Below are 262,707 nucleotides of genomic sequence, written 5' to 3'. Positions count from 1 at the left end.
GCGTTGAGTAGTGTCACCGCTTCTTGCAGGGAAGCTATTTTCTGTTCTGTAGTCATCTTGCCTGACTCTTGTGAGCTCGCAAGGCACCAGTCTTCTACCCGCCCTGCCTCGCTTCCTTAGCGATGCTTGAGGCGAAGAAAACCGATGATACTTGAGACGAGGCTTACTGTCAGAGACTGCCTCCCGGTCTCAGCTCACAGAAGACCAACGCTAGCCATTAGAACTGTACAGAAGTCTTTATTGGCATTTAGTTTCCATTTTCAAACACTAGCGTGCGTCTCTACGTCTAAACCCTAGACCAGCGAAGCCTCGTCTGAGTCTCCGCCCCCTGTACACCAGCTTAAGACTCTAGCCTTACTCCACCTTCTACGTTTCTCCTTCCTCCTCTGGGTCCTACTACCCCCCTGGGTGCCTTCCTTCCTGGATGCCTCGGAAGCGGACCCTTCGGACTCCTCCCCTTCTCTCCGGCGGGCTTTGGGACCCGGCTCTCTCTCCGGACTGCCCATTGCGCCCCCCTCTTGTACATTTGAACTTGGCGCGCGCGCGCTGCCCCTGACCTTCCTTTTGACCGTTACCTCGCTCTCTGATGCAGGCGTGGCTAACCCTGACTCATGTCCTTCCGCTGACGGAAGGCTGCCTGCTGCCGATGTTTGGGACTCCTCCCCCTTACTGCTCTCCGGTGGGGAAGCTGGTCCCGATTTCCAGCTGCTGCTCTCTGAGTCCCCTCTGGCCCCTCCTTCCTGGGGTGTTCCCTCTGGCAACCCCCTGGCTCTGACCACTGGGGCCCCTTTCTGTGAATCCTCTGATTCACTGGAGAGACTTAGAGACCTCGGATGGCTACCCTCGCTGACTTCTCCCTCAGATTCCTCTCCCTCGGTCTCTACTTCCTCCCTTTCCTGTCCCTCTGCTCCTGAACCCCTGACAAGTACATCGGGTTAAGAACTTTGCTTCAGGATGAGAACAGAAATTGTGCAGTGGTGGCGCAGCGGCAGCGGGAGGCCCCATTAACTAAAGTGGTGCTTCAGGTTAAGAACAGTTTCAGGTTAAGAACAGACCTCCGGAACGAATTAAGTACGTAACCAGAGGTACCACTGTATCTGTTTTTTCAGGTGGTCTCAGGCATTCTGTAGAGTCTGCTTCACTTCAGCAAAGTACCTTTGGATCACTTCCTAGCCCCAAACATTTATGAGTGTAGAACGGCAATGACCACATCAATCTAGCCCCTCTGAGATCGCAACAACTTAGGTCTTCAGTGGGATGGGAACAAGCAAAGAGCTCATGATTGTCCTTCTGAAGGGGGTCTTTTCGGAGACTTCTCTTTCCACCACATGCACAAAATCCAATGCAATTAGAGATTTAAAAAACAGAAGCCCTGCCAAGCTGCTCCAGGGGCCACATTTGGCTGTTCCATCTGGCCCTCATGGCAGCAGAGAAACTAGACTGAGGGAAAGAAGGTCGGCGGGTGGGAGAAGGAATAGAAGGATAAATAAGTCACAGCGTGCAGTGATTTTGGCCCCTGCAGAATGGTGCCTTGTCTGTATAATCAGAATTTTATCTCTACACGAGGGCTAGATACCGTGTGCTTTAAAACGGAATTTCTTTCAAAGGGCAGCAAGGAAAGTCTTACAGGGGCTGTACAGAAAATTCTGTATGTGGCCAGAAGTGTTTATAAAGGCACTCAAAAGAGCAAGCAGATGTTAGTACTAATTCAGCCATGTTTTATTTGCATTTTAAAACACTTGTTTCACTGAACAAGCACGCGCGCACACACACAAAATCAAACTGCCTGAGGGACGGATAGGAAAGGGAAGAAAGAGCAACAGAGAAGTGAGGGTGGGATAGGGAAAACATACCTCCCCCTTCCTCCCTTCTCTCTGCCCACAATCCATAGGGGGGAAAGATAAAATCTTAAGAATAATGTGATGCAACAGCTCCTCATTCCCCTACAAGCAAAAAGCACCTGTACCCTTTGGCCTGTTTGCATATACAGTGGTGCCTCGCAAGACGAAAGTAATTCGTTCCGCAAGTCTCTTCGTCTTGCGAGTTTTTCGTCTTGCGATGCACGGTTTCCCATAGGAATGCATTGAAAATCAATTAATGCGTTCCTATGGAAACCGCCTTCAGACCAGGTCCGGGGACAGTCTGTCCCCCGACCTCTTCTGAAGGCTGGGGGGGGGGACAAGGGCTTTTCTTCCCACCCCCAGCATTTTAAAAAAACCCGGGACAGCGGAGGACTTCTCCGTGTCCGGGGCGATCTTAAAATGCTGGCAGGCGGCATTTTAAAATCGCCCGGGACAGCGGAGGACTTCTCCGCTGTCCAGGGCGATTTAAAAGCCCCCGGGAAGGCAGGCAGGGGGGAGCAAAGACTTTCGCCCCCCGCCCGCCTTCAGAAGAGGTCCCTCTTCTGAAGGCGGGCGGGGGGCGAAAGTCTTTGCTCCCCCCCCCCTGCCTTCAAAAGCTGTCCTGGACAGGCTTCGCGGACCTCTCCGCAAGCAGCGGGAGCGCTCCGGCTGCTTGCGGAGAGTTGCCAGCATGCCGAAGCCTGCGCGCGCTGAGATCAGCGCGCCCCGGCTTCGCGGCCCCGCCGCCCGGCTTCGGAGGGAGGCGTTCCCGCCCCGCCGCCCGGCTTCGGAGGAGCCTTCCAAAGCCGGGCGGCGGGTGGAGGTCCGAGGACAGTGGGGAAGACGCGCTGCGCTTCCCCGCTGTCCCGGAGATTTCCCTATGGGCTGTCGTCTTGCGAAGCAAGCCCATAGGGAAATTCGTTTTGCGAAGCGCCTCCAAAACGGAAAACCCTTTCGTCTAGCGGGTTTTCCGTCTTGCGAGGCGTTCGTCTTGCGGGGCACCACTGTATATCAATATATATCTATATCACCCAGAGCCCATAACCAAGGCTAGGACCACTTGGCATGACACCAAAATAAAAAGCAGAAGGTCTACACCAAAGCAACTCAAGTTTTCTTCCAAGGAAACTGGATTCTGTGACCGGTATTAAAGTGGGCATATTTGCATCTATTTCCCCATTCTGAAATGTTTGCTCATTTTACATTAGAGTGGGAGCAATAAACTAAGAGGAAATAAAACTAAGCAGAGCATTGGAGCCCCACACTCTGACCCCCCAAGATATGACTCAGACCCCCCGATATAAAATTCCAGCAGGTGTCACCCACCCAACTCCAAAACATCTTTGCAATCACATTTTTGTTTATGCAGAATTGCAGCACATGAAGCACAGATGTGCAAGGAGCGGTGGGGAAGTGGCTTTATATATTTATATTGTTGTGAGTTTTTTGGGGGACCCCCTAAACCCTGGAAATTAATAAATGGTAGGATTTTGATCATTTGGAATATTGAAGGGAAGACTGCAGTCCAGAGGAAAAATTCTGGCTAATCTTTTTCCAAGCCAGGGCCTCATCTGGGATAGAGGCGCTAACATGACAGAAATGTGTTGATGGCCCATTTAAGAGGGATCTTGGGCCAGGGCAGACAGACAGTTGCCAGGGTAACTGGGTGTGAGGTGAAAGGTAAAGAATGCCTTTAGCAAAATGTGCTGGGAAGAAGGAGAGAAAAGAGAGATCCATATTGGGCAGGTTGGCTGAAGGCTGCCTGGGAGAGATGAAGTTTGAGTGTTAGTTCAACAACAAAAAAGGCAATCACTTCCATTATAATTGGCAGTCGAGGTGGTTTAATAAATTCTCAACAACATTCAAAGGAACTAGGTCCATTGTCTTCTAGAGTCATCAAAACACATGCTCCCTAAGCTTTTTTTATTACAGTATGTTTCTTAAAAATAGTGATCTCTTAGGCTGGAGACCCCAGAGTGAGCATAAGCTAAGTAGATGCAAGCACCAGCCTCTGGTCCGCTCTCCCCATTTTAAATGAGGAGAAACTGAGGCACAGAAAAAGGAAGGCACTTAAAATGAGTGTGTGGAGTTCTCTTCCACTCCATTCTCCACCCCACATTTCCTAGAACTGGAGATAGAATCCTGGGGTCCCATTTCCTCCCCCCTCAGCCCACTGTGTAAACTGCTTGAGCCCCTAAATTGATTTGAAGCTTCCCCTCTCTGTCCTCCCTCAATAATCCCATTTAATGGGGGCCAATAATTCTTTTGTCAAGTTGACAGAAGCTACCTTTGTTTTCCACAATTACGGTAAGTCTGAAATAGGAGAGAGTGTTGGCGGAAATAAGAGTGGAATTATCTTTCTCAAGAATTGGTGAACCTCACTGAGACGTCCAAAAGAGAGGGATGACATTGTCAAATTTATAGACTGGGGTAGTTTTCTACCAGGAGATCCAGCAGGAAGCCAAAGGTGATGGGTCCAGGATTGGGGCCTAGTCATGATGTGGAAGCAAGAGAACGGCGTGTCTTCACATCCCATCTGAAGGACCTGTAAAGGAGCAGAGAAATGCCAAAATCATCATGTTTTCAATGTAAAAAGTAATGATAAAGAACAAGGAACAACAGAATCGGCAGAAAATAATATAAGATAAAATAGCTCTGTCGCTAATACAGAGAGTGGAGAAGAGAGATGGCAGTCCTCTCTGGAGGGCAAAAGAGGCGGGCACCACACCACTGACTTACATGGTTGCTAAGTGAAGAAAGCGATTCTCCGCACTCAGTATCTCCAGTATCTTTAACACAAATGACCATTCAACTTGGTCAATTGCTTTGAGTATATCTAGTTACACTTAAGGAGATGGGGCTCTTCTGGGAATGACTTTAGTATATAAGCCAGTGTTAGAAACTCCGATATATAAGCTAGGGGCCAAATGTCTCCCTAAACCAGGCACCCCCAAACTCAGTCCTCCAGATGTTTTGGGACTACAACTCCCATCATCCCTAGCTAACAGGACCAGTGGTCAGGGATGATGGGAATTGTAGTCCCAAAACATCTGGAGGGCCGAGTTTGGGGGTGCCTGCCCTAAACCAAGGTTACAATCGCCAAAACGGAATGCCTAGTTGCCATTTTGGGGCAAGACAGCTTTAAAGTCTTATTTTTGAAATGATTGGACTGACTGGGATTGGTTCACAGTTAAACATCTGAGTAGTTCAGAGGACAACCTTGAGCTCAGTTAAGAGCTTGGAGAACTTAAAGAAGAAATGTCACTTGATCCAGCGACAGTCCACATTGATATTGGCCTATTCTGACCTCTGAGACTGCTCCTGCTCAGATTGCACAGATTTTTCTTGCATTTTGGTTCCAGAAATTCATTCCGATTGTGCAGATAAAATATAACGGATAGAATTTGACAGGATGGGCTATTAGTGTGTGAAAACAGTCCAGACCCAAGGATCCCCAGGAATGCATCTCCATGTGGTGGAGATGTCAGACACCATCCTGGAATCCAGGCATCTTCACTTGGTCAAAAGCCAGCTGCAAAATGTGCTAATTTCTAAGGCTGTAAATAGCAGTTAAACATCTGGTAGGCTGGGCAAGACAACAACAACAAACGAACAATCATCGCAGAAACACAGACAAGGCACCGTCAAGTGAGTGGTGCATTAATCGACCTACAAATGACTGCACCTTGCAGTGCAGAAGAGGGGCTTAGCCACTATGACTGTAATACCATACAAAACATAGCTCCTGCCCTCCAAGTGGAACCATGGACCTTCAACAAGGGAGATTAGACAAGTGGTGTACGCAGCAAAAACATTAGTCAGTGTGACTTGCAAAATCACAAGATCAACTTGCAAACCTTCCCTTTTTCCTGGACTGTTGAATAGGACCTGGCTGCTTTTTCACAATGTTTTCCCTCTTCTCATCCTTGCCTGACTTGTCCATCCTGCTTCTCCATCATCTGGTTCCACTGCATGTTCTAATCCCAAGTCCATCACAACTACAATTTGAAGGTCTGCAAGCATGACCTTTTATTCACACAGTAAAAGTGGAGAGAAATTTGCTCTGGTGTCAAACTGCTACAGTGGTACCTCCGGTTAAGAACTTACCGTAATTCATTCCAGAGGTCCATTCTTAACCTGAAACTGTTCTTAACCTGAGGTACCACTTTAGCCAATGGGGCCTCCCACTGCTGCCGCCGCGTGATTTCTGTTCTCATCCTGAAGCAAAGTTCTTAACCCGAGGTCCTATTTCTGGGTTAGTGGAGTCTGTAACCTGAAGCGTCTGTAACCCGAGGTACCACTGCATTTTAAAAGGGAAGCTCCAGCTGTGGGGAGGCCTGATGAGGCCCATACCTGCCATGGGTAGGCTGTGGGATATTGAAGGGACCTGGTCACCTGCTTGAAAATTTTGGGGCCCCCTCAGCCCATGGTGCCCCTGCTAGGGAAACATATCAAAGCACAGTGTTTATGGAACTCACAACCTACCACGCCGGCAATGGGAATGGATTGAATCATAGAATCATAGAATTGTAGAGTTAGAAGGGCCCACGAGGGTCATCTAGTCCAACTCCTTGCAATACAATAATATTTTGCCCAACGTGGGGCTCAAACACACCACCCTGGGATTAAGGGTCTCATGCTCTACCAACTGAGCTATCTCTCACCCATTGGACGAGAGATTTGGATGCAGATGAGAGATTGGATGAGAGAATTGGATGCAGAGTAAACAGGAAAGGGCACCCAGCTTCTGAGCAGTTAGAACTTGAATGGTAACTCAGCCAGGGCCTTGAGTGAGGAAGGCTGAGGCTTGCAAATGAAACGAAACAGAGTTGGGCTTGTTCAGCATGCAAACCCTTCAACCGTGTGTGCGTACTAGCTGGCAAGTTCTCTTATGTCTGGCTGGCTGGCTGATTACTGATGCACCAAGCAAAAGCCATCTAAGAGCCGCCAATTGCCACAGGATCACACTCTTCCTTGCACAGAGAAGACCTACCAGTGGGAGCTGCTGCATGTGATTTCCTGAGGGTTGGTAAGATGGTGTAGGCATCGTAGCCAAAAAGGATTCCTGTCAGCATTCCAATCACCTGTCGGAAGGAAGTGCAAGTTTAGTATAGGCCTCCATCTGCTTTTAAGAGTACATTTCTGCAGTTGTACTCCAGGTAAAAAGTGGACTTTTCTATATTATTGACAGTTGCTTTTGGTAGAATAGTCCCATTTATTCCTCTATTTGGGTTTTCAAGCTTCATTTTGCCTCTTCTAAATTAAAGTAACTACTTGCGCCGAGAGGCATGGCAATTTTGATTCGGTTGCACTGATTGTGCATTTATTTGGGGCACGAGCTGGACAAAGTTAAGCTCTCTGAAGTCCCACTGAGTTCAAGTGGGAGCGATTTAAAGCACATGCTCACCCAAAAAATCAGCATGGCTTGAAAGTACCCAACAGTATATCCATTGTTTCAGACTCCTGTTTGGCAAAATGGTGACTGCAAAAGTGAAAAAGCCATAAGCAAACTGCTTTGTGTTTGGGAGATGAAGAAAAGACCCAAGAACTCAACAGGAGGAAACCCACTGCAACACAAAGCTGTAGTGCACACTGGACCTTTGAAGACCCTGCAAAGTGCAGTTTACAACTCTCAGGAACCCTAAAACTTCAGTGCCCAGAATTATTTGAGGGAAAGAATGTGCTTTGAATATGCTTTGAAAGCATAATGTGTATTCAGTACAATGGGCCCCAGTTGTGTTTATACAGGATTCACAGCGCAGAGGCACAGCCAATCAATCACACACTGTTTCAGAAAGGCACCAAATTTATACCACTGAAGGACCATACGTAGTGATCACTTTTGGGTACGGAGGCATGTGATCTTGCACAGCCAATTGGGCACAGTATTTGGGGATTAAAAAGGTAAAGGTACCCCTGCCCGTACGGGCCAGTCTTGACAGACTCTAGGGTTGTGCGCTCATCCCACTCTAGAGGCCGGGAGCCAGCGCTGTCCGCAGACACTTCCGGGTCACGTGGCCAGCGTGACAAAGCTGCTCTGGCGAGCCAGCGCAGCACACGGAAACGCCGTTTACCTTCCCGCCAGTAAGCGGTCCCTATTTATCTACTTGCACCCGGAGGTGCTTTCGAACTGCTAGGTTGGCAGGCGCTGGGACCGAGCAGTGGGAGCGCACCCCGCCGCGGGGATTCGAACTGCCGACCATGCGATCGGCAAGTCCCAGGCGCTGAGGTTTTATGCACAGCGCCACCCGCGTCCCCGCATTTGGGGATTACCCATGCATATTGACAAGACAGTGGTCCAGGCTGGCTAATTTGCCACATACTGAAGGAGGCAACTGGTTCATGGAGACTAAGCCAGACTGCTTGCTGCTAGGGCTGCGACACAGAATATGATATGAACCTGGACTGGTAGCTGGGCCTCCTGAAGGAACATAACAATAGCCTGCTGGATCAGGCCAATGGCCCATGTAGTCAAGCCTCCTGTTCTCACACTGGCCAACGAGATGTCGGTGGGAAACCAGTGAGCAAAACAGAAGCCCTCCCAGTTCCCATGGTTTCCAGAAACTGGTATTCAGAAGCATGAATTTGTCTAATCCTCTTTTAAAGCCATCCAAATTGGTGGCCTTTGCTGCCTCCTGCGGAAGTGACTTCCATAGTTTGAATGTGCCCTTTCTTTGATTTGTCCTAAACCTTCCAAAGCTCAGCTTCACTGGATGTCCACGAAAGGATGAACAACTTTTATCTCCCCACTTACTGCATGCATGCCATATAGCTTAAGGTTACAAGACGTCCCCGTTTCCCGGGGACAGTCCCTAGATTTACAAATCAGTCCCCTGACAAAATCCATTCATTCCTACTGAAGTTGAAAAGTGTCCCCGGGTTTCTTGAAAAAAATCTGGTAACCTTAATATAGCTGTGCCTGCAGAGAGCCCTCTTATTGTGTCTGGAAGTCCTTTCTCAAAGGGGCCTGCTAAATGGGGTGTAGAGGAGATCCTTACAAGAGTTCTCCAATTAGGTAAAGTTAAAGGGACCCCTGACCATTAGGTCCAGTCATGGCCGACTCTGGGGTTGTGGCACTCATCTCGCTTTACTGGCCGAGGGAGCCGGCATACAGCTTCCGGGTCATGTGGCCAGCAGGACTAAGCTGCTTCTGGTGAACCAGAGCAGCGCATGGAAACGCCGTTTACCTTCCCGCCGGAGCGGTACCTATTTATCTACTTGCACTTTGATGTGCTTTTGAACTGCTAGGTTGGCAGGAGCAGAGACCGAGCAATGGGAGCTCACCATGTCACGGGGATTCAAACCGCCAACCTTCTGATCGGCAAGTCCTAGGCTCTGTGGTTTAACCCACAGTGCCACCCATGTCCCTCTAAGGTAAAGGGACCGCTGACCATTAGGTCAAGTTCTCCAACTAGCAAAGCCCAAATGTGCCACGTGTCTCCCCATTCACAGCAACATTCCTACATATTCCCACTGCTGGCCAAATCAGCACTCCAGCTTCCTTTCCCTGCCCTCCGTGAATTTTTGTTAGCTTTTATGTACCGCAGCTGCGATGCCAGCTCCATCTCTGTGTCCTATGAGAACGATAAGGGACGTGATGAGGAAAGCAACAGCCCCAATGAGAGCCCTTATGAAATCCTAAAAGGAGGCAACAGAAAGGGAGAAAAAAGTTAATACTGGAACTAGGGTTGTCAAAGAAGTTAAAGCAGGATTAGCTGAGCCAACCACCTACCTCTGAGCCAATCACTGACACATATTTTTAATACCACCATAACTTCAACGTAGATGGGGTTTTTTTGAGACTTAAGGTGGTCCAACCTTAAGTCCTTGCTTTTTTTAAATAGTGAATTATAAAGGTAAAAGGGTAAAGGACCCTTGGATGGTTAAGTCCAATCAAAGGAGACTATGGGGTTGTGGCGCTCATCTCGTTTTCAGGCCAAGGGAGCTGGCGTTTGTCCGCATACAGCTTTCCTTGGCCAGCATGAATAAACTGCTTCTGGTGCAATGGGACACCTTGACAGACACCAGAGTGCACGGAAATGCTGTTTAACTTCCTGCTGCAGTGGTACCTATTTATTTACTAGCACTGGTATGCTTTCGAACTGCTAGGTTGGCAGAAGCTGAGACAGAGCAATGGGAGCTCATCCTGTTGCGTGGATTCAAACTGCCAACCTTCCGATTGGCAAGCCCAAGGGGCTCAGTGGTTTAGACCACAGCACCACCCGTGTCCCTAATAGCTAAGTAAAGAACATACAAACACATTGTACGGGTTGCCAGGAGGTCGCCCTCCCCTGTTCTACTCAGTGCAATGTAGGCAGGATATATTAAAATGAAGAATTTGGTTTGTTTCAGTGGAGAACCCTTGGCACAGATAGACACAGTGCCCCAGTTTGCTCATTGCTTTAAACCAGGGGTGGGAATCCTCAGGCCTGGGGGCTCAATGCTGTTCTCCAGGACTCTGCCTGTCCCTCGATCAATGTCCCAGTCCATGCCCAGACCACCTCCCTCGCTGGTCCTGCTCCACACTCTTCTCAGCTAGTAGGAAAGTGTCAGTACCAGATTACCAAATAGGTTGAGTAGCTAACAGGACCAGTGGTCAGGCTCTGACAGAGGGGGGGGGGGCATATTAAGTCTTTCTTTCGATCAACAATGGCTCGCCTAAATGGAATGCCTAAATGGTTTAGCAATGATAAACATAAACCACGATAAGGTGAAGTTGCTTGATTTTTTCTGCGTAATTCAAGAATTAGCAGAAAAGAAAGCTAGGAAAGCATTTTTAAATGTAAATACTTAAAATAATCCTTTTCCCTATGTATTTTTAAAAAGCACTATTGTATATCCATATTTTCCATTTTGTCTTTATATGCAGATACGGTTCAAGCCTTGAAATAAAATTATTTGTCAGCATAACTTTTGTGAAAATTATTTATATACTTACTTATTTATAAGACTTCAGTTATCCCCAGGGTAAAAAAAAAAAAGGGGGGGGACACATTATCTACCTGGCCCGGGCCTCTGCCTGGCTCTGCAAGGCCCTGCCAGTGGTCAGGGATGATGGGAGTTGTAGTCCCAAAACATCTGGAGGGCCGTGTTTGCCTATGCCTGGCCTACACTTTTAAGCAACAGACGCATGCAAGCTGCTCTCCCCCACTGAACCACAACCTAATCTGCCCCCCTCTTGCCCGCAATCCAGATGATTTGGGCATGCTGACTGGGGGTGATGGAAGTTGTAGTCCCAGGTGGGGAAGACTCTTGTAAAGTGGCGTGGGCCCCACATTCCCAGGCCCTTTGGGAATCCTGTGCGAATGCTCTGCCCCACCCCAGTGCCAGGGGCAGAAGAGAAGTCTTACCGTCCATCCCCAGTGGATGAAAGTGATCTGGTGGTGCAAGTTACACATGAAGAAGATGAAGATGACAATGCCGTAAATGAGCATGAAGCAGGCTAAACCCGAGTAGCCTGGTGTCACGGAGGCCCCATAGCAGATCAGGATGAGGATGCAGGCAATCTGGCAGAGAAAGGAGAAAAAGAGCCGTCAAAGGGCAGAACTCATGAAAAGGAGGGGGGAAGACAAGCTCCGAGAGAAGAGCTGGCAGTCAGGTGGGTGGGGTACAAATAATAGACTTAATAGGAATCATAAATGAAGCATTTTTCAAAGAGCTAATACGGTAGGTTGGGGTTCAGAAGTGAAACCCTAGGACTGAAAATTACCTGTTCCAGCAGCAATAATAATAATAATAATAATAATAATAATAATAATAATAATAATAATAAATAAATAAATAAAATAAGTATTAATAATTATAATATTATTATATTATATAATTATATTGTATTATTATTATTATTATTACTATTATTAAATTATAATATATACTGCCCGTTGAAGATCCCAGAGTTGTTCACAACATAAAAATGCAAAATGAGAACACAAAATACATAATAAAAGGAAGAACAAAGCCAAACCAGTAATGCTCCCTCCCACAAACGCATTTAAAAGGACATAGAATCAGCCAAAGGCCTGATTAAAGAGAAATAATTTTGCCTGGTGCCTAAAAACTTATCAACAGTCCTTGTTAGCTAGGCAGGCAGATATTTCCCTTTGCCGTAGTCCTATTGCTATAACTGCTCAGCTAGCAGCCACAACGGCTATATTCTCCCTCCACTGATGGAGCCTGTGGGTGGAATTCAACATCGTGCTCAGGAGATTGTTCTGTCAGTGTGAGCATTTCTGCTTGCTCAGTGGCATAGATCAATATATCATAATGTTTAGATGGTGATATATCACAATGTTGAAAACCGGATATCACCCAGCCCTAGTTAGTTGTTGTAAACAGGTCATATAATGACATATCATTTTATGAGGGGAGAGAGACTTTCTTCCTCCTCATCAGGCAATGCCATTTCCACCTGCCTTGCCCCATATTCCAGCCCTGGAAGCCTTTCCCAGACCAGAAGCTGGGAAGAGAGGAGTTCAGGGGTATTTTAATTTTTTTTAAATAGTTTTATAAGTTGTGTGTCCTTATTTCTCAATTTGATCTTTTTACATGGTTTTGTATGTTTCATGGTATTTTATGCACTACAATTTGCTATTGTTTTCATTGATTATAGATTGGTAATTCCTTCTTGTGGTTGATAAGTGTAAACTGTTTACAGTCATACCTCGGGTTGAAGTAGCTTCGGGTTGAGTGTTTTCGGGTTGCATTCTGCGGTGGCTTGGAACTAATGGAATGCATTACTTCCGGGTTTTGCCGCTCGCGCAGATGCTCAAAATGACGTCATGCGCAAGCGCGAAAGCAGGGAATCAAGACCCGCGCATGTGCAGCCGCACAGACATGGGTTGCGTTCACTTCAGTATGCGAACAGGGCTCTGGAATGGATCCCGTTCGCATCCAAAGCTACCACTGTAATTATCATTTGCTGATGTTTAATTTTACTGTTTTCTGTTAGATTCTGATGGATTGTTGAATGTTGCTTTGTTTGATAAAATTTAAAGTTATTGTGACTTTTTATATTGGATCAGATTGTTACTATTAATGTTTGATATTTTTGTATGTGTTGGAAGTTGCCCAGAGTGGCTGGGGCAACCAGCCAGATGGATGGGGTAATAATAAAATAATAATAGTAATAGTAATAGTAATAGTAATAATAATAATAATAATAATAATAATAATAATAATAATAATATTGGTATATAGTTGCAGTAGACAATTTATTTCTCTGATATCTGGTCAGGTATTACCAGGATTGTTGCAGGATTAGCTGAGACTCAGTATAAAACTGTTAATAATTCTGGTGTGAAAACAAAGAAATGAAACACACTCAGCAGTCTTCTTGGGACTGAACCACTTGGAATGCCTAGGCAACAGGGCCGCTCCACCCATGAGGCAAGGTGAGGCAGCTGCCGCAGGCAGCAGAATTGACTGGGACAGCAGATCCAGCCTCCAAGGAATGCCCCGTCCACTGCTGCTCTTGCAGTGGCAGCAACGACTCCAGCATGCTTCTGCAAGGCTGGATCTGCCCCCTCCTTGGCTGCTCCCTCTATACAGTGGTACCTCAGGCTAAGAATTTAATTTGTTCTGGAGGTCCGTTCTTAACCTGAAACTGTTCTTAACCTGAAGCACCACTTTAGCTAATGGGGCCTGCCGCTGCTGCCGCCGCACCACCAGTGCGCGATTTCTGTTGTCATCCTGAAGCAAAGTTCTTTCTTTTTTAAAAAATATTTCTATTAGAAATTTCAACATAACAATTTATTAAAAACATGTCATCATCATTTCTCTCCGCCTATTTTCCCTCCCCCCTCCCCAAAAGAAAAACCCACCCTCCCCCAGACTTCCCTCAGCTCCTCTCTCTGTTTTTTTTCAGCACATGTTATTCTCTGCATATTATAAAATCGTAAAGATCCTCAATTTATCTGTCTATATGTTATCAATAATAATTTTGTGTATGTTTATTCAAGGAGTCCAGTTCATTTTGTTGTTTCTTTAAATACTTTGTAAAAGGTTCCCATTCTTCTTTAAAGTCACAGTTGTCCTTATCACGCAATTTGTGTGTCAATTTCGCCAGTTCCACATAATCCATCAGTTTCTCTTGCCACAGTTCTTTGGTCAGGATTTCGTCATTCTCCCATCCTTGTGCTATTAAGACTCTTGCTGCCGTTGTCGCAACATGAAAATGTTCTTCAGTTTCCTTGGCAGGTCCTGAAGCAAAGTTCTTAACCCAAGGTACTATTTCTGGGTTAGCGGAGTCTGTAACCTGAAGCGTCTGTAACCTGAGGTACCACTGTAGTGGCCTATTGGCAAATTGGAAGTACTGCTGGTCTCCTTCCATCCTTGTTCCCAATGTAGATCTTCACTCACCCCTTCTTCCCTGTGGAGGGCGCCATTTTACGGTTTGCCTCAGGTGCCAAAATGTCTTGGGCTTGCCCTGCTGAGCAGGGTGGTCTGATATGCTCAGATCTTTTCTTTGTAAATACTCCAGCGTATTGGGTACATCTCCGCCTGCCCCAGTATGCTAGCACAGCACAACCTAGATGCTTTTGACAAAGAAGCATTCAGCTATAATCCTCACCTGCATTTAAAACTAGTATAGCCTAACCTCGGGACGCGGGTGGCGCTGTGGGTTAAACCACAGAGCCTAAGGCTTGCTGATCAGAAGGTCGGCTGTTCGAATCCCCATGACGGGGTGAGCTCCCATTGCTCGGTCCCTGCTCCTGCCAACCTAGCAGTTCAAAAGCATGTCAAAGTGCAAGTAGATAAATAGGTACCTCTCCGGCAGGAAGGTAAATGGCGTTTCCGTGTGCTGCTCTGGTTCGCCAGAAGCGGCTTAGTCATGCTGGCCACATGACCCGGAAGCTGTACACTGGCTCCCTCGGCCAGTAAAGCGAGATGAGCGCTGCAACCCCAGAGTAGGCCACAACTGGACCTAATAGTCAGGGGTCCCTTTACCTTTACCTTTTAGCCTAACCTCAGTTTTCCCTACATGGGAGATGTTTGGACCAGTCTGCCAACCTTCTGTCTCCAAAAGTGACCATGCTCCATTGACCAGGCGTTCCAGCCTTTCAGAGAGAATTTCTCCACAATTTCACTTAGATCGGCTTTGGAGGAACTGAACCAATTTTGGAAGGAAGGTGGACGAACCAAGGAAATTGGTGGGAAACTCTGAGTCAGTGAGTTCTGCACGATGGCATCAGGGCCTGTTTTCCTTGCCAATAATTTGATTCATGAAGCTACTTTCACAGCCCATGAAAGGGGTGAGGGCCTTTAGAGATTGCTGAAGGCAGACTTTCAAAAGTGTGGCTTGGACGCACACTAGATTTCTCACTCTCACTCCTTGCTTCTCTGCGCAAAACCAGCATGTTGGGCACCAGGATAAATTAACAGCTTAGTGGATTTCCAGCCCCCAAACTAAAAACCAGAGATTTATATTTGCTTGCATTCCAAGTAGCTGGCAGTATGCTTGTGTACACACACACACACACACACACACACACACACACACACACACACACAAGCTACAAAGTGACATTATGCTGCATGTAAGATGAAAAAGTTTTCTAGCTTGGTAACATAATCTAGCAGCCATTTATTTTCATACGTCAATGTATCAAGAGGGACACCCCATGGCAAGAAAAATTGATGAGCTATGCAGAGTTGGCTAAATTGACATACAAACTGCAGGACAAGGACAACTGTGACTTTAAGGAAGAATGGGAGCTTTTTACAAATTATCTAAAAAGACAACAGAATGAATTGAACTCCTTTGCAGGTTTTGAATAAACATACACAGATTTATTGGTTGATAACATGGCAGATAGATAATGTAAGGATATGTATATATTTTTTTAAATGCAGAGAGTAATATGTGCTGAGAAATCAGAGAGAGGAGCTGAGGGAAGTCTCTGGGGGAGGGGGGGAAAGGGGGAAAATAAAGAATATAATATGTTTTGATACTTTGTTATGTTGAAATTGCTAATAAAAACTTTTTTAAAAAAAGAGGGACACCCCAAAGGATATCTGGGTGTGGTGGGGACTGTTGCTACATAGGTACCTTGGGGCAAGGGATTTTCCATCTGCTTTGTGGCAAATTAACCTGCCAGAGCCTGAAGGACTCGAATTCTATTTACGGGCAGATCTTGGAGAGAAAAATAAGCATGCCTTGGCCTCGAGTCTCACTCACTTGTGCTCTCTATATATAGATGGCAGAGTCTCTACCTCTCCAGTTCTCAAGCATGGGTCTCCCTGCCCGCCACCCACCACTCAGCCTTGCTACCAAATACGTTTTTGAGCTAAACATGCCAGGGATTTAACATGGGTTTCCTAGGCATGCATTCTCCAGAGATGTCTGAGGGCACAGGGCTTCTCCTCCAACGAAGGAAGAGCGCTTGCAGGAGATGTTCCAGCTGTGGCAACCGGTAGACACAATTACAGCTAGACATTCCAGTTGTGGACCATGGAAACAAAGGGCCAATCTGTTCGTCAGCACACTGGGGTTGCCAGCACGCCAGGCGGAAGCAGTGTGTGTGTGTGTGTGTGTGTGAAGGGAATCACTGGGGCAACAGCTAAACAAACTAGGAGCCTCCTGCCAAGTATGCCAAGGTCCAGAATAAAAACGTAAAGGAACAGGCCTCCACTTTCACAGGCCAGAAATAAAGAGCGGGGAGAGAATTGCCACAGGAAGAGCCCAAAAGGAATGCCAAAGAGTTAAAAGCAGCAGCACAGAAAGAACTTCTAATATAGGGGGTGGCAGAATCAAAGGAAAGGCACAAGACAGCGCTGAAGAAGGATAATAATAATAATAATAATAATAATAATAATAATAATAATAGAGTAATTTATTATTTATACCCCGCCCATCTGGCTGGGCTTCCCTAGCCACTCTGGGTGGCTTCCAACAAAATATTAAAATACCGTAATACATCAAACATTAAAAGCTTCCCTAAACAGGGCTGCCTTCAGGTGTCTTCTAAAAGTCTGGTAGTTGTTGTTCTCTTTGACATCTGGTGGGAGGGCGTTCCACAAGGCGGGTGCCACTACCAAGAAGGCCCTCTGCCTTGTTCCCTGTAACTTGGCTTCTCGCAGTGAGGGAACCGCCAGAAGGCCCTCAGCGCTGGACCTCAGTGTCCAGGTAGAATGATGCTCCTTCAAGTATACTGGACCGAGGCCGTTTAGGGCTTTAAAGGTCAGCACCAACACTCTGAATTGTGAACGGAAACATACTGGGGGCCAATGTAGGTCTTTCAAGACCGGTGTTATGTGGTCTCGGCGGCCGCCCCCAGTCACCAGTCTAGGTGCCACATTCTGGATTAGTTGTAGTTTCCGGGTCACCTTCAAAGGTAGCCCCACATAGAGCGCATTGCAGTAGTCCAAGTGGGAGATAAGCAGATAGCAGCCAAGGGCAGAAAACATGCACCCCCCCAGGCACAATGCTGACAGATGAACCAAGAATGCAAGCTGGGACCGTCCCCAGTTTAAAAACATCCCCTGAGCCATGAGCTCACCAGGCTGCCTTAGGGCACCAAACCGCTCTCATCCGCAAGATGAGCATAGTGGGGGTGCCCTACCTTGCAGGAACAGTTGGATTACTATCAAGCTAATGTATGGGAGGTGCTTTGAGCACCAGGGAATCCCTGTATGTGCCAAATCATTGTAATTACAGCAAAAAGGTGGGATATGTTGAGTTTTCCCATAACACGTGGAAAGGAATTAAGCGTGTGTCCTCCACCCCAGGCATGGGATAGAGCTGTTACATGGGCAAAGTTGAGAGAGAAAAGGAAATGGGTTTTTAAAAGGGCTTGGAACAGACAACTGAAGTTATCTTGCCAATTGTGCAGAAACGGATATAAGCTCTTGGGGCCAACCAACGACTGCTTCTTGCATAGATATAGGCAAGTGAAGCTTGTGACTGAGTGGCAGTCGCCATTATCTCCTGCGCATTGAGCTGCTTTCAAATACTGATGCGTGGGCTGGTTTAAAAAACCCCAAAGCAAACCCAAACCCTATGGGAGACGGTGACATTCAAAAACTAGTGTGGTTTTTAGTTAGTCCTAACAGAAGTTTCTGATATTTGAAAGTGTTCTCCCCACCCACCCCTAGTGAATCAATGCTGCTGCCTGCATTTATTTATCTACTTTGGGTAATTCTGAATTTAGCTACCTGACAGGAGGAGGGGAATCACAGGACTGGGCAATGAGCTTAAATAATAGAAATGTAGCAGTGGGTGGGGGGAGACTACAGGCCCTCCAACTACTAAGCTATACTTCCCAATTTGTCTTCTGTGGATTCCATCCCTAGTGTGATTTTTAATCCAGCTTTCGTAGGCCAAGAACCAGCCAAATATCTTCATACTTGCTCTCAGCATTACAAGGAACCCATTAGTTCCAATGAATGCTAACTGAATTAACTACATGCTTGTACATTTTCCAAAAGGGAGAGTGCGTCTTGTTCTAACAAACTAACCTAATTCAACCCACAAGTCTCAAAACGATGAAAAATACTGTGTAATGTATAATGTTAATAACTTCTGCTAATAACAGAATCTACTGTCCTGTAACGTATAATAATAGCTACTGCTGATCCACATTAGTTTGTGGATATTTGCAGAAAGGGCTTCTCACATTTATTCTACCAGCAATGTATTTTCCTTCACTCCCCACCCCCTTTTTAACATAAGGCCTGAGGGATATTTCTATGGATATAGAAAGATAGTTCACTGTTTTGCTGTTTCACTGGTCCTTAGTAAAGCTGGTTGGAATTCCCCCCCCCCCACTCCCAAAACATGACTAAAAGATGTTGGAGAGGTGTGTGTTTTCTGCAGCTTGCCATTTGCTCCAATTCAGCAGTAAAACGTAGGTTTTCCTGGGGAAAGCACTAGGACAAACAAAAACAAAACCCTGCTTGGCTGCAGAGCTTTAAAGTATGGACTTGTGTCTGGAAAGCACAGAGCAAAGGGAAGTCTGGAGGAACTCTAAGACCAGAGTCAGAAATCACCTAACTGCAACCTTGAGCAGGAGCAATTTCCCCTCAATTCCCAAATGACAGCCTTGCACACTGTCTCAGAACCATCCTTGAATGTGTGTCACCTACATAGCATGGCTATGTCAGAAGACACTGTCAACAAAAGACTGGGTAAAAGTAAAGAATGGGTTGAATGGTCTAAAATAATAGTTTTCCTTTGCCAGGCTGTATCAGGGATGGGGAACCTGATATATAAGAAGGGGTAGCTCAGTTGGGAGAACAGGGCCCTGGGTTCAAGCCCCAAGTTGGGCCAAAGATTGGAGGTTAAACTAGATGACCCTCATGGTCCCTTTCCATCTCTACATTCTACAATGCTATGATTGGCCATAAGACAAGTCAATGGTAGAGTATCTGTTTGGCATGCAAAATCTCCCCTGTTGAATGCCTGGCATCTCCAGTGAAACAGGAGCAGGTTTTAGGTGACATTAGGCTGCTACATTCTTCCAACTTCTCAACTAGCCCTCCAAGCAGTGCTGGACTCTGACTCCCATCAGCCCCAGCCAACAGGGGCCACCTTCAGACATGATGGGAGATGCAGTCCTGCAACATCTAGAGCACACCAGGTTGCTCATCTCCAAACACTACACTGGCGTGATTCTAATCCAGGGGTCAGCAAACTTTTTCAGCAGGGGGCCGGTCCACTGTCCCTCAGACCTTGTGGGGGCCCAGACTATATATATTTTTTGGGGGGAAATAAACAAATTCCTTTGCCCCACAAATAACCCAGAGATGCATGTTAAATAAAAGGACACATTCTACTCATGTAAAAACATGTTGATTCCCGGACTGTGCACAGGCAGGATTTAGAAGGTGATTGGGCCGCATCCGGCCCCCAGACCTTAGTTTGCCTACCCATGTTCTAATCTGATACGGCAACTGTACGGAGACTAAGCAGTAGGACTTACTTCACCTCAATCGATATGGAACAAATCCACATTCTCTTCTGTATTTGGGCCTTAACGGGGCAGTCAGACACAGAGAGTGTTGTTTTGTTTATCCCACAAAGATGGGAGCCACTGTGGCTTCCAATGGATAAAGAGAAACTGACTCAATGAACATGTGGTCTTTGCTTGCTATTTTAAAAACAAGGCAAGGCAGCACTCGCACCTGCACCCAGAGCCCTTGGGAGTGACAGGGCGTAGCACGGCACAGGCAAGCATAAATCCTTCCCTTGTTCTCTTCACCTTCCTTGTGGGCCTTGTTGGGACCTGCTATTTATTCCTAGGCCCCGCTTTTTTGAAAAAAGGAAAACCCTCTGTCATTCCCACGCAGATACAACACCTAGCCCTGCAGCCTTAAAGAACATGCTCTGCTCTAAGATTAAAAGGTAGATTATTGGTCCTGCAGCATTTGAGTAATAGCAATCTCCTGTTTGGTTTCCATAACACAGAATTAGTGTGGTGCTGCGGTTACAGAGGGTTGGATTAAGACTGCAAAATCCCAAGTTATAAACCGAACTCAGTCACAAAGCTCCGTGAGAGTTGTTGGCCCAGTCGCTCTCCTCAGCCCTACCTCACAGGGTTGTTGTGAGGATAACATGGCAAACAAGGAATCATGCAAAAGGAGGGAAGTTGCAGCTGTGCTTTAAGCCCTTAGAAAAAAGAGGTCTAAAAAGCTGGCTAAAGCACATCCTTTTTGGACCAACCAAAACTTTGCATGAGGCAGTTTTCCACATTCCTAAGATCCTCCACTTTGTGAAGATAAAATACTCGTATTAGGACTCAAGACGTCCAGGTTCTGCTTCCAATTCTCAGGGCTGAAAAACTGAATGAGAAAAAACGGTTTCTGTTAATTATTAATGGAGGTGGCAAAGATTTGTGAAAGAGGGAGGGGGGAGAGCAACAACTTCTCTGCCACAGATGGCAGAGAAAGGGCTACACCCATAGTGGAGACAGAAGCCATATTGTCCTATGCCTCTTTGAAAAGACGAAGGGAGAATCCTGCTCCTCTCCTAAAAGTCACTCTCCAGGGGTAGGTAAAGAGCAGACAAGTGGGATTTGCACAGAGGATGTAGCAAGGTGCTTTCGACTGAATCAGACCTCTGACCACCTGCACTGGCTGGCAGCAGCTTTCCAGGGTTTCAGGATCTCTCCCTGCTGTGTCTGTAGATGCCAGGGGTTGAACCCGGGCCTTCTGCGTGCAAATCAGATGTTCCGCCACGGAGTGACAGCCTTTCCCCAACGCAAAACGTTACCCTGTACGTTGCTCAGGGTTCCTGCCAGCTAGCTCCTGGTATTCACTGACATTACTGCCACTGAACGTGGAAGCTCTACTTCCTTGTCTTGCTGTTAATAGACATATTCTCCCAATGATTTGTCTGGAGGCTTTTTAATAAGCTTTTTTTTTGGGGGGGGGATTTAAGACCCCCAAGGGATACAGAGCAAAGCTGCCTGGTAGTGCCAACCTCTGGTCTGAAAGATCTTGTGCCCACCCCCCTAATCCCAGGTGGGTGGGTGTGACTCCATTACTCCCCATGCTCAGAAACACTCTCATCCCTTCCACATATTCCAGCGCTGAACCCTGGTATTGAAATAGGCTGCGTAGCTTCCTTGCTCTGGCTTGCATTGCCAAAACAGGTTTACTTGGAAGCAGTTCTTGTGGGCAAGTTATGAGAGAGCAGGAGGGTTGTCGCTTTTATTTTTCTGGAGAAACTTGTACCCCTTGAACAACCGCGTGAGAAGCAAGAATAACCCCTCTGAAAGCAAGAGGCCGTGTGATGGGTGGTGCAAGTTCAGCTCTATTTTCAGATAAATAAAAGCCGTACTAAGTCCCAGGACAACTAGTGAGGATAAATATACTGCTATTCAGAAGGGTGGGGAGAACCTATCCTTCCCCATCTATGTCATAGGGAGGTGGAGCAGGACCACATGGTCCTACAAGCTTGCAACTCTTTAGCAACTACTGCTGTAAATTCAAACCGCAAAGAGACACTCCCAATTACCGTGCCAGACACACACACTCTGTGCCCAGAGACGGGAACGGTGAGTCACCCGCGATGCGCGCACCCGGCGCTCTGGGGAGGCGACCAGCGAGGCACACGCTCAGCCGCACCCAAAACCAAGGCCCTGCGCGGGCAGGGAGAGGCAAGCAGCCAGGCTTCGGGGCACCCCAAGGCCGTCGAACAACCGCTAGCCGCGGGGACAGGAACCTGCCTGGGACTGCAAAGCGCCTTTTCCTCCTCTGCCTCGCCGCTTTTCCAAACCCGCAGGCATCGAGGGGAGGGGAGGACCCGGGAAGCCCGGCTTGTTGAAGTCTGGCTCCCTATGCTCGCCATGCCCAGGGGACGCAGCAAGCGATGGGTCTCTGCCCCGCGGAGCTTAACGGTGCCGAACTCGCGCAAAGCAAAGCGCCAGGGCGAGATCGAGTTGCAATAAGGAACAGGAAGGGAAAGCGCAGCGAGCAGGAAGAGAGAAGCGGAGCTCAGCGAATGCAAACCGACGCGCTTCAGGCGTCCAGGGCTCACTGCCGTTGGAAGAAACTGAAGGGACAACTGCCCTTCGCTCATCCATCCCCTTTGGGCTTGCGGGGCCCCCGCTCGGTCTCCCAACACCGTCCCTCCCTCTCTCTCTCCCCCTGGACAGCAGCCGTCCCGTGACCCTCCTCCTCCTCCACCCGCGGCCCGACGACGCGCGGGAGACACGTCCGCCGCCCCTCCTCCTTAACTCTTCCTCGGCCGAGGCAGCGCTGCGCTGTCTGTCCCGTCAGGGCGTTTCCCCGCCCGGGCACAATCTCCAGCGGGGCGGTGAAGCCACCCCGGACGCCTGGGTTCCATCCCCAGCGCGGGGAAGCGGGCTGGCACGGACATCGAGGAAACTGGGGAAGGTTTGGGTGGCGAAGGAAGCCCCTCCGCCCGGTGCCACACATGCCAACAACTTTCGGCGGGCGCCACTAACGGACGTGACCGCCTGTTCTTGCCCAGCCACTTATAAAGTGGGAGGTGGGGGGCAGACTCCGCCCGACCCACACCGTCAGGTTGGAGCACCCCGGCTGCAACTTATCCCTCCCAACCACTTTGGAAAACCTGAACTTCGTCGATTTGCTGGACGTGGGGTCCGGAGGGAGCTGGGTTATGGAAACGCGAGAAAGAAGTTTTCTGGGCAAAGCGCAGCGTCCGCCGCCCCGCGAAGTTAGGGACCCCCCCGCCCCCGCCTCCTTTGCAGATCGCGCCATCCCTCCGGCCCGTGCGCGCCCTCTTACTATTTCGGCCAGCAGGATCATTCCCTTGTGGGTGCGCATGAAGCCGGTGCATTGGCCCATGCACCCTTCGGCGTTGCTGGACGACTCCATGGCAGCGCGGCGCCCCTGCTCGGAAAGGGGAGACGTCGCTTTCGCTTCCCGCCGCGGCTCTGCTCCTTCTCTTGGCAGCAGCCTCCTGCCAAGCGCGGGCTCCGCCAGGCGAGGGCGGGCGGGGAGGGAGGGCGGCCCGCGGGGTGGGGCGGCGGCGGCGGGCTGGGCAGGGCGTCTTGGGTAATCGCCGCTGCCTCTTTAAGGGCAGCCGGAGGAAGAGGGCCGGGGAAAGAAAGACCGTCGGGGAACCAAGGAATTACACAGAACAACAGAAATGACCGTGAAGTTCCCTGAAACGAGAAGTAATCGGCTATAGAATAACAACTTGTCATTAGTCGTGTCCGCCTCTTGGTGACCCCCATGGACCAGAGCACGCCAGGCACTCCTGTCTTCCACTGCCTCCCGCAGTTTGGTCAAACTCATGTTGGTAGCTTTGAGAACACTGTCCAACCATCTCGTCCTCTGTCATCCCCTTCTCCTTGTGCCCTCCATCTTTCCCAACATCAGGGTCTTTCCAGGGAGTCTTCTCATGAGGTGGCCAAAGTCTTGGAGCCTCAGCTTCAGGACCTGTCCTTCCAGTGAGCACTCAGGGCTGATTTCCTTAAGAATGGAGAGGTTTGATCTTCTTGCAGTCCATGGGACTCTCAAGAGTCTCCTCCAGCACCATAATTCAACAGCATCAATTCCTCGGCGATCAGCCTTCTTTATGGTCCAGCTCTCACTTCCATACATCACTACTGGGAAAACCATAGCCTAGAGCTTAAAAAGGTAAAGGGACCCCTGACCATTAGGTCCAGTCGCGGACGACTCTGGGGTTGCGGTGCTCATCCTGCTTTACTGGCCAAGGGAGCCGGCGTACAGCTTCCAGGTCATGTGGCCAGCATGACTAAGCCGTTTCTGGCGAACCAGAGCAGCACACGGAAACGCCATTTACCTTCCCGCCGGAGTGATATCTATTTATCTACTTGCACTTTCGCTACCTATTTATCTACTTGCTTTCGAACTGCTAGGTTGACAGGAGCAGGGACCGAGCAATGGGAGCTCACCCCATCGCAGGGATTCAAACTGCTGACCTTCTGATCGGCAAGCTCTAGGCTCTGGTTTAACCCACAGCGCCACCCGCGTCCCTTTTAGTACTGCTTGTACTTCTTGCCAATCAGGTTGAACTGATAACTCATAACTGCTGCCTCCTATATTATTTTTGTTGCATTTGCAGCACCAAAGTGCAAGGGTGCAAGCCTGGGACTGCCCAGATGACAAGACCACCCTCTCGGCCTCACTGAAGTGGTCCAAAGGAAAGCAAAGTAATACATTTGGCACCAGCTTGGCTGCAGCAGTTGCTGGAAGGAGGCATACAAGGCCTTAGGGACTTCACTCTTGTGTAGGGCAGTGGTTTTCAACCAGTGTGCTGTGGCAAAGGTACGGTACCTTGAATGATGGTCAGGGGTGCAGCGGACAACACTGGCCTCTGTCCCTCTTTCCTTTCCTCCCTCCTCTGATGCCATTTCATGTTTCTGCCTCCCAAAGGCTTGCATGCCAACAGCTTCTAGGAGCCACAGGTGAGGGCTGAGGGCAGGATGGGGACCAAAGGTGGGCAAATTATCTAGAGGAGCAAACTGTCCCCCACCAGAGGTAGAACAGCCCACTGCAAAGGTACTTTTTCCTGTTGCTTACATCAGGCCAATGGTAAGCCTACCCCAGAAGCTACAGGGCAGCGGGTCTTATGTTTTGCCAGTGGCTTACTATTATCAAGGGATGCAGGTGGCGCTGTTGGTTAAACCACAGAGCCTAGGACTTGCCGATCAGAAGGTCGGCGGTTTGAATCCTCGCGATGGGGTGAGCTCCCATTGCTCGGTCCCTGCTCCTGCCAACCTAGCAGTTCGAAAGCATGTCAAAGTGCAAGTAGATAAATAGGTACCGCTCCGGCGGGAAGGTAAACGGCGTTTCCGTGCACTGCTCTGGTTCTCCAGAAGTGGCTTAGTCTTGCTGGCCACATGACCCGGAAGCTGTACGCCGGCTCCCTTGGCCAGTAAAGCAAGATGAGCGCCGCAACCCCAGAGTCGGTCACGACTGGACCTAATGGTCATGGGTACCTTTACCTTTACTATTATCAAACAAAACAGGCCATTACCAGCCTTTTATTTCTTCAAAGACCCACCCCACACTGGCCTAAAGAGGAAGCGAGCCAGTATTATTTCCAGCCCTTGCTAGAGCCATGAATTTATGAGTTTGCTCAAATTCTAACCATTGAATGTAGAGATTACGAGGGGTCTGTCCCTCCCCCGCAAACTCATAACAATATTTTCTTTCTCTTTTTCCAGATTACAGTATTTCAATCTTTGAAAATGTACTAGGTTTAAATCACCACGCCTCCAAATAAAGTCTTTGCCAGTATAACCAACGTGGGTAGCGACACTTTATCAGGGTTTTCAGCAGGGCAGAGTGACACGGAAATCAATTGGGATCTAGTCAAACAGGGTGGAAATGTTTGCATTTGACAAGAGCCTGACTCCACTTCCTGCCCTCAGACAGGAAGCCAACATCACCACACAAGGCAGAGAAGCGGGTAGCAGCCAGTGGGGAAGTGGGCTAGATGGAAATGAGAACGGGGTGTCTGCATCTTTAACAGTGGGAAAGAAGTGGGAATTTCTACAGGTGCAGCCCTGTGCAATTTTCACCAGTCCCCCGTGCAAAAGCTTCTGAGTTCCCAATTTGCACAGGACAAACAACCACAATTCTGTGCATGCTTGCCTGGAAGCAGAGATGGAAAGATCTGCCAGTTGCCGTTCTCTCAATTCTTCATTTTTTCCAATAGTAAATTCAGCTCCCTAGATTTCTACAGCAATTTGTGATTACTATTATTTAGTGCAAATTTCACATTTTGTTGTACAGTGGTACCTCGGGTTACATACGCTTCAGGTTACAGACGCTTCAGGTTACAGACTCCGCTAACCTTGGGTTAAGAACTTTGTTTCAGGATGAGAACAGAAATCGTGCTCTGGCGGCGCAGTGGCAGCAGGAGGCCCCATTAGCTAAAGTGGTGCTTCAGGTTAAGAACAGTTTCAGGTTAAGAATGGACCTCTGGAACGAATTAAGTTCTTAACCTGAGGCACCACTGTATGCTGTTTTGATTGAAGTCAGCAATTTAACACAATACAATGTATTTTGTTATATTCAGGAATATATTTTCTTTTGGTGCACATTTTGCCTTAATTTGTGCATTTTTGTAAACTTTGGTTGGTTGGAGAACCACATCACAACATTTGGTTGAGTATGAATTTCAATGTTGGTTCTCACATTGTTTTAGAAAGTGCAAATTTTACAGGCTTGGATTTAAATGAGAACAGAATCAAAATTTCTGTTCTCTGCAGCTGCGAGCAGAGGATCCCGGCACCATCTGTACGGCGCTGGAGTGCCACTGCCGGCAAACCACTATGTACAGCGCATGTGCAGTGTCTCTACATACGGTGCATGTGCCGTATGTAGCAACGCCACACATGCGCCCTACGTAGCGACGCCCCACCCCAGGTGTCACGACGCCTTCGCTCGCCCCTGCCCCAAGTTACACCCAGAAGCGGTGGCCATCACCTAGCATAAAGTTACAGGTGCTTAGGAAGACCATTGGTTTTAAAACTGGCTTGTGACCAAGTTGCTTTTACATCAGGATTTGCACATATCTCTCCATGTCCCCCCCCCCCCACACACATATCCCTTTGTGAGAAACAATGTTTTTGTTAAAGGGAGGGGAAGAGGAATTTTTAATTTCGTTTTGCAAAATAAGAAGTGAGAGGTGGCAAGCCCACAGGACCATTATTAGCTGTGTGCGTGTTTATGCGTGTATGTATGGAACCTTATGGCGCTGGGCTATCAACTGCACATATTTCTGTTTTAAACTCTTCTGGGGGCTCTTTTGGAGAAAGAGTGACTCAAATCAGCCAGTAGAGCATGAGGCTGTTAATCTCAGGGTTTTGGGTTTGAGCCCCATGTTGGGCAATGAATTCTCTCGGGGTCCCTTGCAATTCAACAGTTCTGTGTCTAAGTCCCAAATGCTTTTTGAATTCAGGCAGTCGACCATTTTTCTTTTGCACTTTCCCACATTATGGGACTTCACTTATTCCCCAAAGTGCATCCTTTGCGGAAAAATTGCAGGCATAATGGGGACAGCCAGTGAAGATGATACTTCTCCCACCTCCTCATTTCTAGCCTATTGCTCTTGTCCAGGTATCCGCCAGCTTTGCCGGTCCCCCAGAGAGAAGAAACAAGGCAACAATTATTTCTGCAGTGTCTCTTAAGCACCTGACTGCCTCACTGGAGAGCAGGATTGCCAAATGATGGATGGTCTGCAGAAATCAGCAGGTGATGTTTTTCTCCGTATGGCACCGCTAACAAACATTATCACCAACTAATGTCTGCGCAAATAAAAACGACCTGTCTTAAAGACACAAGTGTTGTGGCCAGTTGAAAAGAAGGCAATCCTATTGGAGATATGAGCGTAGGAGTCTTCTCTCATGCTTTTTCATAACCCTGGACAACACCCCTCTCTGCCTCATGGATGTGGTCCAAAGGAAAGCAGAGCAATATGTTTGGCACCAGCTTGGCTGCAGGAGATGGCAGAAGAAGGCGCACAAGATGCCATTCAACTGTCTTAGGGACTCCACTCTGGATCTGAGTAGGGTTCATTCCTTAACCTTTTCTTCTCCCAGAGATATAGCACAAGGCAGTGGAGGTTTCGGATCAGAGTTTTCCTTCTCTTCGATGAGCTCCCTTCCCAGGTGGACGAGCCCCACCTGCCCCTCACTTCTTTCTGCAGCACATGCAGAAACCACCTTCTTGACCGTTAGACTCACTGTTGGTTTCGTCCACTCAATCTGCCCAAGCCTGTCTTCGCATGCAGGGGAAGTCCCTAACTCAATGAGGGTTTGAGATCCATCGGCTACCCTCACCTGGTTTAGCTGGCCAGTCAAAGCTATTTCTGGGCTGTGGCCACTGTCACATGCTGACAGCTTCTAGGTAAAGGTGAAGGATCCCTGGATGGTTAAGTCCAGTCAAAGGGGACTATGAGGTGTGGCACTCATCTCGCTTTCAGGCGGAGGAAGCCTCCATTTGTCCACAGACAGCTTTTCCAGATCATGTGGCCAGCATGACTAAACCACTTCTGGCACAACGGGACACCGTGACAGAAGCCAGAGTGCATGGAAATGTCATTTACCTTCCCACTGCAGTGGTACCTATTTATCTACTTGCACTGGTGTGCTTCTGAACTGCTAGGTTGGCAGAAGCTGGGCCAGAGCAACAGGAGCTCACCCCGTTGCACGAATTCGAACCGCTGACCTTCTGATTGGCAAGCCCAAGAGGGTCCATGGTTTAGACCACAGTGCCACCCAAATCCCATTTACCTTTACAGCTTCTAGGAACCACAGGTGAGAGCTGAGTGCAGGGTGGGGACCAAAGGTGGACAAGCTACTCCAGAAAGAGCAGAATGTGTTCCACAGGTGCTACCTGTACAGATACACCCTAGTCATGGTGTACATACACATAAATAACCCATAACACATGAAGCAATGATCACTGCACACTTCCCGGTGCTCCATCAGAATACATCTAGGTCATACTCATGACATACATTGAAAACACTATGGCACCACTTTAAGGAGTCATGGCTTCTCCCAAGGAATTATTGGAGCTGTAATTCATTAAGAATGCTGAGAGTTGTTAGGAGCTCCCTATTTCCCTCATGGAGCTACAATTCCCATAGTTCCCTGGGCAGAGGGATAGAGTGTCAGACCACTCTGAGAATTGTAGTGCTGTGAGTGGAATAGGGGTCTCCTATTAACTCTCAGGACCCTTAATGAACGACAGCTCCCAGAATTCTTTGGGGCAAGCCATGACTGTTTAAAGTGGTAACCTAGTGCTTTAAATATACTTTGTGCATGTTGCACTAGTCTCTTGTTCACCCTGTAGCTGTATGTTGAAGTCTTCTGGCAGGTGGGAACCAGAAGTGTAAGCTCAGCTGACCAGCAGGCTACGGCACAGTTGACCAGGGCAGTAGTTGTGAGCACCATGTTACACATACCGCAAACATCACCAGCTCTAGGAAACATTGAGGAGGACAACCTTCTCCTCCAGTCATTTAATTAGGTAAAGATAAAGGGACCCCTATCCATTAGGTCCAATCATAGTCAACTCTGGTGTTGCGCCACTCATCTCACTTTATTGGCTGAGGGAGCTGGCGTACAGCTTCCAGGTCATGTGGCCAGCATGACTAAGCCACTTCTGGTGAACCAGAGAAGCACACGGAAACGCTGTTTACCTTCCCACCGGAGTGGTACCTATTTATCTACTTGCACTTTGATGTGCTTTCAAACTGCTAGGTTGGCAGGAGCAGGGACCAAGCAACGGGAGCTGACTCCGTTGCAGGGATTCGAACCACCAATCTTCTGATCGGCAAGCCCTAGGCTCTGTGGTTTAACCCACAGTGCCACCTGCACCCCAGTCAATTAATTAGTTTGGGCTAAATACCACTGGTAGTTTTGTACTCCTAGAGACAACTCCACTTTAGGATGGGGGTGGACAAAATGTGGCTTCAGAGCCTGGGCCTAATTTCATGCAGGTAGTAGAAAGGAGGGAGGAAATACGAGAGGAAGACATGGCAGAAGGAGACAGAAGAGAGAGTCCCACTCTCTTTGTGTGCCTCAGTGGGGCAGGATGGGGAGGTTCCCCTGGTTTAGAATATTTTTTTCAACATGTCTTTGAACAAGGAGGGAAGCTGTAGGGCTGCCCCAACGCACTGGTGTTACAGCTCTGGGGCAGTTTTGGTTCCAGACCTCAGCTACGGACATAATCTTACCACTGTAGCCTTAGGGAAGCCATCCTCTCCCTGCTTTAGCAACTTGTGGAGAATATTGATCTTCCTTTTAGGATTTTTAAAGCCCGTTGATGTCATATATTAAACACTTGGAAGACTTAGGTGAATTATTGAAATGCAAAATATTTTTATTGCATTCTGTAGTATGTTTAAAATGGGACGCGGATGGCGCTGTGGCCTAAACCCCTGAGCCTCCTGGGCTTGCCGATCAGAAGGTCGGTGGTTCGAATCCCTGGGGCGGGGTGAGCTCCCATTGCTCGGTCCCAGCTCCTGCCAACCTAGCAATTCGAAAGCACAAAGTGCAAGTAGATAAATAGGTGCCACTCTGGTGGGAAGGTAAACGGCGATTCTGTGCGCTGCTCTGGTTCGCCAGAAGCAGCTTAGTCATGCTGGCCACATGACCCGGAAAAACTGTCTGTGGACAAACGCCAGCTCCCTTGGCCTGTAAAACGAGGTGAGTGCCGCAACCCCAGAGTCACCTGCGACTGGACTTAACTGCCTTTACCTTTACCTTTCAGTATGTTTAAAAGCAGTACGGTGCTGGAGAAGACTCTTGAGAGTCCCATGGACTGCAAGAAGATCAAACACATCCATTCTTAAGGAAATCAGCCCTGAGTGCTCACTGGAAGGACAGATCGTGAAGCTGAGGCTCCAGTACTTTGGCCACCTCATGAGAAGAGAAGACTCCCTGGAGAAGACACTGATGCTGGGAAAGATGGAGGGCACAAGGAGAAGGGGGCGACAGAGGACGAGATGGTTGGATAGTGTTTTCGAGGTTACCAGCATGAGTTTGACCAAACTGCGGGAGGTAGTGGAGGACAGAGGTGCCTGGCGTGCTCTGGTCCATGGGGTCACGAAGAGTCGGACACGACTAAACGACTAAACAACAACAACAAAAGCAGTTGAGACTGCCCTCTTGATGACAAAACTACTTAGCTCAATTACTGGAAATGACACCCAAATTATGGGGAGTTTATATCTCTGTGGTGGCTGGAGCACCCACGAGTCACAGAGCTTTGGCACGTTTTCTTGTGAAGACTGGGATTAAGGTGAGGCAGGATCCTTAAACACATTCAGATACTTGTAGCGATAAGACCCTTATCGAAAAATCTTTCAGTGGCTGACAATATTGTTGGAGTGAAGCATTGGGAGTCATTAACATGCTCCAGAGTGGCTAAAGAAATCACTTTAGATGGGCAGAATTGGCAAATTAGCTGCTTTAATTAACTGTCACAGAGATGGTTATCGTGGTATCATTTTGCTGAGTAACTATGGAACGTGTGCTCAGTTAGAAGAGCATATGTTTTCCATTTGGTTTGGGTAATGTATGATTTTAGGTTTTTTAAAAAAATAAAATAACAACAGGACTTTGTGGACTTCACCTTCTATAGCTGTGTTTTTGTACTATGAAGACATGAATAAGAGACATGAGTTTCCAGGGACCCCACAAGTATGAATCTCCGGTAGTTGGCTGGGATGTCACAGCCCATGGTACTTTGTAATGTGCCCAGCTACCTTGTGAGCAAAGGGTTTTTAATTTTATTTTTAAGTGTTTAAAATAAGCGAAGGGGCAGGAGATTTGTAGCCTCGCACAAAATACCTTGGGCTCAAGTCCACACCACACCCTTGGGCTGTGTACACACTATGCATTTAAAGCACATTTAAAGCGCACACATACCAAAGAATTATGATAACTGCAGTTTCTTAAGGGTGCTGGGAATTGTAGCTCTGAGAGGGGCAAATTACAATTCTCAGATTTCTTGGAGGGTGCTTTAAATGTGTATGCAGTGTGTATTCAGCCCCCTGGTCAGGCCATCACAGTTCCAGAAATTCATAACCATCACAATTACTTCAAATGTATGCAGGACCTCTCAGAGTGTCAGAGACACCTGGCCCCTTTGCAGAAGGGAAGGTTTATTTATATAATCAGCTGATCAGAGAGGAACGTGTACCGGTACATCATGATCTAAGCTTGTGCCATCAGAATTTTCAAATAAAAAGTACCTATTAGCAATTATTATTAACAAAGTAGCAATTAACAAAAATCTGTATCACATAACAAAAAGTATATCTTCTATCAAATTACATTATCTGCATAAATTTGCATCTCTAAGCAGTGAATATCACATTTTAGTCTGATGTGCATCAAAACACGTTGCAAAACATCAAATGCAGGAAAACCCACAAGTGTCTAAATTTGAGGGCCCCTTTGAGCTCAAGGCCAGTTGGCCCTGAATGTGTGTCTACTTCAGTATATTTATGCAGAGTGGAAAAAGCTACAACCTTGCCCCATCTCTTGTTAAATCCTGTCTCCGTGCGATGACTCAGCCTAGGTGCGCTGGTTCCTCAGACACTCCCTCCAGGACTCTCCATTCCCAGGACCAACAGGATTCCCTGCTCTGCATTCCTCCTTGACTCAGATGGGTCCCAGCACGCTTGCCTGGAACTCCACTGGAACCCTCAACTCTGGCAAGGGAGGGGCATGGAAGAGAGGGCAACCTGCCAGGGCTGGCAGGCTGCAGCTCGCCTGTTGCAAAGGAAATGAAAGTGGAACAGCACAGACAGAAGAAACCCAGAGCTCCGAGTGTCCCATGCCTAACGTTTAGGTGGAAGACCTGTGTGGGTCCCTCTCCTGATCCTGTAAGGGCCAATTCACACAACTAAAGCGAAGGACATGTGAGCGGAATGAAGCAGGGCTGAGCTGCACCATGTATAAACAGCAGGCCAGTTTCTATCCTGATTTACACCCAGAGGCTGCGCTGTAATGTGCCATCTGCCACACAGTCCCAGAGGCATCAGCTCGCTGTTCCTTAGCTGCTGCAGTCAGTACGGATTTGGCAGCTGGCACTGGGAGCATCACACGGAGCTGTCTTTGCAGAGTGCTGCTGTCAACAGAGCCAAGCATTTTTGTTGATTAGTCACCTGCCTTTTAACCAGCTAGTTAGCGGACGAAGATGAAATACACACATATGTTTTCAAATCATCTCTCACGAGGAAATTGGAAAAAGCAGAGGAGACCCTTTCCTAGATACTTTTTTAAAAAATCTTTATTTATACAACAACAAAAACACACACACAAAAACACAAATACAAAATTACACACAAATTACAAAAATAACCATAGACACATAATTTTCTTGGCAAACAATAAAACATCTATTGGTCTTAACACTAAAGACCCAACTTCCCGTCTATTCCATATTTCAAATTCATATTACTCATTGCCAATACACATTTTCATAATTAAACTTATTCTCAATAAATCTAATTTCTTCTATCTACCTAGCAACTATTACTGAAGTTCCTCGAATGCTGCAACAGAATTTAAACTACTATATTTATTTTTCAGATATTCTTTAAAATCCTTCCATTTAGAAACAAATTCCTGTTTTGATTTATTCCTAGATACTTAAATGACTATGCCCAGAGCAGTTGGTCATGGAACTGACCACAGTGACCCTGGACTTAATCTTGAGTGGTGTCCAGGATGTGGAGCAAGATGTCCGTGTTGTCCGGGCAATTTGGAATATGGTCACATCGTGCTGTTAAATGGAATAGGCATGTACGTAGATGGGCAATTGCCAAGAAAAAGTAACATGGTCTCAGACAGGATTGTAAGTTGTTTTTATATGCAATGACGGCAGCAAGAATATTATTGGCACAAAAATGGAAGCAAGAAGAATTACCGACGAAAGAAGAATGGAGGATGAAATTGATGGACTATGCAGAACTTGATAAATTAACTGGAAGGATTCAAAACCTGCGGGATCAGAGATTCTTAGAAGACTGGAGTAAATATACGAACTATTTGGAAAGTAATTGTACTGAATAGATTACACTAGTACGACTGCAAGAAGTTTTGTAAGGAGGATTATTCGAAATATTGCAAGGAAGACTATGAGGAGAATTATTAGTTAATGACAATTAAGAGTAATAGTGAAATTCAGAAATGCAGAATAAGTGATAAAGAACGGAAAATCATCAGAGGTGTTGATGGAAATCTAAAACATTGTATAAGATGAAAAGTTATGTTATATGACTGTTGGAAACGATATGTTAAAAACCCCAATAAAAATGTATAAAAAAAGAAAAAAGAAGATGCAATATGGTCTCATGTGCTTTCAAAAGAGTGTTTTTGATCTTGGCAGCTGGCTGGGTCACTGCGAGAACAGGATACTGGACTAGACGGGCCATTGATCTCATCCAGCAGGCTCTTCAAATATTAAATAATAATAATAATAAAGGGTTTGGGGTGTTATTGTTTATGTTTGTTACTATGTGATGCATCATTTTTGTGTTTTTATATTGTAAACCGCCCTGTGATCCTCAGATGAAGGTGGTATAGAAATTTAATAAATATTAAAATTATAAAATGTTCTCCTGTATATGTCCAGTGCCATTGGGGTGTGGGGGTTCACCCCTCCCATTGGTGGGATTGCCTCCACCTGTTTTCAAACTGACACACTGTACAGACTCAATGCACAACGAGGTTTTAATTTTGGATTGCAACCAGTTTCTCAATAAGCACTGTTTGGGGACCAAAAGATATGCAATAGATCTAATGTGTGTTTGTGGGCTACATAGAAGAAACAATTCTGCACTATCAAAAGCATGTCATGCGCCTGCTGGTGTGTTGGGATTCGTACTGGCTGACCATGTTTTGGCAGGGGTGGGAATCCTCAAGCCCCAGGGCCAAATGCAACCTCAAGAACTGTCTGTCTGGCCCTCCAAATCCTCTTCTGGCTGCATCCCAAACAAGACCATTTACAGTGGTACCTCGGGTTACATACGCTTCAGGTTGCAGACTCTGCTAACCCAGAAATATTACCTCGGGTTAAGAACTTTGCTTCAGGATGAGAACAGAAATCGTGCAGCTGCGGCACAGCGGCAGCAGGAGGCCCCATTAGCTAAAGTGGTGCTTCAGGTTAAGAACAGTTTCAGGTTAAGAACGGACCTCCAGAACGAATTAAGTACTTAACCCGAGGTACCGCTGTACTTGGTCTTGGCCACTTTGATCACAGGGACATAAGAGCAGAATATATGACATAAGCTATTGAAAAAAAGGTTACAAAGAACTAAGAGCATACAAGATTATTACTCTTATTTTATTTGTATCTCACCTTTCCTGCAAGGCGCTCAAGGGAGTGTACATAATTCTGTCCCCTCTCTGGTTATTCACAACACACCTGCGAGGTAGGTTAGGCTGCAAAACTATGACTGGTTCAAGGTAACGCAAGAAGTTTCATGGCTTGGTGGGGATTTGAATGTGTGCTAGTCTGACAATAACTACTGTGCAACACACTGACGTCAAGATGATACACGGTTTAGTTATTTACAAAGTCTGTCTTCACCTTCCTGTCAAGCACTTCAAATGATTATGCAATCAACTTGTCCTTAGCAAAAGCAAAACAAAGCAGTTATTTGCCCCTTAGACAAAATCATTGTCTCAGTGGCAGACACATGTACAACAAAACAGATGTAAATCTTTTGCTACCTGTCTCACTTCTTACTGCTTGCAGGTGTGAGTTGGCCATGTCCTGCAAACCCCCTCCCCAAGCCCAATGACTTAGGCAGTTTTCTAAGATTAATGAAATTTCACAAAAGCGGGTAGGGAAAGGATTGCAAGAGTTCACATGGTATCAGTTAGAGGGGCAAAATAGATGAGATGCCAGAGATAGGCGATAAAGATCTCCCCCCCTTTTAAAAAAAACTTAAAAGCTGCCATAGGGCAGGCAAAATCAATCTGCACTCTCACCAACTGAGCTATCTCTTATTCTCCTGATTTAAAGCTCTCACCACAAGTTGCTTTTGGCCTTGCAAGTGCAAGCATTCTTAGTACTATATATGGGTGCGTTGATATTTTTCCACTGCAGAGCAAATGGGCGAGGCAGGGTAGGGATTGAACTGGGAAGATGACACCAAGATGAGATTTTACACCCATCTCTCTCAAGTCCACGAAACTGATCTGAAGAGGTGGGAGAGCAAGCTGAGGCTGTCTTTGTAACTTTTTTTAGGAAAGTCCTAATCTCAGATGTGGTTCTCCCTAACGGTTAATGTGTTCAGCAACTGAACTTCCTCCTCTGCCCCTCTTATTAGTTCACTGCCCCAGTGACACAAAAGCTCAGCCATTAAAACTTAGAAGCCATTTGTTCCTGGGCATCCCAAACCCTCCTAAAAACAGCAATAACAACAGAACACACTTCTCTGAAGTTACAGTTCAGGATTTAGTTTCCCACGGGTGAGAGTGCACTGGATATTTATGCTGTCTTTTCCATAGTTGTGGATTCACTGACAAAATTAAAAGTGGAGTGCAATGGTAGCTATGTAAGACTCCTAACAGCAGGTAGTAGATCCACTAACCCATCCTCAAATTCCCAGAAAGGGGCCACCCCAAGTGCTTTCACCTTTGGCTAGCTCCTGTCTCTGACCTGCTCTTTCTCTAGGTGGAATCTACACACGTATAAAAAAATGCTGTGAAAATGTGTTTTTTTCAAAAACGTTTTGAAAAATATATTGAAATTTGCATAGCTCACTGTGGCCATCTAGCATCACATTTGTATATTGCACTTCACAACACATTTAAAACATTTTAATTGCAGCTGTGTAGATGAGTCCATCAGATCTGGCTCCAAACAGTTTGCCTCTCCCTCCCTCTGCGGGGTCACCCTCTGAAAGCAGGGGAGGGATTCTCCAACGTTCAAGACGCATTGAGTTGTTGTCAAATCCTGCAGTGCCCAGTGAGCAGAGATCAGCCAATCATTTCATTCTATTTTGTTTCGACAATGTATGCACTGCCTAATTACAGTGCCTCTAGGCGGTGTACAAAAAATTCAGCACAATGAAAATAAAATTGAGTTAAAATGATAATCTGAGTTCCGTTAAAATGCTTGCCGGAATAAAGAATAATTCTTCAGTAAGTGCTGGAAGTTCAACTAACTGTCTGACCTCCAGTTAGTACCGATCCACCTCCCTAACAAAGCATCAGGGACATGGCTAGACACAGTGGAAGGATTGGTCCTCATAGATCAATTGGGGATGGAGGTGGGGGGTGCCTGAGGGATCCTTGCACCCCGGTGCCAGATATGCCTAAGACAGCCCTGGCAGGCATCCCCTTCAGACATATTTCTGGGATAAGGTTACCAGATTTTTTGCAATGAATCCGGGGGCACTTTAAATAAATAAATAAATACACGTTCGGGATGTTGATGCTGCAGCGATGGCAGTGGCAGAGGGGCAGCCGCCCCCTTGACCTCAACCGCCACTTTCTCTGAGGCTTCTATCTCCTTTCTCCATGAGCCTGGGCAGCCCCTGAGTTGTTGGTTCTTCGGTGGTGGTAGTGGGGAAGCGGTGTGCAGTGGGTCAGGCATGGAAGGCGGAGAAGGAGGGCCGAGAGCTGTGGCAGCGAGGCTTTGGCTGTGTGATGCCTCCCTTCCCATCAGAGCAGCCCCAATCCCATTCCTACTTGCGTGCAAGCAGGAGGGGGGGGGGATCTCTCAGCTGGGAAGGGAGGCTTCCCGTTGCCTAACTGAGAGATCCCTGCCTCCTCCTGCTTGCACGCACGCAAGTATAAGTTAGGAGGCTGCTCCGATAGGCAGCATGAAGCCTCCCTTCGCAGCTTAGTTGCTGGGGTCAGGGAAGGTGAAGGCAGCCCGGAAGCTGCATCTTAGAGCCCCTGCACCGCCATCATATGGGGACTTCCCAGCAGCTCCTGAAGCCAGCCAGAGCCAACTGCTCTGGGCTGCTGAGACTGCCGCTGCTGCGTTTCCCAGGGACATTAGATGAAATCTGGGGACATTCTGGGGATGGAATTTGTCTGGGGACTTATTTGCAAATCCGGGGACCGTCCCTGGGAAACGAGGACGTCTGGGAACCCTTTTCTAGGAACACTTTAGGATTGGAAGGAACAACATGGTACTTCCCAAGGCTTTGGAAATTCATGCTGAATAAACCCGTTTATGAGGTGGCAGGCAGGAGCCTTTCCTAGAAAACCAATCTAACCAGCAGAGCAGGAGTTGTCTCTGGCCACTGAAATTGTGTGCTGATTTGTAAGGAGGTATTGCCTTCGATGGGGTGTTCCAGCTTGCTGGTTGAAACTGAAACGCTTATCCATATCCTCACTTTAGGGCAGGGGTCAGCAAACTTTTTCAGCAGGGAAAGGTCCCTCAGACCTTGTGGGGGGGCCGGACTATATTTTGAAAAAAATATTAATTAATGAGTGAATTCCTATGCCCCACAAATAACCCAGAGATGCATTTTAAGTACAGTGGACTCTCGGGTTGCGAATGTGATCTGTGCGGGATGCACGTTCGCAACCCGCAGCGTTCGCAACCTGCAGTGGCACGTCTGCACACGTGCAGGTTACGACCCGGCGCTTCTGTGCATGCGCAAAGCGTGATTTAGCGCGCATGCGCGACTGCCGAAGCCCGGAAGTAACCCGTTCCAGTACTTCCGGGTTTCGGCGGTCCGTAACCCGAAAAAAAGCAACCTGAAGTGTCTGTAACCCGAGGTATGACTGTAAAAGGACACATTCTACTCATGTAAAAACACACTGATTCCGCAGGCTGGATTGAGAAGGCGATTGGGCTGGATCCGGCCCCCGGGCCTTACTTTGCCTACCCATGCTTTAGGGCTTTCTGACTTCCCTGCCAACTCTTTAGCCTGGACCAGGATGGTGCAACATGTGGTCCCAGGGCCACATGTGGCGCTTGAGGCCTTTTTTGACAGCCCTTGGCAACATTTGAGGCCCCCCCAGCCCCAGCCCACATACTGCTGCCTTGCCAAAGCCAGGTGAGGCACTGGGCTTTGGGAAGATGACAGGGTCCTAGAGACCTCCCACCGCTTTCCCAAAGCCTAGTTACAGACCCTCCAACATTTCTCCAAGGAAAATAGGGATGTCCTATTCCATAACAATAATCTTATTATTTATACCCTGCCCATCTGACTGGGTTGCCCCAGTCACTCTGGGCAGCTTCCAACATATATTAAAACATAACATAAAAACTGTTTGCTGTCTCACTGTTGTTGTTTCACAGGACTGAAGCTGGATTGGGGGATTTCTTATCAGCTGCAAACTACAGCTCACCTTATCGCTCTTGATTCATTCAGCGAGTTCACCAGGCCTAAGCAGTGATTTTTCCATCCCTAAAAAGGGTTCAGAACCTCGATCATGAACTATGCAGTTTGAGGAAGGAAAGACAATAAATCAAAAGCAATTTTTAAAACAAAATCAGAATCTTTTAATAGATTTTATAAGATTTTTATTTATTTTTTAAAAAAGAAGAACATTTCCTATGGCATAACTGCACTGCCAGACATATCTAAAGCAATTTCTTGTGTCACTGACATTCCCACCTCCACCCAAATGGCACCTGCACAATTATTCAAAAGCACAGGAGCCCTGTCCCCCTCTTGTATCAGGTGAGCCAAAAGCCAGCTATTTCCACATCTGGAACAGTAGAAGAAACCAACTTCAGTCCTTGTAAGTGGGGGTTCAACCAGGGCGGGTCCTAGAGCCTTAAGACTCTCATGTCATGCATTGCTTAAAACTGTGGGTTGGGATTGCAGAATGCTTCTGAGCATGTGAAGTGAGCCTTTCCTTCTCACCTCTGAGATGACCCACTCCTATAAATGCACCAGGAAATAGGTGCCAGGAGGATACTTTGATGCAGCCTCCAGGAAGAAGTGTGACCCAGCACCTCTTTGCCCATTGTGTGGGTGGTAGTATTGCATGAGAAGATAGCTTCTGGGGCTTTGCATGGTGGGTTTCGAGCTTGAATGCCGGGTCCTCTGAAGGCCTCCTGAATGCAATGGGGCTGGGCTTCTTAGGTGTGCCATGGCCTTTGACATGCATATCCCCATGGGTTTGTCTTACATGTGCCCATTTATGTGAATCCCCCTCCCCAGTGTTGTATAAAGCCAGAAGCCCTGCCAAGAGTTTATCCAAATGCACCCTGTGGACACATGCACATTTCATGTCAGTTCATGTTTTGCATACAGCATGCAATGCGTATGACCTCCCACCCCCCACCCTCCCCAGACAAAGGGTGGTGACACAAGGCACAATTTTGGCCTGTGTGCCCCAGGATTGTGCTAGCACCACCTCCGGATACGCTGCGAAGTGTCTGTGCACAGATATATATCAGAGAAGGAACTGAGAGCTAAACAGGAGATGCAATGTGAAACCACATTTTTTTAAAAAAAGTAGTGAGAAATTTAGATTGTAAATTTCTCTTGTTTTTATTCCATCACGCCACCTGCAAAGAAAACCTAGGAGTGTGCTGTCTCACTTCTTTACCCCACAATCCTTTACCAACACAACAACCCCATGTTTGCTGTGCCTTTGCAGAACAGAAGGCCAAACAATGCTCCCTAGTAGGAGCAAACGGTGCCCATGATTGATTAGGAGAAGCTGAAATAACTTGCCTGGGACAATACATTCTCCTTCGCCAATTAACAGGAATCTATATATTATACTTGTTTTCATAGCATCGGGTGGTGGCATGTCTGGGTGTGCGCATGGCACAGAAATACATGGCTCTTCTGAGCCACAGGCATCCCGTATGGCATGCGAAGTCTGCGTTTTAGTGCATGAGGGCTCTCATGCACACCGTGGTTGGCACTAGCAGAGTGAAGAGGACCATTGCATTCTGAGCGGCTGGGCATGGATCACCAGCCCATGCAATCGTAGGGTGGCTTGAGGCACCAGTGGAGTGGGAAGGTCCATGAGGCTGGTGGACCACTGCACAGCCTGAGGGAAGGAGGAGAATGGACTGTGGTGAAGGGGCAGCGATGGGGAGAAGGTTCAGCAGCAGAGTGGCACAGACCACACTGCACAGTCTTGGAAAGTGATGTGATAAGGGATACTAGGCCGGTGGTTTTCAAATCATGCTCCAGAGGTTTCCTCAGAAGCACGTGAGTCTTCTGGGAGAAGATCAGTCATGGCAGAAGAGGCTGCCCCTGAATTGCCCACTCCAACCAATTGTCAACTTCCCTGCAAAGGAGGAGTGTTGAGCATGTTCCAGCAATGTGCTTTGTTTGTGTGGGGTAACTGACTGCATGCCCTAAAGTAATTCTACAGAATCCTCTGAAACATGTGGGCTTTTCAGAAAAACAACAACAGGTGCTTAGGGGTTCCTTAGTACAGTAGATGAGTCACTATGGAATGGGTTTGTTCGTTGATCTGTTGCAATTATACCCAAGGAGCTCAAAGCACCGTACCTAGTTCCTCCCTGCTATTTTATCCTCACAGCAAGACTGAGTGATAAAGGTAAAGGTGAAGGGACCCCTGACCATTAGGTCCAGTTGTGGCCAACTCTGGGGTTGCGGCGCTCATCTTGCTTTATTGGCCAAGGGAGCCGGCGTACAGCTTCCGGGTCATGTGGCCAGCATGACTAAGCCGCTTCTGGCGAACCAGAGCAGCGCATGGAAATGTCATTTACCTTCCCACCGGAGTGGTACCTATTTATCTACTTGCACTTTGACGTGCTTTTGAACTGCTAGGTTGGCAGGAGCTGGGACCGAGCAACGGGAGCTCACCCCGTTGCAGGGATTCAAACCACTGACCTTCTGATCGGCAAGCCCTAGGCTTTGTGGTTTAACTCACAGCACCACCCGCGTCCAGCCTGAGTGATAGGTTAGGTTGAACGATAATGAGTTGCCCAAGGTCACCCAGAGATTTGAACCCTGGGCTCGCCAACACTCTAACTGCTACTGAGCCTCAATGGATTTTGTGAATGGAACATTGAGTCAGCGGTTTTCAAGCGATCAAGTCTCAGGGAAACCCTTTCCCATTAACTAACTGCTGACAGATGTCCAGTGTGCCTCCCACAGAACATTCTGGGCTTGTTGTTGGCAGCGTTGCAATTTCGGTTTGTGCCAAGTACCATTGAGACCCGTTGGATGCAGTCACTGCCCTGTGCAAATTGAGAGCAGCCTAGAACATCAGCAGGAAAATGGATGCGGATGGAGGGCCAGTCGCAGCAGCCACCTGTCAGTCACCTGGTGTCAGGTGATCCAGAGGTGGCACGGGGCGTCCATCAGCCGCATTGACAGTGGCCAGCTCCACCCTGCTGTCAGTCACCTGACGTCTGGTAATATTAATTTTGAAGGGACGCGGGTGGCGCTGTGGTCTAACCCACTGAGCCTCTTGGGCTTGCTGATCGGAAGGTCGGTGGTTCGAATCCCTGTGACGGGGTGAGCTCCCATTGCTCTGTCCCAGCTCCTGCCAACCTAGCAGTTCGAAAGCATGCCAGTGCAAGTAGACAAATTGTGGGATGTGAAACACAAGAGCAGTCAAGTACAACATCCCTAGAGAGGACATAAAAGGGGATGTCTGGACCAGCCAGTCGGAACTTCCTGTTTCTCCTAGGCTGGGACAGACTTCCTCTGCATGTGACTAGAGGTGGGTGTGACTTCACCTGCCCAGGTAACAAAAGAGCAGGACTGGTCAGCCATCTCTCTCTCTCTGACTGCATTCATCAAAGAAGCAACATCTGCTTAGCCTAAGATGCTTTCTTGGCTTGCAGCCAAGAGAGGACAAAGGAGCTGCCTCCTTATGGGATAGTTTCCAGCTGTATATTACTTTTGTAACTTAAGTCTGCCTTCTAGGATCCATTTGTGAACAGAATGTGTAAGTAAACTCTTTTTATACTTTTATAGAAGACTGTGTCGTGTCTATCTTTTTATGAGGGCCTAAAAGGGAAATTACCAATGAAACTTATTTTAGAGGCTTTAGCGAGCCTGAGCAAATGCATCCGCTGTGCAAGTTTAAAAGGGGAATGTTACTCTGCTAAATTATAGAACTTGTTAATACAAGTTGGAAAGGATATAATCAAACAACAGATCCTCTCCTGCACCCCTGAACATTCCCACACAAATTTTAATCGGGCGCCACAAAGGAAGAATAAGGAGTGTATCCTAAGTGCACTTCTGATTCCTGCCTTTGCAGACAAAAGTTGACCTTTTAAAAACCTGGTGCTTTTTTCTGTCGCTGTAAGCCATAGTTTGAAGTTTCCTTCAAGTATAAAATAGGCCTGGCTGACCATATTAGGCCGCAGCTTCGCCACCACTGCCCTGGGACATGGCCACCATCCCTCCTCTGGCGCTAGGCATTGCAGGGTAGGCAATCGCAGGCAAGCCCATTTTCTGTCTGCCATTATGGATCTTCTCCCTGGAGAAAACTTCTCATAACACCCCCTGGGATCTTCGCAACGCAGCTTCGGCAGCACTGCAATAGGTTCTAGTCCGCCCAGGGCAGGGGGCTGCATAAGGGATGTTACCACCGCAGTCCTTGGGAGCGGCAGAAGCGGCAGCAAAACGGAAGATTGCCTAGCAGAATCCCAAGGAAGGTGGGGAAGGAGGCTTGTGTTTGTGTTGAATCATTGCATAGTATGGATGGGGGCCGGGGAGCGCAAGACGGAAGCTGCCGTTGCATAGTACGAATACGGGGAGCGGGCAAAGGAAAGGAAAAAAGAAAATCATATTGCATAGTCCGGATAGGGGTGGACAGGGCCATTGCCCCAGGCACTGAGTAGTTCTGCGTTGTGGAGCCGCAAAGAGTGCTGGGTTTAGCTGCGCCTCTTCACCTCCATGCTTTTCCCTCTTCCCGAGTCCCCCTTTTGCTCTTCCTCCTCCCCCTGGCCCATGCAGACGCCCCACAGAGCCCGCGACAGGCGCTCCTTGCTGGGCACCAGCCAGGGACCAGGGACCAGGTCTGAGCGCAGCTTCCTGCTCGGCCTGGGGGAGAGGAGCTTGCAGCTGTCCCCTCCTCCCTCCACGCCCTTCCCTTGCTCCCGCAGCCTCCAGCCCCCTTCTCCATCTTCGTCTTCCTCCCCTGGAGCCTTGGTGGAGCTGCGGTGCGGCCAGCTAGGCTGGCGGGCTTTGGGGAGCTGGAGCTGCTGCCGCTGCTTGTTGCTGGGCGATGCCTCCCGGCTGCCCCCGTCACAGGGGGGCTGACCCAGATATTGGGGACCCCCAGGCGGGTTTGCTCTCCGGTGCCGGTGCCTGCCTTTGTCCTCGGTCTCCGGCGCCTGCTGCAACCTGGCAGGGCTCTGACTGTACTCTCGGTCTGGGGGGAGAAAAACACAGAACAGGAGAGATTAGACCCTGAAGACATCCTTCCTCAGCAGGCATAGGCAAACTTCAGCCCTCCAGATGTTTTGGGACTACAACTCCCATGACCCTCAGCTAACAGGACCAATGGTCAGGGATGATGGGAGTTGTAGTCCCAAAACAACTGGAGGGCTGAGTTTTCCTATGCCTGGAATAAGGCCAGGTGGGCTGCATGGAGTGGGCGGGTCTTTGGTTTTGTTTTGAAAAAGAAAGGAAACAAAAGAAAAAGCTCTCATCCCAAGCTACACCCTGCCTTGGGGGTAAAGTTGCCAAGGTTTGATTTCAAAATGCTGGCATCTGGGCAAGGCCAGGCAGGTAGCGCCAGGGCGGGCAGATACTGGTGGGGTGGAGACAGGACAGAATGTGGAATGCGGCTGCCTCTCCATTACCTAAAATAATCACCAGCTATATTTAAAAAATACTCCTTGAAGCAGGCTTCCTCAAACTCGGCCCTCCAGATGTGTTTGGCCTACAACTCCCATGATCCATAGCTAGCAGGACAAGTGGTCAGGGATGATGGGAACTGTAGTCTCAAAACATCTGGAGGGCTGAGGTTGAGGAAGCTTGCCTTGGAGCAACGCTGTGGAGCTCCAGCGTCCAATTCTGCCCAGGAATCCACATCCCTCAGGATACTCTGATATGACCCCTCATCTCTGAAACCTTAGGGCAGCCTTCCTTGACCTTTGGTCCCCTGGTATTGTTGGACTACATCTCCCATCATCCTTGACCATGGGGCCATGCTGGCTGGGGATGATGGGGGTTGTAAAAAGGTAAATGGACCCCTGACCATTAGGTCTAGTCGTGGCCGACTCTGGGGTTGCGGGGCTCATCTCGCTTTATTGGCCGAGGAAGCTGGGATACAGCTTCTGGGCCATGTGGCCAGAGTGGTGAACCAGAGCAGCGCACAGAACTGCCGTTTACCTTCCTGCCAGAGAAGTACCTATTTATCTACTTGCACTTTGATGTGCTTTTGAACTGCTAGGTTGGCAGGAGCAGGGACTGAGCAACGGGAGCTCGCTCTGTTGCGGGGATTCGAACCGCCGACCTTCTGACTGGCAAGTCCTAGGCTCTGTGGTTTAACCCACAGCACCACAAACAATATATGGGGACTCAAGATTGGGGAAGGCTGCTTTATTGGGGGGTGGGGGAGAGATCTGCTGTTTTCTGGGATATCCCTGAGAGCTCCCTTGGGTTTCTTCTTCTGCCCCTTGAGGTCCCCAGATTGGATCTAGGTCCTAGGAGTATGAGAACTTCCTTCTGCAATGTTTTCCACTGAGAAGGCCTCTCTGCCCCACCAGTTTAAAGTGGTTCAGCTGTTGTGGCTTCCCTCCAAGGAACCCTGGGAAGCGTCCTCACACCTCCCAGGTTGCTTTCCTGCCCTTTGGGCTTCTAGAGGCAGGATCCTACCCAAACTTCCCTTTTGCCTTGGGGGTGCCACCACAGGCCAGCTTGGCAACATGGCACTTGGACGGTTTGTGTATGTCCTAGCTGGGCTGGAGGGAGGCTTCTAGGCGTGGGGGAGGAGCTAGGTGGGTACAGCAAGTTGGAAAGAGGTTTGGGAAGGAATCCAGTATTACATAGACAGGTCTATAACGTTTCACAACGTGCTAATATGTGGAGGAGGAATTCCAGACAAATCAGTGGGAAATGGAAAATGGGGGAGGCAACCAGAGGCAATGGTAGCTATGGCCAGGGCACACACAAAAAAAAAATCACAATTCTGCACTGTGAAAGCTGAATTATGCAAGCGTGAATATTTAGATTGCATAATTTATTCTGCTTCTACTAGTCAATGGCCTCCACAGGGCACAGAAGTATCTGCCTTTTAAGGGTTTTTTTTTAGCAAGCACTGTCCGCATGCTTTAAAGACGGCCTTCAAAACCCCAAGGGTAAGGAATTTGCTATTAAAAGAGAAATTATAATGTGTCACTCAGCCAAGACTTGCAATTTAACAAGCGATTGCATGGGGGAAATTGGCTCTGTGACATTACAACCACCAACCAAGCACTACTTCTCGCGGCTGGCTTCTGCTATTTTAGCACTCAGCCCTGCAGAATGGAAGTATGTTTGGACAGAATGCCACATGTGCCCCCTTGCTACGAAAAGGGCACACCTGTCTTCAGCCCGGGAGTCTGACGCGGCTGCATTATGCAGCTCATCCCAAAATTCTGCTCCTTTTCTGTACTTGTGCAGAACTGCAGAATACACACAGCCTTGGCTTCGGGGGGGGGGGGGGAGGTCTGCTGGGGTGATGCTGGGGAAACAGGGGCAGGGAGACCAGGGAAGGGTCCTAATGTGGTGGTGGGAAGTGAGGGGAAGAAGGAGAGGTGGCTCCACCTGTTGCAAAGTTCTCGTTGCTCTTGTTGTTTGAGGATGATTCCCTGGGAGACTATGGGAGAGAGAGGGACTGGGCTGAGTGGTTCTGCTGGTCCGGCTGGGGGCTGGACACCCACCATTTATGTTCGACCCGTCCCACGAGGCAGAAGCAGGGCTCCCCCCGGGGGGAGTTGGTCACGCAGAGAGCCAGGCTGGCCAGCGGCTGCCCTGTGGGGCGGAGACAGATGGAGACTTTGGGGGCGGAGAGAGGAAGTGATAGGGAAGTTACAAGGCCAGCACAGACCGGGAGTAGGGGATGGAGCCATCACAGACCAGGAAGGCAAAGCAGACCAGAAAAGGTTAAGGTGAGGTTGGCACAGATTAGGCAGAGAAGTGTGGGGGGGGAGGGGGGGGTCAGACAACACCATGAGTGGGTCGGGGTGGTGTATGGTGGGTCAGACGGACGAAGGACGGCAGGGCAGGAAAGAAAAAAGAAGAGGAGAGAGGGGTGAATATTGCAGACCCAGAACCTGCCTCTCTGCAGAGAAAAGGCGGGGAGTTTTGAAAATCTGTTTTGTCCTTAGTGCTAGTATGTATACTTTTTATTGTTGAAAGCCCCTTTGGACAGATTTTGCTCAGAAAAACAGCATATAAGCATATTTTTAAAGTAACTGGGAGAAGTCCATTACAAGGCCTATCATCATTCTCTTGAAACAGAGAAACTAATCGTGGTTTTCCTCCTCTCCCTTAAGGGTTAGGGGGAAATTTGCTGGTGGGGCGGGGAGCGTGCCAGACTATTCCCACCTGAAATTTCCACCTGGGCCATCCCATCTCCCCTGCGATCATTTCTCACATGTTGCATTAATCATGGGGTCGGCTTAAGCCTATCTCTACTGTGGAGGAAGAGAGGGATGGGCAGAAAAGACCAGGTGTGTGGACGTACCATAATCAGGAACGAACCCGTTGCCCCTCTTCAGCACCAGGCGTATCCGGCTCCCCCCGTTGCGGATGTGCTCCACAGCTTGAGCATGCGTCATTCCTGCTGTCGGCTCTCCGTTGATCTCTACCAGCTGGTCGCTCACCTGCCACGGTGTAAAACTCACCATCACTGCCAAGAGCTGGCTGGGGTTTTGCTTTGTTCTGGAGATTTCACAATGTGTTTCCACACATTGGATAGGCATGGCAATAATGGGCCTTCTCGGTAGTGGCGCCCGCCCTGTGGAACGCCTTCCCATCAGATGTCAAGGAAATAAACAACTATCTGACTTTTAGAAGACATCTGGAGGCAGCCCTATAGCGGGAAATTTTTAATGTCTAATGTTTTACTATCTTCTATGTGCTGTAAGCCGCCCAGAGTGGCTGGGGAAACCCAGCCAGATGGGCGGGGAATAATAATAATAATAATAATAATAATAATAATAATAATAATAATAATTGTAAGGCTGAATGTAGAATATACTGAATATAGAATATGCACAGCTCCACACAGAACACACACATATTGCTGCCCATTCAGGGGAACCTGATAATCTCATTTTGCAGCATTAAAGTAACACTTTTTGAGTGCTCAGAATGCTCTGCATGCATTATTCTTGCGTATTCTTTTTAAAGCGTGTCTGGTAGGCCAATATAATTATCCATGGGGGTGGAATTGTGTTGAGGATTAGTGTCTTGCTTAAGGGTACTTAGCAAGTTCGTGGGTGATGGTAAAATTTGAACTGGGCACTTCCTGACTCACAGATCACATTTTTAGAGCAGAGCCACATTTCTGTCATGTTCCCGGGTGAGGCTCTCCTAGTGGTTTCCCATTCAAGGAACCAGCCAGGTTCACACTTGCCCTCAGCACTGGGTGTTCCCAGACCGCACCACATACCTGAATCTTGCCACACTGCTGGGCTGGTCCACCCTCCATGAGGGCCAAGACATAGATGTCCATGTTATATTCACTTCCGCCTCTCAAACTGAAGCCAAAGCCGCTGGGTCCTCGTTGCAGCTCCACAGAATATTGGCCAGTCTCCTGAAGAGCAGAGAGCGAGGTATAAGGATTGCCCCGAGTTATTGTATCAGACTATGGGGTACAGCAAGGGCAGGGAAGCTGTGGCTCTCCAGATGTAGTTGGAGTCCATCAGCCCCAGCCAGCACAGCCAATAATCAGGGATGGTGGGAGCTGCAGCCAAGCAACACCTGCAGGGACACAGCTTCCACATCCCTGTAGTGAAGCAATCTGTCTCCAACTGCGGCAGCCATGGGTGCTTTTGAGAGCTCACAAGTGTATGCGCCAAGTTACAGCTGACTTATTGGGCCTTCCACTACCGTGGGGAGATCCGACAGGGCTTTCTGCCATCACAGCCCAGCCCCTTAATATTAGGGGAGCTCAGCCCCATCCCCACATACTTTGGGGGGAGCTGAGGTGTCCTCAGCCCTATAGAGTTGGCGCCTATGCTCACAAGGAAGGTTTTGGGTGGTAGTCATCCCCCTTCTTGTGGCCTCCCCTCATCTGATACTCAGAGAGAAATACTGCCCTAGATCATGGCTGCTTCCACTTGGTTCACATGGGCAACAGGTGTGAATAGTTGCAAATTTCCCCAGTCCTTTTTCAAAACTATCTAAATGGCCTGTTCACACCTGAATGCAGGAGGTGATGGAAGGTGCCTGCCTGTGGCAATAGGTTTGCAATGGTACATTCACACCTGCAAGTCACCAGTGCAGTTATGTGTGAGGGGCCAATGCCAAGGCATCGCCATACCTTGTGGTGGCGTTCCCACTTGGCTCAGAACTGAACCTGAATTATAGTGACACCCAGCAACCTAATCCAAACTAGAATTTAGTGGCTCTTGAGTCATTATATTAAAACGAAGCCATTTGCTCCCTTCTTCTGCAGATTAGGATGCAGAGGAATCACAAGAGAAGCTTTCTCTTTCACAACCCAGATAGAAGGAACTGAGGGGCAGGCTTCTCTTGTAAAATATGACCCAGGATAAGGAACCGTGTCCAATTCATGAAAGAGATGAGCTGACTATGGTCAGATCACTTCATCTCTCGACATACTAGATCTTCTAGCTCATCTCTTCCCTGCCATGATCCTGGAGGTAGAACAAAGCCATCGGGACAACCTGTAGCCATTCTCACCTCCCTTTAAAGCCCTCCAAGGTGGCTATTACTACATTGTGTTGTAGCATAAATAAGTACTTCTGTTTGTCTGACCTGCCCCGTATTTATTATATTAATTTGTTAATTAATTACTGCCAGGAGGCACATGCTCCTTGACTGAGCGACACCCGCTAATTGTTTCTCTTCACAACAACCACCTTATAGGTCTGCCTTTCCCCTATACAAAGTGAAGTCTGTCCAGCTCCACCAATCCTGGATCTCTCACAGGCAGCAGCAGTGGAGCGGGCAAAGACAATGGCGCCCACAGGTCACTGCAGACACGAGAAACGGAGTGGCACAGGCCAGCAGGGAAGTAAGTGCAGAGTGCCAAGGGTGGAATTGGAAAAGGGTTGCAGGGCCAGTCCTTGCCTGGGGCATAGACCTGCCAGCCAGCCCTGACTCACCCTTCGCTCTAGTTCCATTCCCCCCCATCTCTGACCACCTTTCAAACCTAGCACCCAGATGGCCCCTTCCCCATCCAGGGTCCCCAGCTACCCATTCCCAGGGTCTTCAATACCTGGGGCTGGGAGAGGCGGTAGGTGGGGCTCCGGGGACATTCACCTACATCAATATCAGCTGTGTTCAAATCGCTGGAAACTCCTGGAAGTGAATCGAAAGAGTCAGCATGAGGAGGAGATAGTCTCCACTGCCCCTTCCTTCCTTCCTTCCTTCCTTCCTTCCTTCAATCCCACAGTGCCTGCCCTTCCTCCTCCCTCAGGCCTCCAGCTTCTGCAATGCTCCCACCAACCCCCATTTTCTACCTTGCTCTCCTTTCCCGGGCTCCCTTGCTCCTCAGTTTATGCCCCTCACCATCCCCTCCCCCAAACGCCCGCTGCAATTGCTTACCTGTGTCCTTGCGGTTCCGGACCCTCATTCGCACCCGGCTCCCCGCCTGCCGGAAGATGCCCCCGACATCGCCGTGGGATAGCCGTGCTAAGAGCCCACCATCTTCCTGATGAGAGGGACCCTCTTCTGGATGGGGCAACAGGGAGCTGGCTGGGAGGAGAGAGAGCAGATGGATCAAAGCACAGCCTCCCACTGTTTGGCACTGTGGGTTAAACCACAGAGCCTAGGACTTGCTGATCAGAACGTCAGCGGTTCGAATCCCCACGACGGGGTGAGCTCCCTTTGCTCGGTCCCTGCTCCTGCCAACCTAGCAGTTCAAAAGCATGTCAAAGTGCAAGTAGATAAATAGGTACCGCTCCGGTGGGAAGGTAAACGGCGTTTCCGTGTGCTGCTCTGGTTCGCCAGAAGCAGCTTAGTCCTGCTGGCCACATGACCCGGAAGCTGTACGCCAACTCCGTTGGCCAATAAAGGGAGATGAGCGCCGCAACCCCAGAGTCGGCCACAACTGGACCTAACGACCAGGGGTCCCTTTACCTTTACCTTACTTGATTTTTTCAGACCTAGGAGACATGATTAGCCCCAAGGTCCATTTGGGGACTCATTCTTCAGCCACAGCACTGCTGGTGTGGCTGTTACTGGGAAATTGGAAGTGGGGTGAGAAACCTCCTCCCATGAACCTTGCCTCTCCACAGCACGAGGCAAAGACAAAGAGCCTCTGCTGCCTATTACCAAATGTAGCAATTCACTGATAAATGTACTGGCTCAGTGGGAATACTTTAGAAATTCATAAGAAATCACATCGTTGTATCTATCTTCTCAGTTCCAATGGCACTTAGGATCCAGGGAAGTGATGTCTAAGGGGAGGTTAGTGAGCCCACCATAATCCCAACATCAGCAGGGCCTTCCCAAGGAGTCATGGCAGATGATATCCTGCCATGATGAGTGTCAGACCATCTCAATCACAACCATCTTAATCACAATGCCCACCCACCCCGTAGTGGGGTGAAGACCAGACAAGACAAAGGGGTGTATTTGACTTAACTCAGGTATGTGTAAAAGACTATATTTGAGTGACAGGGGCATGCCTGGATCTCAGGTTCTACCTGATGCAATACCTTTTCTGCCACATATCTATGATGTCTTGGTGATGCATCCTGAGGTGTATTATGGGAAACTTTGGGAAACTTTAAAATACAGATGTAACCATTGCGCAGGGCTTCTGGCTGCATCATCTCTATAGTACTGGGAAGCCTTGTTGCAGCAACAAAGATCATGCCTACAGGCCGCTGTTTTGCTTCTGTCTCCTGGCTGAAGTCTCTTGCTTGTGATGTAAGTAAAAAAACCTGCTCCTTTTCCCTTATGGGGTACCCAAGAGCCCAAATAGAGTCCTTTTGTAGGTTCTCTATCAGTAGGAGAAAATAACTGAGGCCAACCAGAGAATATTGAGAAGCAAAGCAGCTAGTAAGCCTGATCTTTATTGGCAGTTGCAACAGGGTGCTCCCCTCACACGCAGGAAAGGAGGACCTTGAACAATGGTGCGCAAGGCCTTATATATCCGTTTTGAAATTCCCTGCCATCGAGCTCCAGACCACCCCTCCATACATCATACATACATCACAGAAAAGACGGTCTACAACAGAAATTTGAATGTTGTCGTTTTTCCTGTCTGCCAGGTTATCTGATAATGCCTTATCTGATTGCCTTTTCTGGGAGTTTGGCCATTCCTCTGAGGTGGTAATTACTTAATTCCTGAGACAATGGAAAGGTTTTTTTCCATTTCCTCCCCTCCTTGCAGAGAAACATTTGGTCAGTTTGGGAGTTAAAATGGTTGCAGGACTGTCTTCCTGTGCTGCTTCAGACATGTGGTTTATATATTTATATACGTGTTTGCTTTGTACATTTATGAACATTTAATATATATCTAAGACCTTAAAATTCTTATAACACTTGTGACCCCCCAACCTGAACCTATGGGAGTCAAGGTTAGGCAATTGCGGGGTGCGCCAATGACTCCCTTATACAGGCCTGCTTTGGGTTAGGCTGCGAAGCAACAGCGAGCGCTAAACCACCAGCTGAAGATGACTGCCTTGCAAAAGAGCCTCCTTCACCAAGAAACGCAGCTATGACCCAGCTGCCCCATGGATTATGGCCCCCATACCAGGATCTTCTGCCCATGAAGTCACATGAGTTGAGTGCCAGACTGGGAGTTCGAGAGGGAATTCACTTAAGAAATTCATTAGATGCGCCAGAGACAGAGAAGTTTAAAGCATTAAAATCGAGATGTGGAAAATATGGAAACAAAGAGGAGAGGCAGGACTGAGATTTGGAGACATGCTTCAAGGTCCAGACTATGGGAAGCCCCGAAAAATTAATAATTATAATTTGGAAGACAATTTGACCCTTTTTAATTTTATTATTATTATTTTTATTGGATTATGATTTGATATGTTAATTGGATGTTTTTTATTGGAAAATGAATAAAAACGATTGAACAGAAAAAAAGAAATTCATTAGAAGCAAGATAACTTATCTGATGGGACGGCCCCCAGGGGATGCAGAACACAGTTCCCATGGCTAGTAGCCTTCAATAGCCCTCTCCTTCAAGAACCTGCCTATTTTAAAGACATTCCAGTTGGTGGCCATTGCTGCCTGTTGTGGCAGTGAGTTCCATAGTCTAGCATTGCACTGTGTCCGCCCAATAACATTGGTCTCAGTCTGCCAGGAAATTTTCTCACCCAAAGTTGCTAATCATACATGCATTTTGAATCACCTCACTTATCACTCGGGAATCTTCCCTTGCATCACCAAAGCTCACAAATCGTGCTTTTCTCACTTTAAATATCTTTGCATCCCCTTGAGCTTATGTGGAAGAAGATTCTCCCCAGTCTGCCTGCTCTGGATGCTGATCTCCACTGCCTTGTGACTTGACCCAGATGCAACCGGACTCTCTGTTCTCCATTGAAACTGGCAGGAACAGGAGAGGGACTTGGCACCTTCACTGATGCCTGAACACTTTTTTTTCCTTTTTAAAAAATCTGTGCAATACTGTGTGCACCAGCAAGGTTACGCATGGATGTCCTTGAAGGGTCAACCCCCCTCCCCGTCCTCCTGAAGATGACAGCCACAACGGTGGCAGGGGAAGGGGTGGAAAGCAGGTGAGTGACAAGGCTGTTCCTCCAGTCTTGTCCAGTTCCTGGGAGAGCAGACTGGGAGAAAGCGAAAGAGATCAGGATAGCTTGAACACTATCTAGTTTATAGGGAGATAAAAGTTAAAATGTGTTTCAGGAACAAAAAATATTATTTGTTTTCTTAAACTGCCCACTCAGAGTAGACTAAAATGTATGTGCCATTCTTAAGTACAAAATGAATGTGGCTTAAAAAGCCATGTTTTCCAAGGAACTACAGCAGGGGTCAGCAAACTTGACCTTGTGGGTGGCCAGACTGTATTTTGAAGGGGGAGAAAAGAATGAATTCCTATGCCCCACAAATAACCCAGAGGTGCATTTTAAATAAAAGGACACATTCTACTCATGTAAAAACATGCTGATTCCCGGAACGTTCGCGGGCCGGATTTAGAAGGCGATTGGGCCAGATCCGGCCCCTGGGCTTTAGTTTGCTTACCCATGAACTACAGGATTGGTGTGGACTGTGGCTCACATCATGAGTGTGGGGCTTCAAAAACAGGCAGTGGGAGCACACAGGATGTGGGGTATGGGGAAAGGTGAACATACCTGTAGTTCTTCTCTCCCCAAAATACTGAGAACAAGAGCTGCCTTTGAAACAAAAACACAAGCATGTTCCAAAAATGCGCTTCCCCTTTCCACATACCCTGCCCTGGGTGTTGTTCTAGTCAATGTTTACTTGCCAGAACCTGAAAATTTAACTCAGCGCTGGGGCTCTCTCACGAGCAGACACACTTATGTTATGGAATCATAGAACTGAAGAGTTGCAGAGTTGGAAGGGACCCTGGCGGTCATCTAGACCAACCCCTGCAATACAGAAATCTCAGCTAAAGCCATTCAACCTCTGCTTAAAAACCAAGGAAAGAGAGTCCATCACTTCCCAAGGGAGACAATTCCACTGTCAAACAGCTCTTACTATCAGAAAGATATACCTGAGATAACTCCTTTCTTGTAACTCAAATCCATTGGTTTCGTGTCCTTAATTCACGTAAGCATATGCATGTACACACACACACAACCTAAGACACAGTCTCTCTCTCTCTCTTGTCTTCAGTACAAACTCCATACAACCTTTAAACACTAAAGGGATTCTCCAGGATGCTTCCGGCTGCTTTCTCATCCACACAACAGGTGATGCTGATGAACTTTGCCAACAGAAAGTGGACGAGACCCAAGTTCACATCAAAGCCATGTTCTGCTGAACAATGTAGCTTTAATGATAGAAGTCAGAAAGGCTATGGGCACCTTGCCCACAACTCCCCCCTCGAAAAAGCTTTCAGCCTCACCTGGCCTCTAGCATATCCTCCATTCTTAGGTGGGTTCACATAACACCCTCACTGGCTCTTCAGCTTCACCCCCCCACCCCAAAAAAGTTGACTTGCTTGAACAAGAAAGACCAAAGGGCTTTCGCAAGGCTGAAGTCGTGACTCAGGTTCGTTACAGATAAACATCACCCGTACACACACACATTTGCAATTTGAACAATATGCAACCACCCAAACTTGCCCAATTCCTTCCTCTCCCGCACAACAAACACCCCGGTCTCACCCTTATAAGTAGAGAGCCCCCTTTCCCCCCCTTTGGCAAGACAGACTAAATCACTTTTAAGTCTTCCTCCCCGCTGCGCACCCCGCGCTACACTTTCTACAAGGCAACACTTCCCTCCCGTCCTTCGACTACAAAGCAGAAAGCGGCGGCAGGAGTTAGGTATTTACGCTTGAAGTCCTGGATATGGCGCAGGAAGGTTTGGACTTGCTCAAACATTTTCAGGGTAGATGCAGGAGGGAAGGTCCAGGGGGAGAGTGGGGAGTGGGTTAAAATCCACTGCAGCCCTCCCACCCCAAGGCTGCGCCTGCTTTTCCAGCAACCCTTCCCCACCCCTCTCCTCTGCCCCCTTCACAGGAATTTCTCCGCACAAGGCTTTGCCTGATAAGCCAAGGGCTTTTGGGGGTGGGGGCGGAGTGGCTGAAGCTTAACCTGTTCAGAGCCACGAGGGACATTTTGTTCCCTGGGCGTACAATGAGAGGTTCCTGGTTACGCCACTTACAACAGTTCCTGCTCCAGTTTCCCCAAGCGCAAGGCAGTGTGAGAGACAGGTGCTTCTTCAAATCTGCCATTTCCCCATCAAGAACTGCGGAGGACAGAACTCTGCCTTTATTCCACGCGGACAGGAGACAAAAACGTATGTCTACACTGTTGCATAAGCTTTTATATCAGTTTCCCTGCTGCAGCTTCTGGGAGTTGTATGAAGGTGCCTGACAATCCTTAGCTATCCGATCCCAGCACCCAAGAGCTGGAGTTCTCCCAGTTCCCGGGGAAAAGGAATGGATGTCAAAACCAGTCCATCAAAGGGTTTTGTGGCATCTTAAAGACAAACAGGCTCATTTGTCAGGTGCACCCAAACACGCTGGAAAATGACACCAGTTTTAAAATCTGTAGCATATATATGCCCAACGGGGATGGCAAACCAGGAGTGATGCCCACATGGTAAAAGGTAAAGGGATCCCTGACCATTAGGTCCAGCCGTGGCCGACTCTGGGGTTGCGGCGCTCATCTTGCTTTACTGGCTGAGGGAGCTGGCGCTTGTCCGCAGACAGTTTTTCTGGGTCATGTGGCCGGCATGACTAAGCCGCTTCTGGTGAACCAGAGCAGCGCACGGAAATGCCATTTACCTTCCCGCCGGAGTGGTACCTATTTATCTACTTGCACTTGGACGTGCTTTTGAACTGCTAGGTTGGCAGGAGCAGAGACTGAGCAACGGGAGCGCACCCTGTCGCGGGGAATCGAACCACCGACCTTCTGATAGGCTCTGTGGTTTAACCCACAGCGCCACCCGTGTCTCACACCCACATGGACACAGACATTAACATGTTGTAGTTATATATTGGTGTCAACGTTGGCAAGTGAGAAATCACTTGCCACACTGTGTTCAGGAGAAGCTTCATATTCTGCTTTGTGGGTGACTCTTTGCATTGTTCTATTTTGAATAAATTAGCTAATAAATTTTAGTTCTCAGACCTTATCCATATGGTCACGTAAGCAGCTCCTTTATAGGAGTGCAGGAAGCCGCTGCCTCATACTGTGTCAGTACTGTCTACACTGATTGGCAGCAGCTGCAGGGTTTCAGACCTGGAGACGGCCAGGATTGAACCTGGCAGCTTCTGCAGGTAAAGCAACTTCTCTACCACTGAACTCTGACCCTTTCCTTTCTATGGGCATCATTAAAAACCTACCGTAAATCCCTACACAGCCCTGCTAGGCTTCCAATGTAATGTATGATGTAGTTTTGATGAGGGGCATGATCCTTAAATGCTTAGGAAGATCTAAAGCAGGCAAAGGCAAACTCGGCCCTCCAGATGTTTTGGGACTACAACTCCCATAATCCCTAACTAACAGGACCAGTGGTCAAGGATGATAGGAATTGTAGTCCCGAAACATCTGGAGGGCCGAGTTTGCCTATGCCTGATCTAAAGAAAGGGTGTATGAACAGTCCACATAATCCATAGCATCTGACACCTTAGCTGTTCAGCTTTCTGAAACTGAATAGCAGGGAAATTTAGAAAGGCACAGGCAGTGTCTGCTGACCCACAAATCAAAGGGGAGCTTGGAAGTTTCCACTGAATAGGGATTCTATTCAGTGCAAAGCAATCCATAGTTTTCAGGTTGCTGGGTGCCACCGTTTTCTGTTCAGCCTTTTACAATATGTGTACAATATCTTCTAGATGGGACCCTATTTTAACCCCCCTTTCTACCCAACTAGACTGATGGCAACGAGGAGAAGGTCCTTTGCAGCACAGACCGCTCTGAATGCCACTCCCTCCCAAAGACTTGCTGTGTTTTAACTTTCAGTCTGATTCAGAGGGGGGCAGCTTTTTATTTCAGCTAGCTTTCGAAGCAAGAGAGAGCGAGGATGGCTGATTTCAATTTGAGGTGATGTGGTTGGGCTGCTTTTAGGTTATTTAACTTTCTTTAGCATGCTGCCTTTAAGCAGCTGAATTTGACGTGGGATTTTGCGATCTTGTGTTCTCCCATGTCTCTTGGCAGCGGCGGACCTCCGCGTCTCAAATTTCAATCGGCCTGACACCAACATCCGGTGCCCCACTGCCTCTTGCCTTCCGCTGGATGTCATAGTTGTGGTGCCCCAGCCCAGAAGCTCTGCACCCGGAGCACCCAAACCGGTCACACTCCCCTAGATTCGCCTTTGCTCTCGGCATGTTGTGAACCACCTTGAGGGATTTGTAGAACAACACAGTGGGGTTAACAAATAAAGATAAAAGAGCAAACGTGCTATTTCACTGATTCTGTATTAAAGCAATTATTTCAATGAATAGCACATTAAAACATGCCACTCAGATATGCAGAAACCATTTGAAGCAGACTGAATGCAAAATTTGGAATGAGGGGTGGCGGCAGTGGTAGGCACAAACTATTCCTCTGTAGAGATAGGTCCATTAGGGTGAATGGGGCCCCACCAACATGTGTCTGCCCTCAGCAAGCCCCCACCTGCCTGCCTTCTTACTTACAGTCACCCCAGAGAGTGGCTCTGCCGGTCTGCATCCTCCTTTTTAGGTGGAATCTACACACGTATAGTGGGACGCGGGTGGCACTGTGGGTTAAACCACAGAGCCTAGGGCAGGGGTCTGCAACCCGCGGCTCCGGAGCCACATGTGGCTCTTTTACACCTTTGCCGCGGCTCCGGGGCGGATACTAGCGAGGGGAGGAGGCGCATTGTGCGCCCCGACACTCCCCACTGTGGCGGCGCTGTACTGGCTGTGACGTCGCATGGGGGCGGTGCGTGCGTTAGTCACGCACCGTCCCGATGTCACCTTCCCGCCTGCTGTCAGATCGGAGGGCAGCGGCGCGCATGCTTTAAATGTTGCAATGGTTTTGCAGCTCCCAGTTTTTTCCCCCTTCGGAAACGGGTCCAAGTGGCTCTTTTTGTCTTAAAGGTTGCAGACCCCTGGCCTAGGGCTTGCCGATCAGAAGGTCAGCAGTTCAAATCCCCGTGAATGGGGTGAGCTCCCGTTGCTCGGTCCCTGCTCCTGCCAACCTAGCAGTTCGAAAGCACATCAAAGTGCAAGTAGATAAATAGGTACCACTTCAGCGGGAAGGTAAACGGCGTTTCCGTGCGCTGCTCTGGTTCGCCAGAAGCAGCTTAGTCATGCTGGCCACATGACCCGGAAGCTGTACGCCAACTCCCTCGGCCAATAAAGCGAGATGAGCGCCGCAACCCCAGAGTTGGTCACAACTGGACCTAATGGCCAGGGGTCCCTTTACCTTTTTTACACACATATAAAAACCGTTCTGAAAATGCTTTTTTTCTAAAAGTGTTTTTAAAAATACATTGAATTTTCTATAAGGCTCCCCATCGCCATCTAGTGTCACATTGTATATTGCACTTCAGACACACTTAAAGCGTTTTATTTGCAGCTGTATATCTGAGTCTTTAGTCTCAGTGTTGACTTTGTGGAACTCAGTGGGGAAGAGGATGGGGCCAAAGCCAGAATGAGTTGGCTCTGTCTGTCATTGGCTCTGGCTCCACCTACTGTTTGGGCTCCTCCCCTTCCACCCAACCAGTCCCAATGGGCACCCGCCACCACTGCTCTTCCCTGCTGCAAGGGGGTGTGCTTTTTCCCACAGCCTCACCTGCTCTCACAGCTCCACTTCCATCTGTTGCTATGGTGACGCCGCTGTTGCACCCATGGTCTTCTTTGGGGCCATCCACACCTCCTGTGGGCTCCCCAGCCCCTCCCGCTGGCCGGGGCCTCCTCAGCCTCTGGGAACAACGGGCAGGACACACAAGTACATCCCGGGGCTCGGGGCCCACAAAACTGGTCACAGCCAAAGTGTCAGCCGGGGGAGCTCCCCAAGTGTTAGGAGTATCTCGGGAAACTCCTTTGTTGTGGCAAGAATCAGGCAAGAGGTGTTCTCGTCTGAAAGAGCAGTTTTCCTGGGGATGTCTCCGGGAATGATGACCTGCAGGGACAAGAAGGTAGGGTTGAGTAGGTCTGAACCGACACCAGACCCCGTCACATACCACAGTGATTTCTCTGGGGTTTGCAGTGCTTAGCAAGCCCTCACCTCAAGCTTGTACAGTGGTACCTCTAGTTATGGACTCGTTCTGTTCCGGGGTGCTGTTTGCACCCCGAAAAGTCTGCAACTAGAGCACCGCTTCTGCGCATGTGTGCGGCACAATAGAGCACTTCTGTGCAAGCGCAAGGTGCGCAGAGCGCTTCTGTGCATGTGTGAAACATGCAGAGCGCTTCTGCGCATGAGCACGCAGCAAAACCCAGAAGTATACACTTCCGGGTTCGCCGCATTCCTATCCTGAAAAAATGCAACCGGAGACTGACGTAACAAGAGGTACGACTGTATATCCACTTCTAGCTATCAGAATCACACCCTATTTCTGGTAATTCACATTTGTTTCAGTTACAGGTATTTTGTGTGTATAACTGGTCAGTCCATTTGGCAAACTGCTAGGAAAAAACAGGCCGTGGCTTTCAACAATGCAGCTAAGCATGACATTCATTTTGTAAGAGGTAGTGTCTTTCTGTTACAGCTGAAATGAATTTGCACCTCTAAAATTATCCTGTGTGAATTTTGACAGGCAAGAGTTCCTTCATTACATTTATAGCCTACTTTTCTTCAATTAAGGTGGGATCTATGTGGATCCCAAGTGGCCTGCCATCCAGGTACTGACTGTGGATCTGCAGGCAAATCACAGATTGCATGGTGGCTAAATAGTCACAGACAAGAGACTCTAGGATGTTTAACGATTGTTGCCTCCCTGACTTTCATCACTGTATGTGTTGAATTCTGGCAATACTTTTGATGTGAGTAAACCTTGTATTTTTCTTGTTTACTAAATGGTCTGAGAGTGATTTCTTTCTTAACAGGGAAACATAAAACAGGAAAAAGATAATCCAAGCCTGGCTATAGCATCCTTGGATATCATAATTGTTCTAGAAGGTTATGCAACCTTGTCCTAATAGCTTCTAGAGATAAGCTGTGGACGGATGGTGATTTTAACTCAGCTAAAATAGATATTTGCATGCTCACAAAAATGAAAAAAGGAAGGTTAGTTATTAAATAGAATATCCTCTCCTACTCATCTAAATCCATCTAACAGTGACCAGACCCAGGCCTGCCTCAGCAAAGTTTATGACTTCATGCCTGTTCAGATCACAGCCCTCAGCATGTGTGCACGTTCACTGAATATTTGATATTCCACATTAGCGTTCATCATCCAGTGATCTTTTCAGTAGCTGTCAGACTTACAGTATCCATCAGTATTTGGCAGCTGACATGCAGGAAGAGACAGCGCTTTGACAGTATCTTACATGTACCAATCAATATTTGACAGTACCTAACAGCTGATGTACAGTGGCATTTAATACATTTTGTACTAAAATAATTCATTTATTTACCCAATCATGGAAAAAACCCCACCCTTCAATAGGTTTAAAAAAACACATACACGCTAAGCAAAAGTTAAATTGCAAATGTTGATGTAAAAAATTGAGTCTGAAATTCAAATGTTGATTGGGGGAGGGAATCAGATGTTGAAGTCAGCATTTTTGGATTTGTTGAACTTCAGTTAAGAAAAAAAGATTTCACACTACTTTCTGTATAATCAGATGATGTTGATGGTTTTTGGGTTTTTTTGCCCAGCAAATTCTCATTGATCTCGCTGCACATCTTTCTTTCGAGGTGCTACTTTGGTTGGGAGACGGGGCTGTCTCATTTCCTGAGAATTTACCCAAGGACACTACGTTGTACTTGGGAAAATGTGAGCCTCCTTCAGAAATCACTATTGGTTGCGATTGCGCTTAGTGCATGGAATGAGATGGTGCAAGTGCCACAGGCAAGCTGTTTATTTATTTCCCACATCTATGCCCCACCTTTCCCTCAAGCCTGTGAGGTCAACACTCACAATCAAATTAAGATGGCTTACAAACAAATATTGGATCTGATCTCTGCTGCATGTATACACAAATAAAGCATTTTTATAGCACTTACAGAGAAAATATCTCTGCGCGCATTACAGCAAGCTGGCGCTGTATTGTTATCCCTATGCTAAGATGGTGTTTGAGGCTAAGGGAACAGTGGCCTCCTACTTTCTAAACCACAGACTCCAAGTACAGGATTTACATGGCGGCTTCTTGCTATAAATACGCTAAACATGAATCACAATAGATGTGCCTACTTAAACACTCCAATAACAAATCCTTAACAGACCAAATCCTGGACATTATATTTCAACATAAACCAAGCGCATTTTGGCACAAAGGTCTTCATCAATGGCCAAATATTATATATAAAAAACCAACTAAACATAGCAAATCTATAAAATAAAAAATTCATGAAATCAGCACTTCAATAATAATAATAATAATAATAATAATAATAATACCACCACATACCTAACCACTTGCCCCGCCCCATCCCGATGGGCTTATGGCTTGTGTTGAAAAATAGGGTACACAGGATTTGGCCTAGGAAGGGTTTATGATTGGAGTGTTTGTATATACAATCCCTCTTTATTGTAAGAAACGATTCTGATTTCCCCCCCTTCACTCCGTGTATAAAAGTTGGGGTTCTTTTTGCTGTTGTTAAAGATCATTTGGTTGTTTGCAGGGCAAGCTCAACCATTTGATGGAGTGAACATCTCAGGAAGTACATTTCGAGAGAATTTAACGTTGCGTTCTTCTGATTGTTCCGTCAGTGCAATCGTTCCGTCAGCTTGCAAATGAAACCATCTCCACTCATTATCTCCTAATGTATTATCATTGCATTTTTATCTTTAACTTAGCTTGCCTTGGGTATTATACACTTTGACTTGGAGGGGTGGGGGGTGCAGTGGGAAGGGCGCCATTTGTTACTATGCTTTGGGCAGCAACATGTTTTGGGTCAGCCCTGGTTTTTCACACTTTAACAACCGTATAAACCGTATACCTGCTTGAGAGTCCTGAGTAACAGGTCTTTCAACCTAGTGCATCTGCCCTCAACATCTGCCATGAATTTGCTACTGAGAGAGGAGATAATACTGTGGCACTCACACCCTCAAACATTTCTCTGATGGAAATAGGGATGTCCCATTCCATAATGATAACTTTACTATTTATACCCCACACATCTTACTGGGTTGCCCCAGCCATTCTGGGTGGCTTCCAACATATATAAAAACACCATAAAACATTAAACATTAAGAAAACTTCCCTATACAGGATTGCCTTCAGATGGCTCAGGAGTTGGATAGCTCCATACCCTGCAAGATTTCTCCAGTGAAATTAGGGACATTCTAAGGAAAAGGGACTCGGGTGGCGCTGTGGTCTAAACCACTGAGCCTAGGGCTTGCCGATCAGAAGGTTGGCGGTTCGAATCCCCACAACGGGGTGAGCTCCTGCTGCTCAGTCCCAGCTCCTGCCAACCTAGCAGTTCAAAAGCACTCCAAAAAGTGCAAGTAGATAAATAGGTACCATTCCGGTGGGAAGGTAAACGGCGCTTCTGTGCGCTGCTCTGGTTTCGCCAGAAGCGGCTGGCCAGATGACCCGGAAGCTGTCTGCGGACAAACGCCGGCTCCCTCGGCCTGAAAGCGAGAGGAACACCGCAATCCCAGAGCCATTCACGACTGGACTTAACTGTCAGGGGTCCTTTACCTTTACCTTTTTAAGGAAAAGTGGGTCATTCTGGGATCAATTTAGAAACCGGGACAACTTCTCTAAATCAAGGACTTCCCTGGAAAATAGGGACACTTGGAGAATCAGTGCCATATAAAGTGTGTATCTGCTCTGCCCCATCCCATGGTTTCGTGACTACAGGTCCAGTTTGAACTGAGGCACCCTGGTCTCACGGCTACCACTGAAGTCACTTGACAACACCAGCTTATTATTATCATTAGCACCATTATCTCAGACATTTCCGTGATTTCTTTTTTTTTTAAATTAATACAACTATTTGTTTATTTTAACCATTTATTTGAGGACTATCTACTGCCTCTTCTGCGACAGGGGCTTTGAATTCTATCCGGCTGTCACTCAGCATCCAATGACCCGAAATGCTGCTCCCTGGCTGCCGCAGCCAAGTTAGCCATAAAGGCAAACTCAGAACCCGCCTCTCTTGCTGAAGGAGCAGCACCTGTCTGAGCGAGGCAAAACTCTTGGAGGAAGAGCCATGGCCTCTCTTCCTGGCGGAGGGGCACAAAGACACCTGGGGGGGGGGACGGACGTCTGCTGAACTTTTAAGGACATGCCTGAGCACCTCAGCCAGCAGCAGAGAGCAGGGCAGACATTCATAGATGAGTGCCTTGCTTCTAATCCCTTTCCGTTGTCTTGCGAGTTGCTTTTTATAATAATAATAATAATAATAATAATAATAATAATAATAATAATGATAATAATTTATTATTTATACCCTGCCCATCTGGCTGGGTTTCCCCAGCCACTCTGGGCGGCTTCCAACAAAACACTAAAATACAGTAACATATTAAACATTAAAAGCTTCCCTAAACAGGGCTGCCTTCAGATGTCTTCTAAAAGTTTGGTAGTTATTTTTCTCTTTGACATCTGGTGGGAGGGCGTTCCACAAGGCGGGTGCCACTACTGAGAAGGCCCTCTGCCTGGTTCCCTGTAACTTGGCTTCTCGTAGCGAGGGAACCGCCAGAAAGCCCTCGGCACTGGACCTCAGTGTCCGGGCAGAACAATGGAGGTGGAGACGCTCCTTCAGGTATACAGGGCCGAGGCTATTTAGGGCTTTAAAGGTCAGCACCAACACTTTGAATTGTGCTCGGAAACGTACTGGGAGCCAATGTAGGTCTAACTGCCGCATTCTGTATTAGTTGTAGTTTCCAGGTCACCTTCAAAGGTAGCCCCACATAGAGCACATTGCAGTAGTCCAAGCGAGAGATAACTAGAGCATGCACCACTCTGGCGAGACAGTCTGATTCTTTTATCGATTTCCAACGGGCTACAAGCACGGCATTGTTATAGGAGCCGTTGGAATTGGCAAACCAAGATAATCCTGGAAACCCTTGGCCATTCATGCGCTACTGTTGCGTAGCGAGATGCCCAGCAGGTGGATAAGATGAGGGAGAAGGCCTGTCGAAACTTGAATCTGCCCTGGGCTGTGACAAAACCTCGTGGTGGCCCTGCTCACCTTTCCTTTCCACCAGAAGGATCACATCTCCTGTCCGCGTATGCTCCTGCAAGACACTCTCCACTTCTCCCGGGCTCAGGTCCCGCACGTCAGCCCCGTTCACCTTTGCAATGACATCCCCTTCCTCCAGCAAGGGGCATCGCTGTCGGTCCCAGATCTTCACGACCCGAGCCCCCGGCCTGCCCCCACTGAGAGACCCCACTCCAAACCAGGGGCCAGAGGGGCTGCAGGGCAAGGGCACTGGGGTGAGGCGGCTGCAGGGTGGCCCCCGGTGGAGGTGCTGCTCGGCATGTTCCTCTTCGTCTCCCAGACAGGCTTTGGTGCAGCAGCGGACGCTGAGTCCACGGGTCCTGCGGGATGGGGGTGGGCCAGCTTCTTGGCCGCAAGCTGGGCCCCTGGGGACAGTGGGGCTGGGGGGCACAGCCCCGTACGTTGGCGGAGGGCGTCGGGACAGGAGAGGCTCCCCATCAGAAAGGCAGGAGCAAGGTGACTGGCGATGGGTGTATTGCAGGATGCAGTTCCCGTCCACCACTACTACGACATTCACTGAAAAGGTGGAAGGAAAATAAAAGACAGGCAGCAAGACAGTACCTTTCAGAGCCAAGATTAGGGCTGAAACAAATTTTCCGCCATACAAAATCTCTTCCAGATTCTGCAGAAATCTAGTCAAATATTCATTTGCCAAACAAGTCACCCAATATTTGATATCTTCATTTGACGTCCTATGATATTTGACGCTGCTTGGTATTATTTGGAACTAGGTGACATGTAATGGTATTTAGTACTTCATTTAATAACTGGCATGCAACATTTTAAATTTTTTTTAGTAGTCAATAATATTTAACAGCTAATAAGCAATGGGATTTAGTATTTGATGGTTGGCAAGCAATAGTATTTAGTATCTGATTGTATTTGGTAGGTGACATGTAATGGTATTTAGTATTTAATAAGATTTGATAGATGGCATGCTGTGGTGTTTAGTATTTGACAGCTGACAGCTTATGTGGTTTCGTATTTCTTTATACTGTATTATGGATGTATGTCATGAGCGGCTTTAATAATCTAGTGGAGCTGGTATTAACGAAGTATATATGTGTAAATAAACAAAGAAATGCCTGCCAAAAGCACCAAGAGATGCCAGCAAATCTAAACAGTTCTAATTCAGAGGCACAATGTCACATTCCAAATGCACATGTAAAAATGGTGAAATTGGAAATTTCAGTGAATTTCAAATACCCATTTCAGCTCTAGGCAAGATGAGGCATTGCTATGGAATGCAAGGCCATAAACTCGTTATAAACTAGCCATTCATACATTTAGAAGGACTAATATTCTGGAATCGTCTGCTTGGAGCAGTTGCAGGAGCCAAGATACCCATTGACTGCAAAACAGAATTGGATACATTGGTAACAGGTATATCATGATTTCCTATTCTGATATCTCATTGGGGCCCTTTGGGTTCAGAGAAGTTCTCCCCTTGCCACAAAGACCTTGGACATTTTTAATCCTTCCTCAGGAGCATCAGACATGACCACAGTTGAAGATGAGGCGTTGTGATTTTCCCCTGGGGGTAGGATTGAGGGCACTGCTTTGGGATTGCAACACATTGCCGTATTTGTGGCTGCGAAGGAACTGTTCCAGGTAATCCTAAATAATGTGGAATGTAGTTGTGCTGTGTTATAATAAACAGGGACGATTCTTCTACACAGGAGTGCCAGCTTGGCCCTGCCACCATGGGTGCCCAGGGCTGTGGGTGCCATGCAGTGTGCATGGCCTTGGGACTGAAATTTGGGGGTGCCCGGTCCCTTCATGGGGAATTTTGTGGGTGCTTGGGCACTTTGGGGCCCCAGGGAGTTGGCACCTATGCATTTACAGAATGGTTCCCAGACAGTTCTCTTTCATTAAAACAGACCGTCTTGACCAGGCATAGGCAAACTCGGCCCTCCAGATGTTTTGGGACTACAACTCCCATCATCCCTAGCTAACAGGACCAGTGATAAGAGATGATGGGAATTGTAGTCTCAAAACATCTGGAGGGCCAAGTTCGCCTATGCCTGGTCTTGACTCTACTGCCAGAAAAATATTTTTTAAGTCAAAAAGCATGGGTTTTATTCTACAAGACGAAACTTTCTCTCTTTTTGCCTGTGTTTCAGGAGAGAGGCTGCCATTCTGACCATTACATTTGGGGTGTTCAAACTTTGCAAAGGCAGGAGAAACCGCCACAGCTCTGACAAAGGAGGTCACGTTATAGCATGCGCAATGGGCACATGTTCTTAGAAAGCCTTACAGTGCTTCGTTTGGTGAAGCTGGGCGGGAACGGCGGCGCTACGTTTTGGACCATACAGCAAAGTTCAGCCCTGGCACGGCCCTGTGCACAAGTCCACAAAATGTCTCCCTAGCCTGCCTGTCATATCTGATGTCCAAAGGCTTGGTGGACATTTGAAGCACATTCTTTCCCTCAAAGAATTCTGGGAATAGCTTGTTAAGGGTCGCTGGGAACTGTAACTCATGTGAGGTTAAACTAGAGGGCCCAGAATTATTGGAGAAAAAGAACCTGCCATGGATGTGCTTTAAAAGCGTGTGCACGGTCTTTTCTAAAGGCTTCAGGGAATTCTTGTTCGCCACAGGCAACCCGTTATTTACACGCATGCTTCAACTGGAGGAGAGCAGGTTCTCCTGCTAGCATGACTTGATGGTGGCATTCACACAAACTCTAACTCAGGGATGAGCAACGGGAAAGACAGGGGACAAATCTCCACCCCCTGCAATCCACTTTACTTCTGGTTCCCAGAGTAGGCACTGATGTTCTCCCAAGCTGAGAGGCAGGTGAGGGATTCTAAGTCCTTCCTTTCGGCTTGGGCAGCAAAAGCAGCTTTGGCAGTGCTCTTCCTTAAATCACCTCAGCTCCTCATCCTCACATGCAAGCCAAGGCACAAGGAAATGGTAAAGAGAAGGCCCTCAAGCAGAGGTCCTCACTCAGCCTTTGGGGGGACAGGGACCCGAAATCCAATAAATGGTTGTGGGCACCACAGACATACCCATTTCACAGAAGAAAAACTGGCAATGCTTAGACTCCTCCCCACAAAAAACCCAACCACACACACCCTCAAAACAAATAAAACACGCAGAGGGGGGAAACAAGCAATAACCCCCCCAAAAAACAAAAGAATCAAAAACAAAACAAAGCTCACTCCTCGATTTAAAATATATTAGGAGGAGCAAGTCCCAAGAGGGCATTTTGTTTCTCACACACAGGTGCTACTTTGCAGACCCGGGTTCGAAAGGAAGAGCTCTACCAAAGCCTACAAGGTGGAGGGAATAGAGTCCTTTGCCTCCATCTTGGTTTGAGTGGGAATTAGGCCCCATCTGCACTATCACATTCAAAGCAGTATCACGTACCCTCCAACATTTCTCCGATGAAAATAGGGACGTCCCATTCCATTGTGAATTTTGTACTATTTATACCCCACATATCTGACTGGGTTGCCCCAGATACTCTGGGCAGCTTCCAACATATATAAAAACATAATAAAACATCAAACATTTTTAAAAAATCCTTCCCTATACAGGATTGCCTTCAGATGGTTCAGGGGCTGGAAAACTCCACACCCTCCAACATTTCTCCAATGAAAATAGGGACATCCTAAGGAAAAGTGGGATATTCTGGGATCAAATCGGAAACTGGGACAGCTTCTCTAAATCAGGGATGTCCCTGAAAAATAGAGACACTTGGAGGGTCTGGCATCATATCACTTCAAACAATCATGGCTTCCCACAAAGAACCCTGCAAGTTGTAGTTTGCTAAGGGTGTTGAGAAATTTTAGGAGATTCCTATTCCTCTAAGAGCAACAAATTTCAGAGTTTCCTGCAAAGCAGGGATTGACTGTTAACCCACTCTGACAATTGTATCTCTGTGAGAGGAATAAGGGGAATAGCAACAATCAGCACCCTTAAGAAAGTGCAGTTTCCAGGTTACTTTGGAGGAAGCCATTGATATTTAAAGTGCTATAATGTTGCTTTAAATGTACAGTGCAGATGGGGTCTTAGAGAGCCAGTATTGCTGACCATTCTGCACTTACTGGGCTGAAAAGGACCCCATTAAAACCAATTGCCAATTGCGACCCCCACCATAGGGTGTCCTATTTATAACAACACCCAAACTCCCTCCACACTCACCTCCTGCAGCTGGGGTGGTCTCTGTTGCAGGAATACGAGCCTCACAAGTCACCTGGGGGCTTTGTCTTGTGCTGCAGCTTTTGGAAGGGGGACAACAATGAGAGGTGAGTATTTCTCAGGAAGGCAGACTCCTCCATTCCCTCGCTCCCCACTTCAGTTGATCAGCCCTCTCAGGCGGAGGACGAGTAGTGCATTGGACTGACCTGATGCCACAGGGCTCGATCCTCTCTGAACCCCAGTCGTGGACATGGGGGCCAGCACCCCCCATGACTGCCCCACAGTCAGCGCAGCCAGGGATCTCACTTCGGGGACCCAAGCTCAGTCCCCCACATCCAACAGGGGAGCTTCGTAGGGTCCCCAGAGGCTGCCTCACTTTGTCCTGTGCAGAGACACAAATGGTGACACAGCTCAGATTCCAGTATGCTTTGTGCATTGACTAAGTTTTTACTCAGACTAGACCCACTGAAATAAATGTGACTGAGGCGCCTTAACCCCAATAGGCCTGCTTAGCTGAAAACCACCCAGTGAGAGCCATAACATCAGGGGGCAGGGAACCTTTTTCAGCTGGAGGGCCACCTTCCCTTTGGTACAATCTCCCAGGGGCCACACGTCAGTTGTGTTCAGGGCCAGAGGCAAAAATGAGCAGAGCAATGAGTATAAATCCCACCTTTGGAAAGCAAGGGTCGTTCGACAAAAAGCACTCAAGGAGGATGTGAAGCAAGGTCACCAAGCAGTGTGGAGGGGGAAAGAAGGTGTGGCGTGGAGTCCCCATGGCCCAGCGAGCGTTGAAAGGCCCCATGAAAGAGAGGTTCTGGCTAGTCCAGCTTCAAATGGGTGCTTGTGGGAACACCTTCTCCTGACCGCCAAGTGCTTGACACTCCCGCCTGTTCAGCCACAGAAAAGCAGGGGAAAGAGGGGGCTTCTCAAGCCCCTGACAGGCTGCCTTATAAAGCAGGTGGTCTGTGCCTAGCCTGGTGACACACACTCTCCTGAACAAATCCCCTCTGTACCCGAAGGGAATATGAGGAGGTTCTTGCCCTGCCCTCTACCTTCAGAGAAGTGGAAGGTATGGCTTATTTGTTTGTTTGCAACATTTACAAGGTTATCACCAAGAAAACTGGGATCTAGATAGCCGAAGAACACAAAAAAGAAATCACATCAGATTGGTATTGTTACATTACCTTATATCGCAAATATAAACAATTACAAACGAAACCTGAAATTACTCCGCTCAGTAAAAAAAAACCAATTGTAAAGCGTTTCAGGAAAAATGAATCAAACCATGAAAAAGAAAATGCACATGGAAGGGCTTATTGAAAAGGGGAGACACTTTCTTGTCCATGGGTGAGGGCTTTTTAACAAAGCAGGGGAAGTGCTTTAGCCTATTTGCTTCCTCTTTGCTTTGCTGCCTGCTGGCCTTGTGGAGCAAGCAGCGGCCCTGTCCGTGGAGCAGTTTTTGGAAAGCGGGTGTGAAGCGTAGGAGCCATTCTTTTGCTGCTCTGCTTGTTTTGTTTTGCTCTCTGCCAGCCACATGAAGTGGTAAGTCAGCAGCTACTTTAAAAAAATGTGTGGGGTGTGTGTCAAGGGCAAGCATGGCAACTGCCTGTTGGCTCATTTTGCTGCCTGTCAGCCATGTGGCAGGCAGCTGCCTGATGGTCGTTTTGAAAAGGTGGGGTTGCAGGAAGAAATGAAACCCATTGCTGCTACGTTTGTTTTGTTTGCTGCCACATGCAGCAGACACAGTGTTAGAAACTCAGATATATAAGGTAGGCGCCAAATGTCTCCTTAAATCAAGGTTGTAGCTGCCAAAACAGAATGTGTAGTTGCCATTTGGGGGCAAGGCGGCTCTGAAGTCTTATTTTTCAAATGATGGCCTGACTGTGATTATCAGTTAAACATCTGGCTAGTTCAGATGACAATCTTGAGCTCGGTTAAGAGCTTTGAGCACTTAAAGAAGAAAAGTTAATTGATCCAATGACAGTTCACATATATATCAGCTTTTCCCAACCCCTTTTTCTTAACAGTGACTGCTCCTACACAGGCTGCACAGTAAAAGTGTTTTCCCCCCCAGAAAATCATTCCAATTGTGCAGATAAAATATAACGGATAGAATTTGACAGGATGGGGTATTAGTGTGTGAAAACAGTCCAGATCCAAGGATCTCCGACAGTGGAGATGTCAGGCGCCATTCTGGCACCCAGGCATCTTCACTTGGTTCCAATGGCCGATAGTCAGGTGTGAAATACACCTGGCACCTGCCTAATTTTGAACACTGAGCAGGCAGCAACCAGAGAAGAGCATCAGTTGAATAGAAGGGTAAGGAGGAGATGTGGAAATCCTTTTTTGTTTATGTTGCATGTCATACAGCATGAATTGTTCCAAAGCTGTTGGTGCGGGAAGGCCAGTGTAGAGGCACTATTATCTCATTTTTCTTATATTTCCCCAAGTTGTTTTGGGGGGTGGGGCAAATTGCAGAGGCATTATCACTGTTACTGCTTCAGAGGTTTTGAGACCACCTCATCGAACCTCCCCACAAAAAACCCAGAACGACTGTTCATGAAATAGCCGGTGTTGTCAAATCGCCCTGTAAACAAATCAGGATGAATGCTCAATAAACAGGGTATTTGGAAGTGCCCTGTGAAAAGTGTGGCACAGCTGAGTACACACAATCTCACTTTCCCCCTCTCTACGCATTAAAATAACATCTGAAAGGGGCCGAACAATCAGCAGAGCCAAGTGGGAAGCTTTTGTCAGGACTGGACTGCTCTCTCACTGGGAAAAAATTTCTCAACCCTGCACACTGAAAGCTAGCATGTCAGGGAGAAGCCAATATTCCAATGGATAAGTTTTTTGTGTGAAGGGAGTTGGAAGGGAGTATTTAAAATGGTAAAAGTACCTATAGTATGAGAGACAAAACATGCTGTCTTTTATACAATATGACAATAATATTTTCTGAATGGCTTACTACCTCTTTTTGAATCATCCTAGAGCATGTTCAGTAGTAGATGGCATCTTTGGTTAGATCACCTTCTGAGAGAGCTCGTGTGTGGCCATGAGACAAAGCCCTGATCCCGGAAATATTTTGCTCAGGTGTCACCTCTGCCATAAAACACAGTTAAGTACCACCCCACTGGCAATATGAGAATAATAACAACACTATTTTACTGGACAAGGCTGTTGTCAGGATTACTGAGAATGCATGGGAATTATTCATAGGCTAAGTAATATTATTATATTTATAAGATTAAACCTATTGTTGAACCACTAAGACTGGACAATTTGAAATTTAAATGCCCATTTTGAATCCCCATAAAGTAGAGCTGTATGAACTACCCTGCAGAATGCTTGCTGAAGAGTTATGTGTTACTAGAAAGCCTGCCTGAGTCCAGAGTATGCTTGATGCAAAATGGGCATTAAACCTCCACATAGCTGATTCATGTAAAGCAACAATAACACGCAAATTCACTTCTTTTCTGTCTCTAGAACCCATGGGATAATATCTGCACTGATACCTGATTTCTAAGATTCTCTCTGAGGTTCTGACAGCAAATACTGCAGTATCTTGAATGTTATCAGTTTTACAGTGATTCTAAAATCACAAATCTCTTTCTTTAGTGACAACTACAACAATCAGTTCCAACATTGCATCTAATAATATTTTGTCTCAACATGCATGTCTTCTCACCAGTGCTGTGCTCCATCTGACATTTTACTGGCTAATCACCTATGTATACCACCTCCCAAGAATCCTGGGAAACGTAGTTTGCCCCTCACAGAGCTACAATTCCCAGTACCCTTGGAATAACAACAGTTCCCATGTTTTTTTGGGTGTGTGCGATCTAAATGCACTTCAAATGTATGGCGAGGGCTCAGAGAGAAAGACCATCTCTTGCAGACCACCCCAGTCCATTTCATCCTCTTGAGTCATATATCATCATGCGAAGGGCAAAGGATCACTGGTCCCATTTCAGAACCGAGGCAATTGTTTGGGGGAAGGGGAGAGGGGAGATAGAGTTTTACTACTGGGTCCTGGGACCTCTGCAAAAGGAAGGAGTTCCTGTCAGAATTTATAAGGGGAACACTCTAGAAAGCTGTCTGATCCCAGGAGACCCAAGGAAAGGAAACACTCTGAGCAGTAGAAAAGAGAGATTGGGTTTAGCACCTAACTAGTCACGATGCAGGTGGCGCTGTGGGTTAAACCACAGAGCCTAGGACTTGCCAATCAGAAGGTCGGCGGTTCGAATCTCCGTGACGAGGTGAGCTCCCGTTGCTCGGTCCCTGCTCCTGCCAACCTAGCAGTTTGAAAGCACGTCAAAAGTGCAAGTAGATAAATAGGTACCACTCCGGCAGGAAGGTAAACGGTGTTTCCGTGCGCTGCTCTGGTTCGCCAGAAGCGGCTCAGTCATGCTGGCCACATGACCCGGAAGCTGTATGCCGGCTCCCTCGGCCAGTAAAGCGAGATGAGCGCCGCAACCCCAGAGTCGGCCACGACTGGACCTAATGGTCAGGGGTCCCTTTACCTTTAGTCAGGTGGAAGGATGGAAACAGGGAGCGAAGGCTCTGCTGAAAAATCACAGCCCTTCTCTTTCCCTTGTTCCAGGATCAGCAGTTAAAGGATATGGAGTGGGAAATTCCGGCATAACTCCGTGTCAGGATCTGCTCCTTACCTAGCCATGCTCCTGGAGTAAAGGTCCAGGCTAATCCCACCCCCACTCTGCACCTAGAGCTGTCTGCCTAGTTAACCCCCTTGTTGGGGTTGCAGCAGGTACTAAGCAGGTGGTTTCGTGGGGGTGGGGGGTTGCTGCCACTGAACCCGCTGCCGGAAAGTGCCCTGTCACTTCCACTCAGCACCCAACGAGTCACCCGTCTCCTCGCTGGCCTGTCACATCCTTCTCCGCTCGTCCCCAGCACCCCTCCCCGCCCGGCTGTCAGGTCCTATCCATCTCTTGACATCATCCACTCACCTGCCCCTGCCTCCCCGCCCCCCCTCTCATCCCTTCCCTCTCCTCCTTCCCTCCCATCAGCAGCCACCCCCACCCAGCCCATCTCCATCCATCACCCTCCCAGCAGGCAGCCACCTGGTTCTCCCCCCTCCCCCCACAGCCCCACAGCCAACTTTAACCCACTGCACTACAGGCCGGCTACTTATCTTCTCCTCGTCCTCCCGCTACCCCTTCCCTCCCCAGCCCTGCAGAGTAGACCCGGGAATCCTATTAGAAGGGCTGATCCTCCATCCATCATCGCCATGCTGGGGGAAGAGAAGCGAGGAGGAAGAGGAGGGGGCGCCCTTTCCTTACCTCTGTGGGTGCCCCCGCCGCCAGCGCTGTTCTGGCTCGCAGCAGCCCCCGGCCTCGGGTCCCCCAACCTCCCAGGAAGGCCCCGCCAAGCAGCGGCAGCAGCAGCAGCCAGAGCCAAGGAGGTTAGGAGCAACCTTGGGTGCTGATGCTGCCCGAAATAGCAGCAGTTAGCGAGAGGAGGGACCATGGGCCGTTGCCAAGGCAACGCGAATTGCTACCCTCCTTCTCCTCCTGCCCGGCAGAAAGTGATGCGGAGGACGGGGGCGGGCGGGGGAGAGGGAAACAGACAGAGACGCTGGCCAATGGCAGAGCGCAGCAGCGGATAATCCGCAAGGCTGTGGGATACGAGCCCCCCCCCCCGCACCCTGCGCGCATCCCTCCCGGTCGCTGCAGCGCGTCTTCTCGCCTCTAGGGCATCGAGAGCAGCGGCCTCGGGTTGCAAACGCTTTCTTAGGTACGAGCACGAATTAATTTCCTGCTTGCCAGAACCGCGGTGCGTGCGTTGGTTTGTGATGTTTGGTGGAAGTAAAGGACAGGAAGGATCAGACCAATATTAAATTATGCAACTACGGCGGCAAAGTTTTTGGGTTTTTTCCCAAAAAAAAATATTATTGATTTTCACAAAATTATAAACAAACAAGCAAACAAACATAAATCATAACCTTATTAAAATTACACTTATTAACATTTGTTAAGTGACTTCCTCGCTTCCCCTTGGTTGAACTTCAATGCGTATCCTTTTAACAGTTTTCCAAATCAGAGTTCTTATAAACTTAACTTAATCATTTAACATCCTTATATCTTTTCAATTCTAAATTAAACATATTAATTCATCACTTAACTTATACAGAATCCTAAGCCAATGTAATACCTGCAAGCTATTTCCAATTAGTTTAACTTAACAACTTTAACTAAATAATCATTAAATGTTGTCCATTCTTCCTGATACTCCTCCTCCTTCTGGTCACGGACTCTTCCGGTCAGGTCGGCTAGCTCCGCAAAATCCATCATCTTCATCTGCCATTCTTCCACAATTGGTAATTCTTGCGTTTTCCACTTTTTAACTAGTAAAATTCGAGCAGCAGTTGTGGCATAGAGTAATGTAGGTATGTTTTTTGTTATGAAAATTAGGTAGTGTGTTGTGTACGTGTATTGTGTAAATGTATATGTATGTGTTTTATATGTTAATAAAATAATATATATATTTTTTTAAAGGAAGTAAAGGACATATCACTATTTTGCAGGAGGGCTTCATGTGACCAGATCTTTAGGTTTGTGCAGTTAATGGGTATTAAAGAACTCTGCCATATTAGCATGAAAAATCCACTTTTTTAAAAATGGACTTTTTGCAATGTGAAAAGTGAAGGGGGAAACGGACTGAAAAGTGTGGAAAGCACAAATAATGGGAAACAAACAAATCAGGATGAATGATCTTTTTTCTTCTTCACTGAAAATTATTTTTATTAACGCATGAAGAACCTACAAAGAAAAAGCAGTAAACAAAAGTTAACATCAAATACCAAACATTTTTTAAACATAAAAACTAAAACAGGCTTCCTCAACCTCGGCCCTCCAGATGTTTTTGGCCTACAACTCCCATGATCCCTAGCTAGCAGGACCAGTGGCCAGGGATGATGGGAATTGTAGTCTCAAAACATCTGGAGGACCGAGGTTGAGGAAGCCTGAACTAAAAGAAAGAAAATAAATAAAAAGGAATAAAAGAAAAGAGAAAGAAAAGACTTGCAATTCCCTGTCTATCAGCTTTATAAATATATGCAAACCCCTTGCTCCATAATAGCATCAAACTCTCCTACTTTCCATAAACCATCCTTTTTTCAAACTTTAAACCCAGATACTACAAGCTCATTTTTCTTTTTACTTAAGAAGTCCATTAGGGGCTTCCAATCATTAATAAATGTCAACAATGATTTTTCTCTAATTAAACATGTCAGCTTTGCCATCACAGCCAAATCCATTAATTTAAATAACCATTCTTCCCTAGTAGGTAATAACAAGCCCTTCCATCTTTGTGCATATAATAGTCTTGCCACTGTGATCATATATTGCAGTAATCTGTTATACTTTTTTTCTAGTTGTATATCTATTTGTCCCAGCAGGACTAATTAATCCCAGCAGGAGTTCTGGTTTCAGTTGAACATTAACCTTCAAAATTTTCTGTATCAATGTGTGCATTTGTATCACAGTTTAAAAGCTTTATTTATTTATTTTAGAAAATCTTTAACAGAAAACACTACAAATGGATAGAAATAATAAAATAAGAAAAGATAAAGAAACAAACATAAACAAATACAATATATTACACTTACATGACAAATTAAAATATATAACTTCCAATAATTCTCATTATACTATTTATATTATCTGTATTCCTTGCACAGATTCATATTGCAGTGGTACCTGGGGTTACAAATGCTTCAGGTTACAGACTCCGCTAACCCAGAAATAGTACCTTGGGTTAAGAACTTTGCTTCAGGATGAGAACAGAAATCGCGGCGCAGCGGGAGGCCCCATTAGCTAAAGTGTTACCTCAGGTTAAGAACAGTTTCAGGTTAAGAACGGACCTTCAGAACAAATAAAGTTCTTAACCCGAGGTACCACTGTGTGTGTGTGTGTGTGTGTGTGTGTGTGTGTGTATAATCCAATATTATATTTTATGTAATTCTTGCTTACCAGTATCGCTCTATTTCTGCGAGGATCTTATTGTTCGTACAGTACGATTTAAAATATTCTTTAAATATTTTCCATTCCCTATAAACCTTCTGGTTTGACACTCCTCTAATTTTTCCAGTCAATTTTGCTAAAAAAAGCTTTTTTAAAAACAGGTCCACCAAGCATGATAAAATGGCCCTTCATTAGGCAAATTTACACATCTGCTTCATGGCAGATTTTGGGGGACAGTGGTGACAAGCCCCCCTTCCTCCTAAGATCCCTCACAGCCAGAGGAGGAGCGAAGAGATAGGGGGAAATGGGATAAGCCCAAAAACATGATATGGCAAATGCACAGTTGACCAATTTAGAAAGCCTTTTTGCATTAGCTGGAAAGCAGTTTTTAGCTCTGGGGGACAGGAAACTTTGTGTGGTTCCTACCCCGAAAATGAATTTTGAGAGGGTTGTGACCCTTTGAGTGTTACTAAGTGAGCTCTGTGTTGAAAAGGCCTTTGCCTCCATCAGAATGCCATGCTCTCCTTTGCCCAGCAAGAGGCAGCAAAGCTCTGCATCCTGATCTGAGATTGCAGCAACTGACAGGGAAGAGAAGTAATTGTTTCGTGTATAACAAGCCCAACTGTGACTGTTTTACGGACGATATTAATAAGAGCATTAAGGTGATCATATCACCCATAGTCCGTATAGTTAAAGCCATGGTTTTCCCAGTAGTGATGTATGGAAGTGAGAGCTGGACCATAAAGAAGGCTGATCGCTGAAGAATTGATGCTTTTGAATTATGGTGCTGGAGGAGACTCTTGAGAGTCCCATGGACTGCAAGAAGATCAAACGCATCCATTCTGAAGGAAATCAGCCCTGAGTGCTGACTGGAAGGACAGATCGTGAAGTTGAGGCTCCAATACTTTGGCCACCTCATGAGAAGAGAAGACTCCCTGGAAAAGACCCTGGTGTTGGGAAAGATGGAGGGCACAAGGAGAAGGGGACGACAGAGGATGAGATAGTTGGATAGTGTTCTCGAAGTTACAAACATGAGCCTGACCAAACTGAGGGAGGCAGTGGAAGACAGGAGTGCCTGGCGTGCTCTGGTCCATGGGGTCACGAAGAGTCGGACACGACTAAACGACTAAACAACAACAATCACCCATAGTCAATGTACTTATTTTTCTCAAGCTTCCCATAGGAATACAGTTGTACCTCGGGTTAAGTACTTAATTCGTTCTGGAGGTCCGTTCTTAACCTGAAACTGTTCTTAACCTGAAGCACCACTTTAGTTAATGGGGCCTCCTGCTGCTACTGCGCGATTTCTGTTCTCATCCTGAAGCAAAGTTCTTAACCTGAAGCACTATTTCTGGGTTGGCGGAGTCTGTAACCTGAAGCGTATGTAACCTGAAGCATATGTAACCCGAGGTACCACTGTAACTCCAATTGCTAGCGTAGTCCAGAGTCCATTGGAAAAGAGAGGTGAAGCCTCTATTCTAGGGATTGGCATCCGAAAGCTCTCTCTTGTTGTGGAAGGAAAAGGCTCTTAAAGCGGCTTACAAAAGGTTCTTGCAACAAAATTAAATTTAAGGGTTGTGAACATGGGCGTAGCCAGGATTTTTTGGAGGGTCAAGCTTTATGTTTGTGGTGGGCAGAAACGAGTTATCTGTAACACACTTCAAAACGACCTTGACAGATTAGAGAACTGGGCCAAAACAAACAAGATGAACTTTAACAGGGAGAAATGTAAAGTATTGCACTTGGGCAAAAAAAATGAAAGGCACAAATACAAGATGGGGGACACCTGGCTTGAGAGCAGTACATGTGAAAAGGATCTAGGAGTCTTGTTGACCACAAACTTGACATGAGCCAACAGTGTGACGCGGCAGCTAAAAAAGCCAATGCAATTCTGGGCTGCATCAATAGGAGTATAGCATCTAGATCAAGGGAAGTAATAGTGCCACTGTATTCTGCTCTGGTCAGACCTCACCTGGAGTACTGTGTTCAGTTCTGGGCACCACAGTTCAAGAAGGACACTGACAAACTGGAACGTGTCCAGAGGAGGGCAACCAAAATGGTCAAAGGCCTGGAAACGATGCCTTATGAGGAACGGCTAAGGGAGCTGGGCATGTTTAGCCTGGAGAAGAGGAGGTTAAGGGGTGATATGATAGCCATGTTCAAATATATAAAAGGATGTCATATAGAGGAGGGAGAAAGGTTGTTTTCTGCTGCTCCAGAGAAGCGGACACGGAGCAATGGATCCAAACTACAAGAAAGAAGATTCTACCTAAACATTAGGAAGAACTTCCTGACAGTAAGAGCTGTTCGACAGTGGAATTTGCTGCCAAGGAGTGTGGTGGAGTCTCCTTCTTTGGAGGTCTTTAAGCAGAGGCTTGACAACCATATGTCAGGAGTGCTCTGATGGTGTTTCCTGCTTGGCAGGGGGTTGGACTCGATGGCCCTTGTGGTCTCTTCCAACTCTATGATTCTATGATTCTATGTAACACAATTGGTCAGTTAGTTAAGTATTTTATTTGATTTGGAGGGGTGCAGCTGCCAGCCCTGGCTACACCCATTTGCTATGGGGCGTCCCTGGCCGTTGAACTTGCAGATTCAAAGGCATCCTGTTGGGTAGAATCTGCAAGTTCAAGGGCCAGGGATGCCCCATAGCAAATTGCAGGGAGGCAACAGGGGAGAGAACATGTTGTACAGGCATAATTTCTTGCACCAGCAGGATGACTTCATTGGACACAACTTTTAAGTCTGGTCTCAGTAACCGAGATGTCCCTACATTGACAGGGGTGTATCCCTGGGACTCCTGGCCCTCATCTTTGGTGTTGCCCTTTGGTGTTGACCGCTGCTTTCTAGGAAGCACAGCCTCATGAGGTCCTCTGAGGCACAGGAATGGGGATGGCAGACCCTCCAAGTGTCCTTGTTTTCGAAAGACGTCCCTGATTTAGAGAAGACATTCCAGATTCTGATTTGATGCTGGAATGTCCTGCTTTTCCTTTTGTTGTTGTTTAGTCGTTTAGTCGTGTCCGCCTCTTCGTGACCCCTGGACCAGAGCACGCCAGGCACTCCTGTCTTCCACTGCCTCCCGCAGTTTGGTCAAACTCATGCTGGTAGCTTTGAGAACACTGTCCAACCATCTCGTCCTCTGTCGTCCCCTTCTCCTTGTGCTTTCCCAACATCAGGGTCTTTTCCAGGGAGTCTTCTCTTCTCATGAGGTGGCCAAAGTCTTGGAGCCTCAGCTTCAGGATCTGTCCTTCCAGTGAGCACTCAGAGCTGATTTCCTTCAGAATGGATCGGTTTGATCTTCTTGCAGTCCATGGGACTCTCAAGAGTCTCCTCCAGCACCATAATTCAAAAGCATCAATTCTTTGGTGATCACCCTTCTTTATGGTCCAGCTCTCACTTCCATACATCACTACTGGGAAAACCATGGCTTAACTCTGATTAATGCATGAGGGGTTAAGACCATAGAGTAAGCTGTCCTACCAGACTTAGCTAGGTTACACCCCCTCATCTCGGAAGGAAGCATTGCCAACCTATTTGTTCTCTTTCTTTTCCACTATGTGAACCCTACCAGTAAGGATATCTAAACCGGATATTCCAAGCTTCAACTGTGTAGCTTAAGCAAGCCTTGTGTTTCTATACAATTGTTTTAGAAATATTTACCATTTTGAAGCTAAGTCATGATGCCTGCCTTTTCTTGCTGCTGTATGGAAAAGCACTTGAATCTGACCTTTGATTTGTTTGCAAGTAAACCATTTTTAACTTACCAAACTCGTGGTCTCTTTCTATGATAAGGGAAGTGGGGAATTTTGGAAGCAACTTAGAAGAGGCTATTTTAAAGGTCCAGCAGTCTATATTTCCATGCTTTATTTTGCTGCATGTTTTGTGATTTTAAATTTCTGCTGGGGCTCTCTCACCAAAGGGTACTTGCCCCAAACCTGGATTTAGGCTTCCAGGCAATTCACCTTTTTATTTTACCATATCTATTCTTTTCCTTATAACCCAATTATAAAACACAAAATACCAACACATATAAATTTCAGCTCCTTGTTCAAGCTGCCCATAGGGCAGAATCATAGAGTTGAAGAGAGCCTGAGGATCATCTACCAGCCTTTCTCAACCTGTGGGGCCCCAGATGTTGTTGAACTACAACTCCCATCACGCCTAGCTAGCAAGGCCAGAGCTCAGGGATGATGGGAGTTGTAGTCCAACAACATCTGGGGACCCACAGGTTGAGAACTACATTAGCCCAACCCTCTGCGATGTAGGAATATGCAGCTATCCCTTATAGGGATCAAACTTCCAACCTTGGCAGAATCAGCACCATGCTCCAACCAAGGAATGCGGATGGTGCTGTGGTCTAAACCACTGAGCCTCTTACGCTTGCCAATCAGAAGGTTGGAGGTTCAAATCTGCACAATGGGGTAAGCTCCTGTTGCTCTGTCCCAGCTCCTGCCTACCTAGCAGTTCGAAAGCATGCCAGTGCAAATAGATAAATAGGTACCGCTCTGGCGGGAAGGTAAACGGCATTTCCGTGTGCTCTGGTTTCCGTCATGGTGTTCTGTTGTGCCAGAAGTGGTTTAGTCATGCTGGCCACATGACCCGGAAAGCTGTCTGTGGACAAACGCTGGCTCCCTCAACCTGAAAGCATGATGAGTGCCACAACCCCATAGTTGCCTTTGACTGGACTTAACTGTCCAGGGGTCCTTTACCTTTACCTACCAACCGAGCTATCTAGATGATATAATAATGTAGCTGTGTGTTGAATAAGGAACTGGGAACTTGTCATCAGAGGGAAGCAGTCTGCAGTTCACAAAGGCTTAGTATTTACAGTGCCACAAGAGTCTTTGGGTCCCTCCAAACCAGGACTAGGCGTAGGAGTCCCAACACCCTCTGTAGGAAACCACATTGGCTTCCAGACTGTAACATTACAGTCACACAACTCAGGCCCAACAACACAATAACTTGGGGGGGGGGGGGAGGAGAGATGTGAGAGTTTTTTGCCAAACAATGGTGGTACAGAAATAAAGCTGAAGTAACAGATGCTGGCTTCATTAGTTTAATTTAAATTTATTTATCAGGCATCCTGATCAGCACAACAATATATTTCCAGGCACAAAGAAATAGTCATGTGAGAAACCCCAACCTGGAGCCTATAGTCCATTTAAAGTTCACATCAGAAACACACCAGGCACTTCCAGACTGTATAGCTATTTTCAGGTGGGATTCAATCACACACTGGCAAATTCAGGGAGGTCTTGCACAACAAATCCACTTCCTAAAACAACTCGACTTTTTGGAATTAGGAAAGAGACAGGAAAATGCATTGGAAAGTATGGGAGAAGACTTTTTTTAAAAAAAAAAATGCAAGGCCTTCTAGCTTCCTTGCAATTAAATAAAAAGCAATGCTCATTAAATATCCAACCTTGTCTAATCTCCCTGCAAACTAATAAGGATGAATGCTCAATAAACGGGTCACCTGGAAGCATTCAGCACAGGAAGAGAAATTTCTTTGGCTCTGGGGCATATCCAGCTTCAGTCCATTCAGATATATCACAGCATCAATGCAATTTTTTTGGTCACAGTTAAAAAAAAAAGAGGAGAGAGATTCCATCCACAGTTGCATGGTGACATCTGTCGAAAATGCATGGCACAGATTTTTCTGTAACATTATAGTGCGTAACGGAATAGGCTTGACCTGACAGGATTTTGTAGTGCGAGTGGAATTTATCCTGTCTTCAGTGCGAACGCAACTTAGCCTTTTTGGTGACATCATCACAATGTCTGGGTGTGACATCACACAATTGAAACAATACTTAACGGGCCTCATCCCATCCAATACGAACAGCAGGCCCCAGCTGTGTGCATACAAGCAATGCGTTTTGGGCTGTTACCATGATATAAAAAGGAGGAAGGAGTTTGCCTGAGGATGTTCAAAGGAGGTGGGGCTTTGGTAAGAAAAGAGGCCCAGATTAATCTCTTGCCATGCTTTGTAGTTTGGTGGGGTCGGATTCCCAAAGAGATATGCACACATCCCAACGCAGTCCGGAACCATGGAGGACAGAGGGACACGATTTCCCGGTCCCTGAATTCAGGCTGGGAAGCAGATAGAACAGCACTCCAGGCAGATCTCAAGACAGTCAGAGGAGCCGCAGCAATCCTGCAACATCCCGCAGCCTAACCCACAGGGGCAATTTCCTCCACCGGCTTCCCCACAGCAGCTCTCGGCAAGGGACTCCCCTCCTTCTCCACCACAGCAAGCCTCTAGGCAGCCCCAGCAGCCCCCACAGTCCAGGGCAAGTGAGCAGAGGGACATAAACTCACAGAAGAGGCAGGCAAGGGCACAGTGTGCACAGCGATCTGGAGGAGGAGAGAGAAACAGAGAAGATGAGAATCTGGGAATCTCACCAAAAATTCCCAACCTTCTACATAGCAGAAATTGCCTTCTGGGCATATCTTGACCTCAGAGTGCCACTGAACTTTTGCATGGAGTCCACTGCGATCCAGAAACTCATCTCTTGGAAGGCTAGGTGTATTTTTTGTTTTGAGGTGAAATGAATGAATGAAAATCAGAAACAGCTTGCTCCCCGAGCCTAGATTTGCGAATCCTGACGTGGAGACCATTTGGCTCTCCAGATGCTGCTGAACTGCAGCTCCCACCATCCCTGGCCATTGGCCATGATTCCTGGGGCTGATGGGAGTTGTGGTTCAGCAACATCGGGAGGGCCAAAGGCTCCCCACCAATGGTCCTAACCAACAAATCAGCCAGAGAGTGAGAGCTGCAGCAAGGCTGGCTCTTGGATTCTGAGAAGTTGCCCTCGGGACATGTATAGATCTCAGGACATGCATAGGGATAATGGTCTCCCACAATCTCTGGTCATCTGGGGTGCTCCATGTAATGGGAGGGTGGCAGGGATGTGAGGGCCACTGGCCCTTGGGCAGCCTTGAGGCCCTGGCAAACGTTCAGCCATGCCAGCCTCTGGAGCCAGGGATGTGTCAACCAGGCTGGGTTAGAGTCAATGTAGATATAACTAGTTATTATTCAATTATCTATATGCCACCAAGACAACTCATGCAATGAACCATCTAATAAGAATCAAAACTGACAAGGCAGCAGCAAGAACAGTTGTTAAAAAGACGAATTAAAACAGCTAACATAGATTAATATCTCAACTATATTCAGTAACATAGTTCTCTGGGGGGGGGGGAACTTATTTAAGAAAAGGTCATTTTTTAAAAAGTGTCTCTTAAAATAAGTTAAAATCCACAGCACAGAAGCCATAGGCACTTCTGAGGTGAGAGACTCCCATAGTCTGGAGAAATTTCCCTGGAAATGTAAACAAGCCAAGCCTGCAAAGACAAGTGTGCCCCAAAAAGCCGATCCGAATTAAATATATTCAGACTAAAGTTTGCTCACCTGCCATAAGGATCCCAGGAAGAAGTAAAGATTAGTAGAAGGCATCTTTGGCAGCCAAGGTTAGTCAGTGATAGCACAGCTCAGACACTTCTAATGCAAGTTCGAGACAGTCACCAGTCTGGTAGCATAACTCCAGGGCCGGCTCCTCAAACCGACAGCAGCAGCAGCAGCAGCAGCAGCCCTGGGGGTCCGAGCAAAAGCCCAGAATCCTGGAGCTGCAGGATGGCACAGGGAAGCAAGAGCAGAAGGGCCCGGAGAAAAGAGGCAGGATGTCCGAGAAACGGCAGAAGAGGCAAGCTAAGAGGAGAGTGGCACACAGCTCTGTGGAAAGGAAGGAGAGCGTGAAGGCAAATAGGAGGGCTGATTTGGAAACACCCCTGCAAAGCGTAATTCTAAAGCAGCGGTCAGCAAACTTTTTCAGCAGGGGGCCGGTCCACTGTCCCTCAGACCTTGTAGGGGGCCGAACTATATTTTTTTGGAGGGGAAATAAACGAATTCCTATGCCCCACAAGTCACCCAGAGATGCATTTTAAATAAAAGCACACATTCTACTCATGTAAAAACACGCTGATTCCCGGATCGCCCGTGGACTGGATTTAGAAGGCGATTGGGCCGGATCCAGCCCCCGGGCCTTAGTTTGCCTACCCAAAGCATCATTCCTCTCTGAAAATACCAGCTATGCCTTCCTCCAGCAGAAGCCAGCTGTGGATTATTGTATGCAGTCATGAAGTTGTCTGTCTCTGAACCCCAATCCCTTGGGTAGTTTTGCTTATTTTTTTAAAAAGCAAAAAGTGAATTAAAAAAGTGGAAAACCTACTTCAAAGCATACAAGAGGAAAAACCAGTGGCTGAACTGCCATTAAAATTTGCTGGAATGCACATTTGTGATTTCATCTGAGAAGCTGGGGGCCAGGCTCATATGACAGCCGAGGCCCCCGCTGCAGTCCTCTTTATCTTAAGGCGTGCAAAGGCAATTGGGAAACATCTGGCTTGATTCTCTTTAAACTCATTAGGCACTCCACAACAGCGAGCCTGAAGAGCTGGCCTCTGAAGCCAGAACAGTCACATGGTGCAGCCCTGCTGGAAGGGCACCACTTAAGGCCTCCAGTGAGGAAGCAGATTGCTTGCTTAGCTGCTCCCCTGGGTAAAGAGCGCCTTGCTCTTTAGCCTCTGGGCTTCCCAGGGTGAGCTGGCTAATGATCAGAGCCTCTTTTGCCTGTTTCAGAGTACACAAGTGGTGGGAGGTCTCTTAGGGAACGTAAGACGCCTCACTGTTGCCAGTGTAGTCAGTTTTATAAGGTGTGGCGTCGCTTGTATTTGTATCTTTTTATTATTATTTTATTTATTATTTTCAATTTTATATATTTCAATAATTTTATAATCATTTTAACATTTCAAAACTTGACTTCCTTCTCCCTCTTTGTGTGGTTCTTTAAATTTATTTTAAATATTTTCTGCATATCCAAATTAACTTAATTTCCTAATTTATTCATCTACTTTAAATCTCGTATTTTTCTGTGTATAAGACGCCCCCATGTATAAGACACCCTCTATTTTTGGGGACTCCAAATTAAGAAAACCCCCCTCAGCACTACTCGTGTATAAGATGAGCCCCAATTTTAAACCTAATTTTTTGGTTAAAAAAAACAACCTAGTCTTATACATGGAAAAATACGGTAGATACTCTCATAAAACTTCAGGCTATTACAACAATCCTGCCAATGTTCTTATCTGTTTACAATTTATTTGTAAATATTCAATAAACCATTTCCATTCCTTTTTTAAAAAGTTTGTTTTCTCGATTTGTTATTTTTCCGGTAACTTTTGCCATTTCTGCATATTCCACAAGTTTTTGTATCCATTCTTCTTTTGTTGGGACTTCCTCTTCTTCTTGTATTTGTAGTGTGCATTGTTATTCTCATCAAAAATCAAATCAAGAAAGTTAAAGGTAAAATACCGGTAAGCCAGTCTTACAATAATACAACCAAAATAAATATCGCAAAGCGTCATAATATGAGATGGGGCTTGCGCGGGTGATAAAGTCACTGGCAGTGATTGGCTGAACTTTCCTATGGTCACAGAAGGGAAGGGGTATGGGCAGGTAGACTTGAAGGACATAGGAAGAGCCTCGTTGGGTTAAACCCAAAGGCATCCTTTTCCTCCTCAATGTCCAGCCAGAGCACATAAGGCTGTGATAGGAATTTTGAGGTCTTAGATATATGTTAAATGTTCATAGGTGTACCAACCAAGCACGTACATAGATCAGCACAGGAAGACCGACCTGAAACCATTTTTGACTTGCCTCCCCACTGTCTTTTCCTTCACAAATCCTGTCTTAAGGGCACATTTAAGATATGAATAGGGTGTGAGCCTGTGACCTGGCTCAGGAACTAAGTATTTATCATTACAAAAGACTGGCCAGGCTCCCCAGGCAATCCAATAAAGTGACCATTAAACAGGTAACAAGAAAGATGAGATAAACAAGGCACTCAGATTCTGCTGTAGATTCTTTTCTGTGATGTAGGTATAATGTATCTGGGGGGTAGTCTTAGGTTACACCCCTTCTGTGATGTATGTATGATGTATGGAGGGGTGGTCTTGAGCTCCAGGGCAGGGAATTTAAAATGTCTATATTTAGGTACACCTTTTCTTTGGGGTTCCTCCTCCCTCCTGCGTGTGGTGAGTGAGGACCCTGTTGCAACAGATCAATAAAGATCAAGCTTCCTAGCTGCTTTGCTTCCCAATAGTCCCTGGTTGGCCTCTGTTATTTTCTCCTACCAATAGGGAACCTACGTAAGGACTCTATATGGGCTCTTGGATACCCCATAAGGGAAAAAAGGGCAGGTTTTTGTTTACAGCAAGGCCAACAGCCCTCTCCCATAATCATTGTACCCCATTGTTCACACTGGAAAGGAAGAGGCTAAAGAAAGCCCTTTGCTAGTGTCTCAGTGCTTATGGCCCACCACTGAGCTCCAGCTAAGCCCCCATGTCACTATTTTGAGCCTGTTACTCTCCATCGGAGTCTTCTGCAGTGTCCCACCCATTGACCCATCCTTCCCAAACTATCTCCCACCCTCAGTGCCCATGCACTCACCATCCCCAGCCACCTCCTGGATCTGAGATGCTGTGGATTTGCAGCTCTTCTTACTGCTGTTGGTGCAGACGGAGGCGGTGGAGCTGATGCGCTGCTTCTTGGAGACTCGCGGCTGCTGCCTCACAGAAGCCGGGGGAAGCCCACAGCCGTTGGCGCAGTAGGCGGGATGGAGGGCAACCTTCCCTGGCTGGAAAGAGGAGTTGGCGATGCCAGCGATGACGGACTGGGAGCGTTCTGCAAAGAAAGGGAAAGGTAACCTGAAGCCAGCAGGTGCAACTTTTGCCGGCACCGTTGACGGAGGGCAATGGTTAAACCTCCTCCTTGCACACTGTGGTTCCGATCCTTCTCATCTCCCCATGCTGTGGTGGCTATTTACTTTTTTAAAAAGCTAGTAAAGGTAAAGGGACCCCTGACCATTAGGTCCAATCATGGCCAACTCTGGGGTTGCGGCGCTCATCTCACTTTATTGGCCGAGGGAGCTGGCGTACAGCTTCCGGGTCATGTGGCCAGCATGACTAAGCCACTTCTGGCGAACCAGAGCAGTGCACGGAAACGCCGTTTACCTTCCCGCTGGAGTGATACCTATTTATCTACTTGCACTTTTGCGTGCTTTCGAACTGCTAGGTTGGAAGGAGCTGGGACCGAGCAACGGGAGCTCACCCCGTTGCGGGGATTCAAACCGCCGACCTTCTGATTGGCAAGTCCTAGGCTCTGTGGTTTAACCCACAGCGCCACCCGCGTCCCTTCCATACAGTGGTACCTCAGGTTAAAGAAGCTTCAGGTTACAGACACTTCAGGTTGCTGAAACCGCTAACTCAGAAATAGTACCTCTGGTTAAGAACTTTGCTTCAGGTTGAGAACAGAAATCGCACAATAGCGGTGGCAGCAGGAGGCCCCATTAGCTAAAGTGGTGCTTCAGGTTAAGAACAGTTTCAGGTTAAGAACGGACCTCTGGAACGAATTAAGTTCTTAACCCGAGGTACCACTGTACATAAATTCCTGCAACAGAAGCCAGATTGGGTCACGCACCAGCAGCAGAATCTGGTCCCCAACCTTGATGGCTTGCGCCGGGTGGCCTGGCTGGTCATGCCAGAGGTGCCAAAGATGGCGATCCTTTTGCAGGCTGCGGCCATGCCAGGCTCCTTCCCTTCTCTGCCTGCCTCATCATTGCCACACCGATACCATATACCTCAACACACTTTAGCCCCAGGCAGACTTCTCAAAGCACGAAGAATCAATGGGGTGATGGAATTGGGATCCTTGTCCCCTGGGCACAGACCCCCGAGGGCAGAGCTGCAAGCAACTGTACAGCTTCTGTGTGCAGAGACTCAATGCGTGTGGCTTGATCAATACATAAAGGGCTACAGTAAATAAATAATGGGGCAGCAGGGGGATTACAGACCATTACCGTAATCCAATAAAACCAAGATCTCTATTTAGGCTCTTGTTTCTTAGCTTCCTCTGCTTATGAACTCTCTCTCCCCTCCCACCCCCCCCCCCCACTTTCATCTTACCATTTTCCGCTTTCTTTGGTATCTGGGCAGAAGGAATGAGGGAGAAATCTTCACTGGAATTAAACTCCCCAGGCGAGTATCTCTGGTTTTCAGGGAAAGAGACGTTTCCAAATGATTCTTCATGCTCTGGCAATTGAAAGAAGGAATGGTTATTGTTTATTTATTAATTTCTATACAGCTTATATGCCAAAATGGCTCCTAAATTAGGGTTGCCATACATCCAGAATTTCCCAGACATAGCCGATACAGTATTCTGCCCTCTTAAACGGGGGGGGGGGGGTGTGTGACACGTTGAAATGTTCAGGAAAATCTGGACATATGGCAACCCATGTCAGAAGCACAAATTTTGGCAAATGTTGTACTTGACTGCTCTTGTGTTTCACATCCCACACTATACACATATACCTGTAAGTCCCACTGAACGTAGCAGGACTTACCTCTGAGTGGACATGCCTAGGATAGCACTGCATGCCGCCTAATCTTGTTTTCACAGCCCTGGAACGCACATCGTTTAGGAAAGGATGGGAGGGAAAGGAAGTGTCTCTGAGGGAAGAGTGGGCAGAGGAAGGGCTCACCCACTCCCCTGCGCTTTCGACTATGTGATTATTCTTCAGGACCACTTAGACTGCTAATTATTATGAGGTAAAGCAACCACAAAAATCCTCTGGGAATACATGGCCATGGGGGGGGGTAATTTCCCCTTTATTTACTTATTTTTAGTTTGTATTGTTTGCCTTTATTTGTATTTGTTTCTTTTTGGAAAATTCAGTCACAACGACGCCAACAACATAAGATGAGGTTGCTTAAGGCCCTATCCGCATGGTGCTGACACAAAAACCCTGCACAAACACTATGCAATAGGTAGCTTCCCTTCTTGACTAAATACAAATGAAGGCTTTTGAGCCTCACTACTAAGAGTCGGACATGAGTAAACAAAGACCAGCGTTACGTGGTCCCAGCGGCCGCCCCCAGTCCCCAGTCTAGCTGCCGTATTCTGGATTAGTTGTAGTTTCCGGGTCACCTTCAAAGGTAGCCCCACGTAGAGTGCATTGCAGTAGTCCAAGCGGGAGATAACTAGAGCATGCACCACTCTGGCAAGACAGTCTGCAGGCAGGTAGGGTTTCAGCCTGTGTACCAGATGGAGCTGGTAAACAGCTGCCCTGGACACAGATTTGACCTGTGCCTCCATGGACAGCAGTGAGTCCAAAATGACTCCCAGGTTGCACACCTGGTCCTTCAGGGGCACAGTTACCCCACTCAGGACCAGGGAGTCTGCCACACCAGCCCACCCCCTGTCCCCCCCAAAACAGTACTTCTGTCTTGTCAGGATTCAACCTCAATCCATTAGCCGCCATCCATCCTCCAACCACCTCCAGGCACTCGCACAGGACCTTCACCGCCTTCACTGGTTCTGATTTGAAAGAGAGGTAGAGCTGGGTATCATCTGCATATTGATGGACACCCAGTCCAAACCCCCTGATGATCTCTCCTAGCGGCTTCATGTAAACCTTGCCAACCCCTGGGCTAAGGTCACATCCACAGAACTTGTTTATTGAGCACTCCTCCCAATTTGTTTGTCAGGAGATTAGGCAACATTAGCTATTTATTGAGCATTCGTTCTGATTTATATGCAGGGAATCGCATTCAAGCAGATGTTATCTTACACTTTCTGGTGCATTTTAGCAGCACTTCCCTTATTGCAAAAAGTGAGATTTGGGAGGTGGGCAGAGTATAGATTTGCTGTGCAAGAGCATCAAATCAACTTTAATTGTGCAATCTGAATTTTATGGTATGTGACTGAATCCCACCTGAAACTAGTGAGTCTGGAAGTGCCCAAAATCTCAGAGGGACTCTAAATCTCAGAGTGGGAAGCAGACACATTTTGTCTGCAGCATTAACCCCAGGCATTGCGCATGGCAATTGGCAAGGTGCCTTTTGCGCTGTTGATGCTCCCCCATGGGAGCGCAATTAGGTCCACCCTTGCTTGACTCAGCTCAACTCTCTATCCAGCAACTCTCCTTGAGAGCTGAATGCAGCTTTCCTAGTTATGAAAATTGTGCCCTTACTGAGAGCATGTGAAACTTTAAAATAATAGCTTTCATACTTTTAAATGAATAATGCAAAGATCCCATTAATCGCTCCATGCATAGTAAAAGCCAAAATTTAAAAATTGAATTAAAAGGCACTTAATGGAAGCCTAATTGTCCCTTTTGAATTAACTTTAATTACAATTTCAGGGGTTTTTATTTAAAAAGAAAAGGTTTGCTTCTGTGCCGAGTCTCATCGAATAACAAATCGTAGCTTTAGATCCTCAAATTGCCTTTCGAGATATTAGTGCCACCAGCTTCAATAGCAACTACATTGCTAAGTAGTAGCTGGAGGAAGGTGCAAGCACAACACAGCTCGACAACAGAGACCCTGCGTGGCTTTGCCTGAGGGGCGAATGAGAACAGTGCAGCCCTAGTTGCAGATGAAGATGATGGACTTTGCAGAACTGGCGAAGCTGGCGGGAAAAATCCGAAACCAGCATGATCAAGTATTCCAAAAGGACTGGAGTAAATTTATACGATATGTGAAAGATTATTGTAAGCAATTAACATCACTAGCAGGGTTGTCTGAAGACTTGTAATGAGACATTTTCTATCTTTCTATTTTCATTTAAATTTTGAGCTATTTTGTAATGAGTGTAATTAGAACTGGAAAACGTGCAAAATGCAATGATATAAAGGTTAATTTTGAGGCGGGAGGGAAGGAAGTCGATAGGCTCTAAAGAGCCAGGGCGGTATAGTGGATAATGGTGATGTGACTGTATAATATTAAATGGAAAATAAATAAAAATTATATATACACAGCTGTCCATGGAGGCGCAGGTCAATTCTGTGTCCAGGGCAGCTGTCTACCAGCTCCATCTGGTACGCAGGCTGAGACCCTACCTGCCCACAAACTGTCTCGCTAGAGTGGTGCATGCTCTAGTTATCTCTCGCTTGGACTACTGCAATGCGCTCTATGTGGGGCTACCTTTGAAGGTGACCCGGAAATGACAACTAATCTAGAATGCAGCAGCTAGACAGTTGCCGAGACCACATAACACATAACACACTGGCTCCCAGTACGTTTCCAAGCACAATTCAAAGTGTTGGTGCTGACCTTTAAAGCCCTGAACGGCCTCGGTCCAGTATACCTGAAGGAGCATCTCCATCTCCATCATTCTGCCTGGACACTGAGGTCCAGTGCTGAGGGCCTTCTGGCAGTTCCCTCGCTGCGAGAAGCAAGCCAAGTTACAGGGAACCAGGCGGAGGGCCTTCTCGGTAGTGTCACCCGCCCTGTGGAACGCCCTCCCACCAGATGTCAAAGAGAAAAATAACTACCAAACTTTTAGAAGACATCTGAAGGCAGCCCTGTTTAGGGAAGCTTGTAATGTTTGATGCATTACTATTACTGTATTTTGTTGGAAGCCGCCCAGAGTGGCTGGGGAAGCCCAGCCAGATGGGTGGGGTGCAATAAATAAATAAATAAATAAATAAATAAATAAATAAATAAATAAATAGATAGATAGATAGATAGATAGATAAATAAATATCCTCTACCAATTTTTACTTTTCACCTCTAACCAAATCAATTGCATAATCTATTCTTAAAACAAACAAACAAACAAACAAACAAACAAACAAACACGACTTGGCTTGTTTAGGGGTGGGGGAGCTGGCCTAGCACCTTCCTTTTCTGGAAACTGCCCCTAAAGCAAATGACAACAACAACGACATACACATCCCTTAACCTAAACAAAAAAGAAATTCCGATTTGCAGTGGTGGCTGGACCCCATTGGGACTGGTAGGGCAGAAGACAGGGAGACCAACACCAGGTGGTAAAGGTAAAGGGACCCCTGACCATTAGGTCCAGTCGCGGACAACTCTGGGGTTATGGCGCTCATCTCGCTTTACTAGCCAAGGGAGCCGGCGTACAGCTTCCAGGTCATGTGGCCAGCCTGACTAAGCCGCTTCTGCTGACCCAGAGCAGCGCACGGAAATGCCGTTTACCTTCCCGCCAGAGTGGTACCTATTTATCTACTTGCACTTTGACATGCTTTTAAACTGCTAGGTTGGAAGGAGAAGGAACTGAGCAACGGGAGCTCACCCCGTCATGGGGATTCGAACCGGAGACCTTCTGATCGGCAAGCCCAAGAGGCTCAGTGGTTTAACAGCCAGAGCCAATTATAGGTTGGAAGTCAGAAGGCAGGTGGCGGGCAGCGACGGAGGAAGCCACTCGGGCACCTGGGGCAGTGCGCCCAGGGGCGGGGGGCGCAGCCCATAGGGGCGGGGCGCACCGCAGGGCCTCTGAAGTCTGCCTGCCTCCTCCCACTCAGTCGCCCTACAGCTGGGGGTGGGAGGCAGCGGGCGGACCGTTTGGGCAGTGGGGAGCCTGCACACACCCAAGCCACTATGTCTCTCCCAGGAGAGATGCATGACTTGGGCACGCTGCAGGCCCCACGGTGAGTGCTGCCTGGCATTTTGTCACCCCCCTCACACCACCCCCGGGACACCCGGGGTGGACCGCACCCACCGCACCCCCCTTCCCACGCCCCTGCAGACGGGGGCTGGCTGAGAGCAGGCCGTGCTTGGTGAGACAGTGCCCCTTGGCAACTGTTATGTACTGAGTTGAATAGGATCCAAAATGCAGCAGCCTGATTGGTCCTAGAACAATAGGATTCAGAATGCAGCAGTCTGATTGGTCCGCAGGAGCCACCCAATCCAGCTCCAGGTGGAAGTGAATCCGCAACCTGATTGGCCTACAGGAGAATCCCGGAATTAGCCAATCACGTGGGGCCCATTGTGTAAATAATGTATATAAATCAGATATTTTGGGGGAACTTCCATTCCTCCTCACCACTATGAGCTGAATAAAGAGCATGAAATCCACACTCAACTCTGAGTATATTTCAGCAACACTGACTGTACAAGGCATGCATCTGCTTGGCGTGGCAGAACATCGTGAGCTGGGCCAGTTCCTTCTAAGGCAAGTTGCCCTGCACCCCCATTTCTGTTGTTCACCAATATCTCTTGCTGTGGCTAGGAGCAACAATTGACCCAGGGAGAGTGCTCTACATGCATGGAGCCGGGGGCAAGGCTGAATAGCCCACTTGGCTTACCTGTAACCCAGAAGAATTTATATTGAATTAAATGGTCAGGTTACTCACCTGAATTGGGGGTGATTTTTGTGGCATCCCCAGTGTCCCTTCTGGAGTCTGTCTTTGTTCCATCAGGCCTGATAGGGACGCCTGAGTTGACAGCTGACATCTGGGAACTAAAAATCGGAAGAGGAGAAGTTGGAAATCGCATAGGAGTTAAGTCCCACATGGTATTATGCTTAGTTCCAAATGGTCTCCACCCCTCTGTTGATGGGTCTACAACACTTATAGTCACAAGGGTGGCCATGCCGTACAGAGGTCAGTCCTCTATTTCAGACGTGGGGCATTCTGCACAGCAGACTGAGAAGAAACACAGCTCACCTGCCTGCCGTCTTCGCAACTATGGTGAGATGCATTTCCAGAGAAATTACAGTAAGTATTTCTAAATTGGCATCTATGTAATATGCTAGCACAAGCGAATTCTCTGCAACTCTGCATCTTCTTCTCTGGTGATGCATTTCTTCCTCTTTTTAAGCGATGTCTAAATAACATATAGGGACGCGGGTGGCGCTGTGGGTAAAAGCCTCAGCGCCTAGGGCTTGCCGATCAAAAGGTCGGCGGTTCGAATCCCCGCGGCGGGGTGCGCTCCCGTTGCTTGGTCCCAGCGCCTGCCAACCTAGCAGTTCGAAAGCACCCCCGGGTGCAAGTAGATAAATAGGGACCGCTTACTGGCGGGAAGGTAAACGGCGTTTCCGTGTGCTGCGCTGGCTCACCAGATGCAGCTTTGTCACGCTGGCCACGTGACCCGGAAGTGTCTCCGGACAGTGCTGGCCCCTGGCCTCTTAAGTCAGATGGGCGCACAACCCCAGAGTCTGTCAAGACTGGCCCATACGGGCAGGGGTACCTTTACCTTTACCTTAAATAACATATAGACCATGGGTAGGCAATCTAAGGGCCAGGGGCCGGATCCGGCCCAATCACCTTCTCAATCTGGCCCGCGGACAGTCCGGGAATCAGCATGTTTTTACACGAGTAGAATGTGTGCTTTTATTTATAATGCATCTCTGGGTTATTTGTGGGGCATAGGAATTTTTATTTCCCCCCCAAAATATAGTCTCCCCCCCCACAAGGTCTGAGGGACAGTGGACCAGCCCCCTGCTGAAAAAGTTTGCTGACCCCTGATATAGACCATGGGTAGGCAAACTAAGGCCTGGGGGCCAGATCCGGCCCAATTGCCTTCTCAATCCAGCCCGTGGACGGTCCGGGAATCAGCATGTTTTTACATGAGTAGAATGTGTCCTTTAATTTAAAATGCATCTCTGTGTTATTTATGAGGCATAGGAATTCATTCATTTCCCCCCAAAAAATATATTCCAGCCCCCCACAAGGTCTGAGGGACAGTGGACTGGCCCCCTGCTGACCCCTGATACCCTATAACACATAGACTCCCTCTTCATTGGGAACTCTTACCCGTTCTGACTCTTGCAATGTGATCAGCTGACGTGAATGATAGTTTTGGCCTCTGCAAACCAACACAGCCACCTTCCTCCCTCCCTAAAAAGAAGCAAATGGGAGGCAGAACACTGTCAATCTATTTCATCAGAAGGATTGCTGAAATGATTCATGTGACGTGCTTTGAACTCTTGACATGTGGTCTACTAGAAATGTTCTCATCCTCCATGACCCTACACATCAGTCCTTCCACAGAGAGCCAGTGTGGTGTAGTGGTTAAGAGCGGTAGTCTCGTAATCTGGTGAACCGGGTTTGCTTCCCCGCTCCTCCACATGCAGCTGCTGGGTGACCTTGGTCCAGTCACACTTCTCTGAAGTCTCTCAGCCCCACTCACCTCACAGAGTGTTTGTTGTGGGGGAGGAAGGGAAAGGAGAATGTTAGCCGCTTTGAGACTCCTTAAAGGGAGTGAAAGGCGGGATATCAAATCCAAACTCTTCTTCTTCTTCTTCCCATAGGTATTTGCCACCATTATTGTTGTTCTTAGGCTTGTAGATAGCAGATCCCCTGAAACTGAGTTGTATTCAGCATCGCATTAAGAAGATAGTTCCATCAGCACACAGATTTCTACTTGCACAACAGAATGATCTTCCTCTCCTCCTGTGCACCCCCTGAATCTGTTTCCCCAAAAGCCTCCAGAGCAGATTTGGGGACAGTGTGGGGGACACGCAGGTGTGTAGAGGGAGAGGGGGGAATCCTGTTGTGCCAGTACTAATCCTTGCACTAGCACAAGCATCTTGTTTAATACCACCCATTGCAACCAAGCAGAGGGCATTTTGTAATTTAGAACCATTGTTCTTCCCGTCATTCCCTCTTCTTCTCAGGTCTGCATCATAGTACAGCTGATCAGCCATATATTATTACTGGTGATGCCTTTGGCTGCCATGGGTATATGGAACAGGTAGGTGGGGGGGGGGGGAGTAGGCAATAATTTTTTATGGACTTGCCATCATCAGAACATCAGAGCACAGGAAGAGTGGAACTATGACTTCATTTAAGTCCCTTTGTGTTACTTTTGTAGAAAGAAAGAAAGAAAGAAAGAAAGAAAGAAAGAAAGAAAGAAAGAAAGAAAGAAAGAAAGAAAGAAGTAGTAAGTTGAATGAATGAATGAATGAATGAATGAATAAAAGCAATAATTTAAGCTAGAAGGGTGTCATGAAATAGCATTGGGCTGTTATTACCACTTTGACTGTTAAACCACTTTGGGAATTGTAGCTCTGTTAGGGGAATAGGGATCTCCAAAAACAGAGCGGTCTATCTTTTTATACCAAGTAGGCCGCAAGAGTACTTCAACATGGAACCTGTGCTGGGAGTGAGGCCAGAACCTGACACACTCACCCAGCCCTCTCGCTGCCTTCTCAAAGCTGCCTAAGCACAGACCCTCCAAGTGTCCCTATTTTCCAGGGACATCCCTGATTTAGAGAAGGCATCCCAGTTTCTGATTTGTCTCGCTTTTCCTTAGGATGTCCCTATTTTCACTGGAGAAATGTTGGAGGGTATGGCGTTATCTGACCCCCAAGCCGTCTGAAGGCAATCCTGTATAGAGAAGTTTTATTAATGTTTAATGTTTTTATATATATTGGAAGCCGCCCAGAATGGCTGGGGCAACTCAGTAAGATGTGTGGGGTATAAATAGTAAAATTATCATTATGGAATGGGATCAGAGAAATTTTGGTGGGTATGTAAGCAAGGAGCTTCGGCAAGGAGGCACAAGGCACTGGCAGGATCCTACAGCCCTCCTACCTACCTCCTTCCCAAAGCTGGGAAAGCACTAACAAGTCTTTGGGAAGGAGGTGGGAGGATGCTAGGACCCTGTCAGAGCCCTCATGCCTCCTTCCTAAAGCCCAGCACCTTGCATTCCTGGCTTTGCGAAGGCAGGGCAAAAGGGGGTGCCCAGTGTTGCTGAGGGCCACCAAAAATGGCCTCAAGGGCCGTGCTTTGGACCACCTTGTCCTAATAGCTGCCAGCTCCCTCAGCACTCTCTGAGGTGTCGCTGGGGAAATCCATGGTGAAATCTAGACACATATAAAAATGCTGTGAAAATTGTTTTTTTTTTAAAAAAAAAAAAACCCAACACGTTTTGAATAATATATTGATTTTGCCCTAAGCTCACCATCGCCATCTAGTGTCAAATTTGTATAATGCACTTAAAACAGATTTAAAACGTTATATTTGCAGCTGTATACAGTGGACACTCGGGTTGCGAATGTGATCCGTGCGGGAGGCACGTTTGCAACCCGCAGCATCCGCAACCCACAGCAGCGCGTCTGCGCACACGCGGGTTGCAATTCGGCCCTTCTGCACATGCGCAAAGCGTGATTTAGCGCTTCTGTGCATGCTCGACCGCTGAAACCCGGAAGTAACCCGTTCCAGTACTTCTGGATTTTGGTGTGTCCATAACCCGATAAAACGCAACCTGAAGCATCTGTAACCTGAGGTATGACTGTAGTCCCATGTGTGTGGTATAATGGTGCTTTTAAATGTATGGCGTGGATGTGGCCTTATCTTGAGAGAAAAGGGAGAGTCCAGAACAGCAGCTCACTGCAGCACATTTCAACTTGGCTGTTGTACTGGAGGCCAGACAACGTCATAAAAATTAGACCCTCACAAAAACAGACGGTGCCCTTGAAGGGGTCAGTCAGCTGCCCCTGAAAGACTGGAGGTGCGCCGGGGGTGGGGGAAGAGTTTGGCTTTCCCTTTTTCTAGGATGATGGATCGGCCTGGCCAAATATCCACTGCTGATATGAAACCGGAAAAGGGATATGATATTAGCCCTAACAGCCATTGGAAGTTGAGGCCAAGCATTTTTGAGCTGAAGCCTACTGATGAGCCGCTCAAAGTCAACTTCAAGTGAGTTTGGCATGTATTTCCATTTAACTGGGTTATAGGATCAGGCTGTACGTGTGCAGTGGGGAGCCGAACTGGGGCGGAGATGAAAGACACGAGGGGCTCAGAGGTGAGGCTGCTGCTGGGCTGCCACTTCCTGAGCTCTCGCCAATCCTCCCCAACCAATCCAGTCAGTTCAAAGCCCTGGGAGGGGGAAACAGGAAACAACAGGCCCATTAACCTCCCACCCCACTGGGGCTAGAATAACAGAGGAAGGCAAAACAGCAGGGACAAAAACGTAGAAGGCGGGAGGGGGCCCCGGACTCCAGGGTTTTCGGGCAGGGAGCGCAGCATAGCTTCAGTGGGCTGGAGAGGAGGGGGCTAGGAGGCATCACATACCCTCCAACATTTCTCTAATGAAAATAGAGATGTCGTTAATAATAATAATAATAATAATAATAATAATAATAATAATAGTATTTATACCCCACACATCTCACTGGGTTGCCCTAGCAACTCTGGGCAGCTTCCAACAGACATAAAAAACATAATACAGTGGTACCTCAGGTTACGAACTTAATTCGCTCCAGAGGTCTGTTCTTAACCTGAAACTGTTCTTAACCTGAGGTACCACTTTAGCTAATGCAGCCCCCTGCTGCCGCCGTGCCATTTCTGTTCTCATCCTGAAGCAAAGTTCTTAACCTGAGGTAATATTTCTGGGTTAGCGGAGTCTGTAACCTGAAGTGTCTGTAACCTGAAGCATCTGTAATCCGAGGTACAACTGTAAAACATTTTTTTTAAAAAAAACCACTTCCCTGCACAGGGCTGCTTTCAGATGTCTTCTAAAAGTTGTATGGTTACTTAACTCCTTGGCTCAGGGGTCGCATAACTCCATACACTCCAACATTTCTTCAGTGAAAATACAGATGTCCTAAGGAAAAGCGGGACATTCTGGGATCAAAACGGAAACTGGGACAGCTTCTGTAAATCTGGGACTGTCCCTGGAAAATAGGGACACTTGGATGGTCTGAAACATTATTTCTTCCTGCTAGAGTTCTGCGCCTTTAACAGATGAATGACCAGCAGGAATTCAATAGCAGAATCTTTTCCCAATATGGAGATACAGAGATGGGGGTGAAGAGTCACCTGCTACATTCTACAAGGTTGTCGTGTCAGCTTTCATAGCACATAAGCTGGGGGGGGGGTGAGAGAGGTGGGAAATTGGCTATGCTAACCAGTACGCTGCCTGAGCAGCAGGTGTTCAACTCTCCCATCGAAATCAATGAAAAGTGCCCAGATCTGGCTTGCACCCCAGGCTTCTGTATTTCCATCCACAAACAGAAATGGCTCATCGTATAGCAGCAAGGGAGCTGCTGCCTTTCTGGTTAAGGATATGGAGTCAAAATCCAGTCCCAGTGAAGTGGATGGTTGCTGAACATTTGTGCCACATTCAGCCATGCAAAATGGCACTTTTTATATTATAAAAGGTAAAGGGACCCCTGACCATTAGGTCCAGTCATGACCGACTCTGGGGTTGCGGCGCTCATTTCGCTTTACTGGACGAGGGAGCCGGTGTACAGCTTCCGGGTCATGTGGCCAGCATGACTAAGCCGCTTCTGGCGAACCAGAGCAGTGCACGGAAATGCCATTTACCTTCCCGCCAGAGCGGTACCTATTTATCTACTTGCACTTTGACGTGCTTTCGAACTGCTAGGTTGGCAGGAGCTGGGACCGAGCAACGGGAGCTCACCACGTCGCAGGGATTCGAACCGCCAACCTTCTGATCAGCAAGTCCTAGGCTCTGGTTTAACCCACAGCGCCACCTGTGTCCCTTTTATATTATAGAGCCAATCTATACCCCTCCTTATGGGCACACCGTCCAGAGACTGGGCAGCAGAACAATGCACACCCATATCAGGGCTGCCTACACACCAAACACTTAAAGCACATGACTTTCCCCAAAGGACTCCTGGGAACTATAGTTTTCCTCTCACACAATTACAGTTCACAACACCCATATCCAACTACAGTTCCCAGATTTTTGGTGTGGGCTTTAAATGCATGATGATGATGATGTGCATATCATATCTCTGTATAATGCCTAACCCATCGTAATTTCCATTTGTTCCCATACACAGATTCTCATAAAGCGCTGTTCTAAGTTAGTATTGAGGTCTCTCCACCAAGCCCCCTTCCCACTTTTCATGCTGTTCAGATTGCATTTAATTTAGCTGTATTATGCTGCACTACAGATTGCTATGATCCATTGCCGATATTTCTTCTTATTGTTTTTATTCACTGGGAAGGAAAAAACGGCAAACAATGAAAATATTAACAAACAAACAAAATGATGGTGTCGGGCTATTTAGAGAAGATAGACCTCTAACTTCAAAAGGGCGAGTACAATATTGATTATTTTTTAAAGTAGGGTTCCCAGTACATCCAAGACCCCGAAAAACTTCAGCTGCAGGCCTCTTCTCAACCATGGTTATATATCATGCTTCTGGTATTCCCCCCCCCCCCCAAGATACATTTTGCCAGGGTTCTTTGCAGCAACATAATTTGGTTTAATGGCTGTTTTGACTGCCCCTTCAGCATAACCAAGTATTTTGGGTTTGGTCTCTACCGGCACAGAACACGTCTAGATGAGCCCATGGTAATTACAACCACTTCCCAGGAGCATATGAAGCTGCCGAATACCAAGTCCATGCAGCCCAATACTGTCAACTCGGACTGGCAGCAGCTCTCCATTGTTTCAGGCTCTCCCAGCTCCAACTGGAGATGCCAGGGATTGAACCGGGGACCTCCTAGAGCCCTAATCCTCCGGTGCAGCAAGTATTGGTACAAGCAGAGATGGCTTTCCCTCCGAGGTGAGATAAATGCCTCTTTTAAAGCAAGCTGTTTGAGCAGGAAGATTCTGGAGTGCCATTCAAGAAGGCAGATTGTGCAGAGACCGCAAGTACCTTGCAAAACGCTGACTAAATAATAAAAGAGTACATAGCTTTCATGCAAAGATTAGTGACATGCTAAAGAGATAAACTTGCAGTCAAAAGGCATGCAGAGAAGCGTTCTGGAAAGAGCTGCCGGGATCACAATCACACAGGAAAATGTCACAATTAAGTACAACAGAACCGGGTATTACGAGGGCAATAGGTGTTGAGAGAATCTGGGTGCCAGCAAAGCCTTGATTTACCTGCAAGCAGCTCAGAGGATAGGAATGGTCCCCAGGTTCCCTTCTCACTCCTCCACAGCCCTTGGCCACGGCAAACACACTCGCCGTTTGGCACAGGCTGCCTTTCACACTCGGTCCATTCTGGGCTGGCTGATGCTCCAGCTTGTCTGTCTGTCGTCACAACATCCTGACTGTAGCTCAGCCCGATAGCTGGGGAGGGAAACAAAATAGCCGAGGCTATCGCACAAAATAGCCACTCCCCTGCGCCTGCCTGGGCTGGGGTCCAGGGAGTGGGTGGGCTAAATTCAGTTTGAGAGAGCCGTTTTATCTCTACACGAAATGCCACCAGGCCAGAGGCTGCTCCACCCAAGGGGCCACAGACACTGATCAGCGCCTGGCATAATAAACAGCTGTCCTCCCCCCTCCAGTAGAAGCAGCTGCACTTCAATATATCTGGTCTCCTGCTACAGAATATATTCCTCCCAAGCCATTTTGTTGCCCGAGGCAGAACAAGTTTTGCATCTTGCTGTGTCTTAGGGGAGAACTGGGTTTTCTTCTTAAGCCTGTTCCCAAATTGCAGACCCTTTTTATGTTCCCTAGTATCCGGGGTCAGCAAACTTTTTCAGCAGGGGGCCCATCTACTGTCACTCAGACCTTGTGGGGGGCCAGGCTATATTTTGAAAAGAAATAATGAACGAATTCCTATGCCCCACAAATAACCCAGAGATGCCTTTTAAATAAAAGGACACATTCTACTCATGTAAAAACACACTGATTCCCGGACTGTCCGCGGGCCGGATTTAGAAGGTGATTGGGTCGGATCCAGCCCCCAGGTGATTGGGTCGGATCCAGCCCCCAGCCCTAGGTTTGCTTACCCATGCCTAGTATTATTGATTTGTTACAGTCTCGCCTTGCCTGTACTTTGAGGGGCACAGGGCAGCAATCGTGGTTTTTGCCCCTTCCACCCCATTTTGTCCTCACAAAAACCCTGAAAGGTACGTTTGGCCAAGAGAATGTACAGATTTGAAACCGAGTCACCCCAGTCATTGTTGGGAGCTCTGGCCACTGTGAAGCAAAAGGAAGGGAGCGTACCAGTTTGTGAAAATGAATTCTATTCAGTCACTTGTACTGAATGAGTTGAAGTCAGAAATGGGCTGGCACAACTGTCCCAATTCTCTTGTCCTAAGGGTGAGGAGAGAGACTGTATCCCCCACAAGAATTACTACGATTCTACCATCTTCAGCAGGCGCTTTTACCGATAATTGGTTTGGGTTGCCCTGGTAAGAATAGTACTGAGGTGGATGATGACGACTCACTGTTCAAGTCTAACCACACCCTGAATTCACTGGCAAGGCCGGCCCACTCATTAGGCAAGGTGAGGTAACTGCCTCAGACAGCAGGATCCACCGGGGCAGCAGATCCCGATGCAGATCTTGCTCCCCTTGGCCTTGTTCCTGATGGAGATCTTCCCTCTCCTCTTCTTTCCTGGCGGAGAGGAGGGTGCCATTTGGGATGTACCTCAGGGGCCAAAATGTCTTGGGTCATCCCTGCTCACTGGGTAGCCCCAGTCACGTGACTATTTCCCTACTCCACAGCCTGGGGATAATAATGACAGCCTACCCTAGAGGGCTGTTGTGATGCTTACAATGGCGTGAAATGCTTGGAACATTTAGTAGGAAATGTAGCATATCCATATTATTTCCACTCCCAAAATTACTATTTTTATATGGGACCTAAAACTTAAAAATGAAATAAAATTGTAGATCAGTGGATCTTTTTATATACAGTTGTACCTCAGGTTAAGTACTTAATTCATTCTGGAGGTCCGTTCTTAACCTGAAACTGTTCTTAACCTGAAGCACCACTTTAGCTAATGGGGCCTCTAGCTACCGCCGTGCCGCCAGAGCACAATTTCTGTTCTCATCCTGAAGCAAAGTTCTTAACCCGAGGTACTATTTCTGGGTTAGCGGAGTCTGTAACCTGAAGCGTCTGTAACCTGAAGCGTCTGTAACCCGAGGGACGACTGTAAGTAGCTTTGTGGCCTTCTGCCTTCCACCTTTCTTTTCAGGCATCTTGTCTTATTACAGGAAAGGAGAACGTCACAGCCAGGGTTAAATGCATCCTTCCAAATCCCTTGATTTGCCCCCTCCCCCCGGGACTCTCCCAAGACCACACTGCCTCTCGCAAAGCCACTCCCCACCACCACACCCCTCGCCCACTGTACAAAGGGCAAATTTTTATTCATTGCCCCACCCACTTCTGCCGCTGGCCCCGCCCACCACTGGCATGTGGCCCCTAAAAGGCTGCTCAGAAGGGAATGCGGCCCTGGGTCTTAAAAGGGTTTCCTGTCTGCATTCGACGTTTGCTGTTTCTGGGTATTCCATGCTGCTAAACCAAATGGTTGCATAGCAGCCCAGCCTGGCCCAAGACATTTTGGCACCTGAGATGAACCCCAAAATGGCGCCCTCCTGCCCGCCAGAGAAGAAGTGGCGAGGGAAGATCTACATCAGGAAGAAGGTGGGGTGGGGAGGGAAAGGTCAACATTGGGGTTTGCTGCCTCAATGGACTCTGCCTCAACTTATCTCATGGGTGGCCCTGATAGCAGCCAGATGGCTCTCACCTCGAACAAAGCTACTCGCAAGAGCTGAGGCCTTTGGCTGGTTCTGTTGCTCTCAGTGAAAGACATGACCTTCCTTTTCCATGTGGGCCACAGCATCAACATTTTTTAAAATAGTAATAAAAGGTAAGAAATGATTGCTTACCAGCAGAGGGCAAGGGCAAGGAATCAGGAAAACAAAAGTCTGTGGCTTCGAGGGGCAGGAAGATGCAAACAGAGAGGTAGACCTAAAGAGGCAAAAAATGATCAGTGCAGTGCCTGGAGGAACAAGCATGTTCTCCAGGAATTTATTCATATCTCCCCAGCTATTTATGCAGAGTTATTATTACCCAACAGTGCTGGCTCCAGGATTTGGGGACCCATCAGGTGTGGCAACCTCAGTGGATCTCCCTAGCCCATAAGAGGAGGGATGTGAACACTGAGAATGCTCTTTGCCTTCATCTGATCTTCTAGGCTATTCTGTGCAAATTGGAAGCCCTGCTGTGGTGGGGTGGACACCTGCTGTTTTTGGGGTTCTGGCAAATGCCCAGGTTTGCCACCCTCTGGAGCTGGCCCTGTTCTTCATTTCTAGGAGACAGATGCTTTGGGGATAGCTGGCACTGCTGCTTTGTGCAGGATTTCTCACTTAGCTGCCTTTGGGGGTATGACCAACAATCCTCAGCCAGCACACCCACTGGTCAGAGATGATGAGAACTGTAGTCCCAAACATCTGGAGAGTGTTGGAGAGAGAGGTATGGAAGAGAGCTCTTACTCTCTCATAGCCAAGTTAACATGATGGCAATTGTTCTAAGCACATTAAAACTTGGTTAGATTCTACATCTGTCCTCATCCACCTTTAAACAAATGTTCCCCATGGAAATACTTAGGCTAGAATAAATCACAGACACCTCACAAATAAATGAATATTTTACTCACAGCGTTTCCAGAAGTATCAAACAAGTCTCTACACATTGACATTACAATAATCCAATACACGTTGGATTAGCAAAGATGCAGGCTATAAAAATCTCATTTTAGGGAGATTCAGTTGACTTGCAGGGAGCCCAGGTCGCATGGCTTCTTGCTTGTTCCAGGAAGCACAAAGAGAGAGGGAAAAGGTGGCAGAACCTGCTGAGAGCCTGCTAAGCCACATCCACCGGCAACCTAAGCTCAGGTGAACCCTTGTGAATCAATAACTGTATATTACAAAAGAAGGGACCCATCTGGGGACGGCTGGTGTAGGCAGCACTAAGATAGATAGACCAATGGCCTGACTCAGTATAAGGCACCTTCCCATTGTCCTAATTGCTTTAGATCAAGCAAATGTTTGAAGATACAGGAGCAGAGAGTGGTTTTAAAAAAGATAAGTTGGCAACCTTAGACCCTGATCAAAACAGTCGCCCAAAAGGAGCATTTGACAATGGAGTTCTCAGGATAATTATTTCCCCCACCTCACAGGGTAGCTGTGCCATCATCACCCACGGAAGAGCATTCGAGGGGTTGGCTGCGGGGAAGCGATGTCAGGCAGTTCGAAGAAAGCTGTGCGGGAGACCAAAAGACACAACAGCAGCATAAGAGGTAATGGATTCAACCATAAGTAATTCATCCCACTTAGGAGAGTGTGAGAGCCAGTCTCCCAGGGGTGGGCTATGTCTCCCAGAGCCCCAGGCCAGGCTAGGATTACTTACAGAGCCATTAACTTGAGGCGGAATGGGAAACAGGCCAGGAGAGCTCAGCATCCACTCACTCACACGCCCTTGTTTGCTGTAGGCTGGAAGAGAGAAGGGGCATCAAAGCCAGCTGCAGGGAGCCTGTGGCTTGACAAGGAGAGCAGGGGACGGACGTGGGGACTTGTGGGCTGTTGACAGAGGGGCTTGGGCTGGAGTGTGGCTGTGCTGCAAGGGGTCTCCAGAAATCCTGCATCTCTTTGGATCCCAAGAGCAACATCGGAAGTGGGGACGCATCTGTTTTATTGCGGGCTGAGTCCAGGCCAATCCCATCGTGCACCACACCTGCCTCCTGCCACAACCCGCTCCAATTCCTAAATGAGTCATTACGTCTCCATGGCGATGGATGCAGCAGAAAGCAAAATTGCAATAACTGTTTGGGAGAAGAGTGGGGAGGGAAGGACAGAGAGCGCATAAGTGAGATTGCATTGCAAGGGGTGTGTGAGAGATGACAAGGCACAATATTCCAAAATCTACTTTGTGTTTTTACCGAAGGTCCAGTATACATTTGAGAGACAATCGCCATGAGGTATGCTGTTGTTAATGCCTTCCTTTTTCAAAACAGAAAGATGGATAAAACTAAACAGGATAAGGATGGGAGACAAGGTCTTCCAGAAAGCATTTTTCCCCTTAATACAAAAAAATAGAACTACAAATTCAAACAAGCATGGTTAAAATAAGAAAACTATTGTTTAAAATAGAAGTACTGTTGTGAATTTGCTGTTGGACTCATTCCTAATAATCAATCCCTATAGTTTGCTTAAACTGACTTCGGATGAGAATCTGGGATTTGATGCAAAATAGCTTTAAGACCAAATTAGACCTGGTATTAACTGCAATTAACAGTTCAAGTTTTATTTGTTTATTTAATGCAACTTCCAAGCTCTCACTGCCCAACAGGATCAGATGAATGGGTTTTTTAAAAAAGCATTCCTTCAAGCTGATGAAAATGCTGCCCTGCTCTTAAGCTGCTATTTACCCTGGAAGGGAAGCTTCCATTGCTTTCCAAAGTCTGTAGATATTTCCTGACTGGTCCATTCATCTCCAGGGCTGGGGCTGAGGTGAGTGCTTGGGAGGCTGCCTGGAGTTGTCTGAAGGCTGGGGAGCTGGTGGTAGGAGTAGAAGATTTGCCTCCATGTAGCAGTACCTGCTGTTTGCCTCCACTCGGACTCCTGCCTGCATGTTCATAAATGAAGGAAATATTACAAAGAGACCATAATAAGTCGCTGAACCCCTGGAACTTTACTGCCACTCAGCCAAAAGAGGGAAACTGTTGCAAAGAGCATGCATGCCAAGGTTGCATTTTCTAATATGAGCCCAGATCACTATTATTCCCATTCTACAGATGGAAGAACTGAGGCTGACAGTGATTTGTTCAAAGCCCCTCCAGCTGTGGGCAGACTTGAACTGACATCTCCCAAGTTAAACTCCCTACCTACGGAGCCACAGACACTTTAGATTTTGATCGTACTTCTAGCCTGCAGTATTCTTGTGATCCCCGGTCTGTGTCTGTGTACGGATTGGGAAATATAACATTAAATTGCATTTAACTGGAAAAAGTTCATGTGTCGAATGAATTACACCCCAGATTTTTCATCATAGTGAAATAGGCAATAATAATAATTTAATAACTTTATTATTTATACCCCACCCATCTGGCTGGTTTTCCCCAGTGCTAAAAGTGAGATTATTGCTTACCTAGGCAAAAACCAGCAGCTTCAAGACTGTAGCCAAGTCACAAAGAACTACCCTAGTGTATTAATATTTGTGTTTGTTTACAAAACATTAACATATAAAACACTTTGACTTAGCCTAATATGAGAGCTTGGCATGTCATGGGGATTTTAATGTCACGTTCATGGCAGTGTGTGCTTAGGACTGAAGCCTTAGGTGTTCAGAAACTGGAGACAGGATGCAAGAATCATCTCTCTCTACGTCTGTCTCTCTCTCTAGGTGGGTGGGTCTAAGTTCTCCAAATGTCAAGACAAGATGAACCCACCATTAAGGAGAGAGAGAGAGAGAGAGAGAGAGAGAGAGAGAGAGAGAGAGAGAGAGAGATCTGGTTCCATCATGTGCAGATTATACACAGGAGGAAAACGTATCTCTGGCCTGAAGGGGTTGAGGGTGGATGCAGGAAAGGGAAGGAAGGATGGATACACTGGGACTAGGAAATATAGGTTATGGAGAGCAGAGCAGGGATGCTGCATTTAAGGTGTGTGTCCTCGCTCCCCAGTGCGGAGAGCAGTGTTGCTTAGAGGGAGCTACCCAATACATTTCCTTGACAAAGACAAGGGAGCAGACCTTCTGAGATCTGCATATGAGATCCCCTCTTGCTCATTCTGCCCCAAAGCCCAGTCCTGATGGATGGCACCTACTGTGTAGTTTGGTTGGCTCTTCCAGGAAGAGTGTCCAGGAAGTCAGCCACCCGCAGGAGCTGAACCCACACTGGGCTTGGTAGTGGTGGTGAATGCTTGAAACCAGATTCACTCTGGAAGACACTTGAGCTTGCTAGACTCACTTGGCTTACATGAATTCTGCCTCAAGGGTGCTCCAGTAGCTATGCCGTTTGAACGTCTCCAAGCTGGAGTTTTATTGTGGGTTTAGCCTGCAACGTATTCTTGACACAAAAGCAGGACAAAACACAGAACATTTGTGGTATGGAAAGTTACGGGATTTCAGCAGGAAGAACATACGCAGCAGGCACTGATTGGAAACGACAACAAGAGTATTGTTAGCCCAGAAATGGAAGCAAGAAGAAATTCCGATGAAAGAAGAATGGCAGACAAAATCAATGGACTACGCAGAATTGGATAAAATGACAGGAAAGATTCGAAACCTGCGGGACCAGAGATTCACAGAAGATTGGAAGAAGTTTACGAATTATTTGAAGAGCAACAGTAATCAACAAATTACGTTAGTAGGACTACAAGGAGTTTTGTAAGGAGAAATAGATGAAATGTTGCAAATTAGAAAAATAATAGAGATATTAGTTATGAGATTTTAATGTAATGGGAAAGTAAGAAATGTATATTAAGTGATTAGATTGGAAAATTTTCGGATGTGATTGATGGCAGTAAAAAAATTGTATAAGATGGACAAGTGCGTTTAATTACTGTTGAAAATGATATGTTAAAAAACTAATAAAATTTTATATATCCATCCCAAAGCTTTTGCAGATAAGTACAAATAGCATTGAAAGTGGAATTGTGACTAACCACAAGAAGCACAAATCACCATGAATGCAGAAATAGAGTTTTAGAGTTGGCTGGTGTCTTAAAGGGGACAACATATTGGATGCGAAAAGCTGCCTGGCCACAAAACTCACTGGATGTTCCTTGGACCGGTTGGTAACTCTCAGCATTATCTACATCTCAGGGTTGCTGTGAATTTAATATGGGGTGTCCCTAACCCACCCTTTGTGGGTGCCGTGGGTGCTAAAACATTTTAAAAAGTAAAGGAAAAGGAGATAGGCTAAATGAGGCACTGGAAGGAAAAAGGGAGCATGAAAGGGGAATAAAATGAGGGTTGGAAGGTTGGAAGCAGGAGGTGAAAATAAAAGAGGCTCCTGGACACTTTCCCCTTCATTTAAGTTCTCTCTGAGTAAGTGGCAGGGTGAATGCACTCTACACATGCTCAGAAACATTTGGTCAGCATTGCTCTATCTATGCCAGAGAACTGCAAAGTGCCCTGTGATCTTTGGATGAATTCAATAAATCTATTTTAAATTTAATTTAATGAATTTAATAAACAACTAATATAAAATTAAATAATAATGCACCCCTTTTCATGGCAAGCAGGCCAAAAGTGAGTTCTGTCTGAAATTAAACTCCACAGAGAGTGGGGTGGAGCTGGGGAGAGAGAAAGAGAGAGAGAGAGAGAGAGAGAGAGAGAGAGAGATTAACAGTATGACTCGCTTCAGGAAAAAGGTTTGTTCTTTAAAGATAATAATAAAACAAAACAAAGCCACACCTTTCTACACGGTCACGGAGGCTGTGCAGATCGCTTGGCGCTGAAAGGGATGCACTTTGCACGCGCTCCGGTGCCCCCTGTCCTTGGCTAGTGAAATCGGAGGCGGAGGTACCGGCGTGGCCGTGCTTCTCCTCCCCCCGCAGCCCGCCAAGGGTGCCAACTTCAATAAAATATTGGGTGGGGGGCAGGTAAGCCTCGCCCCGAATAATCAATCATAAGACGTGGCGCACACCAAACCATTTGAATGAGACAATGCCTATTAACTTTGGGGTGGGGCTCAAATATTTTAGGGGGGGCGAAGGCACCTCGCCCTCCCCCCGTTGGCTCCTTAGATGCCCCCCGCTGTCCTTGAGCCCCGGGCGCGGAGCGATGGGCAGAGGCGGGGCCGCGGCGACGAGGCGGAGCTCCGGCTCTTGTCTGGCGCTGCCGCCGCCTCCTCTGGCGCAGTCCGGGCTCGGCTCCGTCGCTCGCTTGCTGTCGCCGCCGCCGCCGTCTGGGCAGCCTCGACCTCCCGTCCAACCCAGAGGGAGCGATGGGCCCAGCGCTGCTGCTCGCGCTGCTCTCGGGCCTCGGAGCCGCCAAGGTAGGCGATTCGAACCCAGAACCGGCGCCGGAGCATCAGCCCGCCGGGCGGGCAGGATGACCGGGGGGACGCGAGCCACTTGCGGGATGGGCGAGCATCCGCGGAGGGGGCGAGGGGTGCCGGGTTATCTGGGGACTCCACACCCAGAGGACACGTAGACGAGCCCCTGGCCCTGCGGCTTGGCTTCCTTGCTGGAGCGATCCAGAACCATTGGGCTCTGCCGGCACTTTTCTGTGGCGCACCTGCTTTTCTGCCTCTGCGCAGCCAGCCGCGCTCTGGAGGGCGCGCATCTGATTTCTGTAGATGACTGAATAGTCGTCGTTGGCAGCCCAGGGAGAAAGGAGAGGCGTGGGGGGGCACCCAAGAGCTGAATTAATGGGGCACTGTGGGGATGTGGGGGGGATGAGGAGCGTTCTTCATCTCAATGATGGTGATCTGGAATAAGGATGCTCTCCAAACCGTGCAGGACACCTGGCAATCTGCGTGTGTTTCTGTGCTGGGAAGCAAAAAACAGCGAGTCATTTGTGCATCAATTTCACCCGCCGATCCCAAAAAAAGGGCGCTCGTGTGTTTGTGCGTGTGCTTGTGACTCATGCCTGTTCCCTCTGTGAGCAACTGGGGGCTTTTGTGGGTGGAAAGGTAAAGGACGCGTTACGAATTCAGCTCCATCGTTTCCAAGAATTACGCACAGCAGAAGAAGCGTGTGCATGTGTGCAAAGGGCAGAGCGAGTGCTGGGGGGCGTTGCTGTGTACAAAGTGTGGGTGCGCGGGACTAAGGATGATCTAAGGGTGTGGGGCTTTTGTGGAAAGAGTGTGACGGGTGCAAGCCAAGTTGCGGGGTGCGTCTGTGTGGCAGATGGGCCACAAAAGAAGTACACCGTTATTTTTGCACCTGTTATCCATCTGTACAAGACGGAGTGTGTGCGTGTGTGTTTGTGTGTAAAAGGAGGTGCAAAGTGAGGGGTACTGAAATGCATGCCATGTATTATTCGTTTTAAAAAATAATTCAGGGCATGTATTTTGGGGCATTTTATTGAACAAAATTCATATACTAATTGATTGTCAATAGAGCCTCTAAACGAGTTGCAGAACAATAAAACCAGCATTAAAATTAAAACATTTTTTAAAATGCCAATAAAAGACAAGAGTTGAAAGCAGGAATGAAAATATATATCAAAGAATACTTAAAATCTGCAATAAACTGGAAACATATTAAGACACAATTTTCATCGATGGGCTTTTATGTCCGTGGCCTGTCTGCTGTGCGCTGCCACCCATCTCAGCTGTAGGAGTCTTGACTCCTTATTAAGGGGTAGTTTGAACAAAGCCAGAGGCAGATTGGATGCTGCGGGGCTTTTGCACATATGTAGAATATGTGTTTGAGGTGGGAGAGGCTGAAGGGAGCACCGCTTAGCTCAAGAGAGCCTCACAAACACCAAAGTGATTTCTCAGTGTACCCAAACCAACCAGGCTTCCCAGCATCTATCCTCCTGGTGGTTGTGACTAACTCTGCAGGAAGACTGCGGAGGACCTTCCACCGTGACACATCCTCAAGGGCTTCTGTGCACATCCGTGCATTGATGCCCGCCCTTAGTCTGGCCCATCTGCCTCCTCTACTGGCAGATCCCCCTTGCCCCCATTTCCAGAGGGTCTTTCAGCTCCTGAATCTTGATTACGGCTCAAGTACTGTAAATTTCTCCATTTGGGTAGGCGTTAGTCAGAGGAAGTTTGGTTACTGGTCCTCAGATGTGAGATGGGCGCATGGTGCAAATTGATATGTTAATAATAACAATGATGTTAATCATTATTAATGATTAGTAATGCCCTGAAATTTGGCTGCTGTTAGTTACGTAGATATGGCTTATATATGAAGGACATGTGGTGATTTGCAATAACCAATTTGCAATTGGGAAAAGAGTGTGGCTGGTATAGATCGTATTTGTGTGTATTGGGCTGGTAGGTCTGAACTTGGAAACAGGCTTCTGTCTATGTGTGTGGTACACACACACACACAAATTCAGCCTTTGTTGTTCTGTCTTCATCAAAGCCTTTTTACAAATGTGAAGAAAAATAGAAAAATGGATGTGATTCTAACCAATTACACCATCGGGAGATGCAGAAATATAGACACCTACATCTACAAAGGGAGAAGCAAAATGCCATACTATGGCAGTCAAGAGACAAAATAGTTTATTGTGACGTGAGCTTTTCAGTCCCTACAACTGGTCCTGCGAACATCTACTGCGAATGATACAATAAACCAGTTGCTTCACCAGAAAACCATCTCATTTTCTGTCCTTTGGCGGTTGCAGACTTATTGCAAAAATCCAGAGTGAAACCAAGGAGAAAAATCTGGAAAGAGTCTAATAGAAGGGGCTCAGGCATAGTCTAGTTTTCAGGCTTGGCTTTTTTTTTTTTTTAAAGTCTCTAGCTGATGTTCTTCTAGACGTCAGAGCAGGAAATGTGCAGGCAGTTTTCGGCTCAATTACTCACTCGAAATTAAATCTGCCTCTGCTTTGTAGTATTCACCCCCACGCCTCTCCTAGCCATGACGCTCACTGAGTAATGCTTGATAATTCAGCATGCAGTGGTACCTCTGGTTGCGAATGGGATCCGTTCCAGAGGCCCGTTTGCAACATGAAAAGCCCGCAACCTGAAGCGCTGTATCTGCGCAGGTGTGCGGCATGATTTGGTGCTTGTGCACATGCGCGAAGCGAGATTTTGTGCTACTATAATAATAATAATAATAATAATTTACTATTTATACCCCAACCATCTGGCTGGGTCTCCCCAGCCACCCTGGGTGGCTTCCAACAAAGTATGAAAATACAGTGGTCTGTGGGGGTTTTTAATGTATTTTTATTAAAGATTTTCTTGATTTACAAAGGTATGTGCAAAGTCTCTCTCTCATATTTTTGTTTTCCACGTAACAACTTTTTTTTTTTACAAATCGGTTTCATTTGTTGAGACATTAGGAAGAATAGGGAGAAAGAGGTGGAGGGGGGAAAATATGAGTGGGGGTGGGGTCGGGTGGTGAATACAGTGGTCTGTTAAACATTAAAAGCTTCCCTAAACAGGGCTGCCTTCAGATGCGCGTGCTGTGCATGCGCGAGCGGCGAAACCCGGAAGTAACCCTTTCCGGTACTTCTGGGTCACTGTGGGACGCAACCTGAAAAAACATAACATGAAGCAAACGTAACATGAGGTATGACTGTAGTTGCGCCTAAACACCAGGGCTGATCCAAGATGTTTTGCTGCTGGAGGCAGAACAGCAAATGACACCTGCACCTCCAAAAGTCAAGGTGCATCGTGAGCAAGACGGACTGAGTTAGAATTGTGGAGCTGGAAGGGACCCTGAGAGTCATCTAGTCCAACCCCCAACAAAGCAGGAATCTCAGCTAGCATCCCTGATGGCCATCCAGCCTCTCATTGAAAACCTCCAAGGAAGGAGACTTTGCCGCCATCCAAGGGAGACCATTCCGCCATTGAACAGCTCTTACTGTCAGAAAGTTCTTCCTAATGTTTTGTTGGAATCGCCTTTCTTGTACACCTTAAGTGGGTTACCTATTGCTAGGTGAAAATAACAGAGGCCAACCAGAGAATATTGAGAAGCAAACCAGCTAGTAAGCCTGATCTTTATTAAAGCTGTTGCAGTAGGGTGCTCCCCTCACAGGCAGGAGGATGGAGGAGGACACAGAACAAAGGTGTCCCTGCCCTTATAGAGACAATTTAAATTCCCTGCCCTGGAGCTCAAGACCACCCCTCCATACATCATACATACATCACAGAAGGTGTGTAACCCAAGACCACCACCCATAAACATCATACCTACATCACAGAAAAGGCGGTCTACAACAGAAATTTGAATGTTGTTGCTTTTCCTGTCTGCCAGGTTATCTGATAATGCCTTTCCTGGTAGTCTGGCCATTCCTTTGAGATGGTGATTACCCAATTCCTGAGACAATGGGAAGGTTCCCTCACCCCCTCCCTCCTTGCAGAGAAAACATTTGGTCAGTTTGGGAGTCAAAATGGTTTCAGGCTGGTCTTCCTGTGCTGCTCCAGACATGTGGTCCACATATCTATGTACGTGCTTAGTTGCTACATTTATGAACATTTATTATATATAAAAGACCTTAAATTTTTTATTATACTGTTCCATACTGAAGTATGATGGCCCACACCACGAAATGCCCAGTGACTGGCTTGCTGTGGGGCAGAGGTGGTATCGTGCCCCCCTCCCTGCGGTTGCTGCCAGCCTGACTTCTGACCTTTCCTTAAAATTCAGTTTGCATTCTTTCCCCCTGTTTCTTACAGCCTCTCCCCAGCACAGGGGGCTCCCGTGGAGGGCTGAACCACAACTTACCTGGGGGAGCCCGAAGGGTTCGGCGGGAGCTGCAGGGAGTGCCCTACGAGGCGGTCGAGTCTGCATTGGCCAATGAGGTGTATTACCCCGAACTCGTCCGGCTGGCAGCGATGGAGAGAGCCATGTCGTCCCCTGGTGGCCAGCTGCAGGAAGAGCACCTTGCCCAAGCCTTAGAGAGAGCCATGGCCGCCTCCGGTAACCAACTGCAAGATGACCGCTTGGCCCAGGCGCTAGAGAGAGCGGTGGCACCGCCTGGGAACCAGTTCCAACCAGACGAACGCTTGGCCCTCGCTCTGCAGCGCCTCCTTCAGGACGGGCATCGCCGGGACCAGGAGTCTGCCTATCTGGCCAACTTGCTCAGGCTTTGGGAAGAAGCAAAGGGGCCCCCGTTGTACCCAGAGTATGATGAGACCGGCTTAGCAGGCAACTCCTTCCCACCTCAAACACAGCGCAATCGCCACTGGGTCCCAGAAGGAGGATTTGAACCCCAAGAGGAGCTGGGAGGGGAGGAAGAACCTACTGGGGAGATGGACCCTGAGATGCTGAGGTAGCTGGAATGGGGTCCCATTTCTGAGCTAGGGCTTAGCCCCAGAACCTGTTTGGAATGCCATTCTCAGCTGTGTAACACAGGAAGCAATAAAGAAGGGAGTGCCTATGACATAGTTGTCAACTTTTCCCTTTTTTGAAGGGAAATTCCCTTATTCCGAATAGGATTCCTCGCAAGAAAAGGGGAAAGTTGACATCTATGGCCTAGGAGCATGTGCAGAATGCCCACACATTGTCTTCTCTCACAGAATAAACTCAGGCTGCCTTCATACACCTCTCTTTTTATATAGAATATATAATTAAAATAACAAGGTAGTACATTCGAGGAAACAGTTAATGGAACAGGAAGTGGTACATAAGAAATTTCAGTGGCAGTTTATATTTTCACCAGAATCAAGCAGTAAAGCGTTTTTCCTGGTTTCAGGTGTGGGGCTATGTATGCGTGACTATCTCCACTTTTTTTTTTAACCATGCATATAGAAAAGTTGCTTGTCGTGGAGAAGAGTTCGCCCAGCCTTCTCCCTGGCAAGCTCTTTGTCCAAATACAGCGAGTTTGTTTTTCAAGAGGCACTCGTTCGGCAATGCAAACCCTCACCTGAAATGCTGTAATCCAGTAATGACGTTCCATTGGAGTATAAAAATAATTATCAAATAATGCTTGGGAAATGCATGGTTTTGAACAACTTGTGCAGTCTGCCCCTGCCTCATGCACATGGAAACAAGGGGCAAGATTGCTAGGCTGAAGAGCAAGGCATGGGCTCCAGCACTTTTACCTTTTTAAAGAAAACCACAGCCTAGGAAATATTCAGTGTAGAAAATCTGGACCCTAGAACTGCCTTCTTCAGCCTGAGGTCCTCCTGAGCTCCTCGACTACAGGTCCCCTCTTTCCTGACTGCTGGCCATGCTAGCGGGAGCTGATGAAAATTGTAGTTCAAAGCATCTGAAAGATGCTGCTGGGCCCAACAGCCCCTCCCCCAGCTGGATATTCCAGGTAGGTCCCCCAGATTTGCATCTGGCGGCTTACATGCAGGTGGAATTCTGGAATTTTAGTTAGTGCACTGCACAGTCACTAATTTCTCAGTAAGGAGGGAACCTGCTTCACTTTAGGTAGATTTTGGCATGTAATAATTTTAGTAAAATGCAATAAAACCATGATGTAGAGCAGTATAGGATGCGGGTGGCGCTGTGGGTTAAACCACAGAGCCTAGGACTTGCCCATTGGACGGTCGGCGGTTCGAATCCACGCGATGGGGTGAGCTCCCGTTGTTCGGCCCCAGCTCCTGCCAACCTGCAGTTCGAAAGCACGTCAAAATGCAAGTAGATAAATAGGGACCGCTCCAGTGGGAAGGTAAACGGAGTTTCTGTGCGCTGCTCTGGTTCGCCAGAAGCGGCTTAGTCATGCTGGCCACATGACCCAGAAGCTGTACGCCGGCTCCCTTGGCCAATAAAGCGGGATGAGCGCCGCAACCCCAGAGTCGGCCATGACTGTACCTAATGGTCAGGGGTCCCTTTACCTTTATATAGCATTATAGGCTGTCTGGGTTGCATCCAATGCTGTCCATCCATTCGTGAAAGGCTAGCTGATGCAGCAGAGGCACCTTCTTTGAGTGCAAAACAGAGGGAGGAATTTCTCCTTTCTCCTACAGCTCCCTGCACTGCCTTCCATGCTATTCCAGAAGAACTGGAGCATACCGTATTTTTCGCTCTATAAGACGCACCTTTTCCCTCCTAAAAAGTAAGGGGAAATGTGTGCGTGTCTTATGGAGCGAATGCAGGCTGCGCAGCTATCCCAGAAGCCAGAACAGCAAGAGGGATCGCTGCTTTCGCTGCGCAGCGATCCCTCTTGCTGTTCTGGCTTCTGGGATAGCAACGCAAAGCCTCTTCAAGGCAGCGGGAAGAAGAAGAAGAAGAAGAAGAAGAAGAAGAGTTTGGATTTGATATCCCGCCTTTCACTCCCTTTAAGGAGTCTCAAAGCGGCTAACATTCTCCTTTCCCTTCCTCCCCCACAACAAACACCCTGTGAGGTGAGTGGGGCTGAGAGACTTCAAAGAAGTGTGACTGGCTCAAGGTCACCCAGCAGCTGCATGTGGAGGAGCGGAGACGCGAACCCGGTTCCCCAGATTACGAGACTACCGCTCTTAACCACTACACCACACTGGCTCTCTCCTGCCCTGAAGAGGTTTCAGAATATATTTTTTCTTGTTTTCCTCCTCCAAAAACTAGGTGCGTCTTATGGTCTGGTGCATCTTATAGAGCGAAAAATACAAAGTTTGTGTGTGCGTGTGCAGAGGTCTGGAGAAGGAGGGCAGGCGGAGCAATAGACATTGTCTGCTCTCCATGCCCACTGGAGCCCTTTGTAAATGGAAGGACAGGGCTGAGTCCAAGTGCTTGCATTTCTCTGTTTGCTACCTTAAGGGAACCTTTTCCCACATCGACTTGGCTGGCGAGGAACGCTTGTCTATCAGTTGTAGAACCGCAGCGAGCCACAAAGTATTGGGGACACAAACAATGGGAAATGTTCACTGCGGGGGCAAACTGTTTTCCCTGGAAGTCTGGACACCAGTATTGATATTGTCAGTAAGAAATCTCGGATAAGCTTTCAACTTATCTAAGAAGTCATTATCCTAGTGTATGGAGAAGAGGAAGACTAATCCAAGGAAGAGAAAAATCCAGGTGTTACCTCTGGGGAATCTATTCCCCCCCCCCCCCCCAAAATTTTTTTTTATTGATTTTCCACATTTATCACAAAAATGACCTAACAAAACACACAACAAAGAAAAACACATTACACTGCAATAAACTAAACACAAAGAAAAAATATTTCTTCAAATACCTAATTTTCATTGATAACTGACTTCCTTGAATCCCCTCTAACTGAATTTCATTATATCACCTGCAGAGCAGTTCTCCAAATTCATATTTCTACTGATATTAACTCCTTTCATTTACTAACCTCTTCTCCTTTATTAATTTTCAAATCCTTGGTATTTACTACCACATATTCTTATTCTACCCCTAAGCTTATTTATCATTTCCAAGAATTTTCTATTTATTTTATGTCACAATATTTAGCTAAATATTCTTTAAATTTCTTCCAATCCTCTTGTGTCTCCTCTTCCTTCTGGTTGTGGATTCTTCCAGTCAGGTCGGCCAGCTCCAAAAAATCCAACATCTTCATCTGCCATTCTTCTATTGTTGGTATTTCTTGCCAGTTTTTGGCTAATAAAAGTCTTGCCGCTTTAGTGGCATACAAAAACAGTCCAACATCTTTTGGGGGGCATTTCCAGTCCTAGTACCTCTGGGAAATCTAAAAGAGCAGACCCCACACTAACCAATCCATGTCTGGGAGTTTCAATGGCATCATTGGGTTCTGTCAACGAAAGTGGGGTTTAGTGGGCAAGGCGAGTATGGAAGGATATATTTGTATGCCATCAGAAATTACAACTTCAGTCTCCAGCCTTTTTGGGGAGAGGGGAGATGGCAGGCAACTTTATGAGTCAAGGCCTTTCCTTGGCTCCCGCAAAGGATTGTGGGAAAAGGCGGAGAGGGCTCCTTCGTCCGACTCACCTTTTTCTCTTGCTCTTCTTTGCAGATACCTGGTTGGCCGGATCCTGGCAGGAGCAGGCAACCTGAACCCCCAGCGTTTCCAAGCGCCTCCCCGGCGCCTGCGGCGTGCCATCTTTGACGGAGGGGACCTACCTGAGCCCCCCAATCTTCTGCGGGTCAAACGACTAGGCGGGGAGGCCGGTGGGGAGCCCCAGCTGCAACGGGTCAAGCGGACAGAAGGGGAAGGGGCCGGCGGGAGGAGGGGGGTTTCTGGGGGGGTGCAGAGGCTTCGGTATCTGCCTGAATAGGAGGAATTGGCCTAAAAAAGATTGGGGGAGCCACCTCGCCCCTGCCCCCCACCTCTCTGGCAGTCTCTGAATGTCAGTGGACTGTGACACCTCGTGTTTGTTCCTGCCTCTTTTCTGCCTTGTGACCCCAAATTACTGAGGAGGAAGGGGGAGAGCCTTGCACTGGGCTCCCCAAATCCCAGTTCTGCTATTGTATGGGGAGGGGGCTCTTTTCCCCGCTAACCTTCTGGGCGTCCTGATAGAAAGCTGCAGTTTGATGGTGATCATCTCTCTCATGTCAAACGCAGAGCTGGGGGCCATCTTGGCTAAAAAAAATATTTAAAAGTGGCTCAAATTACCCCCACCCTAATTTTCCTTCTGCCTTAATAGTCCCATTACCTCAGCCCTGTCTCTCATCCCTTGCTCCTCCCTTGGCCCACCAGAGTTTCCCGCTGCTTGTGTATGTCCGGTTTGTAAGATGCCTTGTGTTCACCCACATTCACGTTACACAAAGACATATGCGCCCTCTTGCTGATTTGTCGCCCTGTTTGATCCTGCTTGTGGCCAGAGTTTTTGGTGTTGATGAATTAATAAAGAGCCCACCAGGTATTTTAATGTAGCGCTGACGTCATTGGTTACATCTTCTCAAACCTTTTTCAAATACCCTACTCTGTTGAACTATGGAGCCCAAAGGTTCAAGTCTCAACGCCCTTGGGAACTTATGTCCAGTCTCAAAGTTTCTCATCTGTAAAACAGGTAAAATATTTACCGGCTTGGAGGGTTCCAGTGAGAATGAATAAGATAAATGATTTTCAAAGCTTATGAAAACAGCTATAAAGGTAAAGGGACCCCTGACCATTAGGTCCAGTCGTGACCGACTCTGGGGTTGCGGCGCTCATCTTGCTTTATTGGCCAAGGAAGTCATGTGGCCAGCATGACTAAGCCACTTCTGGCGAACCAGAGCAGCGCACGGAAACGCCGTTTACCTTCCCGCCAGAGCAGTACCTATTTATCTACTTGCACTTTGACGTGCTTTCGAACTGCTAGGTTGGCAGGAGCAGGGACCGAGCAACGGGAGCTCACCCCGTTGTGGGGATTCGAACCGCCGACCTTCTGATCAGCAAGCCCTAGGCTCTGTGGTTTAACCCACAGCGCCACCCGCATCCCTTTTGAAAACAGCTATAGAAATAACTAGTAACCAAAGATGTCCCGAGGCATCCTGTCCTGTGTTTGTCACAACCAGTGCTGTTTGTTCTCCTGAAGTTTGGCTCCCACTGAAACCTCCCTTGTTCATTTAGCTGTCCGCTATTGCCCAAAACTGAAAAAATAAATTACACAGCTGGCGGAATAATTGCATAATTAATTTCAGGGGAATGGGGGTGGTGGTCAAAAACTATGCAGAAAATAAGGTTGATGGTTCACACAATGATCAGGAACTAAAAAAAAAAGGGTGGACTTCCACACAGTGCTAAATGTAAATGTAAAGTGTGTGTGCGTGCGCACGCATGCATGCATGGGGGGGGGGGGTAACAAGATCTACTTTGGTTTTCCCCCAACCCTCCAGAGAGGATTTAGCGGGTGGGATGGAAGTCCTGTTGCACCAACAGACCTTGTTCAGCAAATGCAGCAACTTTGTTGAATCCCACCCACTGATAGAAAAGATATTTTTGCTCACATGTTTTCCTTTCCTGACTTGGACAAACATACAGCCTGCAGCAATTTCTGCTTCCATTTCAGTTTCCAGCGGAATTCTCCAACATCCGTACTAATAACACATCACAACGTAGCATTTTTTAAAATAAAAAATATCTTTATTGCAACAGCTAGGCACAGCAAGGAAAGGGTTCTGTTGTGGCGAGCGACCGACTCTGAAGGATGTCCGTTGGGGAGGTGAGATCAGTCCGGAGTCAGTGCTGAAGTCACACCTGTGTGCATAGAGGGAATGGGAAGGAAAAGACCTGGAAAGACACTGATCTTCTCATGTCCCTGCCTAAGCAAGACATTTGCTCTCCGAAGGAGAGCCCCAATTCCTCCCCCCCCACCGAGGCCAACACATTTTATTCCTGCATTTCAGGGGGTTGGTCTAGATCAGTGTTTCCCAACCGGTGTTCCGCGGCACACTAGTGTGCCACGAGACGTTGCCTGGTGTGCCGCGAGATGTTGCCTGGAGGGAGGCGGGCGAGTCGGGCGGCGAGAGGCGGGGTGGCGGTGGCGAGGAGAGGCCGCCCAGCGCGGGACTCTCGCCGTCTGCCTGCATGGCGCTGACGTCACGGGGCTGTAACGTGCCCCACATAGGCACACGCGGGGCGGCGAGCGAGCTCCCTCCCACATCCCATCGCCGCTCGCTTCGGCCGGCCTACTGGGCTGTCGCAGGCGGAAGGCCTGCGCATGCGCGAGGTTTTCGTGCCTTCGGGATTCCCTTCACGCCTTCCTCCCCCCGGGTCCTTGAGAGCGCGGGAAGCGGCAGCGCGAGACCGGCGTTGAGCCTGGTAGGTATTGCGCTTGCCAAGGCAGTCATTTGGGAAATGAAAACTTGCAAAGCAAGCAACCAGTTCAATCTGAAGTACGTGTATGCTTAATATCCTGTATCTGAAACCTGTTCTGCCCCCTCCCCCACACTTGGTGCCATTTTCATCTACACATGCAGCAGAGTAAGTTGACCCAGAATAGTACCAATTCAGATGGCAGATGGGAGAATGACAGTGCTGAATGCTTTCCCATGTAGAACAGTCCCTGCAAATAAAAACCTAGCATATTTGGAAGAGGGATGCTAGCCTAACCATTACCTTCTATGCTGTTACTATTTTTTTATTTTTTTTTACATAAGTAAAAAGTGACCTTTCCCCATCTGGCATGGTGGTGTGCCTTGACATTTTTTTTCATGAGACAAGTGTGCCTTTGCCCAAAAAAGGTTGGGAAACACTGGTCTAGATAACCCTCAGGGTACCTCTTCCAAGTCTACAATTCTTTGATGTACTGGTCAGAGAATAGTTCATGCCCTCATCTGTCCTGCGCTCCTTTGTGCTACTGCCTGGAGCAAGTCGCTTCATCCTGCAACAAATGAATGACCTTTGGAGTCCGTTCCAGCTCTACAGTTCTACGATCCCATAACCTTCCCTCTGAATTCAGGCAGGAACCATCATAGGTGATATTGTGGCACATGCCCTGCAAGCATATTTGGGTACGGAGGCCTTGGCTAGTGTCACATTGGCTAGTGTCCTAAAGGAGCATCTCTACAATAGCTGTCAACTTTTCCCTTTTCTTGCGAGGAATCCTATTCAGAATAAGGGAATTTCCCTTTTAAAAAGGGAAACGTTGACAGCTATGATCTCCACCCCCATCGGTCTGCCTGGACGCTGAGGTCCAGCACCGAGGGCCTTCTGGCGATTCCCTTACTGCGAGAAGCAAAGCTACAGGGAACCAGGCAGAGGGCCTTCTTGGTAGTGGCACCCGCCCTGTGGAACCCCCTCCCACCAGATGTCAAAGAGAAAAACAACTACCTGACATTTAGAAGACACCTGAAGGCAGCCCTGTTCAGGGAGGTTTTTAATGTGTGACATTTTAATGTATTTTTAATCTTTGTTGGAAGCCGCCCAGAGTGGCTGGGGAGACCCAGCCAGATGGGCAGGGTACAAATAAATTATTATTATTATTATTATTATTATTATTATTATTATTATTATTATTACTACTACTACTACTACTACTACTACTACTACTACTGCATTCCAGCATACCAATTTTCAGCTGCCTCTATTTTATAGGGTACTAGGGTTGTTATTATTTTTTCCTAGGTTTTTAGGTTTTTTAAATAAATATAAAACAGTGTCACCGCCACTATTTTAAAGGCATTTTTTAAGGACAAACTTCATACATCCAGGGTTGTTGTTTTTTGGTTATTTTTTAATTAAGTGTTTCTCCCATGCTGGGGGTCAGGGTTACAAGTATTGAGGGAGGAGATGTGAGCAGTTGCCCAGCAAGGCATGAATGGTTCTCTCATTTCCTCCCTATAAAGGTTTTCTGCATGTTCTAAGTCTATGTAACTCTCAGGCTGACCTTGACTTCAGACACAGAGCCAGGCTGCATACAAACCACATGTGTAAAGCACATGACTTGCCCCAAAGAATCCTAGGAGCTATAGGTTTTTTTCAAAAAAATATTCTGGGAGGTGTAGCTCTGTAAGGGCAAACTATACCCTGCCAGGAGTCTTTGGGGGAAGCTGTCTGTTTAAAATTTATTTGTGTGTGATGCAGCTGCAGTTAGTCGATTTATTTTTCCGGCATGGAGAGGTAGCTTACAGATTTTCTGCTTCAGGAACCAAACTGAGCAGAGCCTTCTCTGTGCTTGGTGGTGAATATCCCATGGCTCTAGTGCCAGGCCTGAGATCCTGAGACATACCTCATGCGGGGCTTGGCAGGGTCAGAGAAAATACACACCCTCTTGGATCAGGCCAGGCATCAAGTTACAACCAAGATGGGGGCATTGACTACAAGCGGACCTCCTGCCCTTTGTGCCTCAAGCCACACAGCCCTCTAGCATGAGCAGTGGTGTAGCGTGGGTTGCCAGTGGCCAGTGCAAGGCAAGTATCCAAGGTAAAGGTAAAGGTACCCCTGCCCGTACGGGCCAGTCTTGACAGACTCTAGGGTTGTGCGCCCATCTCACTCAAGAGGCCGGGGGCCAGCGCTGTCCGCAGACACTTCCGGGTCACGTGGCCAGCGTGACAAAGCTGCATCTGGCGAGCCAGCGCAGCACACGGAAACGCCGTTTACCTTCCCGCCAGTAAGCGGTCCCTATTTATCTACTTGTACCCGGGGGTGCTTTCGAACTGCTAGGTTGGCAGGCGCTGGGACCGAACAACGGGAGCGCACCCCGTCGCGGGGATTCGAACCGCCGACCTTTCGATCAGCAAGCCCTAGGCGCTGAGGCTTTTATCCACAGCGCCACCCGCGTCCCCTAAGTATCCTCGGTACCACCCACCAATAGGTTGGAAAAAAGAGGCAATAGGTCCACAACCTACCCAAGTGGCAGCTGCAGCACCCTGTGAGCGTTTAGCAGGGTGGAAAGCAAGACGGGGGATTGGTCTCTTTCTAAAGCCTTGCAACTGGCCATACCCCAAATCCGCTCCTCAGTCTGCCCATGCAAACACACGAGATTTTCTGTGTGGGAAGCGCACACTATTGTCTATTTATTATTCCTTTTTTAAAAAAAATTGTGCCCCTAAGAATTTTGAGCCCAGGGCAACCCTCCCCCCCCCCGGTGGCCCCACCCATGCTATGCCACTGAGAGTGAGTTCTGTATACTCTATATCAGGGGTCAGCAAACTTACCACGCCTCGGGCCGGTGTCTCCAGCGCCAATTGTGCAGTGGGCCGGAGGGCGGGGGAGCACGTGCCCATACGCGTGCGCACACACTATTTCTGGCACACTTCCGGGTCAGAGAACGGAAATAGCTTGTGCACATGTGCACGGGCCTCCTCTGGCCCGGATGTGACCTGGAAATAATGCTTGCGCATGCACAGAAGCCATTTCCAGTCCTCCTCCGACCCGGAAGTGGGCAGCCGTGCAGCAAGTGGCGGGGGTCGCCGCGGGCCAGATAAATGAGTCCCACGGGCCTTACTTTGGGGACCCCTGCTTTATACTTTCCCCCTATAACTCACAGAGTGGCTGGGGAAACCCTGCCAGGTGGGCGGGGTATAAATAATAAATTTATTATTATTATTATTATTATTATTATTATTATTATTATTACCACCACCACCACCACCACAGAATCCCATTTTTGGTGGTGGTGGCAGTAGTGAGGCAACGGAGCGCAGACTTTGAGTTCTTTACACAGAGACCTAGATAGTGCTTTGAGAAACACTGGAACAGGGTATGAGGAGAAAATGGGGCCTCCTCTACCGCCTTCCCACCCCCGCCCCACTTTGGTGGCAGCAAGTAAGGCAGCAGAAAACCCAGAGTCCTTAATCCCAGCTTGTGGCAGAAAGGGAGAGACTTATCAACACATTTGCATTAGCAGAAGCATCGCCACCAGTTATATTTCTCTGGTTTGGAGGAAAGGGAGGGGCTTCGGAGGTTCCTGGAAGACTGGGCCTCTTTGCTGCAGCCTCCAGCCCCCTCCACCTTTTCCCCATTTCAGATGCATCCTTGTGCCTCATTGGCCGTTGCTAGGCAGCAGCTGACATTCCTGCCAGCCTCGCATCTGAGCATCTGCTGGCTCCCATCCTTGCCCAGAATAACAGGGACGGGGGCTATTCTGCTGCTTACCTCTTCCTCCCGAGGGTGGCGCGTAGCCTGCTGGTAGCAGAGCATCCTGCCGGTTCCCCAAGACGAAAGCCAGGGTGGCCAGTACCAGGGCATCGGCTATGCCCAGCAAGGCAAGGGTAAAGGCCCAGTGTATTGTGCAGGCACCCAGGGTGTAGCTCCTGGCCCGAGGCCCACAAAGAGCCCTGACTTCAGGGGCTCCCCAGCCGTCTGGGAAAACCAGGCAGCCAAGAGCCTGACAAGTTGCTGTGAGACAGAGAGAGACAGAGTTAATAAAGCTGATGTCCTTACACATAGGACCCACGTACCTACGGGTCCGCCTCTCCTGGTATGCCCCGCGGAGGACCTTAAGGTCCACAAATGACAAAATTTTGGAGGTCTCAAGTCGCAAGGTGGTTAGATTGGTCTCAACTAGGGCCAGGGCCTTTTCAGTACTGGCCCCGACTTGGTGGAACGCTCTGTCTCAAGAGACTAGGGCCCTGCAGGACTTGACATCTTTCCGCAGGGCCTGCAAGACAGAGCTGTTCCATCTGGCCTTTGGTTTGGACTCAGTCTGGCCCTTCTGTTTCCCTCCCCTTATGGTTTTGATGTATGGGCTACTTTTAAAATGAGGCTGCGTTTTAAATTGCATTTTAACCTGTATTTTAAATTGGTTCCCCCCCTTATGTTTTTACTGTAATTTTACTGGTGTTAGCTGCCCTGAGCCTGGCTCTGGCCAGGGGGGGCAGGGTATAAATAAATTATTATTATTATTATTATTATTATTATTATTATTATTATTATTATTACACATACACCTCCATAGGATGATAATCTACTGATTCCCACCCCCAATCTTGATGCTTAACCCATAGCCTTGGGACCTACCGGTACTTTCCCCAAGCTAGCTCCAGAGGGGGGAAAGATTGGGCTTTTGCCAGGACCCTGAAGACCAGCAGAGGTCCATTGCCCCCACAGTACTATAATTCTCACTTTGCTCAGCATGTTCTAGAACAGACATGTCCAACTCCCAAGAGACTGTGATCTACTCCCAGTACAAAAAAATGGCAGTGATTGTTATGTACTGAGTTGAATAGGATCCAAATGGCAGCAGTTTGGTCCTAGAACAATAGGATTCAGAATGCAGCAGTCTGATTGGTCCTAGAACAATAGGATCCAAAATGCAGCAGTTTGATTGGTCCTAGAACAATAGGATTCAGAATGCAGCAGTCTGATTGGTCCTAGAACAATAGGATCCAAAATGCAGCAGTTTGATTGGTCCTAGAACAATAGGATTCAGAATGCAGCAGTCTGATTGGTCCTAGAAGAATAGGATCCAGAATGCAGCAGTCTGATTTGTCCACAGGAGCCACCCAATCCAGCTCCAGGTGGAAGGGAATCCACAACCTGATTGGCCTACAGGAGAATCCCGGAATTAGCCAATCACGTGGGGCCCATTGTGTAAATAATGTATATAAAGCAGACATTCTGGGGGAACTTCCATTCCTCCTCACCACTATGAGCTGAATAAAGAGCATGAAATCCACAGCGCCACCCGCGGGAGCTCAAAGAGGGGCACTATTTCTGAGGGCCCTTAGCATTCTGGAGCCAGCACTGTTCTCTCCCCCTACTCCAATCCAGGGGGGTGCAGGAGAGGACCCCATCCTTTGCCCCAAATATTTTGGTACTTGAGGGGGAAATCTGAATGATGTCGCCCTCCTGCTAATTTATAAGGGGCACAATCCACCAGGAAGTTGTCTTGCAGAAGCCTCATTGAAATGGATAGGAGCAGCACAAGAGCACTACAAGGGAACTCTATCCCTCAGTCAGGGCTCTGTGTATACTGCAGTTGAGCAGGAACACGGAAAAAGCACAGAATACGGTAATGGGTACAGAATTCAGTTTTCCAAGAAAAGTAGCTTTTACTCTTTACAGCAGGTTTCTGGCCCTTAGGGCAGCAAAAGATATGCTAGAAGGAGTGCAGGCAGCATCTGCAGAAACCTCAAAAGATGGATGGTTACCGGTAAATTGGATCTGGAGTCCTGCATAACTCCTTGCCCCTCCCCCGTGGCTAGCGAAACCAGAAGAAGAAATTGTTCAGAAATAGAGACAATTGCAGACTAAATTATGCAAAAGAAGAGAATTGTGCAAATTTGCTCAACTTGCATAGTTCATAGGAAAATCTCTGCTGAGTCAGAACAAAGGCTTGCCAAGGTGCCTTTTGGAAGCCCAAAGCAGAGCATGAAGGCAATAGTTCTCTCCAGCTGTGGCTCCACTGTTGTCCCTCAATGGGCAGGTATTCAAAATACCAATGACTGGTATTCGGAAAGGTATTGATGGTACCTCTAATAATGGAGGAAGCATATGGTCATCATGACTAGTAGCCGTCCGCCCTGTCCATTGGCCTTGCTGCCTAAGAGTTGAGAAGCCAATGGCATCTAGAGGGTCGCCCGTTCTAAAACAGATACATTTTGGTGGTCATGGTAGGACACCTATTTAAGGTTTTTTATCTGTCTCACTTCCACTTCCATATTGGCCTGACCAAACATAAGAATAGCTCTGTCTTCTGGTACATGACCCCAGTCAAGCTAGCAAAAATCTACCATTTGCCCGATAATAAATGTTGGAAATGTAAGGAAATTGAAGGTACATTCTTTCACCTTTGGTGGACGTGCCCAAGGATTAAGGCTTTCTGGGAGACGATATATAATGAACTGAAAAAAGTATTTAAATATACCTTCTTGAAGAAACCAGAGGCCTTTCTCCTGGGCATTGTTGACCAATCGGTGTTAAAGAAGGATAGAACTTTCTTTATGTACGCTACAACAGCAGCAAGAATACTTATTGCAAAGTATTGGAAGACACAAGATTTGCCCACTCTGGAAGAATGGCAGATGAAGGTGATGGACTACATGGAATTGGCGGAAATGACTGGCAGGATCCGAGACCAGGGAGAAGAGTCAGTGGAAGAAGACTGGAAGAAATTTAAAGACTATCTACAGAGGCATTGTAAAATTAATGAATGTTAGAATGATGCTGGATTGAAATTAAGTGGTTTCTAGCTGTAATGGTATAAAAGAATATGAAAAAATGGTTGTTTATAAGTACAAATTCAAGGTTATAATAATTTAAGATTAAAGATCTGGGTAGAACAAAGAGGGAAAGAAATTGCTGAGCTAATAATTGGAACTGGAATACAAAAAAGGGAGGTATGAGGAGGTCCGAGAAACAAGTAAATGAAAAATAATGTGATGAAAAGATTGATTGTTTTTAACTACTTTTATTTTGTATGTTTTCTTTTTTCTATTTTGTAATGTAAAAATCTTAATAAAAATCTTATATAAAAAAAGAGAGAATAGCTCTGTCTTCCTTGTGAGCCCCTCTTCATCTGATATTTAGAGCTGTTGTGTCTCTGATAGTGGAAGTAATACTACATGCTCACCATGTCTAGAAGCCCCTGAGAGTCTCCTCCATGAATTTGTCCAGCCCACTTCAAGTCAGTGGCCATCACAAAGCCTTGGGGGAGTGAATCCCACAGTTTAACTGTGTGTTGTGTAAAGAAGGACTTTCTCTTATCTGTCCCCATTCTGCTTAAGCCGATGACTCCGAGTTCTAGATTTATAAGATGCAGAAAGTACCAGAACCTGGGATCCCCCAAGAAGACTGAACATAGGGGCAGATTCTGGGCAGATAAAAGGAAGGAGCCCACAGCTCAAAGACCTTGTTGGTAAAGGCCAGGCAACCCACAGTCAAGGGTAGCAGGCAAGATTTATTCTCACCGCAGGTGAGTATTGGGGGACCCCACTTAGGTGGGGAGTAAAACCAGACTCCTGCTTATTGAGAATCAAGCCTAGCTGTGGGTGCATAGCCTCATCTTGGATTGGGTCTGTTGGTCACACCAGCACGTGACTCACACTGTTGTTTGCCTTCTAAATATGTTACCAAGCAATCACATGACTGGTTTCTGCAGGATATGACCCCAGGTGAACAGGTGTGTGTGTGTGTGTGTGTGTGTGTGTGTGTGTGTGTCTGGCAGTAGAAGAGACTCCCACAAGAGGCAGTGGAATTTCCTTCCTTGGAGGTTTTCAAGCAGAGGGTGGATGGCCATCTGTCATGGATTCCTGCATTTCAGGTGTTTGGACCAGATGACTCCTGGGTCCCTTCCAAATCAAAGATTCTTTGATTCTATGAATTTATTGCCCTCCCACCCATTCCTTTCTAAAAGAAGGTAGCCCAGGCCTGCCTGCTCTCATCGCACCCAGGAAAGCTGCCATTTGCTCCCACTGAGAGGCACCTTCTCTCTCACCTGCTGAAAGCTGCTGCCAGGCACACACCTTGTAGACAGTCCCTGGGCTGCAGACCCAGAAGAGGCCCAAGGAAGCCACACTGCCCATCACCAGGACCAGGGCCATCAGGACAAAGACCGCGGCTGCCTTGAAGGATGGGATCGGGGTGAGGGTGACCAGTGACCCCTCGCACTGGAGGGTGCCATCCCGCTCCTTGCAGACTTGGTAGAGGCCGAAGGAGCCCACGGCGCTGACGCTGGGGTCGAAAAGGACCCCGGAGGGGGGCAGCTGGTAGGTGAGCGGCGCTGTCTGCACCCACGCCGGCTGGATCAGGACCACGACCTCCAGGACGCCAAAGCAGAGGGTGCAGCCAGCCCAGAGAGCGCCCACTGCCCTGGCATTGCGCACAAAATCCGTCTGGTAGAGCGCAGCTGCTTCTCGGGCTGCCAGCATGGCTCAGCCCTCTTTCAAGGGGTCTGCCCGCCCTCTTGCACCCGGGGCAACCTCCAAGAGGGAGCAGCTTTCCGAAGAAGGATAAAGTGGGGAAGGGGGTGTCGTCGTGTCCCTTTTGCGCCACAATCCAGCGTGCGCCCACTTCCTCCGGCTGCGGATGCCCTGCTTTCGTTTTCAGCTCTTGGCTCCTCTCCTCCTCTGGGCAAATTTCTGCATTCCTCGGCTGCAGCAGCTGAAGCTTTCCCTGTCGCTGGTTCCAGGCTCCCTCTGGGGCGAGGGAGGGCTGCTCGGCTCGCTTCCTCCGCAGTCTCTCTGCATTCCTCTGCTGGGACTGCTACCTTCCTTCCTTCCTTCCCCGAGATTGGCTACCTTCCTTTGCGGGGCGCCGAGGGAGGGAGACGCTGCTCTCTGGCTCTTCCCATCCTCATTCCACAAACCCGGATTTATTTCCTCCAGCGACGGAGGCAAAAGCAGCTGCCACTTGGCCCGGCGCCCAGGTTGAGTTGGCCGCCTCGTCCTCGCCTCCCTTGCTCGGTCGCTCAGCGAGGAGAGGCTGGGAAGATGCTCCGCGCTCCCTCCAGGCGAGGATGGAGGCACGCTTTCATGTCCTGGCTCGGAAAAACAAGAAGCGGTGTTTTGGGGCTGGGGAGGAAGAGGGCCCAGAATAGCTGTCCCTTTCCTCCAAAATGCACATCGGCTACAAATTGCAGGAATGCAGACAGACACATCTCATGGTCCTCTGCAGACAAGGGATTCGCGTTTCCAGCAGGGGGCAGGCAGCACAGTAGATTTTTAAATATTATTATCGACTTATATACAGCAAATACCGTATATCTATATTGTCATAGATCTTGCTAGAGTCTGTTAGTGAATGGTAAAAAAATAAAAATAAATGGTAGTATTTAGATAACCTTTGGGATTTGTTGTTTAGTCATTTAGTCGTGTCCGCCTCTTTGTGACCCCCTGGACCAGAGCACGCCAGGCACTCCTGCCTTCCACTGCCTCCCGCAGTTGGGTCAAACTTATGCTGGTAGCTTCGAGAACACTGTCCAACCATCTCGTCCTCTGTCGTCCCCTTCTCCTTGTGCCCTTCATCTTTCCCAACATCAGGGTCTTTTCCAGGGTGTCTTCTCTTCTCATGAGGTGGCCAAAATATTGGAGCCTCAGCTTCAGGATCTGTCCTTCCAGTGAGCACTCAGGGCTGATTTCCTTCAGAATGGAGAGGTTTGATCTTCTTGCAGTCCATGGGACTCTCAAGAGTCTCCTCCAGCACCATAATTCAAAAGCATCAATTCTTTGGTGATCAGCCTTCTTTATGGTCCAGCTCTCACTTCCAGACATCACTACTGGGAAAACCATAGCTTTAACTATATGGACCTTTGTTGGCAAGGTGATGTCTCTGCTTTTTAAGATGCTGTCTAGGCTTTGGGATATTGAAGGGAAAGTACAGGCTGCAAACACTTCTTTTGCCAAACATGCGAACTATGAAACAATGGCCATCAAAGAAGGATCCTTGGGTCTGTGCAAAACAGGGGTGCCAAGGTTGGCAGGTGGGGAGGGAGGAGTGATGTCACACAGGAAAAATGTGCCCATTTAAAATTAGACTTGGAATAGCAAACGGAAGGGGAGGAGTTGCTCTTTCCCAGTGGGTTTCTGGGAACAAGAAAGAAGTAGGCAGACCTCAATGGGGGGCCAAAGAGCAGAACCATCTTGGCAGGTTGCGACAGAGGCAGGGAGATGGCTGCAGTGCTGGGGGAACAAGCCCCTACTGAGATAAAGGTAAAGGTAAAGGTACCCCTGCCTGTACGGGCCAGTCTTGCCAGACTCTAGGGTTGTGCGCCCATCTCACTTAAGAGGCTGGGAGCCAGCACTGTCCGCAGACACTTCCGGGTCACGTGGCCAGCGTGACGAAGCTGCTCTGGCGAGCCAGCGCAGCACACGGAAACGCCGTTTACCTTCCCGCTGGTAAGCGGTCCCTATTTATCTACTTGCACCCGAGGGTGCTTTCGAAGTGCTAGGTTGGCAGGTGCTGGGACCAAGCAACAGGAGCGCACCCCGCCGCGGGGATTCGAACCGCCGACCATGCGATCGGCAAGTCCTAGGCACTGAGGTTTTACCCACAGCGCCACCCGCGTCCCTCCTCCTACTGAGATGCAAATGCTTTAAACTGTGCACTCCCTCCGTTGAAAGCTTCTGGTGTAAATGTGTGGAGAATAAATAGTATTTCTTAATGGCACAGCAGTCTCTGCCGCACATTGATTCCCAGTGGAAATGGACCCCAGGGTAAGTGCCTGGGTCTCCCGGGAATCTTCTACCGCCTGGCAGAGATTGGGAGTTGTGCGCAGCCGTTGCAACGATATGTTATAAAGAACAACAACTGTACAATGTTCTAGTTCACAGAAGTTACACAACTGTGCCTGGGCTTCAGACTGCTAGGGCTCAAGTGCTGGGAGGCTCTTCCACACAAAGAATTGAAGCCATTAAAAGGTAAAGGGATGCCTGTTAAGTCCAGTTGCGGGCAACTCTGGGGTTGTGGCACTCATCTCGCTTTCAGGCCAAGGGAGCCGGCGTTTGTCCACAGCTTCCGGGTCATGTGGCCAGCATGACTAAGCTTCTGGCGAAACCAGAGCAGTGCACGGAAGCGCCGTTTACCTTCCCGCTGGAGTGCTACCTATTTATCTACTTGCTCTTTGACGTGCTTTCGAACTGCTAGGTTGGCAGGAGCAGGGACCAAGCAATGGGAGCTCACCTCGTCATGGGGATTTGAACCGCCAACCTTCTGATCAGCAAGCCCCAGGCTCTGTGGTTTAGACCACAGTGCCACCCACGTCCCAATTAAGCCATTACTGACCCCCAATGACGGACGAGCATTTAGCCATGTCAGAGACCAGTTGCGGTGATGCAGTTCAGACCCAAGGTGGGCATCACAGCGAAAGCTAGACCTAAATGCCTGAGCTATGAGTTCTCTGTGAAGACCTTGTCGCTGCTGTACATTCGAGTACAGTGGTATCTCTGGTTACATACGCTTCAGGTTACAGACTCCGCTAACCCAGAAATATTACCTCAGGTTAAGAACTTTGCTTCAGCATGAGAACAGACATCGTGCTCCGGCAGCGTAGCGGCAGTGGGAGGCGCCATTAGCTAAAGTGGTGTTTCAGGTTAAGAACTGTTTCAGGTTAAGAACAGACCTCCAGAACAAATTAAGTACTTAACCCGAGGTACCACTGTAGGTGGTGCTGGAGCAACGGAAGTCTCTCTCTCTCTACCCGCCATCTCACCTGCAATATGGGGGATGGTGTGATGTTAAGAACGCTGAAATACTTAGAATTATAGAATTGTAGAGTTGGAAGGGACACTGAGGGTCATCTAGTCCAAACCCCCTGCAATGCAGGAATATCAGCTAAAACATCCAAGACAGATGGCCATCCAATCTCTGGTTAAAAACCTCCAAAGAGGGAGAGTCCCCCACATTTTGAGAGAATCACTTCCACTGTTTAAGAGCTCTTCCTGTCAGAAAGTTCTTCCTGAGGTTTGGGTCCTAGCCTCCGGGATTTACGATACCACTTGCTCTGGCCTAAATAGAGACCTATCAGCAGACATACCAACTTGTGGCATCATGCAAACACAAATATGTGTTTTTATAACACACACACACACACACACACACACACACACACACACACACGTTGACTTGCTGAGCCCGAATGACTTAGGCTGCAGACCTAAGAGCCGCAAAAGTTCTGATCACAAGCAGTTTGCTATTAAAGAGGCGAAAAAGCCTATTGATTTTGCCAAGGCCATCAGAGGGAGAAGATACAGCCTGTCCCCCTCTTGTGCTTAAGACAAAGCTCCATGATCTGCCAAATTCCTATGTGTGACACAAATGTGCAGGACTGCAGAGTAAGGAGTTACCTGAAAAGTGGGAACGGTCAGAATCAAAAATCTTTCCATCGTTGGAGCAAGGGTTTCACAGAGCATGGCATCCGATCACCCAAGGAAGAAAGGTATATATAGGTGTGGAACAACTCTGGTGGATCAACACAACATTATGGATAACAGGAAGGTAGGTGAAAAGAAGATCCTTAAGGGACCGGGCTGGAAAAACTGCAAGTGGATTTTGTGACAAACTATGTGTGAAACTATGGGACGCAGGTGGCGCTGTGGGTTAAACCATAGACTTGCCGATCAGAAGGTTGGTGGTTCGAATCCCCACAACGGGGTGAGCTCCGGTTGCTCGGTCCTTGCTCCTGCCAACCTAGCAGTTCAAAAGCACATCAAAGTACAAGTAGATAAATAAGTACCGCTCCAGCGGGAAGATAAATGGCGCTTCCGTGCGCTGCTCTGGTTCACCAAAGCGGTTTAGTCATGCTGGCCACATGACCCGGAAGCTGTACGCCGGCTCCCTCGGCCAATAAAGTGAGATGAGAGCCGCAACCCCAGAGTCGGCCACGACTGGACCTAATGGTCAGGGGTCCCTTTACCTTTTTATGTGTAAAACGAAGTATCTTTTGTAAACTGCCGTGGCTTACTCAAAAGCTGCATCCAATGAACTGGCATTTGCTGGACAGGGATAAGGAGGTGGAGGAAACTTGCCTGAATCTCTGGAACAGACTGGGATAAATACAAATTTAGAAGCAGAATGACAAACCCACACATCTGGCAAAACACCCCCCAGCCTCAGCTGCATCCTGCACATAGTTCTGACAGATGGCCAAGGGGGGATGTGTCAGAAATGGAAGAGAATGAGTTTCTATTACACACAGAGGCTCTGGCAGGTCATCAGGTGTGCAAAGCCTCCCCATGGGTATACGTGTCACGAGGGTATACGTCATGAGGAAGCAGAGAGGGCACTAGCAGCCAGTGGGCAGAGCACAGGCATGGCACCCGTGGCAGCCCACAAGGAGGGCACAGTCATGGGATCACAATTTAAATGGCTTAACATTGGACCAAGCGATCTGTCCCCATTCCCCAGATCTAAAACACAGCCACTCCATTCACAGAAACACTTTATTTGAATAATTAGAAAGATTATAAAATCGAGCAGAGAAAAAATGGCAAAGGAAGTAATCATATGCAAAGGATTTTTTAGGCTATAATGTAACTAACTCCCCACTTCTAAAGGTTCAGTGAAACCCCCCCACCCCTCCTTTATATCATGGTATGAGTTCAGCCCCTTTATCAAGGAAGAGGGGGGAACTGTGACCCTCCAGGTGTTGAACTCCCCAGTCCCAACCAGCATGGCCCATGATGTCAGGGATGATAGGATCTGAAGCCCAATAACATTCAGAGGATGACAGGTTCCCCACCTCTGCCCTATAGCCACCCCCCCCTGCCCCCCAGCTTACCAGGGCCGGCCCTGATAAAACTGACACCCCACCACCACCCTCCCCATAAGCCCTTTTCAACCCATCTTTTCTGAAACCTCTTTTTTTTATGGACAGAGTTATGTGTCGCCTTGACCCTGGCCCCATTCGGGTTTTTTATTAGTTCAAGGTGAGGGGCAATCTGTGGTTGCCCGGAATCCAGTAAGGAAGGTGCTCCTCTGAACCACTTTGAGCCAGACAGGGTTGTCAAAGCCTTTTCCATTTGCCCACCCCTGCCGCTCATTGCCCAGGGTACAGCTCACGGTTGCCCTTTGGAAGGACTGGCCATGCTCCTTGCTTAAGACGATAGCCCAGCAAACATTTCCCACAAACACAGTAACCAAGGCCCAATTCTCACATTCTCCTTTTGCAGCAGAACTGCAGGATGCCCAAACACTGCAGGAAACAGTGTGCGAATAATGTAGCTCTGGCATGCTGAAAGCAGAGTTTTAAATGGCCCCATTTCACACCCATCTTCGCAGATGAGCTGCAACACACACACACACAGAAACACACACACAATTTTGAGTCCACATACCGTGATGGGGCAGGAATGGGAAGAATGTGAGAATCTGACCTTAGAAGAATGATAAGATAGCCTTCACGGCATCAGATGAGAGCCTTTCAGATCCCATGTTCCTGTCTCTATAATCTAGAGAGAAAGACCCCTTAGGCCATCCTCTCAAGCATCTTGCATGTTCTCTGCTACATGCAGCACCAAATACTGTAGAACCTTGGAACAAGCAAACCAAAGACTTCCATCAAATATATATCTGTATATAATTGCAGGATGTCACCCAGTTTAGAGGAACTTGGACCTCCAGCCATTTATATTTCAAGCCTTCTGGAGATGAACCTCTCCTAGCCACAGGATTCCGCTTGCCCAAAACATGCTTTAGTCTCAACTAGTTGCAGAAACGTTCTTGATTAATGGGGGCGGGCAGAGGGGAGAGGAGTGGCTGAGGAAACCTAGCCAGATGGGCAGGATATAAATAATAAATTATCATCATTATTGTTATCATCCCTCCTTTCTCAGTTCAGCATGGTTTCCCTCCAACCTAGCAACTTTAGTATGGAGGAGAGAGGGTGATTTGGAAAAAATATGTGGCAATTTGAGACAGGATGGAATGGGTGTGTTGTGCAATCAGACTCCGGAAATGTGAGCAGAGATAAATGCCTGCCCCCCACCTTCCCAAGAAAAACATGCGCTTCTTCAGCAACAGGGAAAGCAAGTCACCTCTGCCCAGAAGTGAAGTAATCCCCAAGGTTGATTTGAAATGGACCCAATCGTGGAATACACCAGAAAGGAACATTCTTTGTCCTTGTGGAAGCAATGAGGTCGCTGGTGTTTGATTCGTGGCTGCTGGTGGTATTGCATTGATGATTGCTGACTATTATTTGGCACATCAAGAGCCCTTGAAGCATCAGGTTCAATTCAGTGAGGTCAAACGATGGTAGATTGTGCTGCATTCTGTATTAGCTGCTCCTTACAAAGGGAGTTGCTTTAGGAAGGTACTGCCATGTCCACGCCAAACTTCAGCCGGTGAGCCTGGCTCTTGGCTTCAAAGAGAATCTGGGAGAGGGGAGAAGCCCAAAGGAACAATACTAATAATGATAATGATAATAAACGCACAAAAGAGTGTCAAATCAGACTACAATTCAAGAAAACCTCAGGCATAAAGAGCATTGCTGGTGGTGAGGATTCCTCCGCACTGGATTCTACCACACTCGGGTGGGCAGTCACCTCCCACTAGCAGAAGGAAGCGCAAATCCCCAAATTAGGGGAATGTGGAGCCAGGGCCCTGAAAGATTTCTGTTGTGTGAGCACTTAGTCCTTCTGCTCGCATGATGTCTCAGTTGAAGTCAACCCAGAAAATAGTCCCATTAGGAGCAATAGGACTCACTCCCTAGTCTAGGGGTAGCCATAGAGAGTGCCTTCCAAAAGATGGGAGTTGTGATCCAAAACGTCAGGAAGGTAACACAGGGGCTGCTCCTGCCGTAGTCAAAGAAAGAGGAGCCTGTGCTCTTCCAGATGTTGCTGGAATCCAACTCTCATCATACCTGCTCTGGTATTCGAGAGGGGCACTGCTGCTGAACAAGGAGGCTCCGTTTAACTATTCTGGCCAATCAGTGGCATTCCTAACAGCACAGCTGGAGAGAGGGCAGGTGCAGTGGGAGGGGCCTGGCACTTGGAGCACCTCCCACTTTTTGGACGCATCAGCTGCCACTATTCCGAAGCAGAAGCCTAGGATTATTAAGGAGATGGGGCTGGAAAAGAGAAGTCATGTGCTTTCAAAATACTACTTTCCACCACGCTGTTTTTCCGAAGAAGCATGGCTGCTGTTTTGTTTCACTTCTCATGAAGGGAAAATAATTCCTTTGAAGGAGTGTAGCTTCTTACTGGGTGGGACTTTGCACTCTCCCTCCTACAGGGATGTTGGAAATTTCCGATGGGCACGAGAACAGAAACGACCAGTGTTTGCTTATTCATCCCATGTCCAGAAAGAAAATCAATCGAGTGAATATGATTGGCATTCACTGTAGCTGTTTTCAGTCTGCAAATGATGACATTTTTACCCCATTTGCACTGGTTTCCTTTGCACTGAAATGAATGGCCTCTGTGTTGAAATCAGTGGTGTGGGTTAATGTCATGATAAAGTAATTAACTACATCATTAATTACATAAAATTCCACCACAGCAGACAGCGAGGCAAAAAACTTTCAGTGCTGCCAGCAGAAACACATTCCATGCAGTTCACAGAATCCTCTCTGCAAAGAGCGAATTTGCTCTGCTCTCAGCATAATGGAATGGAATAGCCCCAGGTGGGAGAGAAATCCCTCTGGATTCTCTGTTAATGGAAGAAGCTGGCCCCATCAGAGAACAATCTCCTGTCAATAATAATGGAACATTCCATCCACACTCTTTTTTAATGCCACTGTCAATCAAACTTTTTTCTTAAAAAGAGCTCGAGTGAAACAAAGCCCTTGTTTGCTGTTCCCAGTTCTTTTTCTCTGGGGGTACGCAGGAGTACACATACCCCTAAACATTTTATGAATCTTTGTACTTTTGTCCATTTACTGTATTTATTTTTTCCGATTTGAACTATAAAATGGTGATTTTCTTGAGTCAGAATGAGAGTACCCCTAAACATTTTTTTTAGAAAAAAAGCACTGGCTGTTCCTGTTCAAAAGCTGCCAAAAGCTTACTTTTGTATCTCAATGGGGGAAAGCATAATGCACATAGTGAATTCAGTACCCAAGTAAACAAGTTCAGTGGCAAACCAGATTATGTCACTCCAAGTGCACTGGGGCTGGAACCCCTTAAAAGCAACAGCCATCAGATTATCTTGGGGCTCCCCTAGAGGGGTGGAAGCTCCTCCCAAGCCTCTTTTCTATCACCAAACCAGTTTCCCTCTGAAACCTCTCTTTTTCAGCATTTGTTAGGTTTTTCTCCAAAACTTTAGTTTTCTGCTTATTCAGTTTAAATCCTGCTACTTGACCAAATATTTCAATTAGTTCTAAAACTCTTTTAGTACTAGTGTCTGGCTGTTGCAAAGTCAATACTAAGTCATCTGCAAACGCCCTCAATTTGTATTGTTTGGCTCCGACCTGAACTCCATTAACCAGCTGGTCCCCTCTAATCATATTTAACAAAACCTCCAAGACCAAAATAAAAAGTAAAATTAAGAAAGTCCTTAAAAGGACCTTTCCTAAGAAACCTGAGGCTTTTCTCTTGGGCATGGTAGGCCAATTGGTGTTAAAGAAGGATAGGACGTTTTTTGTGTATGCTACTACAGCAGCAAGAATTCTCTTAGCAAAGTATTGGAAGACACAAGAACTACCCACGCTGGAAGAATGGCAGACGAAGGTGATTGACTACATGGGACTGGCGGAGATGACTGGCAGAATCCGTGACCAGGGGAAAGAGACAGTGGAAGAAGACTGGAAGAAATTTAAAATATATCTTAAAAATTGTTGTAAAATTGAGGAGTGTTAAGATGTCAAGGAATTGGGAAATAGAGAATTGCAGCTGTAATCATTAAGTTAAAGAAGAACTTAAAAGAAATTGAATTTAATAATTAGTTAATTGGAGGAGTTGCTGAAGAAATGTAAAACAAGGATGCAGAAAAGGGGAGGTATGGGGAAGTCCGGGAAGTAAGGTGTATGAAAATAAGATTATGAAGTTATACATGTTTATATGTTTGTATGTCTGTGTATTGTGTATTGTCTGTTGTTATTTTGTGTTTGGAAAACCAATAAAAATTTAATTAAAAAAAAAAAGGAAGCTCCTCCCAAGCCTCAAGTAATGATTTGCAACCCCAGCTGATGTTCCACCAAGCAATGCAGCTCAGACGGCTATGTATCATTTGTGTTGAATGACAGGACTGATGGGGGTGGGGGTGTCCGTTCCCCAAGCAAATGTGCATCTCATCACACTGGTTTGGTATTTCCAAGCAGAAGGGCAAACCCCTGGGAAAGGAAAGGGTGGAAAAAGGACCAAAGCACGACACAACTCACCGGGTGGTGGACATAGGCTTGGCATCCATAGCACCAGACAGAGAGGTCCGCAAAGCTAAGAACCAGCGGATGCCCAGACTCTGAGTTGTGAGCTACCATATGTTGCTTAATGTAGCGGCCACAGCAAACCTGAATGGGGTGGAAGAAAGCAGGCTTAGATGATGGTGGAAACGGCTCCAAAAGACAAGACTAACCTTTGGAATGGACCAAATAGACTCATTTGAAAATGAATAAACCAAGGACAGCTATCTGAAGCTCAACTCTTCTGCTCTTAGAGAGGACGGACCACACATCAGCACCCCATCTGGCAAGTGTCAGAAGCAGAGGAGGAAGACAGAAAGCAGATACAGTGGTACCTCGGGTTACATACGCTTCAGGTTACAGACTCTGCTAACCTAGAAATAGTACCTCGGGTTAAGAAATTTGCTTCAGGATGAGAACAGAAATCGGGCGGCGGCAGCGCGGTGGCAGCGGGAGGCCCCATTAGCTAAAGTGGTGCTTCAGGTTAAGAACAGTTTCAGGTTAAGAACGGACCTCCGGAACGAATTAAGTACGTAACCAGAGGTACCACTGTACTGTGGAGTGGATCACCTCAGAGAAATCAAGGGGGCAAGTCAGCAGGCCACAGAAGGCAGTCTGCACAGCGCCTCGACATGTTTAAGGACAATACAACATGGAGAGAAATCTCCTTGCCTTGCATACAACAAATACAGTGAACCCCACAGCAAGGAGGGAAAGGGGGGGAAAACAATCTTTCCCAACGAAAATGTAACTGGGGTACAAAAAGACAGCATAGTGTGGTAATTAAGAGCACTGGGCTAGGATTGGGGAGATATAGGTTCAAAACCCCACTGAGTCATTAATAAATCTCACCCTAATCCCCCCCTCCAGACTGCCCTCATTTGAGGTTCCCCCATTACCGAAGCTCCAGTAGTGATAGCTTATCTGTGAGCTGTTAAACCAACTAAAACAAAACCCTTAAAAAACCAAAAACCTAAAAACCCGGTACTGTTAATTCACTTTATGGATGGTGGGGGTCACTGCCAGTTTACCTAAGCCCCCCCCTTGCCCACCTTAGAGGTAAAGGGGCCCCTGACCATTAGGTCCAGTCGTGGCCGACTCTGGGGTTGCGGCGCTCATCTCGCTTTATTGGCCGAGGGAGCCAGCGTACAGCTTCCAGGTCATGTGGCCAGCATGACTAAGCCGCTTCTGGCAAAGCAGAGCGGCGCACGGAAACGCCGTTTACCTTCCCGCTGGAGCGGTGCCTATTTATCTACTTGCGCTTTGCCCACCTTAAAGGTAAAGGTAAAGGTACCCCTGCCCGTACGGGCCAGTCTTGACAGACTCTAGGGTTGTGCGCTCATCTCACTCTATAGGCCGGGAACCAGCGCTGTCCGCAGACACTTCCGGGTCACGTGGCCAGCGTGACAAGCTGCATCTGGCGAGCCAGCGCAGCACACGGAACGCCGTTTACCTTCCCGCTAGTAAGCGGTCCCTATTTATCTACTTGCACCCAAGGGTGCTTTTGAACTGCTAGGTTGGAAGGCGCTGGGACCGAGCGACAGGAGCGCACCCCGCCACGGGGATTCAAACCGCCGACCTTTCGATCGGCAAGTCCTAGGTGCTGAGGCTTTTACCCACAGCGCCACCCGCGTCCCTTTGCCCACCTTACCTTGTAACAAATCAGACAGACCCAATTCTCTGCCATGCTGCCACATTCTGCACAGGGCTCCAGCACATTCAAGCCAAGGGAAGGCACAGGGAGCACCGAGTCAAGGTGGGGGCACCATGGCAAGGGAGTCACAGCATAAAACAACCCCTAGGAAGAAAGAGAGCATCATCTCTGCATCCTGGCACCCAACCTCAACCAAGCCCAGAAAATCCAATCCCAGGTACCTTCCCATCTCTCCCCAAACTCACTTCATCTGCCAGGTCTTCTTCAAGCGGGTCACAGGAGGAAGAGCAGCCACCTGCAGCTTCGTCAAGCAGAATAACCTCCGCTAGCATTGGGGGGCCAGCCGGTGGGCTTACCTGGTTGAAGGAGGGGTGATGGAGGAAAGAGAAGAGAGATTTAGGGTCGAGTCTTGCTTCAGATATCAGAGAGACGTGAAACCCAGCGATTTTTCATTCCAAGCACACCACGGGCAACGCTACAGTTCCAGAATAAAGGAGCCTCCAGCACGTAGAAACACAAGCAGTGAAGTGGGAGGGGAGCGCAACCAGCCCCCTGCCCTCCTTTTGGAGGAAAAGGCTTGTGTGGGAGCAGCTTAGCCCCCCTTTCTGCTGTGTTGTCTTATTTAGAAAAGAAATGCTGTTTCAGGGGGAGGAGAAAGAAGAGAGAGATTTGGGGAAAAGTTGAGGTCCACAGGCTGAGGTCCAGGGTCCAAAAAACCAGAAGGATTTAGAGCAGGGGTCAGCAAACTTTTTCAGCAGCGGGCCACTCCACTATCCCTCAGGCCTTGTCGGGGGGGCGGACTATATTTTGAAGGGGGAAAATGAACGAATTCGTATGCCCTACAAATAACCCAGAGATGCATTTTAAATAAAAGCACACATTCTACTCATGTAAAAACACACTGATTCCCGGACCATCTGCAGGCCGGATTGAGAAGGCGATTGGGCCAGATCCGGCCCCCGGGCCTTAGTTTGCCTACCCATGATTTAGAGTAGTAATTCCACGCCACCGTGCCCCAAAACAGGACTCTTTATAGCAGGCATCCCCAACCTGCAGCCCTCCAGATGTTTTGGCCTACAACTCCCATGAACCCCACCTAACAGGACCAGTGATCAGGGATGATGGGAATTGTAGTCTAAAACATCTGGAGGGCCGAAGGTTGGGAATGCTTGCTTTATAGCCTTTATGGAATATGACAGAGGACAAGTTCCCAGAATAAGCTTGCCCAGCACTATCAATCTTCTCCCTCCAATTTGAGGCCACGGAGGACGGTTGGGTGATTTCTGGGTGCATTCTGCGTACAAGCAGGCTGGTACCCCAGAATCCTTTTCACTGTGCAGGAGCCATATGACAAACAAGCCAATGGGGAAATTATTCCCTAAAGAAAAAAAGTGGGTAGTCCAGAAAAGCTACTGATCTAGAGAAGAGTGTGCGGCAGGTACAGCAAGATTCAACCGAGCACAGGCCACTGTCGCAGCATACATTTAGATCTCAGGGACAGCTCTACAAAAAGTCATGGCTTCCCCCCAAAAATTCTGGGAGATATAGTTGTTAATGGGTGCTGAGAGTTGCTAGGAGATCCCTAGCTCTGAGGGGAATAAGGGTGGTGCCTAGGGGTTGCTGATCAGAAGGTTGGCGGTTTGAATCCCCACGACGGGATGAGCTCCCGTTGCTCGGTCCCTGCTCCTGCCAACCTGGCAGTTCGAAAGCACCTCAAAGTGTAAGTAGATAAATAGGTACCGCTCCGGCGGAAAGGTAAACGGCGTTTCCGTGTGCTGCTCTGGTTCGCTAGAAGTGGCTTAGTCATGCTGACCACACGACCCGGAAGCTGTACGCCGGCTCCCTTAGCCAGTAAAGCAAGATGGGTGCCGCAACCCCAGAGTCATCCACAACTGGACCTAACAGTCAGGGGTCCCTTTACTTTAACTAACAACTCTTAGCACTGTTCATGAATTACAGATCTCAGAATTCAAGGATGCCGAATTTTGTTAGGAGTTGCTAAGAGATTCCTGTTCCCCCTCACAGAGCTACAATTCCCAGAGTTCCCTCCCGGCTGTTCAGGCACCCCCAAGATCACTCCTCCTTTGTCCCTGACAAACCTTCAAAGGTCTGTTCCAGTTTTAAAAGCTCCAGTCAGATTTACAACACAAATCAGGGCTCATTCACACTTCTGCTTCTCCCATGCCTAGAAAGCACAAGCCCAAGCAATTTTTCATTTGTCTCTTGCTTTCTAGGCATGGGTTTGCCTTTCCCCCAGAAACCTGCTCTTTCGGGCTAAATCAGAGCTAACATCAATCCGGAGAAAACCCAATTGCTTTGCTCTGATTCAGCGGTAAACGGCGTGTTTCCCCAGGGGAAAGCAGCAAGGCAAGCGCAAGTGTGGGTGGGCCCGCACACCATGGCTCGCACTGGCACAACTGCATGGCACCTACCTCTGCCTCTTTGCCAGGAGACTCCGCTCCACCCGTGGAGCTCCCTGTCGACATGCCTTCCTTCTGGGTATCCACCGCTGGCTCAGCTTCTCCAGGGGAGGCCCCAACCTCTTCACCCACCGGACTGGAATCGGGTGAGAGGGAACTGGAAGCTGTCTCTGCCTCCTCCGCAAGGCGGTCTTCCAGCTGGAGGGAGCTCAGAGCCAAAACAGCATCATTCAAGGTATTCACAGGTTGAGCGCCAGGGCTTTGAAGCAGCTTCTGGGGGGCCTCCGGGGGGATTTCATCTGGAATGGGAGTTCCTTTCCCAGCTCGAGTCCTGGGCTTCTCCCACAGAGGAGCAGGCACTGGGGAGACAAGATATAGGTTGCTCCTCCTCTTCCCACAACCACTGAGCTGCCATCCAATTGTTCCAAACGGAGCCAGAGAGGTAGGAGAGTGCCAACTCCAGCTTCCCTTCCTGGCCTGTTTTGCCTCGCCTTTCTTTCTCCTGGCACCTGCTTCTCACCCCTGTCCTCAGGCCCCTGCCTCCTCCCCCAACTCTCTCCAGTCCTATTCTGAAGCTCACCCCCCTGGCAGTGTCATGTAGATAAGGGGATGTTGTGACATCAGCAGTCATTCTACCAATCCTCAGTGCCATCTCAGGAGGAGACTTCTTTGCCCTCCTCCTGAGCTGTGCTGGTTGCTAGGTGCGCAGGATCACAGAACTGCAGAGTTGGAAGGGACTGTGAGGATCATCTAACCCAACCGCCTGCAAGGCAGGAATCTTTTGCCCAACGTGGGGCTCGAACCCACAACCTTGAGATTAAGAGCTGCTGACATCACAATCGCCCTGAAATATCCACCCCCAACAAGCCGTCCTACTTCCTTCCCTATGTAGTTTTTGCAGAGGAGGCAGGTATCACCGGAGATTACCCCCAGATGAAAGGTTGAAGCTTGCCTAACATGCACCTCGAAGTTTCAGGAGGAAATAGAGAGAGGCTGCGGTTGAGCAGGCCGTGAGCACCAGCAGAAGTGATCTTCCACAAGTGGCTTAGCAAAGGAAATGTGGGGCTTCCACCACATGATGTAAGAAGGCAAGGCATGTGCTCTGTGGAGAAAGTGGCTTCGACCCACACTTTCTGCATTCCAGGGCATTTTCTTCTGAATAGCCACAGAAATATTCCATCACAAAACCTTCTCCCCCCTCCATCTCTTTGGAGTCTCAGGTCTGATCACAGCCTTACCTGTGCACTTTTAACTTCAGGCCTCTCCTCTATGCTTCCCTGTAGACCTATTCAGCTGCAGCCTCTCTGCCTGGCCCTCTTTTGCAATGAGTATTGAAACATGGCCCACACAGAGACTGGGCTGCACCGATGTGGGAGAGTCACAACCCAATCTCCACCCCCTGTATTGGGACTTTCCTGGCAGTTGCCCCCAGGCCCTTTAAAGCTGCTCAGCAGGTTGAGATGTGCCCTATTGCTGCCTTTCATCTGCAGCAGACACCCAACTTGGCAGGTTGGAACTGGTAACATTTGATATGCAAAATTGACAGAATCCAAAGTCCACCACCCCTGCAGTAACGTTTACATCAACCCAGTAGTGTTACTCCCCGACCCACAGGAGAGGCGAGGGGGGCAGGGTGATGAGGCTGACAAACAGAGCTTTGCCTAAAGGCCACTCTGTGAATTCATAGCAGAGACCTATCAGCCCCCAGCTCACACCCTAACCCTCTACATTGCAATAGTTCTGATGCAGAGCATCTGCCAGCAAGGAACTGAGGAGGACAGGAGAGAGACAATTCACCTTCCAGTCGCAGGCTTGCCCAGTACTTGCGGTGCACAGCGGCTGCATTGGCCAAAGATTGCAGGGCACTGGGGTGGGGGGCCTTGAGGCGTCCCAGCGGGGGCAGAGGATCCCCCAGGAGGCTGCGTGTGCACATGGTCATGGATTCCGAGATCGATTCTAGGTTGTAGCCGCCCTGGAAAAGGGGGAAGGGAAAGTTCAGAGAAACTGCACCCCAGATGCAACCACGTATGAGTCTGCTGGGCAAGTCCTGCATGTTCACGATGGAGGTGTGGAATTTGCTATCCCAAAGAACCTCTGCTGGCATTCAAAATACAAAAAAAGAAGCTTCTAGTTCTCATGACCCACTGTCACTGGGTCCACTGGGGAGGTGGTGCCGTGAATGATGATGGCTGCTGTGTGCCATGATGGAGGGGGAATTGTGAGGTAGCAACAATGAAAAGAAGGCCGACTTTACTTTTCTGTAAGACGCTCCCTATTTTGGGGGACTAAAATTAAAGAAAATGGGGGGAGATGGCCCAGAGGATTGACCAGAATTGTTGAGCTATTTGGGGGGCGGGAGTGCAGAAAAATCACTCACCCAACTGACAAACACTAACAATCACAAGCAATGCACACTCAATTGCTGAGGCAGCAGCCATTCCAAAGCAGCCCTTGACACAGACACCATTCACCCACCCAATCCCTAAATCCTGCTCGCAGCTGCAACCAAACACCCATCCCCCTCTGCACCATCCATGTATAAGACGACCCCCCCCCCATTTTAAAATTTATTTTAGAGTAAAAAAACACCTCGTCTAATACACGGAAAAGTACGATGCATAATGCTCGAGGGTACAACAGACTTTGCACCTATGTTGTTTTGTGGTAATTGTCACGACAGATCTTTTAAAGCAGGACAGAAATCATTATACAGTGGTACCTCGGGTTACATACGCTTCAGGTTACATACGCTTCAGGTTACAGACTCCACTAACTCAGAAATAGTACCTCGGGTTAAGAACTTTACCTCAGGATGAGAACAGAAATCGTGTTCCGGCGGTGCAGCGGCAGCAGGAGGCCCCATTAGCTAAAGTGGTGCTTCAGGTTAAGAACAGTTTCAGGTTAAGAACGGACCTCCAGAACAAATTAAGTGCTTAACCCGAGGTACCACTGTAGTCAGGTTGCGTATGGGGTAAGGCTGAGAGGGTACAGCTTGCCCAAGAGACCTAACGAGTTCATGGCAGGGGGGAGATTCCAAACCAGAGGCTTCCTGAGTTGCAGTTCACCTGCTTAGCCACTAGGCTACACCAGCAGCATTTAAGTAGAGACTATGGTGAGGGCATGGGACGCGGGTGGCGCTGTGGGTAAAAGCCTCAGCGCCTAGGGCTTGCCGATCGAAAGGTCGGCGGTTCGAATCCCCGCGGCGGGGTGCGCTCCCGTTGTTCGGTCCCAGCGCCTGCCAATCTAGCAGTTCGAAAGCACTCCCGGGTGCAAGTAGATAAATAGGGACCGCTTACTGGCGGGAAGGTAAACGGCGTTTCCATGTGCGGCTCTGGCTCGCCAGAGCAGCGATGTCACGCTGGCCACATGACCCGGAAGTGTCTTCGGACAGCGCTGGCCCCCAGCCTCTTGAGTGAGATGGGCGCACAACCCTAGAGTCTGTCAAGACTGGCCCGTACGGGCAGGGGTACCTTTACCTTTATGGTGAGGGCAAGTGTAGAAATGTTGGCTTTGATAACTTAGGGTTCATTCACATTTGCCCCATGGCTTTCCCCCAGGAAAACCCACTCATTAGCACTCAATGACAGGAAACGGCAATTTGGGTTTTCTCTGGATTTACGTTTGCTCCTATTTAAAGCTAAGGAGAGGGTTTACCCTGGGAAAGGAGTGGGTCAAGGGAGAAATTGATTGGATCTGTGCTTTTTAGACATGGGGACGAGCCCTTACTTGCTATAAAAGGAAGAGGGCAAATGAGGACTGTTTCTACTACAGGTAAAATGCCCACTGCTAATGCCTTGTCAGGACCCCTGAAGGTGACATTCAGGTTTGCATCCCGGCTCTCATCTCTTCTTCCCTATCAAAGCAGCCAAGGCTGAACCCAGGGCAGAGCCCTGCCCCACAGCACAGGTGCCTCCAAGTGCAGAAGTCTGCTTTTCCCACAGCAATGAGTGGCAGCCATCCTGGCAGCCCTTTCACCTTCGCAAAATGTCCAGGCCTTGAAATGGAGAAGGTGTACTTAACTATTTCCCTGTTTCCACCTGAAACATTCTCCCCACCTTTTACCACCCCGCAGGGTTCCAGCTCCAAAAATAAATATTGTTTATTTTCACCGCTCTGTCGGAATTGTTTGCTGTGTGGATGCCAGCCCCGCATTTACTTTCCTGCAGTACTCCACCCCTTTCTGAACAACCAGGTGTTTCCTGGCCCTGGAGATGTCTCACAAGCCGTGCTCCCCAAGAAGTAAAAGGCGTGCACTCTGTCCTACCTCCAAGACAACTGCCACCTTGCCTCCGGCCAGACCCAGGAGCAGATGGGTCATGTGTGCGTAGCATTCTGGAGTCACGAGGCATCCGCCCAGCGGGTCCCCTCGAGCAGCGTCAAAACCAGCAGAAACCAGGACCAGCTCTGGATTGAACTGCAAATGGAAGAGGCCCTTAATTCCCCTTAATAACAACAATAATAAAGTATTTGTACCCCGCCCATCTGACTGGGTTGCCCCAGCCACTCTGGGCAGCTTCCAGCATATATAAAAACATTAAACCTTAAAAAGCTTCACTATACAGGGCTGCCTTCAGATGTTTCCTAAATGTTTTAACATCTTAACATCTGATGGCAGGGCATTCCATGGGGGGAGAGGCGCCACTACCAAGAAGGCCCTCTGCCTTGTTCCCTGTAGCTCCACTTCTCACTCTTCCTCCCTGGCCAGAGATGCAATACAGAAGAATGCTGCTCCCTCAGCCCCTTTCTAACTCCTCAGATCTATTAGGCATATCCATCTACCTAGGACTGGGATGGCCCTCCAAAGACTCCAGCTCCCGTCAGCCCCAGCTAGCACTGTCAATGGTGAGGACAATGTCCAGCCCAGCACAAATACTGCTTGGTTGCCCACCCCATTTTCCATTGCTGCAGTCTAGCACTTGTTTACAAGTCTGAAAGCACATCCACACTACTAACTAGTTCACCAATCATTTTCTCTTTCTGGCACTTATAAAGGAGCAGTGCTGGTTAGGAGCCTCTTAGCAGCATTGTAACACCCTCCCCAAACTACCCATTCATTGGGAGAAGCCATGGCTGCTCCTTGAGGAAGGGCCATAGATCAGTGGTTAGAGCATTGGCTTTGCAATCCCTGGCATCTCCGGATAGGGCTGGGAGAGACTGCTGCTGGAAACCCTGGAGAGCTGATGTCAGTCAGGGCTCATCCACACATCCCTCTTCCCTTGCTGCTTTCCCCCAGAGAATGCCATTCTTTAGCGCTCAATCGGAACAAATGGCAATCAGGTTGTACAGCTAAAGAGTGGGTTTTCCCTGGGAAAGGAGCAGGACAAGGGGAAAACTGCTCGGATCTGTGCTTTCTAGGCAAGGGACAAGCGGAAGTGTGGATGAGCCCTTCCTATGTTCCTGTGTTGAACCCTATCCGTGCCACAAGCCTAAGAGTGTGCCTGGGCTTCCAGGAAGTGGAGACTGGCACCAATCCACCCTCATTCCCTGCCCCAAACATTGCCTACCTCATAGCTGACAGGCATGACTATCTGATGGAAGGCAGCCAGGTACTCAGGGTCCCCCATGCGGGGACAGTTCCAAGGCACGTTAAGGGTGAAGCCCTCCCCAGGCCCCAGGCCCACACGATCATAGTCTGCATCCTCGGAGGTGGGGAAGAAAGTTCCATTGTCATAACGGTGGAGGGAGACGTACAGGACACTAATTTGGAAGAAGGCGAAGCAATCAGAGAAAGGGGACATTGCAGCTTCACTTGCCCACCCCCAATCACAAATCAGGATGCCTAGGAATTGCACAGCCCCAACTGGATGATCAAGGGCAGAATAGGAGTGCAAGACATTCCTGGTCCCACCACTGAGCTCAGCCTTGAAGGGGCTTACACACCTCCCCCCTCTTTTCTTGTGGCCTCTGCCACCTTGCACAGATGACTTGTGCCCTTTCCCTTGCTATTCTGCTCTATTGACCATAACAAAATAAATCTACATACATTTCTAACCAGAAGTTTTAAAGTTTGTTTAAAAGACAAAACTCTGTTCAGCAGGAAGAAAAAGCACGAAGGCTATTCTTGCCTGTTGTTGCTTGTTTAAAACTTTTATTTCTTAGCAATTAGTTTTTAGCTAATAAATAATTGATAAAAACTGGAAAAAAGAAACTGTGCCAACAAAAATGGAATGGCAAGACAAACTGTTAGAGTATATTGAGCTGGCTAGATTAACAGAGGCAGTTAGAGATCACACTAGACAAGAGTTTCAAAAAGCATGGGGGAAATGCAGATAATACTTCACAAAACAGTGCCATAAAATACATACCAGGACTTGTTTTGATTAATGTCTGCAGGAGACTTTGTGGATATTTAAGTTATAATTAGAAAAATCTTAATAATTATTCATAAAGGAAACAGTTTATAAGAAGTAAATAAGGAGGCCAGATACAGGATAAAGGCAGTCTTTTATTTGGTTGTTTGTATTGTTGTATGTTATGCTCATTGTATGTTATGTTCACATTTAATGAGGGTGGATTTCTGTATAGGGGGGGTTATGTTATGTTGTAAATAAAATTTCCAATAAAAATTTATAATTTTTTTTAAAAAAACTTTTATTTGTGATGTTACTTGATGCCTCTGTTTTTAACATTGCCTTGCATGTTTTTTAAAAAAATGGAAGGCAGGATTTAAAACATTTTAATGAATAAGTAAATGGTTCTGTGATCCACATGGCTTATTCCAGCTATGCATAAGGTGGGTGAGTTTCTTGATGCAGAGTGTTAAGGCTTTTTGCCCCAATTCACAGCCTCCATCGAAAAGGAATTAGAACTACCCATCTCAAGCCTGAAGCTGAGCGGAAATCCCCACAACCAGACCTGCATCTGCAGCCTTGGAAGAGATTTAGTGCCAGAGTTTCTTTGAACAGGGGAGATGGGAGGCAAAATACGTTACCTGGGATCATCTTCAAACATGTGCTGTGTCCCGTTGCCATGGTGAACATCCCAGTCTAGTATCATCACCCTGAGGAAAAGAACCAGAATTGGACAACCAGCCACAGTGGTGCCTCGCAAGACGAAATTAATTCGTTCCGCGAGTTTTGTCGTCTTGCGATTTTTTTCGTCTTGCGAAGCACGGTGTCGGGAAAGTTTTGGAAAAGCTTCAAAAATCACCAAAGTCTTTAAAAACCTCAAAAAAGGCTACCACACCGCGTTCTATGAGTTGCTCCTCGAAGTCAAGTCGCAACTGTGTTAACGGTGTTAAGAAAAAGGAAACAAACTTGCAAGACGTTTCCGTCTTGCGAAGCAAGCCCATAGGGAAAATCGTCTTGCGAAGCAGCTCAAAAAACAAAAAACCCTTTCGTCTTGCGAGTTTTCCGTCTTGCGAGGCATTCGTCTTGCGAGGTACCACTGTACATCTATGCTAGAAACTGAGTTGCAAATAGGCTGCCAGGCCACCAGCACTACAGTTCCCAGGACTCCTAGTGGGGGACAAATAATAACAGCTAAACCTGCTGAAGTTTGTAGAACGAGATGCACTCTGTGGGGCTATGCAGATAGACTGATGGAGCAAATCTGCAACTGCCCTCAGGTGCTTCTCTACATCCCTGACCTCATCACCAGCAAGCCGCGCCCACTCTCAGCACACAACTGCAATGCTGCTGTCAAGTGGCTAGTCCTCTCTGGGTACTCTGTGCCTCTTGGGAGTTAGCCAGGTGCCACTGTACCTCATAGGACGTCCAGCAAGGCGCTGTGCATATCGTGCTGCCAAGGCCACAGAGTTGAAGAAGCAGAAGCCACAGGCGGTGTCTGATTCAGCATGGTGCCCAGGGGGCCGGACAATGGCCACAGCGTTTTGCACCTGATGCCCCAAAGGAGGAAAAAGTGAACGTGGATCAGTACCATAGTGTCAGGGCTCGAGTCAGGCACAGGTCAGCAACGAAACAATATTTCAATGTATCGTTGGTATTTAACTCCTAGCAAATTAGCTAAGATGTACAAATCAAAGTCTTAAATGTGCTGGAATTGTAAAGAAAAAGAGGGTACTTTTTATCATGTGTGGTGGCCATGTACAATGATAAAAGACTTCTGGGAAATGATATATAATGAACTGAAGAAAATGTTTAAAATAACTTTTCCTAAGAAACCAGAAGCCTTTCTTTTAGGTATTATAGGACCAGAGATCCTGAAGGACCAGACAAAACTATTTATGTATGCAACCACAGCTGTGCAGACTCTTAGCCCAGCAACGGAAAGACAGTATAAATCAGATCAAAGAATAATGAAAGACAAAACTGATGACCTATGCCAAGAAGGCAAAACTTACAGGAAGAATTAGAAACCATGAGGAGGAGGTCTTTAATAAAGAATGGGGAAAGTTTATAATTTATTTGAAAAGCTATTGTAAACAATTACAAACACTAGTAGGATTGACAGAAAACTTGTAGTAAAAATTTGAACTATGGATTGACAAAGTATTTATAAAAATAGAGTTATGACAGAGATGCAGAGGGGAAAATCATTACATTAAGATCTACAATGTGGGGGGGAATCAGAAGGGATTACACAGTGGTACCTCAGGTTAAGTACTTAATTTGTTCTGGAGGTCTGTTCTTAACCTGAAACTGTTCTTAACCTGAAGCACCACTTTAGCTAATGGGGCCTCCTGCTGCTGCCGCGCCGCCGGAGCACGATTTCTGTTCTCATCCTGAAGCAAAGTTCTTAACCTGAGGTACTATTTCTGGGTTAGCGGAGTCTGCAACCTGAAGCGTATGTAACCTGAAGCGTATGTAACCCGAGGTACCACTGTATATGCTTATGTAAAATTGAAAATGCAAAAAATATTTTTTTAAAAAAATACATAAATTTAAAAGTTAATTCTTTATTGAAGGAAACAAACCACAGCTCCAGCCTAGTGGTCTCAGCAACTCTTTCTAGGAGGTTTTGCCCTGATGAAGCAGTTGCAAGGACTGAAGGTCCTTGCCTTCCCAGTGCCCACTAGGACTCCTCCTCTCCAGGGTCTTTCCCTGAGTCCCCCACCACTCAGTCCTGCTTTCAGGCTCCAGGATGGTCTGCACCTGGAGCAATACTGGCCACCCCCTGCCTCACTAGGCTGCCAGCACTCACCTGCCCAGAGAGCACGGCCTCTACTGCACTGAACGCAGAACCAGCTGCCAGCCGAGCGCACTCATAGGAGCTGGCGCAGATGAAGATGGAATTGTACTGGTCGCCCTGGCGATGCAGGTCGCGGGGCTTCATGGCCGCTGTTGACTTCACCGTCTCCACATAGGCCAGGCTGCAGAGAGGAGACGCAAGACAGAGTCGGCACCCCCACCCCCACGGGAAGAGGGCGGAGCCTCAGAAGTTACTAGCCCACCCTTTCCGGGACACCCACCCTAGCCCACTCCCAGAAGCTGCAAAGGCTCTTGCAATCTGGGGGTGCATCTCCACCTGTGGCACATCCGCAGCTCCTCTTCAGAGGCGAGCCGGGCCGGGAGCCGGCAGCACCTTTCCGTCAGGCGAAGCTCCCCGTGGCGCTGGAAGATCCGGGAGACTCTCTGAGGCAGCTCTGGATGCTGACTATGGAAGAGAGGGAGAGCTAAGGGGGGGCCAGGAGCCGAGACTCGGGAGGAAAGTGGAGGACAAGGGGGTGTGGGAACCTGCCCCCCAACCTTCATGGGAGAGATGGCGAGGACTTCACTTGCCCACTTTTTAGGGACCAGCTATGTAATTCCCCCCTCCTCCCCTCCACAAATAGCCACCTTGGGGGGTGGGAAGATGATAGATAGATAGATAGATAGATAGATAGATAGATAGATAGATAGAAGAAGAAGAAGAAGAAGAAGAAGAAGAAGAAGAAGAAGAAGAGTTTGGATTTGATATCCTGCTTTATCTCTACTCTAAGGAGTTTCAAAGCGGCTAACAATCTCCTTTCCCTTCCTCCCCCACAACAAACACTCTGTGAGGTGAGTGGGGCTGAGAGACTTCAAAGAAGTGTGACTAGCCCAAGGTCACCCAACAGCTGCATGTGGAGGAGCGGAGACCCGAACCCGGTTCACCAGATTACGAGTCTACCGCTCTTAACCACTACACCACACTGGCTCTTGAGACCCCATTCATCCCTACATTGTGGTCCTGATCTGGAAGCGCCACCTCCCCACATCCTTATTTGCATACATAAGAAAAAAGCTCTTGGGGGAGTGAATGAGAGTCCCCCCCCCCCCCACAATAGAAGCTTTCTTTTCTGGGCAACTGCTGGTGCAGCTGCAACCTTGGCAGCAACCCTGTAAGTATTATCATTCTCCCATATTGCATGGGCATCGAAAGGGTGTATGTGTGGGATGCTCCTGCTGAGAGGACAGTAGTTAACCCTTTCCAGAGCCAACCCCCTGCAACTGTATTGGGGCTTGGGGGTGGGGGGAAATTTTCCACTGGCTCCCACAGGAGGCTTTGTTCAAGCCCAACTGCAGCACAGGATGGTGGCAGAGGAACCACAAGCCTTGCATTAAAAGCTGTGCATGGAATTGATCCCTACCTGTCCCACATGTTGTAATGCTCCGTCATCTTCTCATCATAGACCAGCCCAGTGCAGGAAGGGGGCCGGGGTAGCATCAGTTCAGCCGCTGACTTGGACAGGATCTCGGCTGCTGGCAAGGGGTGGCCTGGTGGAAAAACTGTGCCCGCCTCTCCTCCATTCTCCCGAGGCACATCAGTACCTGAATCATTATGGGGGGAAGGCAGGGAAAAGTAGGGGATTTGGGTTCCTCTGCTTCCTGGAAGGAGCTGCAGCCTGTGGGACTAAGAAGACAGGCTGGCCCAGGATATCTCGTTGATTGAGGCACAGCCACCAAGAGCCACAAGCAGCATGTACTGCCACAAGGGCTATTGCCCCCCACTTCCTGGCAATAATAAAACACATTGAAGAGTTAACCATTTGATGCCTTTTCATGACATCCCAAATCAAGCTGTCTGAGGCAGGGCCAGCCCTGGCATGAAGCGAGCAGAACCAAAGAAGACCAGGTTTGTTTCTTGCTACTTTAGAAAGAGGGCAAAACAAAGGCAGAGGCTGCGGAACTCACTGGTTCTCCGGAGGTTCTTCCAGTACTTGCTGTGAACTGCAAGGGTCTGGGAAATGGAGCAGAGGGCACTGTTGGGAGGGAAAAGGGAAGGCGGCCATCAGGAAACGCTCAGGCACAATGCTTGGGAAGGGGCCCCAATGCACCCACTCTCTTACCTGGCACACGGGGTAAGAGGAGACTCCAGCAGAGGACAGGGGTCTCCTAAAAGAGCCTTGAGGACTGCGCAGGTTCCCTCTGCCAGGGACTGGAGATTGTAGCCACCCTGAAAAGGAGGAGGAAAGGGAGAAGATAAGACGGCCACAGTCCCTTCCCTGGGAGAGCAGCTAGATCTGTACGGGAGCCGCTCTCCTTCGCCCAGGGACAAGATGGAAAGTGTGCATTACTCACCTCCAGAGACAGAACCAGCTTGCCTCCAGACAGCGGCATCAGCAGATGTGTCAGGTGAGCAAAACATGCTGGTGTGGCTGACATCTCCCCCTACGGATGCAAAAAAAAGTGGGGGATTTTGCTCTCATATCTTACTTTTGGGGTACAGGCTGACTGGGTGGGGAGTGGTTTCTACTAGAGGAGATTTTAAAAACCCAGAAAAAATATGAGGGTCAGGTGAGTTAGTTGCCTCTACTGCAGCCCCGAGAAGCCCTTTAGAGTGCCTCCAGCAGCTCCATGTGCTGGATAAAGGTAAAGGGACCCCTGACCATTAGGTCCAGTTGCGGCCGACTCTGGGGTTGCGGCGCTCATCTCGCTTTATTGGCCGAGGGAGCCGGCGTACAGCTTCTGGGTCATGTGGCCAGCATGACTAAGCCACTTCTGACAAACCAGAGCAGCACACGGAAACGCCGTTTACCATCCCGCCGGAGCGGTTCCTATTTATCGACTTGCACTTTGATGTGCTTTCGAACTGCTAGGTTGGCAGGAGCAGGGACCGAGCAACAGGAGCTCACCCCATCGCGGGGATTTGAACCGCCGACCTTCTGATCAGCAAGTCCTAGGCTCTGTGGTTTAATCCACAGGGCCACCCGTGTCCCTCATGTGCTGGATATACAGGACTAATTAATATATTGTGTTTTAGGCCCCATAAAGAACCAGAGGAATTTGGATTTGATATCCCGCTTTATCACTACCCTAAGGAGTCTCAAAGCAACTCACAATCTCCTTTCCCTTCCTCCCCCACAACAAACACTCTGTGAGGTTGAGTGAGGCTGAGAGACTTCAGAGAAGTGTGACTGGCCCAAGGTCACCCAGCAGCTGCATGTGGAGGAGCAGGGAATCGAACCCGATTCACCAGATTATGAGTCCACCGCTCTTAACCACTACACCATACTGGCTCTCTAAAAAGCAATCTAACCAATGTGCCCTCCAGATGTTCTTGAAGTCCAACTCCAATCAGGTTTAGCCAGCATGCCTGATAGTCAGGGATAACAGGAGCTGGAGTCCAGCATCACCTGGGGGAGAGCCAAGCTGGGGACAACTGCTAGAAAGGATGGAGGGCCCCTCTGCTTCCTAGTGAGATGGAAGTGCCACCACGTTGTCTACCTAGAGCTCAAGCATGCCTCAGATCTAAATAAGCAGCACGGAAGAAGCAGGGACCAGAGGATTTACAGAATGAGAGGTGGGGAGAAGATTCCTTCCCTCCCTCTTCCTGCCCCTGCAATCCTTCACCCCAAATCACTTTCACCAACACGGAAGAACATGAGCAGGCCCAGCACGCATGCACACCCACACCCCAATCACGGCTTGAATGAAAAGCTGAAGCTGGGAGAGCAATCTGCTCCTCCCCACCTGGTGCCAGTAGCTCGTCACTCAAGCTGTTCACTACTGAAGTTGGAACCAAGAGGGGGAGAACGGGGCTTGCAGCCTGGCCTCATCTTGTCACTAGTGTTCACAAAGTGCAAAGTGGCCAGAGAATCACTTCATTTCCTGTTCTCTCTTTTACGTCTTCAAGACAGGAGACAAGAAGCCTTGGCTATCAGCTGGTCTGGGGGATTTAGTACAGCAGGGTGGGAAGAACAGCACAGCTATGTTGAGCAGATGCGGTGGAGACGACAGTCTGTCCAGCATTGCAGATTGTTCCCTGCAACGTGCAGCAACAGGGCTGGGCACATTCTAAGGCAAAAAGTTCCCTCTTACAGGGCAAACATGCAGCCCAACAGACTCTGCATGGAAAATATGAGCCCAGGACACACTCCTAAATCCTCTTTGGGGTAATAGGCGTTCTGCAAGAAATCTGCGTAGAATGGTTCCCTTCAGATAGAAGCCTGAAAACTGCTGAGGAGGGAGGGCTGTTCTGTAGAGTTTGTGAAAGACATTTTCATACCTTGGGGTCACCGATTACAGAGTCAAAACCAGCAGCAACCAGGACCAACTGGGGCTGAAACTGCAAGAAACAAGCAACCCAAAAGGAAATGGGTAAGCCAAAGATCTCACTTGATCTCCCATTAACCAAACAATTCTACTTCCCAATCCTCACCTCCAAGGCCACAGGCAGCAGGATATGCAAAAAGGCAGAGAGGTAGTCAGCATCCCGCATCCCTATCTGGAGGGACAGACAGAGCACATTACAACTCTTGAAGGAGAGCCCTAATCCATAAGCAACTCATTGAAACACAAACAGACACACAAAAAACCTTGTCTTAGAGCTGCTACTATTGAGTTTGGGCCAGTGGCCCAAAACACACAGGTAAAGGGCACCCCACCCACTAGCATTTCCTACCTGATTCCAGGGCAGGTTGATGTTGTAGCCCTCTCCCCGACCTCTGCCCACAGCATGACTGTCAGAGTCTAAAAGGTGGGGCCAGAAGCTGCCCCCTTCATAGCGATGGATGGAGAAATAGAGGATGCTATGAACAGAAACCATGGCAGATACAGCAGTGAGGAGAAATATTGCCCATCGGCCAAGCTCCAGCACTTTTAGCCCAGTTGGGCTACCAGCCTGCAGCCCATATTTAACTAGACCACCCCTTCTTTTGCAAATTCCTGTTCACCCCCAACAGTCTTGTCCAATACCCTCTGATCCCTTTTATTCTGCACCTGGGATTGTCCTCAAAGAGGTACTGGGTGCCTTGTCCATGATGCACATCCCAGTCAACAATAAGCACCCTAGAAGGGAAAGAAACATGAAGGGTCACCAACAATAAGAGAGAACTACACAGAGCTCAGCTTTCTGAAAAAATAAGAGTTACCATCAATGCTCACTGTCAATGACATCCCTCCAATGAGTCCTAGATATTGTAGACCTGCAAAATCTGGGATAAGATGCCACCAGTATGCTGATGAAACCCAGCTCCATTTCTCTGTAATTATTAGCATTTTTATTTCTAGTACAGTGGTGCCCCGCAAGACGAATGCCTCGCAAGACGGAAAACCCACTAGACGAAAGGGTTTTCCGTTTTGGAGGTGCTTCGCAAAACGAATTTCCTATGGGCTTGCTTCGCAAGATGAAAATGTCTTGCGAGTTCCTGCAGGGTTTTTTTCCTCCCCCCCCTTTCCCAAGCCGCTAAGCCACTTATCAGCTGATCCGCTAAGCCGCTAAGCCACTTAACAGCTGATCCGCTAAGCCGCTAAACAGCTGATCACTAAGCCGCTTATCAGCTGATCTGCTAAGCCGCTTAACAGCTGATCCGCTAAGCCGCTTAACAGCTGATCCGCTAAGCCGCTTATCAGCTGATCCGCTAAGCCCGCTAAGCCGCTAATAGCGCTAATCCGCTAAGCCGCTAATGGGCTTGCTTCGCAAGACGAAAAAACCGCAGGACGAAGAGACTCGCGGAACGGATTCTTTTCATCTTGCGAGGCACCACTGTATTCAGGCATCCCCTAATTACTGCAATGCCCTGTAGTAACAGCCCTGTAGGCCAATATTATTCCCCCTCACAGGACAGATGGATTTTCTGAAGCCGAGAGAATACTGGCTAGCCTTAGGACAGCTAATGGGTTCATGGTAAAGATGACATTGGAACCAGGGGCTTCTTAGTTCCTATCCTATCCACAATTTGACATAAATGTACCAGCTGCACTTTACTTTAAAAGAAATGGCAAATTGTTACTGAAACTTCAGCTCAGGATAACTCTACACTCCCTTTCTGCACAAGTACAAGGCAGGTGACTGCTGTATTTTCTACAAAGCAGCTACAACTTGCCATCAAGAGCAGACATATTTCTTTGTAAAAAGGGAGGCAAAGATCCACTGCTGAAAAAGTCTGGAAAAGGGACATTAGAAGGCTCCTCTTTGGTAGATTAATTGCCTTGATCCTCACTCAACAGAGGACCAAAGTCCTGGATTGCTATGAGAAAGGTTTGAGTATGCGTGCTCTAAAAATGAAAGAGTTCATTTAGGAGGCCTGCCTCTATGCACCTCTGACATGGGTCCACGATACTCACCGCTCCACTCCCAATTTTTGCCGCGCATATTGGGCTGCGATGCCTACGTTGTTGAACATGCAGTAGCCATCCATCTTGTCACGTTGAGCGTGGTGTCCAGGTGGCCTGAAACCAAAAGGGCAACATTGGCTAACCCCAGAACAAGAATGTCACATCAGGAAGAGAGACTTGGTGATTCCAGAAAGTGTCCAGCCTTATACTTTGGTGGGCCTCTAGGGGATGTTCCCAAAAGTGTTGGAGACATCATCACATGCCTTCTCCCATAAGGTGAACTGTCTCATGAGAAAGCACCATAAAAAGGAAGCAGTTGAAAAGCACAACCACACATCTGCTCCTGGATCAGACAAAAGGGGCTCCTTCCATTAGCCCCCCAGCCCTCGTTCAGAGGAACTAAATGTTTTCCAGGTGTGGATATTTTTACTATAATATTATTATTCTTGTTTGCTCTTCATTTTGTTCTTGAATTCTGTGGGAGGGGGCAGGGTACTGGTTCAATGTTTACTTCCTCTCCCCCAGGGAACCCCTGATTCTTTGTGGGAGAGGACCAGGAACCTCTGGGAGTCCTGTGGCATCCTAAATGTGTTAACATTTATTCCAGCATAAGCTTTTGTGAGAATTCACAGAACCACCGTGCCAAGTCATGAGAATTATTAAAGTGGCATAAATCAGATATGTTTTGCAAGGTTAGTACACTCTCTGTTTCAATATATAAAAATTCAGCTGTAGATATCATGCACCAAACACAGAAGTCATGGCCGCCTCACTTTTCTTGTGTTGTGTGTGCAGTGCCGGATTTATGTATACGCTAAACAAGCTACAGCTTAGGGCTCCACTCTCTTGGGGGCCCCCAAAAAATTTAAAGGAAAAAACCCCTGGATGTACATTTCCAAAATATAAGATAAAAAACAAATAAAATAAAACCTACATACAGCAACAGTGTTCTGTGTTGTGTAGGCTCCTATGATGTGTAAGTAATGGGCCCTGCCTGCTAGCCTGCTCCCTAAAACATCACTAATTATTTCACTATTAATATATTTCTTCTTAATTGTATTTCACTATTAATATACTTCTTCTTAACTGTACTGCAGTTCAACAGTTACTTTGACAAATTACATATTTCGTTATGTGTAAATGGCTTTAGATACCTATTAGGTCCATAAATTACTATCTTACTATCTGGCATATATTCAACACAAAAAAACAGTGACAATTTGTTGTTGACAAAGGACAGCTGGACATATAAAGAGCCCCATTACCTTCAGTAGCTTAGGGCCTCATCAAACCTAAATCTGGCCCCGTGTGTGTGCACGTGCATGCACCAGCGATATTCATCTTCTTTCCTTACCATTTCTCCCCTACTTTTACCAGCACCCGGCTCCAAGTTTTTTGTTTTTGTTTTCAGCGAAAATGGCCTGGGGATTGAGGTAAGGGTTAAGCACCCAGATACTCAGCAACACTCCTCCATTGCATATTACAGCAGATAGCAAACAAAACACTGATTCTGGCTTTGTTTTTTAATCGGGGCAGCCATCATGGTGCCCACCAGAAGTTCTTGGACTCCAACTCCCATCTGCCCCAGCCAGCACGGCCAATAATCTCCCCCGCTGGGGAACCAGACCCATCGCCTGCTCTCATGCTTTCCCTACCAGAGGAATCTGCAGAAAATAACGGACTAAACTAAGTGCCCTCTGTGCCATCATTGTAACTGATTAACTTCACCACACTTTCAAATACTGCAGGCCTCTTGCCCGACTTGCACTGGGAGCTAGGCAGGAAGGAGCTGGGGTGGGTACAGATGTTTCATTTGCACATGACCTGCCTGGTGGAGCAAGTGTGAGGGATGACCCATTCGAGGACCCCCTCCTCCTTGCAGCAAAACTGACACCCACCAACGTATAGTGGGCATGAGGTGTACTCTGGTCTAGTTTCTGCCTGAGCATGGAACAGGCATGCCCAACACTGTGGGGGCCTGGTGTGCATGTGTAATGTCACACGGTGGGAAGAGGCCCAATGGGAGCTGCCGTGCCCTCCGAAAGTCCTGACAGGGCATAGTCAAAGCTGTGGAAGGGCCCAATGGGGCCCGACCAGCTGCAAAATATTGAGGGGGCCCAGACCCCTCAGTGAAATGGGGGGGGGGGTCTTTGGCCCTCATGGCCCTGCATAGATGGCACACCTGACATGGGAAGTTCTCTTAAATATCAGCTTAAATCTGTTCTCCTGGATTCTGGATTTTTGGGGTGTTTTTTGCATATAGAGAAACTTTCCTTCTGGCTTGTGGTGTGAAGCGGGGGTGGGGGTGGGGGAGGAAGGAAGGACAGACAGACAGACAGACAGACACACCAAAGAGAAGCACATGTGTCCTTTGCGCATAACACACTGGAAGAATTTATGTCCCTTCCTACACTTGCGAGGTAACCTGTAAAATTGAGGAGTCAAGTGTGCTCTTGATGGAGCTCCAGGACCACATTTAAGCACGACTCCCCCCCCCCCCTGCCCCAAATCAAACAACAAAAAGGATCCTTGTTTCTGCTATACCTGACCAGAGCCAGGCCGTTACGCAGCTTCCCAGCCAGCACCTTCTCCACAAGTTGCAGGACAGAACCAGCAGCAAGGCAGGCGCAGCGGTAGGAATTCTGGGGTAGGGGAAAGAGAGCCAGGTTAACAGATGCTATACCCCCTGCATCCCATAAACAGGCTACCCACTCAAGAGCTTAAGGGTCCTCTTGCCACCTATAGATTTTCACCATACATCCTCAAGGGATTCTCTCAGGCTCCATAGACACACCGTACATTTAAAGCAATCCCTTCACCCACCCAAAGAATACTGGGAAATGTAGTTCATCCCTGATAGCTGCAACTCCCATCACTCTTAAACTACAGTTCCCAGGATACTTTTGGAGGTGTGTGTGCTCTAAATGCACTTTAAATATATGGTATATATGCAGCCTCAGACTGCGGGCAAATACAGTACGAAGGAGGGGATGCTCTTGCAAAGGAGTGATTAAATTCAACAGAAGCTTCCAGAGCCACAGCAGAGGTGTCAAGTGCTCTGGGTGAGGAAACAGCAACTCTAATCATAAGAGCTAGAAACTTGCTCTACTTTTTATTTTTAAAAAAGCTCAGATGACTCGATTGTTGTTCAGATACCAAGTGCCATGGGCAACGTACAGAGCTTTGTGGATACTCACTGGGTGCAGATAGACAGAATCATACGTGTCCGACAGAGATCTCAGCTCAGCCTCACTCATGGTTTCAGTAGATTTCATCAGGGCCAAGTACTCGGGGCTGTTAAAAATGTGGGATAACCAGCCTCATATAACCATCACGCTTAAGTCAAATTATAATGGGTCAATACTATAGAAAAAGCTATCCTGCCAGGCTTAGCAAGGTCACTTCTCCTATCTTGGGAGAAAATGGGTAATCAAGCCTATTGTTCAATCTCCAACCTACCTGAGAAGCTCAGTGAATAAAAAAGTTTGAGCTGGGTGCTCCAGCTCAGACTGTATGGCTCCAACAAGGCTCTCTTGAGTTTACCAATAGTTTAGGAACTTTCACCACTTTGGAACTAAGCCAAGCTTTACTGCCTGTGCAACTTTTTCTGAATGCTGAAACACATGAACCTGACCTTTGGAAAGTTTGTAAGTCAACCTTTTTTAAAAAATAGTTTTTTATTAAAGATTTTCTTATGTTATAAAACAAACAAATAAACAAGGAAAAGTACATATAGGCTCTTCCAGTGTCTAGTTATGATGTTTCTAGCTGCTGAGAGTGTGACCTGAGTTCTTCGTCATGTGCATGTCTGTTGTTTTCCTGGAAGGTATTTAATTGAGCTAGTTCTGGAGTTGCTTCTATTAGTTGGTCTCTAACACCCACAAAAGCTGGTGCTGATAAACCAAGGAACTTCATCTAAATGCTGGAGAGGCTGAGCCTCCATAGGCATATACCTCCACATGTGGTGGAAAATAAACCATTTTCAACTTACTAAACATGTGGTCTTTTTCTATGCTGGGAGAAAGAACTTGGAAGGACATATTTTAAAGGTCTAACAGTCTATATTTCCATGTTTTACTTTGCAGCATATTTTATGTTAAGTCTCTGTTGGGTTCCCCCAACAAAATTACCGTATTTTTCGCTCTATAAGATGCACCAGACCACAAGACGCACCTAGTTTTTGGAGGAGGAAAACAAGAAAAAAAATATTCTGAATCCCAGAAGCCAGAACAGCAAGAGGGATTGCTGCACAGCGAAAGCAGCGGTCCCTCCTGCTGTTCTGGCTTCTTGGATAGCTGCACAGCCTGCATTCGCTCCATAAGACGCACACATATTTCCCCTTACTTTTTAGGAGGGAAAAAGTGAGTCTTATAGAGCAAAAAATACGGTACTTGCCCCAAATGTGGATCTTGGCATCCAGGAATTCTCCTTTCTATATACCCATTTTATCCTGAACCAACAAAAAAATGCAACACATATCAGTAGGACCAGGCTTTCCAATGAGGCACAATCTCCATATCTCCTCTACAAGTCCATGAACCAGCTCCCTGCCCACCCCTACCCTACAGCTCGAACATCTGCTTTTACCTGTGAACCAAGAGGATTTCTTCCTCAGAAATTTCTTGAGCCTGTAAAGAAAGAGATGAACGTTTAGTACCTGGGGAAAATATTCTGGATTTCTCATTCCCCAGCTATTATTTATTAGATTTTACCCCGTCCTTCCTCCAACCAGCTCAGGGAGGTTTATGTAGCTCTTTCCCCTCCTGCTTTCATCCTCACAACAATCCTGCAAGGTGGGTTAGGCCAAGAGTGAGTGATTGGCCCAAGGACACCCAGGTGAGCTTCACAGTAGATTGAGTGAGCATTAGAACTCAGGTCTCTCCGAGTCTTAGTCTGATATTCTCAGTCACTACACTACACTGACTCTCAACCCTTCTGGCCACCCCTGAGTTCCTCTTTGCCCCCACCTGCTCCCCTTCTTCTCACCTCAACTGGGATGCAACGTTCCAGCAGTCCACATTGCAGCAATTTATCTCGTATGGCCACCAGCCGTTCTGGACACTCTGGGAAACTGGGGAAAGAGGTAACAAAGAGGGGTGTAGGATAAATCAAAAACACATTAAGTTGGAGGATGGTAGAAGGATCGGGATGCCTTGGGTCAACAAACAAACTAAGGAGTCAGGAAGGATTTGGGTGGCGGGGGTGTTGCAGGGAGATTCTCACCCTGAGAAGAAAGGGAGAAATAGCAACAACATCCAACCTGAACAAAATACACACAGGCACAACTGATACCTCTTGACCCAAGGCAGACTCTGATGATGTCTGATTAGAGGCAAGTTGGTAATCTTTATCAAGATCCCAGCCCTTTAATCTGACAGATTAAAAATTACAGGAAAACAAGCAGGGTTGGGTAAGGAAAGCCTTATTATCAAGACTTTTTAAACCACCATCATCATAAAGGAAGGAGCACAATGAAAGCAGACTGGAATTAAAGTGGAAGGGAATGAGATATTAGGGTTGCAGATTATGGATGGCAGTGGGGAGAACAGGTGAGGAGAGTAAACATCAGACTACAATCAGAAGCTGCTGTTGAGCAGTCTGAAGTGTGAGACTTTTGAAATTGGAATAGATGTGCAGAAGATGGCAATTTTCAGAGAATCTAGTAGCTTACGAAGACACATGGCAACTCTGAGCTTTTTTGGTAATGGATAAAAGCTCCTGCTTAAAATATGGGAAACTCAATCCTAAGTGCTTCTCAAACAATTCTCTATTCATTCATTTATTATATTTCAAATATATAGTTTACTGCTCTGTCCCTAACTAGGCTTGATGGCAATAGATTTATAAATAAAAGGAAACCAGCAGCCTTCCAGATGTGGCCAGACTACAGCTCCAGTCACACCTGACCACTGGGTCATGCTAGCTGGGGCTGATGGGAATAAAGGACTGTCCACCAGGGGTACTATCTTGCCCTCAGGACTGTGGGTGCCCACCGCCGTAACGCGGACATGCGACATCACACACACACCTGCACATAGTGCTTGTGACATCACATGCATGATGCACAATGGGGAGCTCCTCCAAAAACGTAATGTGACGTTGCATGCCATGCATGTGATGTCACAAGCACTATATGCAGGCGCATGTGTGTGACGCTGCATGTCTGCATTGAGACAGCCACCACCAGCTCCTCTTCCTCCTCCTTTCCGCAGGGAGGGGCTTGGAGACAGGAAGAGGATGCCCTGTTTGCTGGCTGCAGAGGGTGGAGCTGAACTGCTTCTATCTTGGATGCAGTGCTGCAGAGGCTGCCTGCCTTTCTCTGGCTTTCCTCATTGATATTATTGTGGGTGCCCAAGCACCCACGACCACCTGGAGCTGGCTCCTATGCTGTCCATAGAGATGCCCTGCTTGAATGCTCCCATGTGGAAAAGAAGCACATACCCCAAGATTATTATTATAAATTGGGGGGAAGAATTACTCCAGGGAGAGTTGCTGAACTCTTCCCCCGGTACACTAGTACTTGTAGAGAGGGTTGTATTGTGGAAGGTGGGGAGGGGGTTGCACTTGGAGGACCATTCAATTATGCAAAACACACACACACACAAATTCCGCTACCTTCAGCCTGAACTGGTACAATCCGAGTTGGGGCGGGTGGGAAAGGGCTGCTTTGTTTCACTGATTCTAGAAAACGGTCTCTCCATTGTGGGAGTGGTGTGACAGCCTCTTTGGCATGGCCAAATCTCATGCTACTCCAGTAATATCTCTTGGAAGGAACCAGTCTCTTGCTTTATCAGAGTTACCTTTCCCACCTCACATGGATGTGGCTCCCAGAATGCTGTGGCAATTTTCGAAACAACCAAAATGGTAGAGGAGAAAGAATCTGCGTAGGAATCAGGAGACAGGTGCTTGCGGGTAGTCACACAAGTATTGTGGAGTGGCCGGCATGGTGCCATGCCCATGCTCTCCTGACAGCACTTACTGGCATGATGCAGGGTTAAGGTCAGGGCTGTGCAAGTGTTGAGCAGAAGGCGCCACCTGCGCAACCACAGAGCCTCACCCTCAGGAGGGAAACAGTGCAGTACCGTCCCACTGCACCAGTTGCACCTGCCAAGTACAAAACCAGATTCTAGATCAGGGATGCAAAACTTGTGGCTTTCCAGGTGTCACTGGGCTCCAACTTGCATCAGCCCCAGTCAACGTGACCAACGGAATGACTGCCCATTAGCATCTGAAGGGCCACAGGTTCTCTCCCAATCTCTGTTGCGCTGGATTGCAGCCTAAATGATGAAATTGCAACTGCTTCTCTCCAAGTGTATGAAACACAGACCCTACAGAGGAAGACTATCATGAGATTTGCACTGGAGCCGAGGCCAAGAATGCAGGGGCAACACAATGGCCGGATATTAAGGGCAAGAGGGGTAAACCAAGAGGGAGAAGAAGAATAGTGGAGAGTGTGTGGTGGAACTGTGTTCAGACTACACTACAAGTGGGATGAAATAATAATAATAATAAAAAAAAAACAGCATGGATGTACAGGCAGCACAAAGGAGGATAAGTTCAGGATTATATATTTACCCACATCCAAACCAAGGGTACTTTTCCCCCCCTGCCGGGAAAAAAATAATCAATGGTTTTGGAATTAGGAAACATACATTAGATTCCCAAACTGCTTGCAGCAGAGTGCATAATGGGGGAAACATAGTCTAGCAGGGCCTAAGGGTAACATTATCCACATATATCTTAGTATGTGTTTTCAAACCAACAAACTTTCCCCCACAGCTTCCCCACTCCCATTCTCTTTCAAGGCATTCAAACATCAGTAGAAACAATCATAAGAAGGTTGACACCGAGTTAACAAGGGCATGTGGAGTTCCTAAAAGCTGCAATGGGGGGGGGGGGGTGCGTGCTTTGGAAGTGAAATAATGCACACTGTTTTTGGTCTGGTATACATTGTCCTCCCAGGATTGAGTTTGGGGAAGGAGGCCGAGGGAAGAGAGAGAAACCTGCTACACCAGTCTGCAGCAGCAACAAGCAGTACAAGGGGCTCATTAGCTGGTATTTCGGGCATCATCAATCCCCTTTCTCAATATTCCTGGAGCTGATATTCTCTACTGACCCACCTCCAAATATGATGCCAAATAAGCTTTCAAAAGCACAGCATACAAGCATCATTTTAAATTTAAAAAAAGGCAGGCAGCCCTCTTATGTTGAGAATCAAAACTGAAGATTAACATTGCTATCCTAGACATGTCTACGCAGAAATAAGCCACATCAGCTTCAGTGGGTCTTACTCCCAGTTAAGTTTGTATGGGATTGTGGCCTAAGTCAATGTATGACTTGGAAGCGAGAATGTCTGTCTCCTGAAGTATGAAGTGGGGAAGGGGAGATTCACCTTGCAGAAGAAAAACACACACATCCCAACTCCTGATTTTAGGCATGCCTATATAATATACCCCATATTATATCAGGGTTTTAGAGAGGAGGACACTGAAACTGGGGCTAGAGGCAAGGAATAACTACATGGTCTGAGGAAAGTGGTTACAGCTGTGACAATTGTTTGGTCTGAAATTGGTGACATCAGATTTTAGAAGCGATGCATCAGTCCATCTAGATCAAAGCTGGGGAACCTGTAGGCCTCTAGGTGTTGTTGGACTACAACTCCCATCATCCCTGACCACTGGCCATGCTAGCTAAGCTGATGGGAGTTTGGGTCCACTGACTTCAGTGCAGGAGGTGGGGGCAGACACAGGTTTCCTGGTGTCAATCTAGACTGCAGAGCAGCTAATGTAGATAGCCTCAGTTGGCTCTTTCCCTGCTTGTCTTTTGACAGGAAACACACACTCTCTCTCTCTATATATATATATATGGGGGGTATGAGCATTTATAATAACTTGTCATAACATAAGAAGTGGCAAAATTCATTACTTTTTGCCTGAAATAGGCTCCAATTTCAAATGGAGACTCTCTTTGGATTTGGACATAGCCATAAAAGAGTTGTTTGATATAAAAGAAAATTATGAAAATTTTATGAAACTTAGGGTCAAGATCAGCTCCATCTTAATCATGTTGCTTCACACAGCATGATGGTCTATTGAGTCCAATGGGATGGGTGCCCTGATCGATCGGATCAACGTCCAACGCTCGGTTTCAGACAGTGGCCAATAAGTGGCCTTTCGGGAAGCCTGCAAATGGGGCAGGAAGGCTTCTAACATTCGGCTTAAGAACATAAGGAGAGTCTGTTGGATCAAGCCAGTGGGCTATCTAGTCCAGCATCATGTTCTCATGGTGGCCAGTCAGGCACCTATGAGAAGTCTGTAAGCAGAACCTAAGCACAACCGCACTCTCCCCTCCTGTGGCTTTCAGCAATTGGTATTTGGAAGTATCCTGCCTCCAGCTGTGGAGCCAAAGTATAGTAGCTTCCTGGTATGGCCCTGGGTTCTAGTTTCATGAGAGGGAAGAAGTCCTGAAATCTAAGCCACTTTAAGTTTTCTGGGTAACAAGCTATCAAAACAAAGACTTGAAAACCACGCTTTCACTCCTAAATACCTTTCATCCCATGTGCAGTGAAACTGTGTCATCCGTTCATCCCAAACCAGGCCAGTCCCCACTGGTGTAGCACATTCTGTGGTGAGATCCTAGTTAAAAGGCACAATATTGAACAGCGCTGTAAGTAAAGTGTGTGGGGAGTCTCCTTTAACCCCCCAACTGCACGCATATAGCACCACTCCCATCCATCACAATCATGCTTTTCACTTAAAAAGAAATCAGGTAACATCTTAGATACCAATAGCTATGTTTTTCTAAGGTGGCCAATCCTTCAGCAGCTAAAATTGCAGCCCCCTGGGAAAAGAGCAGAGCAGTCTGGTTAACATCCTGAAGAGGAATGCTTTACCCATCAACGTTTTGATGCAGGACTCACTCGTTACACAATATAGGAAGGTACAGGGCACCTTCTCAACAGCACTAAGCCAAAGCATTCTGCCCCCAAGGGCTTATGAGAACAAATGAGGGCATATTTCCAGAAAAAAGACCAAACACAGTCCGTCAGCTCAGTTTCCCCAGCAAGAGTGCCATCTTCCAAGGTCCCTCTGACCACACGGGTGCATGCATGTGTACACACTCCACCCAAACACTCCCCAACAGCCAATGCTGCTTCCCCAGCGCCAAAGCTCACATTTCCAAGTGCTCAACCTACCAATCGCTGCATGCTTGAGAGCAGATCCTCTGCATCTTTGTTCAACCGCTTGGCCCGCCCTTTCCGTTTGGCGTCTGGCAACCCTCCCTTCTTCTTAGTCTTCCTCTGGAAAAGCCAAGAGGTAGCACAGGGTGTCAACAGAGGCAGCAAGCCTCTCCTCTCTTTCACAGAGCAGAAAGGGTAGTTTCTTTTCTTACCCAATCCTGACTTACAAAATTGGACTCTAGGCATTGCCTCCCATCTCCCACCACCCCAATAAGGGACTACTTTACCGTGGGTGCGCGGGTCTCCAAAGGCGACACAGAAGGGGGTTCTATTATTTGGGCATCTCCAACATCAGAAGCCATTGTGGGGGCAACAAATGCCCCCTATCCCAGCCCTGTGGAAGGGAAAGGAAGAAAAACTCATGTTACAAAGAGAACCTGGAGCTCACATGAGCAACCCATCCATTGCAGCCAACACCCCAAATCCAAACACCAGATTCCCCTCAAACAGCCAGCCATGTCATGCATTTGATGAAGCGGACTGTAGTTTATAAAACACTTATGCCATAATAAAGGTGTTAAGTCTTTAAGACTGCCACAAGATTATTTTCTGTTCTTACTGACAAAAGAGATTACTTGTGAGGAAAGTACATAGGTCCCATTGAATGGCCTCCTACCCCTTGAAATAACCCCACCCACTAATGTTAGGATTGTCATGGAACCAGAGGCCCATGGAAAGGGAAAACCATCTGCCAATGAATTGGCCTGCCAGGTCCTATTATCTAGGGCCTGTTTAATAGAGCCTATTAAGGTAAGTGTCAGAGTAGGGAATGCCTGTAAAGTAATAAAGAAAATAATGTAATAGGGCTCATTTGGACAGACCCATAAAGAAAATAAGAGGCTAGCTAATGGGGGAGACTCAGGAGGGAGAAATGAAAGAATATTGGCAGGCAATTAGCAAGAGAGGAAGCACACCAGCACCTATTTTACTAAGATCTGAGGGCAGGGTTGCTTAAATGGAGAATTCATTATCATTTTAAAATGTATACTCTGCTTAAAGTACAGGCCCTGGGGCTCTTGATGCAGCTTAGAACAAGAAACACTAATAAAAACCATTAAAAAACTCTTCTAACATACACCCCCAGAGCCAACTGATCAAGAAAGCAACAGGAAATTAAAACTAACTTTATCACACCTCCAGCATTCTAGAAGCTTTCCTAAAGGCCTTCATAAGCCTTCTGAAAGATTATCAAATTCCAGAGATGGGGAGCCACAGCAGATAAGACCCTGCATAATCACCACAGGTGGTGAATGCTAGGCTAGAGCTCCTCGCCTTGACATGCTAACTTTCAGTCTGGAGGGATTGTTATTGTATTGCACAGCAGAGAATTCAAGTCACATCATATAAGCCAGAAACAGTTTTACGCTCCAATCCTATACACCAGAGCTTTCCAAATTGTGTGTCACAACACATTAGTGTGTCGGCTGAGGTGTACGTGTGTCGAGCAAACACTCTTATAAGGGGTTAACCTCCAGTTTGCTAGTAAAACTGTCATGAAATGATGCATGTCTAAAAAGTGTGTCACCAACATGAAGAGTTTGGAAAGCTCTTCTATACACTCTTACCTGGGAATAAGCTTCACTGGAAAACAATGAAGGTTATTTATAAGTAGGCCTCTCTAGGCTTGTACTTTTAGCTCTTCATCTGCAATTGTCAAGACTAGGCCTGGATGGACTTTCTTGGTGACAAAGGCACACAATGCAGAACCTCACCTAAAGACCTTTAGACACAATGAGAAGGCTGGCATTCAAGTGACAAAGTACAGTGGAACCTCGGAAGCCAAACGCCTGTAAACTTGAACATTTCGGCTCCTGAACAATCAAAAACCAGAAGCGATTGCTCCGGTTTTCAAATGATTTTCAGAAAGCGAACATCTGGCGCGGCTTCCGATTGGCTGCAGGACGCTCCTGCAGCCAATCGGAAGCCACGCCTTGGAAGTCAAATGTTTTGGAAGTCGAACAGACTTCCAGAACGGATTCCGTTCAGCGTCCAAGATACGACTGTCATAATTTCTCAGCAGCCATTCCAAAAGGCTCTCTTCCCACAGAGGTTCACCAAAGCCTTCCTAGTGCTGGCAGGATGAGGCACAGAGTTTAGCCACTAAAGTCAATCAAAAACCCTTGGTGGACCACAACTCCTGTCATCCCTGACCATTGGCCCTGTTGGGTGGGGCTGATGGGAGATGAAGTCCAGCACTGTCTAGAGAGTCAGGTGTCCCCTGTTCAGCCACCTCAGCTTTTTGTAGCTGGAATGAGCCAGGGTCCCGCCCTCCCAGGCTGGCCAGGTGGAAAAGGCCTGCAAGGCAGGGAGCAGGTGTTTCAGTACTCAGAGAGAATGGTCTCCAGGTTAAAATGTACCATCCCAAGCACCCATAGCTCTGTGGTAGAGCATCTACCTTGCACACAGAAGGTCCTGGGTTCAATTCCTGACGTCTCCAGGTAGGGCTGGCAGAGACTCCTGCCTTAAACCCTGGAGACCCACTGCCTTGTCACTATGGCAAATACTGACCTAGATAGACCAAAGGTCTGACTCAGAATAAAGCAGCTGCCTATGGTCTTATGTACTGAAAGAAGCAGCAAGAAGAGGCAAAAAAGAAATTATCCGCATAGAGCGCCACCTATTCACAATTGCCACAAGGATTGCTGGAAGGTTGAAACTAAAAAACATTCAAGGATGGCCATTCAATGGTTTTACAGTCTTTGGGTGAGCAGATTTAAAACCCCATTCCTGTCTTTCACACATGCACATCAAAAGGAGAGAGATTCACACATGCTTTACATGTATAAAGTCTGTTATAGCCTTAAAAATAAAAAGCAATTGATGCCCTGGTGATGCTACACAGTCTTTCTCCAATTGCCAGACAGCTCCTACCCTTTCCCCAAAGACAAAAACATTTCTCTTGGTCTCTATCCTGCCTTTGTCTCTATTGTGTGCTCTCAGCTTGTACTGTACATCTGTTTATGCCACCCTTTCCCTTTCCTCAGTCCAGGCTCTGAACCTGGGCATGTTTGGCTTGAGAGTCGTCCCCAAAGACATCAATGGGATTTAGTCTCTCTCTTTTTAAAAATATGATTTTTATTAAATTTTCTGTTTTACAATTTTAGATAAAACATTTTACTTACTCTTCTTCTTTTCCCTTCTCTTCCCATGGTTCATTTTACATATCTTATATCCCTGCAGATGTCACTATGTACTATATGTACTAATCGGTTTTCCATTGTTACATCCATCAAAACTTATTTACACCATTGAATTTATCTTAATACTGCAGGCGTTTTCAGCTGTACGCAATTATTTTCCATATATGCAATAAATGTTCTTTAAAGGCATGTTCTTCCTGCTCTCTTATTCTAGATGTCAACGGGGTTTACTCTCAAGTAGACACGCGCAGGGTCGGGCTGTCAAAAGCTTGACCTTGGCCCCTTGGCGAATTCCTCTCTCCGTCCCTTAACCCAAAGCACCCTTTTGGATTTCTAGCCCTGGCAAGAAACAAATACAGATTCAGCTACGACAAAGGACGCAGGAGGGGACCCCACCCCCCTCACCCCGCCGAGAGGTCGGACTAGATGACCCCTCAGGGTCCCTTTCCAATTCCGTGATTCTGCGCCCCTGACGTACCGCAACCTCCCTTCTCCTCAGAGACAAGGGCTGAGGGGAGACACACCCCGACGCCATTCCCACCCCCAGAGCCCCCCACAAACGCCCACACCCGAGGGGGGCGGGTCCCGTTCACAGGGCCGAGGAAGGAAAGCGGGGCGTAGCCCGTTGACAGCCATGGGGTGGGCGGTCGCGGGCCGGCCGCGAGGAAGACAGCGGCCCCCGACTCCCCTCCCGGCCCATGCGGGGTGGGGGGGGCGTTGTCCCTTCTCCTCACCTGGAGCTCCCGCTATCCCAGAGCACTCGCGCACACCCCTCCGGCTTCCAGGCACTTGGTTCCTCCCCAGGGCGCCGCCGGATGCTGTCACCTGGCGCCGCCCGGGCCCTGAGAGGGGAACCGTTCGCGGCGCGAGGGAAAGAGCTGGGCGGGACCATTCCTCTCGGGCGGGGAGGGGAGCGCGGCGGGAAGGGGGCGGCGCCGCGGAGGAGACGGGCAGAAAGCGGTCAGTAGGGGAAGGAAAGCGAGGGGGTCGGGGACTGAAAGCGAAGTTGCCCTTTTGGCTTTGTGTTTATGTACTTTAAGACTAGATTGGTTTTGTGGGGGGAGGGGGAGGTTTGGCGATATTGGATTTATCCCGCATTTTGACTAAATTGTTCTGGTTTTTGTTGTTTTCGAATTCACGGGCATGTAGATCCACCCATCTAGCCCTTGATAGGGAAGTTTTCTTAATGTTTAATGTTGTTATTATATTATATTATATTATATTATATTATATTATATTATATTATATTATATTATATTATATTATTATATCATATTATATTATATTATATTATATTATATTATATTATATTATATTATATTATATTATATTATATTATATTAATGTATGTTGGAAGCTACCCAGAGTGCCTGAGGTAACCCATTCAGATGGGTATAAACAATAATATTTATTTATTTATTTATTTATTTATTTATTCACTCATTCATTGAAGTAAAAGTAAAGGGTAAAGGGACCCCTGACCATTAGGTCCCGTCGTGACTGATTCTGGGGTTGCGGCGCTCATCTCGCTTTACTGGCTGAGGGAACCGATGTACAGCTTCCGGGTCATGTGGCCAGCATGACTAAGCCGCTTCTGGCGAACCAGAGCACACACAGAAACACCGTTTACCTTCCCGCCAGAGTGGTACCTATTTATCTACTTGCACTCTGACGTGTTTTCGAACTGCTAGGTTGGCAGGAGCTGGGACCGAGCAACGGGAGCTCACCCCGTCGCAGGGATTTGAACCGCCGACCTTCTGATCAGCAAGTCCTAGGCTCTATACTTTAACCCACAGCGCCACCCGTGCCCCTTCATTGGAGGGGGATGTCCCTATTTTCACCAGAGAAACGTTGGAGGGTATGATTTTGCATATTTGCGTTTTTCCAAATCTTCTCTGCTTTTGGTGGTTTTTGAATGTTTGGGCGCAGCTTGTTGTGGGGAAAACACGTTTATAGGCTGCTTCCGAAATAAACTCGGGCTGGGTGAACACAGGCAAGCTGACACAGCACAAGAGACACATCCACCTTGTCATGCGCTACAGGAGGTGACAAAAATGGCCCTAGAGCTGTGATAGTTGAATGACAGGCAAGTCTCACATATTTTAAAAATAACGCAGGACTTGTGAATTGGAAGGGAGACAGAGTAGGTGGCAAAACCTAAGCCGCAGCTGCCAAAGGACAGAGGCAGTCTCCAGCTACAATCTTCCATCTGATCAGAAACACGGTGATATATCCTTTTTCGAAATGCACATTTATTTGGTTTTCTCTGTCCCTAACCCCCAGGCTTCTTCATTTTCTAGGCTTCTTCATTTTCCAAATAACTCTGTGTGAGATATGGTGCTATTCCCATTTTGCAGATGAAGAGAACTAAGGTTGTCAGTTTATCATAGCTGAATGCTGCACCAAGCCTAAAATACTTTCCCTCTGAATCACAGCAGCCTCAATCCAATTTAAGTTAGCAGTGACTAATGGAATAAAGTAACGGAACAAGTCAGTTCTAACTGACTTGGGCTAGCCAACATAGTGCCCTCCAGTTATTCGAAACTCTAGCTCTTATCAGCCCAAACCAGCATGGTCAGTACTCAAGGATGATGGCAGCATACCCTGCCCCAGTGGTCAGCCAGGTCAAGCACTGGCCTGAGCTGCTGACTGCATCAGTATGCACCTTTGTTCAGACCAAAGGGCCACTTTCTATCACAAGCAGCCTTTCAGGGGCCACGTGGCAGTGGGGCGGGGGGCAGAGCTGTTGGAAAGACATTGAGTGCACAGTATATGGACATGTAAACACACACGCATTATTGCCATTCAACGACGCATTCTAGCCAGGCAAAAGGAGACAGGATGCAGAACAGGTCTGGTGAGCATGGTCTGAGAGGGGGGGTGAACTGGGGGAGACTAGTGGGTAGGCAGATTCAAGGCCTAGACAGGGCTGTTTTCGGTCCACGGGCCTCGAGAGCCAGTGTGGTGTAGTGGTTAAGAGTGGTAGATTCGTAATCTGGGGAACCGGGTTCGTGTCTCTGCTCCTCCACATGCAGCTGCTGGGTGACCTTGGGCTAGTCACACTTCTCTGAAGTCTCTCAGCCCCACTCACCCCACAGAGTGTGTGTTGTGGGGGAGGAAGGGAAAGAAGAATGTTAGCTGCTTTGAGAATCCTTCGGGTAGTAATAAAGCAGGATATCAAATCCAAACTCTTCTTCTTCTTCTTCAGATTCCCATCCCTTGCTATGCATATTTTGCAAGGGGTAATCCCCCACTGACACACTACTGAGTACACATGCATCAGGCTGCTATGCATATTGCACAGTGTGTATTCTGCCTGTTTTCATGGGATAAGATCATGTGCACAGGCCTCCTCCGACCCGGATGTGCACCGGAAATAATGCTTGCGCATGCGCACAAGCTATTTCTGGTGCTCCTCCGACCCAGAAGTGGGCAGCCACACAGCACCGGTAAGAGCGGGCGGCGGGGGTTGCTGCGGGCCGGATAAACAAGTCCCTTGGGCCTTATCCAGCCCATGGGCCTTAGTTCAGGGGACCCCTGTCTTAACCTGATGTGCATGAACCTTGTGATTTCCGTGTCCCTCCAGACACCTGCCATCTGTGCTCATCTGCACATGCACAGTTGATGTTAGGGTATTTTCCCATTAACACTCCACATCCAGTTTTTATCGTCAGATCAAAAGTGGTAAATGCATCAAACCAGTATTTGCCAAGAAGCTACAAGCTCAATATGGATTGTGGTGTGAGTGTGGCTTCAGAAGCGAGCAGGTGGTGTGCACTGCATGCAGAGAATACCCTAAGTCTCCTCATCGTGGTCCCAGGATCTTGGCCTCTTTAGTTTTGGAAAATCCAAAACCTGGATTTTCTCTAGGCTCCCACTTATGCACAGCTCATCCTGTATATAAGTTGCCCATGTCCTTGCAAGGCTCCTGTGGCAGAAAGCAGTGAAGTGAGTCCTGCATTTTCAGAACATATGACCCAGGGAGATCATCTGCCTTTGATCAAGAAACCTTCTGACCCACCCAGCAGCAGCAACTTGCTTTCCTTCCTTATTAGCCCCAGAAGGGTTTGTCTCTTTAGGTCAGCCTGGTGCTACCCGCTGCTGGGATGGAATGAAACCCATGTTTGGGCCAGAGCCCAGGAGAGAGGGAGGCACTGCAGCCAATCCTCCTCTTCCTGCCTTCTGCAACCTTGTTCCCAGCGCCCGTGCCAGCCCCTTATCTGCAGAGGAGGGGACTGCGTGGGGAGCGATGATCTCATTCTGCAGACCTCCAGAGACCGTGACTTGATGGGCCAGATAAAGTCCCCACTGACTCCTTTGATGGCTCTACTGAAGGATGTGGGAAAAGGGGTGGGGGAGATGTTGGAAGATAGGCAGCCTCCACCAGCAGCACTTCAAGGGAGAGCGAGAGCCAAGGCTGTCCTTGGACAGATTCTCCGGGAGTCCCCTAACAGCTCTGGCAAAGGAATCATGTTGTGTGTGGGATGAGATGAGAGAGTGCTAAGAATCAGGGTCCCTGGAGAGGGTTGCTGTGTCCCAGCTGGGGAGATGGTGCTCTTTCTCTTCTTCAAGAAGCAGAGTAGCAAGTAGATGTCAAGAAGCACTCCCGTAGAGCAGGGGTGGCTAACCTGCTCTTCTCCACCTGATGTTGTTGGATTCCAACACCCATCGCTCCCATGGCCAGTGGTGAGTGGTAATGGGAGTTGCAGTCCAACCACAGGCCAGCCACACCAATGGAGAGTATTTCCACCACAACCTGCTACCTACAAGTCTTGTCTCATAAACACTTCTGCCCATTTCCCCTCCTTGCTGGTCTTTATCCTTCTCAAAATCCACCTGCTTCATGAATCTTTACCTTGAACTGAAAAATAGCTTAAGTACACATAACTGCATTTGTGCACACCCATCCTTTTGTTACCCATATATCTCATTAACCTCCCTCTCCCCTTACCTCTGCCCACTGCTAAAATGTAGGCACTAGAAAGTAAGCTCCTTGGGGCAGGGACTTGCTGTCTTTCTTCTGTTATCCATGTGCAATGATAGCGCCATAAGTAAATATTTATAATAATCTCCAAAACGCTTTGGAACTTTGGAAGTTCGGCTGAGGTGTCTGGCATCTGAAAAAGTAGGCTACAGCTTACAAATTGTTTTGTTGTGCTTTTAGGAAAAAACAGGGTCGGTCCAGATTGGTGTTTCATTATGACGGCATTCTGCAAAACATTGTCAGTACAATAATATTGCATTAGTATGGATTTATTCTGCTTCATTAGATGTTCTAGAATGCTTCCCCAGGGCTGCCACAGGATCACTGGCCAGACAGACTGTAGCACAACAAAAGTGGGACAACACCGCCCTCCCCCATGTTTGTAGTAGGATAAATTTCAGCAGGAAGTTACAAGATATTCACTGATTGGAAATGAAGTAGTCTAACCACCCCAAAACCTTTATAGGCGCCAATAGTATTGAAAGAGGGGTCATATATGACTGCCCCAACAGCATCATGAGTACAAATAATCATAGATGCATAATAAAGGGGGCATCAGGAGGGCCCTTAGTTTTAAAGGTTATACTGGACTCAGACTTTGAATGCCTACAACTCACATTTAACTTGTGTGGTTTTTTCCTGGAAGGATATCAAATTTTTAGCTTTGATACTAGAATCAACAGCTTTCCTTGTTGGTGAAATTGTGGGGAAAGTGGGATTTGGGACGCTGGCATTTGTGAGTACGACTAGGCACAATCCGGGCAGCCTCCCACCACTTCACTGATGTCAGTCTTCCTCACCCAAAAGTGGCTTTCAGAGGAGAATGAGGTCTTGGGTTTGTTTGTTTTCTTATAAGTAGCTGCTGCACAAGTAATGTATATATTGCCCCTAAATGGTATTATTTCCGTGGTGTGGTTCTAGAGTCAGTTATTATTACTGCTGCTTCATATTGTAACCAGTTTGTTGGTTTTAAGACTGCTTTATTACAATTATGGTGTTTTGCCTGTTATTGTTGTAAGCTGTCCACGTTGAATGAAGGGCAGGTATGCAGCATAAACTATGTCCCTTGGTGGACTGTGTTTAGTCAGGAGAGCTGAACATGTCTCTACCTCCCCACTCCTTTTTACAGGAATCATGTGTCTTCATGATCCATTTAATTTTGCATAAAAATTACTGAAGGCACTTGAAGAAGCTGGCATTCTACTGTGGAAGCTCCTCCCGGGCAGCCCAATCCATGCCGTAGCTGGAACTTACCGAAGACAAAACTCACTCACACACCTCTTGTTTGTTAACACAAATTAGTATATATATTTTCCCCTCTGCAGCTTTGAAACAAATTTAAACCCCCAAAGAGCAGGGTATCAATGGAAGCTCAGTGGCAAATTTACAAAGCCAGTGAAGAGTCAACAGGGTGCGTTATCTCTGCTCAAAGTCAGCATGTATCCCCTCCTCTTTTTTTGTCTCCTATTGTGATGCTTTAGAGATGGGAATGAATATACCCATGGAAAGGGAGGATTAGGAGCTGTACAGGGAAGCGGATTTGGGCCAGTGCATTTCAGGATGGATTTTGAGGTGCGGATAAATTTAGTTCCTTGCATGCATTAGAAGATGTGTGAATGGTGAGATACCAGGATGGAACAGGAGTCGGTGGAAGGTAGTCCAGTTGTAGATCACCAGATGGCTTTGGGTGGCCTGCCTAGTGCAGGGATAGGGAACATGTGACACACACACCCCGACTCTAACTCCCATAATCCCTGACTATTGGCTATGCTGGGCAGTGCCAGTGGGAGTTGGGAGTCCAACCAAATCTGGAGGGCCACAGAACCCCTAGTCCACACCCAGCTATCCAACTATAAGCGTCTGCTTATAGCTGGAATCCTTTCAAAATAATGATAAGCACCGTGGACTCTGGTCTGACGCTCACTGAGAATGGTAAGGCACAAGGCAGAGAGGCCAACAGGAGGTGAAGTCAGAGCCAATGGCAGCCAGAGGTGAATTAATTCCAGGTCCAACCCATTGGGTTACAAATGGAGTATATAATAAAGCAGATGAAAAGGTAAAGGTACCCCTGCCCATACGGGCCAGTCGTGTCTGACTCTAGGGTTGTGCGCCCATCTCACTTAAGAGGCCGGGGGCCAGCGCTGTCCGGAGACACGTCCGGGTCACGTGGCCAGCGTGACGAAGCTGCTCTGGTGAGCCAGCACCAGCGCAGCGCACGAAAATGCTGTTACCTTCCCGCTATAAAGCGGTACCTATTTATCTACTTGTGCTTAAGGGTGCAACTGCTAGGTGGGCAGGAGCTGGGACCGAAGACGGGAGCTCACCCCGCCGCGGGGATTCGAACCGCCGACCATGCGATCGGCAAGTCCTAGGCGCTGAGGTTTTACCCACAGCGCCACCCGCGTCCCCGACAATAAAGCAGATTAGTTATGCCTTAACAGTTAAAGAGATCCTGAGTGTGCATGTTTGCTTTGTAAATTGAAAGACATTGATGGATGTTCCCCCGTTTTTCAGTAGATCGTTCAGGACAAAAGTCGCTTCACTAATGTACAAACTGCCCTGCCCAGCAACTAATTTTTAACGGGTCGGTTTAGACAGTCAGCAGAAACGAGTGGAAAGGTGTTTTCCCCCCTGGATTGAACAACACTGCAGGTGGGAGTGGCGTGCCCGAGTGCAGCGTTTCCCAACACAAAGGAGTCCCAAAACAAAACTCTGTGTCCCACAACAGGCAAGCAGTAGAGAGCAGCTGAGATGTACATGGAACAACTTTTTCCCAAATCTCTACTGATACCCACTCTCACCACACTGAGAGCCAGTGTGGTGTAGTGGTTAAGAGCGGTAGTCTCGTAATCTGGGGAACCGGGTTCGCTTCCCCGCTCCTCCACATGCAGCTGCTGGGTGACCTTGGGCTCGTCACACTTCTCTGAAGTCTCTCAGCCCCACTCACCTCACAGAGTGTTTGTTGTGGGGCAGGAAGGGAAAGGAGATTGTGAGCCGCTTTGAGACTCCTTCGGGTAGTGATAAAGCGGGATATCAAATCCAAACTCTTCCTCTTCTTGGGGAATGACTATTAGGATTGCCACTTGCATTGCAGGCAGAGATACAGGAACATAGGGAGGATTCAGGATGGGGTGACTGACTTAAGCTTGGTGACTGACTTAAAAAGGCAGGGCCACTTTACCATATACATGACAAATAGGGTGAGCAGAAGCACTATTTCTCACAAGCATAAAACTGGATTTCTTTTTGCATTTGTACACATGTTTCCCTAAGACGAGAAGGGAGGCACTGTGCAAAAGTATGTGCTTTGCTTATGATGGGCCAATTCACCAGTCTGGCAGGGGTGGAGGTGCTCATTAAGAACTTGTTGTTGTCACGCAATCCAGGCTGCAGGGGACACATCTGACCGCATGCAGAGCACTCATCCAAATTATTCCACAGGGGAAACATAGCTGTGAGAGCAGAAAAGCAGGTGTAGATACTCCTGGAGTACTGTATGTAAGGTACGCAAATGAGCTGGGCATGCTTAGCCAAATAGGCAAGGAAGAGAATGCGGTTGGAGATAGTTGGACAGCAGCAATTTACAGATGGGTGGAGGGATCAGTAGCTCGCTTCCGTCTATGGCTTAGTAGGTGGAGGGACTGCACAAAAATCTTCTTCCATGCATAGGAAACAGTGGATGTCAGAGAGAAGGGTTGTCCTTCCGTTGGTTCTTCATGGCCCAAATGTAACATAAATACCCTGCATGCGGAAGGTCCTGGGTTCAACCCCCAGCACCTCCAGAATGACCAGAAAAGACCTCTGGCTGGAATCCTTGCAAGCTGCTGCCAGTCAGTGTAGCAAATGCTAGATGGACCAGTGGTCTGACTCGGTGTGAGACAGCATCCTGTGTTCCTTTGCATGGACAGCACATGTTCCCACCACCTGCTCCCTGATGGGGAAGCATTCAGCCCCAGCATTTCTCACCTGCGGTATGAAGTGGCACATTCAGCCTGGAAAAGAGCTCGACTGCTTTATCACCATCTCATCCGCTGCTTGGGGGAACTAGCCCATAATATATGTCTTCTCTGATGACGAGCTGCGGGATCAGAGCACCCTCCCGTTGTTATTCTTTTCTCCTGTTCTTCCAAGGCACCCATGCTGCAAGCAGTTAATACACGTGCTCCAAAAAATTATCAAGAGAGATGTGCCCTCCTTGCTTATTGGTCCCAGAGTCACTGTACATGAATGCCGTGGGTTGTTGTGTGGTTGTAGGGCTCTTTACCCCAGTGCAGAGACAACCCCAGGGGAGCCATGTGGGGCAGGAGAAGCCTGTGGAGGAAAGCCTGGTGGAGAGCCTAGAAGGTGTGGATTGGGTCCAAAAGGGAGCAAATGCCCTGGCAACATCATGGGGCTGAGAGTATAGAGGGCAGCCGCTTCTTCCCCCATCAGAGGCGCTGGCATCAACTCCAGGGGAGTTGGGGTGGACATGGCAGCTTCCCCAGAATTCCCCTTGCGCTTTTTGGACTTGGCTGAAGAGACCTTGCGGTTCCGGGTCTGGATCCCATCCTTGCGCATTGCCAAGGGACGATTCACCTGGAAGGCAGAAGATGGGGCCGTGAGCGAGAGTAAGAGCAGTGCCGCAGAGTGGTTGAGAGTAAAGAAGAGGCTAGAGCAATAGCTGTTTGCAGAGCAGGTGCATGGTTCAGATATAGGGCAGAGAGGCGCGGGGCTGGCTATGGAGCCATACTAACTCAGAAGTAAACCCCACTGGGTTTGACAGGATCACTCTCAAGGCAGAGGGCCTTCTCAGTTGTGGCACTCTTCCTTCAGATGTCAAGGAAATAAAGAATCACACAACTTTTAGAAGATATCTAAAGGCAGCCCTGTATCAAGAGGTTTTTAACACTTGATGTCAGCCACCCAGAGTGTCTGGGGAAACCCAGCCAGATGGGTGGGGTATAAATAATAAAATTATTATTAATAATTATTATTTTGTTTGCTTGCTTGCTTGCTGTAGCGCAACATAATGCTACCTAAGGAGTAAACAGAGATGGGGTGTGTGTGCGTGTTGCAGGAGCATGTATGCGTGTGGCAGCTGGCAGATCCACAGCCTGAGGCAATTGCCTCATCCCGCTTCCTGGCCATGACAGCTCTGCAGGAGAAGCTACAGGGTAGGCACCCCCAGGGTCTGAGGACGATGGGAGAGGCACATCCTTGGTCTGGGAAAAGGGTACTGAAGGTGCTCCCTTTGGAGCAGTATAAAGTCGCCCAAATTTGAGTCCTCCTCAAGGCAACATGGAAATGGCAGAAGCCTACCAATTCGTTCTCAAACATCTGGGGGTGGGGGTCAGATTTATTTTCCCCGAAACAGGCAAACTAGGAGGGAACGCATTCTTTTAAAATCCATGGGTTGTAACCAACTAAGTCTTACTTAGAGTAGACCCACTGGAATTAAGGGGCATTAAGTTAGCCAAGTCTATTCATTTACATGGATCCGCTCTGGGTACGACTGGACACAACACTATGTACCTTTTATCAAATAAAACACTCAGGGCTTATCCACACGTAACTTTTGTCCTGCTGTTTCCAGGGACACATCTGCACTTAAAAGCTTCGTGTCCAAGCATGTGTCATTTTCTCCCCCGCCCCAAGCTTTCCCCACAGAAACCGCTTTTTAGCTCTCAATTAGAGCAAACGACAGTTTGGGCTTTCCACAGATTGCCATTTGCAAGAGCAGAGGAAAGGTGCATACGCCCTTACCCTTCTGCTTATTCTGAAACAACACAGAACAAGGGCGAAAACACTTCAGAAAGCCCAAAAGAACAGGGAGGACAAGAATGAGAAGGAAGGAATGCTGATGGAATAGGTGGACGAGGCAGCTTCAGGAAGTGTCTGGGCCATAGAAATTGCTGTTAGGAGCTACAGGTGGTCCAGGCAGCAGAAAACAGGTGGGCCTCTGCAGGTTCCCTTCTGAAAACATCTTCAGAAGAAGAAGCCATCAGGTTTAAGTAATAAAGTGTAGTTTGTCAGGATGGCTCGTTCGAGGCCATGGCGCGCATTTAGGGCAGTGCCAGGTTTTGAACAGCAGGCTTCCTGTTTCAGTGCTCATGCAGCCTTGTCCACAGTGCCGTACCGTTTCTTGTTATCCTGTCCACCAGCTTGCAGATAGAATTTGACAGCTATCACAGCACGCTAAACATCTGCATTCTGAAAACATTAGCATTTGGGGAGGTATTTAATGACACAAATGAGTTTTCTCAGTTCTAGGGAAATGCAGATTTTGAGGACAGTTGTGCGCACTTATTTGGTGTGGCAGGTCTACTAGGCCAAAACAGTCCTTAAGTCACTTATTATATGTTGCTTTTATCGATCTAAAGTCAGCTTTTGATACGGTCCCAAGACATGCATTGTGGCAAAAATTGGAAAAGAGAAATATAGGCCTCCGTCTATTATTTCTCATCAAAACATTATATACTGACACATCAATACAAGTAAAGGTGGATCTGGCTGGCCATCTCACCACTAGAATTAAGACCATTACTGGAGTCAAACAGGGATGCATTTTGGCGCCTTACCTGTTTAATTTTTATATTAATGACATGGTTAAAGAACTGGAGGGCCTACAGTTTGCTCCTGTCACAATTCTTGACCAAAAACTCTTTAAGTTTTATTGTATGCTGATGACCTAGTGCTTGTATCTAGAACCCAGGTAGGCCTGAGACGGCTGCTTGTGAAATTAAGTTCATATTGCACGAGGAATGCTTTATCTTTCTATAAACTTAACATAAAATCAGTGTAATGCTTTTTATCCATTAAATGGGTGTGTGTGGGAGAGAGAGCGAGAGAGAAGCAAGCAAGCATTCATGAGATAATGCTGAGGCTGTTTATCAAGACACTCCAGATCCAGTTTTCTGGACATAGTCACACTGAGATGCCCTTATTCCATCAACCAAACCCCCTACTGCCTTGGCTTACATTGTGCAGCTTGAAATAGAGACCGCAGGCATTGCATACGGGTTCTCCGTTCACGTTTCGGCGCCAGAGGGTGGTGGTGGTCGTCTGGCAGTTACTGCACTGGGTCCCGGCTCGCTTGCTGACAATCTGCATGGTTGAATATGATGAGGGTTGTTACATACAGCGACAAATGGAACCTGCAACAAACTGTTGCAGGGAGTCCAGCTACGCCACTCCATTCCCCTACCTACCCATTCCTGCCCACCTCTGTCAGTCAGATTTCCATGCACCCCCCCCCCCACCAGAATGTACCTCTGCAAACCTCAATGTTGCCCTGAACATAAAAATATATTACCAGACGTTTCTTTGGCCGGATGAGAGGCCTGTTCTGCCCGTTCATCTTGTGGTACAGCCCACAGGCATTACAGAGGTAGTGACCAGTGCCGTCCCTTCGCCACAGTGGCGTGGCTGTGGCTCCACAATTCACACACTCTCGCGCCTCTGAGGAAAGAGATGGGGACAAGCAGTCAGTGGGGAAGTGGCAGAATAGCTCAGAAGGGGGCGGGCATGAGGCCCTTCACTTTGAGGAGATGCTTCTAGCAGCATGTCTGATGCAGGACTGGGCTGGAGAAGGTCAGACAGAGAAAGCTCAAGAAAGATGCCAAGAACAATGATTCGTCAGAACCTGGGTAGAGGAATATTACTGTATTTTTTGCACCATAACACTCACTTTTTTCCTCCTAGAAAGTAAGGGGAAATGTCTGTGCGTGTTATGGAGGGAATGCCTACGGGTGGCATGCCTACGGATTTTCCTCCTCTAAAAACTACGTGCGTGTTATGGTCGGGTGCGTGTTATAGAGCCAAAAATACGGTAATTCATTTACATAATGGGTAAAGGAAGCCAGTCTTTGCATGTCCAATAAATGCTGCTAGAGCTTAATCTCCATTATGGATCCATCTTGGCCTATAAGCTCATCCGAGAACCTAAGAGGTCAGCTCCAGAATATGTTTTCAATGTCAGAGTCCAGATCTGGAACCTGTAAGGTCATAATTATTGTGCCACTAAGCATCTACAGAGTATAATGTGGGAAAGAAATACGTTCTACATTTAATGAGCAGAACTTTGCAGTTCAGAGGTGGCAGTTCATGACCAAGATTAAGCCACAGGCACTCTAGCATTTTATAGATTTGCCTGTGGATGTCGCTTCCCCTAAACACAATTTTTACGCTAACTATGTCTTGCGGTTGCCTCCGGTCAACAGCTTCATGGTTAGTCAGCTCTGACATCCGAGCAGCACAAAAAAAGTGCTGGTCAGCTGGGCCGGCTAGAGCACACAAACTCTTTCAACATCATGGCCAAACTTCCCAATGGGAAATGTCATCTGAGTGATCCACACATTGTGCATTTAAATATTCACATTAGGACTGAAATCAAAAAGTATTTTGGTGCAAATTTTTAACTTCGGTACAAAGCTTTTAACAAATTTGAAAACGCACGATCTGCCTCTCCAGTCTGCACCATTTTACCAAGGTGTTTTTGTTTTACAGGCAGGCGAGAAAGAGGTCTGGAGTGGTGCAGTCCATTGTGTCATATCGTTCCCGCTTTGCTCCTCAGCCCATGTGATGGTCCCCAGCAAAAATCCTCACCAGTAGGAGAGAGCTGTGTTGCCCCCCGTAGTTTAGGGGAATACCCAGCTGTCAGGGGACTCCCAGATGGCTGGAAGTATCCAAAGTCCTGCCCCATTGCGTAAGCTGCTCCAGTCGGGGTTCCCAAAGGCAGCAGTTCAGCATGCGTGGGGCTCATCCGCTCCGTCTTCAACATCTCCAGGTATCTGGGGCTCCCCTTGTCATCGGGGCTGAGGTCCTTGGGCGAGGGAGGCGCTTGGAGGGTCTGATATGAGGACGTAGCAGAGGTGTAGATTGGGAGTCCAGCGTGGGGCTTTCCAGAAGAACTGGAAGCCCAAGCTGCTGTGCTGTAAGGGTGCCCATCCACCCACTGCAAACCATTGAGGATGGGATACAACTGCCGCACTGTTGGAGAGGAAACAAAAGGAAAAATTAAGTAGGGTGTACAGGTGTTCAGGGCAGTGGGCCTACACTAGAGTTGGCCAAGCAGGCCCTGGTGGATCAAAATAAGGGGCTCCTTCATTCGGTATCCTGTTACCAGCAGTGGCCAGTTAGATGCTTCCAAGAAGCCCGCAGCCAGGGTATAGGGACAGCCTTGCTCCTCTCGCACGCATGCACCAGTATTCAGAAGCATGCAGCCTCTTGTCCTGTTCTGGTCCCATGGAGGCCTCCGCCGGGCTAGAGGGCAGGTGGTGCAGCACCACGGAGAGCTCCCAGACTCTGTTCACACCATACATTTAAAGGACATGGGTTCCCCCACAAGAAGCCTGTGAGCTGTAGTTTGTTCAGGGTGCTGGGAATTGTGGGTGTAATTAGGCTAACCAGGCCTCTTCATTTGGTCCATGGCCACCTGTCACATGACATCCAGCACAGGTCAAGCCATGGTACCAAATTCAAAAGGATGAATCAGGCATGGCTTGATTTTTTTTTTCCAAATGCAAGCCATGGTTGTAAACGAAGAATTGGGAGTCAGTTCTTCCTTCCTTCCTTTACTATTATTTCATAAAATTCCTTCCTTCCTTGACTGCAAGGAAAAACCTCAAAGCAGTTTCCTTTGCAGCTGCAAGTTTAAAATTGAACTACATGATGTAATATGACATCAAGTGATTGACTGGTGGGTGGACCTTTCAAAGATGGGCCAGTTTAGGATACAGCCTTCTGGCCGGATCCACATTCCCACAGTGAAGACTGTGAATGCTCAATGGCCGTACAATGCCGAGATTGCAATCTTAGCCATGTCTACTCTGAAATAAGTCCCACTGAATAAAGTGAGGCTGGGTACCTTTTGGGGGGGGTATGGAAAACTGGAGTCAGGGGAGGTAATGGAACAGAGTATTTTGGAAAGGACCATGACAGTCTGTCAGGAACCCTGAATAGAAGCAACCCACAATGTTGATGTTCTTTTTTTAATTGAAGGTTCGAAATATACTTTAATATTTGCAATGTGAAAACACAATGGTATCACTGTAAGCCCATCAGCCAGAAATTCTGAGAATGAGGTGGCTACAGAGATGCATTAGCACATTACTTTTGCCTCCAGAGTAAAAGCCCCTTTGAATGCACAGAGGGCCTTTGTCAAATGCAGCATATCTATGATTCAAAGGGGTAATTATAAGGGCTAATAGCTTGCAGGCAGAGGGAGGTGGGGAGGGTATTGGGATCAGCTGCTTAGTATGTTTAAAGGTATGTCCTCTTTCAAACACTGTATACCTACCTGGAGAGTGTCTGTAGGATTCAGACATACGAGAGAAGTAGGTGGGCATGGCCCCAGCATCAACCCCCTCTGAAGCAGGAAAGAATAGGTCTGCATCATCATTTGCTTGCAAATGGGGATGTTCAAAATACTGGGGGGCAGAATCTTCATTCCCCACAGTAGAATAATCCATTGTCCGTTCTTAATTGGAATCTTCCTCTCCAGATGATAAAACCTGCAATGAATTTATTTTTTTTAAGCATGACACACGAGACAAGGAGAGTCCAGATTCCTGACTGAGAAGTGAATGAGATCTAGTACATTGCTAGGGCCTAGTGATTAGAACCAGCATTCATGAGTTTTATCTTGGTTCGCCTTTACTTCCAGAACACTCTGCAGCAGAGGTCGCCAATGTGTTGCCCTCTGGATGACTGAAGTTGTAAATAGGTGAATAAACCATATTTCCTAAAGCATGACAGTTTCCACCGTGTCTTCTACCTATTCTCCAAAGGTACACAGACCCTGTGTGTGTGCCTGTAATCCCATGTGCTCTTGCCACCGCTTGGCAGAGAGAGAGGCAGGCACTGGGCTTTTGCGACACTATTTATCCAGTGATAAATATATTTATGTTCCTCTTCTTTTGGAAGCTGTTCTTGGTAGTAGATGTGGCAGCCAATTCCTGAGCATGCCAGTTCTTAGATACCTAGCAGCTCTATTGCTGGCAACCAAGCTACTTCAGACCAAGATCAGTTTGAAGTTTGCCCCGTATTGCATTTTGGACTTCGTGAGGTGACCTGAAAATCCCACTTCAAAGTCCATAATGCAGTATCCAAACTGCACACGAAGGATGCGAGAGTATGAGTAATAATAATAGCAAATAAAATATAATATTAATGCTGCTTTGCTCACCTGCCCCCTTTCAACTAAAGCTGAGCCAAAATTTCTCAGAAGACGTTTTTCTGAGAAAATTCCATTCCAGAATAAAAAATGGCAATTTTGCAGAAATGTTATCTGAATATCTCCACACACAGAGGGACGGAGAGAGAGAGAATCAACCAACCAACCATTTCTTCCTTCCCACAGTGTCCCAGAACGATGCCAGGCCTGGGGCATTATGGGGTGTGCAAAACGGTGGTCAGGCTACCTAAGGAGGTGCTCTTACTGCCGCTTGCAGAAGCAACGAAAACAAGCTGTGCTACTGGCACTTCTTTTTGTCCAGTTATGTATTGCCAAAAAGGAGGATCTGCATCACACAAAAAGAAGAATCAAAGAGGGCATCCAATTCGCACAACATTGTAATATGCTAGTTCATATGTTCACACAAATGTAGAAATAATTACTGTAATAGAAATAGAATACATATCAACATTGTGGTGAAGACAACAGGTGACTTTTGCTGCCTGCCTCGTCTGCTGACCAGGCGCTACTAACTGCTGATGGACCATGTCAAGGCCTCTGCTGTTCTCTCTTATCATTAAATCAAACTTTGACTTCAAAGAAAGGATTGTCTTTTGTAAAGCACAACACATCCTGCAGTTACGCACAAGGGTTTCTATCCAACAAAGTTACACTCAGAGTTAGACTCATTGAAATGAATGGACCAAAGTTAGTCATGTCCTTTATTTCCAATGGGTCTATACCAAATAGGACCAACATTGGCTACAAGCCAAGCATTTCTAACCAGCTCCAGGTTTCAGAGTCTAGAATCACATCTGTAAATGTGTGCCTCTTCGTGTTCAGTTCTCCACCTATCCTTAAGCCACATTGGAACTGAAAAATAAAAGGAATCCGGTGTGGCTGCATAAGGAGCTTACAGACGAGCTGAGAATTAAGAAGGGGATGTATAAGAAATGGAAGAAAGGGGAAATCGCAAAGGAGGAGTAGACATGAGTAGCCAACAGTTGCAGGGGGGACGTCAGGCTGGCTAAAGCTCAGAATGAGCTCAGGGTTGCAAGAGAGGCTAAAAATAATAATAAAGGGTTCTTCGGCTGTGTCACATGGAGGAGGGAGCATGCTTGTTTTCTCCTGCTCTTGAGGGTAGGACTCGAACCAGTGGCTTCAAGTTGCAAGAAAGGAGATTCCAACTAAACATCAATAAGAACTTTCTGACAGTAAGAGCTGTTTGACAGTGGAACCGACTCTCTTGAGAGATGGTGCACTCTCCTTCCTTGAAGGTTTTTAAGCAGAGGTCGCATGGCCACCTGTCAGGGATGCTTTAGCTGAGATTTCTGCCTTGCCGGGGGTTGGACTAGATGACCATGGGGGTCCCTTCGTACTCTAAGATTCTGTGATTATGCCGTGCCCAAAATGGGGTGGTGATAGAAAGTGGAATGATTTCAGAGTGTGAACGAGAGGAAAGTGTCAGTACAGTGGTACCTCGGGTTAAGTACTTAATTCGTTCTGGAGGTCCGTTCTTAACCTGAAACTGTTCTTAGCCTGAAGCACCACTTTAGCTAATGGGGCCTCCTGCTGCCACCACAAGATTTCTGTTCTCATCCTGAGGTAAAGTTCTTAACCCGAGGTACTATTTCTGGGTTAGCAGAGTCTGTAACCTGAAGCGTCTGTAAACTGAAGCGTCTGTAACCCGAGGTACCACTGTATGCCTTTCAACTGATGTCAGCGACTGGGCTCAATAACTGGTTCTGCCCCGACTGGGCTAGGCGACTGGAGCACTTTTAAGAGACCTTCCAGTCCTGGAAATCAGGTCTGAGTGCCCTGGACCCACAACTGTGCATTGTGAGCAGCAGACTCAGCAGAGTATAAATAACGCGGAAGCTAGCTGTGAAGCATAACTTCTTTTGTTTCTATCAGCTACTACAAACTAACGAACTACCGGCTTGCATGAGTGTTGCAGCTCCCACTCAGCCATCTAGCCACTACATAGATAAGACTCTCTCCACACACAGAGTCAGGCAGTCAGGCAGGAGCGGAAGAGTAGAAGAGCAGTTTCTGCCCCCTCCTTTCTCGAAACATCAGATCAGGAGATTCTCGCAATCGGAGGGGGTGAAAATATCAACAGAAAGTGGGAAGGTAGGCCAACTGTGTCCACCTGAAAAGATGTGAGGTGGCATCCTACCCCATCGTGAGCGCTGGGTGTAGAAATATCTGGGCCTCCACCAGATATTTGCAACTCTATCCAAAAGATGTTTGGGATGGATTGGTGGGGAGGTGGCAAAAGTCTTGGTTTTTGTAGCCCGTCCTTTACCGCTCTGCAGTGTTAAAATGGGAACACACCATTTTGATCCCTACCATGGCAAAGATACATTGGGGCACAGCAACAGATTCCCATGGGATAAACAAAAAGAATTGCGTGATAAATGTAGTGCAGGTTTGGCTTGCCGATCAGAAGGTCGGCGGTTCGAATCCCCATGACGGGGTGAGCTCCCGTTGTTCGGTCCCTGCTCCTGCCAACCTAGCAGTTCGAAAGCACAAAGTGCAAGTAGATAAATAGGTACCTCTCCGGCTGGAAGGTAAACGGCGTTTCGGTGCACTGCTCTGGTTCGCCAGAAGCGGCTTAGTCATTCTGGCCACATGACCTGGAAGCTGTACGCCGGCTCCCTCGGCCAATAAAGCGAGATGAGAGCCCCAACCCCAGAGTCGGCCATGACTGGACCTAATGGTCAGGAGTCCCTTTACCTTTACCTTTACCTTTAAGGCTGTTGGCAGTGGAGGCCAACCAGGAGCCTTGTGCTTAGATGGGAGTTGGATTTAATAGAAACCCAGGTGAGAGCAGTGCTTGCAGAGCCTTTCTGGATTTGCCTCCTTTGCCCAAGGAGTGCAGAGAAGTCCAGGGCCTGTTGGAGGAACCTGTTTCCTAGTGACTCTGCAATTCACCCTCCTTCCTCTTATCTCTTTCTCTAACCAGTCTCTCTTTCTCAGAAGTGACATCTTTACTTTCCTCATCAATATCAGCTTCCAGATCTGATGAGGCTCCAGGGGAAAAAAGTGTGTGGGTTATTTGGGTTTGCTTGCAGTGTGTGTCCCATGTAATATATTGAGCGTGTAAAGCAAAGACTGGACAAGAACAGGGAAGACCTAGGTTCAAAACCCAAGGCAGCCACAAAGCTCATGTTTGTGGAGCGGCAGGGGCAGGACTCTCTTGGGCTTCCCAGAGCTAAAATTGTGAGGCTAAAATCGGGGAAGGCTGGGAAAAGAGAAGCAATGTTTGTCACCTGAGACTCCTTTGGGGGAAACACAGATGTCTGTATTGTGCTTGTATTTCTCTCTTAAAAGGGACCCCTGACCAGTAGGTCCAGTCGTGACTGACTCTGGGGTTGTGGTGCTCATCTCGCTTTACTGGCCGAGGGAGCCGGCGTACAGCTTCCGGGTCATGTGGCCAGCATGACTAAGCCACTTCTGGCGAACCAGAGCAGCGCATGGAAACGCCGTTTACCTTCCCGCCGGAGTGGTACCTATTTATCTACTTGCACTTTGACGTGCTTTCGAACTGCTAGGTGGGCAGGAGCAGGGACCAAGCAACGGGAGCTCACCCCGTCGTGGGGATTTGAACCGCCGACCTTCTGATCAGCAAGCCCTAGGCTGTGTGGTTTAACCCACAGCGTCACCCGCATCCTATTTCTCTCTTACACTCTGGCTAATTTCAGCTTCGGTAGTAGGGAATCAAATCAGAACGCCAATTTGGGGGCTGAACCAGAGCAAACAGCAACCCATAGATAACATGAATTGCCTTTTGTTGCACTTCAGCTTTAAAGAGCCGGTTTTCAGGGCAAAGCTCGCGGGCAAAAACAGGGCGCTCGGACATGGAGCTTTCAAGTGTGGACTTGTGCCCAGATAGCACAGGGCAAAAGTTAAGTGTTGATAAGCCTTAAAGAAGAGGCAGTCAGCCCCACTCACCTCACAGAGTGTTTGTTGTGGGGGAGGAAGGGAAAGGAGATTGTTAGCCGCTTTGAGACTCCTGAAGGGGAGTGAAAGGCGGGATATCAAATCCAAACTCTTCTTCTTCTTCTTCTTCAGAGTCATCCTCTGGGCTGGTTGTAAGAAAGAAGAAGAAGAGGAGGAGTTTGGATTTGATATCCTGCTTTATCAGTACCTGAAGGAGTCTCAAAGCGGCTAACATTCTCCTTTCCCTTCCTCCCCCACAACAAACACTCTGTGAGGTGAGTGGGGCTGAGAGACTTCAGAGAAGTGTGACTGGCCCAAGGTCACCCAGCAGCTGCATGTGGAGGAGCGGAGACGCGAACCCGGTTCCCCAGATTACAAGTCTACCGCTCTTGTGGTGTAGTGGTTAAGAGCGGTAGTCTCGTAATCTGGAGAACCGGTTTGTTGTGGGGGAGGAAGGGAAAGGAGAATGTTAGCCGCTTTGAGACTCCTTAAAGGGAGTGAGCAGCTGCATGTGGAGGAGCGGGGAAGTGAACCTGGTTCACCAGATTACAAGTCTACCGCTCTTAACCACTACACCACACTGGCAGGTGATTGGGGAAAGACTAAGGGGGATGGGGCAGTGCCCCATGTGCCCTAGTGGACCAGCCTCCACTGCCCCAAGGGAGCACCAGCTGCTTTCAAATCTGCTGGAAGAAGAACCAAGCAAGACCCCATCGCGTTAACCTGCCATTCACAAGCGCCCTTCCTGCAGAGCTTGCAGTTCCTTGCCTGCCAGGTTCTTTGGGGGCTTCCCGCAGAAAACTCTGCATCCTCAGCTACATCTTTCTAGGACCCTGTTCCTCTGCCCTGTGAATGGCAGTTGGATCTGGTGCCAGGCCTTATCGCCCGATCTTTGCAGTGTGTTCAGTCATGGGGTACCAAAGGAAGCCTTTTGAAATCAACCTTGTACGCATGCCAGCTTCCTCTGAACGTGGGACTAGTGGCGCTGTTGTCCTCTGATTCATTTCCTCCCCCTTTGCACCTCTGGGGCCTTTAAAGGACCTCCTCGATGCTGTTCTGCGGGAGGGGAATGGGGAACCAGATTCTGAGTCATGGGCTGGGCTGCAGAATTCAGATGCACATTTTTATATGTGGGCATTTGCTGTGCTTTTCTGCAGCGCTGTACCTGCTCTGCAGCCCCGGCCCTGGGCCAAGGGAGCTCGAGGTGGCTTACGAATCATTTTAAAGCGAGCAACAAAATGACAGCAAGGCAGTACAGTGAAAAACAAACTTCAAAACCAGATAAAAACAGTATAAATAGTACAACGAGAATGATCGGAAGACTCGTTTTGTCAGAAGTCTTTTTATTTAGGTGTTTATTTAAGTGTTAACAAGGAAGATTATGCTTTTCTATGTATGTAAATCTGCTTTTTCTTCTTTTGTATTTTCTTCTTTTTTTTCTTTCTTAATTGCTTTTTTCTTTAATTTTCTTTCATTTTCTTTTTGTAATATGAGATTGTAAATTCTTTGTATATATGTGTCATTTAAAATAATAAAGATTATATTAAAAAACAACGACACACAGATTGTTTCAATTCACAGCAGCATCTTCGGCAGCATGTCTTAACATCCATGTCTGTCTAAAAATCTGCATCTTCAAACAGCAGCAGCAGAGAGGGAGCCAGGGGTATTTTTAAGAACCCCAAATCCTGGGTCTTTTGCACCAGGCTTTGGAGACCCAACTCTACAGTTCTTTGATTCTATGAAAACAAGAAGTCTTCAATTTGTTATAGTTTCCCATTTCATCTGAATCAGGAAACTATAATTAACATCTTCAAAACAGGCCAAGAGATTAAGCCAATTTAAAACCATGATTTAATAATTTGGCTTGTTCTGAAGCTGTTAACCATGGTTTCCTGGTTAAATCAGGTTTGCCAAATTGTTACTCTCCAGATACAGCAGTTCCATTGGCCATGCTGCCTGGCAGTGGCGTAGCGTGGGGGGTGCAGGGGGGGCCGGCCGCACCGGGCGCAACATCTGGGGTTAGGGCAAATCCACAGGTTAGGGGGCGCAAATCCATGGGTTAGGGGGCGCAAATTACTTGCTTAAGCGTGCTGACAACCCACGCTACGCCACTGCTGCCTGGGACTGCTGGGACTCCGATAACATCCAGAGAAGATCACATTGGCAACTCCTGTGATGGTTAACGAAAAGATTTAACATTGTTTTTTGCTTGCTTGTACAAAGAGAGGAATGGAAGGAGCTCTGTGTGTGGCTGAAAGGCTCGCTTATATCTCAGCTTTCAAAGGCAAGATATGATCAGCCAAACATGGTCAATGTCTCTGTATTGTATTTAGGAAGTCTGAAACTGCCTATAGCCAGTCAGTGAGTTCATGGCTGGTGCTACTTTTGAATGCAAGACTTTGCAGCTCAGATTCCTATACCATATATGCGCAAACACATGCAGCCCTCCCATCAATTGCCTCTTCTGAAAGCAGCTGTTCAAAGTGGTATGTTGGCATCTGTCCATCTTGAGAGTGGGCCATCAGGGGCAAAGTCAAACCATTGGAGAGTTACAGCGCCTGCTGTGGCTGTAGAGACCGATATGGAAGAGACATGTTTTGTTGCAGCTGGGGCAGAGGACGGCATCTGGTTGTGCTGTTACAGATACACCACAGCGTTTCTTCTCCCTGCGCTCCTCCCGGTGGTCATTTCTTCTCTGCTCACTGCTATGGATGCACAGCCAGACGGTCTGTCTCTAGGAGCTGCAGTCATCTATCAGGGATTCCCACACCGTGTGCTTGATGTTGCCAGCCTTCATGTCACATTTGCAGACATCTTTGTACTGCAGAGCTGGTCTGCCAACAGACCTGGTGCCTGAAGCCAGCTCCCTGTAGAGCATGTCCTTGTGGATCCTGCTAAGGATGAGTCGTCATACTGGACAGTCGCACATGTTCTCATGGAAGGACACAATCATCTTGCAGAGCTTAGGTGAGCTTTCTATCTTGTTGAGCAGAGTCATTTTCAGCTGATGAGGTCAAAGACCTGACGAAGGCCATGCACAAGGGGCATCTCTGCTCTTGGCAATTCTCCTGCAGCTGGCGCAATGGGAAAAGCATGTCTACTGTAGACCTCTGAGCTCTAAAACTGCATTGTGACTCAGGATAGACCCTGTCAGTGAGTGACTTCAATCTGTTGAGAACTACAAGGTCAAAGCCTTTCCCCACAGTACTGAGCAGGGAGATTCCACCGTAGCAGTAACAGCTGTGGTGGTCCCCTTTGTTATTCTAGAGAGTCACAATGCTGGAGTCACACATGCCTTGTGATACTGCTTGAAATGTATGGTGCAGATGGGGCCCTAGAATCCATCATGACTCCTCAAAATGTACAACAGGCCTTTACAACTTGCCACCCACTAGCAGAATGCAATCTGCACCAACCATGTGTGATGATGGCCTTCCAGGGGCTTGGTAGATCTGGTTTTCCTGCCTCCCACCTTGGCTGTCAAAAGCCCAGGTCAATGTCAAGCAGATGGCAGGCCACAGCTGCTGTGCTGTCTTCAGCTTAACAAATCACAAGTCCAAAGGGTCTGAAATATACGCACCAGTCGTTTATGTGATTCTTACTGGGGAAGGGCCACAGATCAGTGGTAGAGCATCTCCTTTGCATACAGAAGGCCTCAGGTTCCATCCTTAGCCTCTCCTGCTAGGGCTGGGATTGTTCCTTGTCTGAAACCCTGGCCAGTCAGGGTAGACAGTACTAGCTGGGCCAGTGATCTGAGTATAAGGCAACTTCCTATGTTTCTATTTACCAGGGATAATGACTAATTTCTGCTACCTGTTCCAGGTAAGTTGCTTTTCCTAATTTAGCATTTCAGGAAATTTGTCAGTGCAAGCAGCTAGAACCATTCATCAGGGTTCAGCTTCCTCCCTGGGATCTCCAGCAATTAAATCTCTGACTGGGGGTGGACAACACACCTTGCCTCTCGTGCACCTTCATATGTGTATAAACATGAACATGAAGACACCATGCAGGGAACATCATTTCATACACTGCAACTGCTGCTCTTGATAATATATTGTAGAAGAAGCATGTCCCGTCCCCCCCGGACATCTCTAATCAAAGGGACAAAATTCTGAATTTAAATAGTATAGAAGGTCCTGAAGTCAATAAGGAACATGCTGTGTTGGATTTTCAACCAGTGGAGGGCAGACTATGGCAGGGTAAATAAATGCAGGATCTATAGCAGGTCAATGAGAGACTTCAACCATGTGTGCAGTGGTGCGTCGGGTTAAGAACTTAATTCGTTCCAGAGGTCCGTTCTTAACCTGAAACTGTTCTTAACCTGAAGCACCACTTTAGCTAATGGGGTCTCCTGCTGCTGCCACGCCACTGGAGCACAATTTCTGTTCTCATCCTGAAGCAAAGTTCTTAACCCAAGGTACTATTTCTGGGTTAGCGGAGTCTGTAACCTGAAGCATATGTAACCCGAGGCACCACTGTAATAATCTGTGGGGGTGAAGAGCTCAAATAGTGAACCTTCTTTTGAAAATAGGGATGTTAAAATAGAGCCTGTGCTGTATTTCTCTGTGAAAATGTGAAATATGCCATATAGCACAGCCCCAAACAACTTATGTCCTAGGCTTTATATGATTGTGTGTGTGTGTGTGTCCCCACGCACATGCACAAACACACAAATACATATACAGTAGTACCTTGGGTTACAGATGCTTCAGGTTACAGACGCTTCAGGTTACAGACTCCGCTAACCCAGAAATAGTACCTCGGGTTAAGAACTTTACCTCAGGATGAGAAAAGAAATCGTGCACCAGCAGCCCAGTGGCAGCGGGAGGCCCCATTAGCTAAAGTGGTGCTTCAGGTTAAGAACAGTTTCAGCTTAAGAGAGGACCTCCGGAACGAATTAAGTTCTTAACCCGAGGTACCACTGTAAACATCAAAGCAACACTGCCACAAACATCTATGCCACACACATCAAAGGCATCACCTTATCTCTGGGCTACACCAGTCCTTATCAGCAGGAATGAAATTTCCTTTTGAATATTTTCATTTCAACCAAAATTACAGTTGTGCCCATAGCCATTTAGTAACTCCACTCTGCACGCTGCTACCGAGCTGGGCACAGGGGCCCCAGAGATGCTTCCAGAACCTTATCACCGGCTTCACCGGCTTCAGATAATTATCTGTGGGGTATTTGTTATCGGGGCACTACTGAATCACAGGCAGCAGTTTTAATCCAGCCTGAAACCGTTCAGAGGCTGCTCCCACAGAGAGACCAGCTTGCATTTCAGCCTAAAGCTTCCCCGTCAGAAACTTCACAAGAACATGGGACCTTCCAAAGAACCCAGGTGTCCGAGAGCCTAGGCAGAAGGTAAACTAGGAGGACTTCCTGGCTTTGCTCTTTCTAGTCCATCCTCTCAGGCCCTCTGCTCCTTCCCCAACTCCATAGATCCCAAATGGAAAAGGGGGACTGAGAAGTCTTAAGAAGCCAGGAGACAAGAACGGAAAACCCAACCCACTCCCGTTCCTTGAACTCCATTTTCCTGCCACCGTTCCATTTGGATCCTTAGCAGGACAAAAAATTAGAGGCAAATGCATTAGTCTCTGGGATCAGATGTTAATGGGAAGGTGGTTATATGGAGAGCAAAAGAAATTAACATGTGTCCCGTGCTTTCACTATATTCCATTCCTGTTTACCTGTCCTCTCTGCCTCTCTGTTTATCCATCCATCCATCCATCCATCCATCCATCCATCCATCCATCCATTTTCTTTCTACCTGTTGAGTTTCCCAGTACAAGGTCATCCTACTATCCTTTCCTCATGCAGGGGTTTTTCACCCACTCTTTTTCTGTAGCCACCAGTTTCATGTGGGTTGATCCTTAGTTTTGAATCATTCTGTACAGTTATGTCCATCTCTAAAGCTTAAGTGTGTGTGTGTGTGTATGGCAATATTTCCATATTTGGTGCAGTGCAGGAACAAGAGTGTGAGCTGGGAAGTCCCCAGTTCAGAATGCACACCACACATACAAAGAATTCTCAGAGCTGCAGTTTACCCCTCAGAGAACTACAGTTCCCAGGATTCTTTGGGGTTGCCTTAAATGCACGGTGTATATGCAGCCATGGCGTCCTTAAGCACGCTACTCTCTCTCAGTCTCAGTTTCCCCACCACCGTCTGCAACGTGGGGATAATATTACTGGCCTACCTTATAGGGTTAGTCTAAGGATGACTGAGATAATGCACGTGAAACAGTTTGGGTGCTCTGATGTGCAACATTAATGCTAAAAGCACAAGCGTCTTGTGGCACTTTAAAGACTTAACAGATATATTGTAGAGATGATCCTAGTTCCAATGAAATAAATAAATTAATATTAAATGTTATGAATTGTCTTTCTCATCCATGACTCTCAGGGTGGAATCCTCAGAACATTTTCTTGCACAAGGAGGAGTTCAATTGAAACCAACAGGATTTCCTTACAAGTCCCTTGGTTTCGAATAGAGATGTGACTCCCATTTTACAGATGAGAAAGTGAGTCACTGCTTGCGTTTGAGATAGGATTTTTCGAACCCAGTCCCCCCACGTCGAAGGACCAGCTTCCTTCCACCACACTGACCGGCTTCCTTCTCACGTATAATTCTTGGGGCATTTTTGCCATGGGAGGCTTAAGAACAGCCCAATTCTGGGTATATTTCTGTGGAAGTAAAACCTACTGCATCAAATGGGACTTCTTCCCAAGTCGCGGCACATAGGACTGCAGCTGCTGGACTCTTTGCTTAAAATGCTCTCTAAAGTGAATGCAAAAACTCCATTGTTATTTGCTCGCCCGAAGCACATCATCATGAGGGCAAAAGAGGATCAAATGTTCCCTTGTGGAAAAGCATGTCTATCTGTGAAGAAACTGGTTGATGTGTTTGTCTGGAACTCTGGGTGGCATCTTTTGCCTCTAGTGCACAATGCTTTTCTAGTGCCCTGTCCCTGTCCTCTCCCCATGCTACTTATTACAGTGGTACCTCGGGTTACATACGCTTCAGGTTACAGACTCCGCTAACCCAGAAATAATACCTCGGGTTAAGAACTTTGCTTCAGGATGAGAACAGAAATTGTGCTACGGCGGCGCGGCAGCAGCGGGAGGCCCCACTAGCTAAAGTGCTTCAGGTTAAGAACAGTTTCATGTTAAGAACGGACCTCCGGAACGAATTAAGTACCTAACCTGAGGTACCACTGTATTATTATTATTATTATTATTATTATTATTATTATTATTATTATTATTATTAAAATTACTAAATTGTCCTTCACCCAAATATCACAGGGCAGTTTACAATATTAAAATACAAAAAAATTACATACCATAATAACAAGCAATAACAATAATGCCCCTCGGTTATTGTTATTTAATAATTTTATGTACACTTAAGAATAGTCCTGCGCTCTTCCCTTCCTTGCACAACACTGATCCTTTCAGCGTCTTTACACAAACAGCAACCTCCACATTTGCCTTTTCTGCCATGTCCAGGCAATTCACTCTCCCCCTTCACCATTGTGTTCTTGCAGGCACCTTTCTGACCTCGGCAGGTTCTGCCAGCCTTTGTGTTTCTCACTTGCAACACGTCTGCCCTGCCATTTCTCAGCCACCCCAATGTGTTTCTCTCATGGCTTTCATGCTCATTTTTCTGCTCCTGTGCTCCTAATTCACTTCATTATCTGCCTTTTTTTTTTTAAATGAAATTTGGGAGTTTGTATTTACACTACCAGAAGTTGGTGCGAGGAACTGTAGATCTGCTCTGGGTTTTCGGTGCAGTTATTTTAACTTTCCAGCACAACTGTAAATAATAGAACTCAAAACTATCACATTTTGCCCGAGCCTATGCCTGTTTGCGTCAGAAACATGTCCCCTGCGATCTAGTGAGACCTAGGCACCAATAAGTACGTGTTTATAGGATTGTGGCCTTAACTCTTTCCCAAAGGATCTACAAGGATTATTTTCTTGAATTCACTCTCCATGTTCAAAGCCCTGACTCACCATCGAATCAGACTTAGAAATTGACAAAGATTGGAGGTTGGCTCATCTATTAATCTGTTTACTCCCTCGTCTCAGTTATCACAATCTGTTAGGATACCACTACTCCTTTTTAATCTGTGGAGTGATAATCACATCTAGATGTAACTTTAAAAAATCAAGTCAACATTCCTAACAATTTATACCTCGGTCCGTTGTGTGATTGCTTCGCGTCTAGCATTCTCGAACTCGCTGCACTTTGGCCATGCACTGCCAGTTTTCCAACACCCTTTTCATTTGAAGAGGGGAAAGTTTGCCTTGTCTCTAGCCGACCCATGCTTGGAAATGCTCATTGTGCCAAGGCAGCCAACATTGGGGCTTAGCCTTTGAAGCTCTTTTCAGTCCCAAAGCTCAGACATAGACCATGCAAAATAATAACGATGATGAGGATGCCTCTACCCATGTGCAGAGTGCACTTCTCTCAGCCCCAACAATACAGTAGCAGTGAAGGGCATCCAAAGCAGAGGATAAATTTTTGAGGCCAAACACGTCTCATCTTCAGCACTTTGCCCTATCCACCCGTGTTGCAATCCTGCTTTTCTGTCTACCCCATTCCTCTATCCATATCCATTACTATTCTTAACAATTCCTCGCCTTTGTCCATTACTCAAAGAGAAATCAACAACTGTCCTTCAAACAACTGGATTTTGGGCATGCATTGAATCAAACTGACCTGGTGCAGAGCACAAACCTTGGCAAATTTTTGAACGCGTCTTGGTCCACGGAGCCTAGAAAACGTGGGGAAGGGCTGGGTTGACACTGGAGAAAGTGTCGCCACTTCAGCCGCTTGATCTGCCTCAACCAAGTCCTCCTACGATGTCCCAGGCTGTACTGGTGGGACAGAGAGAGAGAGAGACTGAAAGCAACAGGGAGGGGACCGATGACCAAAAAAAAAAAAAATAGTCTGCAGCAACCACCCAAGTGATGTCTCCGCCTCCTCCAAAGGCGACCGGCAAGAAGGATGAAGAAGAGGGAGAGGGAATTGGAGAAATACATAAAAACCCGTATGCAGACCAAATAAAACCAACACCCTTCATTTGGAAACAATTCAAGGGATAAGTTCAAGTGTGTGGGGCGGGAGAATTAGAGGGCCAAAAGTTCTGGAGATTGTATCAAGGGCTGGAGGGGGAGCTGTATTTAGTGGGTTGGTGACAAGCCTGGAAGCCCAAACTCCTAGATCTCATCCCAATCTATGGGGTGAATTTGGGGCCTGGGCTTGTGCAGGGAGAAAAGAGAATGTGAGACGGTAGGAAGTCAGCAATGTAAGTTCCTGTATCTTTTATGTTCTTATCTCTTGCTATTTGGATCCACCAGCGCAAGATATCTTTTGCTCAGCCTTCCGTGGAGGGAGATATGTAGCTGAGCATTTTCCCCCCACCCCACCCTGAGAGAAGCAGACATCTTGTTACAGCTCTTCACATGGATGGAGAAATCATTGAAGGTTGTGCGGAGAGAGGGGTGGAAAATCTTGACCACAGCTTGCCCATCTACTTGCCCACCTTCCCACTGTGTTTATATATGGAACCACAAAAGAGAAGCCAAGTATTTTAGACTATTGCAATGTGCTCTACGTGGGGCTGCCTTTGAAGGTGACTCGGAAACTGCAATTAATCCAGAATGTGGCAGCTAGACTGGTAACTGGGAGTGGCCGCTGGGACCACATAACACCGGTCCTGAAAGATCTTCATTGGCTCCCGGTACATTTCCGAGCACAATTCAAAGTCTTGGTGCTGACCTTTAAAGCCCTAAACGGCCTCGGTCCTGTATACCTGAAGGAGCGTGTCCATCCCCATCATCCACCGCCGAGGGCCTTCTGGCGGTTCCCTCATGGCGAGAAGTGAGGTTACAGGGAACCAGGAAGAGGGTCTTCTCGGTAGTGGCGCCTACCTTGTGGAACGCCCTCCACAAAGTAGATATCAAGGCAATAAACAACTGTTTTACTTTTAAAAGACAACTGAAGGCGGCCCTGTTTAGGGAAGTTTTTAATGTCTGATGCTGTATTGTTTTTAATATTCATTGGAAGCTGCCCAGAGTGGCTGGGGAGACCCAGCCAGATGGGCAGGGTATAAATAAATTATTATTATTATTATTATTATTATTATTATTATTATTATTAGGATGAAAGTGAAGGCATGTGTCTGACACACGTTTATAGCAAGTTTGCAGAGCACATGTTTTGCAGGACAAAGGTTCAATCTTTTGCATCGCCAGGTAGGGCTGGAAATGTCTCCTGTCTGGAAACCTGGAGAACTCTGAAACACTAGTCAGTGTACCGTATTGACAGAAATGACCTCGGATGGACCTGTGGCCTGACTCTGTATGGCAGCTTCATATGTGAGATTGTACAGCAGGATGCCTGACCTGAGAACAAGTAGGCAGAACCATTGCTGACTGTTTTCACTTCCCAAATAATGCCACACCTTCCAGCTTTCTCTCTTTTTCTGACAACTGCCCCTGGTAAGCCATTGGTCCTATTCTATTTGTCTTTGGGGAACCCAGTCGGATGGGCAGGGTCCAAATAAAATATTTATTAATTATCATCATCATCAGTGTCTTTTACAAGTTACCATATTTTTTGCTCTATAAGACTCACTTTTTCCCTCCTAAAAAGCAAGGGGAAATGTGTGTGCGTCTTATGGAGCGAATACAGGCTGTGCAGCTATTCCAGAAGGCAGAACAGCAAGAGGGATCGCTGCTTTCGCTGCGCAGCGATCCCTCTTGTTGTTTTGGCTTCTGAGATTCAGAATATTTTTTTTCTTGTTTTCCTCCTCCAAAAACTAGGTGCTTCTTATGGTCTGGTGCGTCTAATAGAGCGAAAAATACAGTAGTTGCTAGCATTGTCGTTCTGTGAGGTCCAACCTCCTCCCAGCTCTCTGGGGGTTAAAATTGCACAAGATGTGTAAGCATGCAGGCACAAGTCTGTAAATATAACCCACATGAAGAGAAAACACAAGTACAGGGTTTTCCTTCCATCTGCCATCCCTTCGCCACCTGTCTGCCCCTGACCCCACCTAGTCGGAGCTGCCAGTCAATGACTGCAAATGGTGTTAGATATTGTTTAAGCTGGAGCTGTTTGATAAGCCTGGCCAGATTCGTGGCAAAGGAAATAGTTTATTAACGTTATTCAGGAGCCAATGTTGAGCAGGCTATGATTGCCAAGTAAAGGAGTCACTAGCCTTTGTGTTTCTTTCCTCCTTCCCCCCTGCGATAATGTTTTTCTCCTTCTTTTCACAGAATCTCTAAAAACTTGCAGTTCTGTTTGATGGAGGCCACATTTCCCGCACACTGAAATACTGGGCTTCTTTGCCACTGCAGGAGTTGGAATGCGAAAGAGTACATGTGTCTAGGCTAATGATGTTGCCTGATTACGTTGGGGAAATCACAAGAGACCCTCTTTTTCTGTCTCTTCTTCTTTTTATATAAATATTTTTATTGGCAATTTCAACATAACAAATTATCAAACCAAATAATTGTATACATTATATTTATCTTTTCCCACACACCCCCTTCAATCCCTCCCCCCCACCAGAGACTTCCCTCAGCTCCTCTCTCTGATTTCTCAGCACATATTATTCTCTGCATGTTAGAAAATTATACATATCCTTACGTTATCTATCTATCATCTATCTATCTATCTATCTATCTATCTATCTATCTATCATCTATCATCTATCATGTTATCAATCAGTAAGTTTGTGTATGTTTATTTAAAACCTGCCAGGGCGTTCCACAGGGAAGATATCAAAGAGAGCAACAACTACCAGACTTTCAGAAGACATCTGAAGGCAGCCCTGTTTAGGGAAGCTTTTAATATTTGATGTATTACAGTATTTTAATATTTTTTTGGAAGCCGCCCAGAGTGGCTGGGGAAGCCCAGCCAGATGGGTGGGGTATAAATAATAAATTATTATTATACATTATTATAAGGAGTCCAGTTCATTTTGTTGTCTTTTTAGATAATTTGTAAACAGCTCCCATTCTTCCTTAAAGTCACAGTTGTCCTTGTCCCGCAGTTTGTATGTCAGTTTAGCCAACTCGGCATAACTCATCAATTTTTCTTGCCACTGTTCTTTCGTTGGGATTTCTTCGTTCTTCCATCCTTGTGCGATCAAGACTCTTGCCGCTGTTGTAGCATACATAAATAAGTTCTTTGTTTTTCTTGGTGAGTCTTGTCCTACAACCCCTAACAAAAATGCTTTTGGTTTTTTTTACAGATGTCATTTTAAACATTTTTTTCAATTCATTATATATCATTTCCCATTTTTTTTTAACTTCTCTACATTCCCACCACATATGATAAAAAGTTCCTTCTTTTTCTCTGCATTTCCAACATGTATTTGACCCGGTTTTTTACATTTATGCTCTCTGTACTGGTGTAATATACCATCTATACATCATTTTCATACAATTTTCTTTCAAAAGACTTTTTCTGTCTCTTCAAAATCTTTGTTGCGTCTACTTCTGACTGCTGTCAATCAGGGTTTCCCAAAGCTCCGATAGCCAAATAAACTCCTCCCCTTCTCTGGATTTCCATTCTTCCAGGGTAAGAGAATTACACCTGCCAAGGAGTCCACACTTGTGTTTCCACGTGAGTCACTGTTCTAATTAGAAGGAAGCCAGCTCAGAGGAGGGACTTGCACGGAGGCACAACATGCCTCTTGGAGGAAGGGCCATGGCTCAGTGAGCTTTGCATGCAGAAGGTCCCGGGTTCAACCCTTGGCAGCTGCGGGAAAGACTCATAACTGGACCTCTGGAGAGCTGCTGATACTGCAAGTCAGTGTAGGGATAACACTGACTCAGTATAATGTAGTTTCATAGGTTCTGTGTTCTCTTAGAGGGGGTGATTTTGCATCTTTCGCACCAGCAACAATCCACTTGCATCCCATGTAGAGACAAGACATAATCCTGTGGATGAAATAGATGACTGAATGGAAGGAAGGAAGGCCAAAGCAGTGACTCGTGCAGGAACACAACAGGCACCCTCCTTGGAGGGAGAGAGATTGTGCTGTGCCTTTACACTGGGAATGATCCACCTGCAACTAAGGAAGAGAAAGGGCAGAATCATACCCCACCCCCCAATAACAGATGGAAAGAGTCAGGGCTAGAGCAATATATACGGGACATCTTCCTTTCCAAGTGGATACTCGACCTGTGGGTCCCAAGATGTTGTTGAACTATAACTCCCATCACCCCTAGCTAGCAAGGCCAGAGCTCAGGAATGATGGGAGTTATAGTCCAACAACATCTGGGGACCCACAGGTTGAGAACTGCTGCTTTAGACTCACAGGAGTGCTCTTGTCTGCCTGCCTGTCTGTCTTACTTTTATTAAGCTATTTGAAATGTTACAAAAACAAATGTATACCCAGTAAAATAAAGTCACAAAACAAACTACATTGCATTATGAAGGGAGACCATTTATCTACAGTAACGATGAAACTGAGGTAGAATCATAGAATCATAGAGTTGGAATAGACCACAAGGGCCATCGAGTCCAACCCCCTGACAAGCAGGAAACACCATCAGAGCACTCCTGACATATGGTTGTCAAGCCTCTGCTTAAAGACCTCCAAAGAAGGAGACTCCACCACACTCCTTGGCAGCAAATTCCACTGTCGAACAGCTCTTACTGTCAGGAAGTTCTTCCTAATGTTTAGGTGGAATCTTCTTTCTTGTAGTTTGGATCCATTGCTCCGTGTCCGCTTCTCTGGAGCAGCAGAAAACAACCTTTCTCCCTCCTCTATGTGACTTCCTTTTATATATTTGAACATGGCTATCATATCACCCCTTAACCTCCTCTTCTCCAGGCTAAACATGCCCAGCTCCCTTAGCCGTTCCTCATAAGGTATAGTTTCCAGGCCTTTGACCATTTTGGTTGCCCTCCTCTGGACACGTTCCAGTTTGTCAGTGTCCTTCTTGAACTGTGGTGCCCAGAACTGGACACAGTACTCCAGGTGAGGTCTGACCAGATCAGAATACAGTGGCACTATTACTTCCCTTGATCTAGATGCTATACTCCTATTGATGCAGCCCAGAATTGCATTGGCTTTTTTAGCTGTCACGTCACACTGTTGGCTCATGTCAAGTTTGTGGTCAACCAAGACTCCTAGATCCTTTTCACATGTACTGCTCTCAAGCCAGGTGTCACCCATCTTGTATTTGTGCCTCTCATTTTTTTTGCCCAAGTGCAATACTTTACATTTCTCCCTGTTAAAATTCATTTTGTTTGTTTTGGCCCAGTTCTCTAATCTGTCAAGGTCGTTTTGAAGTGTGATCCTGTCCTCTGGGGTGTTAGCCACCCCTCCCAGTTTGGTGTCATCTGCAAGTTTGATCAGGATGCCCTTGAGTCCATCATCCAAGTCGTTGATAAAGATGTTGAATAAGACCGGGCCCAAGACAGAACCCTGTGGCACCCCACTAGTCACTCTTCTCCAGGATGAAGAGGAACCATTGATGAGCACCCTTTGGGTTCGGTCAGTCAGCCAGTTACAAATCCACTGAGTGGTAGCATAGTCAAGTCCGCATTTTACCAGCTTCTTTACAAGAATATCATGGGGCACCTTGTCGAATGCCTTGCTGAAATCAAGGTAGACTACATCCACTGCGTTCCCTTCATCTACCAGGCTTGTAATTCTGTCAAAAAACGAGATCAGGTTAGTCTGACATGACTTATTTTTCAGAAATCCATGCTGACTATTGGTGATCACAGCATTCCTTTCTAGGTGCTCACATACTGTTTGCTTAATGATCTGCTCCAGAATCTTCCCTGGTATTGATGTCAGACTGACTGGGCGGTAATTATTTGGGTCCTCTCTTTTCCCCTTTTTGAAAATAGGTACAACATTTGCCCTCCTCCAGTCTGCCGGGACTTCGCCTGTTCTCCAGGAATTCTCAAAGATGACTGCCAGTGGTTCTGAGATCACATCTGCCAGATCACATCTGCCAGGTGGTGAATCCCTTTCTCTTTTGCATCCTGTCTGTGGGTTTATTCATCTGGAGGATGAATAGTAATAGAATTTAAGCACATAGCAAAATATGGTCTGAAGCTCAACATCAAAAAAACGAAGATCATGGCCACTGGTCCCATCACCTCCTGGCAAATAGAAGGGGAAGAAATGGAGGCAGTTTGAGATTTTACTTTCTTGGGCTCTATGATTACTGCAGATGGTGACAGCAGTCACAAAATTAAAAGACGCCTGCTTCTTGGGAGAAGGGCAATGGCAGGCCTAGACAGCATCTTGAGAAGTCGAGACGTCACCTTGCCAACAAAGGTCCGTATAGTTAAAGCTGTGGTTTTCCCAGTAGTGATGTATGGAAGTGAGAGCTGGACCATAAAGAAGGCTGATCGCCGAAGAATTGATGCTTTTGAATTCTGGTGCTGGAGGAGACTCTTGAGAGTCCCATGGACTGCAAGAAGATCAAACCTATCCATTCTTAAGGAAATCAGCCCTGAGGGCTCACTGGAAGGACGGATCCTGAAGCTGAGGCTCCAAGACTTTGGCCACCTCATGAGAAGAGAAGACTCCCTGAAAAAGACCCTGATGTTGGGAATGATGGAGGGCACGAGGAGAAGGGGACGACAGAGGACGAGATGGTTGGACAGTGTTCTCGAAGCTATGAACATGAGTTTGACCAATCTGTGGGAGGCAGTGGAAGACAGGAGTGCCTGGCGTGCTCTGGTCCATGGGGTCACGAAGAGTCGGACACGACTAAACAACAAGTACATAGACCATCTAGTTGAGCTCTCTCTTCTCACAGTGGCCAGTCAGATTCCTGTGGGAAGCCTAAAAGTGCACCTGAGTGCAACATCACTCGCCTCACTTGGTATTCTGGTTTTCAGGGGCACAGTGCCTCTGACAATGGGGGTGGAACACAGCCATGACGGCTAGTTGCCATTGACAGCCTTATCCCCTACAAATTTGCTTTGTCCTGTATCTTGTTTACCTTGTTTGCCTTCCTTATAATGCTTTATACCATGTGAGTGGTAATTCTCAAGATCAGGGATGGGGGAGTACATTACAAGGGAGAGCTCTTTTGAATCCTGAAAGGGAAGGAGTGAAAGTATTAGTTACGGCATATTCTCAAGGCACACATTCAGTTTGGATTTGTTTATATTTGTGAGAATATAAAGTAGTACTGGTTGTTTTTTTTTTAATGGAACCTATGAGCCAGTCCCCCTTCAATTGCTCAAGCTGCGCATCATGCAACTTTTGGCGGCACTAGGCTCTGGGTGGTGGAGACAGCAGTTCTGAGCTAGCAGAGCTGGACAGCTCTGATAAGGCCTTATCAGATGTCAGAGCTGACGGTTTGGGCTCGTGGGTGACAGGGCAGAGCTGGGAGGCAGAATGTCAAGTGGGAAATCCTTCAGGGTGTGTGTGTGCGAACGCGTGTGTGCAGCAGGCGGGCATGCATTTAAGCATGAGGTTGTTGTTTAGTCGTTTAGTCGTGTCCGACTCTTTGTGACCCCATGGAGCAGAGCACACCAGGCACTCCTGTCTTCCACTGCCTCCCGCAGTTTGGTCATACTCATGCTGGTAGCTTCGAGAACACTGTCCAGCCATCTTGTCCTCGGTCGTCCCCTTCTCCTTGCGCCCTCCATCTTTCCCAATATCAGGGTCTTTTCCAGGGAGTCTTCTCTTCTCATGAGGTGGCCAAAGTATTGGAGCCTCAGCTTCAGGATCTGTCCTTCCAGTGAGCACTCAGGGCTGATTTCCTTCAGAATGGAGAGGTTTGATCTTCTTGCAGTCCATGGGACTCTCAAGAGTCTCCTCCAGCACCAGAATTCAAAAGCATCAATTCTTCGGCGATCAGCCTTCTTTATGGTCCAGCTCTCACTTCCATACATCACTACTGGGAAAACCATAGCTTGAACTATATGGACCTTTGTTGGCAAGGTGATGTCTGTGTGCAAAGAGCACTTGGAAAAGCTTTGACCGCTAGTCAGGTATCTTGAAGAAGGATGGGACTAGATCTCAGCCGAAAGACAAGCCAAGGATAAAATCCAACGGGGGGCAGCGGGCAACAAATTGGTCAAAGGGTAGATAGAGGAGTCAGCTTCAAGCTTCCATTCCTCAGTTTAAGCTCCCTGCCCCATACTTTACCCACAAGTATGAATGCAGCAAACACATGCAGCATCCTAAGCATAACCTGATAAAGTCAGCACCTGGCAGGGGACAGGTTCAATCTCTGTTTGGAGCCTGAGGCAGGCCATATATGGTCTATTATTATTATTATTATTATTATTATTATTATTATTATTATTATGAACCGAATATCTCAGGGCAGTTCACAGCATAGAAATACAAAATAAAAACACAAAGCACACAATAGAAACAAAAACAAAAATTGCATATCCTCCTGCTTGGTGAAGAGTTCTTGAGAACTCAAGAACCTGCTCAGTATTTTGTGACGTTCTGTTTGGTCCAACTGGTGGTATTGTAGCTTTTTAGAAATCCCATTAAAGACCAAATGCAGGTTTAAGGTAAAGGTCCAGTCGTGGCCGACTCTGGGGTTGAGGTTTACAAATGCTTTTAAGGCACCCAAGAGGTGCAGGTGCCAGAGCAGGTACAGGACATCAGATACAGCTGGCACAGTGCCCTGCAGATGTTGCTGAACTCCAGATGCCACCATCCCTCTCCATTGGCCCTGCTGACTGGGGCTGATGGGAGTTGGGAGTTCAACAGCCCCTGGACAACACCATGTTGACTACCCCAATATATAGTGTCCAACTTTCCCCTCCATCTCCTCCATTCCCATCCCTTCTTTATCTTCCCTGCTGCTTTTGTTCTCCACAAGCCCATGAAGTGTCTGTTCCCTTGGCCTTCTTCTTCCACACTAGTTACCCTTCTCTGTCAACCCACTTCTGCCACCAAATTACTTCAAGATCTCCTTCAACAAAGCCTTGCCTGAAACACTCAAAAAGCCTTGCCAGGGAAGGAGCTACACATCTGTAGCTACAAATCTCTGCCCTCTGAGGAGGACTCCCATTTTAAATCCTTCACAACCATGATGGCTAGATATTTAAGATTGTCTATTTTTTAAAGAAATGATGCCAGATGTTCCGTTGAAGTTGTTGAAATTCAGAGGGGTGTGTGTGTGTGTGTGTGTGTGTGTGTGTGAGGCTATGTTCTGACAAACTTCTGTTCTTGCCCTTGAGTATAAAGCCAAACATTTCTGGCTTTGTGCTTGCTAGCAATGGGTAAAAACAAGTATGGGGTGTGTGTGTGTGTGCTGAAGAGTCAGTTTTCCTCTGATGTAAAATTCAAGTGAAAGCGTCAGCCAGTTCTCTGAAGTGTTGTTATCTCCGGGGCCAGATAATGCGAAGAGTCTCCTCAAGAGGAGGACGAGCACATCTCAACACAACAAGTCTGATCACTGGCATTGCTCCTCTGCTTGCTCTGCTGAGTCCTTGGTCCCTGGAAGTGCATGGCTTGGATAGAGCAGAATTAATCCACACTGCAGTATATTCTGAGGGGAAAAGAGACTGTCAGGATCCCAGCTTGACTGGCTCCCATCAGCCATAGTGCAAGTAGACATAAATAAAGACCGACGAGATGGTATCTTTTATCGGATCAGCCATTTGCTCAAAGATGTTACAAGTGCTTGGGCTTCTGTAATTATTTTATTTGCCTGGCAACATCAGCATGCATAGCACTTTGCAGTGAGGACAAGATCATAGGTCCCTGCCCCGAGGGGCTCACAATTTAAAATCTGACACAGGGCAAACAACAAGGAGGAGGACATGGAGGTAGGAGACGGCCGTGATCATTTCAGTGGCAAATGCCCAGGTTTCATTTGCCTCCAGACTGCCAGGATTTGCAGGAGGTATCCCAGCGCGTACCAAAACTTTAGATTTTTGCAATTAAGGTGGATTAAAGTGCTCTGTTGCTCTTGTGCAACAAATCCACTTTTTAAAAAGCAACAGGCATTTTGCAGTTTGGAAAGTACAGTGGTACCTCGGGTTACATACGCTTCAGGTTACAGACTCCGCTAACCCAGAAATAGTGCTTCAGGTTAAGAACTTTGCTTCAGGATGAGAACAGAAATCGTGCTCCGGCGGCGCGGCGGCAGCAGCAGGAGGCCCCATTAGCTAAAGTGGTGCTTCAGGTTAAGAACAGTTTCAGGTTAAGAACTGACCTCCGGAACGAATTAAGTACTTAACCCGAGGTACCACCGTAATAAGGAAAGAAATTGGAAAGCGTGGGATGAACGAATGATTAAGGGGAATGCGTGTATACAGTCCACAAGCAACTCAATATGAATCCACATTGTTGTGGCTGTTAGCCATGATGGCTATGCTTTGCCTTCATGTTTGGAGTCAGTGACTATTCAGAGTGAACATAGGTGACTCTTCTGGAACTTAGGGTTCTCAACAATCCAAATTTTGAACTTGCAGAAGAGAAAAGAGGGCTTGGCATATACAACAATTACTTTTCTCCCAGAGACCAAGACAGATCGCTTCCCTTCTAAGCAATTGTTTTTCACAGTCAACATCTGATCCTAGAATCTCACGTGTTGGGAGTACTGAAACGAAAAGCTATTTCACAATGCAATAAAAGCACACACGAAATAAGTGCGCACACACATATAAAGTGTTTCTATTATTCTAAGCATAAAAACTATTTCAAATCCAACATGGATACCAGCTAATAATAAATATTAATGCAGTTTCAACGTTTAAGGCATCAATGTCTCTTTTAAGATGCTTGAACCAACCTTGATTCACTTTGGTAAAGTGCAGTTTGGGCCTTTAGAAGATGATTTGACCCAAGAAAGGTATCTGCCCTGGTCTGCCAAAGGAGATCTACAGTGTGAGGCTCAGCTCGCCCCACATGATTGTGATGTATATTTTAAGGCCTCTTTCCTACCATCTATTTTATCCTCAACAACCCTTTGAGGTAGGCCAGGCTGAGAGACAGGAGCTGGCCCCAGATCGTAAACATCCATGAATGAACAAGGAGCCGAGACTTGGCTTCCTTGGTACAAAGCTGACACTCCCAGACCTTTCAAGTGTCCCTATTTTCCAGGGACAGTCCTTGATTTAGAGAAGCCATCCCAGTTTCTGATTTAATCCTGGGATGTCCCGCTTTTCCTTAAAGGTAAAGGGACCCCTGACCATTAGGTGCAGTTGTGACCGACTCTGGGGTTGCGGCACTCATCTCGCTTTATTGGCCGAGGGAGCCGGCGTACAGCTTCCGGGTCATGTGGCCAGCATGACTAAGCTGCTTCTGGCGAACCAGAGCAGCGCACGGAAACGCTGTTTACCTTCCCACCGGAGTGGTACCTATTTATCTACTTGCACTTTGACGTACTTTCGAAGTGCTAGGTTGGCAGGAGCAGGGACAGAGCAACGGGAGCTCACCCCGTTGCGGGGATTCAAACCGCCGACCTTCTGATCGGCAAGCCCTAGGCTCTGTGGTTTAACCCACAGCACCACCCACGTCCCTCTACTCAGATGTAGGTCCTACCAAATTCGGTGGAGCTTACTCCAAGGTAAGTGAAATTTGGATTGCCCCCTAAGGCACATGTTCTCTCTCCCTGGATGGAGGTCATTCGTTTGGTCCTCTTTGAAGTAACGGAACCATTTTGCTTTCTCTTCCAGTTCCATTAAGATTTTACAGATCTTAAAAAACAAAGTGCTGCTTTAAACAAAGAAATGAGAGAAAGACACACACACACAGAGAGAGAGAGAGAGAGAGATGCAAAGAGAGGGAGAGATGGGGCAAAGTGCATTTTAAGAGGAACAAACCATGTCCCATCTGTTAGATTTCCTAAAAAAGAGGCATAACAGTATACTATTTGACATTGGTGCGCACATAAACATATTCTCTGTGAAGCAGGTCCTGTTGGTTAGATGGTTTTCATGTTCAATTAAGCATGCTTAGAATTCCCCTATTTATGATGATTCAGTTGTTTTTTTCTGAAAAGTGCCTTTCCATCAAAGAACCACAGGGATCCGGCAATGGAGTTGGGAGCTGCTGCCGGCCTGAGTGGTGGTGGCAGCGTCAAGATGTTTGGTGCTGCCTGTGGCATAGGAAAAGCCCAAGGTGAAAGACTTCTGGGAAAAGATCTACAATGAATTGAAAAAAATGTTGAAATATACATTTATTAAGAAACCAGAAGCCTTTTTACTTGGAATAATAGGTTTGGAATTGCCCAAGAAAGATGTCAGATTGTTTTTGTATGCCACAACTGCTGCTAGAATTTTGTTGGCCAAAAATTGGAAAACACAAGAAGTACCAACAGTGGAGGAACGGCAGATGAAGATGATGGAATTTTTGGAGCTAGCCGACCTGGCCAGAAAAGTCCGTGACCAGAAGGAATACCAGGAGGATTGGAAGAAATTTAAATACTATTTAGCTAAATATGCTAAGATAATTTAAATAGAAATACTTGCAAGTACCAGATTGACCTAGGATTTAAATAAGTGATGTTACAGAATAATATGTTTAAAGTAAAAATGAAAAGAAAGAACGATGTTAATTGATTAAGTAAATTACACGTGAAAATAGTTTTGGAAAACTGTTACAATGATATACATTGAAATTCAGCCTGGGGAGTCGAAGTCACCCAACAATGTAAAGAAAAATGGAATTATTATACTTAAGATTTATGTTTGTTTATATGGAAAATCAATAAAAAAATTGGGGGGGAGGAAACGCTTAAAACTCCAAGTCTCACGGCTTTGCAGCTACCCGAGAATTGTAAACAAGGACCAAGGTGGTGTGGGGACTCTGGGATAATCGTGACTAGTGGGTGGGTGTTCACAACAAGGCTGTGAGGCGAGGCAGGATGAATGGCTGCAAGCGAGAAAGAGAAACCACCCAGGAATGGCTGGCCCTGCACCCTCTCGGCGCCCCCAGGCCCCACCCGTTGCGCTGGAAGCAAGAGCTTGTCCATGATGCAGCAGCAGAGGAAGGCAGAGATAAAGTTATCTGCAGAGGCCAGGCAGGGCTGGTGGTAGCAGGGGCCGCGGGGCCTTGTCATACGCCTGAGTCTGCAAGGAAACCCCAGCCGGGAGGACTTGTCACCAAGGCGTTCCAGGCCATCGGAGCCACAGTTCTTGCCCATCCCTGCCTTTCGTTCAACTCGCCTTGCAGAAATAATACAGCGGTACCTCGGGTTAAGAACTTAATTCATTCCGGAGGTCCGTTCTTAACCTGAAACTGTTCTTAACCTGAAGCACCACTTTAGCTAATGGGGCCTCCCACCGCCGCTGCACGATTTCTGTTCTCATCCTGAAGCAAAGTTCTTAACCCGAGGTACTATTTCTGGGTTAGCGGAGTCTGTAACCTGAAGCGTCTGTAGCCTGAGGTTGCACTGTAATAAATAGCAACAACCATAAGTGGAGCTTATCGTTTTTAAAACGTTTCTTACTAGAATTGAATTTTTTACAATCTGGACTCCCTCCTATTTTTCTAACTTAAGAGAAGCTAGTTTGTTGCGTGGCTGTGACTGTACTGCCTCAGTTAGGATTCCTGGTGGTTTCAAAGGAGGAGGACAAGTTTCTAGTCCTCATGGCTGAGGAAAGAACTAGAAAGTCAGTTGCCACATTCTAGCAGCGCACCAGTGCCCACATCACAGAAGCGCCAATGTGTTGGTGGAACTTTGGGTACACACACACACACAGGCTGCCCTGCAGTTTTCTTATTACCTAGAAAACCCATGCTCAGAATAAAATGCACAGTGCTTCTGTGCATATGGACCCTCACATGTATCTCAGAGTCCCACAGAGGTCCTGACTGTAATCAGCACTCACTAAAGGCTTCAAGTCTAGACTTGGAAAGAGGTTCTACTGAGCTCAGGGCATATTGAATTCTCAGGAAGCTGTTCACTGATTCAGGCCACTGGATAGTGTCTACATATCAGTATTGTCTACAATACACTGACCAAAGGTTTCTGGGTGTCAGAACATAGCTGAGCTATAATAATGATATAATAATTTATTATTTATACCCCGCCCATCTGGCTGGCTTCCAAAAAAATATTAAAATACAGTAATACATCAAACATTAAAAGCTTCCCTAAACAGGGCTGCCTTCAGATGTCTTCTACAAGTTTGGTAGTTATTTTTCTCTTTGACATCTGGTGGGAAGGCGTTCCACAGGGCGGGTGCCACTACCGAGAAGGCCCTCTGCCTGGTTCCCTGTAACTTGGCTTCTTGTAGCAAGGGAACCACCAGAAGGCCCTCGGCACTGGACCTCAGCATCTAGGCAGAATGATGGAGGTGGAGATGCTCCTTCAGGTATACTGGACCGAGGCCGTTTAGGGCTTTAAAGGTCAGCACCAACACTTTGAATTGTGCTTGGAAACGTACTGGGAGCCAGTGTAGGTCTTTCAAGACAGGTGTTATATGGTCTCAGCAGCAGCTCCCAGTCACCAGTCTAGCTGCCGCATTCTGGATTAGTTGTAGTTTCCGGGTCACCTTGAAAGGTAGCCCCACATAGAGTGCATTGCAGTAGTCCAAGCGAGAGATAACTAGAGCATGCTAGGTTTCAGACCAGAGTCTTTTGCTGGAGATGCCGGGATTTGAACCTGGGACCTTTGGGATGCAAATCATGTGTTCTGTCACTGAGCTACAGTCTCCAACCCTGCAGTTCTTTGCAGTTTCTTTCCTACATCCGTGCCTGCCTTTGAATTGTTTCTCTACGTCTTATTTTGCAGTTAGCCACAACATTCAATTTGAGGCTATGTGGTCCTGGCATCTCAGATAAATTACTGCTACTTCCGTTGAATGAAGTTTGTTTCTGAAACATCAAGTATGATTGACTTCTTAGATCACATCACCAAACCACATTCTTCTGTGCAACTTGCATAATTTGCCACCCAGCCAACGTGAAGACAGAAATTTTGAATTACTGGGCTGTGGAAGGTTGGGTTTTCATCCCAGTGAAACTGGCAATGGACACCTCACCCCAAGGGGGGAAAGGAGGGATCGGAGCCTCTGCAAGTGGAACTGAGAGAACAACAGGAAATTGTTTGAAAAAGCAGAAGGGAAGAACGATCAGCTCAAGGGGTGCTTTAAGGCAGGGAGATGTAGTCTACTGGTGAACTATTAACCAATTTCTGCAGGACTGCCTAGTGCCTGCAGGAATCTGGGATTCATGCAATGGTCAACAGGATTGGAGTTGGGATGGGGAATAAACTTGGTTTGGTTCACTTTTAAAGGTGGACCTAACAAATTTGCACTTTCTGAAACTAGAAACAAATCAAAATGCAGCCATTTTTCAAAATTTGCACCTCTCTGGATTTTGCAATGCAGTTCTATAGCCAAGTAATATGTATAAAATTGCATAAACCAGAGGCAGTGAAAATAGGATGCAAGAACTCATTATATTATTAGGGGAAATTGCTTTGCAAAAACATGCAATTTCTCAAAACTGCAAACAAAAATGTGCAGCTGGAGAAATTCACACTAAAATGGTAGTGCATTTTCATGAGAACGTTTTAAATATAAACTCACAAACTGGGTGTGGAAATGCACAGAACGAATTTAAGATTGGGAAAATGAGAAACTAAGAGAAACTGAAGTTGACAGATTTGCCCACACCTAGGTTTTTAAGCAAGAGGGCAATCTCTGGATTTCCCCACAAAGACTGATTATGTTTTGAACTATTAAGAGATCCTATATTTGAGGTTTTGCTTTAACACATTTAAAAAATCAAAAGTACAGGAAAGGGAACCACACCTCTCCTTTAATGGGCCTAAGATGGCCTACTCAAAGGAAAGAAGGAACCCAGGCCAAGGTGGGGGAAGATGGAATGAAAAACTATATTGCCAAGAGGGTGGAGTGGCAAATCTAATCAAAATGAACACAGAATCCAGGATTTATGTTGGGAAATCGAAGAGTTTTCTATCATTTTGGGAGATGACACTTCACACCTGAGTACCTACTTAAGATCATTTAATGACTCAGATTTCTTTCTCACGCCATAAAGCTAATGGTTGTGGCATCTGAATGGCTATTCTTACTTTTTCTACAGTGGTGACCAGTTGTTGTTGTTTAATCGTTTAGTCGTGTCCGACTCTTCGTGACCCCATGGACCAGAGCACGCCAGGCACCTCTGTCCTCCACTACTCCCCGCAGTTTGGTCAAACTCATGCTGGTAACCTCAAAAACAGTGGTGACTGGTAACCTCAAAAACAGTGGAGAAGCACCCGACGCCATTTGGAACCTGAGAGAGAAGTTTGTGGGAAGAGGGAAAAAAGAGGACAGTGTTCTTTGATATTTGCTAGTGTGCATCGGGAACTGCTTGGGTAGAGCCACATTCCCTCTGTTAAATCTGAAGACGGAGGTTTGAGGTTAGAAAACGCTAAATTTTTAAGAGACTAAGGTTACTTTAAGAACCAGCGAGATCGTGTGCTGACTTGACGAACTTTTGAAAATAAGATGGAGGAGATGGTGTGAGTCGTGACTAATCCCCCCCCACTCATTCTCCCTCCCTCTCTCCCTCCCCCCTACCTGACCACCCAGCACTCATTTCTTTAGGTTTAAATGCCTCCTTGCTATTGAGCTTTTTGAAGCCTTCCTAGCTCTTGGACTAACTAATAGAGGACTAGTTGGGTCGGGAGAGGAGAAGAAGCGTGTGTTTCTGGGACCATCACATACTTAAAGGAAATATCCTCACAACAGGAACCAAGTACTGGCCGATAAGTGAGATTACGACTGAGATAGTGAAGACACACGACGTACTATTACGGATCAACTGTTCTGCCCCTGATTTTTGCATATGGTTTTACTGATTATGGATTAGTGTTTTTTTGTGGGGAGTACATAGAGATAGTAAATGTAAATCCCAGCAAGGAAGGAAAGTGAAAAGTGAAAATAAAGAAACAGTGGGAGGTACTAAGAGAGGGTGGGAGAGAGGGAGGGGTATAAAGGTATAAAGGGGTAAGATGTCTCATACAGGGAAGAAAGGAACGAATGGGGGAACCCCAGGAGAGAGGAGGGGCTCGAAACAGGAGGTGGATTTTAAGTCGGATATTCTGAAAATGTTTGCAGAAATTAAGCAAAGCCAAGCTAACGTAGAGCATAAGTTAGAATTGGTGGACAAAAGAATTGGGATATTAGATTAAAAAATGGAGGAAACTGTGAATGAACTAAAGGGCCAAGTAAAAGAAATATCTAGGAGGACGCAGCTCACAGAAGAAGGATTAAAAAGGACAAAGGGGGAGATAAGAGATATTAAGAGGGATAAGGAAAAGATCAAATCAGATGTAATGGAGTTAAGTAGGACACAGGAAGAGATAAAAGATATTATAGCGATGAATGAACTAAGGCAGAGGGGGGTGAACCTGAGGCTGAGAGCGGTCTCAGAGACACAGAATGAAAATGTTAAAGAAAGATTGACGAAGGAGCTAGCGGAATGGATGGGTATATCAGTGGAAGAAATGGCCAATAGTGTACTGAACGCATTTAGAATGCGGGTCAATGCAACAAAAGCAAAGAGATTCACAGGTGATTGTTTGATTACTTTCAAAAATAAAGAAATGAGAGACAGGATCCTTCAAAGGAACAGAGAAAAGAGATTGAATATAGACGGGAATTACATAATTTTGTTTAAAGATATCCCAATTAGATTACTTAAAAAGAGAGACTCTTATAAACCCCTGGTGCAGACATTGAGGAAAAATAAGATTGAGTTCAGGTGGGAATTCCAGGAAGGGATATCATTTACATACAGAGGTAAAAGACATAAGCTTATAAACCAAGAAGAAACTGGGAAATTCCTTAGGAAATACAAGGAGCTAAAAACGGAGGAGCAAGAATTAGGGAGAGGAGAGAGGGCCCCATCAGGAGAACCAAGAGTGCTAGAGGAGGGAGAAGAGGAGGGGAGTGGGTCGGGAGAGGAAGAAGAAGAGGAAGTGGAAGATTCTGAGAATATATAACTGATAGGAAGATTCTAAAGAGTAACGAAAGGAAAAGCTAAGCATTATGGGATTAAAAATTTGGAATTGGAACATAAATGGGATGAACGACAAAAAAAAAGAGAAATAAAATTGAACAATGTTTGAAAAGGAAAAATTTGGACATTATCTGTCTTCAGGAGACGCATGTGGCCAGAAAGCATAGAAAGGTGTTGATTAATAAACGGCTAGGAAATGAGTTTGAAACCCTGGATAGGGTAAAGAAAAGAGGTGTGGTACTGTATATTAGTAGTAAAATAGAAGCTAAAACAATGTTCAAAGATGAGGAAGGGAGGATGATAGGGGTTAATATCAACTGGCAAGGAGAAAAGATGCTGGTAGTAGGGATCTATGCCCCGAACGGTAGTAAAAATGAATTTTTTAAAAGATTAGAAGAAAAACTAATGGAGTATGTCGATCAAAAAATAATCCTAATGGGGGATATGAATGCAGTCGTTTCGCCTGATATGGATAGACTTAGAGACGGAACAAACAGAGAGGGGAAACTACCAAAATCTTTTTTCGCCTTAGCGGAAAACTGCAGTTTAGTGGACATCTGGCGCCTCAGACACCCACTCGAGAAACAATTCACTTTCTATTCAGAACCTAACCAATCACTCTCACGAATAGACCAGATTTGGATCTCAAAAGATCTATGTCCAAGAGTTAAACTTATAGAAATAAGACCGAAAGTAATATCAGATCACAATCCATTAGAGATAGAACTAGAAAGCTTAGAGAAGAGACCCTTTAGATGGAGATTAAAGGACTATTTGTTAGATGATCAGAAAGTGGTGGAAACGGCAAAGGAAAAATTGACAGAGTACTTTAAGGATAACTGTGATAAAGGAACAAAAGAGAGCATAATTTGGGATGCAAGTAAGGCAGTAATAAGAGGGTACTTCATACAACAGAATGCAATTAAAAATAGAAATAGAGAGAAAAATAAAGAAGAGATCCTCAGACAGATAATGGCAAATGAACAAAAGTTAGTCCAGAAGCCTAACTGCCCAAAGACAAAAGAAAAAATAAAAATACTGCAAACCCAGTTTGCCACAATAATAAACAGAGAGGTAGAGTGGAACATTAAAAGATTTAGACAAAGAAACTTTGAATTTGCGAACAAACCAGGGAAATGGCTTGCCTGGCAAATCAAAAAAAGGAAAGAGCAAGGGACAATCAATAAAATAATAACAGACGGGGAAGAAAGAACTGATCCCAGAGGAATAAGGAGTGAGTTTCTTAATTATTATAGAAATTTGTACAAAGATCAAGAGAGAGTTGCCCCAAGGAAAATAGAAAGATTCTTAAAGGAAAAAGGGGGACAAAAAATTCCAGCAGAAGGGAAACAAAGACTGAATACCCCAATTGAAAATGAGGAAATAGAGGAGGTAATTAGAGACCTAAAGAGGGGCAAAGCACCAGGCCCTGACGGATTTACTGCAGGATATTACAAAGAAATGAAATCTATTTTGGTGGGACCTTTGAAAAAGACTATGAACATCATCTTAAAGGAAGGAGAAATCCCAGAGACCTGGAAGGAAGCATACATCACGTTCCTCCCCAAACAAGACGCGGATTTAACCCAGGTTAAAAACTATAGACCAATCTCACTGCTGAACACGGATTATAAGATATTCGCAGGAATCCTGGCAAAAAGGTTAAAAAATGTGTTAGTAGATATTATTCATACGGACCAGGCAGGATTCCTGCCAGGTCGGCAGATGAGGGATAATACAAGACATATTATTGATATGTTAGAATTTTTGTCTGTTAGGATTGATAAGCAAGTCACAATGATGTTTATTGACGCCGAAAAGGCGTTTGATAATGTGATATGGAACTTTATGTTGAGAAATCTAGAATATATGGATGTAGGTAACAACTTCTTCAACGGGGTAAGGGCAATATATACTGAACAAAAGGCCAAACTGATTGTAAATGGTACGGTTACGGAAGAGATAAAAATAAGGAAGGGCACAAGATAGGGCTGTCCGCTCTCCCCGTTACTATTTATAACAGTGTTAGAAGTACTCTTAAACTCGATAAGACAAAATGGAAATATAAAAGCAGTAACGTTAGGAAAGAATGTGTATAAAACTAAGGCCTTTGCCGATGATTTGATAGTGATGACAGAAGACCCTATAACCTCAGTAGAAGAAATCTTGAAGGAAATAGAATCATTCGGAGAAGTGGCTGGGTTTAAACTAAATAAGAAAAAAACAAAAATGATATATAAAAACGTAGATTCAAGGACAATAGAGGCAATCCAACAGCAATCACAGATAGAGACGGTCAAAAAGGTCAAGTACCTCGGCATCTGGCTAACACCTAAAAATATAGACCTATATAAAAATAACTACGAGCCGATGTGGAGGGAAGTAAAGAGAGACTTAGAAAAATGGGGACGGTTAAAATTGTCAATGTGGGGAAGGATGAATATGATCAAGATGAATGTTTTATCAAGACTAATGTTCCTATTCCAGTCTATCCCTATAATAAAAGGGTGCAGGATTTTCAAAGAATGGCAAAGGACAATTTCGAGGTTTATATGGCAGGGCAAAAAACCCAGGATTCAATTTAAATTACTAACAGATGTAAAGGAAAGGGGGGGGCTTTGCCCTGCCAGACCTGAAATTATACTATGAGGCATCTTGCCTAAGTTGGTTAAAAGATTGGGTTAAATTGGAAAATACGGAGCTCCTCGATCTGGAGGGCTTCGATAACTACTTTGGATGGCATGCCTATTTATGGAAGAACAAAATGAAAGCACATAAGGGGTTTGGTAATCATATATTTAGAGGACCGCTAATCGAAGTGTGGGAAAGATATAAAAATGTGTTAGAACCGAAAACACCACACTGGTTATCACCCCTTGAAATAACAAGCATAAAAATGATCAATATGAGAAGCAACTGGGCAACATATAACCAGTTAGTTATCAAAGTGGATGGGAAATGGAGAACAAAACCTTATGAACAGATAAAAGAGTATGTTTACGATTGGCTTCATCACCAACAGATTAACCAGATGCTTAGCAGAGACATCAAGGAAAGAGGCTATGCGGACAATGACTCGAAATTTCAGACGGAAATAATAAATAATAAAGTGAAAAACATATCCAAGTTGTATAGGATGCTGCTAGACTGGAATTTAGCAGACGAGGAAGTTAAATCAGTGATGATCCGCTGGGCAAAAGATATAGGGCATAGTATACAATTCGAGGACTGGGAAAGATTATGGAGAGACGGGTTGAATTTTACGGCGTGTACTGTGATAAAGGAAAATGTCATGAAGATGGTTTACAGGTGGCACCTGACACCCATGAAACTTTCAAAGATGTATAAGGTGGATAATAAGTGCTGGAGGTGTAAAGATGCAGTGGGCTCCTTTTACCACATGTGGTGGGAGTGTGGAAGGGTAAATCTGTTTTGGGAGAAGGTTTATACCGAATTAAAAAAGATACTAAAGTACACGTTTGTAAAGAAACCAGAAATTTTCTTATTAGGGATGCTAAGACAAGAAATAAAAAAGGAGGATCGCAGATTGGTATACTATGCGGTAACAGCAGCAAGGGTTTTAATAGCTCAGAGGTGGAAACAGCAGGAAATCCCAACAACGGAGGAGTGGAGATCTAAACTATCGGAGTATGCAGAACTCGATAAATTAACGGGGAAAATTAGATATATAAAAGACCAAGTGTTCATTAAGGATTGGGGAAAGTACGCAGATTATCTGGAAGGTATTAGTGATGGACAAATAACGCTAAAGGAATTTAAAGATGCACTGTGATAGACTACGGGTTATTGGGTAAGGAAAAGAGAGAACAAAATTGGAGACAATGACAATAACAATATAGAAGATGAAACGTGTAACTTTATTTATTGCTTCGAACGACTTGCGGCCAAGCTGAAGGAAGTCCTGAAAGAAACAGCTATGTTATAGGAGATTGTAAAAACAATAATTATGTGTACCTTTTACTTGTTTCTTTTGTTTTTTCTGTATGTTCTTTCTTTTTTGTGTTGTTGTCTTTGTTATATGTGTGTTATCTTTGTTTTTCTTTTTATGGAATAATCAATAAAAAAAAAGAATTAAAAAAACAAAAACAAAAACAGTGGTGACCATCTACCCATCAATTCCTCTTGGTTTGTTCCCTTCCCCTCTTATAGCTGCCCCCACAAAACAATCGTTTCTGCATCAGCTCTGGAGTTTACACACGAGGTCACATTCTAAACCATGCCAGGACTGAAAAGCCTTTTGAACAGAGCAAATACCCAAAAGAGCCACTGGGGTATTTTAATGGCAAACCTACAGCCCAGCAAGCCACAACCACCAGGTACCATATTCCTTAACAAAGCAAGTTCACCGTCTTTGATCCAAGAAAGAGACCAGGAATTTGGCTCACTGTTTTAACAAATCATTTAATTACAAAACATTGGTACGGAGCTGCTACAAAAGAGCTTCACCACAGAACCAGGGAGCTAAAAGCACCCCAAAGTCCTGGAAGGAAAGGTCCAAAGTGGTGGTTTTTATGGAGAAGAGGCTGGCAAGGCCAACTTGTCTGGCAGCGCTTTGTGCCCAAGGTTTCCAACTCTGCTCCAGAGGAAAAAGGAATTGTTCCACTCCTGCCCTGAACGGGGCTCCTGTCTCTTTCACGGCAGCATCAAGGGGGATTTCAGGCAAGAGAAGTTTCCCTTGTCCACACTGCCAGCTGCCCCTGCTTCAGTTCTGTCTTCTGCCACCCCATTCCTGCCAGTTCAATGAAGCGGCTTGAGATGAACTAGCTCTCCTGACCCAAGAGAGGGGCAGCAGAAATCCCGCTGCCCCACGGAGAGCAAAGAGACCCTCTTTTCATACGTCAACCACGTAAGGCGCCACAAGCTCCAGGTCCACCACTGACTCCTCCAGAGGCTGCTCCACATGGAAGTCACGCTGGTGCTGGGGGCCCTGGTGGGCTTTTTTGCCCCCGCGCTGAGGGATGGGCAGCTCCAGGTGGTGGGCAGGGAGCGGGGGAGTGAAGAAATAGGGGTGCAACAGCGCCTGCAGAAGGAAAGGAAGTACAGAATGGATGGGCTGGATGAAGCCAAGGGCTGTGCGATTGCCATAAAACTTAGGGAACAAGCTGTGCTATCGTAATGATTAAGGTTTTAAATGATAATTATAGGTTATATGTTAATGACCAAGTTTTAATTTGTATATTTTTTAACTGTAGCTATATCTGTACAGATGGGACGCGGGTGGCGCTGTGGGTAAAACCTCAGTGCCTAGGACTTGCCGATCGTATGGTCGGCGGTTCGAATCCCCGCAGTGGGGTGAGCTCCCGTCTTTCGGTTCCAGCGCCTGCCAACCTAGCAGTTCGAAAGCCCCCCTAAGTGCAAGTAGATAAATAGGTACCACTTTATAGCGGGAAAGTAAACGGCGTTTCCGTGTGCTGCGCTGGCTCGCCAGAGCAGCGATGTCACGCTGGCCACGTGACCCGGAAGTGTCTTCGGACAGTGCTGGCTCCTGGCCTCTTGAGTGAGATGGGCGCACAACCCTAGAGTCGGACACGACTGGCCAGTATGGGCAGGGGTACCTTTACCTTTATATCTGTACAGTGGTACCTCGGGTTACATACACTTCAGGTTACATACGCTTCAGGTTACAGACTCCGCTAACCTAGAAATAGTGCTTCAGGTTAAGAATTTTGCTTCAGGATGAGAACAGAAATTGCACGGTGGCGGCACAGTGGCAGCAGCAGGAGGCCCTATTAGCTAAAGTGGTGCTTCAGGTTAAGAACAGTTTCAGGTTAAGAACGGACCTCCGGAACGAATTAAGTTCTTAACCCGAGGTACCACTGTATTGTCCCTGTTATAACCTAATTGCAAATTCAAATGTATCCCTATCGTGTTTTATGACTTCCTTGATATTGTATGTGGGCTGGAACTGGTCTGTGACCGAAATAATAAATTTCTTCATTCAGGGGTGCAACAGCGCCTGGAGAAGGAAGTACAGAATGGCTGGGCTGGATGAAGCCAAGGGCCAACTAGCCCAGCAAGCAAATCCTCCACCAAGAATCTAAGGAGCGGTAGTTTATCCCTCGCAGAGCTACAGTTCCCAGCACCCTTAATAAACTACAATTCCCAGGATCCCTTGGAGGAGCCACGTGCTTCAAGTGTCTGGTGTGCCTGCAGCCCAGAAGCAGCCAGCAAAAAGAGGTCTCTGCCAGCTCACAGGCTTGAAGGTGATGGTGGGTTTCTCCACATTTGCTTTAAATCATGGTATTCAGAGGTAAACCAAGTTGTGCATGGAGGCTGAAGAAGGCCCTGTGCATGCAAACTGGGATCTCATCCATACCATAAATTTAAAGCACATTTAACACACATTTAAAGACTTTCCTCAATGAATCCTGGGAACTGTAATTTGTTAAGGGTGCCAGGAATTGCAGCTCAGCGAGGGGTAAGCTACCATTCCCAGGATTCTCTAGGACAGAGGTTTTCAACCAGTGTGCCGTGGCCCCTTGGGTTGCCTTGAATGATGGTCTGGGGTGCCGTGGGCAACCCTGGCCTCTGTCCCTCTTTCCTTCCCTCTCTTTTCTGAGGTCCTCTTTTGTCTCTGCCTCCCAAACGCTTGCACAGCTGTTTGTTGCAGCAGTCCTGGCTGCAAGCTCCCTAGGTGAATAGTGCCTCTGGAGGGGCTGCCATGAGGGGCTGGTTGCCAGGAGCTGAGGTGGCCTCGGAGTAAGCAAGCTATCCAGTCCACCAGCCCTTGCTGTTGGGAATGCAGAGAGAAGTCCCAGGCCCCTGTGGGGCAGTGTGAGGAGGCACCTCTCTTTGGGGCAGGGGCAGATCAGAGACCAGGGACGGTAGCAGTGGCTGCCCAGAGGACTCCCAAGGGGAGAGGAGAGAGGAGGCTGAGGGAACCCTCCACAAGGGAGGATGTTTGAAAAAGGGTGAGAGGCAGCAGGACTGCCAGAAGATTTGTAAGGAGGATTGTGCAAAATATTGCAGAGAAGATTATGAGGAGAATTATTAGTTCAGGACAATTAAAAGTAATAAGGAAATTAAGAAACGTAGATTAAGTGATGAAGATTGAAAAATCTTCAGATGTGGTTGAAGGAAGTCCAAAACATTGTATAAGATAAGAAAATATGCTATATGATTATTGGGAATGATATGTAAAAATTAATAAAAATATATTTTGAACAAGGGTGAGAGGCTGCCAGCTCTGCAGGGTGGGCTCCTGAGCCCCACAGGGGTGCCACAGAAAGAATGTAGTTGGTCAAAGGAGCCAGGGACTCAAAAAGGTTGAAAACCTCTGCACATCCCCTTTTCTTCCTAATGGCTCAACAAATGAAACTGATTTGTAAAAATGTTACATGAAAAAAAAAGAATATGAGAGACATCGCACATACTTTGGTAAATCAAGAAAATCTTTAATAAAAATACATTTTTTAAAAAAAACCTCTGAGCAAGGCAAAGACTTTTAAGTGTACAGTGGTGCCTCGCAAGACGAAATTAATTCGTTCCGCGAGTTTTGTCGTCTTGCGATTTTTTTCGTCTTGCGAAGCACGGTGTCGGGAAAGTTTTGGAAAAGCTTCAAAAATCACCAAAGTCTTCAAAAACCTCAAAAAAGGCTACCACAAAAAAGGCTATGAGTTGCTCCTCGAAGTCAAGTCGCAACTGTATTAACGGTATTAAGAAAAAGGAAACAAACTTGCAAGACGTTTCCGTCTTGTGAAGCAAGCCCATAGGGAAAATCGTCTTGCGAAGCAGCTCAAAAAACAAAAAACCCTTTCGTCTTGCAGGTTTTCCGTCTTGCGAGGCATTCGTCTTGCAAGGTACCACTGTATTGTGTAGAAATGACCCCGGAACCTAGACTGTCTCTTCCCTTCCCCTCCATTACCCCCCCCCCCCACACACACATTTCTTCGTTATCTGAACTTCAACTACTAATTGCCATTCATGTATCTAAATAAATAGCTACATTCGAACAGTGAGTTGAGTGTCCTCTCACTTGGGGAACATGGGAAAGCCAGGCCCCATGAAAGTCCACTGGAAATAGACTGGGGTGCCCTCTGGTGGCAATTTGGAGCACAACAACTGCCCTTTCCATTGAGTGTTCCAAGCATGTGTTGATGTGAGATGCATCTTCCCTGGCCCAGAAAAGAACGGACGTACAGTGGCACCTCTGGTTGCAAACGGGATCCGGTCCGGAGGCCTGTTCGCAACATGAGCAGAACGCAACCCACGTCTGCGCGTGCAGCAATTTGCTGCTTCTGCGCATGTGCATGATGTCATTTTTCGTGTATGCGCAAGCGGCAAAACCCGGAAGTAACTTCCGGGTCGCAATCTGAAAACACTCAACCTGAAGCAAACGTAACATGAGGCATGACTGTATTTAAAAGAGGCGTGCATTCACGGTGAAGTCCTCTTTCAGGATACCTGGAGAGCATATTCTAGAGGGGAGCACAGAATTCCCCCAGTTGGGCAGTTCCCCATGCTCCCCAAAGGGCCAAAAGGAAGGAACCACGTGGCAGGGACAACCCAATGACAGGACTACTCCAAGCACCAATTCTACAATCATCCATCTGTGAGATTCCTGCTAATCCCACAGCTGGTGAGCTGCACAGACCTCGGAGGCTCACAGAGGTGTGCATGTCTGACTTTGATATTTATTAAACAGCATTCAACTGAAATATGGCGACCAGCCATTACAGTGGTACCTCGGGTTAAGAACTTAATTCATTCTGGAGGTCCGTTCTTAACCTGAAACTGTTCTTAACCTGAAGCACCACTTTAGCTAATGGGGCCTCCTGCTGCTGCCGCACCACCGGAGCACGATTTCTGTTCTCATCCTGAAGCAAAGTTCTTAATCCGAGGTACTATTTCTGGGTTAGCGGAGTCTGTAACCTGAAGTGTATGTAACCTGAAGCTCATGTAACCTGAAGCTCATGTAACCTGAGGTACCACTGTACAGCGTGCACCCAGTACAGTGGACGCTTGGGTTGCGAACGTGTTCCATGCGGGATGCTCATTTGCAACCCGCGTGTTGTGATTCGGCACTTCTGCGCATGCGCAAAGCGCAATTTAGCACTTCTCCACATGCGTGACCGCTGAAGTAACCTGAAATATACTCAGAGTCGAGAGTGGATTTCATGCTCTTTATTCAGCTCATAGTGGTGAGGAGGAATGGAAGTTCCCCCAGAATGTCTGCTTTATATACATTATTTACACAATGGGCCCCACGTGATTGGCTAATTCCGGGATTCTCCTGTAGGCCAATCAGGTTATGGATTCCCTTCCACCTGGAGCTGGATTGGGTGGCTCCTGTGGACCAATCAGACTGCTGCATTCTGAATCCTATTCTTCTAGGACCAATCAGACTGCTGCATTTTGGATCCTATTCAACTCAGTACATAACATAACCCATTCCAGTACTTCTGGGTTTCGGCGGTCCACAACCTGAAAAAACGCAACCTGAAACGGCTATAACCTGTGGTATGATTGTACAGTGGTGCCTCGCAAGACGAATGCCTCGCAAGACGTAAAACCCGCAAAACGAAAGGGTTTTTTGTTTTTTGAGCTGCTTCGCAAGACGATTTTCCCTAAGGGCTTGCTTCACAAGACGGAAACGTCTTGCAAGTTTGTTTCCTTTTTCTTAACACCGTTAATACAGTTGCGACTTGACTTCGAGGAGCAACTCATAGAACGCGGTGTGGTAGCCTTTTTTGAGGTTTTTGAAGACTTTGGTGATTTTTGAAGCTTTTCCAAAACTTTTCCGACACCGTGCTTCGCAAGACGAAAAAAATCGCAAGACGACAAAACTCGCGGAACGAATTAATTTCGTCTTGCGAGGCACCACTGTACTCACTTCCCACAACCCAAGAGAATTCCTCGCCCTGTTCCCTGCTCTGGTATCTGCAAAGGCCAGCTAGGAACCTCCTTGCATCTCTTACCTGTGCTGCCTGAACACGCTGCTTGGAAGGATAGACCAGGAACTGTTTCAGGAGCTGCACGGCTTGTGGGGAGGCGTCGGGCACCACCTGCTCCAGAGGAATTGGCAGCTTCTCTTTGAAGGAAATCTTGTTGTAGTCGGGCAACTCTGTGATCTCCTGCTCCCAAACAGAAGTTGGGAAAGGTGAGCTCCCAAGCTTCTTTGTTTTTAAAATGCCCCCATTCCTCCCAGAGACAAAAGCACGGGACGCTGACCCACAACCCCTGTGGGCAATACCCTAACTACCAAACCCACCGGCCAGATCTTCTGGTTGGGGGTCCCAAGGACTCGGAGGACACAGCACAGCTGCTCAATATCGTTTTCTCCGGGGAAAAGTGGGGAGTTGTTGAGAAGTTCGGCAAAGATGCATCCCACAGCCCTGGTCAAAGGAGAGAGAGAGAGAGAGAGAGAGAAAGAGAAAGAGAGAGAGTTTGGATTTGATATCCCGCTTTATCACTATCCGAAGGAGTCTCAAAGCGGCTAACATTCTCCTTTCCCTTCCTCCCCGACAACAAACACTCTGTGAGGTGAGTGGGGCTGAGGGACTTCAAAGAAGTGTGACTGGCCCAAGGTCACCCAGCAGCTGCATGTGGAGGAGCGGAGACGCGAACCCAGTTCTCCAGATTACGAGACTACCGCTCTTAACCACTACACCACACTGGCTCTCACCACACTGGAGAGAGATGGTGGATGGCTGAAACAGGTCAAAAGAGAGGTCAAATGCACAAGGCTCAGAAACCAACCACATCCTTGTTTTGGGTTCTGCACTGCATATTCAAACTGGTGTGGAACTGGACAGTTTTGTACTGCGGCAAGGATGTGAAGAAATTTTGGATTTCTAGCTGAGAGGCTTGATAGTTAAATAGGCACCAAACTGGCTTCGTTTTATAGTGTATATGTCTTCCAGACACAGAGACACCCCAAGCAAATCCTATTAAAGGATATGAAAGGTTTGTGTAATCTGCCTTTTTTTATTTTGTAAACGCCTTAGAAGCCTATTTGGCCACTAAGCAGTACATAAACAAGTATTAAATGTGTTCCTCATGCTCACAAAGCCACAGTTGACAAGATTCCTTCTGCATGATGACTAAACCAGTTGATCTCTGTAGTATATCATTGCCCTGAGGCTCATCTTGGGCTCCAATATAAGTTTTAATTTTAATAATAATAATATTTTATTTATACCCCACCCGTCTGGCTGGGTTTCCCCAGCCACTCTGGGCGGCTCCCAACAAAATATTAAAAATACAATAAAACATCAAACATTAAAAACTTCCCTAAACAGGGCTGCCTTCAGATGTCTTCTAAAAGTCAGATAGTTGTTTATTTCCTTGACATCTGATGGGAGGGCATTCCACAAGGCGGGCACCACTACTAAGGAGGCCATCTGCCTGGTTCCCTGCAACTTCACAGTGAGGGAACCGCCAGAAGGCCCTCGGAGCTGGACCTCAGTGTCCAGGCAGAACGATGGGGGTGGAGACGCTCCTTCAGGTATACTGGGCCGAGGCCGTTTATATGTGCAGAAGCAACTCCAGGCTGACGCACTCACTAGCCAAAAGTCATACGTGCCTAGGAAATCTGGAGGGGGGGTTTCAGCAGCAACAGACACCCCCATTATCTCACGCCACCCCCACATGCTGCACTATTACTGGCTGCACACAGTGAATCTGTAACAGTTGCTTAGGAACTGCAGGACTTGTTCACCAAGAGAAAGGTGGCCGGTCTGTCCTGCTGCACTGAGGACGCCACCTGTATGGAGTGGGATGAATTTCCCAGCCTTAGGAAGAGAGATCTGTAAGACAGCATGGGGATGGAAGGATTCTGCACAGCAGAGACGGGTGTTATGAGAATTATAAGGTCTAAGATATAAAATAAACGTACCAGGCAAACACATATAAACCACATGTCTGAATCAGTACAGGAAAAATCCTGAAACCATTTTGTCTCTTCCAAATTGACCTCAACTATTTCTCTGCAAGGTCGAAGGGAACGAGGAGCCTCCCCATTGTCTCTTTGCTCACAAATCCTGTCTCAAGGGCACATTTAAGATATGAATAGGGTGATCCTGTGGATTCAGGAACTGAGTAGTTATCATAACAAAAGAGTGGCCAGGATGCCCAGGTAATCCAATCAGCAAACAAGATAAAAACAACACGCTCATATTTCTGTTGTAGTCCTCCCCTTCTCTGATGTACGTATGATGTATTGGGGGGTGGTCTTGGGCTCCAGGGTGTGCAGTTCGAAAGTCTATATAAAGGTTTGCACACATGGTTCTGGATCCTCCTCCTCTCTCCTGCGTGTGAGGGGAGCATCCTCTTGCAACAGTTTAATAAAGATCAGGCTTACTAGCTGCTTTGCTTCTCAATATTTTGCCTCTGTTATTTTCTCCTACCAATAGAGAATGTAAAAAAGGACTCTATATGGGCTCTTGGGTACCCCATAAGGGAAAAGGAGCAGTTTTTTTCTTATAACACGGGAAAGCTGCGGTGAGCCTTCAGGCGTCCACCATCCTCAGCAAACAGCATGGCCAATGGTCAGAGATGATGGGAGATGTAGTCCAACAACATCTGGAGGGCCACAGGTTTCCCATCCCTGCTTTGTAGCAAAAGACAGGGCAAATATACTCACCAGAGATCCACACCTTCGTCATATTTCCGAGCGCCGTACAGGAGTTCGGGAGCCCGGTACCACCTAATACAGAAAGGTTAGGCGAGTCACATCTTTGAGGATACCAAAACTCATTTGCCTCTAGTGCTTCCCAGCTCCAGCCACCAGGCTCAACACTTCTCACTGATCTCAAGAGACAGTTCCTGGCAGCCATCAGACTCCACAGCGTTCTCAATGCTAAGCCAGACTGCAAGCGCCATGGAAGGAGAACTGTTTCTTGTTGTGGTCGTTCCAGCAGGAGCAAGGGGTTGGTTCCCTGGCTTTATGCTCAGCCCACACCCCCTGCCCATCCCGACTCACCTGGTGGCCACTTGGTGGCTATACAGCCTCTCTCCATCGCTGGCGAACACCCTGGCCAGGCCAAAATCGGCAATTTTCAGCTGACCCATGGAGCTGATCAGCAAATTGGCCGGTTTCAGATCCTGAAAAGGACAGGGAGGGGTTCGGAAATGCCTGCAGTTTTTAACGGGAGAGCCGAGGGGTACAGCGCAAACAGGTGAGAAAAGGGGAGATGGGATCTCGGGGAGAAGAAAGCAATCTGGGAGCCAGAGCAGGCCTCACCCTATGCATGATGGAGTTGGCGTGGCAGAAGTCCACCCCCTTGAGCAGCATCAGCATGTAGCCTTTGACTTGGGCCTCGGTGAGCGGTTGCTCGGAGTTGCGGATGACCTCCGACAAGTCGGACAGCATGTATTCGAAGACGAGCACAAAGCCTGTGCCGTGGGGGAAGAAATCCTTCAGCTTCACCACCTGGGGAGAAGGAGAGGAGGAGTTGCCTTCTGACTCTTCAGTGTGTAGTGGCCAAAAGGCCGAGAGACTAGAATGGGAAATCAAGTTGATGGGACTATGCCGAAATGGCAAAATTAACTGGGAAGCTCAGGAATCAATAAGAAATTTTAAAAAGAATGGGAAATGTTTATAATGCATATACAAAACCATTGTAAACGGGTCAAAACATTAGCATTTTAAATACACTTGTAATGTAGCAGAATGTATACAAAAACTAGGAAGATGAAAAACTGGAGAAGTATAGTTATGCAATTGAAAACAGAATCAAAAGGACGCATGGAAGGGATGGGGGGAAGTCAGGAGATTCAGAGTAATCTCGATATTTGGATTTTGTACTGTTTATTGATGTATGCTCATTTTATTTTTCTTTCTTCTTTTTTTAAAAAATCAAATAAAAAGATCATTAAAAACAGAAAGAAAGAAAGGCCAAGAGAGAAATCAGGAAGTCCTCACAGGAACCCAGGAGCGGAACTCCAGGTTTTGGGCAGCAAACTTTCCCAGCCCTTTCTGGACATAGCTGTCAACTTTTCCCTTTTCTTGTGAGGAATCCTATTCAGAATAAGAGACTTTCCCTTAAAAAAAGGAAAACATTGACAGCTATGTTTCTGGAGATGCCGATGGGGGTCGAATCTGGGATCTTCTGCATGCACAGCAGATCCTCTACAACTGTGTCGCAGCCCTTGCCCCTCAAATCCCACCTCAGCCATAAACCAATGAAATGGCTTTAGGCACATCTTTGCCTCAGCATCAGCCCTACCTCCCATCTCCAATATTTATTTATTGATTGCGTTTCTTTTTCTGGGCCTAGACAAAATCTCATACAGTGGTACCTTGGGTTAAGTACTTAATTCGTTCTGGAGGTCCATTCTTAACCTGAAACTGTTCTTAACCTGAAGCACCACTTTAATGGGGCCTCCCGCTGCCGCCACACCGCCAGAGCACAATTTCTGTTCTCATCCTGAGGCAAAGTTCTTAACCTGAAGCACTATTTCCGGGTTAGCGGAGTCTGTAACCTGAAGCGTATGTAACCTGAAGCGTATGTAACCCGAGGTACCACTGTACAGTGCGACAAATATTTTAAAATGCAAACGTGCAATTTTTTTAAAAAACAGCAACTGGCAAATGAAAGCAGTCCAGTTGACACAATTTCATTTGAATCCTACTGCAGTAGCATGGAATTCCAGATCCAAGGTTTAAGAAACTAGCAGCTTTGGCCAACTAACACAACTTATTTCTAAGGCTATCGTAACCCAAACCACATCCTCCCTTCTTCTCAGCCTAAGGTAAACTGAGGTAGGTAAAGGTAAAGGGACCCCTGACCATTAGGTCCAGTCGTGACCGACTCTGGGGTTGTGGCGCTCACCTCGCTTTATTGGCCAAGGGAGCCAGCGTTTGTCCGCAGACAGCTTCCGGGTCATGTGGCCAGCATGACTAAGCCGCTTCTGGCGAACCAGACCAGCGCACGGAAACACCATTTACCTTCCCGCCGGAGCGGTACCGATTTATCTACTTGCACTTTGACGTGCTTTCAAACTGCTAGGTTGGCAGGAAAACTGAGGTAAACACATACAAAAGAAATTCAAACCGGCTACTCACGTGTTGATTTTCCTCAATCTCCTGGAGGGCTTTGATCTCCCGAAGTGCTTGATTGGGGATCCCATCCTCTAACTTGCGGAGAGCCACCTTCTTCAGGGCAACAGTCTCACCTGTCTGCAGTGAAAGAAACCCAAAAGCTCTCTACTCCCCCTGCTTGACTCATTCTTCTCCCAGAGCTTGAGAAAAATACCGAGAGTCAATCCCTGGTGAAAGGTGAGACCCCACTTACTTCTATGTTCTTGGCTTTGAAAACGATCCCATGGGCTCCTTCTCCAATGCGGCCTAGGATGCTATATTGGTCCATGGTGGCCTCTATTTGTAGGAAAGGGAATTCAGTCACAATCCAGGATTTAACTTCCTTCCGCAGGGCCTGTAAGACAGAGCTATTCCGCCTGGCTTTCAATTTGAACTTAGCCTGATCTTTGATTCCTCTTCATTCCCTCCCCCTCCTCTTTTTATGAAGATTACCCACTCTGGGATCCCACAGCTAATTCTCCCCTGGTCTCCTTGTTGGCCCAAATAGGAGTAATTCAGCCAGCTGGCCCCGGTGATCATCTAATGTTTGTTGGATGGATTTCCCCCCTAAATTGATCTTTGAATTCTGATTTTATTGTTATTCACGTTTTATACTTTATTTTATGCTGTTTTTTGTTGCAACAATTGTTTTAAATTTGTTGTTAGCTGCCCTGAGCCCGGTTTTCTGAACTGGGAAGGGCGGGGTATAAATAAAATTTTATTATTGTTGTTGTTGTTGTTAATGCATACTCAGTGGTATGTCTCAGTCTCAGCTAAAGCTGTGTCTATACATACATTTAATCCTATAAAGATAAAGGTACCCCTGCCCATACGGGCCAGTCGTGTCCGACTCTAGGGTTGTGCGCCCAGCTCACTTAAGAGGCCGGGGGCCAGCGCTGTCCGGAGACACTTCCGGGTCACGTGGCCAGCGTGACATCGCTGATCTGGCGAGCCAGAGCCGCACACGGAAACGCCGTTTACCTTCCTGCTATAAAGCGGTACCTATTTATCTACTTGCACTTTCGGGTGCTTTCGAACTGCTAGGTGGGCAGGAGCTGGGACCAAAAGATGGGAGCTCACCCTGCCGCGGGGATTCGAACCGCCGACCATGCGATCGGCAAGTCCTAGGCACTGAGGTTTTACCCACAGCACCACCCGCGTCCCTGCATTTAATCCTATACTATACATTTAATCCAATACCAGATCGTTGCAGGGCTACAGATTTCTATAGGTATGCCTACACAATAAATTTAATCTGGTTCCAGATTGTCACACTAGTGCAGATATCTATAAATATGTCAAATTTAATTTACTTCCACAGGTCTCCAGCAAAGGTACTGAAGTTATATGAAGGCATGCAAAAAAGAAATTGGAAACACTTCACAAAATTACAGTTCTATTTGCGGGAAGCCAAAACTGTTAAGGGCAGACTTTCCAGAAAAAACCCCAGGGAATGGAAGTTTCTCTTTGCAGAGCTACACCCAACACCCTTAAAAGGTCCATAAATTACCATATAGCAGATATTCAACACAAAAAACAGTGACAATTTGTTGTTGACAAAGGACAGCTGGACCTCTAAAGGGCCCTCATTACCTTCAGCAGCTTAGGGCCTCATCAAACCTAAATCCGGCCCTGACCCTGGCCATGGTTTTACAGGACGCAGGTGGCGCTGTGGGTTAAACCACAGAGCCTAGGACTTGCCGATCAGAAGGTCGGCGGTTCGAATCCCCGCAACGGGGTGAGCTCCCGTTGTTCGGTTCCTGCTCCTGCCAACCTAGCAGTTCGAAAGCACATCAAAGTGCAAGTAGATAAATAGGTACCGCTCTGGTGGGAAGGTAAACGGCGTTTCCGTGCGCTGCTCTGGTTCGCCAGAAGCGGCTTAGTCATGCTGGCCACATGACCCGGAAGCTGTACGCCGGCTCCCTCGGCCAATAAAGCGAGATGAGCACTGCAACCCCATAGTCGGCCACGACTGGACCTAATGGTCAGGGGTCCCTTTACCTTTACCACACCCCTCCTGCTGCATTCACCCCCTCTTCTCTCAATGGAAAAGCCCCCCTCCGCTTCAGCCCCACATCTCCAGAACTAACCCCACAAGGCAACCCCTTATCCTTGCATGGGATGGGAGCCAACATTTGCAGAGATACTTCCTGTCCTGGGTGGGGGCCAGCCCTGCTTGCAGGAACACACCTGGAGGGAGGGGGTCTCTTCATGCACTGGAGGATTCGCACTCAGCACTGGGCTGAGTTAGGGGGACCCCCAGGCACAGACCCCAACCAGCCACCCCCATCCCCCATCCCCACCCAGCTTGGCTCCCTGCAAAACTCAGGAACCTGCGCCTGGGGGAGCTCAGCTGGGATACCCACAGGTAGAGGCACAGATCCAGGTACAGCATCCCCGCCAAGGTCCCACTGCAAGCATCATCCCCTCCTCTTTTCCCATCATGCACCTCTCCTTTCCCCTTCAGCCTCTGGGGCGCAGTCCCGGTCGTTCCCAGGCGACAGCTCAGGTTCTCCGTTGCAGCCGGCAACCTCCTCCTCCCTCTGCGGGGCGAAGGTAGTGGAAATATATAGTCTCACATTCCCCCACCTTTTATAGAGGTGGGGGCGGAATAGAAAGCTGGACGGGCATCGTCCACCCACCCACCCACCCATTTTTTCCGGGAGTTCCCCCCCCCCCTTTGCTTTTTTAAAAATACGATTTTTATTATATTTTCCGTTTTGCAATTTCAGATCAACATTTTACCTACTCATTTTTACAAAAAACGTACCAGTCGGTTTCCCATTATTACATCCATCAAAACTCATTTACAATGTTGAATTTATCTTAATGCTGCTGGTGTTTTTTGAATAATAATAATAATAATAATAATAATAATAATAAATTTATAAATTTATAAATTTATAAATTTATAAATTTATAAATTTATAAATACCCCACCAGAGCCAGGCTCAGGGTGGCTAACACCAGTAAAATCACAATAAAAACCTAATGGGTGGGAAGAAAAGGAAAAAAACCACCCCAATTTAAAATACAGGTTAAAATACAATTTAAAATGCAGCCTCATTTTAATAGTAGCCCATAGATCAAAACCATAAGGGGAGGGAAACATAAGGGTCAGACTGAGTCCAAACTAAAGGCCAGGCGGAACAGCTCTGTCTTGCAGGCTCTGCGGAAAGATGTCAAGTCCTGCAGGGCCCTGGTCTCTTGTGACAGTGTGTTCCACCAAGTTGGGGCCAGTACTGAAAAGGCCCTGGCCCTAGTTGAGACCAATCTAACCACCTTGTGACCTGGGACCTCCAAAATGTTGTCATTTGTGGACCTTAAGGTAAATATTTATTATTATATTATTATTAAATAAATTATTATTATATTATACCAGGAGAGGCGGTCCCGTAGGTACGTTTTCAGCTGTACACAATTATTTTCCATATATTCACCTGTTGGGTTTCCGCCTGCCACCCACGTGTTAAAGGAGCAAAGGTGTCTTCTCCAGGCCGCGCCCCCCAACAATATTTCAAAAGTCTACATAGGGGCTTGCACACCATTTTTCGGGGTTCTCCTCCCTACTGCGTGTGGTGAGTGGGGACCCTGTTGCAACAGTTTATTTCCTTTAATAAAGATCAGGCTTACTAGCTGCTTTGCTTTCAATCTACTCTGCTTGGCCTCTGCTTTCTCTGCGACCCATTGTTGTTGCTTAGTCTTGTTGTTGCTTAGTCGTTTAGCCGTGTCCGCCTCTTGGTGACCCCCTGGACCAGAGCACGCCAGGCACTCCTGTCTTCCACTGCCTCCCGCAGTTTGGTCAAACTCATGCTGGTAGCTTCGAGAACACTATCCAACCATCTCATCCTCTGTCGTCCCCTTCTCCTTGTACCCTCCATCTTTCCCAACATCAGGGTCATTTCTAGGGAGTCTTCTCTTCTCATGAGGTGGCCAAAGTATTGGAGCCTCAGCTTCAGGATCTGACCTTCCAGTGAGCACTCAGAGCTGATTTCCTTAAGAATGGAGAGGTTTGGTCTTTTTGCAGTCCATGGGACTCTCAAGAGTCTCCTCCAGCACCATAATTCAAAAGCATCAATTCTTCGGTGATCAGCCTTCTTTATGGTCCAGCTCTCACTTCCATACATCACTACTGGGAAAACCATAGTTTGAACTATACAGACCTTTGTTGGCAAGGTGCGTAGGACCCATAAAGATCTCCCATACGGGCTCTAGATACCCCATAAGAGGGAATTAGACCTATTTTTCTTACAACATGGGAACATGAAAGCCTCCCACGCCTTTCAAAGACAGCTCAGCAGGTAGACATTCGCCAGGTGCAGCGTCTCTCCCTCATTATGGAGACCCTTCGAGCCAAGCGGGCTCTATTTAAAGATCTGCATTGCCTTCTCGCCGCTGGCTTCCGCCACTCTCGCTTCTCTAACAGGGGTGGCTAATCGGGAACCGGAAGTGATGGCTGGGCCAGGAACCATTCTACCTCTTTGGCCTGGATTCGGGAGGCGGCCGCGTTTCTTAGCAACCCATCCCCGACGCTTTGCTTTTAACCCTGTCATCACACGGACAGAGCCCGCCCCTTAATAGCCAACCCGGGATCATGCTGGCTGGGTGCTGAGGTAGCGCGTGTCATTTTAGAGGGTGGCACTTAATTTTTTTGCAAATTTCCTCGCGGGGGGGGGGGCGGGTCTTGAAAATATTTTTTTGGGGTGTGAGGAATTAAAATCTGCTATTATTTTTGTGATCGGACAACATTTTGCTTGGCAAGGCTACATTTTGGACACATAAACTGCATTTGGAAAACCAAATAATTTTACCTTCTGAAAATGTCCAGTAATGCTAAACAATAACAGCAAATATTAATAAATAATATAACTGAAATTACTTGGCAATCACTTTTAATGATTTGTATGCAGTTTTACACATCTTTTACTTACCAAGATTTACCAGAAAAATGCCCATTACCTACCCCTTCCCTTTTCCCTTCTCTATACATCTGTTGTGTGCCACATGTCCCCAAGATATACATGAAAATAAGTATATACTTATGCCAGTGTACACTTTCACTTTAGCCTGTTAAAACAAGGAAGACCTGAGTTTCCCCATGGAACAATTTGCATTGTGGGAAATCCTCTGTTATTTCCTCAGCCTGAGATCACTTGGGCAGCTAACCTATGGGGAAGTACCTGAATCTGCCTTTGTTTGCTCAGATGCTCTGCATAGAGGATGCCTCCTAGGCTTCCTGATTGTCTTTATCAAATGCAAATGCTTTGTGTAAAACTGTTTCCAGAACCATGCGAAACTTGCTACATCCTCAACAATGTCACACCTTGACCTGCCTGAGCCACTGTAACCTCGCTATGTGTGCTGTATTTCTGATGTCTGCAAAAAGGGATGTCCTTCTTCATGCCGAAAGGCAAACATTTAAAAAGAGTGTTTTTTCTTGTTTCTGGGTCCTTTGCCTCCTGACAAAAGTGCGGTGGGGAGGACTCTGTTGCAACAGATAATAAAAGATCAGCTTTGCTTTCACTGGATTTCTGCCTCAGGCAGGTGGAAGAAGGCCTTGCCTGATGAAGTCTCTCCCCTCACCAGTGAGGGTCTGTGCAAGCAACAGTGCCCAAATACTGGGCCAATGAACTCAGGTCAACAGAGAACATCCGTAGCCTAGGTAAAGGTAAAGGTACCCCTGCCCGTACAGGCCAGTCTTGACAGACTCTGGGGTTGTGCGCCCATCTCACTCAAGAGGCCGGGGGCCAGCGCTGTCCGGAGACACTTCCGGGTCACATGGCCAGCGTGACAAAGCTGCATCTGGCGAGCCAGCGCAGCACACGGAACGCCTTTTACCTTCCCGCTGGTAAGCGGTCCCTATTTATCTACTTGCACCCGGGGGTGCTTTCGAACTGCTAGGTTGGCAGGCGCTGGGACCGAGCAGCGGGAGCGCACCCCGCTGTGGGGATTCGAACCGCCGACCTTTCGATCGGCAAGCCCTAGGCGCTGAGGCTTTTACCCACAGCGCCACCCGCGTCCGTAGCCTACCTTTCTGCAAAACCATGTCACACAAAACGACACCACAAAGCCTCCCACTTCACCAACCCTAATGGAACAGCCAGCAACAATTCTGGTTCTCTCCAGACAGACATTCTGCTGCCACGACTGGCCAAACACCCAAGAGCTCTCTTTGCCTAGCAGAATCACAGCCGGGATGCGTGGAACAGAACAAGCTGTCTCTGTGCTCACAGCTTCATTGCAAGCCAAAAGGGGGAAAATATACCCACAGGTCCTGCAGCCTGCCCCTCTCAGCCTCGCATGGGGCTAAAGATTGAGTACTCAATGAGCACCCAGGTGACACCACTCCTTTCTCACCTGCTTACATACACCTGTTGTGCACCCCGGTCAGAGGACTATGTGCTCCTGCGCAGCGGCGTAGTGTGGGTTGTCAGCACCCGGGGCAAGGCAAGTAATTTGCGCCCCCTAACCCGTGGATTTGCGCCCCCTAACTTGTGGATTTGCGCCCCCTAACCCATGGATTTGCCCTAACCCCAGATGTTGCACCCGGTGCGGCCGGCCCCCCCTGCACCCCCCACACTACGCCACTGCTCCTGCGTGTCTCCTTTTGCTATTCACAGGCTGTTTTCCCACAGGTACAGACCCATCCTGCAGACTGTCTTAGGCTGATCACGAGTGAGGTCCACCTCACAGTGAACAGCAGTGACCAGGATGTTCCCGGCTGTTCTTCCAGGGGTATCCGAATGCTAGCAAGCTCAAGTGGTCACATAGATCAGAAGTTATTTATTAATATTTTATTAGAAGAATTTCAGGTACAAAAATAAAGTAATAAAAGAGGAAAAAAGGGAGAGAGAAAGGGGGGAAAGTGTGAAAAATTCTATACCTATTGTATGGAAGTTGACGACTGGACAACAAAAAAGGGATTTTCTATGTGCCTAACTGTGGCCAAAAGATTGATATTGATTAATTGGAACAATAAAGATAGGATCCCCGTTAATCAATGGATTGATGACATGACGACACTTGCAATATATGAATGGATTAGTTATATAGACATAGACTTTTCTTTGGATATACAGTGGTACCTCGGGTTAAGTACTTAATTCGTTCCGGAGGTCCGCTCTTAACCTGAAACTGTTCTTAACCTGAAGCACCACTTTAGCTAATGGGGCCTCCTGCTGCCGCCGCGTCACCGGAGCACGATTTCTGTTCTCATCCTGAAGCAAAGTTCTTAACCTGAAGCACTATTTCTGGGTTAGCGGAGTCTGTAACCTGAAGCGTATGTAACCTGAGGTACCACTGTATTGATATTTGGAATGAGCTTATATAAAATACAGTAGGTTACTAATAATCATATATGTATTAGGACAATAATAATATCTATATATTTATATAATAATGTCAAGCAATGTGCATACTTACTGTATTTTTCACATGGATCAGAAGTTAAGGCTGGGAGAAAAATGCAACACATTCCAGAAAATTATTTCTGAAAGCTATAAACACCGCTTGTGTGGACACACACTAGAACAGACAAGTGTTGTTCCCCCGGGAGACTGAGGAAGGGGCCATAGCTTAGAGGTAGAGTGCATGGCCTGCCTAGACAAGACCCCAGCATGACCAGGCAGGGCTGGAATTGCCCCCTGTCTGCAACCCTGAAGAGCTGCTCCCAGCCAGCAGATGATACTGAGTGAGCTCGATCAATGTTCTGTCTTGGTTTGAGGTAGCTTCCTATCTTCATATGAGCTGTACTAGCGAGGAATTAATCTGGTATGGAAGTGAGAGCTGGACCATAAAGAAGGCTGATCGCCGAAGAATTGATGCTTTTGAATTATGGTGCTGGAGAAGACTCTTGAGAGTCCCATGGACTGCAAGAAGATCAAATGCATCCATTCTTTAAAAAATCAGCCCTGAGTGCTCACTGGAAGGACAGATCGTGAAGCTGAGGCTCCAGTACTTTGGCCACCTCATGAGAAGAGAAGACTCCCTGGAGAAGACCCTGATGCTGGGAAAGATGGGGGGCACAAGGAGAAGGGGGCGACAGAGGATGAGATGGTTGGACAGTCTTTTCGAGGTTACCAGCATGAGTTTGACCAAACTGCGGGAGGTAGTGGAGGACAGAGGTGCCTGGCGTGCTCTGGTCCATGGGGTCACGAAGAGTCGGACACGACTAAATGACTAAACAACAACAAATTTTCTCAGAGACGGCAGCTGTTTTTGAAATCAGGAAGTGATCCTGCTGTACCCGTGAACATGTGCAAACTGAGATTCCTGTAACAACAGCTAGGAGGCAGTACAACTCCAACAGTCTGAGGTGGGAGTTTTGCCTCCTAAAATACCCAGGTGTGTGACTGTTGTTATCCAGTGGAATGCAGTCTGTACATGCTCAGAGGTACAATAGCCATTATTCTTTCCTCACATGCTCAAAAACAGGGTCTGGAACAGGCATAGGCAAACTCCGGCCCTCCAGATGTTTGGGACTACAATTCCCATCATCCTTGGCCACTGGTCCTGTTAACTGGGGTGATGGGAATTGTAGTCCCAAACATCTGGAGGGCCGGAGTTTGCCTATGCCTGGTCTGGTAGAACCTAGCTCAAATGAAATCCTGGCTCAGACAAGTCTGTTCCAGGGGGCCTTTTTAAAAGCCACAACACTTCTCTATTTCCGGCTCCCGCAACGGCAAGAGTGTGTGGTTCACAGCTGGTTTTCTTCATGAGCCACACTTCACAAGGTCTCATTAAGCAAACAAACTGTGATTCCTTTTCATACCTGGCCTAATTAATAAACTGTGTGTTCCACTCTGTTCTCACTTCAGAAATGATGGGTCAGGAGCAAACTTGGATTTGAGTCCTTAGGAGGACTCGGCCCCACTCAGTCCCTCACGCCCTATTTTTGAATTGACGTCAGAGCCACAACTGACAGTTATTATTTATATTGTGTCCTTAGTGTACATGGCGTTTTTCAGCATAAGAAAAGGAAGGGGGGGGGGGAGAAAGGCAAGGTCCTTGCCCTCAAAAGGTAATAATCTATGCAGGAAGAAGTCAGAGGAGACTGGGAGAAATAACAGGGTGAATATGAATAGGTGCAGTTATGGGGGGGACGGAGGTAGACTGGCCCTGGGGAGGTGTCTGAATCTGTGGCCCTCTGAATATTGCTGTCCCATCAGGCTAGACTATTGGCCATGTGCTGACTGGGGCTGATGGGAGTTGGCGTTCAACAACCTATGAAGGGCCGCAGGTTTCGTACCCCTGGATTAAAGTAGGATGATGATGATAATAATAATAATAATAATAATAATAATAATAATAATAATAATAATAATAATAATAATTTATACCCCGCCCTTCCTGGTTCAAAAACCAGGCTTAGGGCATCTAACAACAAATTTAAAACACTTTAAAACACTTAATTATAAAAGCAGCATAAAATACAGTATAAAAACATGAATAACAATAAAATTCAAAAATCAAGTAGATAATCCCCAGGGCTAGCTGGCTGAATTGGTCCTACAGTGGTACCTCGGGTTAAGAACTTAATTCGTTCCGGAGGTCCGTTCTTAACCTGAAACTGTTCTTAACCTGAAGCACCACTTTAGCTAATGGGGCCTCCTGCTGCTGCCGCGCTGCCGGAGCACGATTTCTGTTCTCATCCTGAAGCAAAGTTCTTAACCCAAGGTAATATTTCTGGATTTGCGGAGTCTGTAACCTGAAGCGTATGTAACCTGAGGCGTATGTAACCCGAGGTACCACTGTACTTGGGCCAATGAGGAGGCCCGGGGACAATTAGCTGTGGGGTCTCAGAGCGAGTGATCTTCATAAAAGGGGAGGGGGAGGAAAGAGAAGGGAAATTAAAGATCAGGCTGAATTCAAACTAAAGGCCAGGCGGAATAGCTCTGTCTTACAGGCCCGACGGAAGGAGGTTAAATCCTGCAGGGCCCTAGTCTCATGGGACAGAGCATTCCACCAGGTCGGAGCCATCACTGAAAAGGCCCTGGCCCTGGTGGAGAACCTGTGGCTCTTCAGCTTTGTTGGACTCCCATCAGCCTCAGCCAGCATGACCAATGGTCAGGGATGATTAACAACAGCTACTACTTTATCACCTGTTATTTACCAGCAAATCTCAGGGTTGGCTGCAACAATTCAGAATTAAAAACAGTGGAAACAGTCACAGGAATAGGGCGCGTCCTGAAAACACACATCTCGGGAGTCAAAGGCCAACATGTGTGTCTTCAGAGAGCCAGTGTGGTGTGGTGTTAAGAGCTGTGGACTCGTAATCTGGTGAACCGGGTTCGATTCCCTGCTCCTCCACATGCAGCTGCTGGGTGATCTTGGGCTAGTCACACTTCTTTGACGTCTCTCAGCCTCACTCACCTCACAGAGTGTTTGTTGTGGGGGAGGAAGGGAAAGCCGCTTTGAGACTCCTTAGGGTAGTGATAAAGCGGGATAAAGGTAAAGGTACCCCTGCCCGTACGGGCCAGTCTTGACAGACTCTAGGGTTGTGCGCCCATCTCACTCAAGAGGCCGGGGGCCAGCGCTGTCCGGAGACACTTCCGAGTCATGTGGCCAGCGTGACGAAGCTGCAACTGGCGAGCCAGCGCAGCACACGGAAACGCCGTTTACCTTCCCGCTGGTAAGCGGTCCCTGAGGAGATTTCACCCCTCCCATACCCAAGAATCTCCTGATCATCTCCTGATGGTCTCTGCTGACTCTCCAGAGAGGAGGAGGCGTGTCCTGCTATCTACTTATTCTGCCCAGCACCACATCTGTGTGTGTGTGAGAGAGAGTCAGTCAGTCAGTCAGTGTATCGGAGGGAGAGAGTTCCTAGAGATAAGGTTGCTGCTAAGTGCAGCTGCAGACTCTCAGTGTAGCATTGATTTATGCTTAGAATATTCAGCTCTGTATATAGTTTTGTATCATAGTTGTAGTTACAGAATAAAAGGAAGATATTCTACAGAGCTGCTCTCCGAGTGGTTTATACTCTGCAAGACTCTGCAAAACTCTGCTGCGCAACGACTGTATTATTGAGACAGTGAATCCGGTGCTCTCAGCTCTAAGCTGTGAGTCCACAGCACTGTGACCTGTTCCTGTGAGAAAGGAGGTCTCTGGCAGTGCTACCCAGCTCGCCTAGCCCAGTCGGGGTTGAGGTGCATGAGTCCAGTTGGTGCACTGGCTCGAGGGCGATGCTGACAGTCCCTATTTATCTACTTGCACCCGGGGGTGCATTCGAACTGCTAGGTTGGCAGGCGCTGCGACGGAGCAGCGGGAGCGCACCCCGCTGCGGGGATTCGAACCGCCGACCTTTCGATCGGCAAGCCCTAGGCGCTGAGGCTTTTACCCACAGCGCCACCCGCGTCCCTGATAAAGCGGGATATCAAATCCAAACTACTACTACTTTTTCTTCTTCTTCTTCTTCTTCAGTATCTGCTGAAAGCTGTGAAGGTACCAGATGCACCTCTGTGGGGAGGGAATTCCTCGACTTAGGAGCTGCCACAAAGAAAGCCCTCTCTCAGGCCGCCACCCCAAACTTCTGAGGGTGGTGGGCACCCCTCTGCTGATCTTAACAACTGGGAAGGTCTGTAGAGAAGGAGGCGTTCTTTCCTATATTTGGGGCCTAAGCCATTTAGAGCTTTAAGCACAAGCGTAAGCACCTGGAATTAGGCCCAGAAACACATTGGCAACCAACACAGCTGTTTTAGAACAGGGGTTATATGTGCTCTAAAGGCAACTCCAGCCAGTAATCCAGCTGCTGTATTTTGGACCAGTTGATGTCCCCAAGTCATCTTCAAGGGCAGCCCCACATAGTGCAATAATCCAGGCTGGAAGTTTCCGGAGCATGGAGTACCATGGCCAAGTCACCTCTGCCCAAAAGGGGCTGTCACTCATGTACCAGCTGCAGTTGGAAATAGGCACCCCTGGGTCTCAAGGCCACCTGGGTCTCAAGTGACAATGTTGAATCCAGGAGTAACCCCCGTCTTTGAACTTTCTCCTTCCAGGGGCGTACAACCCTGTCCAGAACGAGGCTGTCTTCCCACCCCCTGGACTCAAGAACTTGGAAAACCATTGTCTCTTCAAGATTTAGCTTGAACCCATCACTACCTCCAAGCACCTGTCTAGCGCCTCAGCCACCTCTCCTGATTTAGATGGAAAAGATAGAGCTAGGTGTCATCTCTATATCGGTGGTAAAGGTAAAGGTAAAGGTACCCCTGCCCGTACAGGCCAGTCGTGTCCGACTCTAGGGTTGTGCGCCCAGCTCACTTAAGAGGCCGGGAGCCAGCGCTGTCCGGAGACACTTCCGGGTCATGTGGCCAGCGTGACGAAGCTGCTCTGGCGAGCCAGCGCAGCACACGGAAACGCCGTTTACCTTCCTGCTATAAAGCGGTACCTATTTATCTACTTGCACTTAGGAGTGCTTTTGAACTGCTAGGTGGGCAGGAGCTGGGACCGAACGACGGGAGCTCACCCCGCCGTGGGGATTCGAACCGCCGACCATGCGATCGGCAAGCCCTAGGCGCTGAGGTTTTACCCACAGCGCCACCCGCGCCCCTGTACTTTACTCCAAAACGCCTGATGACAGCCCCCAGTGGCTTCATCTACATCAGCCTTTCTCAACCTGTGGGTCCCCAGATGTTGTTGAACTATAACTCCCATCACCCCTAGCTAGCAAGGCCAGAGCTCAGGGATGATGGGAGTTGTAGTCCAACAACATCTGGGGACCCACAGATTGAGAACCGCTGATCTAAATATTAAAACAGCATGGTGGAATCCTGCAGGACACCACTGGCAAGCTTTCAGGGTAACACACCGTGGTCTCCTTTGATGTTGCACCTTTGGGGTCAACCCACCGCTTGACAACAGCAGACCCATCAAAAATTTCTGCAACCTCCACCTCACCTAGTTGTCATTGGCCAGAAATTGCTTTTTGGGGAAAGGGACACTGATGAAAGTATGTGTGTGGAGGGAAAACTATCAGGGATCAGATGAAACACCACTGCGGTGGCAGGGACTGGTTATGAAGTCCCAGGATGAGAGAGCTAAAGGATGTGGGGAATGGTGTATCATACATTTCACCAACATCCTGTACCTTAATGTCAAACCACATACAGCAGTCCCTGCAATCATATAGAACACGTTCTTTTAACATATCAAGGGCATGCTGGATTATGTTTTAAAATAAAGGTTGGGTTTCAAGTCCTCATCGTTGCAGACTACAAAAAACAAATCTAAACTTGAAAATGTGCATCACTGACTGACCCTGTAGCGGTGACATTGCTACAAGCACAGATCAGATTCCGTTCTGGTCAGTATTCAGACATGTTCCTTTATTTCCAGGACCCTGAAAGAGCCTATGCTCTTGGATATTGAAGACCTGCAGAGCAATAGAAATCTGTAGTTGCATCCCTACAAAATATCCTCTTTTGTGACTCCAACGTTTAACAGTTCACTCCTAAAGTGAGAAGCAGTGAAGGCAAGAAAAAAAAAAGCTGGCAAAGTTCTATGCTGGGCTCATCGCCCAGTGAGAGTGGGGCTGGGTTGCCAAATCTGTAGGAGGCGGCCTTGTGTGGGTGTCTTAGGAAGGCTGTTTGGACAGAGAGTGTAAGGGAGTGACAGTCTGGATCTCTCTTTCTATCACACATGCAAATCCGCGTACACAGATATCAGTCAAGCTCGGAAGCTGAAGAATAGTCAGATTCAAAAACTGACACAGATACTGAGACATCTGCTGGGTTACAGAAGGAGTGCTGGGAGCCAGGACGTTTGGTTCTGTCCCCAGATCTGGATGGGAGAGCAGCTCAGTTGCTAGATCATAAGGGGGTTGTGATCAGGACAGATCAAAGCTGCAAGAACAGTTACTTTGGTTCCAGGACTTTGTGCTCAATGCCCACCTCCCACCACTCCCCAGCAAACTGAGTACGGGAATAGATAGTCAGAACAAAGAGGAAGATGTGTCAGGGTTCAAGGTATCCCTCCATGGCTGGGACAGAGAGGTGAGAAAACTTCAGCACCTAGGACAGAGTCACAGGTAAGGTTTGATTTGGGCTATATGAGAAATAGGGGTGTGATAAGTTGCATGACTGGCTCGGAAGAAATGGGATCAAGGGGCAACCAATTAAGTTTCTCAAGTCTTTTGTAGCTGGAGGTGTCTTGGCACTATAAAAATTGAAGGCAAATAAGAAGCAATATGCATATTTTGCTGAGCCGACTTGACATTTTAAAAAATGATCCAGAATTTCAAATGGAATTAGAATGCAACATTCTTTTACTATAATGCTGTTACAGTAGGTCTGAACCCAAATAAGCTCTTAAAAGTTTGTGTTTTAATAAGATATCGTTTCATCTATCCCATGTGTCTCAGATCTTTTGCACTTGCTTCCTTCTTCACTAGACGGTGTCCATATTATGGGTATTGAGGTGGGTGAAAGGGTTAAACCCTAAGCAGGACACACAGCTTCCTGCTTAGGGTTAAGGTTACTATTTCTCAGCCTAAACCTACTTCTCAGGGTTGTTGTGCATGAATTGAGAGGACTAAACGATATTTAAGCACACTCTGAACCACTGGGATGAAGCAAGAAATAAATTGTTTATTTCACAATCCCCATTGATGTCCCTGGTGCCTTACTGACCCAATGCTTTGTAGTGATTAGAATATCGGACTGGGACAGGGGACCTGCAGGTTCAATCCTCACTCAGCCATGAAGCTCCCTGGGTGGTGATCTTGGGCCAGTCACTCTCTCTTAGCCAGCCTAGCTCTCAGGGGTGGCTGTTCTGACGTTAAAATGGAAAGAGAGAACGTTGCATGCCACCTTGAGTTTTTCAGAGAAAAGGTGGGATATAGATGTTATTAAGTAAGAAAGCACCTGGAATGAACTTACAGAGAAATATATTTCCTTTTAAAGATCCCTGTGCCACAGAGCTTACGATGAGCACTTCTACAGGGGGTGAACTAAGAGTGGGAGAAGCGGAGGAGAAAAATGGGGGGAGCAAAAGCAAAAGGTCATACATTTTCTCTCTTCAGAGCAGTTGCATATTACTTTACTTTAATGGCAACTAATTAGTCCCTGGTTAACTCTCATGCTGCAATTGCACCGTGTCTACTTCCTGCAAGGAACTGCCATCCCACGATTCCTTGCCAACAGTAATGGAACAGGGGAGGGCATCAGACTCTGTACAATAATTACTCTAATTGCCAGGACTGTTGCCGTTTATGGTAGGCACAATCTGACCGTCAGTCTTACATGGCCTTTTTTCCTTTTATTCACATACTAATTGTTCATCAGTATGTTTTGGATTTACAAAGCCAGTGTGAAAGTTCAATCTCTCTCACGATTAAGTTCTGTAAATCTCTGTCAAATTATCCTTAATATGCACAGTTGCTCAGATACTGTATTCATAAACAGAAAGGGGAGAAATAGTTTCAGTTAAAGTTGCAATCGGTGGTCATAGTTGCATAGCTACCTAAGTTTTACAGGGCAGTCTTCTGCATGTCTACTCAGAGTAAGCAATCCATGGGAGCTTACATCAAGGTAACTGTTTCTAAGAGTGCATCCGCAGGTGAAAACCTGCCCTCTTGCTTAAAGAGACCCCTGACCATTAGGTCCAGTCATGGCCGACTCTGGGGTTGCGGCGCTCATTTTGCTTTATTGGCCGAGGAAGCCAGCGTACAGCTTCCGGGTTATGTGGCAAGCATGACTAAGCCGCTTCTGGTGAACCAGAGCAGCGCACGGAAACACCGTTTACCTTCCCGCCAGAGTGGTACCTATTTATCTACTTGCACTTTGATGTGCTTTCGAACTACTAGGTTGGCAGGAGCAGGGACTGAGCAACGGGAGCTCACCCCATCGCGGGGATTCGAACCGCTGACCTTCTGATCGACAAGTCCTAGGCTCTGTGGTTTAACTCACAGTGCCACCTGCGTCCTGCCCTCTTGCTTAGGAAGAATCTTAAGAACCTGAGAAGTGTGGAGATTAGTGTATCAGGGACTGTATCAATCATTAATAGTGACAAAGTGCTAGTGGAAATATACTGGCGCTCACTTATTTGAGCAGAAAAGGCAGGTGTAGTGTTGTCTAGCCTCAGCTATACAGTGGTCAGCTCAAGAGTCAGAGCAAAGGAAGTTTGGCAACGATCCCTTTTGGTAAAATTGGTTTGCATTTGGCAGCATTCCAATAGTTGAAAGGGTGAGGTGTCCCTATCCATGATCTGCTGCAAAAACCTGGGTACTGAGAGAGACTTAACCATGCCCAACAGCTGAATTCAGAGGAAGTGGAGCTCAACTGCCAAAGCACCAGGGGCTGTATGGGTGCAAGGATTTGCTGGAAGACTTATGGAACAGCCACCACTAGGTTCTGAAGTGAAAAAATTATAGCAGAGAATGGAATAAATGCATTCTGTCTCTCCCTAAAATCTAGTATTTTTGTGATTCTTCTTGAGTATGCAAATAAGCCTCTCCTTATTTGTCTCCATTATGCTGAAGGAATTCAAACATCACCATCCCTTTGGAAGACTCTAAGCATGGGAGATTTGCAGGGTGTAGTCTTGAGTGTCCCAGGCTGAATTGCATTCACCTCTCATGTATTTCTACAAGACTGGAGGCTGTTGGAAGGAGAGCAATGATCTGGGCTTGTTGTTGTTTAATTATTGTTGGTCAGAAAATCATGAACCTACAATCTTGTATGATAAATGAGCATTATTTCCCACTCCATGGATACACTGTGTGCATGTGATCTATGTGTAATGTTTTCCTTACACAGGCGTGATATCTGTATAGGAATTAATGCGTGAGGAAAAAGTCCACAAAGATATCAACCAGGGCAGTCTTCCTGAAGAGGCATTTGTGGTTGCCTGGAGAAGGAGCAGCCAATCTTCCTTAGCCTACACGAAACAACATATATATATATATGTATATTGCACAAGTTGCAAACCACCGTGGGAATAAATCATTTTGAACAGCAGGTAATAAACGTCTTAAATGCAACATACAAAAAATGTGTGCATGGACAGGATAAGGCCCTCAATAGCTACAAGTTGCGATGGCTCTATACTCCCTCCAAGTCCCAGTCACTGGGGAATAATTGCAGAAGGCTATTGTACCCATCTCTTGCTTGTGCTACCCTCCGCCAAAAAAGGCCTCTGATTGGCCTGGACTAGACAGGTGTTTGATCTCACCCAGCACAGCATGATCTTTTGTCCTACAACAGAAGAAAAGCACAGAGCTATAGAAATATATTTGTTTTCCTTGGGGGCAGGGGTCTCTCATGCCTATGCGACCATGGACTTCCCAAGAGCCCAAGACATTAATGAGTTGTCTGCCAAACTTTCTGGAGAGCCAAATCAAACTTTTGAGAAAGAGCACATACTATATAGTCCACAAGGGGCAGCGCCACTTCAGAATGCAAGTGGGTGGAATTGTATATTTGAATGCTCCTTGCACATTAAAAAAAAAACCCTCCCCAACCCATAGAAAACTAGCTTAAGACAGAACCTGATGGGCCAAGGAAGAAACACTACTAACTGAACTGTTAAGAGGATCTCCTCTCTCTCTTCCCTCCCTTCCCCCAGCCCCACTGCCCTCCTCTCCAGACCTACCACAATGTGCCCTTCTGCGCCTGTTATCGTCATGGCTTTTACCATCCTTCTGTGTCAAGGAACCTGTGCTCAGGAGTTCCCTATTCACACTCAACAGCACCATCATGACCAGTACTGGTACCAAACCACAGGAGATCAAGTCCCAGTGATCAGTGAGTCAATTCTCTTTTGGAGAAGGGGTTTTGGATATGCAAGAAGCAAAATGTACTCACTCCCCGTCTTGTGATTAGGAAGCTAGATTTGGGTCTTTGGCTTGCTTTCAGTTCCATCACATCTACTCGGAAAAGAGAGCCAAGCTATACATTACCCATTTTACACCTCTGTATTTTACTTGCTGAAGTCCCAATTATTTCATGCACACACCCTTACAACACCTGCATTTTTCCTGTACATTCTCAACTTTCAAAGCGTGATTGAGCAAGACCTTCAGTTAGGAAGACAAACAGTTGCTGGAGTCTTTGTGAGTCCCCCAGGCCAGAACAGTGCATGCTGAAACTCCGCACAAGGGCAGCACCACACAAAATATGGTATTGGAAGATTTCAGGCAGCCAACACTCATGATGAGATAGGGGCAGGCATTACAATATATATGTGACAGTCTAATGCCAATAAGGGAAACAAAGCTTGGGGAAAGGTTAGGAGCTGGGACTCTCACAGACCAAAGCTATAGCCAATGATAAAGGAGTGTGCAGGACTTTGCTGTGGTTTCTCAAAGGGAGCTCTGGATGGCTCCCACCTCAGGTCTTTGTTTCCTCCCTGCTCCAGGTGGCGGCACCTGCAAGGTGATTGCTATCCGCCGCTGCTGTAACCGCAATCACATCGAGGAGAGGTCCCAAACCATCCAGTGCTCCTGTCTCCCGGGGAAAGTGGCTGGGACAACCCGTGGCAAACCTTCTTGCGTGGATAGTAAGTGCTTGGAGGCAAGGCCTCTCCCTACTTCCAGAAGGAGGGAAGTCCAGGGGGACCAAGGAACATGCAAGGAACCCAAACATCTGGGGCCTTGGAGAAGGGAGTGAATAGGAAAGTGATTGGAGGCAGGATGGGGAAGGACCATTGTCTTTTAACTGGAAAGAGGCCAGGATGTTGGAGGGAATGATGGTGAAGCGAGAGAATTCAGGGATGGAAGATGAAAGGGGTTGATCACTGCAGTCCCCTTTCTGAGAGGTGAAGGTAAGGGGAAATGACAAATGTTAGCTGTGTAGAGGATCCCTTGGGCAAAGTGCAAGGGAATGGACTGGTGACAGTGGTAGCTGAGCCCTTCAAGCCTATGGGATTTACTGCGCTTTTTAAATTTTTATGATGCTATCTGCCTTGAATCTTTGGGGCAGAGCAAGATGCAAACCTTAGAACAGCCAGGCAGGTCAATCTTTTTGGTCTGTGGCTCAGGAAGACATTGGGAGGCTCACAGCTGCTCCTGACCTATAGCTTGCCTGTCCTAAAGGGTTTGCATGGATAGGAGAGGCTGCCCACTCTGGATCAAGCGGTGGCAGAGACAGATCCTTATTTCTACTCTGCAGCTTCCATTGTAACTGGAAAGTGGTGGTGTGACATGGAGCCCTGCCAGATTGAAGAGGAGTGCAAAGCGCTGCCTGACAATTCCGGCTGGATGTGCTCACTAGGAAACCGTGTCAAAACCACCAAGGTACTAGTCCCTTAACATTCCCCACAGGAGGTGAAGCCTACAAAGGGCAAATGTTTACCAAGTCTCCTTTTCCACTTCCCAGCTGCTACCCTGTCTTGCTTTCTGTTTTGTTTTTTAAGCAGGTCCTGTGGATAAGGCTCCCCTCCTTCATCCATCTGACAAGTTGTCTTGTTTTCCCTTTCAGATCCACCCCAGGTATTGAGATCTGCAGCGCCGAAGGATCCACCTCCCAAGTGAATACGACAGATACTTGGCGATGGCCAAAGGACCTTGCTACAGTAGGAAATACAATTCCTTACACAGCCACAGGACCAAATATCACAAAGGAAGCTACACTGCTCAATTAGCTGCGATGGGGAAGATCAAGTGGCCAGGGAGAGCAGGCGCTGGTACCCAGATTGGGCTTTGGTGCTGCCGTCTTTGGCTAGGAATGGGATCAAAGACCTTTTCGCCTTTATCGGAGCAAAGGCTAAAATCTGTTTCCCTGGATTAATAGCAATGCAGCATGTCAGCTCAGACTTCTTCTGTACCTCCTCGATGCAACTTGCACAGTTAACTCCTCCCCTCCTCCCCTCCCTTTTGGCAGATGTCTAATTAAACTCTCCGGGACAGAAGCCATAGAGCCAGTTTGTATTTACACCTGTAACAGATAATACATACCATCTTTCTTTGAAAAGATCTTAAAACACAAGGAAGCCAAAGAGAAGGGGATTTGCAGTCTGAAAAGTGTGCTATAAAGAGGTCTGGTTTTATATGTAAAGATGCACTCACTTTTAATGAGCATCATAGCAAATCATTGATATATATATATAATAGGGTTTTTTCCAACATGTTAGTAGGCTTTTGTATAAAAATGGAAGTGGCATGGACAGCATTAAAAACATATAAAATGGCAATCACCATTCATTTTCAAGGATCAGAAATGTTTGGCTCAGATGTGGAGGGTTATGTCAACCTGGATCCCAGCAGAGCCTCAGATCCTTCTGCATCCCACAATTAAAAGGGTTGTTTCTTTATGCTGGGTGGAAACTGCAGGCAGATCAGAAGCTCTAAGTCCATCTTTGGCCCTCTGACCTGTCCTCGTTCGGAACGTTAAAGATGCTGGAGGCCGGTGCGTCACATTATTGGGGCTAAAACTTGGCTCCAGGGCAGGCCAGCACAACTGATCCACTAAGCTGAATGCGGTCCACCAACCATGTTACTCCTGCAGCAGCAAAAACAGAGGGATTAACTGAGCCCCTGGTGTAGAATAGGGAGTCTTATTTCAGGAGTCGTGGCTCTTGATACATGGGCTCAGCTTTTCCTTGCTACCATCGCACCCCGTTAACTGCAGACAATACCTGGTAGAACAAGGCCCCCACTGCTCTGACGACAGATTTTTTGCAAGCTAACCTGGGACGGGTTCTCCGACTACGGAGAAAGCAGAAGCCCCACCGCTCAAAAGCCAGGGAGAGACAGCCTTTCTAAAGTCCTTCGTCATGACCATTTAATTGTTTGGACACATCCAGAAGCTACAGAGCTAAGAAACGTTGTCTCAGGATTCGTGTTAGCCGATCACCCAGCACAGGCTCTGGCTCCCCCAGCACACATGGAAGGATTCCTGGGGCTCATCGTGCCCTCAATGCAAAAGCCCACCAGAGAGGTAGATATTACATGGTTCAAATATCACTTAAGCCCCTGACCCCTTTCCCTCACTCCCTCCTTCCCAAAGAAAACTCTTGGAATGGCATTCCTTGAATGCTGGGGTTTGAGTGCTGCCGTGTGAACGTCTTGAGTAGCTTCAATGGGGAAATTCCTGCTCCAGTCCTACAAAAATAGACATCTCCTTGGACCCAAACAGTTTCATTGATAATGTCCATAGCCTGGATACCCTGGAGGTGGGGAGCCATCCTTAGGAGGCAGCTGGCTGGGGTCTTCTCCAAAGGGATTGGCTGAGAAGTGAAGACAAGAAGGGACAGTTAGCAGCAGGGAAGAGATGTGTGTGCAATGATTCATGTTTTGCGCAGCCAAGGGCCACTGTCTTTGGGGACAGAAATCAATGGAGGCGGCCGAGGTGCAATCGGGAGGAGAGATGTGGGCGAGGGTGACTCATTAACAAAAAAGTGAAAAGTAAAACCCAACTCCTGCGGCAAGAAAATGCAGAACAGGTTAGAATTTACACCTGTGAAAGGGACAAGGGAGGGTGTCAGACACCGTGGGAAAGGAGTGCAACTTCTGCAGGCATTTATAGAAGGAGCAGCAAAATGCCAATCGCAGCCAAGTGGAGTGGCAGAAGGCTCTGTATTTTGCCAAGGGGGCGGTGGAACGACAAGCACTCGCGTGTATTGTAACACCACCCTTGTGTCAGGGGAGACCAAGCCAGGCACTGCCAGGGCTGGAGGCAAAGTTTGCCCCCACAGCAACGCTGCCTGTCACTTCCCTCCCCACACACCCACGTCTGCATGAGAGAGTGGCAGCCGCTCATCCAGGGGGGAGAATGTGCTCTGCATGCTCTCGCTCCCACACAGATGACACCAGGCTTTTGCCTTCTCCTGAATGGGTTCCGGAATTCACCTGGTTTACTGTGTCCCGCAGAACAGAGATGCAAGTGACTGAGAACTCAGCCTGCCCCAAACTATATACAGTGGTACCTCGGGTTACATACGCTTCAGGTTACAGACTCCGCTAACCCAGAAATAGTACCTCGGATTAAGAACTTTGCTTCAGGATGAGAACAGAAATCGCAGGGCGGCAGCGTGGCAGCAGCGGAAGGCCCAATTAGCTTCAGGTTAAGAACAGTTTCAGGTTAAGAACGGACATCCGGAACAAATTACCGTAAGCACGTAACCAGAGGTACCACTGTAATCCCACTCCTTTAACCACAAGGAAGCCTGGTTGGGGAGCTGTTTTCTCTTAAGAGTGCAGGTGTGATTGTTCAGTGGAACCCTGGGTAGGCTATGGGGCCGAAACCAAAGCGCAGAGAGGTCCTTTGGTTCCTAGTCCAAATCCATCCTTCTGGGGAAATCCCGAGTTCTGTTTCTTGCCGCCATGTTGGAACTTACGGTTCTGGAACTGCTGGGCCGTGTACCTCGTCAGCAAAATCCCGACACCTTCTATCAGGGCAAGCAAGATGCCTCCCATCATAGCCGAGCCGACCATGGCCAAGGGCCCACCTAAGGGGAAAGAACTCTCAGTCCCAGTGCCCTAGCTCAGCGTTCAGCCACAGGAGGTTAAGGGGAAAGGTGGAGGCGCTGCGGTTATAGGATCACTGGCCACCACTTACTGCGTGATGCTAACACAGCTCCCGTGAGCGCCCCGCTTGTGATGGAGTTCCAGGGATCCTCCTTGCCCCGCATCTTCACTAGGCCGCAGTCAATGGTGGAGAAGAGCCCGCCCCACACGGCAAAGCTGCCTGCGAGGAGGAACACAAGGAGAGCATGTGGAGGCACCAGCTGGACTCAGGGATGTTCATTTGTAACTGGCACCAAAAGGTATTAGAATTCTGTGCCAAGCAAAGCCAAATGCTTGGCTTACAAAATGTGCCCTGCACACGTGCTGAATTGGGCTGAGACAGGGTAGAACTCTGACAACACGCTGGCAAAGAACCAGGCAGCCTTACGGGGTCGGTGGGAGCACCAAGGATCGATGGGAAGATTGACAGGCTTGGAGCTCCAGAAGAAGGGCCAACAGTGTGTCACTCCAGGACACACAAGTTATATTCTCCCCATGAACAGATTGTTAAACTTATCTCCAAGGACTGTGAAAGGCAGAAACAAATTTTTGTTTTGATTTTGTAAACCACTGACTCATGGCTCGTTTGCCAGGCACTTGGAGTTCTGCGCAAGCAGAATCACACAGGTGGTAAGATCACTGATGGTACCATCTCTGTGTCACGTTCAGAGAGGAAGGGTGTGAAGAGAGGCATTCTTAGCGGACGCCTCCCTTCTCTCAAGAAAAGTATGGCTCCACCTCCTGCTGTAGGACTTGCCCAAGTTGAACCTTGAGGCCACTTCAGAACCACCTCAATAACTACTGGGGCCCCCCTGCCTTTTCCAGCTGTAGGTTGAGCCAGAAAAGTGGGGATTTAAGTTGAGGTTTATAATGGTGAAATGTCATTCTGTTTCACTAGGATTCATTTATTGAGTCACTTACTCTAAGGCTACAATCCCAAGCACACTTGCCTAAAAGTAAGCCTCACTGAATACATATGGTCTTGCTTTTGACCAAACCAATATGAGATTTAACTGTCAGCTTTGGGACTGGGCTATACAACTAACTCAATATGACAAAACAGCCTCCAAGCCAGCACATCATACTCTACACATTCTTCTCTTTAATTCCTGCCTTACTTGGCCAGCAGTTATAATATTTGATTTATATCACACTTTTCCTGAAACTTCCCCCTGGGATGCCCCACTCCACACATTTTACAGTCACAACGACCTTGTGAGGTAGGCTGAGAGACAGTGACTGGTCCAAGGTCGCATCCAGTGAGCTTCAAGGCTGACAGGGGATTTGAACCGTGGTCTGACACTTCTACCCACAATACAGCACTGCTGGTTCTCCTTTAAAATAAACCAAATCCTGATCCACCTCACCCCACAGTCTGGCTGATCCATCCTTTTATTTACAACACTGCCCACATCCCCACCAGCCAACCCAAGGGTCAGGTCACTTCCCTTACCTCCAATCTGTGGTGCTCTGACTCTGATAGCGTTAATGCTGCCTTTGAACCGATGCCTGACACCCTAGGAAAAAGGAGGAGAAACTACCTTAGTCAAAACTCACAACAGACTGAGGGAAGAAAACCACACCCTGGAAAAAATGTTCAAGCACAGGGTAGAAGAGGCTGTAAGGGGAGCCAAGGCAGGACAATCTCCACATCTCAAGGAACACAGGCACCTACAATTCTCAAACTCCAACGATACTGTGGAGCCAGAAGCCACAGGTCTCGATCCACGGAAGGCAGGTGTCTCTGCAACTGCCACTTTCCCACGAGAAAAACAGGTTGCCTACCTGACCTCAGTTATCCAGTGGGATAATCTCAAGCATTAAACTCTCCACAATTTAATCTATGAGAGGCAGACCATGGTGTGACACAATGGGGGGTGAGAATGGGAAACGTCATAGAAAACTATACCAAGGTCTGACACACAGAACTGCAAGGCAAACGTTGCAAGACAAAAATAGGAAGAGGAGGTACTCTTGTTTTGGAGACATCGGAGAGCAACAACATTTAAAATGCATGTAGTTTCTACAAGCGTCCAGATGGCATGTGCATTATGGCAGTAATCATTTCAACAATGCTGTCGGGCCGGTCACTCCATTAACTCCATACTACAGATGTGACAGCTGAGTCTTACCTAAGATAGAAATGGGCAGACTTAAGGTTTGCATGATCTACTGTTCTGCTTAAGACAACAGCAACTGAGAATCCAAGGGGAAGGGGCTGGGGGCAAGAACAGATTCTGCCTGGCCAGTCGAAATGAAAATAACCCTGTTCAATCCCTCCTCTTAACAGAAAGCAATTACCAAACTTACTCATTGAAACTCTTTCCAGGCACTTAGAGCAGGGGTTAGCAAACTTTTTCAGCAGGGGGCCGGTCCACTGTCCCTCAGACCTTGTGGGAGGCCGGACTATATTTTGGGGGGGGGAGAATGAGCGAATTCCTATGCCCCACAAATAACCCAGAGATGTGTTTTAAATAAAAGCACACATTCTACTCATGTAAAAACACACTGATTCCCGGACCATCTGCGGGCCGGATTGAGAAGGCGATTGGGCCGGATCTGACCCCCGGGCCTTAGTTTGCCTACCCATGACTTAGAGTTAGGGCATAAATGCTCAAACCTGCATGTGAACAGGACAAAAAGGAGAATAACAAGCTCACAGATGCAAACCCCTTGATTGTAGCTCACATCAGAAGGAGCCAAGCACAAAACAGTAGCTCAGAAGCGCAGCATCAGTCACAATTACCTATAGATGACCAGAAGTCTCTAACCCCCATAAAATGCATGGAGATTCCTGCACAAATAACTGGTCAAAGGTAACTAATTAACAGCCACATTTGACACGTAAGGAACATGGAGCCTGACAGCAAAGTAAATAGCCTCAGTTTTAACCATAGGTTGCCATTCTAAACACTTTTACCTGTAAGTCCTGTTAAAATCAATGGGTAACCTGAGTAAGCAATCATAAGATCAGACTGTAAACACCCGGGCACACATCTCAATGTAGACTGTTTCTGTAATTAGCTCTTCATCCAGTTTGTCCCCAAAGTATCAATCTGGGAGATAAAACATGGTCCAAGAAGGAGCAGGCTTGGAGGCAAACTAGATGAGATTGTAGAAGACAGGGGAGTGGACTTCCTGGTGTTCCCACAAAAAAAAGTTAGAAACAAAACACAGGGCATCTCAGTGAAATCAGGGCTGCACCAGGGCGTGTTTTTGAAAGATGCCTTCCCTAATCTAGATCATCCACCAACAATGAAAGATGTTATTTGCCATGCAGAAGGAAACATCCAGGTATCCTTTTTGAAGTACAGTACAAAAGGACCAGCATTCCCATCCCAGCTTGGGGCCGGGAACACCGGGGGCTTGTACCGCTGTTGTGCTGAACTTTGGAAATGCTCAGAGTGCTTCTGAAGGTCTTCCAGATGCCCCAAGCAAGACCCGGCCTCAAGGCCTCCATCTCCCACAACAGACAGAAACAGTCTCAAAACTGGACTGCTGAGTTTTCCTCCGAGCACTTACAGCCCGAAGACGGAGAGTGAATGCTCAAAAGTGAGGAGACAGGCTTGACATACAAGCAGCAGGAGCACAAACTCTACACGCTTGACTCCCAGGCGACAGGGAGGAGGAAGTGGAGCGACACTTATTGAGATGGTGCCAAAAGTGGCAACGCCACCTGCTCAGAATAGAAATATGTTCTCCCTTGCTGCTGCCTACACAGCCATGAGCAATTTTCTGCCCAGAGATCAGTTCTGGAGCACAAGCCAGTTATAGACCTATAAGCCCAGCGGCCACTTTTGTGGAATCCTACACCTCAAGTTCTGCCCGTGTATTTTCCTCAGCTGAGGGGAAAGGGATCCTTATTGGTGTGCCTCAGACCTGCCAATTGTGATGTGATAAGGCAACAACTGTTTTGCATGGGGGTTATGTTCCTGACCTCCACCTGCCCAGCCCCCTTTTCTGACTACAGTGGTATCTTAGTTCTCAAATGCCTTGGTACTCAAACGCCTTGGTTCTCAAATGCTGAAAACCTGGAAGTAAGTGTTCCAGTTTTTGAACATTTTTCAGAAGCCGAACATCCGATGCGGCTGTCGGCTATTGTTTCCGGGGTGCCTGCACCAAGCAGAAGCTGCGCCTTGGTTATCGAACATTTCAGAAGTCAAATGGACTTCCGGAATGGATTAAGTTTGGCCCTTTTGTTTTTGCTATTTATTTTGCATTTTTGTTTTTGAGGCTTTTTTGGTTAATTTGTTTTTGCAACTGTGTGGAACACAGTTCAGCTTCTGATTGACTGATTGTGCGGAAATGGATAAAAGCCCCCCATCAAAACAATGCAGTGCAGGTAAGAAAAAAAATAATTTTAATTTTTATCATCTACAAGACTGTCTTATTTATTTTATAGTGCAGTACATTGATTATTGCTTTCATTTTATAGATCAGTGGTCTCATTAGATAGTATAATTCATGTTAAATTGCTGTTTTAGGGGTTGTTTTTAAAAGTCTGGAACAGATTCATCCGTTTTGCGTTGCTTTCTATGGGAAAGTGTGCCTTGGTTCTGGAACGCTTTGGTTTTGGAACGGACTTCCGGGACGGATTAAGTTTGAGAACCAAGGTACCACTGTACTTCTGGGTGTTGTGTGTGTTCACAGTCACACACATATTGAACGCACATAAAATGGCTGTTGCCTGTAAACCATTCCATCCCCACCCAGGGTCTGCTTGATGAGCTCCTGGCTCCATGAGTTTATTAAACTGAGTCTGAATCCTGGCAAGATGGAGGCTCTGGGCCCAAACAAACAGGTGCCTAACCTGGGGTGCTCCTCTTGCTCTCTGTCACTGGGGGCAATGCTGTCCTCAGAGTGCTTTGTACCAGCTTCCCCTGGTAAGACAGCTACGGTTTTCCTGGATCAGGATAGCTCAACCACAGTTGTCCATACACTGGTTCCCTCAAGGCTGGATTACTACAATGCACTTAATTTGGGGTCCCATATGTGTGCTAGGGGGAGTGGTGCAGGAAAAACAACTTACTCCTTAACTTAAAGAAAACAAAAAAGATTACTGTGGACTTTAGGAAATGTAAATTAAATATTCAGCCACTTATTATTGAGGGGAAGTGTGTGGAACAGGTCTCGGTGTTTCGATTTCTGGGAATGGAGTTGAGAGATGACCTAACCTGGGGAGAAAACAGCAAAGACCTGATGAAGAGAGCACAGGTGCCATAAGAAAGCTGCAGAGATAGTG

At 47.3% G+C, this 262,707-nt stretch overlaps 10 protein-coding genes and 2 long non-coding RNA genes across 33 annotated transcripts in view; 3 read left to right on the top strand and 9 right to left on the bottom strand.

The window, feature by feature from the left end:
- Positions 1 to 3,659: 3,659 nt before the first annotated feature.
- Positions 3,660 to 23,256, bottom strand: PLP2 (proteolipid protein 2). Of its 2 annotated transcripts, none has more exons than XM_028712498.2 (5): positions 23,052 to 23,256; positions 11,192 to 11,347; positions 9,384 to 9,479; positions 6,835 to 6,925; positions 3,660 to 4,386 (listed from the first exon to the last, which is right to left on the bottom strand). In XM_028712498.2, exons 1-5 carry the CDS (start codon positions 23,139 to 23,141, stop codon positions 4,367 to 4,369), a joined length of 453 nt encoding a protein of 150 aa, XP_028568331.2. In that variant the 5' UTR covers positions 23,142 to 23,256; the 3' UTR covers positions 3,660 to 4,366. The 2 variants fall into 2 exon arrangements, with proteins under 2 accessions (XP_028568331.2, XP_077777075.1); XM_077920949.1 differs by lacking the exon at positions 23,052 to 23,256 and adding an exon at positions 22,518 to 22,733.
- An 18,315-nt stretch (positions 23,257 to 41,571) lies between these two features.
- Positions 41,572 to 74,442, bottom strand: LOC114587773 (uncharacterized). 3 transcript variants are annotated; one of them, XM_028712495.2, is made up of 11 exons: positions 74,240 to 74,440; positions 69,146 to 69,321; positions 68,943 to 69,019; positions 64,767 to 65,312; positions 59,256 to 59,585; positions 50,428 to 50,577; positions 50,099 to 50,181; positions 48,305 to 48,448; positions 47,375 to 47,513; positions 46,569 to 46,683; positions 43,934 to 44,071 (listed from the first exon to the last, which is right to left on the bottom strand). In XM_028712495.2, coding segments are annotated over exons 2-11 (1,650 nt in total). In that variant the 5' UTR covers positions 69,211 to 69,321; positions 74,240 to 74,440; the 3' UTR covers positions 43,934 to 44,070. The 3 variants fall into 3 exon arrangements, 2 of the variants coding, with proteins under 2 accessions (XP_028568327.2, XP_028568328.2); XR_013391176.1 differs by having other exon boundaries at positions 43,935 to 44,071; positions 46,453 to 46,683; positions 74,240 to 74,442; XM_028712494.2 differs by lacking the exon at positions 46,569 to 46,683 and having other exon boundaries at positions 41,572 to 44,071; positions 74,240 to 74,431.
- Positions 74,443 to 81,968: 7,526 nt separating this feature from the next.
- Positions 81,969 to 104,454, bottom strand: LOC114587932 (uncharacterized). 3 transcript variants are annotated; one of them, XM_077921559.1, is made up of 8 exons: positions 104,338 to 104,454; positions 101,597 to 101,785; positions 95,539 to 95,622; positions 94,138 to 94,244; positions 88,943 to 89,068; positions 87,429 to 87,662; positions 84,450 to 84,656; positions 81,969 to 83,278 (listed from the first exon to the last, which is right to left on the bottom strand). In XM_077921559.1, exons 4-8 carry the CDS (start codon positions 94,235 to 94,237, stop codon positions 83,010 to 83,012), a joined length of 936 nt encoding a protein of 311 aa, XP_077777685.1. In that variant the 5' UTR covers positions 94,238 to 94,244; positions 95,539 to 95,622; positions 101,597 to 101,785; positions 104,338 to 104,454; the 3' UTR covers positions 81,969 to 83,009. The 3 variants fall into 3 exon arrangements, with proteins under 3 accessions (XP_077777685.1, XP_028568651.2, XP_028568649.2); XM_028712818.2 differs by lacking the exon at positions 104,338 to 104,454 and having other exon boundaries at positions 101,597 to 101,979; XM_028712816.2 differs by lacking the exons at positions 84,450 to 84,656; positions 104,338 to 104,454 and having other exon boundaries at positions 101,597 to 101,977.
- A 631-nt stretch (positions 104,455 to 105,085) lies between these two features.
- On the bottom strand, positions 105,086 to 106,271 carry LOC114588138 (uncharacterized). Its single transcript, XR_013391177.1, has 2 exons — positions 105,860 to 106,271; positions 105,086 to 105,710 (listed from the first exon to the last, which is right to left on the bottom strand). It is a non-coding gene; the product is annotated as an uncharacterized LOC114588138 (long non-coding RNA).
- Positions 106,272 to 110,171: 3,900 nt separating this feature from the next.
- Positions 110,172 to 119,811, top strand: PCSK1N (proprotein convertase subtilisin/kexin type 1 inhibitor). Its single transcript, XM_028712200.2, is given in 4 exon segments — positions 110,172 to 110,383; positions 110,386 to 110,450; positions 114,765 to 115,360; positions 118,952 to 119,811. Coding segments are annotated over 4 exon segments (1,107 nt in total). The 5' UTR covers positions 110,172 to 110,199; the 3' UTR covers positions 119,214 to 119,811.
- A 1,168-nt stretch (positions 119,812 to 120,979) lies between these two features.
- Positions 120,980 to 131,083, bottom strand: LOC114587643 (LHFPL tetraspan subfamily member 5 protein-like). Of its 2 annotated transcripts, XM_028712202.2 has the most exons (3): positions 129,741 to 131,075; positions 125,459 to 125,701; positions 120,980 to 121,117 (listed from the first exon to the last, which is right to left on the bottom strand). In XM_028712202.2, exons 1-3 carry the CDS (start codon positions 130,171 to 130,173, stop codon positions 121,089 to 121,091), a joined length of 705 nt encoding a protein of 234 aa, XP_028568035.1. In that variant the 5' UTR covers positions 130,174 to 131,075; the 3' UTR covers positions 120,980 to 121,088. The 2 variants fall into 2 exon arrangements, with proteins under 2 accessions (XP_028568035.1, XP_028568034.2); XM_028712201.2 differs by having other exon boundaries at positions 120,980 to 125,701; positions 129,741 to 131,083.
- A 4,083-nt stretch (positions 131,084 to 135,166) lies between these two features.
- Positions 135,167 to 173,827, bottom strand: HDAC6 (histone deacetylase 6). Of its 4 annotated transcripts, none has more exons than XM_077921674.1 (29): positions 173,683 to 173,827; positions 170,036 to 170,142; positions 169,764 to 169,868; positions 169,115 to 169,203; positions 164,555 to 164,639; positions 164,156 to 164,196; positions 162,766 to 162,862; positions 162,113 to 162,210; positions 159,578 to 159,682; positions 158,231 to 158,299; positions 157,914 to 158,040; positions 157,671 to 157,736; positions 157,518 to 157,577; positions 155,591 to 155,680; positions 155,359 to 155,465; positions 155,204 to 155,271; positions 154,660 to 154,840; positions 153,576 to 153,704; positions 153,252 to 153,420; positions 151,853 to 151,986; positions 151,081 to 151,149; positions 149,654 to 149,846; positions 148,414 to 148,563; positions 145,947 to 146,121; positions 144,162 to 144,508; positions 141,975 to 142,085; positions 141,727 to 141,873; positions 140,055 to 140,183; positions 135,167 to 137,109 (listed from the first exon to the last, which is right to left on the bottom strand). In XM_077921674.1, exons 2-29 carry the CDS (start codon positions 170,108 to 170,110, stop codon positions 137,041 to 137,043), a joined length of 3,285 nt encoding a protein of 1,094 aa, XP_077777800.1. In that variant the 5' UTR covers positions 170,111 to 170,142; positions 173,683 to 173,827; the 3' UTR covers positions 135,167 to 137,040. The 4 variants fall into 4 exon arrangements, with proteins under 4 accessions (XP_077777800.1, XP_077777801.1, XP_077777803.1 ...); XM_077921675.1 differs by lacking the exon at positions 173,683 to 173,827 and adding an exon at positions 173,427 to 173,618; XM_077921677.1 differs by lacking the exon at positions 141,727 to 141,873.
- Positions 173,828 to 181,059: 7,232 nt separating this feature from the next.
- On the bottom strand, positions 181,060 to 202,306 carry GATA1 (GATA binding protein 1). Of its 4 annotated transcripts, none has more exons than XM_028713172.2 (6): positions 201,759 to 202,306; positions 188,209 to 188,406; positions 186,516 to 186,899; positions 185,224 to 185,369; positions 184,890 to 185,015; positions 181,060 to 182,507 (listed from the first exon to the last, which is right to left on the bottom strand). In XM_028713172.2, the coding sequence occupies exons 2-6, from the start codon at positions 188,378 to 188,380 to the stop codon at positions 182,193 to 182,195; spliced, it is 1,143 nt and encodes a 380-aa protein (XP_028569005.2). In that variant the 5' UTR covers positions 188,381 to 188,406; positions 201,759 to 202,306; the 3' UTR covers positions 181,060 to 182,192. The 4 variants fall into 4 exon arrangements, with proteins under 4 accessions (XP_028569005.2, XP_028569004.2, XP_028569008.2 ...); XM_028713171.2 differs by having other exon boundaries at positions 188,209 to 188,422; positions 201,777 to 202,306; XM_028713175.2 differs by having other exon boundaries at positions 201,777 to 202,306.
- On the top strand, positions 186,555 to 194,583 carry LOC114588182 (uncharacterized). The gene is made up of 2 exons (XR_013391088.1): positions 186,555 to 186,696; positions 194,187 to 194,583. It is a non-coding gene; the product is annotated as an uncharacterized LOC114588182 (long non-coding RNA).
- Positions 202,307 to 213,797: 11,491 nt separating the features above from the next.
- CDK20 (cyclin dependent kinase 20) lies at positions 213,798 to 237,601 on the bottom strand. 10 transcript variants are annotated; one of them, XM_028712560.2, is made up of 9 exons: positions 237,397 to 237,601; positions 235,245 to 235,398; positions 235,016 to 235,129; positions 233,192 to 233,380; positions 232,931 to 233,052; positions 232,592 to 232,654; positions 230,219 to 230,342; positions 229,926 to 230,081; positions 213,798 to 214,151 (listed from the first exon to the last, which is right to left on the bottom strand). In XM_028712560.2, exons 1-9 carry the CDS (start codon positions 237,423 to 237,425, stop codon positions 214,020 to 214,022), a joined length of 1,083 nt encoding a protein of 360 aa, XP_028568393.2. In that variant the 5' UTR covers positions 237,426 to 237,601; the 3' UTR covers positions 213,798 to 214,019. The 10 variants fall into 10 exon arrangements, with proteins under 10 accessions (XP_028568393.2, XP_028568391.2, XP_028568397.2 ...); XM_028712558.2 differs by lacking the exon at positions 213,798 to 214,151 and adding an exon at positions 224,390 to 225,028 and having other exon boundaries at positions 237,397 to 237,578; XM_028712564.2 differs by lacking the exon at positions 213,798 to 214,151 and adding an exon at positions 224,390 to 225,028 and having other exon boundaries at positions 235,245 to 235,327; positions 237,397 to 237,504.
- Positions 237,602 to 252,296: 14,695 nt separating this feature from the next.
- LOC114587727 (chemokine-like protein TAFA-1) lies at positions 252,297 to 254,646 on the top strand. Its single transcript, XM_077921665.1, has 5 exons — positions 252,297 to 252,331; positions 252,587 to 252,765; positions 253,379 to 253,519; positions 254,131 to 254,255; positions 254,440 to 254,646. Exons 1-5 carry the CDS (start codon positions 252,297 to 252,299, stop codon positions 254,455 to 254,457), a joined length of 498 nt encoding a protein of 165 aa, XP_077777791.1. The 3' UTR covers positions 254,458 to 254,646.
- A 225-nt stretch (positions 254,647 to 254,871) lies between these two features.
- Positions 254,872 to 262,707, bottom strand: part of TIMM17B (translocase of inner mitochondrial membrane 17B) — a 10,988-nt gene continuing 3,152 nt past the window's right edge. Inside the window, exons 3-6 of the mRNA XM_028712392.2 lie at positions 258,919 to 258,982; positions 257,518 to 257,646; positions 257,297 to 257,407; positions 254,872 to 256,186 (exon numbers count right to left, since the gene is read on the bottom strand). Of these exons, the coding sequence (XP_028568225.1) occupies positions 256,098 to 256,186; positions 257,297 to 257,407; positions 257,518 to 257,646; positions 258,919 to 258,982 (393 nt within the window). The 3' untranslated portion in view covers positions 254,872 to 256,097. The remainder of the gene's footprint in view (positions 256,187 to 257,296; positions 257,408 to 257,517; positions 257,647 to 258,918; positions 258,983 to 262,707) is intronic.

This window comes from Podarcis muralis, chromosome 17 (genome assembly GCF_964188315.1).
Source record: "Podarcis muralis chromosome 17, rPodMur119.hap1.1, whole genome shotgun sequence".
NCBI classification, from domain to species: Eukaryota; Metazoa; Chordata; class Lepidosauria; order Squamata; family Lacertidae; genus Podarcis; species Podarcis muralis.
This window is presented reverse-complemented; position numbering and strand designations above follow the sequence as displayed.

What these genes read in the sequence shown, in the direction of transcription:
- PLP2 (XM_077920949.1), bottom strand. Translation starts at nt 22,718, where the DNA reads ATGTGTGGCACCGGGCGGAGGGGCTTCCTTCGCCACCCAAACCTTCCC. An exon ending in TCATCCACTGGGGATGGACG is followed by an intron (nt 9,480 to 11,191) that starts GTAAGACTTCTC and finishes GCCTCCTTTTAG; the next exon opens with GATTTCATAAGGGCTCTCAT. An exon ending in ACATGCAGCAGCTCCCACTG is followed by an intron (nt 4,387 to 6,834) that starts GTAGGTCTTCTC and finishes GCTCCTTTACAG; the next exon opens with GTCCTTCAGATGGGATGTGA.
- LOC114587773 (XM_028712494.2), bottom strand. Translation starts at nt 69,210, where the DNA reads ATGGGGGGTGCTGGCCCCCATGTCCACGACTGGGGTTCAGAGAGGATC. An exon ending in CCTTCTGGTGGAAAGGAAAG is followed by an intron (nt 59,586 to 64,766) that starts GTGAGCAGGGCC and finishes TTGTCCCTGCAG; the next exon opens with GTCATCATTCCCGGAGACAT. An exon ending in CCGGAACCGCAAGGACACAG is followed by an intron (nt 50,182 to 50,427) that starts GTAAGCAATTGC and finishes ATTCACTTCCAG; the next exon opens with GAGTTTCCAGCGATTTGAAC.
- LOC114587932 (XM_077921559.1), bottom strand. Translation starts at nt 94,237, where the DNA reads ATGTCAGCTGTCAACTCAGGCGTCCCTATCAGGCCTGATGGAACAAAG. An exon ending in CCAGGAGGTGGCTGGGGATG is followed by an intron (nt 84,657 to 87,428) that starts GTGAGTGCATGG and finishes TCCTTTCCACAG; the next exon opens with AGCTGTGTGCCACTCTCCTC. An exon ending in GGAGTTATGCTACCAGACTG is followed by an intron (nt 83,279 to 84,449) that starts GTGACTGTCTCG and finishes CTCCTCCTCCAG; the next exon opens with ATCGCTGTGCACACTGTGCC.
- LOC114587643 (XM_028712201.2), bottom strand. Translation starts at nt 130,173, where the DNA reads ATGCTGGCAGCCCGAGAAGCAGCTGCGCTCTACCAGACGGATTTTGTG. An exon ending in CTGGCAGCAGCTTTCAGCAG is followed by an intron (nt 125,702 to 129,740) that starts GTGAGAGAGAAG and finishes TCTGTCTCACAG; the next exon opens with CAACTTGTCAGGCTCTTGGC.
- HDAC6 (XM_077921674.1), bottom strand. Translation starts at nt 170,110, where the DNA reads ATGGCTTCTGATGTTGGAGATGCCCAAATAATAGAACCCCCTTCTGTG. An exon ending in AACGGCCTGGCTCTGGTCAG is followed by an intron (nt 159,683 to 162,112) that starts GTATAGCAGAAA and finishes TTTTGGTTTCAG; the next exon opens with GCCACCTGGACACCACGCTC. An exon ending in CCTCTTACCCCGTGTGCCAG is followed by an intron (nt 155,272 to 155,358) that starts GTAAGAGAGTGG and finishes CCCTCCCAACAG; the next exon opens with TGCCCTCTGCTCCATTTCCC.
- GATA1 (XM_028713172.2), bottom strand. Translation starts at nt 188,380, where the DNA reads ATGGATTATTCTACTGTGGGGAATGAAGATTCTGCCCCCCAGTATTTT. An exon ending in ATCCTACAGACACTCTCCAG is followed by an intron (nt 186,900 to 188,208) that starts GTAGGTATACAG and finishes CCTCTCCAACAG; the next exon opens with TGCGGCAGTTGTATCCCATC. An exon ending in TCCGGCCAAAGAAACGTCTG is followed by an intron (nt 185,016 to 185,223) that starts GTAATATATTTT and finishes TCAACCATGCAG; the next exon opens with ATTGTCAGCAAGCGAGCCGG.
- CDK20 (XM_028712558.2), bottom strand. Translation starts at nt 237,425, where the DNA reads ATGCTGTACCTGGATCTGTGCCTCTACCT. An exon ending in AGATTGAGGAAAATCAACAC is followed by an intron (nt 233,381 to 235,015) that starts GTGAGTAGCCGG and finishes CCTTCTCCCCAG; the next exon opens with GTGGTGAAGCTGAAGGATTT. An exon ending in AGCCACCAAGTGGCCACCAG is followed by an intron (nt 232,655 to 232,930) that starts GTGAGTCGGGAT and finishes TTTCTGTATTAG; the next exon opens with GTGGTACCGGGCTCCCGAAC.
- LOC114587727 (XM_077921665.1), top strand. Translation starts at nt 252,297, where the DNA reads ATGGACTTCCCAAGAGCCCAAGACATTAATGAGTT. An exon ending in AGATCAAGTCCCAGTGATCA is followed by an intron (nt 252,766 to 253,378) that starts GTGAGTCAATTC and finishes TCCCTGCTCCAG; the next exon opens with GTGGCGGCACCTGCAAGGTG. An exon ending in CAAACCTTCTTGCGTGGATA is followed by an intron (nt 253,520 to 254,130) that starts GTAAGTGCTTGG and finishes TCTACTCTGCAG; the next exon opens with CTTCCATTGTAACTGGAAAG.